Source organism: Bubalus bubalis, chromosome X (assembly GCF_019923935.1).
Source record: "Bubalus bubalis isolate 160015118507 breed Murrah chromosome X, NDDB_SH_1, whole genome shotgun sequence".
Lineage (NCBI taxonomy): Eukaryota > Metazoa > Chordata > Mammalia > Artiodactyla > Bovidae > Bubalus > Bubalus bubalis.
The window spans coordinates 109,301,754-109,590,111 of NC_059181.1; the positions used below are offsets into that span (position 1 = coordinate 109,301,754).

A 288,358-nucleotide genomic window follows, 5' to 3' on the forward strand; every position below is an offset into this window, starting at 1 on the left:
GTGGGAGAGGCACAGTTCCCGTCTCTTTAGGATCTGCTTCAAAATGGGGCCACATTTAAGTGAAATTCTGTAGAAGCCACTTTCTTGCTGTGAGGGGCTTGCCCTAGTGTGAGGTGACAAGAGCCCTTGTTTTCATGCAGTTTAAACTGGAAACAGCCTGCAGCCAAGACGCTGCTGGCAACTGCTGGTGGGGAGGGCGGGGAGAGGAGGGGGCCAAGCGGGGATTGGGCAGCAGATCAGGATTGATGGGTCAGAAGAAGGGAGGCCCAGAGACGGGGCCCCGAGATTGAAGGGGGCAAGATGGCGGCACACCTCTTAAAGCCCCATTGGCCCAGCGTCCCGGACCACCAGGCTCTTACCCTCTGTAGTGCTCAGGAATATCAGGGTTGCGCTTAGTTTAGACCTTGAGGGAAGGGCAAGGGACAGGGAGGGGAAGGGTGGGAAGACCATTTTTTCCCGGGACCATACTTTCACCAGGGTCTTCCTAGATCTCTGTGTGAAGTGATGGAATTTCAGTCTCCAGGTCCCCACAACCTCCAGCCACCCTATGTGGGTACCCCTTACATGAGAGACATTGGATCTTTAATTGGCTGTCACCGTCTCAGTGGAAAGAGGATGGTGGAGAACTAGCTTCTCAATGCAAGCCTCCCCTGCCCCCTGCCCCCAGTGCAGTCAGTCCTCTTAGCGGCCTACACCGTAAAGGATGTGCTTCTATGCTGTGATGTGAAAGGATCGCGGTGCAGGCTACACAAACTTCCTGCCCCTCTCCTCTCAGTGCCCAAGCATCCCAAGACAGGGAGCACCATCAGAAAGAACCAAAGACACCAGCAGGCTTAACTGACACGGGTTTGTAGACTCAGAATGCTCCCTGGGAAAATGAAAACACAGAGGTACTTTTCTCCTGTTTATTACAGAACAAAGAAAAAAACACACTTGCTTGAAACAGATGCCAGAGTTCAAAAGCAGAGGCAAAATACCAGGTGGCAATTAAAATGTCATTACACAGAGTCTGGACATTGACAAAAGTTTACAGGACAGTGGGTGTGGCTTTTCTGTAACAGACACTTAAACATACGTGATGATAACTGCAAATAGAAAACATCAGTGACAAAACCCAAATCAACTATTCATGTTTACAGACTCATTTTTTTCCCCCAGACCACAGAGCCTTACATCAGAACAAATACTGAAAGGCCTTAAGTCAGGAGCATCTTGCCTCCACCCTGCAAGGTGCCCGTTAGAGTAGTGCAAACTGTCTGAGTGATAAAGGGTAGAACCCTCAGAGATGCCCAGCTCACAAACTCTCTTTGCTTCTCTCAAATCTCCAGAACTCTCTGCTGCTGCTGCTGTTGCTAAGTCACTTCAGCCGTGTCTGACTCTGTGTGACCCCATAGACGGCAGCCCACCAGGCTCCCCCGTCCCTGGGATTCTCCAGGGAAGAACACTGGAGTGGGTTGACATTTCCTTCTCCAATGCATGAAAGTGAAAAGTGAAAGGGAAGTCGCTCAGTCATGTCCGACTCTTCGCGACCCCATGGACTGCAGCCTACCAGGCTCCTCCATCCATGGGATTTTCCAGGTAAGAGTACTGGAGTGGGGTGCCATTGCCTTCTCCGCCAGAACTCTCTACCTCCTGGCAAATAATTCCTCTGCAGGCTACTTAATGATAAAACAGCTTGTGCTGTAACAGGCTCATCTGGAAAGAGCTAGAAGACGCTGCAAGGTTTGCAAAAGACATTAAGAATCACACTGGGCGATAGAAGTTTTAGTGGAAATGGGAATAGATGGCCAAGTGAGTTTCTATTTGGCATTTGTCAGTTTGCACAACACCTCTTGGTCACATCCACCATTGCATCAAAAGCGCAAGCAACTCAGCCACCTGGTTTGATAAGGTATGGCTGGAGTGAACAACACAGTCTGCATATTTTGAACAATGTAGAATACACACGGACAATGGCATAATAAACACAACTTTGCTGAAACGAAAGCTGTCTTAATTACAAACTCACGAAACGCAGTATAAACACTTCTGTCATGAACGTTTAGGAAAACCATGTACAAAATTTTCAGATATGTACAGGTAGCTTGAAAAAATCACCAGATTTCCATTTTGTCACAGGTAGAGAGAGGGATGGGTGTGGGCTGCCGCCCCTCAAATTGTAATGAGGCAATAAGCATGTGGCTGTGTGGGGCCAGTGGTAAATTTGCTAAGGACTCACATCACTCCCTGGGGAGATGGCCACGTGGAGGTTTGTAGGGCATTTAAAGCTTGTCAGCGTTCTGGGGGACGTGGCCTGCACTCTGGGCCTCGGCACCCTTGTCAGCAGCCTGGTCTTCTGCAGTGCCACTGATCAGCCTCAGGTTGCCCATCCAGTCTTCATCTGGGCTCTCGGTGGAATCCATCATGAAAGTGTCGAAATCCACTTCAGAACAGTCAGGGAGTGAAATAAGATCGTCCAGTGGGGACTGGGACGACAACTCAGAGGGGCTCCCTGTTCTGTCACAGGGACTGGCCGGGGACTGGCCGGCAGCCACGACGGAGGTGGTAACAGCGGCAACCACAGAGCTTGGTGGCTCAATGGCCTGGATGGGACTCTCAGGCCTGAAGCTGACCATACTTTGCTGGAGGGACTTGGTGGCATGTGGTGTGGGCACGGGGCCCTGCACTGGGCTCTGCCTGACACTCTTGTTGCCCAGCAGGCTGAAGCTGGGCTTGGCGGGGGCAGGACCCACCTCCTGGCTAGGTCTGCTTTCTGGGGCCACCCGACTAGGGGACACAACTGCCTGCTGCAAGGGAAACACTGGGGCTTCCAGGGAGGTTGTCACAAGGGCCTTGGCAAAGATGGTGCTGCTATCATAATGCTGCTGCATGCCATGAGCTGCTTGGCTCGGGGGTGGCTCCCTCAAGGCTGGGGTGTGCAGAGATGCTGCTGCCACCACCCAAGAAGTGCCGTGGAGCACGGTGGACATTCCTGACATATGCGGTTGTCTGAGCTGGTGAGGACCCAGGGCCTGGCTGTCCAGGGGGCTGGGATAGAGTCTAGGCAGGGGCACTCCTGCAGGAGCAGCCTTGGGCATCCCCATGTGCTGGTCGATGGAGCTGAGGCTGCCCAGGGGGTTGTGGCCCAATTGTGAGGGCGTGGGAAATGGGGGTCTGAAGCTGAAAATCCCCTGCTGCCTGCAGGGGATTGGTGAGAGCATGCCCATGGTCTCCTGGCCCTGCTGCCTGATGGGTGAGGCCATTCCTGAACTCAGACTGCTATGAAGGACCCCAGCTCTGGGTGGTATCATGCGCTGGCTGGGTGGGGAGCTTGTCTTGGTCCGGCTACACTTAGAGATGACTTGATCTTGGATGGCTACCGAAAGAGAGAAGCGGGGGTCAGTTCCAAAGGTGTCTTCCACTTGGGCTGCAGTGGCCAGCGGAGCCACTGGCCCAGCACTGACCTCTCACCTCCTGCCCTTGGCTCCTACTGAGCATCCTCCTCTGCCCTTGTTCCTCCACCCTCAGCCTGGACTTCAGTTCTTGGGGGAAGCCCTCCTAGACTCCCCAGGTCTGTGCTCACAGCTCCCCTCCACCCAAGAGTAGATCACGTTGGACTGAAAATGCCCATAGATTTTAAGCTCCATGAACGGGGTCTGGGCCTGCTTTTATAAACCTCAAACAATCCGTACACAGGCCTGGTACCACCCACCCCCTGAAGGATGTCCACCTCCTGACACTGGCCTGGAACTTGTCTGCCTGGTCCCTGCGGCTAAGGCACACCTGACATGCCACTCCATGCCACAGGTGGGGGCATTCAGCTGGTATCAGGCCCGAAGGAAAAGGGGGTTTTGCAAAAGAATGGAGGAGTGATAGTGCTATGGCGCCACCAGGCTACAACGAAGATGCTGAACACCCATTGGAAGGCAAGCAGCCTCCTCCAAGCCCCAGGCAAGAACACCCCTGTCCTGGCCCAATGTCACTACTGGCTGGGGACAACTGCTTAACACGTCTCCCAGGCTAGTTTGGCAGAGATCATCTGTAGTCTTTGGCTAACAGCTGTATCTTCAGCCAATCAATGTTGATTACATGGTTGAGTCAATCTCTTCAATCAAACAGTGATTTCAGAGTCATTAAGACTGGGCCTTCAACTGGGACTCTACTTACACTTTCCATGCAACAGATCCAACCAAGGTGCCATGGAAGTGCCTCACAGACCTACTCTCTTTTCATCAATGCTTTCCAGAATCATCTCAGTAATGGTTTATGCTGGAGGGAATTCTCCCCCAACCTCACACAGTCTCCACCGTTCACCCCTTTGAGAACATGGACTTTTAACTGTTTACCTTGAAATTGACTCATCCGTTGGGCGATACGTGAACTGCGCTGTTCAGGGGTCATTGCCATAAGACCTGATCTCTGCTTCTCTCGCTAAGTAGAAGATGAAAAAGAAGTGTTAGATTCAGGCTACCAATAAATTCTAGCCTTGGTGTCGCTGTGTGGAGACTCAGGATGTGACTTTGGTGTAGCAGAAAGCATGAGTGAACACACCAACACACACTCACATGCATGCCCCACCCTCCCAAGCAAAACTCCACAGGTATGGATACAAGTAGGATTCAGCACCTGAGTTAAAAAGCAATTGCAACAGCATAGGATGGGGCAGAGACACAGAGCTAAACAGCAAGAGCATGGAGAGAAAAGGTTTAGGCATTCTCGATGTCCTTCTGCTCGGGATGGGGCAGCAGTGAGATGCAGTCACCAAAGGAGGAAATGTGACATTAGGCTGCATTAATAGAAGCAGAGTATGTAGAAGGAGGGAGGTGACAGTCCTACACTCCTCTGCTTTGGCCAGACCATGTCTGCAGTGCTGACAAGAGTTTGGGCAGGCCAGTCTCAGGGAGACCCAAACTGGCTGCACCCAGAGGACACTAAGCAATGGGGCTTGGGCTCCCAAGCAAAGAATGGCTGAACCAACTGGGGATGTCAGGGGTGGGGCAGAGCAGAGCCTTTGGGCTATGTGGTGGTGGGTGCCCAGGCTGTCATGGGGAAAAGGGCCAAGGCTTGTTCTGGGTGGTCCTGGCATGAAGAGCAGGGGTGATCACTTGCTCACATGGATGCATTGCCCAACACCCGGAGTAGTCACTCATTTCCAGCTTCCCTTTGCTTTTCTGATGGGCAGCAGCATGGGTGATGGGAACGGGCTTCCGATCTCCATCTCCAAGCTGGGTGGGCACAGAGAGGAGCCAAGCTTCAGGGCTTCAGTCCAGCCCAAGTCTGGGAGTGCCTCGAGAGGCCCCCCACCAGAGAGCCAGCTGAGGGCCTGCAGAAGGCATAACTTGCCCCAAGACCCTCAGCCCTTTGGTGCCAGGCTGTGGCTGGGCCCTGGGTATGACTTGCAGTCCATTGCTCACCCGCTGCTATATCTCTCCCCTTCTCTGCTCTGTGTGCCAATATCCAAGGCAGCCCCATCAGGGAGCACATCTCCCTGAGTTTACTTCGGAACTGCATCCCCCACACCCCTGCAGACGCCAGAAGAAGACTTGACCGGACAACACAGGCTGCCCGGGTAGTCTGCTTCTCTGCTCTTGGATGGCTGGCATGGGAAGAGGCTGGGGCAGAGGGCCGGTGCTTGGGAGAGTGCCCAGCTCCCAGGTCTGGTGGCAGTTCCCGGCCTCAGTTCCTGCCAAGGCAGAGGACGAACATGAACACGTGGCAGTGGGCGGACTGCATGGCGAGCGATTTCAGCATCCTGCCCTTAGCTTGCTTCCTGTCCAAGCTCTTGCCTTCCTTCCCCTGGGGCGGCCCTCTTCCTGCTAAAGCATGCATTTGGAGGGGGGCAGGACCCGAGGATCACAGGAGTCATAAGATCGCCAAGGCCATGCCTCTGCGAAGTGGGGGAGATGGGGGGTGGGGGGTGCTGAGCTCTGCCTGAGATGCTTAAGGTGAGCAGGCATTTCTGAAGGCAGCTCTCACCTCTGGTGTGCCCAGTCACCCTCCTACTGCGCCAGGAGATCCGGGCAGAAGATCTATGGCCCCAGCTTACTAATGTGACAGCTGAGGCTCACAGAGGGTCAGTGACGTGCTCCAGGCAACACGGCTGGTAAGTGCAGTGTCTCCTAACTGCAGATCGAGTGCTTCCATCTCTGTAGCCCACTGCTTCCGGGACCGGCTCCTGGGCCCTCTGTCTACACCAGCTCTAATTCTGTCTATACCAACTCTTAACTCCATCCCCACTGGCTGCTCCATTAGGTTCACCAAATTACACAGTTGTACAGGGTGGGAGAGGGGCAGGTGGCGGCTACCGAGGGCGACGCAAGAAAAAGCAGGGAATGACGACGATGGGCCCAAGAGTCCAAAGGGAAGGAGATAGAGAGGAAGACACCCCCAGGGCCTGGGAAATCAGAGTGAAGGCGAGGCTGGGGCAGGGGTCAGAGTGGAGGAAGTGGGCAGTGTCTGCCAGATGACAGAAAATGCTTCTTGAAGGGTCAGGGTTACAGGGACAGTGGGATGTTGGCCAGCGTTCATCCAAGGAAGCAGAAAAATCCGGAACATCCAGAATTGAAGGGAAAGTCTGGTTGGGGCCACAGAAACTCCAAGTCCAAACAGAAGGGCTGATGCTGGCCATCCTGGGGTGTTGCTGTCAGGCAGGACCCTCTTCATGCCACTGGGGCATGGGGGGCACCGCCAGCCCTCTGCTGCCCGCCTGGCCCCCGTCCCTGGCAGAGCAGCCAGAGCGTTCTCTCCAGGCTCCCCTGGAGGCGGCTTCCTTTGTTTTGCAGACAGAGGCCCCCATCCTTTGTTCTCAATCAGTGTGCTCCAAAGATAAGCCCCAAGAAAATAGTTGTTGCCTTTTGACACTGACAATTAGGATCATTGGAAAATAGAGAAAACAGGAAATGACAAATGTGTTCAGTGACCCGGAGGAAGCGATGGCTGAAAGTGGCTGCTTAGTGACGGACACTCTGAAGGAGGGTTACAGAGGAGCTCAGCCAAGCACTCTTTTTCCTAGGACTGCGGGTGGTTGTCATGGCACTCAGGATTGCTGTACAGGTGACACCGACGGGGCAGTGGCAGGTGGGCCCTCTGGGAGCCTAGGTGTGCTTCCCCATGTTGTCCCCGGAAGGAAGGCAGGAACTCTCCCAAAGAACGTGGGCCCAGCTCCTCCTTCCATCCGGCCAAGGGGCCACCCTCAGAGAGGCCTCAGCCAAGATGGTAATCCAGGAAGTCCTGGGACTGCTTTTCTAAGCTTCATGCTAAGGCCAAGGAAGCTCTGGGGCTCACTTGAGGCATAGCGCTCCATCCAAGTGTGCTAGGCATAGGTGGAAGAGACAGACGCAAGGCTGGCCCAAACCCCCCACTGCCTCCCAACACAGCAGAACCCAACACTCAGCTACCCAGGAGGCCAGGCCGCCCTGCGGGCCTCAGCCTTCAGCCACTGTAGGTGGGGGTCTCTTGTGAGCCCCCGAGCAAGCACCTGATACACCCTCTCTCCACTGCAGCCCACTCATGGTTTCATGACAGATTCAACCCCTTCGTAAAGCCCACGGACACGTTAACTGGATGGGGGATGGGACAGAGGCAGAGGGTTGGCAAGACCCCCACGTGGATGCCCACACTGGCTTCCTGGGCTTCAGGTGGATTCAGCCTGAAATTACTTGGCCCATGATCCCCAGGAGGAGTGTGTTCTGACTGGGAAGGGCTTCAAAACGAATAGCTCTGACAGATGAGGGATGGAGTCTAGGGAGGGAAGGAGGGAAGGGAGAGGGAGGAAGGGAAGGGACAAAGTGGGGGGTGGTGAAGGAGGGGTGGAAGAGGAGAAAAAAGGGCTGTGTGCAGGGGTTTCTTTTTCCAGCACTGGGGCACTCCTGCCTCCTCCCCAGCAGATGTGCCCCTGAGTGCCACGCACAGAGCAGCCTGCAGGTAGCAGAAAACACGCAGCTCTGTGTTAGAGGATCAAAGGTTAAGGAGCTCCAGCATGTGGGCTGCTTTGTTCAATACTCCACTACGAAAAGTACCTTCTTTGGTAGCTTTTGGAAGCCAAATTTGGAAACGGCTCACTGACTCTTCTGACTTTTCCTTTGGAATGACAGGAAGACAGCATTCTGCATGGAGATCTGAGTTCTAGGGGCTCCCACAACGGCCCTGGAGGGGGACTTCTCAGACCTGTGGGCCATGAAGATGCTTCCACTCAAAGCCTTGTTTGAAGGGCATGGATGCTCTCAGGCTGACACTGTCCTCAGGCGTCCTTCAGACACAACACGGGCTGCCCACAGTGAATGCAGGCCCACTTCACCATGTCCTAACTCTCCCTCCTAACTCTTGGAGCCTATGACTCAGTTTCTCTGGAGTGCCTCCAGATGGGAGTGCTGAGGGAACCCCAGAAGCCAAGGCCAAGGCAGGCCATACCTGCTGTTTCTGAAGGCCTCAGCTCCGTGCCCTTCCCTGCCCAGTGGGGGGATGGGGAGGGCAGCCTCACTGACTCTGGGGTCCCCAAAGCAAACTGCTGGATCCCGGGTGGGTAAAGAGGGTTTACCTGGCAGCCCAGTGAGGCCCTGTGCCAGTCAAACACGTCTTGTGGGTCTACCATGGGACCTAGTGGGTCTACCATGGGTGGGGCTCTGTCCCAGCCCTGGGGTGGTAATGTGTGTGTCTACTCTCAGGAAGCTCACCATGGAGGGAGAAACCGACAAATAAATCAATCAAAGGAAATCACAACCTCACAACCGAGTGAAGGGATGGGGAGGGGAGGCACAGCAGAAACCCGGGCTCAGGGCTTGGGGCCAGGGGGTCCATGGGAACATGCGGGTGCTAAGACAGGAGAAAGCTGAGGGTCTTTCTTTGCCCCTGGGGGCCCCTGGAGCAGGAGTCAGGGACCTCCCCTCAGTGATGATGCTATCCTTGGGTTGGATCCAATCTGAAGCTGCCATTGGTAACTTGACAAAAATCACTGCTGTTGAAAATGACCGCCAGAAAGCTGGAGGTCGCCTTTTCTCCTCTCCACTTTCTGCTTTGCAGTTGACTTCTGACTCCAGGCATCTCTCCCGGAAGGGCCAGACTTCCATGCTGTGAGTGATCTGGCGGCAGAGGAAACAAATGTCTTTGCAGTTCGCCTCTCTTCTCCCCCAGAGGTGAGGGCCTGCGTCTTCCGTCTCACAGAAAGTCTGGCCTTCCTGAGTCTGGGCTGAGCTGTAAGTTCTGTCCCTCCAAGTCTTCTCCCCAACCCGGCCCCAAGGCAGGCCCAACTTCCATAGCTCAATAGTGAGGATCTGAGGGCCAAGATTCTGCCTCACCCTCCACTGCTTTGAAGAGAGATAACATGCTGGGGAAAGGAGTTCTCAACATCAGCTCACTCGGATCTGTCATTCTTTGCCTTCTGGGGACATGGAACACCAGGGTGGAACTCAGACAAATCCTGAGTGGACGATGTCCCCATTTGTTTTTTTGCTAATTCTCTTTCTTTGGCAGTCTTGTGCTGGACAAGCCGAAGAGCACTGTGACTCTGACAGCACATAGGAGAAGGGTGAAAAAAAAGAGAGAGAGAGAAATCGATAGCCCTTGAATGGAAAGCACTGCTTGTTCCTGCGGGCCAAGGCCTGTGGGATGGGAGAACAAGGCCACACAGATAGCAGCAGCATTTCCATTAGCAGCCAGAATCCCAGAGGTCATTTCAGCTGGATGAGCATCCTCTGATCACTCTCTCTCAGCAAATGCTCCTTTCTCTACTTTGCTCTGCAGAGAGGGCTGACGTCCTGCACACACTGATACGTCATGCACCAGAACAACAAGTTCATGAGCCAAACAAAAGTCTCTGCAACGTCTGCTTGGACACCATCTTGCTGTCATGACCACTAAGGCAACTCCTTAGGATGAGTCAAGCCATTTCTTCCAGAATCTGGAGGACGATGCAAGCTCACAGCCCTCTTGGCCAGGCCTGGCTTGGCTTTCTTCTGCCTGCCCTCCTCGAGTGGGGCCATCTGACTTCCCACTTCATGAGGGGCACACGAATCCCAGGTAGGGTCAAAGAACACCTCGGGTTGTGAAGCCCACAGCAGATGGCTGGAGGAGAGGCAGCTCCCAAGTGCCTGCCAGCTATGGAGTAGGCAGGCACTGGGGGATTGGGGAGGGGGGAAGATTTGTAGTTCCAAAGGCATAGGCCCTATCTGCCTCCAGTTCACAGTCTGGTCACAGGGACAGACAGGCAGGGAAGGAACTGGGGTGTTGGATGGCCAACAGCAGGGAGGGAGTAACTGTCCCCGGGGTGATGCCCACTTAATTTCCCTCTGCTGGCTTGGGTGGTCTCTTTGCCAAAGACTGACTGGGACGCAGCAGAGAAAGCTCTGGACATCTCTCCTAGGTGCACAGAGCTTTACGGGCTGGGCTGTCACCTCCTCTGTTCCTCCAACAACACTGTGCAGCAGGTGGGCAGGCTGAGCAGGGGACTGTGTCCAGTTGACAGATGAGGAAAGCGAGGCTGGGGGGAGTGACTTACCAACAGTGTCGCAGCTAGGCAGTAGTGGAGCGGGCACCTGCCTCCAGGCCTTCGGATCCCAGCCGCCCCAGGGCGCTGCCTCTGAGGTGCTGTACGAGGAGGTGACTTGGGCCAGCTCATGAGCAAAGGAGCTGCTGGGCAGGAAGGACTCACTCCCCAGGGCCTGGCAGGACGGGGGCTGTCGCCCGAGGCTGACCTGGGGGGGCCTGGCTTCCCCAAGCTTGCAGGCTTTGTCTACATGAGTCTACAACAACCATTGAAGAGTCTGTCAGCGGCGTGGCCACGACTTGCCTCTGAATACTCCTGTCACTGCCCTGACCGCCTAGACGTGGGTCATCTGGGGCTTTGATTAGACACACCAACTAGCCTGGGCCAACCAAACCCAGCAGCTCCGCGTTCTTAATTGTCTTGGGTCACAGACTCCTCTGAGAAGTCTCTTAAAAGCTATAGTCTCTCTCCACAGAAAAAGCACTTATGCTGGTGTCTCTTCCTTCCCAGCCCACCAACATTTTACATATAATTTCAGGGGTTTTCTGGACCACTTACTACCCATCCATGGGTCTCAATTAAGGAGACTCTGCCTCCATCAGTCCTGTCTGGTTTGAAATGGGCATCAGGCTATGTCAGATAACTGGTTCGTCAACAATGCCCAATCCCAATCTGTCCCCATGCTCTCCCCCCCAACAGAGAACACCATTCTACACTGGTCTGTAGGTACATGTGTGTACATGTGCTGAGTAATGTGCACACCCAGGCAGTCAGGCAGGAACCTCCCAACAGCCCTGAGCTGCAGCCCTCAGGCACTTCACCCTGCCGGGGCCCCGAGGATTAGGGACTTTCGTGTGGGTGGCACATCATAATGTTTTAGAAGACAGGGATTTTATCTGAATTTGAACATCTGACCCCATTCTTTCAGCCAAAGGCAATTAAAACCCTCACACTTGATATTCATGTCAGAGGAAGCCTCAAGACTCCACGGAGGTGCTGAGGGAACCCTGACCTCCTGCTGAACACCTGACCACGGGGTGCCCAAGACAACCAGGGAGAGCCCGCCCTGAGGAGAAGCTCTTTGTATGTAAAGCAGCCTCTTCATTCGCTTGCTTTTCATACCTGAGCTTCAAGTGATCACCCATGTGTTATCAAACATCCCAGTAGACAGGGAAACATTTATCTCCTGATCCTCAGCTAAAGAGATGGAGTCAATTCAGTAAACATGACTAAGCGCCTACAGTGGACAATTCTCTGGATGGATGACAAGACACTAGATATTTGGATGCCTCATCTGAATTGAATTAATGGTAAAAACTGCTACCACTGAACTGATCAAGCATTTGCTATGTACCAGGCACTAAGCCAAGTGCTTTTGATCCTTGGTGTCACTCAACCCTTGAAACAGCTGTATGTGAGGCAGGAACGATTACTGTCCTTACTTTACAATGAAGACACAGAGGCCCAGAGAGGTTAACAAAGTTGCCCAAAGTCACACAGCTAGTAAGTAGCAGAGGAGGATGCAAATGCAGGTTTGCCTGGTTCTCAAGTCTACATGGAGTTTGGCATGGTGAGTGTATGTGTGCATGTGATTAGCTTGTCATATGGAAAACAAGTCTGAAATGTAGACACTGTTCAAATATGCCATTAAGAGAAGTACAGGCCAGGTTTTACAAGCGGGCCCCGGGGCAAAATTTTAAGAACAAATTAGGCTCAGATGGTAAAGAATCCATCTGCAATGTGGGAGACCTGGGTTTGATCCCTGGGTTGGGAAGATCTCCTGGAGGAGGGCACGGCAACTCACTCCAATATTCTTGCCTGGAGAATCCCGATGGCAGAGGAGACTGGTGGGCTACAGTCCACAGGGTCACAAAGAGTCAGAAATGACTGAGTGACTAAGCACACACACAAAGATGGGATTGAGAGTTTTAGAGATGACACTCCTCTCCCCAAAGAAATACAAAACCAAAAAACCACATGGAATATGCTTAGCAACTGAACTCAGTACATGTGGGAGAGAAAAGGCTTTTGCCATCCTGGCGATATACCCACCACGGAGGGCCCGGCACCCCTCCACTCGGGTGGCTGCATCAGTGCAGAGCCAATCTCACTGACCACCTGCAGCTTTGCTAAGTCAAGCTCCAATTTGTCCTTGAACCAAGGTCATCTGGGACATGAGCAGAAACATCACTCTCTACAATGGGCTATTCTTTGTGCCTGCATACTGAGCACCTTGGTAATTTAAAACAATGTTTTATAGCCATGGAGGGGTTTTTGCAATCCTGATATGCAACTATTCCTAGAGGTCTCATTCCTTGCCCACCAGATGACGACACAGTTGGAAAGCGATGAGCGGGGCTTATTTGTAGGGAACTGAAGCATTGTAAGCTTTTGCTCAGGAGTCCCTGGTAGCTTCATGTGACTGGTAGGATATTAGTGACGGGTCAAGAAGCAAGGCCCCTCATCAGCAGGAACATATGCTCCCAGTGCCTTGGTAGTTCATCAGGCAGAAAAAAAACCTGCCGATGGCACATGGAAATTATGATCAGCAGAAGATGCCCCAGCAGTGTGGGCAGTTCTGTTTCAACAGCAGTTTGGAACAGGCCAGCAGCCACCCATTCACGTGGAGCAGAATGGGAGCAGACACTTGGCAGACCAATGGGATCCTTGGTTAAAAAAAGAAAGATATAAACTAGAGATTCAGTCGAGACTCTGATTGACAAGGAGCTTTGTCGCTGATGTTCATGCATCTTCTCTGTTTTATTTACTTTGGCAAAGAAACCTCTGTCCCACACCCTGTTAGCAGGAGGCCCAGGTTCCAAAGAAAAGGTGGTAGGGATGTTTCAACTCCTCGAGATTTCCACACATAAGGTAAACCCATCTCTCTCTTAGGAATCACTGAAAATCTCACAAAGCAGGTCAGTCCATAACTGGTAGACAATGATTACTACCTCTTGGATTGGCTGGTCCCATGTGATTCCAAATTTTAGAGAATCAGACCCTGGGATGAATAGTGTCTGATGCTGGTGCCCAATTTCACAGAGCTCACACCCACTAGGCCTCCCATGCTACAGAACATGCTAGAGAACCTGCTGGAAAAAGGTTGTCTCTGGGTCTCTCCAATAGCTTGCAGATACTTACAGCCCCAAGCACATCCTGTAAGCTCTGTTATTAGGGTTCTTTGTCCCTGGGCCTCCCTTCTTCTTGGCAGCCAGGTCTCCCGCCCCACTGTGTCCTGTACTCTAACCTCCAGTCATACCATCTCCTTGGAGCTCCCCAGACAGGCTGCCACGTGCGTTCAGCCCTCTGTGCTCATGGTCCTTAGGGGTCCTGCATGTCTTTGGAGATCCACCCTGAGAATTCTGTCTCTCCTTTGGAGAAGAAAATGGCAACCCACTCGTCCAATCTTGCCTGGAGAATCCCCATGGACAAGGAGCCTGGTGGGCTACAGTTCATGGGGTTGCATAAAGTCAGACAGGACTGAGCAACTAACACTTTTTGGTCCAGCGCCTATGGCTGAACACCTCTGACTGAATGAACATCCTTGTTGTGCCAAGTCTTAATCAAAATTAAATCCCTCTGGTGCCCAGACAGTGCCTGACATAGGCAAAGTGTTCAACAAATATTTGGAAAATCCAACCAACTTGACTCTGTTATGAGTTTGGCATGATGTCCCTGGCACTTGGGAAATGATAATCTAGTGAAGGCTGTGCTAGCTTCTTTTTGGGATGATCATTAATGATAAACTGAGCCTGGACTCTCATTTTAAGCACATCAACTCATCCCTTTTCAATGCTGTTGGGTTAATAAAACCCATCAGCAGAACAGAAAACATAATCACACTGTGGAAATAACATCTGTTAACATATTTATTGGACTAACTGTGCATGTACACATATATTTGAGGCTGTCCTTAGTTTACAAGACAAGGAAGTGGAGATAGGTTTACCCAGGACACACAACGACAATGTGGGTACAGACCTGGATCTGATTTACAGAATGACTAAAACCCAAGCATCTGCTGGGTTTGGGAGAACAGGGCTCCTTCTCTGCACATGGAGAGAAGCAGCTGGGTGTCCTTCATCCACACTGGAGTAACTCCATGTTGTTGGCTATTCTGTGACCTCACCATAATGCAAATAGGCCCTGGTGTGAGGAGCTCAGATTATGACTTGCCCCCACAGATACTCAGGATGCTCTGCAAGAAGCAGATGACTGCTCTGGCTTTATCAATTACTAACTGGGTTAGATCTTGGCCCAGTCTTTGCCATGGAGGTCTGAAGGAGGTGCATGTGCATTTGCAAGGTTATAGCTGTTCACTGTAACTCCAGTGGCTTCTAGGAGCTTGTAGATTTCTAGACTTACTCATTCTGAAAGTTTAGGCAACAAATCCTGAACTCAATTTCTTCACTGACCATGTAACAGAGGTGAACAGAGACAGCTCAGGAGGTACTGGAGGCTTTGTGCATGTGCTAGAGGCTCTCAGAGGTCAAGATGCCAGATAAGTCAACAGTGAGATAAATATGCTAAGGTACTAAATGCCATCCAGACAGCCCAAAGAGGGCAAGGCAGACCTGTGGAAGAAGCTGGATCTTTGAGCAAACTGGTGACTGTCCCTACATGTCAAAGAGAAGTGACAGGAGACAACTTTGTAAATATGAAGCAATGCTTTGGGAAACCAGGAAAAGGTAATGTGAGTCAGACTTCTTGGCCTCTTACTTGCCTTTATACTACTTGGCCAAATGCAAATTGGATTTCACTGTATTACAAGCATGCATCTATTGATAACACTTACAAGAAGTTTTACAACTCTAGCCTGAGATTCTGTAAGGAATAGAATCCCAGAAGTTCAACAAGCAGCATGTCCCACAGAATGCTGAGATGGGACTCAGCCTCCCAGAAGGAAGAGAATGTACTCTTCAATATGGTAGCCCCTGGCCACATGTACAAAAGCACTTCAAGTGTGTCAGGTGCAAATGAAGAACTCAATTCTTAATTGAATGTACCTTTAATTAATCAAAATTTAAAGAGCCACATGTGAATGCTGACAACAGTATGGAGAGTATAGCCCTTTGGCCTACTGGCTGAGTGCAGGCTCTGGAGAAAGAGGGTCTGGCCTGGGCTTGACTCATGGATTGAACACTTCTTAGCTATGTAATTGTGGGGAGGCTGCTTAACCTTTCTGTGCCTTTATATTCTCATCTGTAAAGGGGAAGTCATAGACATGCATCATTCAGAGAGTGGTGGGGGTTACGAGACTTCATGGAGTTAACACACATGCAGTGTCTGCATGTTATATTCTCTGAAGGTTAGTTAGTGATGATCTTAATTAACAATAACACTTCTGCCATTTATCAAGCACTTTTACAATATTCCAGGCACTGTCCTGTGAGTTTTACATGGGCTAGCCTGGATTTGTGGGAGGAGGTGAGCTCCAGGTCCTTCTATTCCACCATCTTGATCCACTCCTCCTAGGACCAAACACACTCTAGGCTGGTCTGATCAATAGCTCAGCAGAGCTGTCACTTTTCCTATCTTTTGGTAAAACAGAATAACAACAATAATAAATTACAATGATGATAATATTAGAAAGATTTGTTGAGCACTGAATCTAAGGAACTGCGTTCAGCCCTTTCTTGGAGTCATTTCAATTAATTCTTAGAACAATCTGAAGAGGGAGGCACTGTTATGATCCCATGGTAAAGATGAGGAAACTGAGGCACAAAGAGGTTAAGCAACTAGCTCAATTGAGGTCACTCAGTAAGTGCCACGGCCTGGCCTAGAACCCAGACCTGTCACACTACACAGGCTAGGCCCTGAGTTTTGCTTCCTCAAATTGCCCAACTGGAACTTTTCTTAATTCAATATATAAGCAGACCTGCAGGAAGAAGATTCTGGAGGGCTGCTATGGTTCCATAGCTGTGCAAGGGCCACTGGGTAGGCTGTTGTGCCACCTGGGTGTTCTTTTCTTTTTATAACAACTGTACCAAGAAATGAGAACTCCAGGTTGACAGATTTCTGTTTTGATACATGTGGTGCAGGGAGTGTGAAGTTCACTTGAGAGATTCTGCAAAAAACTCTGGGGTAGCACCTATCCTATCTATTTGCTGGATCTAGGATTGGCTAAAATGGACAGGATTCAAAATCAAGTTCCCTTCCTTAGTCAATCAAGTATTCAGACTTGGAAATTAACCAGTTAAGTTCAACTGGTAAACTGCTATTTTGCCTGTGTGTTACTTGCTCAGTTGTGTCCAACTCTTTGTGATCCCATGGACTGTAGCCTGCCAGGCTCCTCTCTCCATGGAATTTTCCAGGCAAGAATAGTGGAGTGGGTTGCCACAACCTTTTCCAGGGGATTTTACTGATCTGGGATTGGACCCAGGTCTCCCGCATTGCACGCAGGTTCTTGACCATTTAAGGCTTCCCTGATAGCTTAGTTGGTAAAGAATCTGCCTGCAATGCAGGAGACCCCAGTTCTATTCCTGGGTTGGGAAGATCCCCTGGAGAAAGGATAGACAACCTACTCCAGTATTCTTGGGCTTCCCTGGTGGCTCAGCTGGTAAAGAATCCACCTGTAGGAGACCTGGGTTGGGAAGATCCCCTGGAGAAGGGAAAGGCTACCCACTCCAGTATTCTGGCATGGAGAATTCCATGAACTGTATAGTCCATGGGGTCGCACAGAGTTGGACACGACTGAGTGACTTTCACTTTCTTTACCATTTGAGCTACGCAGGAAGCCCACTATTTTGCCTAAGAAAGAGAAATAACTCAAGAAGAGGAAAAGGTAAAGTCAATAATGTTTAAATCAATCAAGGAATGAAGGAATAAGCATCTCTACACCTCCCCTAAGATGGGGAAACAGTGAAAACAGTGTCAGACTATTTTTGGGGGCTCCAAAATCACTGCAGATGGTGATTGCAGCCATGAAATTAAAAGATGCTTACTCCTTGGAAGGAAAGTTATGACCAACCTAGATAGCATATTCAAAAGCAGAGACATTACTTTGCCAACAAAGGTCCGTCTAGTCAAGGCTATGGTTTTTCCTGTGGTCATGTATGGATGTGAGAGTTGGACTGTGAAGAAGGCTGAGAGCTGAAGAATTGATGCTTTTGAACTGTGGTGCTGGAGAAGACTCTTGAGAGTCCCTTCGACTGCAAGGAGATCCAGCCAGTCCATTCTGAAGGAGATCAGCCCTGGGATTTCTTTGGAGGGAATGATGCTGAAGCTGAAACTCCAGTACTTTGGCCACCTCATGCGAAGAGTTGACTCATTGGAAAAGACTCTGATGCTGGGAGGGACTGGGGGCAGGAGGAGAAGGGGACGCCAGAGGATGAGATGGCTGGATGGCATCACTGACTCGATGGACTTGAGTCTGAGCGAACTCCGGGAGTTTGTGATGGATAGGGAGGCCTGGCGAGCTGCGATTCATGGGGTCGCAAAGAGTCGGACATGACTGAGCGACTGAACTGAACACCTACCCTAATACACACAACATTAATTTCAACGAATAAGCCTGTGACCTATTAACTCCCTGGGGTAGAGAGTGGGTACTCCTCTCTGTCTCCCACAGTGCCAGATGCAGAGCAGGTTTACAATACACTCTGACATTTAGGCTCACTGTTTTCTATTGGGCAGTTCTAAGAGATGACCAGAGCCATGCCCGGCGGCAGTAACAATGGGTAATGGAGGAGGAAGACTGTGTGTTTGTTTGGTCAGGTTATGTGGGCCAATGGAAGTCACACTAGGAGCAAAGTGAGGTCAAGAGCACTGCTATGAGAAACATCAGGGACTGGGTCAAAGGGTACCAAAACTCTCCAGAGGGCAGAGCCTCTGCAAGCCAGGCTCTGACAGCTTCTGGAAGGTTCCTATTGTCTCATGATGATGAGGGTGATGATAACAGCTACCACGTATGAACAAAGGCAATGCACCAGGCACTGAGTGAAACTCTGTACAGTTTTTCTCTCACTTAATCCCCATGGCAACCCTGGACGATGGGTACCATTATTACGTTCATTTTCTAGTTGAGGAAAAGAAGGTTCAGAGAGCAGAGTAACTTGCTCAAAGTCTGAGTCAGAGCTGGAAGCTGAATCTGGATCTGACCTGCTCCAAAATAAGAACTCTTAATTACAAATACTAAAGAATGCAATGTCCAAAGCATAATCCTTCTGCTTATGCACACCAAATCCTCCCCCCTGCCCCGCAGTGTCTCCTCATTGGCTACAGTAAGGTGTGTTGCCAGGCCATGGGGTTCCAAAGAAGCCCTCCAACTAACCACCATATTCAGGCAACTGAGGAAGGGAGCGGCAGGATATCCTCTGGAGCCTTCCGGATTGAGACAGCAGATCTAATGCATGCATCTAAATTCACTCCCTTGCGAAGCCCCACTAAAAGTGCCATGAGAATTTGGTTTGGTGTGGTTTTTAAAGATACAACCCGGCAAGAACAAGGTGAATGCTTCAGGAGACATAGCAGCAGCAGCCTTTCCCAAGCTCTGAAGTAGCTAGACCAGGGTTAACTGACTCCACAGACCCAGGGAAGCTGAATCATAGGCTGGCAGAGGAAAAGTGAAAAAGCAGCTTGGTCTAAATGGCAGGATGTTCAGCAGGCTCGGGAACAGGAGCCCCAGGTGGTCTCCAGTACTGGCGGGTGAAGTGGACACGTGTGGCCAACACAATGGGGTAGATGCCTGGATGACTGCCCCGCCTCCACATCCCTGGGTACCTGCCTCTCCTCCACACTGCTGGAGGTCTGACTTGACCATTTGTTGCTGAATTCCCTGCTCTGCCTTCCATATCCTGCTACTTGGATTAGCTGAAGACTCTCACTTCACCCCACAGAGGCATTGTGTTGACCTCCACCTGGAAACTACAGTGCCTGGAGGTAGGCTGTGGCAAGCAAAGCAAAGCAAGACAGCACCCGAAACCCTCGGGCTGTATTTCTTCTGCCTATCAGGGGTCCTGATGGTGGTGGGCTCTACCAACACTCAGATCCATTGTGCTTTCAGTCTCTGACTCCCCTAAGAGGGGAGCAGCTGCTTTTCTGGAAGCCTCTGTTGAATAGTGACACTAGGACCCTTTGTTGCCTATGCACCCAGACTGTGCTTGCCACTTGGTTCTTCCAAAAAACCTGATTGCTTGTTGAAGAATTCAGTAACACATAGTGAAACAAACAGAAAAGCAAGAGAACATTGGAAGCATGATAGTGAAGGGGCGCACATGGGGTCTACTAGGGGGTTGACAAGGTTCCATTCCCCAGCCTAACCAGTGGTGACACAAGTTTTCACTTTGTTGTTGTTCTTCAGTCACTAAGTAGTGTCAGATTCATGGCAACCCTGTGGACTGCAGCATGCCAGGGTTAGGGTTAGGGTTAGGGTTAGGGTTAGGGTCCTGTCCTTCACTATCTCCCAGAGCTTGCTCAAATTCATGTCTATTGAGTTGGTGATGCGATCTAACCATCTCATCCTTTGTCGTCCCTTTCTCCTCCTGCCTTCAATCTTTCCCAGCATCAGGGCCTCTTCCAGTGAGTTGGCTCTTAGCATCAGGTGGCCAAAGGACTGGAGCTTCAGCTTCAGCATCAGTCTTTCCAATGAATACTCAGGGTTGATTTCCTTTAGGAATGACTGGTTTGATATCCTTACTGTCCAAGGGACTCTCAAGAGTCTTCTCCAGTGCCACTGTTTGAAAGCATCAATTCTTTAGCGTTCAGATTTCTTTGTGGTCCAACTCTCACGTATGTACATAACTTCTGGAAAAACCTAGCTTTGACCACACTTTTTCTTTCAACTGTTCATCTAGGCCTTGCACACTTTTCTGTATCTATGCCATATTTCACAATAAAAGGAAAAAGTTACATATGCAGCTTGATGCCAGTCATGTGAAATATATATATTTTGGCATAGAAAAAAAAATAATGAGCTACTGTATTCTAGCATGCTAGCAATGGTCATCACTGGCTTATTTATAACTTTTATGTTTATGGTGTGTGTGTTAGTCGCTTAGTTGTGTCCAACTCTTTGCGACCCCATAGACTGTAGCCCACCAGGCTCCTGTCCATGGGATTCTTCCAGCAAGAATACTGGAGTAGGCTGATATTTCCTTCTCCAGGTGATCTTCCTGACTCAGGGATTGAACCCCAGTCTCCTGCATTGCAGGCACATTCTTTACCATCTGAGCTATAGGGAAGTCCTTTTATATTTATATATTTTGCTATCTCATGGGGTTTGTGTTGTTGTTGCACGTTTCTGCATTTTCCAAGTTTACTACAAAGAGAATATATTATTCTTGTAATCAAAAGATCTTAAAACATACTGAAAAAAGACAAAGTTCCCATCAAAGATTTGTATGTATTATATAGATTTTAAAACAAACAACAAAAAACCCCCAGGACTCATGTAAGTAAAAAATATGGTGTTATGTCAAGGAAACAACTCAAGTTCATGTAAAGGTATCATCATTTAGAGGTTAAAAAAGTTGCTTTGGAATTTAGGTCTTTTTTTTCTGCTGTCAATCCCAGCTCCTTCCAGAGATGTTCCAGTCACTGTTGAAGAGGACAGGGTCAATACTATAAGGACCCAGTTCAGCACACTTCGGGGGTAGCCTGGTGAATTCTTGCCAGGAATGCCAACCATCCCAGGGTTCATGATTTGGTCTCTGCCTTCTTTCCCCCAAGATTTTGACCATATAGATACACAAGTAGGTATTCCAATGACAAGTCAGCCTTCCTGCTGTCCCTATCACACAGCAACCTATCAGGTTTTCTTCTTTCCTACTTGCCTGGGAGGGGGCATCCTCCTCTGCTTTCCTTTAACTGAAGGCCTCACCTTCTGTTTTATTCTGACCTATTCTGTCTCCTTGCAGCTACCTCTGGGAATCAAAAAGGTAAGCACAAGCATAATCTACTACTATGCCTGGACAGACAGATATCCTTTTTGGGGGGCTGCCATGGGTCTTCATTGCTGTGTGGGCTCTTCAGTTATGACTAGAAGGCTTAGTTGCCTGGAGGCATGTGGGATCCTAGTTCCCTGACCAGGGATGGAATCTGCATCTCCTGTATCCCAAGGTGGATTCTTAACCACTGGACAACCAGGGAAGTCCCCAGATATCCTTCTTGATGTGTGCTCATAGAAGGAGAATGGATTCTTTGGTGACATCAAATATAAGCACAGTCTTCAAAGTCAACATCTGCAGGGTGTATTTCTAGTCAAGTTTGTATACTTCATCTGTAATAAATGATCTGCCTTCTCTAAATAAAGAAATTGTGGGTTTGGTTTAATTTCATTATAAATTTATATTCAATAATAGAGAATTAGAACATTGGGGATAAAGAATATACGAAGTTTGCATTTCATTCCCTGATTTGGAGCCACCTGCTTGCTTCACAATACAGAGTTCATGAGCACAGAGTCTGAGCTAGGAGTCAAGAGACTAAGGTATTCCTCGGGGCCAGACATCCCAAGGTCTCACTAGATTTACACACCACAGCAGAGGGAAAATGTGGGGCTTCACTCAGACCAGCTCTTTAGGCCCTGCTGGGTGGGGTGTGCTGTGAGCTGCAGGGGCTTCCACTGCCTTCCCCCAAATACTTATCTCCAAACTCTGGGCATGGGAAAATGGGGAGGTGGGCTGCTGTCTGGAGACAGGAGGCCCAGGGTGCCTGGGAAGGAGATACTTAGTTCCAAGGTACCAGGTTTCCCAGAGTGCAGGTAGGAGGAGTGTGAAAGCTTTGGCTGCAGTTGCCAGGGATGCTGAGGCCTCTCTATCAGTGTGTTTGTTTCATGTCAGAATGAGAAGGGACTGTGGGACTCATCTACACCAGAGGTTCTCAAAGTGGGGGTGCTTGGGCCAGCAGCAGCAGCAGCAGCCTCTGGCAACCTGATAGAAATGTATACCTCTGGGTCCCACTCAGACCTAACAAATCAGAGCCCAGGACTTTGTACTATCACAAACCCTCCAGGATACTCAAGAAAGAACTACCGCTTCAATCCAACCCTCTCAGCATACAGAAGAGGAGACTGAGGGCCAGAGAAACAAGGATCCCTTGAGCCGAGGTCCAGCCTTGCTAACTCTATCCAGCGTGATGTGACATGGATGCTGGGCCAGTGACTCCCATGTGCTGCTTTCCAACTCCCCCTTTTCACACGGGAACTGTTTTTTTTACCCCTTTACTATACCTCTGCTCTTTCTTTGCCAAAGTGAGTGTTATGGCCAGGGTTCCCGGGAACACATGAAGCTACACTCTGACCAAACTGAATCCCTTTGGGGAGGAAGAACATAGATTTTCAGGAGGACGGAGCATTTCAGGAGGCACATGCAAGGGAAGGAGGGAGGGTATAAATACAGTGACTTGGCCAGCACCTAGTCCTCCTATTCTCTGCAGTTTCCCTTCAGGCAGCCTCACTTGCCCTACATTGAACAAGTGCTTTGGGAATATGGCTCTGCCCAGGGTTGGAGAGCCATTGAGAGACACTTACACAAAGCAGCATAGTGGATATGGGACTAACACAGGCCACTGTGCTTGACTATACCAAGGGCTTTCTGGGAAAGATGCTTCTGTGCTCTTCTGACAAAGCTTCTAGAAGCAACTCTCTCTTATGCTCCCCTGGAAGAGGGCAGGAGGGAGCGTGTAGCTCCTGGACTTGCTGAGGGCTACCCGTGTGCCCACAAGGGGGAGCTGGCCTCAGGATGAAGCCAGTGCTCCAGAAGGCCAGAGAGGCAGCAGGCAGAAAACAGCATCTCTGGGGATACTACTGAAGTCTGCCCAAGTGCTGGACGTGCACTTATAGGACTCAGTCAGTTCCCTTTATCATTTCCTGTGACTTGCAACTCAGTATATCCTAAGCGCTAGCTTGGCCCCTCTGCCCTTCATGAGGTCTGCATTACGCCCTGGGGGACAGCTCATATCTAGCAACAAAGCCTGGGGCCTGTGGAACCCGACTCAGGCTTGTGTCATCTTTCTTTATCCACAGACCAGTTTATCTAAAGAAAATTCCAGCATCCCTCAGCTGTCTGTACAACATGATCCAGCAAACACACTGAATGCGGATGCCAAAATTGCTTCACTCACATCTCAAGTGTGGTACTCAAGCTTTTAAATACTTTATTTTGCATTAGTTGCATGTGATCCACATTTTAGTAGCAATAATCTATCTTAAACAGCATTAAGAATTCCTGGATCAAAATCAATTCTGATGCAAACTCGAATATGTATTGTACATTGTGGGTTTCTGTGATGAAAATATTTGACAATCCAAACTGGAATTCATCTATAGTAAATAACCAGTGCTACCTCCTAAAAGCAATTATCGGCACTGAACTCCTAAATTTTTAAATCCCTTAAAAAGTCCAAGAACATACCAGAAAGTCAAACTTTGATTTCAGAGGTAATAGCCATACACAAAAAATTAAAAGCCTGTAAGAGGTGTTGTTGACTTGGATGCTGATGGCTCTAGGAGGAGGGTTCATTCTCTTTCTCAATCCTTGGTCCAATACGATTGGTGGGGTAACTATGAGCTCGGAAGAGTGATACTGACCATTGGTGGAAGAGGAAAGAGCCAGGCAGAGCAGATCTGTAAGATGCTGGATCTCTATGAGTTCTGAGGGAATTGACAGGGTCAAGGCCATTGCCAGAGACTGCCCTTTTCCACCTCGTTCTGCTCCTCTGATCTGTACCAATCTCAAACTCTAACAGCTAAATACAGCAAGAGTGGGGATCAGGAGATCTTTCTGGAGGGTGACAGGAAGGAATCTCTGTGATGTAATTATTCTACTAAGAAAGACACTTCCAAATAAAAAGTGAATCAAGAAAATAAAAGAAGCTAACAATATAGCTGTCAAATGACAAAAAGAAATCAAAACGAAAGTCCACTAAGATCATTTCCACAATGGATATAATAGCCACCCTAATGTGTGTCAGGATTTTGTTTTTTGACAACATGAAAGTAGAAAGTGGTATTTGAGAGCTTTGCCTGTTAGCATTTTTGAGCACTAAGCTTTGAAAGTGTTGCCTGGTAGAGGGAAATGTCATGGAGTTGCCCCTACTTATTCCCACTCAAGGAGGGTTGGGGGCCTCCCACACCTTTCAAAGCCTTGTCACATGGAAATAAATGATCAGTACTCAAAATGGCAAATAAGGAGTATTTTCCATTCATTTACTGGCCTTCTGAATTGGCTGGCTTGGCAAATAGTCTTCATATGCTACCCAGATATGGACCTGTAGAGAACTCTGGGTCCCCACAACTCTGCTCAATTCCTCTGCTCAAAACTGGCCAAATATGGTAGCATGTGACAGGAACAAAAGGTCAGACAGAACCTGCATGCTTAGCTTCAACTCCAAAGCTCCCCAAAGCAAAGCAAGAGTTGGAGTAATTTCTGATGTAGGGTTATGCATCTCTCAGGCCTTTGTGTGCATTTCTTGGGCTGCCCACTTCCCTTTTTCCTGTGCATCTAGCATTCCATCACTGAGTCAAGGTCTATCAGCTGTGTGTGAGCCATGGTTCAATTTCTAATCTAACATGAAACTCAGTTAACATTGGGAGAAGGACCAAAGGATGGAAGAAATGGAGAAATGCCACCCTCTGTCTTAGAAGCTGTTATTCCATTGGGAGTCAGGAGCCCAGGCCATGCACGTGGGCCTGGGGTGGAGATGTGATCTCTTTGGATCTTTACATTGCTTTTAGCTTTCAACAACCTTACTGCTTTGGAAGGGAGGGGCTAACAAGGTAAGCCCACATCCAACAACAAAGCAGTGCTTGTCATTGTGGGCATAATTCACAAGATCAAATCAGAACCTAAACTTTTCTGACTGACTCTTTTGGAAGCAGCAGAAACTCTTTCTCTGGGGCTGGAGTGGGGCAGGGGCAGGCTGGGTTCTCTGCAGGCAGTGTTCCGCCATCTGGTGCCCCCTTCACACTCTAAGCTGCCAGGCTGGAGCATACACACAATGTCACTTTGCCCCGTGGGCCCAGGTTGTGGGATTTGACAACTCCCAAAGGACAGAAGAGGTTCAAAGTACAAACAGACTCAGGAGAGGTTTCCATAAAGCTGGGGCGATGGAAACAGCTATTAATGGCTGTGGGGCCATTAATGGATTTGAGAGAGGGAAGCTGGGGAGGGCACAGGAAGGAGGGACAGTGATGCAGCAGAGCCCCGTAGGCACATCCTTTGCTCGCCCACTGGGTCACATCTCTGACCCCAATGCTCCTCTGGCACCATCCTGCCCTCAGTGACAATGCTGGCTATAGGCATTAGGGCCACAGCTGAATGGGGCAAATCCACTGTGACTTGCCATCTGCCCTAGACAGTTGTTCTGTTTTGCAAACTTTTCATTTGTGGTCATAACAGTAGCTGAGTGCTTCACTTTCAAATCTGTTTTAGGTGTGGAAGTGGACAGCCTCTCTGTGAGGTGGTCTATATTTTGGGTTTGTATTAATAGATATTCATAAGGAGTTACAGTTTAAAGGAAGACAACCCAATGATTTCTTTCTGTCCTCTTTATGACTCTTTGAAAACTGAAATCAGATTCCTTTCCTTGCTCTACAGTGACAAATACACAGGTATTTCAATGAAATTTGGTATTAAAAAATTATATACTTCACTTTTAAAACACCTCATTTGGGGCATTCTAGCTTCAGTTGAGTTCTCTGTTTTTCAGGTATGTTAAAAGAAAACGAACAAACAAAAAGCCAAACAGCAACTCACAGGAGGTTTATGAAAACTGTTGCCTTTCTAGCTTTCATGAGTCAATTGTTAAGCAATTAAAAATTAAGGCTAGTGATCACCATAAAAGAGGCATCAGAACTGGAGGGGGGCGCTTTTTGCCTTCCTGTAAATTCCGGTGTTGACCCACTGAGTAATGATTACTCCAGGGGCAAAATGTAATGATGCCTCACTGCAACGTGACTTCTCACTCACTCTCCAGGTTCCCACAGAAAAGAAGCTTGATGTTTAAAAGGTAAGCATTTGATAGGCAGCACATTTAAAGCTTCTGCTTTTGGCAATGGGGTCATACTTATCAATAATTACCTTAAATGTAAATGGGTTGAATGCCCCAACCAAAAGACAAAGTCTGGATGAATGGATACAAAAACAAGACCCCTATATATGCTGTCTACAAGAGACCCACCTCAAACCAAGGGACACATACAGACTTAAAAGATATTTCATGCAAATGGAGACCAAAAGAAAGCAGGAGTAGCAATACTCATATCACCTAAAATAGACTTTGAAATAAAGGCCATGAAAAAAGGCAAAGAAGGACACTACATAATGATCAAAGGATTAATCCAAGAAGAAGATGTTAACAGTTATAATATATATGCACCCAACATAGGAGCACAGCAATATGTAAGGCAAATGCTAACAAGTATGAAAGGGAAATTACCAGTAACACAATAATAGTGGGAGACTTTAATACCCAACTCACACCTATGGATAGATCAACTCAACAGAAAATTAGCAAAGAAACACAAACTTTAAATGATACAATGGACCAGTTATACCTAATTGATATCTAAAGGGCATTTCGCTCCAAAACAATGAATTTCACCTTTTTCTCAAGTGCACATGGAACCTTCTCCAGGATAGATCATATCCTGGGCCATATAATCTAGCCTTGGTAAATTCAGAAAAATTGAAATTATTCCAAGCATCTTTTCTGATCACAATGTAGTAAGATTAGATGTCAACTACAGGGGAAAAAACTATTAAAAATACAAACATATGGAGGCTAAACAACATGCTTCTGAATAACCAACAAATCACAGAAGAAATAAAAAAAGAAATCAAAATACACATAGAAACAAATGAAAATGAAAACACAACAACCTAAACCTATGGGATTCAGTAAAAGCAGTGCTAAGGGGAAGGTTCATAGCAATACAAACTTACCTCAAGAAACAAGAGAAAAATCAAATAAATAACCTAACTTTATACCTAAAGCAACTAGAAAAAGAAGAAATGAAGAACCCCAGGGTTAGTAGAAGGAAAGAACTCTAAAAAATTAGGGCAGAAATAAATGAAAAAGAAACAAAGGAGACCATAGCAAAAATCAACAAAGCCACAAGCTGGTACTTTGGGAAGATAAATAAAATAGACAAACCAGTAGCCAGACTCATCAAGAAAAAAAGGGAGAAGAATCAAATCAACAAAATTAGAAATTAAAATGGAGAAATCACAACACACAACACAGAAATACAAAGGATCATAAAAGACTACTATCAGCAACTATATGACAATAAAGTGGACAACTTGGAAGAAATAGATGAATTCTTAGAAAAGTACAACTTTTCAAAACTGAACCAGGAAGAAATGAAAAATCTTAACAGACACCATCACAAGCATGGAAATCGAAACTGTAGTCAGAAATCTTCCAGCAAACAAAAGCCCAGGACCAGACAGCTTCACAGGTAAATTCTACCAATAATTTAGAGAAGAGCTAATACCTATCCTACTCAAACTCTTCTAGAAAATTGCAGAGGAAGGTAAACTGCCAAACTCATTCTATGAGGCCACCATCACCCTAATACCAAAACCAAAGATGCCACAAAAAAAGAAAATTATAGGCCAATATCACTGATGAACATAGATGCAAAAATCCTCAACAATATTCTAGCAAACAGAATCCAACAACATATTAAAAAGATCATACATCATGACCAAGTAGACTTTATCCCGGGATGCAAAGATTCTTCAACATTCACAAGTCAATCAATGTGATACATCACATTAACAAATTGAAAGATAAAAGCCATATGATTATCTCAATAGATACACAGAAAGCCTTTGACAAAATTCAACATCCATTTATGATAAAAACCCTCCAGAAAGCAGGTATAGAAGGAACATACCCCAACATAATAAAAGCTATATATGACAAACCCACAGCAGACATTATCCTCAATGGAGAAAAATTGAAAGCATTTCCCCTAAAGTCAGGAACAAGACAAGGGTGCCCACTTTCACCACTACTATTCAACATAGTTTTGGAAGTTTTGGCCACAGCAATCAGAGCAGAAAAAGAAATAAAAGGAATCCAAATTGGAAAAGAAGTAAAACTCTCACTGTTTGCAGATGACATGATCCTCTACATAGAAAACCCTAAAGACTCCACCAGAAAATTACTAGAGCTAATCAATAAATATAGTAAAGTTGCAGGATATAAAATCAACACACAGAAATCCCTTGCATTCCTATACACTAACACTGAGAAAACAGAAAGAGAAATTAAGGAAACAATTCCTTTCACCATTGAAATGAGAAGAATAAAATACTTAGGAATAAATCTACCTAAAGAAACAAAAGACCTATATATAGAAAACTATAAAACACTGATGAAAGAAATCAAAGATGACACAAACTGATGGAGAAATATACCATGTTCATGGATCAGAAGAATAAATATAGTGAAAATGAGTATACTACCCAAAGCAATCTATAGGTTCAATGCAATCCCTATCAAGCTACCAACGGTATTTTTCACAGAACTAGAACAAATAATTTCACAATTTGTATGGAAATACAAAAAAACCTCGAATAGCCAAAGCAATCTTGAGAAAGAAGAATGGAACTGGAGGAATCAACCTGCCTGACTTCAGACTATATTACAAAGCTTCAGTCATCAAGGCAATATGGTACTGGCACAAAGACAGAAGTATAGATCAATGTAACAAAAATAGAAAGCCCAGAGATAAATCCACGCACCTATGGACACCTTATCTTCAACAAAGGAGGCAAGAATATACAATGGAGAAAAGACAATCTCTTTAACAAGTGGTGCTGGGAAAACTGGTCAACCACTCGTACAAGAATGAAACTAGAACACTTTCTAACACCATACACAAAAATAAACTCAAAATGGATTAAAGATCTAAATGTAAGACCAGAAACTATAAAACTCCTAGAGGAAAACATAGGCAAAACACTCTCTGACATAAATCATAGCAGGATCCTCTATGACCCACCTCCCAGAATAATAGAAATAAAAGCAAAAATAAACAAATGGGAACTAATTAAACTTAAAAGCTTTTGCATAACAAAAAGAACTATAAGCAAGGTGAAAAGACAGCCTTCAGAATGGGAGAAAATAATAGCAAATGAAGCAAATGATAAAGAATTAATCTCAAAAATATACAAGCAGCTCATTCAGCTCAATTCCAGAAAAATAAATGACCCAATAAAAAAATGGGCCAAAGAATAGTTCAAACAGACAGTTCTCCAAAGAAGACATACAGATGGGTAACACATGAAAAGATGCTCAACATCACTCATTATCAGAGAAATGCAAATCAAAACCACAATGAGGTACCATTTCACGCCAGTCAGAATGGCTGCTATCAAAAAGTCTATAAAAAATAAATGCTGGAGAGGGTGTGGAGAAAAGGGAACCTTCTTACACTGTTGGTGGGAATGCAAACTAGTACAGCCACTATGGAGAACAGTGTGGAGATTCCTTAAAAACTGAAAATAGACCTGCCACACGACCCAGCAATCCCACTGCTGGGCATACACATTGAGGAAACCAGAATTGAAGGAAACACGTGTACCCCAATGTTCATCGCAGCACTGTTTACAATAGCTAGGACATGGAAGCAACCTAGATGTCCATCGGCAGACAAGTGGATAAGAAAGCAGTGGTACATATACACAATGGAATATTATTCAGCTATTAAAAAGAACACATATGAATCAGTTCTAATGAGGTGGATGAAGCTGGAACCTATTATTCAGAGTGAAGTAAGTCAAAAAGAAAAACACCAATACAGTATATTAATGCATATATATGGAATTTAGAAAGATGGTAATGATGACCCTATATGTGAGAGAGCAAAAGAGACACAGATGTAAAGAACAGACTTTTGGACTCTGGGAGAAGGCGAGGGTGGGATGATTTGAGAGAATAGCATTGAAACATGTGTATTACCATATGTGAAATAGATCACCAGTCCAAGTTCAATGCATGAAACAGGGCACTCAAAGCCAGTGACCTGTGACAACCCTAAGGGATGGGTTGGGGTAGGAGGGGGCTTCAGAATGGAGAACACATGTACACCCATGGCTGATTCATGTCAAAAGTATGGCAAAAACCACTACAATAATGTAAAGTAATTAGCCTCCAATTAAAATAAATTAATTAATTTTAAAATAAAAGGACCTGTGAGGTATTCTGTGAGGTGGAGGACCATTAATGGTACTTAGAAATCAAAAAAGAAACTGAGAAAACAATACGATTTTTGATAACATGAGTACCAAATTCTGACTGTTTTCCAAAATGGACTTTCATTTCCTGGCAATCGAGAGTAGTTAAAATCTGTTCAACATGCAGATGTCAGTCCCTAAATTATCAAAATCTATATTACACTGTGTCTAATTTTATTTCCTTCAAAAGCAGCTAAAAAGTGTTTCCCCAAACTAAACAGTTCTTTGCTGTCCAATTTTTAAAAAGAAAGGAAACACTAAGCTTGTACATACAATCGTGCTTAAATACAGAATAAAGATGCTTATTTAGTCAGATGTTCTTATCTCTGGTAGAGAAGGTGTGTGGAAGGTGAGGCCCGGCTCCGATCCAGAGGCTCTTTGAAATCTGACTTGCTTGCCCCGCTCCTTGCTCACTGCAGGCCAAAACTTACCCCAGACACCTTCCTCTTGCATTTCAGCAGGATTAACCCTTGAAGCAAAATCTGTGATGCTTTTCACCAGAATTAGTAAGAGACAAATGCAAAGAAACTTTTCTCATAACATGGGGGGTGTTGCCCTGCCTCTTAGCCTCAAAACGGCAGAATTAACAGAAGCAGGTGAAAAAAAGACTTCAAGCTCAAGGTCATAGGCCCTTCCTCGACAATGTTTGGTACATCTGATTCCAAGGGGGTTGGGTATTTTGGCAAGGTAGTGGTCACGTGCTTTTAGAGGGTCATGAACGACATACAGGCTAGGAGCAGACTCACTCGCTGCCATCTTGACCGCCTGCCTCCAGTGGAAAATGGAGCCGCTGTCACTCTGACAAGAGTAGGGAATTCTCTCGGTCTAACTAACCTGGTTTTATAATTTTGGTTTTCAGTGGGCGGTCGCAGGGTGAAGGGATAGTCATTTGCAGCGCAAAGCTGGCCCTTACTCGCCTTCCCATCCATTCTGTTGGCCTATCAGCAGCAGGCCCTCTGCATCTAGATGCTGCAGGTGGCCCCTGGGCCGCGGCAGGTGGCATGGTTGGGGTCCAGCTGGTGCAGGCAGAAACGGGCACTCCTGACTCCTCCTCTGCCCGCCTAAAGTCATCCTGTGGTCCCTTTGTTCTCAGCACCCACGTGGGGATGGTGCCACCCCTGCCTGGCTCCCAGCATTCCTGCCATCTCTGCTTGGAGGGAGAAGGGCCAGCACTGTCCCCTCCCCATTGGCCAGGGTGCTCAGGAAGCTGCTCTTCCCCTTTGTGGGGTCACCAGTCTGTGTCCACCCCTTGGCTGCTCCTCAGCCACCTGGTAAATGTCTTCCCTGACACCCACACTGGGAGGGCACTCCCCACCCCTCCTCTGCAAGCCACTTCCCAACCCTGAAGCCAGAGAAGTATTCTGAGTTTCCAGAACTTTCAACAGCAGAGCTAACTTCGGCGGAGCATGATCATGTGCCAGGCCCATGCCGAGCACGCTGACCTCATTGCATTGAACACTCCCAGCAACCCCATTCGATAGGTATACTAGCATCTCCATTTCACAGATGGGGAGACTGAGGCCCAGAAAGGGGACAGAGCAGGCCAAACAAAGAAGTGGCAGAGCCAGGATTTGGATCCCAGTCATCCAGGCCCCAAGCCCAGCCCCTGGTTCACCTCCTGCCAAGACCCAAGGGTTAAGGCCACAATGTTCCTGGCTCTGAGCTATCTCATTCGAAGGACAAGAGGGACCCAAAGTGAGGGTGACAAGAGAGCTTCCTCTAGGTCCCATTTCAGACCGAGGTGCCCAGAGCCCCCTCCCAGGCCTAGCCCCTCTAGGAGGGCGGATGGCAGTTCTCCTCATGAGCCCACGGCCTCCACCACTTTTGGGGGTGCACCGCTCCCTGAGCACCAGAGATGTGCAGCTTGGAGTTAAAGGCAGAAACCATAACAGACCCAGGCAAGGGCTTGTCTAGCCTTCACCAAGGCAGGCTCGGGTCCCCTCTCAAAATCTGTACAAACCATATCACGGGCCTCTATGGTCTATTTCTCTGCAGCTGCCCCCTTCTCCTCGGTTGCCTCGGCCTGCCTCAAGATCAGATTTCAGGCATTTTGTTCTTATTCCAACTGGCCAACATCTACATCCCTCATCCCTGAGTTGCTACCCATCCAGCTCTGCAAGCCCATGTGCACCTAGGGTGCTCCTGCTGCCTCTTGCCACTCTGAGTCTTCCAGAGCACAACTCCCATCTCCTGGACAGAACTGTTTTATCTTTGAGTAAATGTTAGTGCCATCCTCCAGTGGCTTGATGCTAAAACTGAAGTCCTAACCCCGATTTTCACAATGCCCTAAGGCATCTTCAATAGTTTTCAGTGAGAAGGGGCATGCAATCATTAAAACAAATTTCATTTTGCTTCACTTCAGTTAAAAACAGAAATCACCCAGCCTTGGGAGTAGGGTGGGGAATGCAGTGAGGAGATTTAGGGCCATTGAAATTCAACACACCAGGGTTATGTGTCTCGACTTCAAAGTCCTTCCCTTAGAAATCATTGGTCCACATCCCTTATCTGTAGTTTCAAGGCCGAAAGCTCTGAAAGCTTATTCTGTTTTTGTAAATTTGGTGCCAAAATTTATTTGGGAGCAAAACTTGACCTGGGCTCGGTTAAATATTCTTATTTCTCTGCAAAAATAATAAAATGCTGCCCCAGATTCCACCATAGGGTTATGTGATATTTGGCATATGCAGCATATTACCTTGCTTAAGTCCCTAAAGTTCTGAATTGAGAAACACATCTGATTCCAGGGCTCTGAGACCCAAGTCTGGGAGCCTGGGCTGGCCCTGCCGAGCTGCAGAGTGTGGGCCAGGCTGCACCCTGAGCATGCTCGGTTCAGCATCTCCTATCTTCCAAGGCCATCAAAATGAAGCCCAGCCGTTTGCCCAGGTTCAGCTGACGCTCAGAGGGCTTAAGTGACGTTGCTCCTGGCACACTGTCCACACAGTGATGGTGTCTGGACTGGAACCCCAGTCCGACTATCTCCAGTGCCTCTGCCATGCTTACCAGCTGCCCTGACACCAGATGGCATTTACCTTTTACCTCCAATGCAAGCAAGCAGTCCATTGAAATTGGATCAATCACTTAGCTGGTAAAATGGAATCCCCCAAATTGAGCGAGACTAGCTTGCAAATAAGAATGCGCTCCTATCAACAACTGGATTTGGCATTTCTGCTGACTCGAGAATTGCTTTCTCACATTCCATTTAGAAACTACTCTTTAAGGCAACTATGATCTGGCTAAAAATGAATGCCCAATCCTCCTGCTACCACCCACAGAGGCGTGATGAGCTAGTCAATGCCAAAGAGGAGGACAAGAGTGTTTTCTGAGTGTTGGTTTGGGTGGTAGTAAAGCGTGGCCAAGTCCACCATGGTGGGAGCAAGAAGCACGGACTTCCTGTCTGTCCTGCAGGTGACCATGCTAAACACTCACCTCTTCCTTTCTCCCAGCTTCTCCTGTTCACGGGACCAGAACTGAATTCTTAGGACTCTAATTCAATGTGGAAAGGCCACAAGAAGGAACATAGCCCCACAAAGAGAACCAGATCTGGAGACTCAGGCCTAGGAGACAGTCATAATGACAGCAAGCATCTGTTGGCAGTACTTTAGGTGCACTGAATGAACACATTTACTCCTCGAACAACCTACCATCACACCCGCTTTGTGGACGAGGCAGAAGTGAGGAGGGTCAGGCAGGATAGGCCAGGCCCCCGCACGCAGGGTCACGAGTGTGGCCTCTGCAGCCACAATCCCTGCTCTGGCCCAGACTGGCTGTGTGACTGCGGGCAACTCTGCGGACTTCTCTGTGCTTCCGTTTTCTCAGCTTTAAAGGGAATGCTAACAGCCTCTACCTCTGAGGACCACAAGGAGAAGCAGGAGAGAAGAACTGGGTAGCACGCTCAGCCCCAGGCAGCAGGGGCCCAGAATGCGGCCCCTGGCAGCGGTTGTAGCCCCTTGGGCTTGGCAGAGGTCACAGGTGTCCCTCCTGGCCTTGAAAAGCTCAGCCACGTGCTCCTTCTCCCAAGCCTTTCCCCAGCCCCACCTAGGGAATCAGCTGTGGGGGGATGGGTGGATTTTCAAGACCCTGAACATTAAGGATTCTCTCTCTGAGCCAGCTGCTCCGGCTCTGAGGCAACACAGTCAGACAACAAACACTCCCCACTGAATACAAAAGAAACCAAAAAAGCTCACAATCTTAGATGGTGACACGGCTCCAGGCTGAGGATGCTGCCTGATAGGATAAGGGTCCCAGTGGTGATTCAGCTGGTGCTCCATCGAGCCAGCCATGGAAGTCCACGAGAACAGTTGGCAACACGCCTATAACAAAATCAAACCTAAGTGCTCCTGAACTGTGGACAAGGGCTGGCCGCTCACCCTGGCCTCCCCCACAGGTACACCCAACCAAAGACTGATCCTTGGTGTGGAGCGCGTGGCTCATGAGGCTTCATGAAACCTGGATGAAAAAGACACGGTCTCTCTCCTCCTGGTACTGTCATGGCCATGGTCACCCAGAGCCCTCAAAAAAGAGGTCAGTCTTCCCCAGGAGTATCCCTCACACTGCTACATACTCAAGCCTAGCACTTTACGACCACCTCCTCAGCTTTTCTACAGAAGAAACAGGCAGGGTGGGAGACCGAAGTCCTGGGGGAAAGCTTGCGGAAAGCTTTCTAGCAGGGGGAATGGTGCCTGAGCCTTAGGAGCTGTAAGAGTGGGACAGGAAAGGAAAGGTGGGCAGGGAAGGCTACACACAGGCAATGGTGGGAGTCAAGGTCAAGAACACAGAGTGAGCCAGGAGTTGTAAGCACTTAAAGACCCGAAGGACACTGGTCTAAGGAGATAGATGGAGCCAGCTGATGGGCCTCCAGAATTTTCTGAGCAAGTGTGAACATGATCAGGTCTGTCTTATAGCAAGGTTATGCTTAGAGAAATGGATGGTTTATTGGGGCAACGAGTTTAAGATGGTTTATTGGGCAAAGTGTATGAGTTTGAACAAAGATCAAGAGAGCAATGGTAAAGAGGAAGCATGAAGAAAGGAGCCGGGGCAGGGAGACACCTGATGTGGCTCCCACTGATTGATCCCTGCCTCCTGGTACCCTCACTACCTTGTGGTTCCCCACTAGTATTCACCACTTCATGCTCAAGTCTAATGAACAGAATGCTGCACACGTGATGCAATGTCACTTTCCAGACTAGGTTATACAGACTGGGGCTTTTGACTCACTGGCAACCTCCCCTCAACCTCTCTAGCTGGCATATATCTCTCTTGCTGGCATATTCTCTCTTGTTCACTCTGATGAAGCTGGCTATCATGTTAGGAGAAGCTCTGTGAAGAGGCCCATGTGGCAAGGAACCAAGAGAGGCCTCGGGCCAACAGCTCATGAAGAACAGAGGCCTCAGTCCAACAACCCATAAGGAACTGTTTCCTGCCAACAACCACAGCAGTGAGTTTTGAAGCCAGTCCTCCCCAGTTGAGCCCTGAGATGACCGCAGCCTTGTGAGAGACATGGGGCCAGAAGGCCTGCTAAGCCATGCCAGGATCCCTAGCCCACAGAAACTGTGAAGTATTAAATAGTACACGTGTGCTGCTTAAAAGTGGTTGTTTCAGGCCAATTTGTTACGTGGCCATAGATAACTAATACAGACAAAGATCAGAGCATGAAAAATGGAAACTGTGATAGATATCACCTGGCGAGAAGTAGGTGAAGAGAGTGATCGAAAAGACGGCAGGAGAAGAAACAGAAGTCACAGGGGTATTGAGAAAAGCACAGGCTCCGGGGCAAGACCGCCTGCCTTCAAGTTCCTGCTCGGCCCCTCGCTAACTGTGTGACTCTGGGCAAGTCGTTTCAGTGCTCTGAGCCTCAGTTTCTTCATCTGTAAAATGGGGATGTAAGAATAACTACTTGACACATCTCCAACCTTTTCATTCAGGACCTGCCTCAGCATCTGGTGCAGGGGCCAACAAACAGCACACTGCCCAGCAGACATTCGCTGTGGCACTCCTAGAAGGCCCAGTTTGCAGCTTTATGCCAGCTGGGACAAGATTTAAGTGCTTAGAGCAATTTCCTTGCATCCTATGAAGTCTTCACTGCTCCTGGGTGAGGGAACGTGCCTCATGGACCAGTTCAGGGGAAGTGGATCTGTGCAATTCTGACCTGTCTGCCCTGGTTCCTTCCCCTGGCAGCACCTCTGGGTGCAGTTTTCTCCCAGGGAAGCTAAGTGACCTGCACAGAAAGTGAGACTATAACCTTGGCCTCCTTAATATTGTGCTTTGACTGTGCAGAATAAGCCAACTTAAATAGACTTTTCCAGAGTCAAGCCCAGTCTCTAAAGAGCTAGAGCCTGTATTTGCCTACAAAGCGGCTCTCAATAGCATGAAACACAGTTCTTATTTGCAAAACCAAGGGACAAACCAGAGATGAGATCAGCTTACCTGTCTGGGCAGAGAAGGCATGGAATCCCCCAAGGCCAGAGACCGCTGAAAGCGCTGTGGTTGCTGTGTCACGTGCTGCAGGAGGAATGAAGAAAGATCCGGCTGCTGCTGCTGCAGCTGCAAGGTGGCCGTGGATGAGGCCATGGCAGAAGAGGCCGGTGGTGGTGTGGGTTGCTGCAGGTAGTGGAGCAAGGCAGGCTGCCGAGATGTGGTGGGCACTGATGGCATCTTCTGGGGGCCTGGCTCAGAGATGAAATGTGACAAGGGCTTGGTGTGGCCGAAAGGAAAGGGCTCTGAGGCTCCCGGGCTGGGGCTGCTGAGGCCCTGCTGCATGATCATGCTCAGGGTTTTGGGCTTGTAGATAGCACTGGCTGGTGGCTGTGGCTGGCAGAGCGGATGAGTGGAGGTGGTGAGGCCCTGGATCAGGGGGCACTGTGCAGTGAAGGACTGCTGGGGCAGGCTTGGGCTGGACAGTGTCTCTGGGCGATAGGGGGTTAAGGGCCCCGTGTTGCTGGTGGGCAGAGCAGACATCAGGTGCCCCTGAGGGTGTTTGACGGTAGAGGACATCAGGTTGGCAAGGATGGAGGTCTGCGTGCTGAATGGTGGCGACTGCTGGAGCGTGGGGCTAGGGAACTTCTCTGGCGCATAGGGCCTGGCTGGCCCAAGGACGGTGCTGCTGCTGGGCGCCAGGCTGGACAGTAAGGCATTGGGAGAGCCCTGGAGGGTGGTCCCCGGCAGGCTGCTCGATGACATACAGGACACCATGAGCCCCTGAGGGCTGAAGGGCGGCAGCGGCTGTGGTGAGACCACAGGCCCTGGCTGGTAAGGTGGGGAGAGGCCAGGAGAAGGCAGGCCAGACCAACTGGTGGTGGGGCCCAGCTGCTTCTTACTGGAGCCCTGCTTGCTGGCCGCCAGCGCTTTCAGCTGGTGGGCATGATGCCACTGAGACACTGGGAGTGGCGGCAGGGCAGCTGAGAGTGTCACCTGGGCCTGATTCTTGGCCTGCACAGTCGAGGAACTTGGGGAGGCCATCTGCTTACTGGCAGGCGTAATTGCATAGCTGAGCCCCGCAGAGGAGGGTGGGATCTGAAGCGACACCCCAGTGACCTGGCTGCAACTGGAAGCAAAGTCCTTGCTGGAACTGAGGCTCTCCAAGCGTGGCATCTGAACTGTGGGCTTGGCAGTTGCGCCTAAGGTTGCTGGTGGGTGGTGGTGTAAGACCAGCGGTTCTTCTGGCTTGGTCCCCAGGATTTTCTCAAGATCGAGCTCACTCTGAGAAGATTCTTGAATTTCTGTGAGCTCCTCCAGCAGATCTTGAAGTTCCTGATCCACAGCCGGTGCGCTGTTGGTTTTGTCATAGTAAGGAATAGAGGGGCCTTTCACTCCCATTTCTGCTGTCGGTGGCCCTGCAAATGGTGGGCCCATGACACTGCCGTTCCTGGGGCTATTGTCCAGTAGTAACGGATGGCCAGGGGCTGCCATCGCTGTAGAACTAGGGTTCATGGGTAACGCAGGAACTTGCAGCTGTGTACAGGCTGTGCTGGGATGGGCACCCGGGCCCATCGAAAGGGTGACATCCTCAAGGCATGGTCTTTTGATTTGATTAGGGTAACCCTCGTCGCCCATGCCTGAAAGCTGGAAATCTTCTCCTTCCTGTCTCCGCTTAGTGGTTCCCTGCGCCTGGAAGAGAAAAGAGGAGACGGAAGGAAGAGGAGAGAAAGAAAGAAAGAGAGAGAGTGTTTATAAAGGCTTGGCACATTAATGCTATTGGACAGGAAACTTATAAGATAAAACAGATGTGTCAGTTTCAAGACTTACAGTTGTGAAAACTATACAGTATAGTCTATTTTTAGAACCATGATGCTTTTTTGTTGTTGTTTCATTTAGCCTATCTTGCTGGATTTCAGATAAAGCATTATGCTGTCTCTGTAACAGTTTTAGAAAGAGTTGTGCAAACTATATAATACAGTCTATTTTTAGAACCATGATGCTTTTTTGGTTGCTGTTTCATTTAGCCTATCTTGTTAGATTTCAAATGAAGCATTATGCTGTCTGCACCAAACAGTACAGAAAGTCACGCACAGGATTTTCTCTGACCCTTTGGAGGAGTTTTTGGGCAGACGTTGGAGGGCAAAGAAGAAATTGCTAAGCAAGTTGCAATTCACACCTGTTTACGGATAGCCTGATTTTTAAAAATCAAACCGTGAGGTACACATTGAACATACATACTGAACATTTTTAGGTTGTTTCCCTGTCTTGGGTTACATGCATCAGGCTCCAGAGAGAAAACTGGCTACAGCACAGGCTTTGGAGGAATGAAGTAGACCTGGCATGTTCTTTTGGGCAGCTGTCTGAGAGACACTCTTTGGAGAATAACAACGTGCAAAACAGTCACTGTAGCAAGGCTCCGTGCATCTGTACACATGCATACACAAACACTTCCAAGGACACACACTGGAAGAACGTGCATGCAACTCTGTGGAGTGCTCATCTCTCGAGGGTGACTGGCAACTCCATTTAGTCTAGTCTCTGTATTTTTAAAAATATCGATCGTTTTTAATGGGAATGACTTGTAATCCCCTCTCAAATGTATAAAGCTTCCCAGGTGGCTCAGATGGTAAAGAATCTGCTTGCAATGCGGGAGATGTGGGTTCAATCTCTGGGTCGGGAAGATCCCCCGGAGAAGGAAATGGCTACCCACTCCAGTATTCTCCTGGAGAATCCCATGGACAGAGAAGCCTGACGGGCTGCAGTCCATGGGGTTGCAAAGAGTTGGACACAACTGAGCGACTAACACTTTCACTGTAATCCCTCCCCCCAAATATACAGCTATCTAAATAAGAAATGCCTGTGTGCAGATGCATCATCAGGTTGGGGCAATAGGAAGCAACAGGGAATGGCCCTAGTCTGTGATGTGCACTTGGGGGAGCTGCCTACCATTTATAAAAGTCTAGCCTCCAGGAATACAGCAAAGCACTTAGTAATGCAGTATTTCTTACTCATTTAAGGCTCATACGGTCATCCACAGCTGACCTGTGAGTGACGATGACCTGCATGTGAAAGTGAAGGGGGTGGAGCACAGGATTCTGTGGAAACCACCTAAACGCCAACGCTCTCGTAGCTCCATTTCCCCTGAAGCCCTTTCCCATGAAGAAACCTCTTTCTGACTTGGCAGGCTCACCGGGGCATCCAGTGATGGTCCTGAGACATGCCCTCACATTTGGCTCGCTGGAGGGCCAAGGCGTGTGTGTGTGGGCCACCTGCTAGCGTGACAGTCGTTATGACTCTCACAGCAGAGTGGACATCAAAAGAGGTCCCCTGGGGCTGCACATCCAGGGCCTTGCTGCCCATCGGATTCACCTTGAAACCCCCAGCTTCCTGGCTCTACCACCACCGTCTCCTCCAGGCTGGGGCCCAGGCCCCCAAGCTCTGTCACAGCTCCCTGGCTAATTCTCAGTGGACCACCAAGTTGATAACCACCGGCCTAGAGCATGGGTGGGGCAGGATGGCCTAGAGCCCTGGTGTCAAGGCAGACATGACAATGCATTGGCCTCAACACAGAATCTCTGAGTCCTGAGTTTGTTTATATAATCAGTGTCCTTTTAGTTCTCATCTCATGATGCTGCTCAGACTATTATGGGAAATGGGACACAATCTCTGACGTTTAGTGGACCCTCATTAATTGCTGGCTGGCATTACAGAGGGCAGATATGGAAGTGCTCTGGGAATCCAACCCTGTCCTTTGAAGATGGGGGCCCTGAGACCCAGGGATGGGCAGCATGGCCAGAGGGCCCCAGGGGTGCCCGCAGATGCAGGGCCTGCCTCCACCGCTCAGCTACCTCTGGACTCAGTCTTCATTCCCCCACAGCAGGACGCTGACCACCTCATCCCTGCAGGGCGGGCTCCCCCTCTCTGAGATAGGGGACTTGCTTACTTCTCTGCCTTTCTTCTTAGAAGTCTGCAACCCCAACAAAGACACTTTCGGGGGGTAGCTCTACCACCAGATTAATGAGGCCTGACTAGCAGGGGTGGGCAGGAAGGGGCTGGGGTGGGCTGCAGGAGGCACACGAGAGACCCTCCACTCCACCCAGGAGTGCTTACTATGGACGTGACCCACAGCAGGTGCTCAGTAAACAGTAGCTGAATGAATGCATGGCCAATGAACACAAATGACCTAGCACCCAGCTAGCTGTTTCGTGTCTTCCTGGCCATTCATTCAATAAGTTAAGGGCTGCAGACAAGCTACCGTGTTTAAGACTGAAATTTGGTCTCTTATATTTTTGCCCGAAGACTTAAAAGGAAATCCAATATATCGAAAATAGAAATGTCTAAAATGGATCAGTAAGGAATGACTCAGTGTGGGCTTTACATAGGATCCCCTGCTGGGAGTCTGAGCTGGCAATAGCTATGCCCAACATGACACTCTTAATGTCTTGGAATCAACCGAAGTTGAATGTCAGGGAAGTCTACATAGGACCAGGTTGGGGAAGGATGGGGTTGGGGGGATGGGAAGGAAAGTAGGGAGGGCAGGGGCTGTGAGTTGCAAGGGCCTGGACTTCCTGGCTCACACTGTAGTTTCAAGGTATTTCATTTAACTGTGGGTTGGCCATTATCCTTTTGGGATTAAAGGAGCAAGAGGTAGGGAAGGTAGACCACGACCACCAGATGCTAAAGTTAATAGTGGGAACCACTGGCAAGGAAAGGGGCCTCTAACTCTCTGAAATGAGAGTATGTGCCCCCAAATTTTCAGGCACTCACTGAGTGCTGCCAAGCCACTATTCCCCACTCAGTTCCACTTTGCTAGTGGCTGCAGCTTTGCATTTTCAGATTTTATAGGGAGAGCTTTCAATGGTTGGCCTAAAGTAACCTGGCTCGATGGCCAGATCCCCAGCCAAGCCTAAATAAGCTGAAGGAAGTTGGCTGTGTGGACAGACGTACTTAGCCAGGCTATACCAGCATCTGCTCTCACCAGGCCTCTGGGAAGCGTGGCGATCTATTGCAAGTTCAGTGTCTCCTCCATCAGGATCCCATGACTGCTTACTCATCTCTATTGCGAGAAATCCGCCTGGCTTTCCCTGCTGCTGGTGCCATGCTGACACCATGGCTGGGTCACCTGGACACCTGGGTGCTGCCGCCACTGAGGTCAGCCTGTCTGGGCTGGGGTGCTTGATTGAAATGGGTGGCCACCCTTCTGATCAAGTGCCACAGAGAGCTTGCTACCCTGGAATGACTTCCCTTCTCAGCGTCATGTTGGGGGCAGCAGGTCCCCACCAAACTTCCAAACCCTTCTAAATAGCTTTACCTATGGCCATTTTCCAGTCTTTGTGGACTCCGTACAGCAAGCTGTGGAACCAGTTGCCAGGCAGCCCCTACTTCCTCCAGGTGGGCCTTGTACTACCCGTGACCCCGCCCTCTCACTGGGAGGGCTTTATTTTTTTTTAACAATAAGGGAATCAGTAGCCACCTGCAGGATTGCCAGAGGCCATATCTCAACCTTCCCTGTTTACATGAAACAGGATGGGTTATGATCTGCTCATGGTCCACAGCTAGCTAGGGGCTAACACTAGCACTAGACCCCCGAGGCCTGTGGTGTGGAGGGGGGAAGGGCAAGTGAGGGATGGTGCCCTGGCGTCTTTTAGAAAGGAATGACTTTATCTCCATCCACCAGGACCAGCAGAGTCCCATTTCATAATCGGGTAGACAAAGCCACCAATGTGATCCTCACGACCTGATAAACATTCATTAAAATGCATTTCAAAGCATGTGATGCCTTCCCCGCCCCCTAAATAATGAGAAAACAAAGGCAACCCTTCTGATAGGGGCCAACTTCAGCTCTGAAGTCAACATTATTTCTGTTCTGTCTGAACAATGACATATGGCAATTCTTCCCTTTCTACATTTTAGTCTGGAATGGCAAAAAAAAGAAAAAGGCAACAAAATCTTGGAAAAAGGTCTAGGTTATAAGAGTACAGTCTGGGCTCAGAAAACAGGCATAAATAGAAGAAAGAATATTTTATATATATGTATATATTACTATTTCATATATATATATATATGTATATAACTCATTCCAAGGAAGTCTGGCGGGCTGCTATAAACACTTAATTTTGGACACTCTAGCTGGTGGTTTAACAAGAACACCTACAAAAGGCCAGCAAAAATATGCACTATCCATTTTGGCTAAGAATGTAGGAGGGTGTACGTGTCCAAGAGAGACCATTTTTTTCCCTCCAGAGGCCCTGAGCAAAAGCATCTCAAAGCTGGAAATCGCCTGTGGTGGTGCAGTCTTCCCTTCCTCCCTCACTAGCGCCCCCTGCGGCTCAGCTAGGCCGGTCTGCTTTTGCTTCTCTCAGGCTCGCTCTCTCACAAGACTACCCACCCACCGTCAACCCCTTCCACGTGCTGTTACATATGCTTCCAGTGAGTTGCCAGGAACCTCACGCTGGCCAACGAGCTTGGATTTCAAGGCCTCTGAGACAAGAGTGTTTCCCAGTAGACTTGCTCAGAACAGAGATGACATGGTGGGGCCTGGGCTAGGCAGCCTCAGAATAGAATAAGGGAAGATGCAGCAGGACCAGGACAGGGTTTGCAGGAAGAGAGAGGAGGCGAACTAAATCCCCACAAACTAAAACTGACATTTCTGTAGCACAAACAGGACTTTCAGCAGAAAGACTTTTCAGAACTATAAAGACCTGAGGCTGTGGAGAATCCCGGGGTGGATGGGAATGGCAGGGAATCCTGAATGCTGATTGGCTTCTAGAGGAGTCAGTTTGTCTCAGGAATGAATCTCTGCTAAGAGGTGGTTTGGAGCCAGAATCTTACCCGGGCTTGCCCTGAGCTGGCAGGCTTCATGCTTGGCAGAGGCAGGCTGGGTGGAGGAGGGAGCCCTGGAGTGGCACCAGCAGACCTGATGGAAGTCCTACCACCTCCATCTGCTGTGTGACTATGGGCAAGTCACTCCCCCCGCTAAGCCTCGATTTCTTCTGCAGAATGAGTACACAGTTTGCTTGCCCTGGGTGCCTCACAGTATCTTTGAGGAGTACACATCAGAAGCACTTATTATCGCTGATGTCACTCCCCAGGCCCTGGTCCCCAGGCTGCCACAGTGCCCTCCAGTGTGGGCCTCGGCTTGCTCTCTGGCAAATGAAGTCACATCCTCTAGGATCTGGACATGAGGCTGAGAGTGGAAGGAGATGAGCAGCCTGGCACTGACACTGACCTGACAGCCAGTGGTGCTGCTTGCCACCACCCACCACTCTGGGCTCCACCACCCTTTCTGCAACCCTCAGCCATCCCAACCTGAGTGATCTCAACAGCAGCCCCCACAGATGGGGATTTTCTAGAACTGTGTTCTCCCTTTATGTAGTGCAGGCATACCAGGTGGAAAAATTGGTAGTTCTAAGAATGGCCTCAAACTCACAGAGGCATATGGATTTAAGGGGCTCATAATTCATCCTGTACCACCCTCTAAGAAGCCTCCAAATAGTCCATCATTGACCAAGTGTTTCTCAAGTCCGCGCCTTGCACTCCTACACTGTCAGGACTGCTGGGCCCTTAATGCCTGGCCAACCCCCTCCCTTTCACATGAGGGTTCACGAGGCGCAGAGCAAGGAAGAGATGTGCCCATGGACCAGTTCAGTTTCTCTGACTCCCAGGTTGGCCTCTTTCCACTGGAAGAAACCCTGCCCTGGATTCCTCCAAACACCTCCCCAAGTAGCATCATCAGGGGGACAAAGATGACTACTTGGGGGAGAAGAGAAAGATGGAGTTGCTTTCGAGTACCAGGATGGATTTGACAAGGTTGAAGGCAGGTCTTGAAGCTTAAGCAGAAGGGGACTTCACTTCTGCCTCTGCCCCAACAATGGGCTAAATAAGATGGAGACAGACTTTAGACCATGGCAGGAAGGAATTTTCCTGCATGGGAAACTCAACAGCTGTGTAGGCACGGGAAGAATCCAGAGACACCTGACTCATCTGGTGTATTCTGGAGGTCACATGCTTACCGAATAAGCACATTTTAGTGGCTGGGCACCAACTCCTGGCTCTAAAATACACAAACTGCCTGCAGATGTATGCAGTTCAATGAAGAGATCTTCGAGTCAGGCTGTTTCAGCTCTGATGTCATAAAAGCAGAGGCTGGGAGGGAACATGGGATGACGAGCTTTGGGTCAGTGCACAGACCCTCCACATGCTTTAGGTCCTCTTTTTTTTCCAGGTTTATTGAGGTATGCTTGACAATAAAATTCTAATTCTTGAGGTTGTACAATTTGAATTTTTTAAAAGCACACAATGTGATGATTTACTATAAGTATACACTGTGAAATGATTTAGGTCCTCTTTTTCTCAAAATGAGGCAAAATTCATAGAGCATAAAATTAAGCTTTTTTGAGTGTACAAGTCTGTGGCCTCTGGTATGTCTGCAGTGCTCTGCAACCCAGATGGGGAGAGTGAGGCCGCTCACAAATCTGTTATCAGAATCATGTGAGCTTAGAGATGGAACGTGAGCTTAGGGTCTGGCATGGTGCTCATATCAAATACATAAGTCTCTGTCTTTCCACTCTTGAAAACGCAAACACTTTCTTGGTGGTCCTAAAATAGTCTGTAACACAGTTACTCAGCAGCATTTGCCGTTCAAGGCAGATCTGCCTTTACTCATTGGCGGCATTCCTGAACAGCTGTGTGCAAGGCTAACTCTTGTCAACCAGATCATAAATGCAACAAGAATTTGCCATTGGAAGGAAATCCTCAGTAAAGGCTTTTATGAAGTGGAAGATCTCTCATCCAAACTTATCTTTCTTAAAGGTGTAGCACTCAGAGGTATTGGCCTTTCTCCTAATGCATCTTTACTCACTTTCAGCTGCAGACATGTGCTGATGTTCCAGAGTTCCAAGGCGCACAGCAATAAGAGCAGTTTTACGTATTGAGAATAATGACAACCTGAAACTATTCTTTTCTTTCACTGTGTGTGGAAAGTGTCTGTTATGGCACCAGAGAATATGTCAGACAGCCTGAAAAATTTCCCCTGCCTGTGTATGTCTGTGTGAATGTGATGGTGTTGGTGATGGAGGTGGTATTGGTGCTGGTAAATGAGGTGGTGTTGGTGTTTGGTGGAGGTGGTGTTGGTGGTGTTGGTGTTTGGTGGAGATGGTAGTGTTGGTGTTTGGTGGAGGTGAAGGTGTTGGTGTTTGGTGGAGGTGAAGGTGTTGGTGTTTGGTGGAGGTGGTGTTGGTGGTGTTGGTGTTTGGTGGAGATGGTAGTGTTGGTGTTTGGTGGAGATGGTAGTGTTGGTGTTTGGTGGAGGTGAAGGTGTTGGTGTTTGGTGGAGGTGAAGGTGTTGGTGTTTGGTGGAGGTGGTGTTGGTGGAGGTGCTAATGGTGGTGGTGATGCTTTAACAGGTAGTGGCTAGGGTGCTGATGGTTAAGGCACCATTCCTACAGAGTGCTTCCTTTCTGGTCCACCTCACTGTAAGAAGCTGCACTGACTGGGCCAGGGGAAGACTGAAAGTGTTAACAATTCTGAATGTATTATTAATGTATTATTAACAGAGACTTCAAAAGTGTCTCCTTGTCATCATTCATAATTACCTTTTTCTCACTTGGAAAACTGAAGCTGAATTATTGGCAAAAACACAAGAGATTTTTGTTTGTTAAAATGCTGCCAATAAAGTAATTCTGTCAGATTTAAGTACAGGAAAGGGCAAGGCATTCTTTAAGTTCCTTAGCTGTCACGTGGCTTAAAAATAATAGGATGGACAGCACTCAGCTACTGTACTCTTAGCTCTTTGAAGCCATATATTCAGAAAGCAGACGTTGGATGTTGGTGTCTGGGGGCTGGCTTCCTGGAGATATTTTATATTGGCCAAGTTCATTGTTCTAAAGTCCAAAGGCTTGACTTAAAGGAGAAAGAAAAAGAGGCAAGACAATGCTGAGATTTTCTGATGGTGTCATGCAGGCAGCCCTAACACTGGACAACTTTAGTGTCTCAAGTTTATTCTAGAAAAAGAGAGTGGCATGGAGCATCTGTTCACTATAGAAAGGGAGGCTTCTAACTGTACAAAGCAGGGCTGTTTAGGGGACCCAGAACAGAGACCCTCTCAGAATAAGCACACACTGGGTAGAGGAGTGGGGAACCAGACTCCAAAGGAGCTGGAATTCAAGTACAGACAGTACACAAAGAGCAAGAACAAGAACAGAGTGTGAGCAGGATCCTTCAGAGGACCGAAGGGGAGTGATGTGACAGTGTTCAGGAGGACGGGTGCAGAATGCTCCAGGCAGGAGGACAGAGGCCCTGGGGGGAAGCTCACAGCATGTTCCAGGGACAGGCAGGTGGCCAGTGTGCTCGGTGCATAGCGAGCCAGGGGGACACCTGTGGCTCACAGAGAGCTTTGCCACCCTGGGAAGGGGGTGGATGGGAAGATATTTGCAGTGGGAAACCACTGTCGGGGGTGGTTGCACCAAGGAATGACCAGCTCTGTCTATTTGTAAAAGGTCTGCCTGGATGGTGATGGGAGAGCTGTGGCTCAGGAGAGGAAGCAGAACTCCTGGAGAGGTGTCAAAATCTGTGATAGTCCCTCAAGTGGCCCAGACTTATGAGAGGAAACTACGGCCTTGGGAAAAATGATCCAAAGCCCAGTGACTTAGATTGGGGCTGTAAAACTTTCTGTAAGGCTCGAAGAGTAACTATCTTAGACTTTGCAGGCCATGTACTCCCTGCTGAAACTCTAGAGTGGACAATATGTTAATGAATGGGTGTGGCTTGTGCCAATAAAACTTTATTTAGAAAAACAGGCTGTGGGCCGCATTTCGTCCATGGGTGGGAGTTTGCCTAGCCCTGACCTACCACACAGGCATCTACCCCAAGGCACAGAGGTTATTTCCAAATTGCCTTCCTCACACTGCAGGGGCATACATAGGCTTAGTAGCAGGCAACATTTTCAGAGCTGAAAAGTTTCAAGATTTCAACCATCAGATAAGCTAGGTGACCATTTCTGAACTGGGTAAGGCATGCAGTAGTCTCAAATGCCATGTTTAACCTTCACTAATGACAGTTGTTATTACTGCCCATCTGTTGGCAGGTGCTCCGTGGGTTCCATGAAAGGAAGGTTGGGGCTTCCTCCTCATCTCTGTACCCCCAGACTGCCTAGTCTCGTGACAGGGCTCAGCTGGCATCTGCAGATGTGAATTAAGCCAGGGAACAAAAGATTTCCTGCAAATGACCCTGGTCGCTTCTATTCCCAGCACAAGGCCAAGAGGCAAGCACTTTCCAGAAATTATGATGAACTCACTATCTGGCCCCATGAAGGACACCCCTTCGCCTTTTGTGTGTTCAGGGCCTCTTGTGTTCGACAAAGAGGGTGACCTGGAGAGTTTCTGAGGGATCTTCTGGCAAAAAGGGAAGGCAGCCACTGCTCACTGAGCATTCACTGTATGTCGGGGATGGAGTCAGGTCTCAGCGTCATGAGAGCACCTGCCAGCTGACTGCCTTGGGGAGCAATGAGCCTGGAGAAGAGCTCTGGATGGGGATCAGGAGAGGGACTGTGCCCTGCAGCCCCAGAGGGATGCAGACAAAGGCAGGTTGGTGCAGAGGGATCGGGGCGGGAGGGAGGGAGGGGTGGCACCAGCCACATGTGGGTCTTGGGTCTGGGTCCTTGGTGGTCAAATTCACCCTGGGCTCCTGCCTGCCTTTCTAATTTTGTTACTTTGGGGTTTGGTGATCTGGTGATGGGAGGAGGAAGGAGATGATGAGCAGAAAGGAAAGGCCAAGGGGCAGAAGGCAGGGTTTTGACAAATTATTATACGTCAACTGCAGACATTAAAATCTGTAGGCCAAGCCTTAAAAGTTCATGCTTCCTGTCCCCAGGTCTAGAACTGGGCACGCCAGGGGCAGCTTATGACATGCATCTCCACAATCTGAGCCACGCTGAGTTCTCCAGCTGGGGATTTTCAATGAAAGTAAGAGGCTCCATCCTGCACAGGTCAACCCAGAGTTTGATGTGCCCAGGGCCTGTGAACCAGGGCTGCCCCATGCCAGCCTGTACATACCCTAGTGGGCTCTCCTGTCTCCCTGACCTGGGGTCCAACACTGTCTATCCTGCCCCCACCCCAGGGAGCTCAAGCTCCAGACACCTGTCACCTCAGGCCTGATGTCAAGAAAGCTGGGGCCAGGGGCTGGACAGGAATGCAGTCACGGCCAGTGTGGGCTCCTGGAAGTTAAGAAATAGGCAGTGCCAGTGAGTGCCAGCTGCCAAGTAGACCTGCCCCTTTCAGGAGCCTCCCCTGAGCATGGACTGTGGTGGATTTTCAGGTCACCGCTGTGCTGGATGGTGCTACCCTGGCGGGACCTGGATGCACAGCCCAGTGGTATCCTGCCAGGCCAGCAGTGTACTGCCCTCATGGAGAGGCCAGGCTGAAGGCAAGGCCTCTGCCTGGCAGGGCGTCTGGAACAGGGTCCAGCCCTCCCTGCAGGAGAAGGGGGCGGGAGGAAAGGAAGCGAACAGCTGCGTGCTCCGTGGGGGGGAATCCCCAAATAGAACGGCGCACACACACTGCAGGCTGTGACCCAGAACGCTCAGAGTGGCACCACCCTGAGCTCCAAGACACTTGTCTCCCATCACCCTTCTGAGTCAATGCCCATCTCTGATCATTTTTTTTTTTCAAAGTGCTAACAGTGTAATAACCTGTGTGGTTTACGCTGAGTTCAGACCCATACCTTGTTCACAGTCATCTGACGTGGACAGAGGGCAGAGTCCCATGCAGGATTCCAGTAACTCTCAGGGACAGCTGCCTCCCCGAGGAGCTGATGCCTGGAGCCCCACCCCCAACCCCTGGGTCCAGAAAGCTCCCCTCTCCTGGGGCTGGAGCCGCACAGGCACCATGCCTGAAGCCTGCATGAAGCAGGGGACACCAGGCTGCCTCTCCAGATTTCTAAGACAGCTGTTTTGACCACTTAGCCCAGGACCTGGGTGGCTGTCCCTACCTCCCTGTGGGGTTTTAATTATACTGGCTCTTAGCTCCCAGGCTGGGCAGCTGGTGATGCCAGTCAGAAGATTCCATGGAGCCACGAGTATGAAGTCAAGATGCCTCTCCACTCTATCTCTGTTTATGGGCTGTCTGCCACTGGAGGGGACTGTCCAGGCAATCTAGGGCTCTGTTCTGTCCACTGCTATAGCCTGAACCCCAAGTTGTGCCCGACTGGGGAGGACTCTGTCTGTCTTAACTCCCAACTGGGGAATGGAAAGCAGGCAAGGAAGAGGAGCTTTGGAGTCAGTGCACCTGGGTTTGAGATCTGAGTTTCCAACCTACTGCCCATATAATACTGGGAAAGCCCCTCGGTCCCCTCCCTGGTGAAATGGAGATCTTGGTCCGCGTGTCACAGGAGTAGACAAACTACTGTCTATGAAGGAGCATGCCCTTCTCCTCTGAGCTTCTGAGGACAGATCTGTTCCCAGTGAAGGAAGCCTGAGAAATCTGCCCTTGACTGGGAGCTGCTGTAGCCCAGTGTCTAGCACAGGGCTGGGTGCACAGGAAGGACCCCAGAAAATTGGCAGGATGGGCCCTCTGACTTCAGGAGGAAAAGAACTTACTCACACAAAGTGCCAGGCAGAGCCTGGGGATGAAATGCGATGTCTCCTCACTGAGTCCCCCCTACTCTTTTTGCAAATAAAAGGGTGTGCTTCCGGGGCTGCTGGGCACAAAGTCCCAAACTTAGCACGGCGGCGAATGAATGGCCCTCCTCCTTTATCTGAAGCAGACAGACAGACAAGGCTCCTTTCTTCCCTTTCTTCAGCTCCCTTTGCATTTAGAGGTGACAAGAAGGGGTGAGCGGTTGGTTAAGGTCATACCATGGGTACAAAGCAGGCTGCACTTGGGGCCACCCAAATGGGGACCCTTGATATAGCTCCCCTTTTCATACTGTTCATGGGGTTCTCAAGGCAAGAATACTGAAGTGGTCTGCCATTCCCTTCTCTAGTGGACCATGTTTTGTCAGAACTCTCCACCATGACCCATCCATCTTGGGTGGCCCTACATGGCATGGCTCATAGTTTCATTGAGTTAGGCAAGGCTGTGATCCATGTGATCAGTTTGGTTAGTTTTCTGTGATTGTCGTTTTCATTCTGTCTGCCCTATGATGGATGAGAACAAGAGGCTTGTGCAAGCTTCCTGATGAGAGGGACTGGCTGTGGGGGGAAAAAAGCTATGGTTTTTCCAGTAGTCATGTACAGATGTGAGAGCTGGACAATAAAAAAGGCTGAGCACCGAAGGATTGACGCCTTCAAACTGTGGTGCTGGAGAATAGTCTTAAGAGTCCCTTGGATAGCAAGGAGAGCAAATGAGTTAATACTAAAGGAAATACACCCTGCATATTCATTGGAAGGACTGATGCTGAAGCTGAAGCTCCAATATTTTGGCCACCTGATGCAAAGAACTGACTCACTGGAAAAGACCCTGATGCTGGGAAAGATTGAAGGCAAAAGAAGGGGACGACAGAGGATGAGATGGTTGGATGGCATCACCGACTCAATGGACATGAGCTTGAGCAAACTCTGGGAGATGGTGAAAGAGGACAGGCAGAGAACAGAGGACAAGCCAGGAGCACGGCATGCCTTTCCTTTTCTGACTGTATGTCTAATACCTTAAAAGCTTCCATTTCATCTGGAGCTGCCTTATGAAGGGAATAGATGGCTGCTCAGAGCTGGGGAATCTTTACCACTTTGGGTGGGGTGTAGACTGAGACAGAGACAACTTAGTTCCAACTCCACCCGAACTCCAAAACACACCCACCTGGCATGCTAGTATTTGAGAGATTTGTGTGCTAGTCTTCAATCCACTCACCATGCTGGGGGAGGAATGGATGGAGATCTTAACTTCAAAAAGAGGGGCCAAATGTTTTGCCTCCTGTTAAAACTCCATACACTCACTGCCGGGACTGGATGCCTTATTAAGCTTGAGTGGATGCCCAAACGTTCAAAAGGTAAAACTCCAGATCACACAAGAGTCATTAAGCAATCAGGCAGCTGAATGAATGAACAAATGCTGAGAGGGTGCTGTGCTTTCTTATGATAACTACTCCCGCCTGACATGTACTCAGGGTTTTGTGGTTTTCAACATGATTCAGAGCCAAGAGACAGCAGAGGCCATCAGCGAAGAAAGCAGGCTCTGAGCTCTGCTGTGTCTTAGCTCTGTGACTTTGTCAAGTTCCTTAACCTGAGTCTCAGTTTCCTGGGGATAGCCTCTTTATCTCAGGGTTATTTTCAGGATTACAGGAGATAAGGCACCCTGAATGCTTAGCAAGTGCCTGGCACCTAGTCAATTCTCAAATAAAAGTGGCTATTCTTACTCCTGGTTAATTTGATCTTTGTCCTCAGGGTGGGTAAAGGATGGCCAAAGCCCCATGGCTAGTTAGGAGCAGAAGCAAGACTGGAATCAGGTGTCCTGAGCCCTGGTCTTAAGTCAAGAGCGATCATCACATCGGATGCATGTTTTCCTATATGGGAACTCACAATGATTCACATGGAGATCCCAGGGCTGTTTAAAAGAACTCTCCTTTGGGACTGATATAATTTTATGAACAGATATTGACTTGAAATTAGTTTTTTTGTTAGTCCATTTCTTGGAAAAGGACAAGAAAACCAGGTAAGCTGATGTCTGCATCAGACCTTCTCCACTGAGGCTGCTGGCAGGAAGAGACAGGGTGGTGCTAGGGACGTGATTCCAGAAGCACACAGTTTCCCAGGATGGGGCTGCGGGGTATCATCCCTGGACACTAGAAAACATCCGAGGGAAAGCAAGCACAGGAAACAGCCAAGACCCCAGTCCAGGCCACACTCAGAAACACTAGCCCTGCTCCTGCCAAGGACCGCCTCTTGGTGCTCCCATTCTGGGTCCTGTACTTGTCTGGACAGCAGGTTTCATGGTGAACTGACTGGCCATTATGCTTTGAAACTGTCTGTCTCTGTCCACAATCAAGGGGTTGCTGAACTACTCAGCATGTGGGGCCTGTAGGGCAGAGCTCCACGTGGGTACCGGTTACCTTACTGAAGCTTCCGGGGTTGACTAGCCAAGATAAGTCAGTTATGCTCAAACCAAGAGCTGCCCCAGCTACTGGTGGCCACATCAGCAGTGCCTGGCTCGGTCAGGCTCCACATTTACCCATCAGGCACAGCCAAGAGAGTGGGCTCCTTGAGTGTCAGACCCTTCAGAGGCCACAGGAATCTTCCAGGAAGATGAACGTGGCTTTTATTGCCAAGAGGACTTATCCGAGAGACTTGCTTTTGGAGCCTAAGGCTTATTTTTTTGGATCTGCTCAACTGAGGCAGGTCCTTGGTCTTCTAGGACAGCTTGGACTTTCGGAACCAGCTCACTCAGAGCTACAGAACAAGGGGTGTTGCGGAGGAGGGAGAAACGCTAAAGCAATGCATGTGCATTTTTGGCCAGGCTTACAAAGGACTCTAAAGGCCACCTGCAAAGAGAAGCCAAGCCCAGAAATGGTGTGAGCCAAGTCTATTTCTCCAGAGTGAGGGTACGGGTGGCTGCTCGGAGGACGTGTTATAGGAGGAACCCATCCTGCATCCAGATCTACACCAGTCAAAACCAAGCCGGTTACTTAACTAGTCACACTTTACACAGGGGTGGTGGGGCTCACAGGGTAAGAGGAAGAGGATCCTGCACCTTCAACCCCCAACACAATCTTTTCTCCTTGGGATGGAAACAAGTGTGGAACAAAGGAGAAATTGCAAGACCCGCTGAAACTGAGCCTGGTCTCTGGATGTATCACCAAGAGGTTTTCCTTCACAGACTTAGTTCTTGACCATAAAAGAGAAGCAAGAGCTAGAAAGGGTAATGAGGATGGAGGGTGGAGATTGACTTGGAAAGATGCCTGATGGGATGGCTGGCAATTTGGAGGACAGGATATGGGTAAGTAATTGCTCCCTCTCTGCCATCCCATCTGATCGGTATCCTTTTCGAGGTAAACAAAGTTTTGTAAATGTCTCAACTACCACCTTCTCAATATATTTTTAGTGACAGACAACGAGGTCAAAAAAGAGAAAAAAGATTTCAACCATGTCCTCACTCCCTGACAGCTGTGCAAAGATCAGAATTCTCACCTAAACAGAAAACTGACTTACTCAAAGTAGACTGCCCTTGGAATTGGAGAAGCTGGGCCCTCTAGTTATGTGAAATGACATTACCTCAAAGCCCCCAGCTTCCATTTCTCTGAACAGGAAGGAAACAGACCCACGGGTCTAGAAGAGCCATTTCCTCTCTGCTCTATTAATTGCCGAGATTAAGCAAGCCACTCCTTTGTGGACCTAATGCACTGAGATAACAGCCATTGTGCTTGCAGCACCTCCTAGTAACCAAGCTAACTTGGTAGACTAGTGAGGTTGCAGGCTTTTATTGTCAGTCAACCAACCAATGGCTCCCATGTCCCTTTCTAGAATCCTGGCTCCCCAAACTACTTCTGGAATCCCTAACCCTTGAGTTTCACACTCATGGATGATGTCTGAGTTCTGAGGGAGGCAAGCAGAAATTTGTCAGGTGAGTTTTTAAAAGGACATCAGGGCCAGAGAGTCGAATGGGAGTATCTTTCAGCGCCCTACTCACTGGCTTCCTGTCCTCAGTGGTACTAGGAAGCTAATGTAATATGTCCAGTGCCTGTCATCCCCAAATTCCTGGCTTCCATTAAGAGAAAACGTATATTTTTTTCCCTTTTCACCCTTTGTCTTTTCCTAGTTAAAGGGGTGTACGCAGAGAGAGCTGGACTGGGAATCCAGACGGAGCCTTGGACTCTCCTGCTCTTCCTGAAACTCACAAGGAGCAAGGTCAGCTCATCTCCTGGATCTTTTCTAGGTCATATTTCAGTTTCTTTACATTTGGGGTTGGTATCTTGCCACCAAGTTTGCACAGAGAACTTCAACAACACATCTTATGTTCAAATTTAAGGTTAGAAACATTCAAAGCCCCCCTCCCCCCATAGCCCATTGTCTGACCGATTCCTGGAGCTTTCTGGGCTCCTGACGATTTCCCACCATGGCGAAATGGGGAAGCATGCTCTTGACTACATGTCGACTTTTCCAGTCATCCATTGTTTGACCTGCAATTTTATTCTTGACTCTCCCAGGCGCTTCCCAAACGACCTAGACACAGGGCTTAGGGAGACAAAAAGTACACTGTCTTTCAGACACAAAGATGAAACCATTGACCCCGTGAATCACAGACTTGCACTCCAAGGACAGGTTTGGGTGGAGTTGGCTACATGCATTTTTCTTGTCTCTCTTTCCACCCCACCACCCTCACTGATCCCTTCCCACCTCCAGGGATGAGGGGCACATCTGGTAGGCAGTTGGCTGGGATGAGATGGCAGTCTCTGGAGAGCTGAGGGATGGGTAGAGGAACAGCCCGATGTGACTAAATGACATCGGGCTTCAAGGCAGAGAAGGCTTTTCTGCAGGACACCATGAGATCTTCTGTTCTCTAACACAGAATTTTTTTTTTTAATATGAAAACCAAGGTAGTTGGATCAGGTGATGGCTTAACTGCCCTTTCAGCTCTATTGAAGCCTTCGGTCCATAGAAGGGGCACCTGCCAACTCTGCCCCTGTGAGCACCAAACCAAGTGAGCGGACTAACAGGTCATAACCTGACAATCACTGGAAGGAAGCAATGGCTGTTGGAAGGGGCTCACGAAACTCCGGTGCACTGGTTTACAAAAAGGTAACCGAACCGGCTGCGATCACGATCATGGCTGTGCCAGCTGATGCCCTCTATGACAGACAAGCAGACACATGCAAACCCAGGGACAGCAGATGTGTTTTGTTTTATTTCTTTTTGTTTCTCAGAATGTCAACATGGAATTAGAGCTCTGCCAAGAGATTCATTTGTGAGGGAAGCTCTCCTTCCCTAGATCTCCTTGGCAGGACAAATACAGGTCTAAAATTTCCGTATCCACATATCTAGCTCTGGAAAAGTGCAGACGTACTTTCCCCATTCCCCCAGTGCATACAACTGAAACCTCTGGGCCTTACATATAAAACAAGCACCAGAAGATCCTGAAAGGTGGGGAGAAGAAAGCAAACTGGATAAAGACCTTGGGATATAGGGAACGACGCAGTGGAAAACTCCCTGGGTTTTCTTTTTGCCTCGTAGATCCCAGACTGGGACTGAAGAAGCAGACAACCCAAAGTACCAATGAACACAGACAAAACAGCTCCTGCAAAAGTCTCCTCTCTTTATTCAAAGGGCCAGTAAAGGGGCAGTCTCCCAAGACTGAAAACTTTTATGCAAGAGCCAGTCTTCTTCAGCTAAACACCACAGACAAAAGGGTGGTCCCACCCAGTCCCATCAGCAAAGGCCAGTTGGGAGCTTAGACTCCACCCCGCCGAACAGAAATGAGTCATCTCCCCTGTTCCTGCCAGGGTGGTGTTAGAGGATGCCGCACAGAGGCAGGACCTTTGCCCCTGCACAGGGTCATGAGTCTACATCCCATCCCTTCCAATGTCAGCAGAGGTCACATGGGGAACAGTAATGAGGCACTCTTGCCCATCCCACCCACAGTGGCATTAGCAGAAGCCCAGTGGGGAGCTGGAACTATCATCACTGCCCAGCAGCAATGAGAAGTTCCAACCTCCTTGGTGTCAATGAAGGCTAAGTGGAGAATCTGGATTTCCATAGTTACCTGGCAGAAATGAGACAGTGCACCCCTTTCCCTGCCAGAGCATTGTCAGAGAAAGCCAGCTAAACAGAAGATCTAAATGAGTGCTGAAAATCACACTTCAGGTATGGAAGGGGAATCAAAACATTCTCAGATGAACAAAAACTAAAAGAATTCATTAACAACAGACTTCTCCTAAGAGAATGGCTAAAGGGAGCTCTCTAAACAGAGAGGAAGTGATAAAAGAAGATGTTTTAGACATGAGGAAAAAGGAACCATGGAAAGAGAAAAAACATGGGTAAATAGAATAGACTTTCCTTTTCCTTAAAAAGTTTTCTAAATTATATTTGGCAGCTGAAGAAATGTATATATGATGTAGTACCAAGAAACACCAAAAAAATGGCATACAGAAAGATACATGCAGAAACACCATACACGAATCAGCAAATGAAATTCTAAAAAATTTTCAAGTCACCCACAGGAATACAGGAAAAAGAAAGTAGGGACAAATACAGAAAGCAAACAGAAATTAAAAATAAATTGGCAGAATTAAGCACTAATATCAGTAAGTACATTAAGTGAAAATGATCTAAATACAGCAATTAAAAAGAGATGTTGACAGAGTCAATTAAAAAAAAAACAAACATAACACAACTATATGCTGTCTGCAAGATGCTCACCTCAAATATAATGATATGGGCATGTAGAAAGTAAAAGGATGAAAAAACTTTTAAAAACAAGCAGGGGTGGCTCTGGTAACATCAAATAACTTCAGAACAAAGAAAATGACCAGACACAGAGAAGGGCAAAGGATCAGTCTACCAAGAAGACAAAGTAATTCTAAATGTGTATGCACCAAACAACATAGCTACATGATATACACATCAAAATTAACAGTAACTGAAAGAAGAAATAGAAAATTTGACATTCATAATGGAGACTTCAATGTCCTCTCTCAATAACTGATAGAACAATTAGAAAATCAGCAAGATATAAAAGAACTCAACACCATCACCATTTAATAAGATCTAAGTGATATTTATAGAACACTCCATCAAGGAAACTCCATCAAGAATGTAAAATTTACATTCTTTTCAAGAATCCAAGAAATATATACCAATACAGACACCATTTGGACTATAAAACAATCTACAAAAATTTAAAAGTATTGAAGTAATATATGCTATTTTCTCTGACTACAGTGGAATCACAATAGGAAACAAAAACAGAAATGACAACAGGAAAATCTCCAAACACTTGGAAACTACGCAACAAACTTCAAAAAAAACCTCAGGAGTCAAAGAGGAGGTCTCAAGAGAAATTTTTAAAATAAACTGAACTAAATGAAAATGAAAATATATTACATCAAAATTTGTGGGACACAAGTAAATCTGTGCTGAGAGAGATATTTACAGTTATAACAGAAATGAGGGTAAGTTTAAAATCTATAAGTTTCCACCCAAGGAACCAAGAAAAAGGAGAATAAACCCAAAGCAAACAAAGAAGGGAATATAAAAACCAGATATTAAAATTAATATTGAAATGATATTAAAAACAGCCAACAAGCCCATGTAAATATGCTCAGTATCAACAGATGTTCAGTCAGTTCAGTTCAGTCGCTCAGTCATGTCCGACTCTTTGCGACCCCATGAATCGCAGCATGCCAGGCCTCCGTGTCCATCACCAACTCCTGGAGTTCACTCAGACTCATGTCCATTGAGTCAGTGATGCCATCCAGCCATCTCATCCTCTGTCGTCCCCTTCTCCTCCTGCCTCCAATCCCTCCCAGCATCAGAGTCTTTTCCAATGAGTCAACTCTTCGCATGAGGTGGCCAAATTACTGGAGTTTCAGCTTTAGCATCATTCCTTCCAAAGAAATCCCAGGGCTGATCTCCTTCAGAATGGACTGGTTGGATCTCCTTGCAGTCCAAGGGACTCTCAAGAGTCTTTTCCAACACCACAGTTCAAAAGCATCAATTCTTTGGTGCTCAGCTTTCTTCACAGTCCAACTCTCACATCCATACATGACCACAGGAAAAACCATAGCCTTGACTAGACGGACATTTGTTGGCAAAGTAATGTCTCTGCTTTTCAATATGCTATCTAGGTTGGTCATAACTTTTCTTCCAAGGAGTAAGCGTCTTTTAATTTCATGGCTGCAGTCACCATCTGCAGTGATTTTGGAGCCCAAAAAAATAAAGTCTGACACTGTTTCCACTGTTTCCCCATCTATTTCCCATGAAGTGATGGGACCAGATGCCATGATCTTTGTTTTCTGAATGTTGAGTTTTAAGCCAACTTTTTCACTCTCCTCTTTCACCTTCATCAAGAGGCTCTTTAGTTCCTCTTTACTTTCTGCCATAAGGGTGGTGTCATCTGCATATCTGAGGTTATTGATATTTCTCCCGGCAATCTTGATTCCAGCTTGTGTTTCTTCCAGCCCAGCATTTCTCATGATGTACTCTGCATATAAGTTAAATAAGCAGGGTGACAATATACAGCCTTGACGTACTCCTTTTCCTATTTGGAACCAGTCTGTTGTTCCATGTCCAGTTCTAACTGTTGCTTCCTGACCTGCATATACATTTCTCAAGAGGCAGGTCAGGTGGTCTAGTATTCCCATCTCTTTCAGAATTTTACACGGTTTATTGTGATCCACACAGTCAAAGGCTTTGACATAGTCAATAAAGCAGAAATAGATGTTTTTCTGGAATTCTCTTGCTTTTTTGATGATCCAGCAGATGTTGGCAATTTGATCTCTGGCTCCTCTGCCTTTTATAAAACCAAAGGAGAAAAGCAAAGGAGAAAAGGAGAGATATAAGCATCTGAATGCAGAGTTCCAAAGAATAGCAAGAAGAAATAAAAAAGCCTTCCTCAGAGATCAATGCAAAGAAAGAGAGGAAAACAACAGAACAAGAAAATTAGAGATACCAAGGGAACATTTCATGCAAAGATGTCCTTTATTGAATAAAGGACAGAAATGGTATGGACCTAACAGAACCAGAAGGTATTAAGAATGGCAAGAATACACAGAAGAACTGTACAAAAAAGATCTTCACGACCCAGATAATCACGATGGTGTGATCACTGACCTAGAGCCAGACATCCTGGAATGTGAAGTCAAGTGGGTCTTAGAAGGCATCACTACGAACAAAGCTAGTGGAGGTGATGGAATTCCAGTTGAGCTATTTCAAATCCTGAAAGATGATGCTGTGAAAGTGCTGCACTCAATATGCCAGCAAATTTGGAAAACTCAGCAGTGACCACAGGACTGGAAAAGGTCAGTTTTCATTCTAATCCCAAAGAAAGGTAATGCCAAAGAATGTTCAAACTACCGCACAATTGTACTCATCTTACACGCTAGTAAAGTAATGCTCAAAATTCTCCAAGCTAGGCTTCAGCAAGAGATGTTAGAGAAATGCAAATCAAAACTATGACATACCATTTCATACACAGTAGGACGGCATAATAAAGAAAGGGAAATAACAAGTGTTGACAAGAATGTGGAAAAATTGGAACACTCATACATTGCTGGTGGGAACTGAAACATTACAGCTGCTAGGGAAAGCAGTTTGGCAGTTCTTCCAAAAAAAGTAACATGGAATTACCATCAGACCCTGCAATTCCATTCCTACATATATACCCAAAAGAAATGAAGATCGATATTCAAATATTTCTACACAAATGTTCACAGTAGCATTATTCATGATAATCAAAAGGTGGAAACAACCCAAATGGCCATCAATGTGTAAATAGATAAACAAAATTTGCCTTGTCCTTACCACTGACTTATTCAGCCATACAAAGGAATAAATTATTGGCATATAGATAAAACCTACTAAGTGAAACAAGTCAGTCACCAAAGGTCACATATTATATGATGCCATTTATACAAAATATCCAGAATAGCTGAATTCATGGAGACAGAAAGCAGATTGGGGGTTGACAGGGACTGAGGGCAGGGGAGAAGAGGGGACTAACTGCTTACTAGAGATGAGGCTTTACTTTGGGTGATGTAAATTTTCAGGATCTAGATAGAGGAGATGGTATAGTACATTGTGAATGGACGAATGCCACTAATTGTCATCTGAATTTCACCTTTATTTGTTTGAAAAACCCACCAAATACTGGCAAAAATGAGAGAAACTGGATTATTTATGCATTGTTTGAGAGAATGAAAAATGGCAAAGCTACTCTGGAAAACTCTTTTGGCAGTTTCTTAAAAACTGAACATGTAATTATTACATGGCCCAGGATTTGCACTCCTAGGTATTTATCCCAGAGGAATAAAGACTTGTATTCATACAAAAATTGGCAAACAAGCATTAATAGTAGCTTTACTCAAGATAGCCTCAAACCAGAAACAACCCAGAAATCTTTGAATGGATGAACGATTAAACAAACTTGTACCTACATACCATGGTATACCACTCAGGAGTAAAGACATGACTGTTGATAAGGACTTGGATGAGTCTGTAGAGAATTATGCTGAGTGAAAAAAAGGCAATCCCCCAAACTTAGCCACTGTGTGATTCCATTTATATAACATTCTTAAAATGGCAAAACTATAGAAATGGACTGATTAGATGTTGCCAAGGAGTAAGGAAGGGGTTGGTGTGGAAGGGAAGTGGACGCGTCCATCAATTGGTGAAATGAGGGATTCATGTGGAGATGGACATGTTCTGTACCTTGACTGTACCCATGTTGGCATCCCAGTTGTAATATAGCTTTGCAAGATGCTATCATTAGGCAAAGCTAGTTAAGACGGCACAAGGGATCTCTTTGCATTATTTCTTACACATGCATGTAAATCTACAATTGTCTCAAATCCACAAATTCAGTTACAATCATATGATCATATTATTTGATACAGAAGAAGCACATCACAAAATTCAACACCCATTCATGATGAAAACTCTCAGAAAACCAGGACTAGAGAGGAACTTCCTCAACTTGACAAAAAGCATCTGCAATATTTCTACAGCTAACATCACATTTAATAATTAAAGATGAAAGCTTTCCCTCCAAGTTTGGTGACATGGCAAGGATAACTACTCTCACCATTGCTCGTATCAAATCAATATGTTGAACATCTTAAACTTACCCCATGTTGTGTATCAAATATATTCCCAAGAAAACAAAAAACAAACCAGAAACAGTACTGGAGGTTCTAGCTAGTTCATTAAGGCAAGAGAATGAAATAAAAGGAATACATATTAGAAGTAAAACTATGTCTATTTGTAGGTGATTTGATTTTCTACATGGAAACCTTAAAAAATTTACAAAGTATATCCTGGAACTAATAAGCAAGTTCAGAAAGGACTCAGAATACAAGATCAACATATAAAAATCAATTGCACTTATAAATTCCAGCAAAGAATGCATGGGCACTGGGATTAAAAATACGGTACAGTTTACTATTGCTCAAATACTTCTACAGTGAAAATCAAGCAGATCACATCCAGGATTGTATGCTAAAAACTATGAAACACTAATGAAAGATCAAAGATGCTATAAATGTATAAAGGGATATTCTGTGTTTACAGAATGAAAGACTCAACATTGTACAGATATCAATTTTTCTCAAATTGATATACAGTTTTATCAAATTCCTATCAAAATCCCAGCATGATTTTTGGTAGATACAGATAAAATTATTCTAAAATTTCTATGGAAATGTAAGGGAAGGAGAAGAGATGAAACAATTCTGACAAAGAAGAATCAAGTGGAAGGAATCAACTTACCCAGTTTCAAGACTTATTATATGACTGCATTAAACAAGATAGTGTGGTATTGGCAGAGGGACAGACACATTGATTACTAGAACAGAACAGATTCCGGAAATAGATCCACATAAATATGCCCAACTGAGTCTTGACAAAAATGCAAAAGCAATTCAGTGCAGGAATGGCAGCATTTTTAACACATGGTCTGGAACAATTGAACATCTATAGGCAAAAAATAAACTTCACAGTCAATCTCATGCCTTACACAAAAATTAACTAAAAATACACCAAAGAGTTAATTGTAAGATGTAACATTACACAAGTTTTAGAAAAAGGTAGGAGAAAAAAATCTTTGGGATGTAGAGCTAGGCAAAAAGTTCTTTCTTAGACTTGACAGCAAAAGCATGACTCATAAAAGGAAATATTGATAAATTAGACCTTATCGAAAGTAAAATATTTGCTCTGTGAAAGACCCTGTGAATAGGATGAAAACATGACTAGGAGAAAATACCTGCCAACTTCCTATTGGATAAAGGACTAGTATCCAGAACATATAAAGAATCTCAAAAACTCAACAGTAGAAAAACAAACCACCCAATTAGAAAATAGGACATTTAGGAAAAAGACATGAAAAGACATTCCACTGAAGAGTTTCTAAGGAAGGCAAATAAGCACATACACAGATGTTCAATATCATTAAACATTAAATAATTGTAAATTAGAACCACAATGAGATTCCACTACCTATCTCTCTCTCTCTTTAGTCGCTAGGTCATGTCCAACTCTTGCGACCGCATGGACTTTAGCCTGCAGGTTCCTCTGTCCATGGAATTCTTCAGGCAAGAAGACTGGAGTGGGTTGCCATTTCCTTCTCCAGGGGATCTTCCTGACCCAGGAATCGAACCCGGGTCTCCTGCATTGCAGGCAGCTTCTTAACCAACTGAAGTATGAGGGAAGCCCCACCTACCTATCAGAATGGCTAAAATAAAGAGCAGTGGCAACACCAAAAGCTGGTGAGAATGTGGATCATCTGGACCACTCACTGTCAGTTGGAAATGTAAAACTAGCTACGCAGCTATAGGATGACACAGCACTTGCACTCTAGGGCTTTTATTCCAGAGAAATGAAAATTTATGTCCACACAAAACCTACTATTATCAAACAAGCTACCCATTTAGCTCTAAGGGAAAAAAGACAAAATTGAAAAAAATAATGCTGCTTTGGCTCTTAAAGACTCCACTCTACCAATTTGTTGCCCTGCCCCTTTGCGATTCCCAGCAGCCCAGTGTAGACAGGACAGGTGATGGCAGCAGTCGGAGCTGTGTGGATGAAGGCAACCTCCTGACTCAGCATTGCATCACTACGCTTTGGGACCAGCTGGGCCAGGGGAGCATGGCCAACAGGAAACCCAGGTGAGAGTTCCCTGCCTGGAAACTGACTTTGGTCCAAGTCAGAAGGGGTCTCCCGCCACCAGCACCCCAGCCTCTCCAGACGTGACCTCGTTTCCTCTTTGCCTCTAGAGGAATCCAGGCCTGGGAACCAGCCCTCAGGCAAACCTTTCTGCCACAGCAGTGGTGTGCTACCTTAGCACACACGCCGCCAGCTCGGGCTCCTTCTGCCCTGGCAATATCCATGAACAGCTAGATAGGAAGCCTAATGCCCCACATTAACAGAAACCCAACCCCAGCAATGTTTCCAAGTACAATCCAAGGTTGTGGATGAACTCCCAAATCATCTGCTACACACACTTTGGATTTCAGCCTCAGAAATCCATGTGAATCCAGCTTTCTCTATTCACGTTGGCTTTAATACAGAGAGAAAATGCCACCCCTCTGCCTGCATCATCAAGTAAGTCCATGCTCCAGGGAGAGGCTTGGCTCTGGGGTTCAGTAGCCTGTTGACATGGGGAATGGTGTGGGGTGAGGGGTGTCCTCCCAGCTCAGGTTCAGGGCAGAGGATTGCAGGCAGTCTCTCTCCCTTTCAGCCCAGGCTTTGAAGGCACCTGAGGGACCCCAGGGTCATCACCAGCTCACTGCTCCCTGCCTTAGCCAAGGGCTCTAGTACCGGATGTCTTGCTGTGGACGGTGGACTTGGCCAGAAGTCTGATGTCCATCTCAACGTGCCAGTTGGGGTCAGATCTCCGGGCATGACAGAGGAAGGAAACAAACCAAATCAGAGGCGCTTGGCAAGGAGGCAAGGGGAGCATGAGGATGGAGCAACCCTGAAGGATTGAAATCTTTCCAAGCAACAGAGTCCAAGGCCCTCCCCCAAGGAACTAAGGAGCAGAAAGCCTTGGGCTTCAGACTGAAAGGTACAAAGGCAAGCTACACAGGAAGGCCAAGTTGACTCCACATCTCTCATCCTAGCTGCTTCTTCCCCTACGGTCCCTGGATTGGGTGAGGAGAAGGGTCCTGCTCAGCCATTCCCATAGGAATCTCTGAGACCATGAGATCCCATCCCAGGTCTCTGGCTTGTTGGGTGTATTTTGAGTTGGGATAGGAGACACTGGGATATTAGAGTTCTCATTTTTTTTCAAGGGTGAAATTTAGCTTCCAAATGAAAGAAAAAGTCAAAAGACCTCTGGACTTCAAACGGGCTTACAGAGGAATGGAACCCAGCCAGTCAGGTGGAGGTAATAGGACGGCAAAATAATTCAAGTCTGTCTTCAGACATGTACATTGGTGTTAACATTGAATTGTGGCCCCCCATTCATGTTGATATCTTGACCCCAGTACCTTAGGGTGTGACCTTATTTGGAAATAGGGTAGTTACAGATGTGATTGGAGTAGGGTGGGCCCTTAATTTAATAGGGCTGGTGTCCTTATGAAAAGGGGACATTTGGACACAGGAGGGTAGCCTTCCTGATACCTTGATCTCAGACTTATGCTTTCTGCAAATGTGAGAAAATTCTTGTCTTTGGTTTAAGTTTGTGGAGCTTTGTTATAGCAGCGCTAGCAAACTCATATACCAGGGAGAAAAATGCTAAAGGGAAGGCACAGGTGCCAGTGAGGCTGGCCTGTGTCCACAGCCAAGGGGGCTCCCTCAGGGAGCTTCAGGGCTTGTTACTCTTCAGAGGTAAAGGATCCTCTCGTTTGGATGACTAAGAGCTGGAGTGTTCTGAGCCCAGGGCCATCTGTCTCTCAGCACTTAAAAAACACCCAGTTCTGGACTCTTATTATTTGGCCTGTCCCACCACCTAAAGACAGGGACCCGGGCAGCTAAGAGCTGGAGCATCCAGCCCAGGGCTCTGCTTATGGCGAGAGCATCACAAACTTGTGTAGACAAAACTGGCTGGGGTGCAGGGCTGTGTGGAAAGTAAGAGGAAGCAACAGGAAGGAGGCACCTCCAGTGGAGAATCACAGGGTGGGCTGAATACATGCCAGGAGGCCAAGGCCACTGCTATTCTCCAGACCACCAGCAAAGAATGCCTGGTGGGAACAGATCCATCAACCCACTGCCATCAATCACAGCCATGGTGGGCTCTAATCGTAGCAGATGACCCTGCTCTAAAAGGAACTGGCTGCTGTGAATTCCGATTTGCCATGAGAGATGTTGGTGTGAAGGTGTGAGGAGTCAAGTGAGATGCCCTAGTCCAGAGGAGCTTGTCCTGGGTAAAACAGGCAGAGCCCAGGCTGGGCTCAAGGGTGAAGAAGACTGGCCTTCTAGATGTTGGGAGAGTCAGGGCTTCAAAGCCCAAGAACAGGCCCTGAAGCAGGAAGACTGGCTTCTCAGTCATGACTCCTTAAACTTGAAGACTCAGTTTCTTCACATGTAGCAAAGTTCTATATAGAAATCTAACAGCTACCACTGAGTGTGAATGGATTCAAACTTGGGTGGCCTAGAACCATCTGAAGTAGTCTGTCAGCCTAGAGCCTTGATGACTTGTTGGATTGGAGTCCATATGTCCCTAGGAATGCATAACACGTTGCTCAATATTTCTGTGCATTTGAAAGGAGTGCTTTGAGAGTATCCAAGAGCCACAAGGCATGTAATTACAGGTTAATAAATACCTCAATATTCTAAAACACTGCTTTCCATTTTTTAAAAGTTGACTTGAAAAAGCCCAAAGTGATGTGGAGCAATTGGAACCCTCACATATTGCCAGTGGAAATGTAAAACAGTGCAGCCATTCTGGAAAGAGTTTGGCAGTTCCAGGATAAGTTAAGCATAGAATAGCCATGAAAGTGTGAAAGTGTTAGTTACTCAGTCATGTCTGACTCTTTGTGACCCTATGGACTGTAGCCCACTAGGCTCCTCTGTCCATGGGATTCTCTAGGCAAGAATACTAGAGTGGGTTTCCATTTCCTTCTCCCAGGGATCTTCCCGACCCAGGGATCAAACCCGGGTCTCCTGCATTGCTGGCAGATTCTTTATTGTCTGAGCCAGCAGGGAAGCCCCAAATATGACCTTATAATTCCATCCTTGGGTATAATACAGCCAAGAGAAATGAAAATAGGCCTCTACCAAAGCATGTACAAGAATGTTCATAGCAGCACTACTTCTGACAGTGAAGAGGTAGAAACAACCCAGATGTGCACCAACTGGTAACTGGCTAAGCCAAACATGGGCTCTCCATACAATGGAGTATTACTCAGCCATCAAAAGGCATGAAGTACTGGTACATGATACAACATGGATGAACCCTGACAACATTATGCCAAGTGAAAGATCACAAAAGACCACAGAGAGTATGATTCCATTTATATGAAATGTCCAGAATAGACAAGTCAAAACAGTAAAAACACATCAAATTGTATGCTTTCAAAGAGTGAATCATATGGTATGTAAATTATATATTAATTAAGCTTTTATAATAAAGACCAAATTATTATCACTCTCTAACTTGGGGTTTTAGAAAGTTGTTCCTTTTAGAAAAAGGATAAAACAACATTATAAGTTTGGGGAGAAGGAAAAAGTTTCTATCCTGTACTCTGAGCAGGACTAGCCCCTAAATGACACAGAGGTGCTGGGACCTTTCCCACATTATCAATAAAGAACTTACAGATTTGGTATCAAAATAATACCTCAAGATCTGGTTGCTGCGAATTCTGCTTCAGGGAACCACAGCAATCTGCCTCCTTTTGCATTTCAGATACTGCCACCGAGGTTATAAATGACCGGCCACCACACACACCCCTGAGCGTCCTGCACTGCTTGGTGATGAATCAGCTTGAGGCCGGGGGCTTCCGGCAAGTACAAACGTCCCACGGTCCTACGCAGTAGGTCCAGAGAGCAGACTTCTGCTTCAAAAGGAGCTGAAACTTGTACAAACCAACAAGTCAACTGGAATCACTGTGTCTCCAGCTGGCCCCACCTGGAAACAAATTTGACTCCAAGACCGAGTGGCACAGAGTGTCCATCCGTGACATCAATCAGAACAGAGTTTTCTGCAACTTGGGGACATCCAGAAATGAGGGCAGACCAAGACAGTCTTAGAGAAGGGATAACAATGCTGATCTTATCACATGATCGACTGTGGCAGAAACAGCCTGTGAGGTGATGCGAGGCCAAGTTTTGTCAAGACCTCATTTCTTAGTGTATTTGTCCACCATCATCTTTTTCTGTTTTAGACATCATGCGTTTTGAAAATTGAAAGTGCCCTGGGATTTAAAGTGGTAGTCCAGACGGGCCCTCTAGGTGCCGGCATTCCTAGGTGCTGAATCCCCATGAGTTCCCCCAAGCTTTCCCACAGTAGATGACCAAGGTGGGTGTTGTGCTGGAGGGGGTGTGTCTGGAAACTGTTCCAGTGTCCTCTCCAAGGCCAAACCTGCCACTCATACGTTGGTACACATACAGACACAGATGCACACAGTCACACATGCTCAGAGAAACATACACAGACACAGGTACCCACAGTCACACATGTACACACAAATGCACATACAAATAGACATCAGATGCACAGGTGCACACAGACACACGAAGACAGACACAAATGTGCACACAGACATACAAAGGCAGACAGAGACACACATTCAGAGACACACACAGAGACTTTCTTGCTCGCTCTCTCCCTGTCCCAGAAAGTACCCAAGCACTAGAGGCCCAGGGGAAAGACTCCCCTTCTCAGTGGAGGATGTCCCCATCAGTCCCAGTCCTAGGGCACCCGGCCCCTCAATCTTGCCATCCAGATGGGCTTCTGTTCAGAAGCTCTCAGGCAACTCCAGTACCACCAGCACAGGGAAGAGAAACATAGCTTCACCCGCTTCCCTCCCTGCTCACCCCTTGGCCCTGGCCCTAAAGGCAGACATGCAAGCAAGATCCTTTCCCCTAGACTTAACATACAAGAATCACTGGAGATGCTGGGTTAGGGAGGACGTGGTTTGGTTTTGTGGCAATTTCAGCAGGCAATAGCTTCAAGCTTATCAACAAGCAGGCAAGTGAACATTTACAAAGTGTTTGGAGTTGGTGACCCAAAAGACATCCTGAGCGGAACACTGGAGTCAGGAGACCTGGGGTCCACTTCTATCTCAAACAAATCATGGACTCTCTAACCCTCAGATCATCTGCAAAGTGCAGCTGATGCCCTTTGCTCTTTGCCTTTCACATGTCCTGTGTGAGGGCCAGATGAGAATCAGAACCTGAAAGTCCCTGGGGAAGAGGATTGGGGGGAGCCAGCCCCTTTCTGCATTTCTGAGCAATGAAACTGAACAGCAGCTGTCACTTTTGTCCCCAGCTTCTATATACTCACACTTGGTTAGAGTCCTACAATGTTAGTGTGGGGAGGAAAACTACAGATGAGAAGGCGACCTTCTTCTTGAACAAAGAGGAAAATCAAGGCAGAGACTGGTCCAGGATGGCATGGAGTGTTGGGCAGAGAGAGCTAATACTACTTGTTAGGCTCACTGAATCTGGAGTCAGGGTGCAATTAAGGTGAGCTGGGCTGGAGACAGACACCCCATCTAATGTGCCCTTGGGTCCACATTCCAAAAGGAATGAGCCAAGAAGCCTAATATACCCCTGAGGCTGGCTCCCAGGCCATACAGTGGCCTGACCTCGCTTCAAACCATCAACAGCACTAAGGGTGTAGTCTTTCCCTGCCAAGGCTGGCTAGCATACCACTTCACCTCTCCAGTGTTCACTTTATTTCAATCGACCAAAGAGTTTGGCCTGGAGGACCCTACAAGCCTTGCCAACTGGCACTGCCTCAATGGCCATTCATGGACTAGGACTCTGAAGCCACAGTGCAGACTTCCTTCAGTGGCTGCCTGCAGATTCCTGGTGGGGCTGGGCAGGGTTTGGGGTCCCCACCTTCCACACTCAACCAAACACTCATGGGATCTCCACCCCAGGTTCTAAACAAGGCCATCTGGAGATCAGAGCCCTGGACAATGAATTAGGACAAGGCTGGAGAATTCACCAACCTCAGAGTCCAGAACACTCTAAAACGAAAGAGGAAACAAGGAAGGTGACAGGTAAGAAATGTGGCACTTGTCACCAGGCATTGCAAGGAGGCATCCTAGGAGGTCTGCACCCCAGTCCAGCCTTCTGTGTCCATCTACTCTGGTGGGTTCAACTGAGAAAATGATTTAATAGGGTGTGTGGCGGGAGGGGAGGGTGTGTAACATGTGGCATAGAGGAGCAGTGAATTAAAAGAAGAAGAGAGCAATTAAAAAAAATAAAGACAACTAGGCTAGAAAAGATTTGTGAAGAGTTCAGCTGAGTGCCAAAGAATTGATGCCTTCGAATTCTGTGCTGGAGAAGACTCTCGAGAGCTCCTTGGACTGCAAGGACATCCAACCAGTCAATCCTAAAGGAAATCAACCCTGAATATTCATTGGAAGGACTGATGTTGAAGCTGAAACTCCAATACTTTGGCCACCTGATGAGAAGAACTGACTCATTGGAAAAGACCCTGATGCTGGGAAAGATTGAAGGCGGGGGGAGAAGGGGACAACAGAGGATGAGATGGTTGGATGGCATCACCGACTTGATGGACAAGAGTTTGAGCAAGCTCCGGGAGTTGGTGATGGACAGGGAAGCCTGGCGTGCTGCAGTCTATGGGGTTGCAAAGAGTCGGACACGATTGAGCAACTGAACAACATGTTTAAATTGTCTTCCTGGGACCTCCCTGGTGTTCCAGTGGTTAAAACTCTGCGCTCCAAGGCAGGGGGCCTGGGTTCGATCCCTGGTCAGAGAACTAGATCCCACATGCTGCAACTAAAGATTCTGCGTGCCACAACTAGGACCTGGCACAGCCAAATAAATAAATAAAACTTTTTTAAAAATAGTCTTCCTGAATACATTCCACTCTCCAGATGGATACTGGATAATAAGAAAAGCACTAGGGTTGCTCTTAAAGACTTCATATGAAATCCCATTTGATGGGAGGAAATGTGCTTTCACCACTTACTATGATGTAATAAATTATCTCCATTCTTGGAAATGCCTCTCTGCAAGTATTTTAGATATTATTTCACAAATGAAAGAAAACAGTCAAGGCTGCTACCATCAGCTTTGGAGGAAACAATCTAATTTTCCAGATATTTATCTATTGCAAGTTGGCAACAATGGCTCGGGTTACTAAAGACAGCGGGAGAATGCCTGTGCATTTCAGAAATGGTCCCCAGACACTTCCCTTTGAGAACACAGTCAACAAAAATGCACAGAAGCAGGCATTAAAGACGAATGCAATTTCACAGGCAGCCATTCAGATACACGGCATGATAAAGAGGCAAGAGCAATGTGGTACAAATGAGCCTGGCCTCTAGAAGAGTAGGAAGGGAACATGGACACAAATACCTTTAGGAGGCTACTTGGGTTGATAGTGAGAGTGGATTTCTAAAGTTCAAACTACACAAGTTCTATGGCTGGCCCCATGCCAAGTTAGCCTATTTATCAAGCAAAAACTACTCCAATCCATAAGCCCAAATGCTAAATAATTCTAGGGTGAATAAGACATTTTTACTTCATCATAAGTGTCTTCCCTGAGTCAGAAAAAAACAATGCCATTTTGAAGCTTAAAACTGGGGGTTAGAACCACAGGGTGCTAGTCTACCAGGAGGAAGAAGGTTCTTGAAAAAGACCCATGTCCTGCTTCAGGCTTACCCTATAGTGCTCAAGGGTCCCAGGCAGCTCTGTGCACCAAAAAGGCAGCCAGGAATGCCAGGGTTCTGGTTTCTCCTTGATTTTATTTTCTAAGTTTTTATTGGAGTATAGTTTCTGTACAATGTTGTATTACTTTTCTCCTCAGTTTTATCCATTGTATTTCTTCTACACTAATGTCTTCAAAATCCAAATCAGGACCACCTCCATAATCTCAGCAGTCCTTCCTGCTCTAATTCTTTCAAGGATGAATATCTAACTCCATTGTGGGTCAAATACAAATATATATTTCTGTGCTTAATTCAAACAGCTAAAGCTTAAAAGCCACATTACCAAGATACATTACAAACCCATAGAACTCGAGATGCTTCAGAGGAGTATCAACCATTACTGAACCTCAACTGTGCACAGAAAGTGAAAGCCGCTCAGTCGTGTCCAACTCTCTGCGACTCCATGGACTATACAATCCATGGAATTCTCCAGGCTAAAATACTGAAATGGGTACCTGTTCACTTCTCCAGGGGATCTCCCCAAACCAGAGATTGAACCCAGATCTCCTGCATTGCAGACAGATTCTTTACCAGCTGAGCCACCAGGGAAGCCCAAGAATACTGGAGTGGGTAGCCTATCCCTTCTCCAGCATATCTTCCTGACCCAGGAATCGAACTGGGGTCTCCTGCATGGTAGGCAGATTCTTTACCAGCTGAGCTACCAGGGAAGGAGATATGGAATTCAGAAATTTACCAGATAAACACTTCTGTGCCAAGACTCTGCAGTTCATTCATCCCATCAGCCATCTATGTATTCACACAATCAAGCTGCCTGTGTTACACTGAGCTGTCCTTTCTCTTTCTCCTTATACTAAGCAAGTATGAGAGAGTTGTGGAGAAGGTGTAAGAAAAGAGACAAACTTTTCATTTTGTATTGCAGTTAAGGTTTGGTAAAGTCCTGTTACTTCTATAACCTTGATGCATCCAGAAGGTACCGTTTTAATAATGCTTTTTTTTTTTTTAATGGTAAGAACCCTCTGGTGGTTCATGAAATTCATTTCATATTCATATATGAAATTGCTTTTTATGAGAGAGGATCTCTGCTGAGTTTCTCTTGGGCACTGGAAGTTAGAGGAGGAAGCCCCTACACCTTTAAAGGCTGATAGGGTCTCTGGTTTCTATGAAAATGTTTTCCACTGTCAAAGCACTTGTCAATGTACTCAGAAGAATCAGAATGAAATGAGCCCAAGGCTTCATATCTAGTACATGGCAGTCTACATGCTGCCTGCAGGGTTGCACACAGGTGCTCATTATAACTTCTAAAGTTGGAATCAAGAGCCCTGGGTTCAAGTCCCAGCTTGGGGAGGTCATGGGATACACTGCCTGTATCTGGAGTGTGCTCATCACCCTGTCTTTCTCCAACCTGATGACCCCCACTTGTCTATATTGCTGGATGGGAGCTGGGGTGCACCAGAGCAGATGCTGAGGCCTAAGGCATGGTCACCCTGACAGCAGGCCCAGCTCAGTACTGAATCACCATCACTGAGGTCAATTAGAAGCTCCCAGTTTTTTTTCCTCAGGCCACAGTCCTCCCATCCCACTCTTGGGCAGATGAATTCAAGACCCAAATATAGGACCTTGCCTTTTGTTCCTGTTGAACCTCCCATGACAATCTTGGGTCATCAAGATCTCTTTGGATCCTACAATACTTTCACACTACAGAGAATCCATCCTCTGGGACTATGTCAGGGTCGGATGTGTTAAGAGTGATTCTCTCGTCTCATCCAGATCATTGAGAAAAAAAGCAAAGCAGGCCAAGAGGAACTTGCCTGGAATGTGCCTCGAGACTTCCTTCTCCAAGGGGGACAAGACTCCACAGCCTTTGGATTCGGTCATTTCACTGGTTACACAATCACATAACTGGGCTATAAATGAGGATTTCACAAGCCCGGCTGCCAAATGCTTTGCTGAGGTCCAAAACCACTTGCCTGCTTTTCTCTGCCCTACTTGCCTAGGGAGCTTCTCCAACAGAAAAGAATATTCTACCCAACACACTCTCCCATGAGCCCCTGGGGACGAGGGGGGAGCCCCACTCCTTCTGCTTTTGTTTCAGACCTGCTCCGGGCTGGCTTCCTTCTCTAAGCACCCCCATGTTTGCAACTGCTCCAAGAGCATGTTCTACAATTTTACCAGGGAGCTGCATCAAGCTAACTAGAATCATGTAAGATATCCAGTTTAAGGAGTTTCTTTTCTGGAAATTTGCAAGTAGCTGGCCCACCTGGTGCTTTATGGTTCTTTTTGGCAGTTCTGCATGATCCAGAATGCTCTCCCCTGCTCTGTGCCGTGGGAGTGTCATTCATCCCAGCTCTCAAGGAATGGGAATGCTATGCAGCCCCTTCATCTGTCACCATCTTCCGGTCGAGCTAAACCATATCACCAGCCGATCTATGACTCCCAGGTTGAAGGGCATTCTCTTCGACAAAGAAGTCTGAAGTTTTTCTCCCAAGAGCCTGGCTTCTCCTCCTGCGGATGAGTCTCTTCGCCAGCCCAGGACTCCTTGAATGTGGGGTCTCCTTACCTTCTTCTTTCCCTTCAGTCACATACCCCAGTGCTTCACCTCTGACTCGGATGCATCTTGGCTGCTTTGGTTTGATGCTGTGCTGCCTCTCTAGACGGTCTGGAGTCTTTGAGCTTACATCTGGTTGGTTTGAGTTCATGGAACAGGGTTTCTTCTCATCTTCCCTGTGTTGTGCCTCTGGCAAATGGGTCCATTAAATAAAGTGGCTTCAGTTCCCCAGTGGCCTGCCTGCTTCTCCATCAGGAAGTGCAGTTTCTGCTCCTGGGGCTCTGACAGCTCCCACCAGCTGACTTGCTGTGACCCAGGAAAGGAGGAACCGGGCCAGAGAAAGCCACCCTGGTAGCAAAGGGCTCCACTGCCCAGGTCTTTAGGGCAATCCTGAGATAGGTGCAGTGTGGGATATGGTGACAGCCTCCCAGACGCAGTGACAGACGGCCTCTAGGCAGCCTCCAACTTGTTGCAGATGACGCCACTATTCGGCCTTGGCTAGCACTTCCCCACCTGGCTTGGAGGCCAAATCCAAGAGGCACTGGGTGCACCAAAGGCTGAAGTGGCCTTGCAGCTGGCAAGACTGTGCCTTGGCACAGGCAGTGGTGGTAACCAGTTGACCCAGCATGATAATGATCTCCCCTTCTCTGTAAACCTTGTGTCCCAGAGTAGGGGTGGGGGTGGGGAGGTGGTGCTTATACACTTCTGGGTGGGGAGAGGCAAGCTGGTGTGATCAGAGTTGGTGCCTTGGAGCTTTCATTCTGTGAAGCAGACAGAGCTGGGGTTCCTTCCCTGAGGAGGGCATTTGGGCAGAGGAAGGGGAACAGGGCACTGATCAGGCCTGGTGACACCAGCGAGCACATGGATGCCTTGGTGTCCCCTCCATGGTGAAGTCACACACCCTTAGAGAGAGAACCTAGGGCTGGATCCAGACCTGGGTATTCCTTGAAGGTTGTGGGAGCCAGGCTTCAGATTCTGCCCCATCATGAGAGGTTGGGTGGGGAAGATCCCGTGGAGGAGGAAATGGCTACCCACTCCAGTGTTCTGGCCTGGAGAATCCCATGGACAGAGGAGCCTGGAGGGCTACAGTCCATGGGATCACAAAGAGTCAGATGCAACTGAGCACAGACACACACAAGAGGCAGTGCAGTAGCTAAGCAGTTAAAGCACGGACTCTGGTGCCCAAAGGCCTGAGTTTAAATCCTAGCTCTGCCACTTAAGAGCTGTGTGGCTTTGGTGAAGTTACTCAACCTCTCTGTGTGTCTATTTCCTTATCTATAAAAGAGATGATAGTAATAGCATCTGCCTCACAGGGTTGTGATGAAGATCAAAGACACATTATCCATCATGTGCTTTGTGCGGTCAGCCCTACCAAACATTCACTACTGGCAGGTCTTCCTCTAGGCCCCCTCTAGGTCCAGGCAAGGAACCTGGCCATGGTGGCCCTAGCCACTGGGTGGAGTAAAACGTCAGAGCACAGAGAGCCATGCTGACGCTCTTTCTGTCCAGTCTCTCCACACTAGAATACGAGCCCATGCTATCTGCCAGTCCCTAGAAGAGAGCCCATTGCCGGGTGGGCACACAATGACCAGTGAATAAGCAGCTGTGTCATTCCCCCTTGTGGTGGATGACCCAGAAACACGTGTCAACACTCAAATGTACTCACTTGGCTGCAAAGACTTTGGGGTGACAGCAAAAGACACTGAAGCAGGCTTCAGACATTCTACTGGGTCAGAACCATGAGGTGGCCTAGGAGTCGGGGCCCTGCTCCCTTGCTGCAGGGCCTGGCCGTCCCTGGGCCTTGGCCTCAGTATCCTCTCTGGATGACAAACAATGTAAGGTGGGCCCTGCACTGTGCCGTCCAGGAAGCTCCTTTCCCATCAGAGCCCAAAACACACAGGGCACTAGCTGAACAAGTTAGGCTAAGGCTTGGGCTCACTCCTGTCAAATTCAAGGTCAGGCTCAATTTCTGATAGCCATATCCATACACCATTTCTACATCAGCTCTAGGAGCCAATTTCTTGGGCTTCCTTTATAAAATGTTCACTTCCCTTCCCCTAATTCCTAACTTACATTCAAAGACATTTTGGGAAACAGGTACATTTTGACAAGAACAATTTGAAATTGCCACAGGTATAAACACAAGTATAGACACAGTTGTTTGGTTTGCTTATGAGAGCCCCAGAGTCTATGGAGAGGCCGCTTAGCCTGCACTTGATGTGAAGTGCAATGGACCAAGCCATCCTGGAGAAGAGGGCTCGAATTCTTTTAGGTTGTTAACTTGACCACTAATGCTTCCAGAGACCAGATCTTGGCAGCAATGATCCCTGTCTGTATTTGTCATCTTTGGATAATCACAACAGGAATGGCCAGTGTGGATGCTGGGCCTGGCTTACTCCATGCTGCCAAGTGGCCAGTCAGGAATGGTCCCAATGAATGGAGTTTTATCAAGAGGAAAAGTCAGAGACCTTGCACTGGCGTAGGGACTATGTAAGGCTGACTACCTGGCAAGGGAAGGAGTGGTGTGCCCAGGAGCATCAAACTGATGGTACCCACAATCCATAAGAATGGTTTCGATTCCACAGAAACTTCACCCAGGTGGGGAAAGCTCAACAGGCCACCCATAGTCTTTGCAGAGCTCCTCTAGGTGAGAAGGTGCTTGCTGCACACTTTCTCTTTTGAATCATCCCACAACATCCTCACAAGAGAGGCTGTCTGGTCCTTGCCAAAACTGGAGGGAGCTCACAATTTCTATAGCCCTCCTCCTCTGCCAGATTGCACATCTCCATGTTTTAAGTTCTCTGGCTGGCCACCTGCATTGTATTTCCTTTCTCCACCATGTGTTAGCACAATTCACAGGTGGAGAGCAGCATATACAAGTGACTTATAGACTGTGGCAAGCTAGCAGAGAAGCATCTGAAAACAGCTCATACAATCAAATCCCAATGTTTGAGTAAACCACCATCCCAGGACTGACTCCCCCTCCGCCCCCTCCCCCACCCATTGGCCTTGCAAGTCAAGCTACTCAGCACTTCCATTCACAGACATAAACATCCACTTATGAGTTCCAAAAACACCATCTAAGTCAACATTTGGACTCAAGGAACGCTAACAGGACTACATAATCAGGCAACTCACTTTTCTGCTGTGTGCCTTTGTAAAATTCTCTGGGAAGGATGCACTGGAATCTTACAGAAAAAATGTTGATGTGGAAGTAAGCTACCAGTACACAGAAATCTTGGATTTTAAGTTAAAAAATATTGTACTCTGAAGATAAAGAGAACAGAGATTTTTCTTTCTTATCTGAGAACACATTCTTCTACAGAATTGCTGAAATGGAAGTAATTATCAAGAACTGAGAACATTCATCAAGACAAATCTGTTCTTTCCTTGATCTAAAACTGGGTAGCTGGAAGAACCAATAGACTGAAAATGAAATTAACTTGGACTACAAAGAACACTTAGTTTTCTCCCCCCAAACCCTGATGTTTTACATTTTCCCCAGATACAGTATATAGGTTGTCCCACCATTATTACAGTAACAGTGGCCACCCCTCACCCCAGAAGTGTGCTGCTGAGTGTTTAACAAGCAGCTTTCTGGGGAGAAAAAAGCTCTGATTCAAGGTTCTGTCACAGCACTTGATGGATTTCTGCTGAAAATGTTCTCACTGTGGCTGATTTTGAGCTACCAACATGATATCAACAAGCTGGTAAATTTCCTGAAAACAACTGGCTTCAGGGAGCCAGTAGGAGTTCTAGCACACCACTGTCCCCTCTGCTGTGTGTGTCCTCTGTGCCTTCTACTCTGGGATCATGGAGATGGCAAAGAGAAATCACCAAAGAATACAGCAGGTTGCTACAACGGTCCACAGGCTTCCCAGGTGACACTAATGGTAAAGAATCCACCTGCCAACGCAGGAGACCAGAGTTTGACCCCTGGGTTGGGAAGATCCCCTGGAGGAGGAATGGCAACCCACTCCAATATTCTTGCGTGGAGAATTCCATGGACAGAAGAGTGTGGCAGGCTACAGTCCATAGGGTCGCACAGAGTCAAGACATGACTGGAGTAACTTAGCACCCATAATGGTCCACATGTGCTGCCTTTCGGTTGATAAACTCTTCCTGTGAAAATAATTATTATAATGAACCTTTATGAAGGACCAACATAGTGCCAGGATGTTTGACAAATATTCTCTCATTTAATCGTTATGTCAACACTAGGAGGTAGGTCCTGTTATCATCCCTGTTTCACAGAGGAGAAAACTGATGTTCAGGGAGGTTCAGCAATTCACCCAAAGTCACACAGCTCCTAAGTAGGGGAGCTAGCACTGGAATCTAAGTTCCCTGCTTGTGCTTTGCAGTAAGAGGAAAGTGCAGTACAAGAAAAAGCTGCAAGGTCGACAATTTGACTCAGCTGAGGAGTCAGGGGGAAAAAAAAATGCCTCCTAATTAAATAGGTCTCAGTGTTGCCTTAGCAGGGGATTCTTAACCCAGGACTCATGAGCACAATCCAGTGAGTCTGTAAACTCAAATGGGGAAAAAAATTACATTTCTATTTTCACTAATCTCTAACAGAAATTTAGCATTTCCTTCAATTATGAATGTTGGCAACAAACCACAGTAATATTTACATAACCTGTGGCTGTGTCGCCAAGAGAAATCAGAGATATTTTTGTTTCACATTGTAGTCATAGCAGGAATCTCCAAATATCACCACTTTGAAGTTACAGTAGTTGCGAGACATACTGCTAGATCTTATTTAATGCGCTAACAAACACTTCTATAACTATGTCACAAATTTGTTTTCTTAGTAAGGTAATCATTTTGAGACTATTTTGATCTGACTGGTATCCTTTGTGATACCATTGTTTTCTTTTGTGCATTTTTAAACCATTTTTTTTTTTACAAAGGTCCCTAAGTTTCACCAGAAAGCCAAGGGCATTTGTAGCACAAAAAGGCTTAAGAATTCCAGGCTTAGAAAGGAATTTAAACAGCATCTACTACTAAGCATCTTCCCTTCCAGGTTTGAGAACCAGCATGGCCCCAGTAAGCTCAGAAACCACCCATCACAATTGCTGTAAGGATCCTATGACCTGCAGCCCCTTCGCCCTATGTGTGCATGTGCTCAGTCACTCAGTTGTGACTGACTCTTTGTGACCTCAAGGACTGTGGCCCGCCAGGCTTCTCTACCCATGTAATTTTCCAGGGGGCCATTTCCTCCTCCAGGGGATCTTCCAGACCTAGGCATCAAACTCGCAGCTCTTGTGTCTCCTGCACTGGCCAGCGGGTTCTTTACCACTAGTGGCACCATGCCCAGATATAATGAGTCTTTTGATGGCTCGTTAAAGAAGTTCTTCTGAGAGCTCCATGCCTGGTTCCCAGAAACAGGCATGCTTGTTTATTTAGAATGGCTGGGCCCAATGGGACAGAGGCTGTGCCCATAGCCTGGGCTCATCGATGGGCACTCCAGCATTTTTCCTGGGTGAGACAGCTTGGTCTCGTGACTCAGTCCTTCCTGGGAAATGGCTGAGAAGCAACTTTCAGAGATGAAAGCTGGAGTGGAGAGGGTGACAGAGGGAGGGGCTGGGGACAGGCTGAGTCACACCCCTAACCACTCTCCTAGGCTCTCCTGAAAGTGCTGTTCCATGAAAAGGGGGTTCTGTCCTGCCCTCTCAGGGCTGAATCATCCCAGGGCAGCTCAGCTCCTTTGCCTGCATCCCCTCAGTGGGGCCTCAAACCTGGCCAGTATCTGCCACAGAGAAAGTCTAGAACGAGTGTGTTACTATTTTAGTAGAAAAATAAGCACAGGGTGGGTCATCAGGCAATAGGGGACCCACCTCCTCTTGGCTGAGCATCAAGAGATCCCACAGATGCCTGCAGGATCCCAGGCACTTGCATTTTAACAGACTAAGGAAGCCAAGCTACAGTTTGGGATTTTTGGAGCAGTTCAGTTTGGGCGGCGCTTGTTTTTGCTCATTTCTCCCCAGGCTCTGTGAGGTGATGGAGGTCCGAGGGCAGTGTGCCTTTCCTTCCTGACTTGCGTGTTTAGACTTCATTGTGCTGGAAAAGGAGGTCCTTGCATGAATTCTTTTTCTTCTGAACAGCCCTACCACTCTGGCTATGTGACACGGATCAGACTTTACCCTTCTGTGCCTTGGTGCCCCTCCTTTGTAAAAGGCAATAATCATGGAATCTACCCATCAGGTGCTTTTTAAAGGCACCAAGCATAAAGTGCCAAGGACCAGCTGCTGCCACTGCTCTGCATGGCACCCGGTACTCAGGCCTGGCTAAGAGTGCAGGCCCAATACAGGTTCAGAAACAGAATGCTTTCTCTTCCTCTTCATCGCTTCACTTTCAACCCAAGTGTGGCGAGAAGAGATACCACTGCACCAGGGCAGGAAAGCCTCCAGTAAGTGCTGGTCTTGTAAATATCAGAGATGAGAACTTGGCTAAGAAATGTCTGCAACACACTCCTTTCTGCAAATCAAGTAGGATGAGGCCTCAGAGCTGGGCTCAAGTTCTAGTCCCGGGAGTCAAGTACTGAAGAGGAAACTGAGGCCCAAAGAGGGGACTGGCGTGACAGCACCAGCCCTGGAGCAGAGGTTTCCAGCCTTCAGGCCACCAGTCTCCAGGCACTTTCTGAACACAACTCCTGAGTCACAGAGCAATACCTGGCACATAAGGCCTCTGTCCTACTGGCAAGGGACTTCTATGAGAAGGCATGCTGTCATGCAAGCCTCCTTCCCACCTTGACTCTCTCTGACAAGCCTTTAGAGAGATAACAGGAAAAAGGAGTGCTTACAAAACAGTCAGTGCTCCAAGCAAACATGGCACCATGACCCTTTCTTTCTGACTTATTCCAAGTTAGAGGCCAGCTGTATGCCACCCAGTAACATGGCTTCACAGATGGGCTCCAGGGCCCAGAAAACTGCCTACTCATTCTCTGCAGAGTTTCTGCTTCTTCAGCAAGCCACCAGAGCCAGGCTCTGAGCACTTGGTGGTGCCCTCCCTCCCCTTGGCCCCCACAGCTCTCAGCCTCCCCTTCAAAGGGGCCACTTTGAGCCACATTGACATTCCCTATTCCCAAATCTCTGACCCCCCCTCATCCAGTTTTCCCTTCACCACGTTCCTCCACTTCCCATCTTGTTTCATAATATAGAGCAAAGCTGATTTCTGGATTAAGCCCAATGTCTACTTTGCTGCAGAATGTGTGAAAAGCCCTGGACCTTGGCCAACCCCATAGAAAGCCATGGATTAAAAAAAAAAAAAAAATCATACCAGTGCGGAATGTGATATTATACAACTACTTTGAAAAAACCAGTTTTGGAATTTTTTTCAAAAGTTAAGAAATATACTTTAGGACCCAAGCACCCTACTGGTGGGTATTTGCATAAGAGAAATGGAAGAGTAAATGTCCACACTTATATTGATCATCACTGTACTGATGGTCACTCCAAATTGGAAATAACCCAAATATCCATCAACAGGTGAATAGATAAATAAACTGTGACATAATCCATACAACAGAATAATCCTCAGTGATTAAAAAAAAAAAGAATGAATGATGGATACACACATGAATTGGCACTCAGTCATCAAGCTGAATGAAAGAAACCAGACTCCCCAAAAGAATCCTTATTCTGTGGTTCCATTAATACAAAACTCTAGAAAAGGCACTTATTCAGGATTGACAGAGAACAGATCAGTGGTTCCTGGAGGTGGTGGAGAGAGGCAAGAGGGAGGGGTCACCATTGGGCATAAGGAAACTTGGGGAGGTGATGGGCATCTTTGTGATCTTGACTGCAGTGGTGTATACATGTGATAAAACTAATCCAATGCTGCTTCAAATACATAGTTTACTGTCTGTCAATTGTCTGTTGAGGTCTCAATTACACCTCAACAAAGCAATGAAACCATCCCACCAGCAGCTCAGCTGGAGTGTGGGCGATATTTGGCCTTTCATAGGATGTGTTGATGTACTTTACTTGGCATTCTGGTGCGTCTGTGCTTGCCCAGCTTCCTGGGTGATAGTGCCTGGTACTATTTCACTTGGACTTTCTGGAAGGCTCCCAGGAAGCCATCGTGTGAATGCAGTGGGCCTGGCCTCTTTCCAGTGCCATTTTGCCCCTGTCTACCACAGGGAGCACTTGATCCACCCAGGAGTGAAATCCGGGAGAGCCGGGCAACCTGGCCCTTCATTCCACATCAATAAATGAGAGCCGGTCTCCACTCACTCAGGCCTTCTGGGCTGCCTGGCCCTCCACAGGGTCATAGACAGGAGCACAGATCTCCAAATTTTCAGAAACCAAGTAATAAATATAGTTTCAAGCCCACAATGACTGTCCATTGGGGCAAAAATCATGTAACCAATTTAGCCATTTTAGGGTGTACAATTCGCTGGTATATTCACAAGGCTGCACAACCACCTCTTTTGTCCAGTCCCCAGATATCTTCCTGACTCCAAAATAAGCCTTGTACCCATGAGCTGCCACTCCCCATCCCCCACACCCCACCACAACTCATGGCAGCCATTAATTTGCTTTCTGGCTCTGTGAGATTACCTATTTTGGACATTTCCTATAAATGGGATCCCAGAGCACATAATCATCTGCATCTGGCTTCTTGTCCTTGTGGATGTCCATCCATGTTGTAGCATGGCTCAGTATCTCACTCCTTTTCTTGGCTGAGTAATATTCCATTGTATGTAATGCAATGACTAACCTTCTCAGAGAACTTCCGGTCTGTGTCCAAGACATACCACTTAAGTTACAGGGCAGAAGGAATCTGTAGATCTCTTAGGCTACCATCTTGTTTCTCTGACAATAGCATGTGACAACTTCTGGCCAATGTGCAGGCTAAGTCACTTCAGTTGTGTCCAACTCTTTGCAACTTTATGGACCATAGCCTGCCAGGCTCCTCTGTCCGTGGGATTCTCCAGGCAAGATTTCTGGAGTGGGTTGCCATGCCCTCCTCCAGGGGATCTTCCCAACCCAGGGATTGAACCTGTGTCTCATGTGACTCCTGCATTGCAGGTAGATTCTTTACCGCTGAACCACGTGCGAAGCCCTCTGACCAACACCTAGTACTTTTTTGTTCTAATGAGCATCTCTTTAGACAGCAACAGGGCAAGGTGGGTCAGAAATATAATCTCTTATTAAGCCACCAATACAGCCACTGCCAGATTTTTACACCATGAATATCTCCTCCACATCCCCCTCAAGAGTCCCTGAGAGCCCATTCAATTGTTCTTTCATACCACTCATATTATTTTTCTGTGGCTACCATAACAAATCACCATAAACTGGGGGGCTTTAAACAACAGAACTTAATTCTTTCCCAGTTTGAGAAGCCAGAAGTCTGAAATCAGCATGTCCACAGAGTTGGTTCTTTCTTCTCTCTGTGGGTCTGTGTCCAACTTTCCCTCTTCTTATAAGGACACCAGTTATATTGGTGTAAGGCCCACTCTAATGACCTGATGTTGACTTGATCACACCTGCAAAGACCTTATTTCCCAAGAAAGTCAAATACCTAGGCTATGGGGGTCAGGACTTCAGAACATATCTTTTGAGGAACACCATTCAAATGTCTGAGTTGTTCACAACAGTAGTTCTATCACAGATTCTAGCCCGCATCTCTGTCCAGATGAAACATCCATCAAGCCTGTCTGTGGAGCAAGAAGGAATATCCATTCACAAACAGTGCTGATAAAGGTTTTTGGAAAGTTAGTGTTTTCTCGATCCTTACTCCTCACCCTCTGCCTTCTCCTCTTTCTTCCCCTCCTCATCCTCTTTTTCCTCCTTCTTCTTTTCCTCTCCCTCTCCCTTCCCCCAACCTCAGAGCCACTGGAGATGCTGTGGGAGAGGATGGTTGGGGTCACCTCAGAAAATGTTCTGGATATTAGCCAAAGAAATTTAGCCTTCAGTCTGTGTGTCCTGGGTCCTGGCAGAGCTAAGGTCAGAACTGTGTTGTAGGAGACATCAGAAGCATACAAAGAGATGGGAAAGCACAATTGAATGAGGGAGCAGCAAGTTAGGCAAGGGCATGGGCGTGGGGAGGGTGCTGAACAAGCACAGGGGGGATGATTTTAAAAGAAAGTGATGTGTCTGAAATACATATGTACATCGAGTCAGACACGGCCAGAAACAAAATGGACTGCCACACAAGGGAGTGGGGGTTTCCTGCCCCATAAATGTATGTTCAAGCATATGCCAGGAAAACCACTGAATGGAGAATTTAGGCATCATAAGTCTGGTGAGGCTAGGAAAGTTTATGATTCTGTCTAACACAGGGAATTCATGATCACAGCTTCTAAAATGCTAGAGAATCAGGACTGCGTGACCAATTAGCTAGTGAGGGGGTGTAACAGCACAAGTTGGAAATAACGCCCCAGTTTCTGGTGAGTGTTACTATTATTGGAGTAAGGGTGCTGGTGGGCAGGGAGGAAAGGAAGTTAATCCTTGCACACAGTGAGCTGAGGGGATAAGAGGGCTACAGGTAAGCAGGTGGAACGGACTGAGACAAATCTGGGTTTTGAGCTCACGTGACAGGCTGGAGACCCAGATTTGAGTCACAGGTGTACTTCCTACAACAACTGAGCAAGGAGGAGACACACACAATAGGAAAGAAAACCTCATTTACAAAAAACGACGAAGAAAATGACACTCTTAGGAAGAAACAAAACAAGCATGTACAAAACCTCTATGAAGGAAATGCTAAAACACTCCAGAATGACTTGAAAGGAGGCATGACCAAATGGAAAGACACTTATTCTTTTGAATAGGGTGACTCAACGTCATAAAGATGTCAGTTCTCGCTTACTTAGTTTATAAATATCAGATGTAATCCAAATGAAAATACCAACAAGCTTTCTAATGCTGCTAGACAAGTTAATACTAAATTATATGAAAAACATAAACATACAAAAGTAGCCAGTAAAACATATTATAGGGCTCTTCTGGTTCCCACCAAGGTGGAGTAGCTCCATTCCTCCCAGGTCCTCCCTCACATAATTAAAAAACCTTGCACATTGCCCCAAAATGTGAATATACTTAATGATATTGAACTGTACACTTACAGATGGGTAAGAGGATAAATTTCACACACTATGTGTGTGAAAGAATGTCAGTTGCTCAGTTGTGTACGACTCTTTGTGACCCCATGGATTGTATCACTTCCAGGCTCCTTTGTCCATGGAATTCTCCAGGCAAGAATACTAGAGTGGTAGCTATTCCCTTTTCCAGGAGATCTTCCTGACACAGGGACCAAACCCAGGTCGCCAGAATTGCAGCTTGATTCTTTACCATCGAAACACCAGGGAAGCCCCACATGCTGTGTATTTTACCACAATTAGAAATGTTTTCAAAAAACAAACTGCAGAGACAAGCAAAACCTGGGCATAACACAACTAACAAGCATAGGAGGACTCTAGAAGGTAGAAAGAAAAGGTGGTCAACTCCAGAGGCTTGAGTATTTTGGGTTGCCTCACTGACTCTCAGATATCCTAAACAAAATGGTGCCAAAGCCTCCAGCAGGGAACCACAGGTGTGCATGCACACACACGCATGCACGCACACACGTGCACACACACACAAACACCCTCTAATAAAAGACTTTCCCCCCAGAGGATGGTGAAGAAGGTAGCCTATGACAGAAAAGTTTCCTGAACATCCTCACTCTACTCTAACCAACACCAACAAAAAAGCCATCCCTGTCCTGTGGTTTCAGCCAGGCAAAGTGGGTTCCATGTCAGCCCAGCCCCAGCCCCATGTGAGCACATGTCTGCACTCGGATTCCTCTGCCCAGAGGTGTCAGGGATCCAAGCAGACCCACAATGCCTCCCTCACTCAGGTAGTGTCAGCAAAGTCCAGAGGGGAGCTGAGCCTCCATACCCACCTGGCAGACTGAAACAGCTGGTGTGAGTTGGGGTTCATGAGTAGTAGACCTGACCAAGTCCTTCTCTCCCCAGGTATCAGGGGGATTGAATGGGAAGCTTAATGTCCACTCCACCCAGTGTCAACAAAATTGAACAAGGTCTTGCAAGTCAGGGCCTCTCAAGGTTCCCATCTCCATCTGATCACTGGCATGAGTTAAAAAGGACTAGTGAGGAATTGAACAACCACACCCTCACCTGCAACAAGACTGAATGAAGCAGAGTGCAGCAGGTTGACACTGCATTCTTCTTTCCTCCTCTCCTCACCTGGGGTCAGCTGGACCCAGAAGGAATCTGAGATTCCTCTTCTCACACGGCAGCAAAATGACAGTGTGGGTCAGCCACCCACTTCCCCCTCCCCAGCAGAACTTAATGGGGAAGCTGAGCTTATACCCCACTCAGAGGTAAGGCAAGGCAAAGTCCATGCTCCACTTTGCCAATTAAGGTGTCAGCACAGCCCAGGGGTAGCTAAACATCCACCTCAGCCACCAGCAAGAAGGCTGTATCAGTTCAGCTCTCTACTTTTGCCAGTTTGGGGTCAGTGGAGACCAGCAAGAAATTGAACACATACATACCCAGCAAGCCCTCACATTATGCCTCAGCAGGGGGATCACTTGCTAGAAAGTGAGATGGAATACCACCCAAGGTCTCATAATATAATATTCAAAATGTCTAGGATATGATTTTTTTTAATCACTAATTATACCAAGAACCAGAAAAATCACTGTGTGAATGACTAATAATGATCAACAAATGCCAACACCAACATTATTCAAATATTGGAATTATTCAGCAAGAATTCTGAGGCAGTTATCATAAAAATGCTCAATAAGCAATTACAAATACTCTTGGATCAAATTAAAAAACAGGAAATCTCACCAAATAAAATGTATAAAAAAGAACCAAGTGGAAATTATAAAACTAAAAAAATACAATAAAAAAGAAAACAACCCACTGAATGGGCTAATAAGTACAGTGGAGATGAGAGAAGATAGAACTGGTGAACTTGAGGACATATCAATAGAATTCACCCAATCTGAAACACAGAAAGAAAATAAAAAAGGAAGAGGAGGAGGAAGAAATGGCCCTCAGGGATCTGGGACAACAACAAAAGTTCCAACACTTACATCACTGGAGGCCTAGAAGAAGAGGAGAACAATTGAATAGTCAAAGAAATAATGGCTGAAAATTTTCAATATTTGGCAAAACCATAAACCCACAGACTCCTGAATCCAAGATAATCCTAAATAGGAAAAATCCAAAGAAATTCATGCCAAAATACTCCATAATCAAACTTCTGAAAACTAAAAGACAAAGAAAAACATCTTGAGAACAACCAGCCAATACTGACACATTATGCATAGAGAGCTATCAATTAAAATGACAGGGGATTTCTTTTCAGGAACCATGGGGTGCAGAAGGAAGTAGCATAACATTTTTCAAGTGCTGAAATAAAAGAATTGTCAACTCCAAATTATATATCTGGCAAAAAATATCCTTCAGGAATGAAGGGGAAATCAAGACATTTTCAGATGAAGGAAAACTAAGAGTTGTTGCTCATAATCCCACCATTAAAGGATGGCTAAAGGAAGTTCTCTTACCAGAAAGGAAATGACTTCAAACTTCATAAAGGAAAGAAGAAATTCAGAACAGGTAAAAATAGTGATAAGCATAAGAAGCTATTCTCATGAGTTTTTAAAATCACATTTGATGGGTGAAAGAAAAATTATAACACCATTTCATCTGATACTCAATGTATACAAAAGAAATGGTTAACACAATTACACTTAAAAAGTGGGGAAGTTAAAGGGATTTAGATGGAATTAATATTTCTATACTTAAAGTGATTAACATGTAGACTGTGCTATGCCGTGCCAAGTTGCTTCAGTCATGTCCAACTCTTTGTGACCCCACTGACCGTAGTCTGCCAGGCTCTTCTGTCCATGGGATTCTCCAGGCAAGAAGAGTACTGGAGTGGGTTGCCATGCCCTCCTCCAAGGGATCTTTTTGACCCAGGGTTCTGTGATAAATTACTTATGCACACTGTTATTGGAGTAACACTAAGTGCTTACTAGAGTAACCATGAATAAAAATATGTAATGTGATATACTCAAAAACACTGAACAAAAATCAGGATAGATTCCTAAAATATTTCTAAGTAACCCACAAGAATGTAAAAAAAGAGATCAGAGAAACAAGAACCAGAGAAAGTAAAAAGACAAATAATAAAATAGCACCCTTAAGCTGGAGGATATCAATGACCACCTTACATTTATATGGTATAAACATACCAAATACAACACAGACACTGGCAAAGTAGATTTTTTTAAATGGCTTTACTATATTCCATTTACAAGATACTCCAAATACAATGGCACAGGTAGGTTGAAACTAAAGGATGGAAAAAATATACCAAGCAAACATATAATTTTTAAAAGACCAGCAGTGGCTCTATTAATATCAGAAAAAGACTTCAGGGCAAAGTAAACTATTGGAAACTGGCAGACATTATGTGATGATAAAAGGATCCGCCAGTAAGACATAATGTGCCACTCAACAGTCTCAAGACACATGAAGCAAAAACTGAGAGAGCTAACAGGACACACACATTCGTATTACAGTTGAGGACTTCAATGCTCCACTCTTAGCAATAGTTGAACTCAAGAATATCTAATGTATAAAACACTTATACATTTGTCTCAAGATACTATAGAACATATGGCAAGATAGACCACATTTTGGGCCTTAAAACATACCTCAACAAATTTAAAAGAACTGCAACCACACAGAGTATATTATTTAATCAAAACAGACTCATACTAGAAATCAACAACAGAAAGAAATCAGGAAAATCTCAGGAAAATCAGGAAAACAAAACAATACACTTCTAAGTAACCCATGGGTCAAAGAGGACATCTCAAAGGAAATAAAAATGCTTTGAACTGAATGAGAATGAAAATGTAAGTAATAAAAACACGTGGAACATAGCTAAAGCAGTGTTAAGAGGGAAATATACCTGTGGCGGATTCATTTTGATATTTGGCAAAACTAATACAATTATGTAAAGTTTAAAAAATAAACTAAATTAAAAAAAGAGGGAAATATATAGTGCTAAATGCATATATTAGAAAAGAGGAACAGACCCAAATCAGTATCTAAGCTAAATCAATAATCTAAGCTTACACCTCAAGAGTCATGGAAAAATAAACCCAAAGGAGCAGAAGAAATACAGATAAGATTTTTAAAAAATCAATGAAACTGAAAACAGAGAAAAATCCATGTACATAAAGCCAGTTCTTTGAAAAGATCGGTAAAACTGACCTCTATCAAGACTGAAAATAAAGAAGACAAAAATGACCAATATCAGAAATGAAGCATGGGATAACACTTACAAGACCTGGCAGACAGCAAAAGAATAATAAGGAAATATTATGAAAAACTCTACACACATAAATTTGACAACTCAAATGAAATGGACCAGTTCCTTGCAAACCACAAACTACCAAAATAGATTATTTGAATAGCCTTATCACTCTTAAGGAAAATGGATTCATAGTTTAAAAATCTCCCCCCAAAACACCAGAACCAGGTGGTTTCACTGAAGAATTCTACCAAACATTAAAGATTAATTAATACCAATTCTATACATTGTCTTACAGAAACTAGAGAGATTTTCCAATTCATTTTATTAGGTTAATATGACCCTGATATAAAAAATAGATAGACAGGACAAAAAACTAGAGACCAAAACCCATCATGAACACAGATGCAAAAATCCTCAAGAAATTATTAGCAAATGACCACAACTCACACAATATGAATTATAGAACCCAAATCACCCTATACTGATTTAAAAGATTAATTTGTAGTTTATAAACTCTCCCAAAGGAAATCTCTAAACCTAGGCAGTTTCATGAAAGAATTTTACCAGATATTTAAAGAAGAATCAGTACTGCTTTCATACAATCTCTTTCAGAAAACAGAAAAGGCAGGAAAACTCCCCATTTCATTTTATGACTCTGATACCAAAACCAGTCAGGTACAGTACAGAAAAAGAAAATTACAAGCCAATTTAAAAGAACTGAATTTTTAAAAAATTGGCAAATCGAATCCAGGAATATCTAAAAGGAATAACACAATGACTAACTGAGGTTTATCCCAGGATTGCAAGGCTGTTTCACTTTCTAAAAATTAATACAGAGAAGGACAAATATCATATGATATCACTTGTATGTGGAATCTAAAAATATAGTACAAATGAACTTATTTAAAACACAGAAACAGAATCACAGACATAGAAAACAAACATGGTTAAACAGGGAAAGGGGAAGGGATCAGTTAGGAGTATGAGATTAACAGATACACACTGCTATATATAAATTAGATAAACAACAAAGGTTTACTGTATAGCACAGCAACTATATTCAACATCTTATAATAACCTATAATGGAAACTAATTGAAGAATAGAATATATATATATATATATATATATATATATATACACACACACACACACACACCAAATCACTTTGCTGTATACCTGAAACTAACAAAATATTGTAAATTAGCTATAATTTAAAAAAAGAACAAAGTAAGAAAAAAATTAATTCATGTTATACATAATATCAACAGGCTAAATAAGAAAAATTACAGGGTTGTTTTGTGCTTGACTTTAAAAAAAGAACTCTCATAAAAGAATAAAAAAGGACAATCTTCCTTATCTTGATATAAAGCATCTGCAAACTCCATAGCTAACATTATACTTAATGGAGAGAGACTGGATGCTTTCTCCCTAAGATCGGAAGAAACCAGGCAAGGATGTTTGCTCTCACCACTGCTACTCAACAAAATAATTGTAATTTTAGCTACTGTAACAGGTACGAGAATGAAGCAAAAGCCATACAAACCAGAAAAGATGAACAATGCCTGTCCCTATCTGCAGAAAACATGATTGTCTACATGGAAGAGTCCAAAGACTTAACAAAAGAATTCCTAGAACTCTTACCTAATAGTAGTTCAGCAAGTTCAGCAAGGTTGGAGGATATAATATTCACAAACAAAAAATCAATCATATTTTTATGTACCAACAATGAACATTGGGTAATGTTCAATTCCAAATAAAATTTCTAAAATTAAAAACAGAATACTCTGCAACCCAAAGTGAAGTCGCTCAGTCATATCCAACTCTTTGCAACCCCATGGACTGCAGCCTACCAGGCTCCTCCATTCATGGAATTTTCCAAGCAAGAATACTGGAGTGGGTTGCCATTTCCTTCTCCAGAGGATCTTCCTGACCCAGGGATCAAACCCAGGTTTCCCACATAGCAGGCAGACGCTTTACCATCTGAGCCACCAGGTCTACAACCCAGGCCTTCCACATTGTGGGCGGATTCTTTACCAGCTGAGCCACAAGGGAAGCCCAAGAATACTGGAATGGGTAGCCTATCCCTTCTCCAGTAGATCTTCCTGACCCAGGAATTGAACCGGGGTCTCCTGCATTGCAGGTGGATTCTTTACCAACTGAGCTATCAGGGAAGCCATCTACTGGCATAAGGATAGATGTATATAGATAGATCAATGACACAGAAATGAGGGCCAAGACATAATCAAATTTGTAAGCTTTTGCACAAGTTCAGTTCAGTTCAGTAGCTCAGTCGTGTCTGACCCTTTGCGACCCCATGGACTACAGCACACCAGGCCTCCCTGTCCATCACCAACTCCTGGAGTTTACTCAAACCCATGTCCATTGAGTCGGTGATGCCATCCAACCATCTCATCCTCTGTCGTCCCCTTCTCCTCCCACCTTCAATCTTTCCCAGCATCAGGGTATTTTCAAATGAGACAGCTCTTCGCATCAGGTGGCCAAAATATTGGACTGTCAGCTTCAGCATCAGTCTTTCCAATGAATATTCAGGATTGACTTCCTTTAGGATGGACTGGCTGAATTTCCTTAACCATAAACAAAATGAAAAGACAATCTACAGCCTGGGACAAAATATTTGCAAATGATACAACCAACAAGGGGTTAATTTTCAAAATATACAAACATCTAATACAACTCAATACCAAAAAATAAAAAAATGCAACAAAAAAATAGGCAGAACCTTAATAGACATTTCTCCAAAGATATACAGATGACCAAGAGGCACATCACTAGTCATTAGAGAAATACAAATCAAAACTACAATGAAGTATCACCTCATGCCTGTCAGACTGGCCATCATCAAAAAGTCTACAAATAAGAAATGCTGGAGAGGGTGTGAAGAAAAGGGAACCCTCCTACACTGTTAGTAAAAATATAAATTGGTGCAGCCACTATGGAAAACAATATGAAGGTTTAAAAACTAAAAATAGAGTTACCATACAGCCCAGCAATCCCACTCCTGGGCATATATCCAGAGAAAACTCTAACTCAAAAAGATACATGCATCCCAATGTTCATAGCAGCACTATTCACAATAGCCAAGACATGGAAGCAAACCTAAATGTCTATCAACAGATGCATGGACAAAGAACATGTTAAATATATAAACAACAGAATATTACTCAGTCATAAAAAGAATGAAATATTCCCATTTGCAGCAGCCTAGATCGACCTAAAGATTATCATACTAAGTTAAGTCAGACAGAGAAAGACAGATATTCTATGATATCACTTATATGTATCATCTAAAAAATGATACAAATGAATTTATTTACAAAACAGACTCACAAAGAAAACAAATTTATGGTTATCAAAGTGGAACAGGGAGGGGAAGGGATAAATTAAGAGTATGGGATTAACAGATACACATTACTGTATATAAAACAGATAAACCACCAAGATTTACTGTATAGCACAGGGAACTATATTCATTATCTTGTAATAACCTATAACCTGAAATAACATGATACTGTAAATAAAGTATAGTCAAATTTAAAAATAAAAGAAATGAGGGTCAAGAAATAAATCTTACATTTGTGCTCAGTTGATTTTTGTCAAGAGTGTCAAGACAAGTCGTTTCAGTAAAAGATATTGTGACAATTCAATATCCACATGCAAAAGAATGACATGATTCTTTTTTCACTATACACAAAAATTAACTAAAAATGGAAGACAGACCTAAATGTAAAAACTAAAACTATCAACCTCACAGAAGAAACAGAGGAGTAAATCTTTGTGATCTTGAATTAGGCAATGGCTTTTTTGGACATGATATCAAAAGCACAAGTGATAAAAGAAAAAATACATAAATCAGACTTCATCAAAATGAAAACTTTTCTGCTACAAATAATAACCATCATAAAAGTGGGAAAATGACTCAATGAATGGAAGAGAACATTTGCAATTTGTATAATGTATGAGGGTCTAGTGGCGAAGGAAATGGAACCCACTCCAGTATTCTTGCCTAGAGAATCCCATGTACAGAGGAGCCTGGCGGGCTATGCAAGAGCTGGACATGACTTAGAAACAAAACCACCACCACCCCATGAGGGTCTAGTATTTGGGATATATAAAGAACTCTTAAAATTCAACAATAGAAAGACAACCCAATTTTAAAATGAGCAGGGACTTCCCTAGTGGTCCAGTGGTTAAGACTTTACCTTCCAATGCAGGGAATGCGCGTTGTATCACGGGTCAGGGAGCTAGGATCCCACATGCCTTATGGCCAAAAAATCAAAAAGTAAAAAAAGAGAAAACAGAAGCAATACCATAACAAATTCAATAAAAGACTTTTAAAATGGTCCACATTTTTAAAAAAATCTTTAAAAATAATAAAATGAGCAAAGGATCTGAACAACCATTTCTCCAAAGAAGGTATTTGTGTGTGCTTAGTCACTCAGTCATGTCTGAGACTTTGTGACCCTGTGGACTGTAGCCCATCAGGCTCCTCTGTCCATGGGATTCTCCAGGTAAGAATACTGGAGTGGGTTGCAATTTCTTTCTCTAAGGGATCTTTCTGATCCAGGGATTGAAGCCACATCTCCTGTGTCTCCTGCATAGCAAGCAAATTTTTTACCCACTGAGCCATGAGGGAAGACCCAAAGGTACACAAATGGTTAATCAATGCATGAACAGATGCTTAATATCAGTGGCTATAAAGAAAAAGACAGGAAATTACAAGTGTTGGTGAGGATGTGGGAAAATGAAATCCTTATATATTGTTGGTGAGATTGTAAAATGGTACAACTACTTTGCAAAGCAGTCTGGCAGTTCCTCGAGTATTAAACATATTATTATCATACGATCCAGAAATTCCACTATTAGGTATCTACGAAAGGTATCTCTACACAAAAATTTGTACATGAGTTTTCATAGCAGCTTTATTAATCCGTTCACTTCAGTTCAGTTGCTCAGTCATGTCCGACTCTTTGCGACCCTATGAATCTCAGCACGCCAGGCCTCCCTGTCCATCACCAACTGCCGGAGATCACTCAAACTCATGTCCATCGAGTCGGTGATGCCATCCAGCCATCTCATCCTCTGTCGTCCCCTTCTCCTCCTGCCCCCAATCCCTCCCAGCATCAGAGTCTTTTCCAATGAGTCAACTCTTTGCATGAGGTGGCCAAAGTATTGGAGTTTAACCTTAACATCAGTCCTTCCAATGAACACCCAGGACTGATCTCCTTTAGGATGGACTGGTTGGATCTCCTTGCAGTCCAAGGGACTCTCAAGAGTCTTCTCCAACACCACAGTTCAAAAGCATCAATTCTTCAGTGCTCAGCTTTCTTCACAGTCCAACTCTCACATCCATACATGATCACTGGAAAAAACATAGCCTTGACTAGATGGACTTTTGCTGGCAAAGTAATGTCTCTGCTTTTGAATATGCTATCTAGGTTGGTCATAACTTTCCTTCCAAGCAGTAAGCATCTTTTAATGTCATGGCTGCAATCACCATCTGCAGTGATTTTGGAGCCCCAAAAAATAAAGTCTGACACTGTTTCCAGTTTCCGCATCTATTTATCATGAAGTGATGGGACCAGATGCCATGATCTTAGTTTTCTGAATGTTGAACTTTAAGCCAACTTTTCACTCTCCTCTTTCACTTTCATCAAGAGGCTTTTTAGTTCCTCTTCATTTTCTGCCATAAGGGTGCTGTCGTCTGCATATCTGATGTTATTGATATTTCTCCCGGCAATCTTGATTCCAGCTTGTGCTTCTTCCAGCCCAGCATTTCTCATGATGTACTCTGCATCTAAGTTAAATAAGCAGGGTGACAATATACAGCCTTGACATACGCCTTTTCCTATTCGGAACCAGTCTGTTCTTCCATGTCCAGTTCTAACTGTTGCTTCCTGACCTGCATATAGGTTTTTCAAGAGGCAGGTCAGGTGGTCTGGTATTCCCATCTCTTTCAGAATTTTCCACAGTTTATTGTGATCCACACAGTCAAAGGCTTTGGCATAGTCAATAAAGCAGAAATAGATGTTTTTCTGGAACTCTCTTGCTTTTTCAATGATCCAGTGGATGTTGACAATTTGATCTCTGGTTCCTCTGCCTTTTCTAAAACCAGCTTGAACATCTGGAAGTTCACGGTTCACATATTGCTGAAGCCTGGCTTGGAGAATTTTGAGCATTACTTTACTAGCGTGTGAGATGAGTGCAATTGTGCGGTAGTTTGAACATTCTTTGGCATTGCCTTTCTTTGGGATTGGAATGAAAACCGACCTTTTCCAGTCCTGTGGCCACTGCTGAGTTTTCGAAATCTGTTGGCATATTGAGTGCAGCACTTTCACAGCATCTTCTTTCAGGGTTTGAAATAGCTCAACTGGAATTCCATCACCTCCACTAGCTTTGTTCGTAGTGACACTTTCTAAGGCCCACTTGACTTCACATTCCAGGATGTCTGGCTATAGGTGAGTGATCACACCATCATGATTATCCTGGTCATGAAGATCTTTTGTGTACAGTTCTTCTGTGTATTCTTGCCACCTCTTCTTAATATCTTCTCCTTCTGTTAGGTCCATATCATTTCTGTCCTTTATCGAGCCCATCTTTGCATGAAATGTTCCCTTGGTATCTCTAATTTTCTTGAAGAGATCTCTAGTCTTTCCCATTCTGTTGTTTTCCTCTATTTCTTTGCATTGATCTCTGAGGAAGGCTTTCTTATCTCTCCTTGCTATTCTTTGGAACTCTGCATTCAGATGCTTATATCTTTCCTTTTCTCCTTTGCTTTTCACTTCTTTCCCCAGCTATCTGTAAGACCTCCCCAGACAGCCATTTTGCTTTTTTGCATTTCTTTTCCATGGGGATGGTCTTGATCCCTCTCTCCTGTACAATGTCACAAACCTCCGTCCATAGTTTATCAGGCACTCTATCTATCAGATCTAGTTCCTTAAATCTATTTCTCACTTCCATTGTATAATCATAAGGGATTGGATTTAGGTCATACCTGAATGGTCTAGTGGTTTTCTCTACTTTCTTCAATTTAAGTCTGAATTTGGCAATAAGGATTTCATGATCTGAGCCACAGTAAGCTTTATTCATAATAATAGTCAAAAAGTGCCAACAACCCATATTTCAATCAGCTGGTGAATGATAGAACAGAATATTATTTGGCAATAAAAAGAAATGAAGTACTAAAACATGGATGAAACTTGAAAATACTATAGTAAAGCAAAGAAGTTCAGTCACAAAAGGCTGCCTAGGTATGGCTCAAATTATAAGAATGTACAGAACAGGCAGGTCCATAGATACCTGAAACAGACTACTGGCTGCTAGGGGCGGAAGGTGAGGAGAAATGGGGAATGGCTGCTACTGGTGATGTGATTTCCTTTGGGGGTAACAAAAATGTTCCAAAATTAGGTGGTGGTGATGGCTACATGACTCTGTGAATATACTACAAAGCCCTGAATTAACACTTTAAATGAATTTTACGGTATGTGAACTATATCAATAAATCTGTGTTCAAAAAACACAATACTATTTACAATTGATCTAAAGAAAATGTGAAGTAAATCTAAGAAAATGTGCATAGAATCTGTATTGAGAATATTACAAACTGCTTATAAAAGAAAGATTGAAACAAAAGAGGGGCACTGTGTTTATTGATTAGACTCAACATAGTAAGTATTTTAATTGTCCTCAAATTGATCTGTGATTTTAATGCAATTCCCATCAAAACCTCAGCAAGATTTTTTTTGTAGCCAAGACAAGCTTATTCTAAAATATGTATGGAAAGGTTCAGGTCCCAGAATAAAATGATTTTGAAAGACAAGAATATATAATAGGAGAAGGCACTGTTGTTGTTCAGTCACTAAGTCGTGTCTGACTCTTTGTGACCCCATGGACTGCAGCACGTCAGGCTTCCCTGTCCTTCACCAACTCCCAGAATTTGCTCAAACTCATGTCCATTGAGTCAGTGATGCCATACAGTCATCTCATCCTATGTCGTCCCCTTCTCCTCCTGCTCTCAATCTTTCCCAGCATCAGGGTCTTTTCCAATAAGTCTGTTCTTTGCACCAGGTGGCAAAAGTATTGGAGCTTCAGCTTCAGCATCAGTCCTTCCAATGAATATTCAGGACTGATTTCCTTTAGGATTGACTGGTTTGATCTCCTTGCAGTCCAAGGGACTCTCGAGAGTCTTCTCCAACACCACAGCTCAAAAGCATCAATTCTTCAGTGTTCAGCTTTCTTTATAGTCCAACTCTCACATTCATACATGACTACTGGAAAAACCATAGCTTTGACTATATGAAACTTTGTCAGTGAAGTGATGTCTCTGCTTTTTATTACACTATGTTTGTCATAGCTATTTTCCCAAGGAACAAGTGTCTTAATTTTGTGGCTGCAGTCACTGCATTGATTTTGGAGGCCAAGAAAATGAAATCTGACACTGTTTACACATTTTCCCCATATATTTTGCCATGAAGTGATATGACTGGATTTCATGATGTTCATTTTCTGAATGTTGAGTTTTAAGTCAGTTTTTTTCACTCTCCTCTTTCACTTTCATCAAGAGGCTCTTTAGTTCCTCTTCATTTTCGGCCATTAAAGTGGTATCATCTGCATGTCTTGAGTTTATTAATATTTCTCCTGGCAGTCTTGATACCAGCTTGATTCATCCAGCCTGGCATTTCCCATGATGTACTCTGCATCTAAGTTAAATAAAAAGGGTGACAATATGCAGCCTTGACATACTCCTTTTCCAATTTTGAACCAGTCTGTTGTTCCATGTCCGGTTCTAACTATTGCTTCTTGTCCTGCATACAGGTTTCTCAGGAGGCAGGTAATGTGGTCTGGTATTCCCATCTCATTAAGAATATTCCAGTTTGTTGTGATCCATACAGTCAAAGGCTTTAGCATACCCAGTGAAACAGAAATGTATGTTTTTCTGGAATTCCCTTGTTTTTTCTATGACCCAGTATAGGTTGGTTCCTCTGCCTTTTCTAAATCCAGTTTGTACATCTGGAAGTTCTGAGTTTGCATATTGCTTAAGCCTAGCTTGAAGGATTTCGAGTATAATCTTGCTGGCATGTGAAATGAGTGCAATTGTACGGTAATTTGAACATTCTTTGGCGTTGCTTTTCTTTGGGATTGGAATGAAAACTGACCTTTTCCAGTCCTGTGGCCACTGCTGAGTTTTCACTGTACCTGGTATCAACATGTATTATATAAAAAACATTAATCAGGACTGTGTGGAATTGGCAGAAGAATAGACACACAGATCAATGGAGCAGAAATAGACCCACATAAGTGTGCTCCATTAATATTTGACAAAGATGCAAAAGCAACTCAATAGAGGGACAACCTTCTCAACAAATGGTGCTGGAGCAATTGGCCATTTATACGCTAAAAAAAAAAAAAGATGAATCTTGACTTATATGTCACACTTTGAACTGAGAAAGCAGAGACATCACTTTGCCAACCAATGTCCATATAGCCCAACTATGGTTTTTCCAGTAGTCATGTACAGAGGTGAGAGTTGTACCATAAAGAAGGCTGAGTGCCAAAGAACTGATGCTTTCAAAGTGTGGTGCTGGAGAAAACTCTTGAGAGTCCCTTGGACCACAAGGAGATCAAACCAGTCAATCCTAAAGGAAATCAGCCCTGAATATTCATTGGAAGGACTGATGCTGAAGCTGAAGCTCCAATACTTTGGCTACCTGATGCGAAGAATGGACTGACTGGAAAAGACCCTGATGCTGGGAGAGACTGAAGGCAGGAGGAGAAGGGGACGACATAGGATGAGATGGTTGAATGGAATCACAGGTTCAATGGATATGAGTCTGAGCAAGCTCCGGGGAGATGAAGGACAGGGAGGCCTAGCATGCTGCTGTCTATGGGGTCGTAGAGTCAGACACGACTGAGCAACTGAACAACACAATATTAGCTTCCTGATTTTGATCAACATTTTGTTCTTATGCAAGAGAATGTCTTTATTCTTAGGCAATACACATTCAAGTATTTTGAGATAAAAGCACATTGTGTCTGCAATTTATTTTCACCCAATTTAGAAAAAGAAATGTGTTTGTGTGCATGTGTAGAGGGGGGAGTAGATAAAACCAAATAAATGTGGTAAAATGCTAGTATTTGTGGAATTGAGAAGGTATGCAGAAATTATTTGTATTTTCCTGACAACTTGGCTTGAAATCTGAATTTATGCCAAGCTAAAAATTAAATTTAGAAAGCTTAGAAGTGATCAGTTAACCCAGTGGAGAGCAGGTGTAGATAGAAGCCCGAGGGCCAACTGTTAGAAAGTATTCACAGTTTATACATGGGTTTATAAGAGGCAATGGGACAGGTGTCACAGGCACACACATTTGGAGAATACTAACTATTGTTTTGATAAATTTCAAAACAAAACCCAAAAAAAAAAACAAAACCGGAACATTTTTCTCAACAAACAACCTGTTGCGAACACCCCTCAAACCTGGCTCAGCGTGGCAGACACCAGATGGTCTGCTGAACTCCTTCTAGGTCTGCACTCAGAACCTGGCCCACAAGACAGAAAAACTGAGAATAGGAGGGCTCCTTTCAGGTAGAGCCAATTGGCAGAATGGATGGATGGGTGGGTGGATGGATGGATGGACGGACAGTAGATATAAGAGTTTAGATATAAAAGGCTACTAAATACTCTTGCTGAAAAAATTATATCAATTAGTGATGATTAGCAGTATTAGTTATTATAAATAATTTCAGCCCAGAGAGCAAAGAAAGCATTTTATAAAGTACAGTTCATCAGTGACCTGCTAAAAGGAGAACATTTAACTTGAATAGTCTAGTTGTGTTTTCCAATATGGTAGCCATTAACCACATGTGGCTACTGAGCAGTTGCAATGTGGTTAGTCTGAATTGAGATGCACTATAAATGCAAACTATACACTGCAATGTGAAGACATAGAATCATAATCTAAAAACTGTGTACAATATCTCAATAATTTTTATACTGATTATATGCTGATATCATAATTTTAGAATTGTCATTGTTGTTTAGTTGCTCAGTCGTGTTTGACTCTTTGTGACCCCATGGACTGTAGCTCACCAGGCTCTTCTGTCCACGGGATTCTCCAGGCAAGAATACTGGAGTGGGTTGCCATTTCCTTCTCAAGGGGATCTTCCCAAATCAGGGATGAAACCTGTGTCTCCCATATTGCAGGTGAATTCTTTACCACTGAGCCATGCAGGAAACTGCCATAAGTTTAGACAGATTAGGTTAAATAAAATATATTTTTCAAGTTAGTTTCATCTGTTTCTTTTTTACTTTTTTAATGTGGCCACTAGAAAAATGTTAATCTGTGTGCATGGCTCGTGTTTATGACTTGCATTATATTTCTTGTAGGCAGAACTGCCCTAGTTGATAAATAGTTTTGCAAGTTTTTGCTCAAATCTTACCTTCTCAGCAAGGTCCTTCCTGCCCACCATATTTAAAAGTGTACCCTTGACGCAAAAGACTCATACACTGAGAGCTACAGAACATTGATAAATGAAACTGAAAATGATTCAAAGAAATGGAAATATATCCCATGCTCTTGGACTGGAAATAATTACTACTGTTAAACTGGCCATACTATTGAAAGCAGTCTACAGAGTTAATACAATCCCTATCAAATTAACCATGAGCTTTCTCACAGAACTAGAACAAATAATCTTAAAACTTTTGGAACTGAAAAAGACCCAAAATTGCCAAATAAAGAAAAAGAACAAAACTGGAGGCATAAACCTCCCAGACTTCAGACAATACTACAAAGCTACAGTAATCAAAACAGTGTGGTATTGGCACAAAAACAAACATCAATGGAACAGACTGGAGCCCAGAAATAAACTCACACACCTATGGTAAATTAATCTTGAAAAAGCAAACAAGAATATACAATGGAGAAAAGACAGTCTCTTCAGCAAGTGGTGTTGGGAAAGCAGGACAGCCACATGTAAACTAATGAAGTTAGAACATACCCTCATACCATGCATGGAAACAAACTCAAAATGACATGACACCATAAAACTCTTAGAAGGGAACATAGGCAGAATACTCTTTGACATAAATCACAGCAATATTTTTTTGGATCTGTCTCCTACAGTAATGGAAATAAAAGCAAAAATACAAATGTGACCTAATTAAACTTAAAAGCTTTTGCATGGCAAAGGAAACTACAAACAAAATTGGAATCAGAGAAAATATTTGCAAGCAATGTGACCAAAAAGGGATTAATGTCCAAAATATCCAAACAGCTCATATAGCCCAATATCAAAAAAATTAAAAAAAAGAAAACTCAATAAAAAATGGGAAGACATTTCTCCAGAGAAGACATACCAGTGGCAAACAAGCACATGAAAAGATGCTCAGTATCACTAAGTATTATATAAATGCAAATCAAAACTACAAAATGAGGTATAACCTCACACTGGCTAGAATGGTCATTGTCAAAAGTTTACAAATAATAAATGCTGGAGAGGGTGGGGAGAAAAGGGAACCCTCCTACACTGTTGGTGGGAATGTAAATTGGTGCAGCCACTGTGGAGAAGTATGGAGGTTCATTAAAAAACTAAAAATAGAGTTGCCATATGATCCAGCAATATCACTCCTAGGCATATATCTGGAAAAGATGAAAACTTTAATTTGAAAAGATACATGCACTCCAATGTTCACAGCAACACTATTTATAATACCCAAGACATGGAAACAAGCTAAGTGTCTATCTACAGATGAACGATGTAATGTATATACACAAAGCAGATGTAGTGTATATACACAAAGGAATACTACTCAGCCATTTAAGAAAGAATGAAATATTGGTATTTGCAGCAACATGGATGGACCTAGAGATTATCATACTAAGTGAAGTCAGACAGGGAAAGACAAATATCGTATGATATCACATATGTGAAATCTAGGAAAATGATACAGATGAACTTTGGAAAGCAGCAACAGACCCACAGACACAGAAACAATCTTATGGTTACCAAAGGGGAAAAGGGTCTGAGAGGGATAAACTAGGAGTATGGGATTAGCAGATACAAACAAATACATACAGAATAGATAAACAACAAGGTCCTACTGTATAGCACAGGGAACTATATTCAGTATCATGTAATAAACTACAATGGAAAGGAATCTGAAAAGAACAGTTGCTATACACCAGAAACTAACACATTATAAATCAACTGTATTTAATAAAAATAAAGTACCTACTAAAGAGAAAACAAAAGGGCACCCTTGCCCAACATCCCCCAACTCCCTTCCCTGATTCATTTTGCTTCAAGATACATCACTTCAAACATATTATAGTTTTTACATATTAATCTTGCTGTTACTTGTCTCCCCCACTAGAGTATCGTCCATGAGGGTTTTTTCTGTTTTGGTCACTCTTATATCCCTGCTGCTGCTGCTAAGTCACTTCAGTCGTGTCCGACCCTGTACGACCCCATAGACAGCAGCCCACCAGGCTCCTCTGTCCCTGGGATTCTCCAGGCAAGAACACTGGAGTGGGCTGCCATTTCCTTCTCCAATGCATGAAAGTGAAGAGTGAAAGTGAAGTTGCTCAGTCGTGTCCGACTCCTAGCGACCCCATGGACTGCAGCCTACCAGGCTCCTCCGTCCATGGGATTTGCCAGGCAAGAGTACTGACGCATCATTAATTGGCATAAGTTCTTTCACTGTGGGTATTTAGTAGCCTTTTACATCTCAACTCTCATGTATCTGCTTATTCTACCTTCCATCCATTTCTCCACCCATTCATTGATCCCCACCCATCCATTTTCCAACAGTGCCTGGCACAAAATAGACACATACACACAAAATCTTTGCTGAATCAGCTTTTCAAAATGATTTCTGAACAGTTCCTGAACTGACCAGCATCCAAGTTCCAGTTTCATCCTGACCCCACCTTTTCTTCTGTTCAAGAGGGAAAAGAGAGGCAGCCTGCTATCCCTGTCCTCAACCCCGAGAGGGTCCACAGGAGAAAGAAGGATCTTAGGCACTGCCCTCTTTTCCCACCTCCCTTTCTGCTTTGATTTCAAGGCCAATGCTCTCAAATCTGTGTGAGGAGGAGAGAATAGATACATTTTTCCAAAAGGCAGACAGCCTTCAGGAACTATGTGGGCAGAGAAGCACATATACTTAAAAGTGCTAGAGCGATTTTCATCTTTTTTTTTGGACTTGATGTCCCCCTTCCTCTTTCAGACAATTACTGAAATTAACCACTAGAAAAGATTAAAAGGTCATATAATCCACTGGTCAAATCACATTCTCCAAATAGAACAATCCAAACCAATAAAAAGAAAAATCTCAGAGAGCCCACCATCCCTCTAGGCCAGCCCCTCACTGTAGTCAAGGGACCTAAAGGGCCCAGAGAGGGGAAGGGACTTATCCAAGGCCACACAGTGAGGCAGCAGAGCTGAGTCGGGCATCCAGGCTGCCTCCCTCTCAGACCAGGATCTCTCCAACTCTACATCCCCATAGTAGTCCTGTCCCAGGCCAGAGGAGGTGGTGGCCAGGCCCAGAGAAGAGGTGGTTGGTTGGGCCAGAACCAAGAGAAACAGTCCTAGAACTGCTGGCCCTGTGGGGACAAGCTGGGTAGAGTTTGTAAGAACCCCATGAACTACAGGTGGCCAATACATTTATATGGTTAGAAAACTAACAAACAAGCAAACCTGGTAAGTACTATGGGTGCAAACAGTGGTGCAAAAGCTTCTCTTAGACAAGACAAAGTGTTAGTCACTGCAAAAATCAGGGGTGGGGCGGGGCTGGGGGCTGGGTTCTTTTTTTTTTTTTCTCATAATGAAAATTAGCAAATATGAAGTCAAACCCAAAGCATCTTACATGTTTAAATTAAAATCATTTAAAATAATAAGGTCCCAAGGACCACACCCCCCCGTTATTTAAAAAAATCTGATTTATTTAAAATTAGGCCATCAAAAGTATTTAGCTGCGAACAATTCAGGTGCTGGGGACAGAGATGGGGACAAAAATCCCTTTTTGATAAGCTACTATTTGATGGCTAGAAATGAAAATCTCTCAGTCCTCTATTCTACTGACTACAGGCCCACCCCAGCTGGAAGCCTGGGTGCTTCTTCTGTAAGGGTCTATGACCTATGGGGTGGGACAAAGAGCCCCCAAGTGGGCTGAGAGCAGGAATACTTGAGTCCAGGGTCAGCTCAGCTCCTGGTGGCTTGCTGGGGGATCCGGCCCCAGCATCCTCACGTGTAAAAGCAGGGGTCTCTAAGGGAATTCATGCTTTCCCCATTCTTTGGAAGTGAAAGCCACTCAGTCGTGTCCCACTCTTTGCAACCCCATGGACTATACAGTCCATGGAATTCTCCAGGCCAGAATACTGGAGAGGGTAGCCTTTCCCTTCTCCAGAGGATCTTCCCAACCCAGGGATTGAACCCAGTTCTCACGTATTGCAGTCTGTTTCCTTACCAGCTGAGCCAGAAGGGAAGCCCCAAAATACTGGAGTGGGTAGCCTATCCCTTCTCCAGGGGATCTTCCCAACCCAGGAATCGAACCGGGGTCTCCTGTATTGCAGGCAGATTCTTTACCAAATGAGCTGTTAGGGAAGCCCATTCTTTGGCCCTACATAAATCCATATCCACTTTTTGTTTTTACCCAAACTTTTGCTAAGAGTCACAGTCTCCACCTACCAAACTAAAATGAAACCCCCACGCTTTCAAGCCTCAGGTTGTTTCAAAAACAAATTATGATTTCTGCTTTTCAAATATTGTAATTAAAGTGTTAGTTGCTGAGTCATGTCCGACTTTTTGTGACCCCCATGGACTATAGCTCACCAGGCTCCTCTGTCCGTGGGGATTCTCTAGGCAAGAATACTAGAGTGGGTAGCCATTCCCTTCTCCAGGGGATTTTCTGACCTAAGGATTGAACCCGGGTCTCCTGAGCTGCAGGCAGATTCTTTTACTGAGCCACCAGGGAAGCCTGGCAATTCAGAGAAGCATGAAATGGCAGAGGAGGGCAGAGCGTTCAGATTCCCCTCGTCAATCCCTTCACTGTACAGATTGGGAAACTGAGGCTCCTAGTGGACTTGGAGCACAAGTTGGCCAACCCCTAGGTGAATATTCTTCCCACTGTGGAACTAGACTCAGAAATTTGGTTGCAAACAGGGAATCTGCCAAAGGCCAAACACAAACTGCCATACTTTCTGATTGAAGAAGCACTGCTGTTTCAGTTGATGATGTGATGATGTCTGAAATTACCAGGTGGCATCTGCTTCTCTGGTGGCTCAGTTGGTAAAGAATCTGCCTGTAATGCAGGAGACCTGGGTTCAATCCCTGGGTCAGGAAGATCCCCTGGAGAAGGGAATGGCTACCCACTCCAGTATTCTTGCCTGGAGAATCCTATGGACAGAGGAATGTGGTGGGTTATAGTCCATAGGGTTCCAAAGAGACACGATTGAACAACTAACACTTTCAGTATCTTTCACCATTCAGCTATCTGCTTTCCAGGGGCCTGTACGATTCCTCCCCTCCAGATAAACAATGAAGCTAAGGCCGAGACATTCCAGCAAAGGATGGGGTGCAGTTACCACACCACATGATGAGCCGGTATTGAGCATCCATGTTCATCATCCTCTCCACTGAGCCAGCCTGGGGAATCGGCTGGTTCAACTAAAGAAAGAAAGGGTGTGGGGACACCTCAGTTTGTCTGCAATCCAGTCCAAAGCCAACCAGCACTGCTCTTTATAAAGGACAGGGAAAGCCCAAGCTCCTTTGCAGATCCCATCTGCTAATTTCCATGGCAGGCAGATGCGGAGAATCCTCCACGGTGCTGGGCCAGGGACACACCCCCTGGCCCCACTCCAGAGCCAAAGAGGGCTGGGCAAGCAGGACCCTTAACCAGGCATGGCGTTGGGAACTGTCTAAATCCCAAGACACATGTGCCCTATCCCTCCCAAGCCAGACTCTTTTATGCTAACTTGCCTGCGTGTAAATTACATGATCTCAAAGGAAAGGATGATAGGACGCTCATGTCGAAAGAGACCTGCTTTTCTTTAATTTCTTGGGCCAAATGGGAAGGCAAAATGAAGAGTAACCAATCAGCAACCTGAGAGCATGCCCACACCTGCTGTTTGTAAGACCATCTTACCAACACTATCTTGCTGGAATCTGCCATGATACCATTAAGCTAGGTAAAGCCAGACTTCTCATATACCCATCTGACAAATGAAGACACTTAGGGCAGCTTCATGAACTTGAACAAATCCCACAGGTGATCAACACCTGGCACCAATGGCAAAACTCACTGTTCTTCCCACCACAGCACAGCTGCTGCTGCTGCTGCTAAGTCGCTTCAGTTGTGTCCGACTGTGCGACCCAATAGACGACAGCCCACCAGGCTCCCCAGTCCCTGGGATTCTCCAGACAAGAACACTGGAGTGGGTGCCATTTCCTTCTCCAATTCATGAAAGTGAAAAGTGAAAGTGAAGTCGCTCAGTCATGTCTGACTCTTTGCGACCCCATGGACTGCAGCCTACCAGGCTCCTCCACCCATGGGATTTTCCAGGCAAGAGTACTGGAGTGGGGTGCCATTGTCTTCTCTGCCACATCGCAGCATTTCTATCCAAATGGTAACCGGCAATGGTGCCACACTGAAGCATTCTTAACCCATCTCAAAGGACCCATGAAGGAGCAATGAATGGGCTTCCAGAAAGGTATACAAGCCCCTGAAATTAGATACACCATTGCATATAATTCTCAAAGAAGTCCATGAGCCACACAAGGCAAAGAGCTGACCCTGCTCTAGAGAGACAGGAATCATTTTAGGTATGAACTGGGACTCAAGAATACACAGAAGAACTGTACAAAAAAGATCTTCATGACCAAGATAATCATGATGGTATGATCACTCACCTAGAGCCAGACATCCTGGAATGTGAAGTAAAGTGGGCCTTAGGAAGCATCACTACAAACAAAGCTAGTGGAGGTGATGGAATTCCAGTTGAGCTATTTCAAATCCTGAAAGATGATGCTGTGAAAGTGCTGCACTCAATATGCCAGCAAATTTGGAAAACTCAGCAGTGGCCACAGGACTGGAAAAGGTCAGTTTTCATTCCAATCCCTAAGAAAGGCAATGCCAAAGAATGCTCAAACTACCACACAATTGCACTCATCTCACATGCTAGTAAAGTAATGCTCAAAATTCTCCAAGCCAGGCTTCAGCAATACGTGAACCGTGAACTTCCAGATGTTCAAGCTGGTTTTAGAAAAGGCAGAGGAACCAGAGATCAAATTGTCAACATCCGCTGGATCATTGAAAAAGCAAGAGAGTTCCAGAAAAACATCTATTTCTGCTTTATTGACTATGCCAAAGCCTTTGACTGTGTGGATCACAATAAACTGTGGAAAATTCTTCAAGAGATGGGAATACCAGACCACCTGACCTGCCTCTTGAGAAACCTATATGCAGGTCAGGAAGCAGCAGTTAGAACTGGACATGGAACAACAAATAGGAAAAGGAGTAAGTCAAGGCTGTATATTGTCACCCTGCTTATTTAACTTATATGCAGAGTACATCATGAGAAACACAGGGCTGGATGAAGCACAAGCTAGAATCAAGATTGCCAGGAGAAATATCAATAATGTCACATATGCAGACGACACCACCCTTATGGCAGAAAGTGAAGAAGAACTAAAGAGTCTCTTAAAGAAAGCGAAAAATGAGAGTGAAGAGTTGGCTTAAAGCTCAACATTCAGAAAACTAAGGTCATGGCATCAAGTCCCATCACTTCATGGCAAATAGATGGGGAAACAGTGGAAACACTGGCAGACTTTATTTTTTGGGGGTTTCAAAATCACTGCAGATGTTGACAGCAGCCATGAAATTAAAAGACGCTTACTCCTTGGAAGGAAAGTTATGACCAACCTAGACAGCATATTAAAGAGCAGAGACATTACTTTGCCAACAAAGGTCTGTCCAGTCAAGGCTATGGTTTTTCCAGTGGTCATGTATGGATGTGAGAGTTGGACTGTAAAGAAAGCTGAGCGCTGAAGAATTGATGCTTTTGAACTGTGGTGTTGGAAAAGACTCTTGAGAGTCCCTTGGACTGCAAGGAGATCCAACCAGTCCATCCTAAAGGAGATCAGTCCTGGCTGTTCACTGGAAGGACTGATGCTAAAGCTGAAACTCCAATACTTTGGCCACCTGATGCAAAGAGCTGACTCATTTGAAAAGACCCTGATGCTGGGAAAGATTGAAGGCAGGAGAAGGGGACGACAGAGGATGAGATGGTTGGATGGCATCACTGACTCAATGGACATGAGTTTGGGTAAACTCCAGGAGTTGGTGATGGACAGACAGGCCTGGCATGCTGCAGTCCATGGGGTGGCAAAGAGTTGGACAGAACTGAGTGATTGAACTGAACTGAACTGAACTGGGGATCAAGAGACCAGCCAGGGTTGGCTTCTATGAAATCAATCTCAGAAGAGTCTTGGCAGCCAGGTGGTCCTGGCCATTTTCCAATCTCAAGGACAGAACCAGCTTTACGTGGGCAGGATGCCATGGGGCTGGGGAGGGGTTCCCCAAAAGGGGTTTCTAACTGTTGAAGCCCTCCTACCTGCACCCTGAAGAGCACATGCTCGCCAAGGAATGACAACCCTTACATCCCATAATTCCAGTAAGAGGTTCCAGATTCTCCCTAGTAAGGAAATCACAGGGCTCAGTGGTCAAGAAATCACCTGCAATGCAAGAGCCGCAGGAAACATGGGTTTGATCCCTGACTCTGGAAGATCCCCTGGAGCAGGAAATGGCACCCCACTCCAGTGTTCTTGCCTGGAGAATCCCACGGACAGAGAAGCCTGGTGGGCTACAGTCTATAGAGTCGCAAAGAATTGGACATGACTGAAGCAATTTACACACACGCACAAGAGAATCAAATGAAGGCACAGAGGGTGAGGACGGTGCCTTTTCAGGTAAGGGTGAGTGGGCAGATCTAGGATGCAGGAAGGGAAAGGTTGGGGGACTGAACCCAAACTAGTGTGCTTAGAATTTTGCAAAGGGCCAACCCAAAGGCATGACTGAAAAGGCCAGGGAGGCTGTCCTCAGCCCCGGGTGGAACAAGGGTTTCAGACCTAGCTCTGTCTGTCTGGGTCCTGCCTTCCAGAGAGGACGTACTGAGGATACTAAAAGAGGCAATGCCAACTTCTAGTTCTAGACTTCTGGGTCAAAGCATGTTCTAAAAGGCAAAGGGCCTTCCCTTTTGGGGAGGAAATGAACAGGGATCATGCTTCTCAGCTCCTGAGACAAGTGTATGTGTGTGTGTGTGTGTGTGTGTGTGTGTGTGTGTGTGTGTGTGTGTGTACAAGTTCAGCTCTGCATGACTTCCTCGGGCGGGCAGGGAGGCGAGGCCCCACAACCAGCTCAAGTGTCCAGATGCGAAGGACTCCTGTCTGAGAAGCCAGACTTCCCAGCCACCCTGGGGGTGGGGAAGGAGTCTCTGAGTATTAGCCACCGCTGCTGTTTGGGGATAAAGAGACCTGAAGGGCTGCCAGGTGGCTGCTGCTCCGGTGGGAGGGGCAAATGGAGGGGGAAGGAGAGTCGCCTGCTTGGCGCATCCCTGTAGCGTAATCCTGCAATTTCACTGTCACTGCACTCTGAACGGGTTCTGCCTTGGGAGCAGGCCTTTGGGAGGCTCCAATTTGATAATGGCCTCACCTCTGCTGAAGAACCAGACCTTGCCACCTGCCCTATTAGCGGACAGGATGGGCTCCCAGGCTGCCCTCCTGTGCAGGGTATTAGTCATGTGCCAAAGGCAACACATAGGCCATAAGTCGGAGCACTGGCTGCCCCACTGGGATTAGTGCAGAGACACTCTCCATATTTTCAGGGCTCTTTTTGAGGGCTGTGGCTGCGAGGACCACAATAATATCATAACATATAACCATAATTCTCTGTACCCCATCACTGGCAGTTAGCTAGAAACAACCAGACTGTTCACTTTCATTCAAATGTCAGCACCATTATTTTAACACCAAGTGTGTCCGATTTGACTCAATATCCCTCCACATGGATGTGAGAGTGGTGGCAAAATGAAATGGCATACTTCTTTGAGCTTTTGTTACAACATGTTCATGTGGCAAACTGTGAAGAAAATGTAGTAATTAGAGGTTAAATTAATCCTTGACAGACAAGCGGCTTAGAAACGCCCTCCTCCCCAAACCCAGCATAAAGCACACCAGTCTTTCAGAATTAGACACGCAAAGCATGTGACGTTGGCAACCGCACTGAAACTACTGTCCCACTTAAAATTCCAAAGTTGGCGTTGCAACCTCCAGGGGCAGATCTTACACACTGAGATCTCATTAAGAACAAAACCCAAACAACCCCTGCCACTGCCAACAAAGCCCACCCAGCCAAGCCCTCCGAGGGGCTGATGGCCCCACACTCCATCAGCAACTTGAAAACAAGATATGACACACGCCTTTTGGAGGCACCACAGCCTTGGCCCTGTCTGATCCTTCACTTACAACCTCCGATTTCAGCTGGAAGAGAAAAGCCCTGTAACTTTATAGAAGAGTAAGTGGGGCCCAGAGAGGAGGCCTGACTTCCCTGAGGTGGCACAATGAGGGGAGACCTAAGGAAAAAGTCTAGTCTCCCACTCTCAGGTAAGTACCAAGTTTGCAATGCCTGCTTAGCACCCATGGGACTTTCCTCTTCCAGCTTGAACATTCTGTAAGCATCTGAGTGTCCAGGTGCATTAGTTCACCAGTGCCAATTCTTTGCAGGAACTGGGGTCACCTGGCCAGGGGGTTTCCAAAAAGGAAGGCAAGGCTGGATCCTGTCCCCTGTGCCATTCGTGTGATGTGGGGGGTTCAGGTTCAAACACTGGCAAAGTGGAAAAGCACTGTTAAGGATGGGGAAGAGGGGCTTGGGACAGCTGGACAGAGGACTTGAGATTGTCTGAAGCATTCAGGATGACAACTTAGAGCTGTCATCAGGCCTTTAGTTCCAAAAGGCCCAAACTTCCTCTCCAGAGATGGAAGAAGGCACAAGCCGGGGTCACCAGGTCCTTCCAAGGCAGATGTCATTCAATAGCTCAGGCCCTGCAGCCTTCAGGGGCCTCTTCTAGAAGCAGCAGAAACCAAGTCCAGATCTTCCCACAGGCGGAGGAGAGGAAGAAGCGCAGGGTGGAAGCTCATGCTCAGCTCATCCTCCTCTGGGCCTTGTGGAACAATTCTCAGTCTTAGGAAAGCAGCATTTCCCACTTAATGGGTTACTTCCTGGGCAGAGCAAGCAGCAGGGCACCCTGGGAGGTGAAGGTGGTTGGGATGCCCCATCGAAGCTGGGGCTGGGCTGTGTGCCCAGGGGCATGGTGTGGGTCAGAGGGCAGCCAGGGCAGGACTTAAGCCCTGTCCCTGGAAGGCTTCACTCTGGGGAGCCCACAGTCAGCAAAGCCCCCTACTATGCCTCACCCCACAGTAACAAATCTGATTGCTTTGGGAATTATGAAGAGGTCAGATGAAATTGGGGTGCTTCTGTGAATGGGGAGAAAGAAGAAAGCAATGGAGTGGGAGAGGGAGGGAATCCAACTGTTTTTTTTTTTTTTTTCCTATTCCCTCCCCTTGCAGAAAATGCTCCTGGTTCTTCAGCTGCCAGGCTGGTCTCTTGCGAGCAGGACCCCATGGGACTATGCACTGAAATCCTGGCAGGTAAATAGTATAACAAGCCAAGCCCCTCATCTCCTCAGGGAACCCCCCCCCCAACTGCCCAAGGGCTCACCGGAGCCCGATGTTCCTCCTCTGCGACACTTGCAGATGAAATTATGACACAGTGATGACAGAAACAAGTAATAAGCACTGCCATAAAACCCAGTCAGGTTCGTACAGATTAATGAAGTTTCTCGCCTCAAAGTCTGGAAGACAGTTCAGGACTCAGTGTCTGCAAAATCAGACTGTTCACACTGAGCTTGGTGACGCTGCTTTCCTGCCGTACAGTTGACTGCTGCTGCCTAGGTTACCCCAGTGGCTGGCGTTCTGAGAGGTGTATGATGGGAATTGGTTTATTGTGCTGATCCATAGTAAGTGACTCCTGTTCCCTGATCATTTATCTCCCTCCCCAACCACATCTGGGTCGGTCTATTCACGCTCTCAGCATTCTATCTGCTCCAACAAACACTCAGCCTTTTCTGCTTGGATAAGGAGATTTTTCAGTTACATCCATTATATGTGTATCAACATTTATGGCAGCAAAATAATTGCCAGAGAGCTCAGAGGACAAAAGGTCCTCCCTCATAATGTGATTGGTAAAAAAAAAAAAGAAAAAAATCAATATTAACATCAAGCAGGCTAGTGGCAGATTCTTACATGACTGCTGTGTCCTCCAAGTTGGAAATGTGATTTTTTAAAAAACATCCAGCTGGACTAGGAAGCAGTGAGTTCAGAGCCCATACTCCAGTGGGGCACATGTGTGGAGGAGGAAGGCCTTTTTGTCCTTGAAACCTTGACTGAGTAACTGCAAAGCACCAAATCTGTTCTATACTAGATGAGTCCTTTGGAGACATGCCAGTCTAATTTCAAAGGGCTTGAGTCCCGTTATCTGGAAACCAACCCAGTGTTGAGGTGGCTGGCCGTCAGCAGGTCCTCAGACCACCAGATTAGGGGTACCAGACAGGAAGCCCTGCAGGTTGCTTTCCAGCCTCCAGCATCCATGCGTCTGGGTTAGAAGTTCACATGGGTGAAAGACTCAGAGAGGGAACACTTTCCACTTCTGTGTTGTTTGGATTGACCTTCTGTCCTTTTCTCTTCCTCCCTCTTCTTGCTGCCCCTCAAAATCTCAGCTCCATTTCTTTACCTATCTAGCCCCCGCCCCACCCCAATAGTATTTCAGTTCCCCAGAAAATGACTATTCCATTCACAAATCACAGAATGTTAGAGCTGGAAGGCACTTGGACTCCAAGGTCATGATGGGGGGAGGGGGGCAAGGAGGGAGGATGGACTTGCCCAAGATCACTGTGCCAGTTAGTGGGGAGATTGTTCTAGAACACAAGTTTCCCAGCTCCTAGGCTAATGATCTCTCGAATGCATCACTGCAGAAAAAGAAAAATCAGAATCTTGGAAAAAGTTTACGGCAGATAGGAAGCCCCTTTAAAGAAGGCAAGTGGTTCTGCTGTCAGAAGGACCACTTGCCCAAGATCAGTTTCTGCCCATTTCAAAAACCTAAACAGCAGTTGAGTTTCCTAGGGAGAATCTATTAACAGGCGTATTTTAAGCCTTTAGGTGATCTGCTTAAAAGGAAAAAAAAATGATATTAAATGTGCTGGCCAACCTTGACAAAATCCCTTTCCTTAGTGCAAAGAATCAACCACAGTAAATCTCTTACCTTAAGATGCAATGAGTGCATGGCCCCCGCCACCACCCCAGCAACAGGCTATTTCCTAGTTGAGTTTAAAAATTCAATGACGTTCCTATTTCAACCCACACATCTGTGTCACTGTCAGCGTCAGTGGCAGGAAAACAGAAGTAACCCTTTGCTAATGATTTCCTAACATGGAATTTCCTCGTATCTCCTCAAGTCTTTCTGTTTCCAATGCCAAACTGTTTCACCACCCCCTCCCCACCTTTCTCAAACACATTGTACTGAAGGAAAACTGAAAATGGTCCCAGGCACAAGATGATGCTTTCTAAGGAGATCTTACAAGGAAAAGCTGCAGCTCTTTGTGATATTTTTAAGAGGTGGGGAGAGAATTGCTAGTTTTTCTAAAGCCAGTACCAACAAAACAGAGATTTCCTTCTGGGCATCTTGGAATCTCTCAGCCTGGCTCTCTTTCCCTTCTCCCGCCTCCTTCCCAAGTTCCACTTTGAGCAACATTCATACACCAGTGCTGAAGGTAACACGCTTAAGCAGTGGAGGCACGCGTGGGAGGAGGCCGAGGGCCAGGGAGGAGGCCAATGGCCCTCAGGGCCAGGGACTATCTTTGCAGAACTAACGAAGCACAAAGCAATATAGGCGCCTATGACGTTTCTCCTCTGGAGAATATCCTATTTAATATGCACATTGGTCACAGAGAGAAAAGAGGGCTGTTACTTTAAGGGGAAGTCGCTGATTAGCTGCTCGGGCTGGCAGCAAACAGCTGGTCTGTCCGGCAGGTTCAAGGCCATTTCAGCTTCTCTCTTATGGAGGCACCATATGTTCCATCTCGCACATCAGCAGCTTTATTTTCCAATGATCTTGTTCCAGAAGGGAAGCACAAAGGGAAAGGAGAAGGTGGACCCCGTGTTTACCCTTTGAGTACTTCCTGTGGTTTTTAGATGCAATGGGGATGTGTATGTTTCGAGGCTGAGGACAGTTAACGCTTCTCCTTCTATTCCAAAGACCAGAGAACAAATGTCGGATCAACAGTTACGAATACCCTCCAGAGATCGGAAGAGAGTGCAGTAGGGGAAGGACAGTGAAAAGGCACACATACTACGTGGCCAGGAGATTAAACGGGAAGATGGGGTGGAGGCGGGCAAAAGAGATCTGGAAGAATCTGCTCAGGAGACCGACCAGTCGAGTTCGGGCCCCACCTACTTCTCCTGATTTGTCCATTTTTCTTATGGCCAGTATTCCCTTTCTGAACAAACTTCACAAGTAGACCCGCGGACCCGTCAGGGGGTGCGGTGGCGGGGCCAGTCAGGCCGACAGGCTGGCTAAAGGTTACCACAAACAGTATGTTTAACATTCCTCAGCTCAAAACCGACTTCCCGCAAGTTTGGGGGTGGGGTGAGGCAGGGCAGGTGTCAGGGATGGGGCCGGCTGAATCCTCACTCCAACTAATGCCGGGAACCCTTGGGTTCTTAACACTCCCAAGCGCCCGGCCTTGGATCCCTACTCAGGCGGCCGATTCTTCACAGTCCAGAGGTGCGCCCTCGTCCCCACTGCTGGCCCGGGCTGCACGAATCTCAGAGGGGAGGTGGCAGTCCCGACTCCCTCACTCCATGCAAAGGGGCCCCGCGGAGCGTTTGAACCCCTGTGTTAGGGGCTGCGGGCGGCTGGAGGGCGCAGGAGGAGGGAGGGGTGCAGTCGCGGGGTGGCGAACGCCTCAGAGTCGCCGCCACCGTCTCAGCCGTCGTCTCAGCCACCAGCAGGTGCGATAGCCACCCTGAGTCCTAACAGCGAGGGGCGCGGGCTGCAAAGCGAAACCGAGGCAAGGGCGCCCCCTATGCCCGGGACCGGCGAGTGCAGTGACGAGCGGTGAGCGGCGTCGGCCCATCCTGCGGAGCGTGCGCCGCCTCTGGCCCCCGCGCCAGTCCGCTAGCCTAGCCGCCCGCCCAGCCGTCCTGGCGGCGGGGGGCCCCGGGTGTCCACGGCCGGACACCCCACACCTTCCGAGATTCCTGCCGAGTGGCTTCGAGACCCAGCGCCCTCCCCCACCGCCTACACTTGCCCTCCTGTCCCAAGCAACTCGAAGCCACTGGGAGGCAGCCGCCCCCGCCCCTTGCCTCTGCCTCCCTTTCCCCTTCCCTCTCTCTAGCCTCCAGGGAAACAAAGGGGCTTTTTAGAAAGCGAATTGGCGGCGGCGGCGACGGGGATGGGGCGGGGGGGGATCTATAAAGACAACAAGAGGCGGGGTGAGGGACGAAGCTGAACGGCCTCCGGGAGCCCCAAGCGACCGTGGCGGCCAGGAAGCCCTAGCGGGAGCGCGGCCGACCCCCCGGTCCGTAATCACTCGGGTGGGGGCCCGCGCTCGCGGAAGGCTGGGCTGCCCCGTTGAGATGCTGCTTGCCGGCTCGCCGAAGCCTGGGAACCGGATCGCCCCGGCCGCGGGACCCAGGCTGGGCGGCGCGAGCCCCGCGGGTTCTCCCCTGGGAGACCCGGGCCCTCTCCTCTTCCCAGCTAACTCTTTCGAAATTGCTCAGGCTTGGGGAGAGTTTGCGTCTTTGTTCCAGCGAGGCAGCCTCTCGTACACCCGACTCGCTCGCTCTCACAAAGTGCCGGAGCTGGCCTTGGTCGGCTACCTGCAAATGGCACGTTCGCCGTGGGGACGGCGCCCTGGGGGGAATTCCTTCTGCTGCCGAACAACGACAAGCCACCCCAGCAAGTGAAGTCACTTCTCTCCACGTCCCTGAGCCATCCTGTGCTCCCGCCCGCGTACACACTCACACCTACAATCGGGGCGCCCCAAACGGCCGCACCCGGCTGCAGGGGCACGACGGGGCGAAACCCCGGCCCGAAGTGCGTCTGTCTGCTCAGGTTCCGACGACTTCAGGGCAGTTTTCTGCAATCTAATCCTATTAGTGTCTGCTCAGTCCGCATTTAATCACGGATCAAAATCAGACGGTACGGCCAGCTTTCCAAGAGGCTTCCGACACGCTGCCTCGGGACGGAGCCTGACCGAGCCAACTGGCCGTGAAAAGTATTTGGCGGCGCTCCGGGGGGCTTCCCACCCGCCCTTGTTGGCGCTGGGTTGTGCCGCTGCTCCGAGGCCTGGGAGCTCGGGTCGCGGGGGCGCCGGGAGCTCCGGGCAGGAGCCCAGTCGGGGCTGCCTCCGGCCGCCAGCTCTGCTCGGGGCCGCTCTCCAGAGGAGAATTTGGCAGGGAAGGGAGCGAGAGGCGGCGGGCTCGGCGCGCGCACACTCCACACTCCCGTTCGGTGGCGGCAAACTGGCTACGGGTGGGGGTGGGGGGTGAATCCTGCGCCCAGAGCCCACTGCCGACTGGTCCAGGCTCTGGGAGCCGGGATGCGAAGGCAGCGTCGCCAGTGGCCTCCGGGCAGCGAGCGGCTCCGGGTGCGCCGGGACCGAGCGGGAGCCTCCTGGTGGCCCAGCGCGGCCGGGTGAGCCCTCGTGGCCCGCGCCCCTCTGCCTTCCCTCCTCAGTGCTTGACTGCCCCTGCCCGATTCCAGACACCCGGCGAGCGCCGGGGTGCAGGCACAGGCCACGGTCCCGGGGTATGCGAGCTGCGCTCCGCTCGGCCCGGCCAGTTAGAGAAGCGGGCGACCACGCGCAGCGCCAGGTGGGCCGTGTGCTCGGAGCAAACTTCGGGGTCCCCCGGCCCTCAGTAACCCGGGGCCTGCGCTCCTCCGCGACGCAGGCCACAAGTGGGGGCCACAAGTGCAGCTCGGCGCCCCCAGAGCATTCGGACCTCCCGCGCCCGCCCTCAGCCTTACCGTGCTGCGGAGCTCCCGCGGCGGCGGCGGCGGCGGCGGGGGCAGTGCCCAAGGGGCAGGCTGCCGCCAGCGCGGGCAACCTGGCCTCCTTGGTGGCAGATCTCCCCGGGCTAGTGGCCGGTGCCCCACGAGCCCGCCCGCCGCCGGCCGCTTCAGCTCGCGGCCAAGTTCATGCCGGCGGCGCTGCAGCGGCGGCCTCAGTCTGCTCGCTCCATTCCCACCGCCCGGCTCCGCGCCGCGCGCCCGGAAGGTGGAGTTTCGGGGGTTTAAGTTACTGATAGGCATTTCTCACTGCTGTGTCACTCGGGGAGGAGGAGACACGCACGCCGCACACTCACACACCCTCACACTCAAGGCGACGAGCGGCTCCGGCCTTAAAGGGGAAGCCGCGCTGCCCCGCCCGCGACCCCGCCGGACAGGGAGTCCTGAAACGCCGAGTTCCGGGCCCGCACCGGGCCGGGGGCAGCAGAAGGCGGCGACCGCCAGAGGGGCCTACGGGGCCGTCCAGCCACTCTCTGAACAGGAAAGCGGCCACAGGCTGGCCTCCCTGTGGTCGCCTCGCTTCTCCAGTCAACTCCAGCCGGGCAGCCGGGCAGCAACGGGAGGCAAGGAAGGGGCACGGGGACACTCACCTCGGTGGCTCCGCACGCTGCGGGAGACGGTCGGTGCCCTAGGCGGCAGGTGGCCTGCCTAGACGGTGCGCCGCTGGCCAGAGGCGACAGCGGGGTGACCGAGCGTCCCCGGGCACGAGCGGATGGAGCTGGCCGGAGGGCAGCAAGCGGGGCCCCGCGCGCGCGGCAGGTACACTTCCCGCTTCTGGGCCGAGCGAGCCGGCGGTGTGCGCCCTGGTAGGACGCAGAGCGAGCTGGGAGAGCGGGAGAACCAGCACTCACCAGCGACAGGGCCGGAGCGCGTGCCAGACCAACGGAGACCGCGGGAGGCCAGAGAGAGGGCGAGATCGAATCCCAGAGTGGCACTGGTGGAGAGGGGGCCGGAGCGGGAAAGAGAGACACAGTGCGGGGCGGAGGGGAGAGAGACAGTGGGGGCGGGGGAAGAGAGACACGGGGGGGGGGGCGGAGGCAGAGACAGTGGGGGGCGGGGGGTGCGAAGAGACACAGTGCGGGGCGGGGGGTGCGAAGAGACACAGTTGGGGCGGGGGGGAAGAGGCACAGTGGGGGCGGGGGAGGAGAGACTGTGGGGGACGAGGTAAGAGAGACACAGTCGGGGGTGGGGGAAAGAGACACAGTGGGGGCGTGATGGAGAGACAGTGGGGGTCGGGGGGGAGAGAGAATAAGAGCTGGCAGCTCCCCGGAGGACCCCTATTGTCACCCGGGACAGAGTAACAGCTTCAGGTAGCCAGTTCCACGCCCGTCCCCCTTTCCCTCCCCCGCAGAGACCGACCCCCAGCCGCGGCCCTGGCCTCATCTCCCTCGCCCCGGGAGGGTGCTCACCTTGCGCGGGCCGCTGCCTGGCAGGGAGCGCAGGTCTCACGGCCGCCGCGTCGGCCCGCCGGCTCCCGCCCAGACGGCCAAGGTGTCCCGCGGTGACAGCCGTGGAGACCCGGGCTCTCAGGTGGCGACTACCGAACTGCACCCGACCCCGCTCGTGGCCTAGAGGCGCCCCTCCCCCGGGGGCCCCCGCCGCCCCCGCTCCCACCCGGGTGCGGACCCTGTCTCGGCCTCCCGCCGGCGTGCTCGGCGAGAAGCCCGGGCGTGCCAGCCAGTCTCCCGCCTCTCTGGCCCCGGGCCGGCGGAGCCCCCGCAGGAGCTGAGCTGGCCTGGCCTCGCGCCGCGCGGGGTTATCCCGGGGCAGACACCTGCGGCTTCTGCAGGAACACGGCTTTTTCGTGAACTGCACGGCGGCGAGCCTGAGCGTGCCGCCCGCCCTCTACCCACCCCCTACCCCCCGGGCACCAAGGCCCGTGGCTCCCCTCCCCGTCTCCCCCGGGGGCTGGCCCGCGCCCCCCAATCCAGGGTCCCCGTCTGGGCTGCATTTCCTAACCTAAACTTCCAGAGTGGCAGCGGGGGCCGAGCCCAGCCCGCGGACGCCGCGTCTGGTCCGACAGCAGCAACGTCGAGTGCAGCCCCTGAGTGGCCTGTGGGCTCCCGCCTGCACCTCCGAGGAGCGACCTGTTAGCAGCACATCTGGTCACGACTCGGCCGAGTTGCGGGCCGGGAACAAAGGGGAGGACCTGCCGCCCTTTCGGCCCCTCCTTCCCTCCACGCCCACGCCCTCAGTCCGAGAGAAGCGCCGAGCCCCCTCCCGGAAGCGAACGAAGTCCTTTCGTGGGCTGCGTAGGTGTGCCCGAGCAGATCGCTGGCCTCGGAGCGTTTCCCGAAGTTTCCTGACGGAGGAGCCACGCCCGGGCCCCGCCGCGGGCACAGGTGTCGGAGTCCTGCTCCTCCGTCCAGGTCCCGGGGCAAGCGCGGCCCTGCCGGGCTGTTGGGAAGGAATCCACCTTGGCCGGGGCCCGCTAGGGCTGCCCTGCCAGGAGAACGTATCGCGCTCTGGTGATCGAAACGGATCGCAGTTCCTTACCTTCGGTCCCCACTAGGCCGCAGTTGGAGACCCAGGGCCCTGGCGGGTCGGGGTCCTGCGGGGACGGGGGTCATCCTAGACCCACCGCGTCCCCGTAGAGCGAGAGCAAGTTTGCATCTTGAAGCAAAGTGGATTAAACAAAACGGAAGCAGGCATAACTGTTGTCTGTTACCGAGTGTTGCGAGTGGTTTTCAAATTTGCTTCCGGTCCACCTCCAAGTGCACTGATCCTGGGGTGGAAAACGGGGATCCGTTCCCAGGAGCCTTCCCTCCACCCTCGTGTCACTTCTCCGCATCCTCAGTGGACCAGGTGGTCCTCACTTCCCCGTGGGGCCTGGGAGTCAGGGAGATCCCAGGCGCACCCGTGCCAGAGGATCCACGGCCTGCTTGGCACAAGGGCCTGGATGGCCGCTAGACATCTCCAGCTCCACGAGGCCTGAGCCGAACTCCTGACCGTCCCTGAAGCACACTCCTCCCATAGTCTGTCACCTTAGTTCACCGCGGCTCCATCCTACAAATTCCCTACAGTTTTCCTGGATTCTTTTCTTTCGCTCACACCCCATATCCAGAGAGGCAGATAGTTCTCTTGTCTCCATCTTCAAAATGGTTCCACGCTCCCAGCCTTCTCCCTTCTGCCACTGCTACCCTCTGTGCCCGGCCACCAGCATCTCCTGCCTGGATTATTGCAGTAGCCACCTGAAAGATTGCCATTTCCTACCTCCCTCGTCCTCTTCTCCCCTGCCCCAGGAAGGTCTTCTGCAGCAGCTCCCCACTTCTCCCAACCTGGATGACACCATCTTCCTTCTTGCCCTCACTTGCTCTGCTCCAGGCCTCCTGACTCTTCCTCAACACACAAGGTACATCTGTCCTAAGGGCCTTTGCACTGGCTCTTCTGTGTGTTGGAATGCACTTTACCAGATAGCCACTGGGACCGCTCCCTCCTTTCCTTTCATCTTGACCAACCTTGGCAGAAGTCACCTGGCCAACCTATGCAACAGTTCAAAGCCCTATACCCATCTCTGGCACTCCACTCCACTTCCCTTTGTTGTCTCTCTAGTACTTAACTAGCTTAACTAACTGACCTGTCAATAGATTAGATCCCAAGAGAGCCACCATCGGTGCCTGTTTTGCTCACTGTTAAATTCGTAGCTCCTGACATGGTACCTGGCACAGAATATCTGCTCACTGAATGTTAGTAGGATTCTGTTTTCCTGGAACATTTCAGGAAACTCTGGGAGCCACAGGAGTGTACAACACACGGGGAAAGGGACCCATAGCTGTCGTTACATTTTAAGGAGGTTTATGAGACCAGTCTCGGATCATGTCACCAAGGGGCATTGTGGCCCAGATGTGTTGTGGTTCTTTCAGTTCCTGTTGGAAACAGAGGTTCCCTTGTGGTTTTTGCCTTGAGTACTCCAAAGCTAATGGAGAAATGGGAGGCAGTGAGGAAGAGGACTTTGTACTCATTGAATAGACTGGCTATGAGACCGTTTTGTTGCCCCAAATGTGCACCAGGTCTGGAGCTAACAGCTCTCTCCATGCATCAAGGTATACCGTGTACTTTACCTGCATGAGTCTATTTACCCAGTAGATGCTAAGCTGTTGTCATCTCTGTGTTCTCGATGAGGAAATGAGAGGCTCAGAGATGGGGGGGCATGTCTGGGGTCACACGACTAGAGAGTGGCCGAGCAGTAAGCAGTTGGGCCTCAAAACTTGGGCTGCTTCCACCTGTCAAGTGGCTGCTCACATTTAGTGGGAGCAGCCCTGGACTGCGGGTCCAGGCAAGGAAAGGAATCCTACAACCTCTCCAGGGGCTGCCCTTCCCCAGGGATCTCCTGGCCCTGTTGCTTGAGAAGCTGCCAAGCAAAGGGTCAGACTTGGGCTATGGGAGTTCAGGGGCACCATGGCAAGGCCAATGTGGGCCCTGCCTTTGGTCTGACACAAACCTGTAGCTCGAGAGATAAGAAAACAGTCAGCAGACACCTCTTATTCATAGGCAGAGTCCTGTGAACATACAATAAGTTTTTCCACATTCATGTGACAGGTGTGGGGCTTTAACTGGGCAGCTTCTGGAACTCTGTGTTGCCTGCGTAGGTGGGGGCCCTTGGAGAGCAGGCATGCTGACTGCAGGTATAGCAGTTGCTCTGTTCGTCAGTACACCCTTGCTCCAAAGCCTCCTGTGGCTTTCTACTGCCGATAGCACTAAGTCCCAACTCCTCAGGCTGGTGTCCCACAGGTGGGCCTCAGCCTTCATCCGGATTCATCTTCTGGTGTTTTCACACATGCTCCTGGGCCTTCTGCTCAGTTGGACTGTTGATTGGAAACCAAACAATCCTGGTCCTTCTGACCTCTACACTTTGCTTATGCATTTCTGCCTAGGATGCTGGCTGTCCTGTCAAAATTCCACCTGACTTTCAGGGCTCCTCTCAAAAGGCTCATCCTCCATGAAGCCTGGCTCAAGTTGCATCACATCACAGCACCGGTGCCCTCTCTCCCTCCCTCTGCCAGCCGTGAGCCTGTCTCTCTGATTCTGCACGCCTTTGCCCTCAGCTCTTCCTGTTCCAGTATTTTACCAGAGAAATTTGGGGTTCCCCCCAAAGCCTCCCTGATAAACTCACAGCTGACTCATGGCTGGGACAAAGAGGGGTTCACAGTGTCCTCCAAATGACAGAATCCAGACCCAGAGGGAAGAAATGGGGAGATACACAGTGGCAGAGCTCAGCACAGGACCTGACATTGCCACCCCTCGCCCCCAGCTGCTGCACATGCTTAGAGGCTGTTGGCTGTATCTGGAAGTCACCCCCTACCTACACTCTCTGAGCCTCTCCCCTGTTCCTGGCCCCCTGCAGCTATGCCCCCCACCAGGTGCAGAGACCACACCCCACAGCCCAGGCTCTGAGTGTTAGGCTCCCTGAACATTCTTTCAGGGCTTGTTATTAATAATGCCCCCTCTGCATAGAATCCTAACTGTGATGACCTGCATTTTCTGCCCACAGCAGACTGGTGTCCACAACCAACAGGAACCGGGACAGACAAATATCTGTGGGGAAGCCCAGGGTGGTGACTGTCTCCTGTTGTAGATCCAGGTGCGGCCGCTCTGGCATCTCCTTACTGAGGTGTAGTCAGGGTTGCAGCCCCCTCTGGACGGAACTACTCTTGGCAGGGTACCTGGTCTATAGGTTTTTTGTCCTCAAAGAAGAGGGTGCTGTTATGTGCCCCAAACACCCCCCAAAGACAGAAGGCAGGTATTGAACGTAAGGTGAAATATATTAGGATGAAAGCTCAGTTCTGCACGTGGGTCCAAAGCCATGTGCAAATGATTTAGGCAAATGGTGAGTGTTTTGCTATGTTTGGCAAAAGGTGATTGCGTGCCAGGTGAGGAGTCAGGTTGGGGCACTTGCTGAGGACATGTGGCATTTTGCCCTGGCGGGGTGGATGAGAACCATTGGGAAATCCTTTTAAGTTGAAGTATCATTTTGAGTTGAATTCTCTTCACCATGTTCTTAATTTTAATTTTCTCTGGGATGTTGGTGGTGGTAAGCACTTTTAAGATTCACAATGGAAACAAATAGGAAATTGTTAAAATATTGATTATAATTTCCTGGCAACTTCACTGGTTGAAAAAATAGGAACCTTTAAGAAAGAATCCCTCATTAGCAAGCGAGCAGTTAATCAAAAGGCTGGAGAATGGCTTGCATCGATTTCACCATGAAACCAGAAAGCTGTGGCTACATGTCAATTTTTCCCCTGAAGCTCCTTGCTTACCACAAATGCCACTTTCAGAATGCCATAGGTAGTATCATCAAAGGGTAGATAAGGATGGGAAATGGTTTTGGAAACAGATAGAAATATAATTTAGGTAATTAACATAAATCCAGATGACTGCCAGTTTTCCTCTTGCACCATACATACAACTGAAAGACACTGTCAAAGCTTTTATATAGAAAAAAGTATGCAGATGGCTTGCTAATTATTACTCTCTATGCGATGACATTTTTTTTTTTTTTCCAACAGCACAGGCACGACTCAGGCCTCACATGGGAAGAGGCTCCATCCACTATTCTAGGACCCTTCAGAACATTTGCAATTTTATGCTTAGAAATACACACACCCACCAAAATCCAGGCCTGTGGCTGTCCTAGCAACCAGCTAGTCTACTGCCGCACCATCGCTACAAGGGTTCAGAAGGTTAATATGACCTAACGCCAGGGGACCAGCCAGAGCCCAGCATCAAGCAGGCATACTGTCCAGGCAGACATTGGGAAAAAACAAAAACACAAACACAAATGGACAACGTGCTCCTGCTGTTCTTGGTTTGGAAAACACAATCATCTTAAAATTAAAAGCAGCCCAAACTGTTGGCGCACCCACTGTGCACCAGGGCCTGTACTTCACATCATGAGCTCATGAAGCCTCATAAGAACTAATTTCAGAGTGGTGCAGACTGAGGTTCAGAGACGTTCAGCAACTTGTCTTGAGATCGCACAGCTGCTTACTGGTGAAACCAAGATTTGAATGACCTAGGCGGTCTGCTACAGCGGCCTCCAAAAAATTCCATGAAGACAAAACTCACCAGGGAGATGGGAAATAACATGCACTTCACATGTTACCAACTCTGTGCCTGTAGCTTTGCTAGTTTGCTGGCTTGCACTGCCTTATGAAAAAGGACTGTCACATTTTCAGCAATTTTGTGAACTTGTTGATAGGTCTTGGTAGCTTGTAATTGACCATGGTGGGAGTAGCTACACTTCCAGAAATAGGCACAAGTCCAGGCTGGTTATAAATGTTAAGAAACATTCCATTGCATACAGACATTAGAGCCAGACTGCCTGGTTCAAATCCTGGGATCACCACTTGCCATATGGCCTGGGGAAAAATGAAGACCTTAGTCTGCCAAAGGGAGATAATCACAGTGCCTGTCTCATTGGCTGGTTGCAATCATTCAAATAAAAATAAATCCGTATAAAGCACCTGCCACAGTAGAAGTGATGGGCTACTGTTTGTAAAAATAAGTATACTCCAACTGCTAATAATTACTATTATTTTTATTATTACTTCATCTAAAGTACAGTAACATGTCCTAAATATTCTCTCTGCCTCTGGTCTTGTGCCCTCCAGTGCATCCTCCTCACAGATGCGAGGGTAAATTTCTAGAATACAGATCTTGCCTTGTTCCTCCCTTGCTCAAAATATCTCTGCTTCTGCTGCTGCTGCTGCTAAGTCGCTTCAGTCGTGTCCGACTCTGTGCGACCCCAGAGATGGCAGCCCACCAGGCTCCCCCGTCTCTGGGATTCTCCAGGCAAGAACACTGGAGTGGGTTGCCATTTCCTTCTCCAATGCATGAAAGTGAAAAGTGAAAGTGAAGTCGCTCAGTCGTCCAACTCCTAGCGACCCCATGGACTGCAGCCCACCAGGCTCCTCTGTCCATGGGATTTGCCAGGCAAGAGTACTGGAGTGGGTTGCTGTTGCCTTCTCCGCAAAATATTTCTATGGCTCCCTATTACCCTCAGGGAAAAGTTGCTGCTCCAAAATATCAAGATCTCTTAGTCTGTTTGGGCTGCCAGAACAAAATACCCTGGACTGGGGGCTGAAACACCAGAAATACATTGTCTCCCAGTTCTGGAGAGTAGATGTCTGAGATCAAGGAGTGAGCAGGCTTGATTCCTTCTGAAGGCTGTGAGGGAAGGATCTGTTCCAGGTTTTTTCCTTGGCTTGTAGACAGCCATCATCTTCCTGTGTCTCTTGACATTTTTTTCTTTCATTGCACACCCTGTGTCCAAATTTTCCCCTTTTTATAAGGACATGGACAGTATTGAATTAGGGTCCCACCCTATGCTAGTAGCATCTCACCTTAACTAATCACATCTGCAGGGGCGGGGGAGCCTGGTGGGCTGCTGTCTGTGGGGTCGCACAGAGTCGGACACGACTGAAGTGACTTAGCAGTAGCAATAAGGGCACATTCTGAAGTACTGACAGAACATCAACACATGAATTTTTGTGGGACACAATTCAATCCATCACCATCCACCCTCTGGCCCCTCAAAAGTTCATGTGTTTTTCTCACATGAAAAATACATTCAAAATCTCTAAAAGTCTTATCCCAATTTAGCATCAACTTTCAATCTAAAATCTCATCCACATATCATCTAAATCAGGTATGGGTGAGACTCAAGGTATCATTCATCCTGGGCCAAAATTCCTCTTCATTTGTGAACTTGTGAAAGCAAGCAACAAGTTATCTGCTTTCAAGATGGATGTGATGGTTATGTCTATGTGTTGACTTGACTGGGTTAAGGTAGGCCCAGAGGGCTGAGTGTGTCTGTGAGGCATTTGTGGAGGACGTTTGCATTTGAATCAGTAGACTAAGTAGAGAGACTGACCCTCATCAATGAGGGTGGGCATCGTGCAACCCATGAAGGGCCCAGATGAATCAGGTGAAGGAAAGGCAGAACCCACTCTTCTCTTAAGCTCAGATGGCCATCTTTTCCTGCCCTAGAACTTCAGAGCTCCTTGTTCTCCCACCTTCAGACTCTGGGACTTAGTCCAGTGGCTCCCTTCGTTCTCTGGATTTGGACTGAATTGTACTGTGGGCTTCCCTAGGTCTCCAGTTTGCAGATGGCAGATTGTGGGACTTCTTGGCATCCCTACCATGTGAGCCAATTTCTATCATAAATCTTCTCTTCTTTCATCCATCTATAATCTGTCATCTCCTACTGGCTGTGTTTCTCCGGAGAACCCTAATACAGGGGGACAAGCAGAGGATAGCCATTTCCATTCCACATGGGAGAGATTGGCAGGAAAATAGGGACCACCTGGTCCCAGCAAAGTCTGAAACTTAGCAGGGCAAATTCCATCTGATTTTAGGTTTTTGAATAATCCTCTGGTTCAATGGTTTTCCCTCCAGGTTTGTCCCTCAGCCCCCACAAAAACAATTCAGGCAGTGGACATAGCCAACAAGTGGCTGTTCCAAAACACATTGTTCTTTCATACCTCCATGCTGTGCACTCTGTGCTCCCCAGGGGCTGCAGAGGGCCCTCCTTTCATGGCTCACTTGGGCCACTCCTCTCAGCCATCAAGCCTCAGCCAGAGCTTTTGTTCTCATCTGTGTGGCCTTAATGGACCCCCACCCCCCACCCCTGCCCAGAGGCCAGGAGAAGGAGCTGCCTGTTTACAAAAAGCACCTTGGCAAGTGAGCTGCTCCTTGACGTGGGTGGAGGGGTGGGGGTGGGTTAGGGGGGACCTCTGAGGGATGAGGGGATGGGATGGAGGGTGGAGGTGGTGGGAAGTGGGGTCCTCACCACTCTGCCCTGTAACTGTGGATATGCCACACTAGACTGGGGACCCCAGGAATTCAACTTGTTGTGTATCAAGTCTCAGCCCAGGGCCAGGTGCAGAGCTGTTGTGCCATACATAAATGCTTTTGCTGAGCACTTCCTGTGCAGAGTGTTGGGCTTAGGCTGAGCATGCTTGGGAGAACAAGAACGGACCATCTCACACTCATCATTAGAGCCAACAGAAGTACTACTTTGCAGAGCCGCAGGGCCCTTGGCTGCAGGCGCTGACACCTGACACGTAGTAACTCATGGGATCCAGAGATTACACGACACAGTGTAAAGGCAAGCAACCAGAAGCCAGCCGACTTTCAATCCAGGCTTTGCCACTTCGTAGCTGTGTGACTTTCCCCTCTCTGTGCCTCTGTTTCCCCTTCTATAAAATGGAGCTCGTGGGGTACCTACCTCAAAGGACTTGCGTGGGCTCAGTGACTTTATATCTTTCAGGTGTCAGCTGTCACTCAGCTACAGCCAGTTTTGAGCTGCTGCTTTTGCTGATGCAAAATGCTTGCCAAGGGCTAAGCATGCTCATCTGCCCAGGGACAGGGCTGGGAAAGGTGAATCTTAAGGGCCCCTCCAGCCCTCACAGGGCATCTGCTCCATGCATGAGATGACCAGAGTGCACCAACAGGCAACATGGACAAATAAATGTGTGGATGTGGGGAGGGGGATGGTGACGCCAGATGTTTGTTGGTGGCAGCTCCATCAAATGATAGGAGTTCTGGCTTGGGAGGCAAGACCCTGGGTTCCCAGTTCAGGCCTGTGCCTGACCCAGTGTAGGACCTGGAGCAAGCTCCCTTCTCTCCCTGGGCTTTACTTCCTGCTCTCCACAGGCACAGACCTCCCAACTGAGGCATTTTCCAGAAAGGCCCCCTACTTGCCTTGGTAGTTGAGAGACCTGTCCTGGGTTGCAGGAAGCCACCGATTGTGTTGGAGCTGGAGCTATGCCTCCACCATCCTGCCTTCCAGCCACACAGTGTGTCTGCCAGCAGGGAAGCGCTACTGCCTTAAGGAATGAGTCTAGATGTCACCTGGTGCAATTCAAGTAATGAAACCAAAGGGCAAGGCAGTGCCTTGCTGATCTACCCTGTGAGCTGGGACACTCATCTCCCCAGCCCTTTCTCCTGAGCGCAGGGGCAGGAGAGACCAAGAAGATGCTTTGCTACCCAAGTGCATTCTCTCTGGGCACCTCATCTCTGCCCCAGAGCCTCAGGACCTAAGATTTGGTGCAGTCTTCTTGCCCCTGCCTTGTTGCCCAAGGCTCTTCCAAGGTGGCACTATATGGGGAATTACGGTACTGGGCACTTGCCAGGAGGAAGAGAGTGTGTGCTTTACATGGGACTGAAATGTCCCTACTGTTCAGAGAAAGGAGATTCAGAGAAGATGGCAAAATTGGTGCCTTTTGCAGCAGCCAAATTTCCATCTCGTCGTTGTGTGCTGGCAACGTGATGCCCAGAGCCAGATCACACAGGCTGGTGTCACATTGCCTCAGCGGCAAAACAAACAGCATTAGTAATCAAGTCCTCTGGGTGTGGTGGCAGATGCCTGGCTGGCTCGGGAGGGCCATAGTGGTCGCCTTAGAGTTTTGGGGTGGTCAGCAAGCCAGATGTGGTGCCACACTGAGCCTCAAGCAGGGCTCAGCTTCTTTCCTGTCCTGCCCTGTCCCCAGCCCTGTCCCACAGAAGCTATCCTTCCCAAGACGTGTCATCGTCCATCCCTGAGTCCTGGCCCTGTTTGGCTCCTCATTCCTAAAGACCAAATATGGCAGTGTACCACGTCACGGGTGCCACTCCTCCATGCTCAGTGAAACTGGTGGAATCAGAGCGGAAGCCTCAAGAAAGCTATGGAGTATAAGTTCTGTAGGGTGGCCATGAGGGACTGAGTTTCTGTGCAGTGGGATGAACAGCAAGCCAAACATTTCCTGCCTACTCTCCCAGCCAACACCACGCCAACCCCTCTTGCTGTCTGCTTGTTCCTGATAATGAAATGGCCATTTTGCCTGTGTAACGTTACTGATTTTATTAGTGATTATTGATTTTCAATTGTGGTTTCCCGGGACTGTGGGATGGAGCAAATTGATGGCATCTCCATCCATTCACTTGAGGCTGTGGGCTAGGACATGTGCAGCTCAACCATGGCTGAAAGGGTATCTTCCTGCTTCTTCATTTCCTTCCACTCACTGTCTTCTCAAGAATCCTCCAACTCTCTTCCTCCAAAGTCCCAGCTACAGATGGGAGCAGATAGGGCTTTAAGTGGAGACACTGATGATTTTTTTTTTCCATGGCTCCGACTGATCTCAAGACCCACTCTGCACTCATTTTCCCCTGGAGGAAATGCTGGCTGGTGTCTTTGGCAAGCTCTAATAGCAGAGACACCTAAGTGCAGACTCCTAAGGTCTGGAGGCAAAGTCATACCTTCTGTGACAGAGGTTTTCCTTCCTTTAGAAAACAGCTCTTGGAGTGCTACTATGCCTTGGTAGAGAGTGTTTGACCGTGGAACCCCAAGTAACCGTAAGTCTGCAGTTGCCCATCATGAACTAGGTATTATTAAATCCAATAAATCATAAGGTCAGGTAAGTGCATCCTTTGTATGGTGAAAACAGTATAATTGGACTTTGGATCCAAGAAGGTACAGAGATTCAAGTAAATGACACAAACAGATGGTCCAGACTCTTGTGTCATCTGCATCTGTTGTGTTGACCATACCATTCCATCAGCTCATCCCTACAGCTTCATGGAGTTTCCCAGTGCCCCACTGATGGAGGTTAAAATGATCTGGGCCTGGGTCTCAACTGGCTTGGTACAATGTATTGGTAAAAGCTCAGAAACAAGTGGACTGCAGCTCCATTCCAACTCTATTCAGTGATAACATAAAGAAGGGTGATAAAGGGAAATACTCCTAGTGGGTGGAGTTGCAAGTGACAGAGTTGGTTATCAACCTGATGTGGCGGGAGACGTGGTCTATAGACCACTGAATGGGAGTGATTGCCATAGCCTATGGTCATGTGTCAAATTTTGCCCACCTTCCAAATTCATGTGTTGAAGTCCTAAGCCTGGTGCCTCAGATTATGAACTTACTTGTAAATAGAGTCATCGCAGATGTAATTAGTTTAGATGAGGTCATACTGGAGTAGGGTGGGCCCTAATCCAATGTGACTGGCATCTGTATAAGAAGGGGAAGTCTGGACACAGAGACACATATAGTGAAGAGATGCAGGGAGAGGTGGCCATCTATAAACCAAGGAAAGAGGCCTGGGACTGATCCTTTTTTCAGAGCTCTCAGGAAGAACCAACCCTGCTCACTCCTTGATTTTGGACTTTAAATCTCCAGAATCTGGAGACAATACATTTCTGCCCTTTAAGGCACTTTGTTATGACAGTCCAGGCAAATTAACACACTAGTTGGCTAGGGGCCCAGAGGGAACATGCTTGGAAAATCATGTTCATGGCCAAGAAGATGCAGGAATGGGCATGGGATTCACCAGGATGACCATGAGGCCAAGCATCACTTGTAGCACTGGGCCTGATAGAATAGCCCATTAAAGGCTTATCAAAGATGATAGTTTGGGAATAACACATTTGGCTCGAGGGGCTGTCCTCCAGGACACAGTAAGGACATGGACCCAATGGCTGATATACAGTCTCCAATAGCTAGGACCCACAGGGGTGGAAGCCAAGCGCTGGACCTACAGACGAGTGGGCCTTCTCACCGTCACTTCCAGTGACCCCTTTGTGAAATCCGTGCTTCCTCACCCTGAAGCAGGAAGCTTCCTGGCCTTCAGGCAGATTAGAAGTTCTGGTTTGCTGGGATGGACTTTTTGCCCCAGGGGTCACAGTAGCAATTCCATTGAACTTAAAGCTGCAGTGACCATCTGGTCAGTTTGTGTTTCTCATCCCTGCAAGCCAGCAGGAAAAGAAACAAGGGATTAGGGCTCGCTATAGCAGTGGTGGGGACAAGTATGCTTAGAGCCCAGTAAATTCCATGGGGGCATTTTCTTGGTGCTTCCACGTCCAATAATAAATGCGCACAGGCAATTGCAGGAACCGTGGCTCAGGGCAAGGTAGCCACAGGCTTTAACTCCTCAGGGGTACAGGTGTGAGTCGCCTTCCCAGGCAAAAAATACAGAGCAGCCGGAGGAACAGAGGGTGAAGGAGAGCACAAGGACTAGCAGTTATGGCCCTGGCATCAGCTGTTGCACCGGGGACTGTCACTTTTCCATGAACCCTCTTGGATTAAAGTCTCTGCAGAGGTTGCAGCTGGTCAGCACCCTGAAGGGGCCTCTGGGTAGATAGAGTGGTCTTGGACTTTAAATGTCTTAAGGAAGAATTGAAAGCATTTTCTCAGAAATGAAGGCCCCATATGGTCCCATGGGAGGGGACATGATGGAAGGCCCCTCACTTCTGTTCCTTCGGGTCATTCTCCCCGCCACATCCTCATACATAAGGCTTTGTCTTAGATTCGACTTTCCAGGGAGTGCAGGCTGAGGGAGTAAGCACAAGCCAGGCCTCACGGCGCTTCCAGACTGACTGGAGAGGAAACAGGACATTATGTAGCTGGTGTAATGTCTCTCATTCAGTATGGCAGGAATGTGGGAGATCACAGCAGCCTTAAGGCCTAGGAGGGCTTCCCTAAATTATGACACATGTCTCATCAGGAGAAAGCAGTGTGGGCCGTTGCTCTTGAGGGGAGTGTTTTTTCAGGGCTGAGGGAGTAGGGGTGTGTCCAAGACTGTTGGATGTTTCAGTCTTAGAAGCAGAGCTGGCTGTGGGGAAGGGGGGCAGCTGGAGCTGTGAATTCTTTCTAGAAGAAGTGAGGCCCTGCAGGAGATGAGGCAAGATGGGGTTCAGGACCCAGGGGGATAGGTCTCTATCCACAAAGGAAGCAGCAGCCCTTTTCCCTCTGAGGTTGAAGAGAAAAAAGGAGGGGAGGCTGCACAGGGTGGGTATGCCAACTTAGAAGTGGCAAGGACCTAAAAGCCTCAAGTTGACAGACTCGGCCCTTCTCTGTGAAGCCCAAGTTGAGTTGGCCTGCTCTCAGAGAAGCCAAAGCTTAGCCTGTGGCTGGCGGAGTTGGGTGGGGCTAGCACCAGAGGAGGCTGGTGGTGGACTCCTGGCAGCTGCTATGGAGGATTCCAGGGGATCAAATAGATGGAAGGAGCGGTTCTGCCCCTAGAGGAAGGCCGTGTAACTCTGCTGAACAAAGAGGGCTCGCCCTCTACACCCTGAGTTGCTCTGAGTTCACCTTTCCCTCCTCTTGATCCCACTGCGTTCTCTTTCTACCACCCCTTCTGCTCTCTCAAATGCTCCCGTTCCCCATCCCCTTGGCCTTTGCCTGAGTTGTCCCTCATGCAAGCAACAACTGGTCTCAGATCCACCCCCCACCAAGCCACAATGCACATTCTTCAAATTGCAGTGTAGAGCCCCACCTCTAATAAGCTATCTCTGTGATTAATACTGACCATTCTCGAACCTCTGAGCAAAAGCCTAGCGTCCTATGCACTCCTGTAATTCCGGCTGCTCTTTGAATTTAGCCAGGACCTAGCTCTGGGCTCCTGTTAGAGTGTCAACTCTGAAGGGCAGGGGCAAATCTCTTGCTCCCAACCTCCCAAATACACAGGAAAGAAGTCTCCAGACTTCCTTGAGGGATCAAAGATTTTCAGAGGTGAGCCTGATCCAGAAGGACAAGACTGTTCCAGGGGTTCTCAAGCCAAGTCCAGACAGCCCTAGGACGTCCAGTAGGGATTTCAGGTCATTCCTGAGACCCTTGGATTTGGATGCAGGATATTATGTATACATATGAGTACATATGTGTGCTTCTGTGTCTTTTTCTGTTGGGGGGGAAGTTCCATAACTTTTCTCAGCTGTTCAAAAACATCTGTCACTCCCAAACAGCCCAGAATCACTGCTGTAAACTTTTCCTGGAGGACATAGCCTGTGGGGGGCCTGCACCCCACTACACAACTCATCGGCTGTTACAGTGTCGAATCCAGACAGTCAAATGGCTGCTGCTCGCAAGTCCCTGGGCCACTGCCAAGGGTATTGAGGCCATAGATATTTGCACTCAGGCAGAAGCCACTCATAACATTCCCAAATATCCCCATGAATGGATGACAACTAATGGAGACCCAACCAGGTTTATAAGTCTAATAGAAATGTAAAAATACTAACCTTTCAGAGTTGGAGAAGGCTGTTTAAAGGCCACCAAGTCCAATATTATTAGCAATGTGCCCTCTGGAACACAAGTTGTACCAGATGTTAATAGAATGGCTGTTATAAGAGAATAGGTTTCTGAGATCAAAAAAGTGAAGGAGATTCTGCTTTAAACAACACTGAATGGCACTCTTTCCAGTAGGACTCCTCAGAGTCATCATCAGATAATGGAAGCTGTGAATTGCAGGGGGGAGGTTGAGTGTTGCTCAACTGGAAAGTGCTTTGAGATGCGTTTGCAGAGTACCTGGCAGAATAGCAGTCTTCCCTTGACCAGGTTTGTGTTAGAAACCATTTCCTGAGATTTGGGGAGATCTGTTCACTCCCTATTTAATTGGAGAACTCTATGGCCATGTGAGCTTCCTTGGAGATGTGTGGAGGGTGGGGGCAAATGGGGGTGTTTATCTCACCACCCCTAGTGTAGGGAAGACTTTGGTCCCAGATGCCACCCCAAGCACTTGATAATTATTTATGATAGCCAGCAGGGCTCAGGGCTTTACCATGGGATTGGCTCATGAGATTCTGGGGGCTGGCTAGCCCCCAATTTGGAGGACAGGCCACCCGGCTGGAAAGGTGGGCAGAGTTGATGATGTAGTCTCGAGGCAGAGTTTCAACTGATTAGGGCAGTTGGTGACAGAGGTGGGACAGCCAGCTCCACAGGGTGCAGCTATCACTCGAAGCAGCCTGCTGACCGAGAGTCACACGTCTCAGGGTAGCAGCCCTCTGGCTCTTAAGTCAGGCTTTGGGGCTGAAGCTCAAGGCCCAGCCATGGTCTTAGCCCAAGGGGGCTGTTATGCACCCCTCCCCAAGATTTTTCCACTAACAGGAGATGTTCCTACAAAAGCAGTAGAAACTTGGCAACAGTCTGGGCCCAGCCCCCAAGGGTTTTATTTGCCTGGGTGTTTGTTTGGAAGTGTCTCTGGGTGGTGTTTTGCGGGGGCCTGTGTACTCAGGCCTGTGGGCGGGGACATGCAGACCTCCTGCCTGGCTGGGCTGCGGAGTGTCAACACCCCTTGCATGAGCCGTCCCAAAGACCTGGAGCCTGAATCTCAAGCCAGGACTGTGGGTTCCACAGATTCCAAATGGACACGTTTCTGGGAACTGCCCCAAACTGCCCTCTGTGCAGGCTAGTGGGCTGGGGCTGGGGGGTCAGAGGAGGGGGTGTCCCCTGGATTGGGCCTGTCCCAGTAACCTCAGAAGAGACCAGCCCCCTCTGTGGCCTCAGCCACCCCATCTGTATAATGAGATGGGAAGACAAGAATGATCATCAGGGTGCTCTCCATCTAAAACTGGTCTTAATAGCAGAATTTGAAGCCTTCTCTTTCCCTGGTATGGAGAGAGGTATTCCAGAGAGTTCTATGGAGGACTCTTTCTGGAGTTGGGTCTCAGGAACTGGCTGTAGATGGCTAGTGGCTAAGCATGGCTTGTTTGCACACTTATGTAAAACAAACAAACCCACAAGGTCAGGCACGTCATTCTGGGCACGAGGGATGTCAGTGCTGAGACTGGGGAGGAATCAAAACCTTCAGGAGGCCCAGCCTCTAAGATTCCTCCATCCTGGCCTCCCTCCCTCCTCCCCAGGCACAGGTCAACTCGAACAGCTGAACAAGGACACCAGACATGTCCTCTTGGATTGTCTGGGGAGGGGGCTGAACAGCATCATTGTTCCCATGTCACCCCTCACACGGAACACACCCTCCCCCATTTTGCTGAAAGAAAAACGCCAGGATTCCAGGAAGCAGTGCAAATGGGTGTTGACCTTGGAGCCCCAGAGCCATGAAAGCAGCTTGCCCTCAAAGCCGTGTTCACTCACTCTTTCCTTCTGGGCCCCAGGGTGGCTGATCCCTGACTCTGATCACAGGGACTGCAAGAGACACCCTGGCAGTCAGCCCTGAACCATGCCAAATATAGAAGGAAGAGCTGGCTCAGCCAAGGTGCTCCAGGGAGGCATCCTTTGCAAGAAGAAGAGCCTGGAAGCCTTAGTTCTTGTTCCTGCCTTGGCCTCCTGGACTTCTATAAGAGGACTCCCTCAGGTATGCACAGTTCCTGACAGGTTGCCAGACATGTTCTAGCCCATTCCATTCATCCATTCATCCGTTGATTCTTAACATCTGCTACGTAATTTATCAAGACCTGGTTGTGTGCTGGGCATCAGAGGTGAAGTGATGACAAGACCCACCTCATCACGACCTTCCTGATGCTTTCCATCCTGCAGGGGAGACAGACAAGGAACAAAGAATTCCAAGAGGGGTACATGTTTCAAGTGCTATGGAGGTCTACAGCAGTTCTGAAAGGAGTTGGAAAGCACCATGGTCAACACCGTGTGGTTAGAACAAGGCAAGCTGGAGCATTGGATCCCTCGTGTCCTGTCTCATTCGTCCACTGACCTCGACCAATGACAAGGTCCTGCACTGGCTTCCTTTTAAACCAGGTGATGAAGCCGAGACCTTGGCGAGGTCCCAAGAAGGCCAAGCCATGGGTAATCAAGACCACTTACCAACCTTCACTTGGCGTCCATGCTGGCTGGCAGGGCCAGGATCAGCCCTGGGACTCCTGATGCTTGGGAGTGGGACAGGGTTACAGAGACTTGAAGGGGCCCTGTTGGACTGGGGTGGGGATAGAGTGACCTGCCTCAATAGGGAGTATCATGGATATGCATGTGTTTAGCCTATAAGGGGAAGCAACCATGTTGGGTCCCTCCTGTGTACAAGAAACTTTCATATTATAAGTAAGGAAGCCAAGACTTAGAATGGGTAGCCATGTGACTAGCCCAGTGTCACTTGGCTAATAATGACCAAGCTTGGAGCTGACCCCACTTCATTGGGCCCCATGGTCTATTTTATCTGCACTATGCCATACTGCTTCAGAGGGTTTTGAAGGGAAGAGGACCTGGTGTTGACTGTCCCCAGCATAAGGGAGTTCAGAGGGCATCAAAGTGTCAAAAAGGGGCAGGAGGGTGAGGCTGTGTGTCTCCGCAGCCACCTCCTTGTGCCTCTCTGCCCCGTTACAGAGGTGTCAGTCTGTACCTGTGACTTTCTATAGAGTGGGGGCTTGGCTCACGCCCACTGAGCCAGTTTTCCCAGAAATTCCCAGAAAACTCTGGAACTCTGGGACAGACCCCTCCCACTAAAGTACTGTTCCCTTTGCTGCTGCACTAATTTCACTCTCCCAGCAGCTTGCCCTACTGATAAGGTCTACCAGGAGCAGGGAGCCCTGTCCTCAGCCCTATGACCAGACCCATCAGCCTTCTTCCCCTCTCGGGATGGGGCTAACAGGTAGGCCCCAGACCCTGGCACTCAGGCCTACCTTTGCTGTGCTAAATCCTACGGTTTCAGGCCAGAAAGCCAGCCACACCCAGACACGATGGCTTATTGTCACTACCCAGACAATTTCAATATCTCCATCACGAGGAGTCCCATCCATTCCAGGGATAAATCTGTCACAGGAGGAATCCGAGGAATTCTTTAGGCTCTCAGATTCCACCTTTTTTATTTTGGGGTTGAGGAAAGAAGGGGTGGGAAGTACAAAACTGTATCCTCAGCCCCAACCCTGGTGTCAATGAGAGAAGGATGGTTGGGGAGCCCGTGCTGGGAGCCCAAGGGAGTGACGGCCCCTCTCCCAGCCTCACCTTCTCCTTAGTCACTGTGGCCACCAGGTCCCCACAGCCATTTCTGGTTTAATTAGACCCCTCTGGATCCTGGGCCCTTCGGGTCCCTCACTGCCCTGAGTGGGGCTTCTCTGGGGGCCCTGCTGCCTATCCTGGAGGGGGCATCCCAGCGCTGGCCTCTTTCGCCCCCCTGCCTTCATCCTCAGGCCCGTCCTGGTCCTCCGTGATGGCCAGGTGGGAGCCCGTGGGGAGAAGAGGTGGGCACTGCCGGCTGTGTCACCGTGTCCTGTTCTACCTTGTGGGGACAAAGCCATCCCGGTGGCACGGGGGATTGGGCGCCCCTTGGGAAGCTGGTCAGCCGCACAGGGACCTATGTGGGGCCAGGACGGCTGCTTCTGAGATGCATCCTGACCTTTTAGGGACTGTGACCTCGGCAGATGCCACCTTCAGTAGGTGACCAGAGTTGCCGAGACTGGGCCTGGAGTCTCTGAGGAGAAAACCGCCCACCAGGTCCCAGCGTTAGACCAGCCCCTCCTGGTGATCGTGTATGGAGCTGCTGAAGCTCCCACAGTCCACAGGCACCTGGGGAGGCCCTGCCAAGGCCCTGGCCCAGGACACAGGGACCCCATGGTGCCCTGACTTGCATGTGACCTTGGGCACAGCCCTGCCCCTATGGGCCTGGTCTCCCCACCTGTCAGTAGGTTGGGTGGCATGGGGGGAGGGGTGCTGGCTGACCTGAAGGGCCCTGCCTGTCCCACCCATAGGCCCCCAGGGACTGGGACCAACCTGCTCAGGGCTCCAGGTGTGTCAGAACCTACCCCCTGGGCCAACCTGTTCGGTTCTGACTGCCTGCTGCCCTGGAATGGGAGGCCATGCCAGCCTTGGGCCCCTCTGTATCCCCCTTCAGTTCCACCACACCTACAGGAGCCACCGTCCACATTGTGGACCGTGTGGGTCACAGGGTGCACCCGGGGACACCCTGCGTTCTGCAGGGGTGGTGCCCAGAAGCCACAGGTACAAAGGGCACAGCAGAACAAAAGCTGGTCGGCCTCCTTCAGGCTGGGGCTGAACGACGCCCCCACCTCCCAGGCTACCACCCTCTGGAGTCCCCACTGCAGCCCTGGGAGGCAGTTTCTTGCTGTTGCCACTGTGCAGATAAGAAAACAGTTACCTACGGCCACACAGTGCCCAGTGGGGGTGGCGCTGGAAGCCAGTATTCCAACCCAGGTTTGCTTGACCCCAGTTCCTTAAACTGCTGCCTTCTCGCTGTGCTCTGAGACCCCTGGGAACTGAGACCCTATCTGAATGCCTGGCCCACCCAGTGCACAGAGCTGTGCCAGGCACATGGCAGACATCTGGATAGATCTCCTGGCCACAGGAGCCATCAGCCCGCTAGACTGGAAGCACTGCCCTGTCCAGGCCTGTCCTGACCCGTGGGGTCTGCAGCGAGGCAGCCTGTTTTTGCAAAGGGGCTTCTCTTGCCTTCCCAGGCAGCAGGGGCTGGTTTAAAGGTGATGAGAACAGGCTCAAAGGCCCTGGGCTCTCTGAGGAAAGGAAGAAGGCCAGGTGGGCTCCCAGCACCCGTTCAAGTACACATTAGATCCCAAGGGAACCCCAGAACCCATCAAACCACAAGGCCCCAATGACTAAATTTTGGGGGCAGGGCGGGGCTGGTAGGGAGGAGTAAGGGGGGATGTCTTCAATGTCTTCCAAGGAATTTCACTTCTAGAGATAAGCATAAGTTACAATCTATTTGCAGATAATACATGCCTTGAAAGACAGATTGGTTGCTTGCATGGTCATTGTACCCCAACTTTAATTAAACCTTTTAAAACGAAAACCTGCCTGGCATTATTCTGCTAATTGACCTGACCTGGTGAAAGAAGGCCCTGTCTGGGACTGCAGTGATTGTTTGTTAATACAATTTATTTCTGCGGTCTTGCCCAGATTCCTATTATGTATTCAAGAAGTGTGTGGGCTCAGAGCCAGTCATCACAAAGCAAAAAGTAATAAAACCTCCAAAGACTCCTTCCCCCGCCTCCCCATTTCTGGTCAGACTCTGTCTCGGTTCCCTGTCCAGCAGTGGGGATTTAGAAGTCCCACTGTTCACTGAATGAGCAGTTGGAAGGCCCACCAAGTTCACAGGGCTGGGGGTGGGTGGGAAGGCTAGTGGCTGGCATGAGCAATATGGCATGTGGCTCATTCATTAAGATTCCCTTTGGAGAAACCAGTGATCGTGGCCAGGGCAGCCCTGTAGACTCATCCCCTTGGTGGCTGTGGTGCCCTGAGCTGCAGTAGCATTTCCAGAACCTCAGATCTGGCTGCCCTGTCTGTTGGCTGCCCACATGTCTGGCAGGAAAGTCAGTGCCCAGAGCCTTGGCTCCCTGGCAGCAGGACAGGGCTTGTGGGATGGCCTTCCTTGGGGCATGAATCAGGCTCCAGTCAGGTGCTGTGGGGCCTTTGGGAGGTGATTAGGTTTAGAGAAGGTTGTGAAGGTGCAGCTTCCCTGATAGGATGAGTGTCCTTATAAGAAAAAGAGAAATCAGCGCACTCCCCACCATGTGAGGACACAGCAGGAAGGCGTCTATCTATAAGCCGGGAAGAGAGGTGACAACCAAGAACTAAATTCACCAACACTTTGATCTTGGAAAATGTCTGTTGTTTAAGCCGCCATCTATGGTACACACATACACACACACACACACACACACTGCATGAAACCTACAGGTGCATATGTGCACATGTACACATCAGAGAAGCATTCACGTGTCTACCTGCAGACACATCCACATCCAGAAGCATGCTCACATTCATGTGCCTGCAACCACAAGATGCATGCACACAGCACGTACACGTCAACCCTCACCTTCCAACTTGGGTACCCCAGACCTCTCTGCTCCTGGGCGTCCAGTCAAAAGACTCCACTCTGGGAATGGAAGCCAAGTCCAAGCAGACCTGCAGTGTCCCATTCATCCTACAGGCTGAGACTCTGAGTGGCCTTTTCAGAAAGACATGGAAAATCCTATCCTAAGTCTCGTGGATGGGACAGCACTCCCAAAGGCAGGGCATCTAAGTCCATGCTTTCATATTCACTTGCACCACCCCACTCCCAATGCCACTGGCCTGGAGTGCCCAGAAAGGGGCACTGGGAAGGGTCCGAGGAGCAGCAACTGGAACTCTGGGGTGAGGGGAGGGCAGGCAGGATTGACTCTGGCCTATGGGCGTGTGTGTGTGTGTGTGTGCATGTGTATCAGAATCTGTGTACACATGCACACCAGCATGTGACTGTGGGTATATATGATTATGTGTCTGTGTGTGTGTGTAAATGTACACACATGTGAGAGTGCGTGTGAACTGTAGGCAGCAGCCCTTGCTGGGCACCCTTGAAAACGCTGAGTCACCAAAACTGCCCTCCAGTTCAGGCTAATGTAAGCACCTCTAGGGGACTGATGAACTGGTTCTGGGACCTCAAAATCCATTAGAGGGGCTGGAGGACATTGTTGGCAGAACAATGGCCTCCCCTAAAGATGTCAGCATTCTAATTCCCAAAACTGGGGAGTTTGTCAACTTCTGTGACAAGAGGGACTTTGCAGATGGGATGAAATCAAGGATCTTGAAATGGGAAGATTTCCCAGCTTATCTAGGTGGGCCCCAGAGGTAATCATAAGGGTCCTTAGAAGAGGGTCCGAGTGAGAAGTAGGACATGTGACAAGGGAAGCAAGAGGTTGGAGTGACATGAGGAAGGGCCATGAGTTGTGGAAGGACATAAGGAAGGGCCAGGTGATGTGGCTATCTCTAGAGGCTGAAAGAGGCAGGAAACAGACACCCCTTGAGCCTCCAATAGGAACAGAGCTTGCTGACACACTGATTTTAGCCTCATCACACCCATTTCAGCCTCCTGACCTCCGGAACAGTAAGAACATAAATGTGTGCTGTTGTAAGCCACCAAGCTGGTGGCAACTTGTTCCAGCAGCCACAGGGAATTCATACAGGAAGGAGTGGGCTCTTTAGGCCTAACTTTGAGCCAGGCCCTGCGCACAAGGGTTCACAGCACTGCTCTCATTTGACTTGCAGAAAGGTCCCCATGGGCTTCCCACTCCAATGCCTATGTGACAGAGGGGGATCATGGGACAGCAGCTTGTCCATGTTCACCCAGCAAAGATGTGGCAGCACAAGGCCCGAGCTGGGCCTGCTGGGCCTGGGTCCTCTGCTCTCTGAGATGTAGGGGAAGGGGACCACCAAGGCCGGAGGGTAGATTCTTGGGTCATCCGGTGCTGGGGCAGGAAGGTGCTGCTCTGGATCTGGTGGGACTCAACTTCTGTCACCAACTCCTCCAAACGCCTGGGGCTGGCCAGGCATCAGGGAGCACCGGCAGCCCCCTGCCCTGGCAGCGACTCTCTGTCTAGCACCATATCTGGATGTTGATCTCAAGCTTCAGTCAGAACATCTCAGGAAACTGTGAGGCAGCCACCGCCATGGCCAGGCAGCCTCGTTCTGTCTCGACCAAGGGGATTCTTGAACGCCTTTGCTCAGGCCTGGCAGATCAAACACTGAGCCTCAGAGAGCAAAAGGGCCTTTGCCAAAGTTCACCCAATTGGGTCAGTGTCAGATCACCGCACAGCCTGAGGCTCCTGACTGCCAGCCACTCACACTTGTTGGCTGAGATCATTGGCCGTGATTTATGGGTCAAAGAGGCCCAATTCAATAGCAGGCCCAAGCGACACCCAGTTAGCCTGTTAGTGTGGTGGCCAGCAAGGCAAAGTGAATTTCTTCACTGGCCCTTATGAGAGCTGTTTGAATAATGCAAAAAGGTGTTAGCATTGATCTGGGAGGCTTGCTTCCTAGCTGCTTGGGTTAGCAGTGATGACTGTCTGGCTTGCTCACTTTATGGATCATGTTACCTTCTCCTTTGCATGACACCCCCATGGCGAGAAGAGCCAGAGCAGAGGAGGGCTGCACAAGCTTCCATCTCACCAGACTTGAATCTGGGGGGATGGGGGGGGAGAAGCAAGCCAGGGAGAGACCCTCCCATATCGGGGTCCTGCACTTTCCTCTGGCTGCCAGGACCCTCCTTTGGGGCAATGCCAGAGACAGACAGATAGCAGCAGCTGTGTCAGGAAAACAGAAAGATGGAAGCAGGCTCCAACTCACTGGGGACCCCGCAGGCTCTCCTGCAGTTTCTAACTGGTGTTGCAGAAAGTAGGTCTGTACCCTTGGTCCCCCACTCCTAGTTCCATCTTCAGGGGCAACCCCAGGTCAGTGGATCTCAGACGGTCAGAGCTGAGGTCCTGCTCCCAGGGAAAACGCAGAAGCTAGTGGAGGAGAAACAGGGAGCTAAGGTCCCCCTAGGGCACACATCCCCAAGAATCATGGGTGAGGGTCTCAAGTCTTTCAACAATCACCCCCAAGTGTGTGAAATGGATCTTATCCCATTTCATGAAGGATGAAAGTTAGACTGTTGCCAGAGTGGAGCTGACCAGGGATGGGACCCCACCAAGAGAAGATGGACCAATGGTAAGCCACGTGCTGGACAGGCCCGCAAGGGGCCCCTTGTCCTCTGCACCACAGGTAGGGGTTTCTCATTGACATGCATCCTCATTTGGGCATTGCTGTATCTTCATTTCTGATTGATCTTCAATATATTTTCCTGATTCCAAAGTGGTTAATGGTCTGTAAACACATTCTTAAATATACCTGGTGGCTATTTAGTCAGTGCAATCTTTTTTTATTATTCCAATACAGTGTTTCTCAAAGTGTGGTTGACAAACCAGTGGTAATAGTATTACCTAGAGCTCCTTAGAAATGCAAGTTCTCAATCCTTGCTCCAGCCCCAAATAGATTGAAGCAGAGATTCTAGGATTAGGGCCCACCTGGGACTGGCTACATCACTGGTGGTGTGTGCTTAGTCACTGAGTTGTGTCTGACTCTTCAACCCCATGGACTGTAGCCCACCAGGCTCCTCTGTCTATGAAATTCTCCAGGCAAGAATACTGGAGTGGGTTGCCATTCTGTTCTCCAGGCGGATCTTCCTGACTCAGGGGTTGAACCCGGGTCTCCTGCATTGCATGCGGATTCTTCACCATCTGGGCCACCAGGAAAACCTCAGTGTGAAATGTAAATGCCAGATCCCTACTTCAAAAATTGTAAGAATTTCAGGAAAGTGTCAGCAGAGCATTCAACCAAGCAGAGATCACATGCCCATGAACCTGCCTTCGGCCCGTGGTGTTTTCCCAAGCCTTTCAAGTCATCTGATGCTCGCTCACGAGTGAGGACTACTACTTCTGTTGAGATTTTTTCATTTGAAAAGTAGTACTTATGAGTTAAGGAAAATTTAGAAAATACAGAAAGATACAAAGAAGAAAATTTAACAGAACTGAAGATGATCTCATATCCCAGAGACAATCAACTGTTAACTTTGCATCATATTTCTTTCCTGTTTGTTTTTTTTGTTTAAAGCACAGGTTTTGGATTTTTATATGCACATGTGATCCCACTGAGCATACCCATACACTAACATGCTATCAGAAGCATTTTCTGTGTCATCACCTCTTTGCTGTAAATATCACTTATAATGGCTATGTACCTGTGTTGGCCATGTTTTATTCTCTTATCCTCTCCCCCCACCTTTTTGCTCTGTTGTGGTGGTCTGAATTCACCTCAGCTGCACCAGACAACCCCTACTTTCTGTCCCAGAGCTATTTTACCATAGCAGTCTGATTAACCACTTTCAGCATGTGTGCAAATCTGGACATGTGAGTCAACACTCACTAAGGCATTCTTTGATAAACAGATAGTCTTTTCTTCCATGTCTCGGGCAGACAATCAAACACATACTATTGGGTCTTTTGAATGTCCCCAGCTAGTCAGAGACCCAGTTGCCCACAGCAGTGACCAATGCAATAACATACCTCCCTTCATTCTTTCCCGTACCCCCTCCTATTCCCCCGAAGCACTTCTCTAAAGAAACTTGTGTCAGACTCTCTTTCTGAGGGGACTACATGCCTTGATAATATTCTTCCAATCAAGTGGGTAGAGCTTTGCTGTCTGACCCACTCTCAGTTGTAGGCACTTGATTGGTTCCCAGTTTTTCTTGGTTTTATACCAAAGTGGATCTTTCTGGGTGTGAAGCTTTCCTGTATACAAGTCAATTTCCCAGGACAGAATACAAGAGAGAGAATTCATGGGTCAAAATGTTGAGCGTTGTTTAGGCTCTCAATCCTGCACTGTCTAAAGAACAAGTCAGCTTTCAACTGGTTGAGCCAGCTTCACTTCACTGATAGAAAGCCTCTTAGGAAGCTCTCCTGGCCTGAAGGTGCAGGAAGTATGGCCTGGACACAGTTCTCACATGATCCACTGAGCGTATGTGACAGGATCCAGTCAGAGGCAGGGGGTGGGAACACAGAAGTCTTAGTTTCCCGTGGCTACCAGAAAAATGTACCACAGGCTGAATGGCTTAAATGGCAGAAATGTATTGCCTCACACTTCTAGAAGCTGGAAGTCTGAGATGAAGATGTTGGCACTGCTGATTCTTTCTGAAGCCTATGATGGAGAATCTGTTTCATGCTTTTCTCCTAGCTTCTTAGGGTTTGCTCAATCTTTGGTATTCCTTGGCTTTTAGAAATATCATTCCAATGCCTGCCTTCATGCTCACATAACATTCTTCTGTATGTATGATGTCTTCAAATTTCCCCTCTATATAAAAACACCAGTCATGGTGGATGAGGGACCCAGACCACTTCAGGATGACATCATCTTAACTAATTACATCTGCAATGACCCTATTTCCAAGTAAGGTCACATTCTATCTATCTAATCTATCAATAAATCATCTTAAGAAATTGACTCACATGATTTCTGGGATCTGGCAAGTCAACTTGCAGGACAGGCCTGCAAGCCAGACACTTGGGTGAAAGTTGATGCTGTAGTCTTGGGCTGAAGGCTGGAAACTCTGCACCTCCATGGAATCAGCAGGAACCAGGCAAGACTCCTCCTTCAAACCACAGCCCCAGAAGCACTTGGGAAGTTATAGGTTGAGAGAGCCATGGTCCCTGTCTGGTAGTGGATGTGGAGTGGAGCTTTTCCTGAGCCAAGGCCCTCCAGCTACCAGGTCAGCACAGGTCCTTGCCAGTGCAGGACCCCCAGCAAGATCAGAAGAACCACAGATTAGGGCCCAGCCAGCTCATCTCTCATTTCTCAGAGAGGATGCTGAGGCCCAGAGAAGACAAAGGTCTTGCCCGGAGGTCACAGAACAAGGAAGCCGCAGTCAGGCCTGGGACCAGGTACTCTGGAGTCCCATGACTTCTCCGTAGCCCAAACTCGGCAAAGCCAGAGGGATGTGGGGAGTGACCTCCAACCTCCTGAGGCAGAGACATACAACAAGGTAAGAATCCCAGTGACGGCTGACCTCAGCGAACGAGTACGCTCACACTACAGCTCTGCATTTAAGGAGATGGAACTACTCTGGAGGTTACATCTTGGAGCCAGCAGATGCAGATTGGGTCCATGTGACCACTGGATCTTGTCATTCTATCGGAGCCTGTGAACTTGCTGTCCCCTCCCTTCAACAGACAGCAGACAAGAACAAGAGGGGTGAGGGCTCTTGTATAAAGCCACACAACTAACTCATGGCAGAGCTCCCCCAAGCTCTTAGAAACATTGCTTGTCAGTAAGCAGAGGAGCCTCTGACTTGGCATCCTTGGTTGGCAGGAGAGGGGGTGGAGCCAGCTGGAGGCTGAAGGCCACACCCAGAAGTCTGAGCTCCACTGCCTGCTCAGAGACCAAGAAGACAGCTGCAAGCCAAGTGGGCAGGAAGGCCCTGTTATCAGTGTTGAGGTTGCCTGTCATTGGAGGAAATGTGTTTTCTGCCCTCAATTCAGGGGAATTCAGGAGCCCTGAAGCCAGTCACTTAGTGCAGGGTCTTCCTGCTCCCCCTGGGTCAGGGCGGGTGTGCCTCTGATTTCAGGGGGTCGGGGAAAGAATGGGCAAGTCCACCTGAGCTCCAAGTACATGAGAGAAGGTGTGCTCTGAATCTGGCAGAGTATCCTGTTTGATTCACAAAGCAGAGTGAGAGAACTTACACGCGGCTGTCCTGGCAAGCTTGGAAAGTAAGAAACAAAAATCTCCCAGCCACAACATTTTCTAGCACAACTTCAGGCAGAAGAGTTATGTAATTGTCACTTAGTCATACTATTAAATATACAAACTGCCAGGTTGATAACAGGGTGGAGGAGGGTGCAACAGCCCCACCCCCCAGCTCCTCAGGAACTGGGTGCCTGGCAGCAGTCATAGCCACTTCTGGGCTAAGGAGCCTGAAATTGGGAGACAAGAGAAGCCAGCTCCCCTTTCATCCAGCCTGGTGTGCCCCTGACAATGGCTAGAAACAGAAAGCCCTGCCTAGATCACCTAGATGACCGTGGCAGTCCCAAATTTGGGAAGACGGATGGCCAGGGAAGCCAGTTTTCCTGAGGCTTATTGAAGGGGCCAGCTCCAGAGGTGCCCTGGAAGAGGGATGGGCTTCAGGCTGCCCCCCACCTCCAGTCTCCAAGGAGCCTCACCCCAATAACCATGGACAGCCTCAACCTGGCTTCTGGGCCATGATCCTGCTTGTAGTTGAAAGGCAAGTAAGGGGTGATGACACTGGAAACCTCAGCGCCTAAAGAAAAATGGCATTCCTTATGCTATGTGGCCCTGATCCAGATTCAGTTGTTGATCTAAGAACTGACACACCACACACACACACACACACAGAGCACGAGAGAGCACTGTTGTACTGAAAAAAAAAGAAAAAAAAGAAAGAAAAAAACTGTTCAGGGAGTGGCAAGGATAAAATCTTCTCAGAGCATTTCTGGCTATTAAGAGAGCATGAAGCCAACTCTGACCACACATAAGGCAGCTTAACGCCCAGGAAACGACACCAGATTGACCTCAGCAGCCTGGTGCCAGTCCGTGTTCTGCCACTTGTTAGCTCAGTGACTTTGGGCTCATCACTAGCTCTTGCTGAGCCTCAGTGGCTGTAACACTAAAATGAAGGTGGAGGCCTGTGAAGTGCATTCTTATGGCTGCTACACATTTTCCCAGGTGTCCTCCAGCTTTCCCGTCTCTGGTGTCACTGCTCACCTTCCAGGCTGACTGCAAACTCAGCTCCCAGCCTGGTCACTGCCTCTCTGTGCTTGATCCCCTGTGAGTCCACCTCCTCTGACTGGCTCATCTGGGGCTCTGCCTTCTGTTTCAGGGCAGCACATAACAGCCTTTGGCAAGATGTGAAGTATCCCAGCTCTACAGAAACCTCTCTTTTTCATGTGCCATCACAAAGCAAACCTCCAGCAAAGATACTTCCCCTCTTGCTTCCAAGGGCAAGGACAGACTGCCGCCTTTACTTTAATTCTGGTCCCGAAGTCCCAACACTTTCACCTTCTTCTGGCTGGATGGGCACCTCTAAGGCTTTTTCTACAATCTCACTCCTTTTCGCATCTTTAGGCTCACACTGGTAACTGCTTCCTCCAGGCCATCTCCAGAGCACGGAGAAAGAGGGTAAGAGAGGGAGAGACACACACACACACTTACACTGACAGAGACGCAGTATGGGAGTGAGAGAGCTTTTCAGAGACAGACTGAGCCTGTGTGAGGGGCAGGCGGGTAAAAACAGGTCTTAGTGTGAAGAAGAATGTGATGACAGAGAGAGCTGGGGAAGAGGAGGGAAAGGGGCATTTGGTTTCAGTGGGGAGAGCAGTGGCCTTCCCCATTGGCTCAGCGGTAAAGAATCCTCTTGCAATACAGGTCTGCAGGAGACCCGGGTTCGATCCCTGGGTCAGGAAGATCCCCTGGAGAAGGGCATGGCAACCCACTCCAGTATTCTTGCCTGGAGAATCCCATGGGCAAAGGAGCCTGGCGGGCTACAGTCCATGGGGTTGCAAAAGAGTTGGACACCACTGAAGCAACTTAGCACGCATGATGGGGAGAGCCGATGGGAAGAACAATGGAGGGAAGCTACGCTGTCAGCACAAGAGGAAAGGAGAAAGTCCAGGAAGGCAAGGGCAGGAACGAGCTCAAGCTGGGACTAGGCATCCGGGTTTCCTTTATGAAAGAAGGCAGCTGGGTGAGTGTGCTTTTTGTTTGCATCTGTCCACTTCAAGCTTGGGCCCAAGCAGGAGGTGTCATATTTACCAGAAGGGCTAAGGTCCTAAGGTCTCTCAGTCCACAAGATTCACACATGATTTGCCTTTTATTCTGGTGCCTGCCAAGTACAGAGGCTCTTTTGGGACCCTTCCAGTAATTGCAGTGTCCCTCCTGTGTGTCCCTCATAACTCCTCCAGGTTAGCTTCACATCCTTGCTGAGGTGTCCTCTACTTTCTCATCTTTGTCATTTTTCCAACTTGAAATTTCTCTCCTGACCCTCTCCACCCCATCCACCCTTCTAGGTAGTAAATCAAATGCCATCTCTTCCATGAAGTCCTCCTAAATTCCCCTGAGGGTAATGAATTGCTTCGCACTCTCTTCTCCAGGAGCAATTTGCTTTTTTCTCATTTAACTCTTCTTTGTTCTGCTGTGTGCTTCCTGTTTTCTAATTATGCAAGCATGCTTATGGAGACAATCAGGCAAAAACAAAAAAGCGTCAACAAAAAAGCTAAAGGAGAAAATCACCCATAATTTCCTTTCCAGAAACAACTACTGTTAAGATTTTGCCATATTTTTTCTAGTTTTATTTCCATACATAGTTTCTTTGCTGTATATACAAATTTGTATTCTGAAGCAGAGAACTATTCATGTTATAATTTCTGCTGTAGCCATCAACAAAATTCAGAAAACTCAAAAGGAGGGCGCTTTTGAAATGTGGTGTTGGAGAAGACTCTTGAGAGTCCCTTGGACTGCAAGGAGATCAAACCAGTCAATCCTAAAGGAAATCAATCCTGAATATTCATTGGAAGGACTGATGCTGAAGCTGAAGCTCCAACACTTTGGCCACCTGATGCAAAGAACTAACTCATTGGAAAAGACTCTGATGCTGGGAAAGACTGAAGGCTGCTGGAGAAGGGGACAACAGAGGATGAGATGGCTGGATGGCATCACCGACTCAATGGATGTGAATTTGAGCAAACTCCGGGAGATGGTGAAGGACAGGGAAGCCTGGTGTGCTGCAGTCCATGGGGTCACAAAGAGTTGGACATGACTGAGCAACTGAACAACAAGAGGAGGAAAACCTAATGTTTTTACTCATGTCTTTACTTTTTCTGTTGTACTTTTTTCCTCCTAATGCCCCAAGTTTACTTTTATCACTTCTATTTAGAGGCCTTTCTCTAGCCATTCTTTTAAGGTATGTCTACTGGTGACAAAATCTGTTAGTTTTCCCACAGTAAGATGTATATTCTGGATTTAGATTTCTAGAGTGACAGTTCTTAAAAAATGCTGTGTCACTTCTTTCTGGTCTTCATGGTTTCTGATGAAAAATCAGCTGTAATTCAAAATTTTTTTTCCCCAGTAAGGAAGGTATTAGTTTCCTTCACTCCTTTCCAGAATTGTCCTTTGTCTTTATTTTTCAGGACTTGATGTGTCTTGGCATATATTTCTTTGAATTTATCTTGTTTGGGGTTCACTCAGCTTCCTGTATCTGTTGATTTGTATCTTTGGACAAATTTGAAAAAATTTCCAGTCATTATTTTCTGAATACTTTTCCGACTCACATTCTTTTTCTTCTCCTTCTGAGACTTCAATAACATGAATCTTTAACAGTCTTTCCCTATAGTCCCACCAGCCCCCAAAGGCTCTGTTCATTTTCTTCCAGTCAATTTTCTCGGTTGTTCGGATGGAGTAAATTCTATTGTCCTATCTTCAAGTTCACTAAAAATCCTCTGTCATCTCAAATCTACTATTGAGTCCATCCAGAGAGATGTTCATTTCACTTATCACATTTTTCAGATCTAAAATTGCATCTAGTTTGCATCTCTTTTTTATGTCTTCTATTTCTTGGCTAAATTTTTTATATTTTTATTTGTTTCAAGCATGTTTGTCACTGATTGCTGAAGCCTTTTCATGACAGCTGCTTTCACATTCTAGTTAGATAATTCCAATATCTGCTTTTCTCAGTGTTGATGTCTGTTGATTGTCTTTTCTCATTCAAGTTTTGATTTTCTTAGTTCTTGGTGTGGCAAGTGATTTTGATTCTATCCTAAACATTTGAGGCATTGTGTTGTGAGGCTCTGGGTTTTATTTAGACCTTCTCTTTTCTGACACTGCTCACTGGGCAAAAAGGAGTGCTGCCTTGTTATTGCTTGGGGAGGAGTTTGAAACATCAGGCTTTCCATTCAATTTTCTTTGACCCCCAGAGGGTGAGTGGGTGAGAATGGACACCTTGTCACTGCTGTGTGACAGTGACAATGGGTGAGTGGGAACTCAGGTTCTCTATTAGGCTTCTGGAGACTCCTTCTTGGCTGAAAGGGGAAGGGACACCTCCTTACTGATCCCCTTGTGGCCTCCATGACACAATGAGAGGAGATTGCTTTAGTGCTGGAGGGGAATAAGACCCCACCCTCGAGGGTGGAAGTATAGGCTTTTCACTCAGACTCTGTGGATCACAGAGTGTGGGGTGGGTGAGGGTCACAGGTTTTTCACGATGTGTGGTTGAATTAGAGCAGCTATTTCCTAAAAGTTTGTTGCTTTTTTATTCTCATCCTTTCCTGGTCCTTTGGCCAAGAGAGCAGGCTTTTGTTGGGGCTTTTAAAAAATCTGCTTGTGTTGAAATTTCTGGTTGCTGGCTTCTTCAAGTTTAGGACGATATGAGACAGAAAAAACACCCCCCAAACCTAGGGAACCCAGCACAGTGTTGTCCCCCAGTTCCTAGCTGGTCTACTTCTTCTCTCCACCTTTCAGAGTCTTCTTATATTTGTTTTCTTATATATATATATATATATATATATATATATATATATATATACACACACACACACACACACACAAAATGTCCACTGGTTTTTGCAGTTTTTAGTGAGAGGGATAGGAAGAAGTATCCATTTTATCCCAATGAGAATTGATCTCTTTTGACCCTTATAACAATCTCGTAAGGCAGGTATTAATGTTATGCCCATTTTATGGATGAGACAACTGAGGTTCAAGGAGGTCACCCAAATACCAAGTACTAAAACCAGGCTAGAACCCAGGGCTCTTAACTCCTGGTGCAGAATGTGTCCTGTGACATGAGGCACATCTCTATAAATTCTGTTTTTTCTTGATGCCCAATTGCACTTGGGTAGGGCATAGCAAGAAGAGTTCAGCTTGTCAGCAGGTAACTTGAGGACTTGGTATCAGAGACAGGGCTCAGGGTGGGCAGTAGTTATAAAGTTTCAAATCAGAGGAGGTTTGTCCCAGACGTGGTGGTTTCTGGGGCCAATTTGGAGTAGGCAATGGCTCTACTTTCCATGGCTTCTTGGGGTAGGGAATGGGAACCTCTCCCCTGCCCTCATTCATGGACAGTGTGGCTCCATATTTCTCAGCAGAGGATCCAGGTTCACAAACAGGGACAGGGCTGGGAAGGCCATGGAAGCATCAGGTTGAGAACCAAGCCAAAGACTGACAGGGATTTCTAAGCATCAGATGTGCGGCAACATTCCTGGGCCCTTCTCTTGCTCTTTGGGTACTAGTGGGTGTGGTAGGGGAATGAGTAGGGCTCACCTATGATGGCCACTGCCTCTTTATGTTCCCAGAAGCACTTGCTTACATGTTTTTTATTTGATTGGTGTATAATTGCTTTACAATGCTGTATGAGTTTCTTCTGCACAATGAAGTAAATCAGCTATATGTACACATATATCCCCCCTTCCTCTTGGACCTTTCTCCCACTCCCCTCATCCCACCCCTCTAGGTTATCACAGAACACCAAGCTGAGCTCCCTGTGCTATATCACAGGTTCCCACTAGCTGTCTGTTTTACACATGGTAGTGTGTATATGCCAAGCCTATGCCTTATCTCATTAGAAACTCATCTTCTTTACTCTTGTTGGCCCCAGTTTATGGATGAGGATACTGAGGCTAGAGAGATGAGGTGACTTACTAAAAGTTCTGCAGGTTTTAAATGCTTGTGCAGCTACCTGCCCCCCTCTTCCCCCGCCACCATCACATAATTGAGAAGACCCTTGGGTGTGGGCTGCTCTACCTAATTCAGACGAGTCATCAGCTTCTAACTCAGTGCCTGTCACAGCACTGAGGGAGAATTTTCTGTTTTCTTCCTACCCTAGCTCAGTTGTAGATGGGGTCCAGGCAGGAGCTGGCACCTACTAGATCAACTCTCACTCATGTGCAAAAAGCCAGGACTAGGTGTGGGTGGAAGGCAAAAATGAGGGATTAAAATCCCAGGCCATCTGACCTTGGGGCTTGTTGACACATGGTCTCCTACTGCAGAGAGACCAGGGAATGGATGACCCAAGGCTTGGTATTAGCCCACAGGGGCACAGTGGGGGTCCCCAGGCACCGAGGGGCTCTTTATCCAGTGTTTAGAAAATGTTTCTTGTGTCTGTGCCTTTTGCAACCTCTCCTCCACACCCCACCCTGGGCCCTTCTAGTGGTACCAAGGCAGTGACTTCACACTAATTACAAGCCTTCAATTACAGAGCCCAGACAGTGGCTAAGACAGACATATCTCATATTACATCTTTTTGGACTAAGCTGAGCTTATATATGTGCTGCTAAATGGAAATATTGCTATCGGATAAGATTCATAATAAACTGCTGCTTGCTCAGAGTGGGGAGTAGCTCAGGAGACCGAGGGAAGAGGATTCGTCTGGCTCCTCCACAATGAGGCTCTTGGTAGCATCTAATAAGCCCAGCAATTTGTTGTTCATGGCCACACACACACACACACACACCAGCAGCAATTCTCTGCCGTTGTTTTTCTCCCTCAGGCAGGAGGGGAGCTATTTACAGCATTGGAGGGTGGCTGTGGGGCGATGGAGCTCACGGTGGCTTTGGTGTGACAAAAGTCTACTTAGAAAGAAGAAAGTCTTCTACTGATGAATTGGATCAACTTAATGTTTCTTATTTCTCCTCAGAGATCAGTGAGGATTTTCATTTAACCAGGACTGTGGAGCCTGAAGCATTTGCAATTCTGTTTATAAAATTATTTTTAAATTTTTTGGCCTTGCAGCACAGCATACAGGATCCCCCTGACCAGGGATTGAACCTGCTCCCTCCCCCTACATTAGAAGTACAGAGTCTTAACCACTGGACCACCAGGGAAGTTCCTGAAACTCTTGACTGAACTCTCCATACCCCTTGGCCTGGTACTTCCTGTGGATGCTCACCTGAGTCACCATTTGCTGAGCACGTGCCAGAGCCTGCATATTGACATAGGTTCTTCCTGACTCTTGACCACCCCCCAGCCAGGGTGGCTTCAAACAACAGAAAGTGTTCTTTCACGGTCTGGAGTCCAGAAGTCCAAACTCCAGATTGTTTGACTTATCAAGGTGTCAGCAGGGTCACAGTCCCTCCGGGAGATCTGGGGGAAGTATCCACCCCTCACCCCTGCCTCCACCTCCGTGGATGCCTCACCTCATCTTCTGTGTGTGTCAAATCTCCCTCTTAGAAGTACACTTGGGATTCCACTCATGGTTCATCTGGATAATTCAGGAGTATTTTCCCATCTCAAGATCCTAAAAATTAATCTTGGGATTTGGCCATGTAAAGAAATGACCCCAGATTCTGGGGATTCGAGCCTGGTATCTTTGGCGATGCTTTCCCACCTGCCACACAGGGACGTTTATTGCCAGTTCTTCAGGGAGATGAGGTAGGGAATGGCCCCCTGGCAGAAGCATGATGGAGCTGTGAACACTTGCCACATCAGGACAAAGGTGCAGAAAGACAGTGGGTCCACATCAGGTTCTTCTCCCTACCTCCCACCAAAGAGTTCAGCCCAGAGCCAGACCCAGAATCAGGGTTCAGATAGGCTAGGAAAGAGGCATCAGATGGAGGATGGATGGATGGAAAGGGTGGGTAGACCAAACGAAGTGTGGATACATGGACAGTGCGGAACAGTTGGACCCACCAAGTCCTGAACCCCTCATCCTATCTGTCAGCATTTCCCCATCATCAGGATGGCTGCATGTCTCCTGGGAGTGCATTTTCCCCCAGCCAAGGTCCCTCTTCCCTGGGATCCAATGTTCCTCATTTGCTCTGCTCGTTGCTTCTGATTCAGAGCTGAAATGCCTTTAGAAGTACAATCAACAGTCTCTTGGGTGATGCTCCCCAGCCCAGCAAGGATGGAGATCAGATGCCACGTGGGTGGGTGTGCACCTCTCTCTGCCCCAGGACCAGTTTCATGGGAAGGCTGGAGTCCTGGCAGAAAGGCCTCTATGAATCTCTCTTGAATTCCCCTCTAGCGTGGCTGCTCTCCTGGCTGGAGCTGAATTCAGGCTTTTCTTCCCCCAGAGAGCATGTCCCAGTCTCCATGGAGCCCTCACCACCTCTATTGAAATTCAAGCTCAATGACAACACTGTCATTGGAAGAAAGTCTCTCTCTCTTTCCCAGATGTCCCATTCTGTTTAGACTCCTCCCCAACTTGGTCAAATGAGTCTGGGACTTTTTCACTGCACTTAGCAGAATCCACTTCCCAAGTGATTTCTGAATTTTGAGAGCCTCAAGTTCCTGACAGCCACAACGTTCGGCCACACAGAGGTAACCACTCGAATCAGTTACAACGCTTGTGTCTGAGCCTGAGCCTGAACCCTGAGTGCCTTCGGAAGGCAGAGCAGATTTCTGAAGCCACCCCTCTGTGAGTCTGAGCCTTATTTTTAAGCCAGTTCTACAGAGACGAGTGATTGTGTGTGGTGGATATAATAGAAAGAATGGAGCTCTTGAGTCACAGACCCTTGTCTCTCAACTACCTCTCTGACACCTGTGTGACATCAGGCCTGCCACAGAACCTTTATGAGCCCCTATATTCTTCATCTGAAAGTGATGGTGCAGTGGTCTCTACATTCTAGGGTTATTGTGGGAACTGAATGGGTTAATGACCATCAGGGAATACAGGGACCTCCTCTGTTCTCTGTGGGATGTGAAGGGGCATGACTAGACCTTGAACCCCAGCTCTTCAAAGTGAGCTCTCCAAGGCTGGGCCCACCGGAGAGAGTGGGGAACTAGCTGCAGAGGACCAGTCCCTATGTGGATGTGAGCGTGCACAGGGAGGGAGCCTTGGAAGGAAGCACAGATATGTTCACCGGGCAGGGCTGGTCTGGGAGCAAACGAGCTGCTCAGAAGGCTGAGAGGGAAGAGGGTGCTGAGGTGTGGGCTGTGTCCAGGGCCCACTCACTCCCTCCTCAGAGCTCAGAAGCTCTCCAAGACCACTCTGGTCTTGCCTTAGTCAGGATTCTCCCAAGAAACAGACCCCAAAGGAGATTATCTCTCTATCTATTGTCTTAAGAAATTGACTCATATTATTTCTGGGGGCTGGCAAGTCTGAATTTGTAGGACAGGCCAGGAGGCCAGACACTCATGTGAGAGTCGATGTTTCAGTCTTGGGGCTGAAGGCTGGACCCTCAGGCAGGGTTTCTGTGCTGCTGTCTGGAGGCCGAATTCCAGGCCATCAACTGATCGGATGAGGCCCAGCCACATTATTATCTGCTTTGCTCAAAGTCAACTAATTTCAATGTTAATCACATCTAAGAAATACCTTCACAGCAACATCCAGTCTGGTGTTGGACCAAACACCTGGGCACTGTGACCTGGCCATGTTGTTGCATGTAAGCAGCCAGCATGTGCATCCTGAGTTTGGCTGCTTGGCAACATGCCCAGCTGCCCTCAGCCTTTGGTCGGGGCTGGCTCTCTGATGAAAGAAGCCAGTCCCAGGAGCCTAGGTGCTGCTTTTCAGAAGTGAGATTGTGACATCATCTTTTGTGCATGCTAAGTCACTTCAGTCGTGTCTGACTCTTTGTGACCCTATGGACTGTAGCCAGCCAGATTCCTCTGTCCATGGGATTCTCCAGGCAAGAATAATGGAGTGGGTTGTCATTTCCTTTTCCAAGGAATCTTCCCAACCCAGGGATCAAACTTGGGTCTCCTGCATATTCTGCATTGCAGGCAGATTCTTTACTGCTGAGCCACTCAGAATGATCTGAGTGGGTCCTAAATGCAGTCACAAACTTCATTAGAAGAGAGGGATCTGCCACAGACATGCTGAAGAGAAGGCCAAGTGAGGATGGTGGTAGAGACCAGAAGGATGAGGCCACAAGCCAAGGAGCCTTAGCAGCCACCAGAGACAGGAAGAGGCAGGGCCCCAAGTTGGCTCTGGAGCCTCAGGAGAAGATGTGACCTTGCCAACACCTTTATTTCAGCTCAGTGACACTGATTTTGGTCTTCTGGCCTCTAGAACCATGAAAGAATAAGTTTCTGTTGTTTTTAGCTCCCCAGTTGATAGCCCTATGACACTAACACTGGTGGGCTGATGTGAGTGCCCTTCTCTGGGAAAAGGAGGGAAGATCATGAATTGACCATGCCAGAATGGTCTGGAACAATCTGGATCAGGCTACTCAATGATGGGGAAACTGAGGCCCAGAGAGGGGAAGGGTCTCAGAGAGTCAGGCGGTGGCTAGCAGAGACCAACTCCAGTGTCCCACCTCCCGGGCTTGGTGGGGGTGTCTCCTGCCAATTCATTCTTGTTTGCTCTCCAGGGAATCTCCATGTGCCTATGGCTTCCCCACCCTTGATCTCTTTACAGCTCTCCTGGCCTCTCACCTGGGCCTCCAGCTTCTCATGGGCAAGGCCTGCTCCCTCACTCAGACTCTAGACTTTTGCCTGAGCCCCAGGTTCAGCTCCCCTGGCCAGCACTCCCTGGCTGTGGACAAGCTGTGTTCTAGCTGACTGTGCTGCCTGAAGGCAGTCTCTCACCTGGCACTGGGACACACTGAACACCGATGTTAACACCAAATGCACAAAGCTGCTCCTTGTCTGCAGCCTCAAGCGGTGTGTTCTCCTTAGCTGGCTTCTGCGAGGGCCAGCCCCCTGTTTTGTAGGCTGCAGCCTTTCTAGGATTGCCCAGTCCAGATGCCGAGAGAGCAGGCTGGCAGGCAGGCAGGCTGGCTGGCACTCCCTGTGACCTCTCACTGTATGGCAGCCTAGCTACCTGGCTTGCAACATAGCACATGGTGGGCCCTCAGGTGACAGGGGCCCCTGATCATCCTGGGCCACACCCTGCCCACACCCTGCTTCACAGGCACCATGGTCTGGCTGTCTGGTCCTGAGCACTGCCCCCGCGGCTGCTGCCTCCCTGGGACCATGTCAGCCTGCTTTGCTATATTTATCCCTGGGGAGAGATGGAAAAAGTACCACTGCTCACTTAAAAATAAATGCCATTTCCTAAGGAAGATACCAACTGTCCTGTTCAGGATGGGTTTCCTGGCTCTCTGGATTTTATCTAATTTTTCTTCAAGGATCACAATTTTATTTGTAAATCCCTAGGAAAACAAAGCCTAGATTCTGAATTATGATGATGACCTTCAACTTGTCCTCATGCAAAAATTGACGCTCGCGAACCCACTTGGAAATCTGCAGATGAGGCTCCTGAATGTTCAAAACACACACTTGCCCAACACCCAGCCTCTTGGAAGAGGTCTCTTTGGGTGACAGAGCAGCTGTCAGGGGGACCCACTCACTGCTCCAGAGACATGACGTTGGTTTCCTGAGCTGTTGCTTTCTACCTCTTAAAGCATCAAATCATGATTAGCCTCATGCTCAACTTGGCCTGAAAATGACTCATGCAATGGCAGAAACTTTTACTTTGGGGTAGCTCTGCTGCCATCCAGGGCTTCTTTGTGGGGAATGCTGACCTGCTTCTGGATGCTTCCACAAGAGAGACCTCAAGGTACCACCTTGCTCTCAGTCCCAGGCCAGCCCCCTGGAGAGCTGAGGACCCTATTCACAGTCCTCCATGCCTGCCTTGGAGACTGTGGGCCTGCATCCTCTTCCCGTCGGGGGCCTATCCCCCTAGAACACTACTGTCTGTCACCAGGCCTCTTAGAACCTGGAATCCAGAGTGAGCTGAGCCATCAAGGGACAAACAACTGGGGAGCAGGACTCTCACCTCCTTTGTTCTGGGGCTCCATCTCTATGAACACCCACCACAGCTTGTCTGGTTGCCAGGATTCCCTGCTGCCAAGGCCCACATCCATCACCATGTTCTGGGGCACCTGCTCTGGGGCCTCTCATTTCAGGATCTCCTATTTCTCCCTCTGACTATGTTTTGTTTGGCCCAGTCCCCCTGAGGGGCCCTGAGGCTGGAGTTGTATACTTGGTTGCCCCTTTCACCTCGGCATCACCCACATTTGATGCTTATATTTCCTCTCTCAACTTCTGGGGTCAGGTTCACCTCCCCTAGTAAAGTAATGCTCAAAATTCTCCAAGCCAGGTTTCAGCAGTATATGAACTGTGAACTTCCTGATGTTCAAGCTGGTTTTAGAAAAGGCAGAGGAACCAGATATCAAATTGCCAACATCTGCTGGATCATGGAAAAAGCAAGAGAGTTCCAGAAAAACATCTATTTCTGCTTTATTGACTATGCCAAAGCCTTTGACTGTGTGGATCACAATAAACTGTGGAAAATTCTGAAAGAGATGGGAATACCAGACCACCTGATCTGCCTCTTGAGAAATTTGTATGACGGTCAGGAAGCAACAGTTAGAACTGGACATGGAACAACAGACTGGTTCCAAATAGGAAAAGGAGTTCGTCAAGGCTGTATATTGTCACCCTGCTTATTTAACTTATATGCAGAGTACATCATGAGAAACGCTGGGCTGGAAGAAACACAAGCTGGAATCAAGATTGCTGGGAGAAATATCAATAACCTCAGATATGCAGATGACACCAGCCTTATGGCAGAAAGTGAAGAGGAACTCAAAAGCCTCTTGATGAAAGTGAAAGTGGAGAGTGAAAAAGTTGGCTTAAAACTCAACATTCAGAAAACTAAGATCATGGCATCCAGTCCCATCACTTCATGGGAAATAGATGGGGAAACAGTGGAAACAGTGTCAAACTTTATTTTTTGGGACTCGAAAATCACTGCAGATGGTGATTGCAGCCATGAAATTAAAAGACGCTTACTCCTTGGAAGGAAAGTTATGTCCAACCTAGATAGCATATTCAAAAGCAGAGACATTACTTTGCCAACAAAGGTCCGTCTAGTCAAGGCTATGGTTTTTGCAGTGGTCATGTATGGATGTGAGAGTTGGACTGTGAAGAAGGCTGAGCGCCGAAAAATTGATGCTTTTGAACTGTGGTGTTGGAGAAGACTCCTGAGAGTCCCTTGGACTGCAAGGAGATCCAACCAGTCCATTCTGAAGGAGATCAGCCCTGGGATTTCTTTGGAACGAATGATGCTAAAGCTGAAACTCCAGTACTTTGGCCACCTCATGCGAAGAGTTGACTCATTGGAAAAGACTCTGATGCTGGGAGGGATTGGGGGCAGGAGGAGAAGGGGACGACAGAGGATGAGATGGCTGGATGGCATCACTGACTCGATGGACGTGAGTCTGAGTGAACTCCGGGAGTTGGTGATGAACAGGGAGGCCTGGCGTGCTGCGATTCATGGGGTCGCAAAGAGTCAGACACGACTGAGCGACTGAACTGAAACAATTATGGGAGCTCCAAACCCTACAAGCATACCTGCCAGGTAAGAACTCGGAGGGGATGATATGACCCTCACCCTCTACGAGGAAGAGGTCAATTCCAGCAAAGGAGCCTGCCAAGTGTGTCTCTGTGGAACAGTGTTGACTCTCTTACGGATTGCCAGTAGGCTCTTCTATAGGAGGAAAGATACTTTCTAGTTGTCTGAGCTAAAAGCCTTTTGGTCAGGATTGGGTTAAGATGGGGTCTTGTCCCAGGGGATCTTACGCTGGGACCAGTGCCAGAGTCATGTCCCCTTGGCATGAATTTCCTATGTTTTATTATTCTGCTGTGGCTCCTGAAGGAAAGTACCATAAACTGAGTAGCTTGGAATAGCAGAAATGTCTTCTCTGGATGCCAGAGATCTGAAATCAAGGTGTTGGCATGGCTCTGTTCCTTCTGGAGTCCTTAGGGGGGAATACTTCCTGGCCTCTGCCAGCTTCTGGTGGCCACTGGCATTCCCTGGCTAGTGGCTGCATCCTTCCACTCTCTGCCTCTGTCTCCACATGGCTATCTTCCCTTGTATGTCTCTTTGATACAAATGATGACATTTAGGACCCATCCAGATAACCCATGATAATCTCTTCATCTCAAAATCCTTAAGTCAATAACATCTTTTGGCATAGAAGACAGTATTTACAGGTTCTGGAGACTAGTACATGCACATATTTGGGGGCCACTATTCAACCCACTACAAACCTCCAGGATCCCCTGGTAACCCCAGATTCTGACCGCTATGCTGGGAAGGCCCTGATTCCACTTCCTGTGTTGACAGTTCCCCATCTGATGTGCAAACTGAGGCTGTAGCATGACATTGCCACAAGTGGGTGAGCATCTGCCAGGCTGCCAGGTGGATGGGCCAGAAGGAGATGGGTTGTAGGTCCATGCAGTCAAGGGGAGGATGCTTGTCTGAGGAAGGGTGAGTATTAGCGGCTGTTCATCTTTAAGTGCCAATGGACCTAGGGCTGGAAGACAACATGGGTTTCTTAATGGACCTGTAAACCCAGAAAATGCCCCAGGGCACTGAAAAGTGGTACAGTAGCAGAACAGACAATGACTTTATGGGCTACCCCCAAAGTGTCAAACCCAGAACTGGGGGCCGTAATAATAGTCCATACAGCACATAAGTTATGCAACTCTTCAGATAGAGGTGGCCTTGAGCTTGGCCTACTCCTGGTTGCTTCCTGTTGGACTCCCCCATTGGGAAGACGAGGAAAGAAGACTCTGGTCTTGTCTTTCCCTCCGCTCCCAAGCCAGCTACTCTGAACCTTCACTCATCTGCTTCTGCCTGGATCAGTAGAAGACCCTTCTGTCAGGTTTCCTCCTCCCTCTTCACAGTCAGCAGACTAAAGAAAATGTAGCCTATTTCTTTGCTGTGAAAAGTGGTCCTCTCCATCCTCTTATGTGTTGTGAATCCCCTTGAAAGTGATCACAGCTGTCCAGCAGATGAAGCTACTCAAACTGGGAGGAGTGGCCTGACCCAGCCATCAGACTGGACACCAGCTGGCAAGGCCATGTGGGTGGACGAGTTGGCCACCAGCTCTGCCTGTAGCCATTCAGGGGACCTGGTGGGGAGGCGCTGGGTGAAGGATGAAGTCTGGAATCCTCATGGGGGATTGCATGCCCTGTCAGCTTCAGCTAGTCAGTCTGCCTTTCCTCGATTCTTGATACCTCAGTCTTCCACACTGGCCAGACTGGCACTTTTAAGTCTTTTCAAAGACTCCACATACACCCTCGCCCTGTGCCTTCATGCATCTTGTCCTATCATACAGATTGCCTTCTGCTCTGCCAAGTCAGATCTTTCTCCAGTCTTTCTGGGAGCTGCTCTGTCCAGGAAGCCTTTCCTGATTGCTTTAGAACCTGTTTTAATTCATTTTGCCCCTTCTGTGGTTATTTAGTTATTGTGTGTGTGTGTTTGTGTTGATTCTCCAGCAAACCTGAAGGGCAGAGACCAAGTCTTGCTCTTCACTCCAGCCCCCTCCAGCCAGCTCAGAGCCTGAAAGGCAGCAGGTATTCAATAAATGATGGCAAAATGGACTTGACTGAGGGAGAGAGTGACCTTTCGCAAATCTAATCATGCCTGAATTAGACACAGCTGCAGCTCTCTTGGAATGAGGATGAGGCTTGGGGTCAGGCTCTGCCTGGTTCCCAGTCCCTGCTTCCCTCCTCTCCCTACTTCTGGGGCAGCTTGCCCCCAGTCTATAGGCTCAGTCCCAGGAACCCAAGAGCCTTCATGGGGCCTGGAGCCATCCTTAAAGCCCAGCCCAGTTCATTCCTTCTCAGCCTAGGCATTGGAGCACTGGTCCCTGCTGACTGATCTCCAGATCCTGGTGTGTGGCCTGCTTATGAGCCACTGCTGGCCTCAGTTTACTTGCTTGTTGCAATGGGCTCAGCTTTGGCTCCTACTCTAATAGTCCTCCTTAGGGCTGCTTCTGCCTTGCTTGGGGATTGCTATGGACTGAATTATGCCTTTAAAATTAATATGTTGGAGCCCTAACTCTCAATCAGATGGTATTTGAAGATGACGCCTTTGGGAGGTAATTAGGGGAGGATGAGGTCATGGGGGTGGGGCCCTCATGATAGGATTACGGTAAGTCTCCTACACACAAACCTTGAAGTTGGGAACTTTCAAAGATGTGAATGCTCCCCTATATGCCAGCAGTTGTACTATACTACTGTACTTTTCAAGGTGCTGTACTGTAAGATTAAAAATGTTTTCTTTATTTTTTGTGTTGGTTTATGTATCATTTGTGTTCTGTCCATGGTATTCTCCAGGCAAGAATACTGGGGTGGGTTGCCATTTCCTCCTTCAGGGGATTTTCCTCCTTCAGGGGATTTCCCAGGGTTTGAACCTGCATCTGCCTGCATCTCCTTCATTGCAGGTGGATTCTTTACCAGCTAAACAATCAGGAAAGCCCAAACCTATTACATAGTACAGTACTATATAGCCAACTGTGTTAGTTGGGTACCTAGGCTAGCTTTGCTGGACTTACAAATGAATTGGACTTACTAATGCACTCTCAAAATGGAACTCATTCATATGTAGGGGATTTACTGTAGTGCTCTTATAAGGAGAGAACTGAAAGCTTCCTCTTGGTCTTTACCATGTGAGATCACAGGAACAAGGCTCTCACCAGAACCCAACCATACTGGCACCTTGATCTCAGACTTCCATCCTCCAGAACTGTGAGAAATGAAGTTCTATTATTGAAACCACTCATTCTACGATGTTTTGTCACAGTAAGTCAAGAAGACTAAGACAGGAGCCCATCATAGCCTATGATAGACTGAGCAATGCCTCTTTCCCCCAACCATGTCCATGTTCTAATCCCCAAAATCTGTGAATTCTACCTGATATGGCAAAAGGGACTTTGCAGATGTGATTAAGCCTCCTGACAGGGGAAGATTACCCTAAATTAACTGAGTGGGCTCAATCTAGTCACAAGGGTCCTTATACGCCAAAGAAGGAGATAGAAAAGAAAGAAAGATTTGAAGACACTCTGCTGCTGGCTTTGAAGGTGAAGGAAGGGGCCATGAGCCAAGGAATGTGGGTGCCTCTAGAACCTGAAAAAGGCAAAGACAGATATTCTGCTTAGAGCCACCAGGAGAAATTGGCCCTGCTGATAGCTTGATTTTAGACTTCTGACCTCCAGAACTGTAACGGAACAAATCTGCATCATTTTAAGCCACTCGTGTTGTGGACATTCATTACAGCTACTATAAGAAGCTAATACACAGCCCCATGTCTGTCCTGGCCTCAGGCACTGGCCAGACGTAGCCATTCCTCCTGAAACAGTGGCATAGCCTGTGTCCTGACCAGCACCTGCCTCAGCTTTGCCCCAAGCTCTTCCCAACTGATGCAGGGAAGTCTTCAAGGCATGCCTGTGACCCTAGCCTTCCTCTGCCCCAGGACCCAGCCACCAAATCCCACATCCCACTCTGCTGACAAGCCAAGGACCTAGGCAAAGAAAGTGGCTTTCACATTGTTCCTGAGGGTTCCTCCATCAGACCTGGGGCCTCCTGCTCTCCTTTTAAGGGAGGCAAGGCAGAGAATCTTAGCAATTTATCCTGGATTGGTTAGTTGAGGCTCAGAGAGGGTAAGCAGCTTGTCCAAGGCCACACAGCCTACAGGTGGTATAGCATAAACTGGCCCCAACCCTTCACTCTGCTGTATTTCTGCCTCCTCCATCCCTCTCCTCCCCTTATCTGCTGTTTGCCCACATGGCCTCTTGAGCTCAGGTCTTTGGGTAGACTGAGGCCACTATTCGTCCTGTCTTGTAGGAACTGCACTCGTGCCAGATATTTTTAGGCAAACAAAAAAGGTTACAAGGCTGAAATAATTGCCCTCATTTTGAATCTCAGAGTCTTTTTAGATAATATAATCTTGTGTGGCCCCAAAGAGGCTCCTGCCTGCTCTGCTGACTAGGATGGAACAGGCCCAGGTAATTGCTTCTGTGTAAAGACCAATTTGTCCAGGGAAATGAGCATGGATGAAGTCATGAATTAACACATTGAAAGTGGTACAGAATATACAGGAAATGGAAAAGAAATTGGAGCCCTCTGCCCGCCTTGCTTTCCCCAAGCCGAAGTCCTGTCTGACCAGCTGACAATTTCTTTCCTCTCTGGACCTGACTCCAGTTAGTCTGAAAGAGGCTGAACTGACAGGATCCCTGAGGGCACAGAGCCCCGATAGGCAGAGGCAAGGAACCTGGAGGACAGCAGGGCTTCTCCTGGATGGAGCACGGGCTCCCATGTGGGCCGGGGCCACAGACCCACTAAGGGCTCTCTTCTCACGTGGGCCCTCAGGTTGGGAGTGGGTGCTTGTGAGGAGCTGAGGACCAGAATCCAGCAGGCACTCTGCAGGGAAGCTGTCCTCCCATGAAGCCTCTGGGCTCTGGGCGGCCCGTGGGCCCTGTCTAGCCTCTGGAGCTCCATTTGCCGGCCCTGTGCACTCGTTGGCTGCATCCCTGGCTCCCAAGGCAGGTGGGCACTTGGGGCCCCCGGCTAGTCAGCAGGCTTCTGCTCCTGGGCATGGGGCCAGCTCACTGGTTCGTGGTTTTCTGCTTCTGGCCTTGTGCCTGCGGCTGTGACACAGGCCAGGCTGCCTGGTCCCCAGGGTCCCCGCCTGTTGTCACCCACTGGCAGGTAGTTCCAGGCATGTGCCTTCAGGATGGTCTGGGAAGCAGAGAGGTGAGATGCTGGAGAATGCAAGAAACAGATATCAGCTCTTCTCTCCGTTTTTGAGCCCCAGTGCCCTATCTGGGAGCCCTCTCTATGCTGGGCGGGTAGGCCCTTGCTCATCTGTCAGAAGAGAAGCAACAAATGCCCAGCCAGGCAGAAATGCCACCTGGGGCTCTGGGGCAGAGGTTTTCCCCACCAGCCTGGGGCATTGCTGGTGACCCTCTTGGGGCCACAGAGTGACAAGGAATAGTCTTGCCCATATTCTTGGCAAGGCATAGCATCCAGAGATTGACAGCCTTGGCCAGGTGACAGGTGGCCCCATCACTCTGTCAGGACTGATGGGGGTGGGGCAGCTTGAAGGCATCTGGAAGTTGTGTCTTTTCATCTGGGAGGGAGGCCGAGGTTTCTGGACATGGTGTGTAGCCTCCATTTGTCTCTCAGCTTCTTGAGGGCACAGAGCAGTTCCGATTCCCACTTGGATCTTGGAGAGTGTGCTCTGTCACTCCACCTCACCTGGACGTGAGGGTTCAGGGCCCATGATGCCTGGGAGGCTGAGGTGGGAGACGATTCCACTCCCATTGGAATTGATTGGCAGCGATCTGGCTCTGCTGTGGCTCACCCTTCAAGGAGTGTGCGGCACACAGACCATGTGGCAGACACCTGTAACCCATACACACCCTGGAGGCACTTCCACTTGCTGACAGGAGAAGGTCCTCTAAACAACTAAGACCTTTAAACTCCAGGAGAAAGAGGGCACTGGGTCTCTCCTTAGGCTCCAACATGGACAGACTCGAAGTGGCTGTGTTCAGGCTCAGCGGGATAAACACTGTAATTAATTAGTGATGCCAGGCATGCCGGGCCAGCAGGAAGGGGCTGATGGCAAGTGTTTAGAGCTCTGGCCATCCTTGGTCAGGGAGACTCCTGGGGATGTGCAGAGCATGTCAAAATTTTCTAAGGCCAGGTCACCTTGGCCTCTGGTGCCACTTCCTAAGTCATATTCATTCTGTGGTGGAAGCAAGAGGGAGACAGGTGTTTACCAGCAACCCCCTTGTTTCCAAAAATGCCAGATGGGTCCGCATTTTCATTGCTATGGTAGCTGCAGCTCTGGGCCCCAAAGGTGCAGTGACACCAGACAAGAGGGCTGGCATTTTTCTGTGGGGAAGAAAACTGAGTTACCACTATGTGATGCCTCTTCCCGTATCCCTCTGTGGCCTCTCACTTCCATAGCAACTGAGGTCAAAGTTATTTCTTAGAATTGAAAGAGAATCAATATCCCTTGAGAAAAGCCATTGTTTTTTCTAATCGAAAGCTTCTCAGTGGCTGCCACTGACAGTGATTCTCCAGGCCTGGTGATTCTGCTGTGATCAGTCAGACTGGTGGCTGAGAAGGTCCCAAAGACCCTGCCACCTTTCATTGACCAACCTTGCCTGGATGTGTGGCATTCAACTAAGAGAGGGTGCTGACCTGGAAGGGGTGCTCTGTGGGGGCTGCCCCAATCATTGAGTCTAAAAAATACATTTTTCCCCCTTTTAGACAAACTCCTGGTCTCAAGAGACTCATGAGGATTGTGGGTAAACATAGTGGATTGAATACCCTGGTTTCTCTCTGCTCCCTCTCCAAACTCACATGATGGTAAAGAAATAAAGAAAGGCCTACATCCACAAAATGTGAAGTGGGTGTGAAGTCAAGTGGGCCTTAGGAAGCATCACTATGAACAAAGCTAGTGGAGGTGATGGAATTTCAGTTGAGTTATTTCAAATCCTAAAAGAAGATGCTGTGAAAGTGCTGCACTCAATATGCCAACAAATTTGGAAAACTCAGCAGTGGCCACAGGACTGGAAAAGGTCAGTTTTCATTCCAATCCCAAAGAAAGGCAATGCCAAAGAATGCTCAAACTACTGCACAATTGCACTCATCTCACATGCTAGTAAAGTAATGCTCAGAATTCTCGAAGCCAGGCTTCAGCAATACATGAACCGTGAACTTCCAGATGTTCTAGCTGGTTTTAGAAAAGGCAGAAGAACAAGAGATCAAATTGCCAACATCTGGTGGATCACTGAAAAAGCAAGAGAGTTCCAGAAAAACATCTATTTCTGTTTTATTGACTATGCCAAAGCCTCTGACTCTGTGGATCACCACAAACTGTGGAAAATTCTTCAAGAGATGGGAAGATTAGACCACCTGACCTGCCTCTTGAGAAACCTATATGCAGGTCAGGAAGCAACAGTTAGAACTGGACATGGAACAACAGATTGGTTCCAAATATGAAAAGGAGTACGTCCAGGCTGTATATTGTCACCCTGCTTATTTAACTTATATGCAGAGTACATCATGAGAAACGCTGGGCTGGAAGAAGCACAAGCTTGAATCAAGATTGCTGGGAGAAAGATAAATAACCTCAGATATGCAGATGATACCACCTTTATGGCAGAAAGTGAAGAAGAACTAAAGAGCCTCTTGATGAAAGTGAAAGAGGAGAGTGAAAAAGTTGGCTTAAAGCTCAACATTCAGAAAACTAAGATCGTGGCATCCAGTCCCATCACTTCATGGCAAATACATGGGGAAACAGTGTACATAGCGGCAGACTTTATTTTTTGGGGCTCCAAAATCACTGCAGATGGTGACTGCAGCCATGAAATTAAAAGATGCTTACTCCTTGGAAGAAAAGTTATGACCAACCTATACAGCATATTAAAGAGCAAAGACATTACTTTGTCAACAAAGATCTATCTAGTCAAGGCTATTGTTTTTCCAGTAGTCATGTATGGATGTGAGAGTTGGACTATAAGGAAAGCTGAGCACAGAAGAATTGATGCCTTTGAACTATGGTGTTGGAGAAGACTCTTGAGAGTCCCTTGGACTACAAGGAGATCCAACCAGTCCATCCTAAAGGAAATCAGTCCTGGGTATTCACTGGAAGGACTGATGTTGAAGCTGAAACTCCAATACTTTGGCCACCTGATGAGAAGAACTGACTCATTTGAAAAGATCCTGATGCTGGGAAAGATTGAAGGCAGGAGGAGAAGGGGATGACAGAAGATGAGATGGTTGGATGGTACCATCGACTTAATGGACATGAGTTTGGGTAAACTCTGGGAGCTGCTGATGGACAGGGAGGCCTGGTATGCTGCAGTCCCTGGGGTGGCAAAGAATCAGATATGACTGAGAGACTGAACTGAACTGAATCTCCTCTCTGAACCAGGGCACCACCACCCTAATAGAAGAGAGGGTGTTCACTGGCTGGACAGGTACCCAGGTGAGCCCATGGGGAAGAGCTGACTAAAAACAGAGGTTACTTGGAAGTCTCATAACTGATAGTGAGAAGACCCCTGGCCTTCTCTGCTTGGCCTCCAGCCAAGCTTTATACTCTTTATACAGCCAGCTTTATACTCTTCCAGGCAAAAGATGGGAAGACACCTCTGTAGGGGAATTGGCCAGCCCAATAACGGAAACAGTGAAACCTGATTTACATAAGAATGGTGCTATGATTTTACTGGGAGTTTGGGGTAGAATCTGGATGATCCAAGAGACAAAGGCTTATTTTTTGTGGTAGGAAATCAATTTTCTGAAATTGTGAAATCAAGAAACAACAGTCAAAACATGTTATGTAGAAATATGAAAGTATATTCTAGAATATTAAGAGCTGCAAGAGTTGAAAGTGGCTGCCTCTATGAGTAGGCATTTGGGATTGGGTGGGGGCAATGGATACCATTTTTTAAATATGTGTCTGGTGATCTATTTAGCTTCCCTGATGACTTGGTGGCAAAGAATCTTCCTGCAATGCAGGAGACACAGGAGGGATGGGTTTGATCCCTGAGTCAGGAAGATACACTGGAGGAGAAAAAGGCAACCCACTCCAATATTCTTGCCTGAAAAATCCCATGGACAGAGGAGTCTGGTGGACTACAGTCTGTGGGGTTGCAAAGAGTCGGACGCGACTGAGAACACACAGCACACAGACGATCTATTTGACTTTTTATACTATTTGACTTTTTATACTACTATATACAAGTCTATTTGACTTGTAAATACTATTTACAAGTATTACTTTGAGAAAAAATATCTTGACAAGAGTCACCTGAGCCAGATGAGCAATTCAAGTGCAAGGACTTAACTGACACTTGAATGTCAGGGGGCAGGCTTCTGGCCAGATGTTAGAGTAGCAAAGTAACTTGTGTGAGTACTGGACAGGCTTTGGCTCTGCACAAAGCAATTTCTTTTCCATAGTATTGAGTCACCCGATCCCCTTGTGTACCTGTTACAGGGAAAGAACCTGTGGCCTAGAGAGAGGAAGGGGCTTGTCATGATCCCATTACCGGTATGGCAAGGCCAGGATGGAGTCTGCTCAGCTGCCTTTCTAGCTTTTGCCCCCAACCCACCCTACTTGTGACCACAAAAGCCATATCCCACACAGGCTCCACAGCCATCCCTCAGAAGTGGATCCTCATTTTGTGGATATTGCCACGGAGGCACAGAGGGGTTAAGTGAAGGTTAAATATAGTGTGGATATGGGGAAAGCATTCATGGATAAGATTTATGGAAGAGACAACACATGAGATGAATTTTTGTAATTAAATTTTTAATTTTGAGATAATCATAGGTTCACATCGGAAAAGGCAGTGGGACCCCACTCCAGTGGGGTCTTACTCTTGCCTGGAAAATCCCATGGATGGAGGATCCTGGAAGGCTGCAGTCCATGGGGTCACTGAGGGTCGGACATGACTGAGCGACTTCACTTTCACTTTTCACTTTCATGCATTGGAGAAGGAAATGGCAACCCACTCCAATGTTCTTGCCTGGAGAATCCCAGGGATGGGGGAGACTGGTGGGCTGCCGTCTATGGGGTCGCACAGAGTCAGACACGACTGAAGCGACTTAGCAGCAGCAGCAGCATAGGTTCACATGCAATTGTAAGAGAGACACCACAGTCTCTTTACCCAGTTTGCTGTGATGGTAACATCTCACAAAACTATAATGCTGTATCACCACCAGTGTATCAGTGCTGATACAGTCAAGACACACAACAGTCCCATTACCACAAGGATCTTCTTGTTGCCCTAACATAGCCTCACTTATTCCCCTGGTCACCTCACTCTATGCTTAAGCCCAGGTAACCACTAGTCTGTTCTTCACTTCTATAATTTTTCCATGTCAAGAGTATTGCACAAATGGAATCATACAGCAGGTAACAGATAAGAATTGACTTTTTCACTCAGCATAATTTTCTGTAAATCCATGAGTTATGACTGTCAAAAGTCTGTTCCCTTTTAATCACTGAGTAGCATTCCATGGGATGGATGTACCACAATTGTGTCCATTCACCACTGACCAGCTGCAGGAACCTCTCAGTCCCCCAGTGCTTCAGTTTTCTCCTCTGTAGATCTAGTTAGTAATTGCACTTACCTCCTAGGATCATTACGAGGAATAAATGAGTCAATATTTGGAAAGGTCTTAGAGTGGTACTGTATATGCACTAAATGCTACAAAAATGTTGGTCAAGTAAAATCCAGATGCATGGGTGGAGGAGTCTACCTTGGATTTGTAGAAGTAGCAAAATTTGTAGAAGTAACTTTCCTGATCAGAAGACAGATCATCTGAATTTGGTCTAAAAATCAGAAAGCTGCATAAACCCTTTTAGAGAGGTTGTGTTGTCTACTTAGGGTAAATGGAAAGACATTTATAAACTTGCTGTTCTTCACTCTTTCTTTGTTTAGAAATGGGGACATTATTGACAGCTCTTTTCCTGCCTCCTAAGCACAGGGTCACTCTCCATCTCCATCTCCATGTCCAAAGCTCTCCCCAGCAGAATGGCATTGAGATTCCTTTGCTACACCACTAGCATTTTTACCCCTGCTCAACCTTGTTTATGTCAGGAGTTAACAAATGCCCCCAAAAAATGCTTACCCCAAGGGAAGCTGTTCAACTCATTCCTGGGCTATGCTGCTTCTCAGCCTTTGGGGCCCAAGTTCCTTGATAAGTTCTCCATCTCTTACCAAGGTACTGGAGGTGAAGATCTTGGCTAACTTGACTCCATCGTGTGAGATGAACTGCCAAGACTTGTTCAATGTAACTCCTGCTGATTCTAAATCCAACGTGACGATGTGCGAATCCCAGGGAGGTCCATGCAGCCTAGGTGGTCTCTGGAGGGTGGTATTTAAACCCACTCCTGTCAAGCAAGGATCAAGTGATGGGGTAGTTTGTGGAGACCTCTCCTTCCCACTCTAGCCCCAGCCTCTCCTTCTGGGGCTGGAACTTAAGACTGGAACTTTAGACTGGAACTTTAACTGGGAATTGGCAAACCAAGTTGCACAGGAGAAAAACTGGGGCCAAATCTGGGGCAAAAGGGTTTGTAGTGCAAATTGCATTTCTCTGCTAATTGTAATCTGTTAATTACTTTTGAGAAAGAGGTAGAAAAATGCGAGGTTCCCCACCCCTACATTCTGAGGAAACCTGATGCTCTGTGTGTGCACTGACTCAGCCAGGCGTGCACAATTTCAAGTCGGCAAAGGCACACATCGAAACTCTCACTATATTTAGAGATAATGGAGTTTTTCTTTCTTAAGGCTTGATATAAACTTTGATTACATAGCATTTCTTTAATTTGTTGCTATTCAAAAAAACCCTGGGAACACCATGGCGAACAATGCCTAGCTTTTAGCATTTTAATTTTCATTTGCATATTTTAATTTCCCTGACTACAGCTCCACACCTCGTGGGCAGTCCCTATGGGAAAGAGAAAATACTTTCAGGATAAATAATATCTTTGGGGGTGGAGTTGATAACAGTTGAATTTTGTAAGTATAGGCTTTGGAGATAGCATGCAGATCTTGAGAATCTTAGAGATTCTCCCCAAGACAGGCTTATCCCCAAGACAGGCTGCCCATGCCATGCCTGGCTAATGCATGGAGAAACTTGCCAGGTTCCCAGATAATCTTCATCTTCTCCCACTCATAAGAGTTTCCAATGGCAAGCAAGTCATCACAGAAGCTTCAGCTGACCAGATCTGGAAGGACAGGAAGGTCCTGGAAGCCACCTCGTTCTCCCTCTGTGGGGCACAGATGGGACCAGTGAGCCAGAGGTAGGCTTGCAACCCCGGACTCCTAGCTACTAATACTTCCATCTTCTCATGAAACTGGACTAGGCTGCTTCTCTCCTGGGAATAGAATCAGAACCTTGGCTCCATGCTCCAGCTCCAGCAGATCTATTCATGGCTTCTTACTTTGTACGTGAAACAAAATAAATATAAAATCCACACAACTGGAAAATCAAGACAGTCTCAATTCCATATCCCATTGTAATGCTGTGTATCAACATGGAAAACGTGTGGGGCAAACTTTTGCCGTCTCTAGATCGTGTTCTCCATAGAAACAACCAGAAAATGAGGGACAGGGAAGTGATTATGTTTTAGCTACACATTCACTGTGAATAGCATCATGCATGTGTCCACTCTGAAGATTCTGGGATGTCAGATTTACCACCTAGAGTCATGTCCACAGGGGACTCTAGGTCTCTTGGGAGAAGCACCAAGACTGACATTTGGGTTCCTGTTACACTGGCATTTAGGAGCTTTGAGAACCTGGCTGGAGGTTGGGAAGATTAGGCAGAGTGGACTGAAATGCTCCTTTAGTGATGAGAGGGCTGAGGGTCACATGCCTTTTCTGGGATGCTGGTAAGGACACCGGAAGTGGTATCACTGAGGTGATCTCTCCTCCAAAAGTGGGGACAATCACTCCAAGTTTCTTCAGAGAGCACTGCTCCACATGCCAGGCTGTATGTCAGGTGCTGGGGTGCAAAAGCAGGAGAGAGAATAATGAGTAAGCAAGAAATTATAATAAACCCAAAGAACCAGACTTCATGATAGGGCAGTGACCATTACTACAAACAGGCCAAACTCCAAAGATTGACTTTGGAGCCAAGTAAATCTTTCCCATCATTTGAAAAAAAAACTTTAGATACATTAAAAAAAAATCCCTAAATATCAGAAGTAAAATGAAAAACAAAAAATTAAAACTGGGTAGAAGAATGATTCCAAGTGACTTTAAAACACAGTGATTTGACTAAGCATCCCTAATTGGATTTAACCTAAGGGAAAAAAGAACAGAAAAATCTTAAAGTGTTTTCTGAAATCATCTGGGTAGACTTAGTTTTGTTATTCTGAGATTGTTGTTGCATGTTTTGTGGGATAAGTCAACCAAGTATTCTGGTTTTATTGGAGGGATGAAGTTAAACAAAAAACCATGCTGTCCTGAGTCTGAATTGGAAATATCAATATGGATTTATAACTTATTTTCTCCCCAAAATATGCCCTTACTGTTTCTGAAATGCCCTAGAAACAAATAGCAAACCCACTGGCAATATTACCTCAGGCATCCAGATCTTAATTTCTAAATACCACTTGTCACTAAAAGGAGCCAGAACTTCTTGGGGAAATAGCTGATTCCAGATCCGGGCCAGGAAGTGTAGCAGACAATCGCAGAACATCTTGTCACACCAGAAAGCAAGGAAGCTCTCAAGGACTGCAGGAGTTATGGCAAAAGGACCCAGGAAGCAATCCATATAGTCTCCTCCTGGCCAAAGGCAGGACACTGCATATCAACAAGGAGCACATTAACCGTGTTGAAGTCTATGGGAGCCTCATGATACCAGAAAGTTTTTTAAAAGACCTTGGTTTCCTTGGTCCTCATCTTTGGAAGATGGCATGGAACCAACTCCTGATTTGAAAAACTGGTAAATACAGAGAAAAGGAAACATTTCTCTGGCTTTTCCTATGTAAACTGTTCTTCAGGATAACCAAATAGCTTCTTTTTATGGAAGGAGTCCAGCTGATAAATGAAGGAAGAATGGGAGAAGTCAAGTATCCCCATGATACAACCCACAAATTGTATTCCCAGTTCTCCAGTGTCAGCTGTATTCATCTGTGAGTACATATGTGTATTTATTTCTAGAGCATACAAATGTATCCCTTGTCTGGTTGGTATGGCCACCACCACAGTGAACAGAGTGAACAATTCTTGCACCACAAGGACTCCTCACCTAAGTACTCCCACTTCCCCCACCCACACCCGTCCTCAAGCCTCTGGTGACCACATATCTATCCTCCGTTTTCAAATTTTGTCATTTTAAAAATGTTAAATAAGTGGTATTGTACCATATGTTGCCTTTACAGATGAATCTTTCCACTCACCATAATTTTCTGAAGATGCATCCAAATTATTGTATCAAAGGTTTGTTTCTTATTGCCAAGTTGTATACTATGCTGTGGATGGATGTACCACAGCGTATTTAACCATTCCCATAGGATGATACTCTAGTATGGGGCTATTTCCAAGAAAGTTGCTCAAGCCTTCATGAAAATACATATTATTCTTCTGGGATTAATGCCCCAGTGTGCAATCGTGCAGTTGTAGGGCACTTGCATATGTGAACTATGTACGTACGCTTTTCCTAAATGTCTTTAGCAGTTAGAGTTGCATACTGAATCTAGGGCTTTAGACTCCCCATCTAGTACTCTTTCCTCATCTGCTGTCCCTCAGCCCACAGCAGCCCAATAGAATATCTGTGAGCTGGCCTGAAACTTTGAGGGGTGGGGGCAGGGAGAGATCTTTGGCCACAACAGCTCACAGGAAACTGCCTGTGCTATGCAGCATATCAACTGGCTTTGCACGCACCCGGCACAGATGTGTCAGGCCTAGAGACACAGACACCCTTTATGAGGCTTGCTCAATGGCCGTCTGTGAGCCCAGGGTTGCCCAGCCACCTCCTGGCCAGGGGCATGCTGGGTAACTGCCAAGCCAATGATAGAGTTCACACTCTCTGGCCTTCGCTCCCCCTTCATGTTGACTGGAAAGTCTCCATCTTCCACGGCGTCAGTGGGGACACTGCAAGCACAGTTGCCCGTTGGCAGGGCTCAGGCCACTCTTCATTGTATGTGAGCTGTGGGCATTGGGCTCTCATTCCACAAACATTTATTGAGGAGCCACTAGGTGCTCAGGAGCTCACCAGCACAGGGCGTGGGGCTGAGGGAAGCTTGGGGATCCTTCAGTATGACTTGGGGAGGGACAGAGCCCAGCCAGATGCTGGGGGAGCAAAGGAGAGCTGGCTGTGGAGGGCTGAGAAGGACCTGCAGAGTATGACAGGAGTGGGGAAAGCCTACTGGGGCTCTGGGAACAGCTTGGGCCAAGGCCAGGAAGGCTCCATTGTGGGAAGAGGAGTGGTTGTCCAGAATAGAGAGTAGGGAAGTGGTGGCAGAGGGAGGGAGTAAGGCTGGAGCCTCAGTGAAGACCTGCAAGGCTGGAGGAAGGGCTCTGGGAGGAAAAGTGGCATTTTTAAGCAAAAGCAGAGTGGGGAGTGCAACATCACCAGAGTCATCAAAGAGTGGGATTACTTTCCACTCCCAACCATCCTTCATGACAACACTTTGATAACATCTGTTATCAGTGTGCATTTCCAGACAAGCGATTTGAAACTCTGCCATGATTAATGGGCTCAACCGAGTCATAGGGTGCAGATTCCAAGAGAGCTTGTGACAACAGTCCTGTCATGCTGGGTTGTGCCCAGATCTCAGACCATGCCAAGCCTCCGGCTCCAGAGCTCCTCGCCTATTGGCATGTGCACCAGGCCCCTGGAACAGGGCCTACCTGCAGGGGGAGCGATCACAGGCAGTGTCTGCTGCCCAGGCACCTGCTGGATAGGCCATGGGCCAGGGCGTGGGCTATGGTCTGGGGGGGAGCACACAAAACCAAATGGTGCACGCTCAACATCTAAGGTGTTTCTTATTTGGTGGTGAGAAGTGGCCCAGCCATGCAATCTCTTTCAGTTCAGTTCAGTTCAGTCGCTCAGTCATGTCCAACTCTTTACAACCCCATGGATGGCAGCATGCCAGCCTTCCCTGTCCATCACCAACTCCCAGAGCTTACTCTAACTCATGTCCTTTGAGTTGGTGATGCCATCCAACTATCTCATCCTCTGTTGTCCCCTTCTCCTCCTGCCTTCAATCTTTCCCAGCATCAGGGTCTTTTCAAATGAGTCAGTTCTTCTCATCAGGTGGCCAAAGGATTGGAATTTCAGCTTCAGCATCAGTCCTTCCAATGAATATTCAGGATTGATTTCTTTTAGGATGGACTGGTTGGATCTCCTTGCTGTCAATCTCTTTCACACCAGGACAAATGACACAAGTGACAAGTCACAATAAATCAGGCTGCCATTAGGTAGCTCATCTCATTGAGAGTTCATTATGGGCCAGACCCTGAGCCAAGCACTTTTGTGATCTCCTCCCAAATCCTGTGGAGTGGGCCCTATTACTAGTACCATTTTCCAAACCAAGAAGCCAAGGCTCTGAAAAATGAAGTCACTTGCTCAAATTCACACCCAACTAGGAAGAAGTTGACATGGGCTTCAGACTCTGGACTGGCTGACTTCAAAGCCCATGCTCTCTCCACAATAGCACACCTTGGAGCCTATTATTCTCTGTTTAACTTAGAATTTTGAGATTATCATAGACTCACAGGAAGTTTCAAAGATACTACACAGAGATCCTGTGTAGGCTTCATCCAGTTTCCCCTCGTTGTTCCATTTCATGTAAGGACAGTACCATTACAGAATCAGAAAATCAATATCGGTACTACTCGTGTATAGTTCTGTGTCATTGTATCACATCTATTGACTCTGGTAACTACCATGACAATGCAAATGCAGAACTATTTCACCTTACAAAAATCTTCCTTCTGCTATATTTTCTTCCTCGGTCTCTCTCTTTCTTCTACTCCTTCTCTCCCTCTTTCCCACCCTCCCACCACCCCTAACTCCTGACAACAATTCATCTCTTCTCCATCTCCATAACTGTTTCATTTTGAAAATACTATGTAAATGTTTTTTTTCCCACTAAGAGTGATGCCCTTGAGATCCATCCAAGTTTTTGCATGTATCAGTTCATTTCTGGTTATCACTGAGCAGTTTTCTGTGATGTGGGAGGACCACAGTTTGTTTATCTGTTCACCCATTGAAGGATATATGGGTTGTTTCCAGTTTGGAACTAATATAAATAAATCTGCTGTGAATATTTGTGTACAGGGTTTTTTTGTGTGTGTTTGTGAACAATAAAGCTTCATTTCTCTAGAAGAAATGCCCCAAAGAGCAATTTCTGGGTTATATTGTAACTGCATGTTTAACTTTATAAGAAACTGTCAAACAGTTTTCCAAAGGAGCTATACAATTTTACACTCCCACCAATAATGTCTGAGTGATCCAGTTTCTCAACATCCACTCCAGCATTTGGGGTTTTCACTGTTTTTATTTTAACCATTGTAATAGTTTGCAATGATATCTTATTTTGCTTTAATTTGTACTCCCTGATGAGTAATGATACCGAGCATCTTTTCATTTACCCGATTTGGATTATTTTCTATGAAATGTCTTTTCATATCTTTGCTATTTTCAAATGGGAGTGGTTTCCTTCCATTGTATTCGAAAGCTCTTTACATATTTTGGATACATGACCATTGTTAGACATGTGGTTTGTAAATATTTTTTCCCAGTCTGTAACTTGTCTTTTCATCCTCTTAGCTTGATCTTTCATAAACAAATTAGTTAGGTTTAATGCAATTTAATTAATCAAGTTTTTCTTTATTGATTGTGCTTTGGGTATCAAAACTAAGAATTCTTCATCAAGCCCTAGGTCCTGAAGATTTTCTCCTATGTTCTCTTCTGAGGGTTTTTTTTTTGTTGTTCAGATGCTAAGTCATGTCTGACTCTTTGCAACCCCATGGACTATAGCACACCAGGCTCCTCTGTCCTTCACTATCTCTTGGAGTTTGTGTGAATTCATATCCATTGAGTTGGTGATGCTATCTAACCATCTCAGACTCTGCTGCTCCTTGTGTCTGCCTTCAATCTTTGCCACGATCAGGGTCTTTTCCAATGAGATGATTCTTTGTATCAGGTGGCCAAAGGACTGGAGCTTCAACTTTAGCATTAGTCTTTCCAATGAATATTAAGGGTTTATTTCCTTTAGGATTGACTAGTTTGATCTCCTTGCAGTCCAAGGGGCTCTCAAGAGTCTTCTCCAGCTCCACAATTTGAAAGGATCATTTCTTTGGTGCTCAGGCTTCTTTATGATCCAACTCTCACATCCATACATGACTACTGGAAAAATCATAGCTTTGACTATATGGACCTTTGTAGGCAAAGTGATGTCTCTGCTTTTTAATATGCTGTCTAGGTTTGTCATAGCTTTCCTTCCAAGGGGCAAGTGTCTTTTAATTTCATGGCTGCAATCACCATCCACAGTGATTTTGGAGCCTAAGAAAAGAAAATCTGTCACTGCTTCCACTTTTTCCCCTTCAATTTGCTATGAAGTGATAGGACCTAATGTTTTTTTTTTTTTTTAATGTTGTGTCTCAAGCCAGCTTTTTCACTCTCCTCTTCCATCCTCATCAAGAGACTCTTTAGTTCTTCTTCACTTTCTGCCCTTAAGAGTGATATCATCTGCATATCTGAGGTTGTTGATATTTTTCCTGGCAATTTTGATTCCAGGTTGTGAGTCATCCAATCTGGCATTTCACACGATGTACACTGCATATAAGTTAATCAGGGTGGCATTATACAGCCTAGACATACTCCTTCTCAATTTTGAACCAGACCGTTGTTCCATGTCTGGTTCTAACTGTTGCTTCTTGACCTGCATACAGGTTTTTTGGGAGACAGGTAAGGTGGTCTGGTATTCCAATCTCTTTAAGAATTTTCCACAGTTTGTTGTAAAACACACAAAGGTTTTAGCATAGTCAATGAAGCAGAAGTAGATGTTTTATTGGAATTCCCTTGCTTTTTCTATGATCCAACGAATGTTGGCAATTTGATCTCTGGTTCCTCTGCCTTTTCTAAACACACCTTGAACATCTGGAAGTTCTCAGTTCATGTACTGTTGAAGCCTAACATGAAGAATTTTGAGCATTACTTTCCTAGCATGTGAGATGAGTGCAATTGTGCAGTAGTTTGAATATGCTTTGGCGTTGGAATGAAAACTGACCTTTTCCAGTCCTGTGATCACTGCTGAGTGTTCCAAATTTGCTGGCATATTGAGTGCAGCACTTTCACAACATCAACTTTTAGGATTTGAACTAGTTCAACTGGAATTCCACAGCACCCCACTCCAGTACTCTTGCCTGGAAAATCCCATGGACGGAGGAGCCTGGAGGGCTGCAGTCCATGGGGTCACTGAGGGTCAGATACGACTGAGAGACTTCACTCTCACTTTTCACTTTCATGCATTGGAGAAGGAAATGGCAACCCACTCCAGTGTTCTTGCCTGGAGAATCCCAGGGACGGGTGAGCCTGGTGGGCTGTCGCCTATGGGGTCGCACAGAGTCGGACACGACTGAAGTGACTTAGCAGCAGCAGCAACTGGAATTCCATCATCTCCATTAGCTTTGTTGGTAGTGTTACTTCCGAAGGCCCACTTGACTTCACACTCCAGGATGTCTGGCTCTAGGTGAGTGACCACCATTGTGGCATCTGGGTCATTAAGAAGTTTTTTGTATAGTTCTTCTGTGTATACTTGCCAAGTCTTCTTAATATCTTCTGCTTCTGTTAGGTCCTTGCCATTTCTGCCCTTTATCATGCCCATCCTTGTATGAAATATTCCCTTGATACCTCCAATTTTCTTGAAGACATCTCTAGTCTTTCCCATTCTATTGTTTTCCTCTATTTCTTTGCATTGTTCATTTAAGAAGGTCTTCTTGTCTCTCCTTGCTAGTCTCTGGAACTCTGCATTCAGTTGGGTCTATCTTTCCTTTTCTCCTTTGCCTTTTGCTTCTCTTCTTTTCTCAGCTATTTGTAAGACCTCCTCAGGCAACCACTTTGCCTTCTTGTGTTTCTTTTTCTTGGCAATGGTTTTGGTCACCGCCTCCTGTACAATGTACGAACCTCCATCCATAATTCTTCAGGTTCTCTGTCTACCAGATCAAATCCCTTGGATCTATTCATCACCTTCACTGTATAATCATAATGTATTTGATTTAAGTCATATGGCATAGTGGTTTTCCCTACTGTCTTCCATTTAAGCCTGAATTTTTCAATAAGTAACCCATGATCTGAGCCACGGTCAGCTCCAGGTCTTGTTTTTGCTGACTATATAGAACTCCATCTTTGGCTGCAAAGAACACGATCAATCTGATTTCAGTACTGACCATCTGGTGATGTCCACATGTAGAGTCATCTCTTGTGTTGTTGGAAGAGGGTGTTTCATATGACCAGTGTATTCTCTTGACAAAATTCTGTTAGCCTTGCCTGATTCATTTTGTACTTCAAGGCCAAACTTGCCTGTTACTCCAGGTATCTCTTGATTTCCTGCTTTTGCATTCCAATTCCTTATGAGGAAAAGGAAATCTTTTTTGGTATTAGTTCTAGAAGGTCTAGAAGGTCTTGCAGGTCTTCATAGAACCATTTAACTTCAGCTTCTTCAGCATTCGTGATTGGGGCATAGATTTGGGTCACTGTCATGTTGAATGGTTTGCCTTGGAAATGAACCGAGATCATTCTGTCATTTTTGAGATTGCACCCAAGTACTGCATTTTGTACTCTTTTATTGACTATGAGGGTAACTCCATTTCCTCTAAAGGATCCTTGCCCACAGTAGTAGATATAATATGGTCATAAGAGTTAAACTGATCTATTCCTGTCCATTTTAGTTCACTGATTCCTAACATGTTGATGTTCACTCTTGCCACCTCCTGCTTGACCATTTCCAATTTACCTTGACTCATGGACCAGATTCCTAATGCAATATTGTTCTTTACAGCTTTACTTTCACCACCACATATTCAAAGCTGAGTGTCATTTACTTTGGCCCAGCTGCTTCATTCTTTCTGGAGCTATTAGTAATTGCCCTCTGCTTTTTCCCAGTAGCATATTGGACAGAAAGCTTTTTAGTTATATGTTTTACACTGAAGTCTATTGGAATTCCTTTTTGTATAAGGTATGGAGATTAGGTCTAGATTTCTTTCCTTTTCTTTTTGCCTATGGATGTTCCTATACTATTTCTTGAAAATATAATCCTTCCTCCATTGAATTGCTCTTGCAACTTTGTCAAAAATCTGTTGGATGTATTTGTGTGGGTCTACTTCTGGGTTCCCTGTTCTTTTCCATTGATCTATGTTTCTATTCCTCTGTTCATGCCACACTCTCCCAATTATTGTGGTTATACAGCAGGCCTTAATATTGAGCAGAGTAATTACTCCTACTTTATTTTTTTCTTTTCCAAAATTGTTTTAATTATCCTAGTTCCTTTGTTTTCCATATAAATGTAAGGATAATATTGTCTACATTTACCAAAAACTTACTTCTGGGATTTTGATAGGAATTGCTTTTAATCTGTGAATGTATTTGGGAAGAATTGACATCTTCACTATGTAGGGTCTTTTAATCTCTGAAAAGGGTATGTTTCTTCATTTATTTAGTTCTTCTTTGATTTCTGTCATCCACATAATGTAGTTTTCAGCATAAAAGTACTGTACTTGTGCTGTTATATTTATAGCTAAGTATTTCTTTCTTTTTTTGGAATGATTGTAAAGGTTATTGTGTTTTTGTTTTGTGGGTGTGTTTAATTATGGTTTCTACATGCTTGTTGCTAGTGTATAAAAATAGGATTAATTTTTATTTCTTGGTCTTGTATCCTGCAACATTGCTGAACTCACTCATTACTCATTTTGTAGATGCCTTCGAATTTTTTTACATGAGCAATCATGCCATCTGCAAATAGAGACAGTTTTATTGCTTCCTTTCCAGTCTGTATTCCTGGTATTTCTGTTCCTTGCCTCATTAAGCTGGCTAGAACTTCAGGCCTATGTCGAATGAGATTTGGCTTTTTCCTGATCTTAGAGGGAAAATATTCATTGTTTTACCATTAAGTATCATATTAGCTGGGCTTTCCTGGTGGCTCAGATGGTAAAGAATCTGCCTGCAATGTAGGAAATGCAGGTTCCATCCCTGGAGTCAGTAAAAGATCCCCTGGAGAAGGAAGTAGAAACCCACTCCAGTATTCTTGCCTGGGAAATCCAAGAGGAACTTGGCAGGCTAAGTTCACGGGTTCGCAAAGAGTCAGACAGGACTGAACAACTAACGCTACTACTACTATAATATTAGCTGTAAGCTTTTTGTAGATGTTCTTTATAAAGTTGAGGAAGCTCCCCTCTGTCTTAATCTGCTTGGGCCGAAGATACCACAGACTTGGTGGTTTTAACAACAAACATTTATTTCTCACAGTCCTGGAGACTAGAATTCCAAGATTGAGATGCCAGTGGGGTTGGTGCCTAGTAAAAGTGGTCTCTTCTGGGTTGTAAATATCACTTTCTTTTTGTATCCTCACATAGACTTTCTTCTGTGTGTATGCAGGGGAGACAGAGACAGGGAAAGGGAGAGAGGTCGATTTCTGGTGTCTCTCTTTTTATAAGGATACCAGTTCTATTGAATTGGGGTTCCACCCTTATGACCTCATTAAACCTTCATTATCTCTTTAAAGGCCTGAACTTTAAATACAGTCTGTCACATTGCAGGTTAGGGCTTCAATGTATAAATTTTAGGGAGACATATTTCAGTCCTTAACAGTCTCTACTCTTAAATTACTGAGTTTTCTTTAAAAGCAGGAACAACTGTTGGATTTTGACACATGCTTTTCTGCATTGATCAATGTGATTTTTCTTCTTTAGCATGTTGATATAATGGATTACATAGATTGAACTAGCTTTGAACACCTGGAATGAACCCCACTTAGTCATGGTTTATAAATATGTTCATACAGTGCTAAATTCCATTGCTAACATATTTTCAAAGTGTTTATTTCTATATTTATAAGGGATAGTGGTATAAAGTTTCCTATTTTTTGTACTGCTTTTGTCTAGCTTTATTTTATTTTATTTTTTAACTTTACAATATTGTATTGGTTTTGCCATATATTAACATGAATCCGCCACAGGTATACATATGTTCCCCATCCTGAACCCTCCTCCCTCCTCCCTCCCCATACCATCCCTCTGGGTCGTCCCAGTGCACCAGCCCCAAGCATCCAGTATCGTGCATCGAACCTGGACTGGCGACTCGTTTCATACATGATATTATACATGTTTCAATGCCATTCTCCCAAGTCATCCCACCCTCTCCCTCTTCCACAGAGTCCAAAAGACTGTTCTATACATCAGTGTCTCTTTTGCTGTCTCGCATACAGGGTTATCATTACCATCTTTCTAAATTCCATATATATGTGTTAGTATACTGTATTGGTGTTTTTCTTTCTGGCTTACTTCACTCTGTATAATAGGCTCCAGTTTCACCCACCTCATTAGAACTGATTCAAATGTATTCTTTTTAATGGCTGAGTAATACTCCATTGTGTATATGTACCACAGCTTTCTTATCCATTCATCTGCTGATGGACATCTAGGTTGCTTCCATGTCCTGGCTATTATAAACAGTGCTGCGATGAACATTGGGGTACACGTGTCTCTTTCCCTTCTGGTTTCCTCAGTGTGTATGCCCAGCAGTGGGATTGCTGGATCATAAGGCATTTCTAGTATCAAGTTAAAACTGGCCTCATAAAATGAGTTTAGATTTTCTTTCCTCTTCTACTTTCTAGAAGATGCTATAAAGTTGGTATTAATTCTTCTTTAAACCTTCGGTTGTTGTTTGGTAGAATATGCCAATTAAACCAGCTGGGTCTGGAAATTTCTCAGGGGTCTTTTTTTAAACTATGGATTCCATTTCTTTAATGGTCATGGTGGCTCAGACAGTAAAGAATCTGCCTGCAATGCAGGAGACCTGGGTTCGATCCCTGGGTGGGGAATAGTCCCTGAAGGAAGGGATGGCTACCCACTCCAGTATTCTTGCCTGGGAAACCCTATGGTCCGTCCATGGCATCACAAAGAGTCGAACATGCCTGAGAACTAACATACACATGACTATTATATTGTTTTCTCATAAAGGGTAACTTTTGGATATTTGTGCTTTTCAAAGACTTGGTCCTTTGCATCGAAGTTGTCAAATTTATGCATATAGGTTATTCACAGTATTCCCTTGTTATTCTTTTGACAACCATGGATTCTGTAGTGATAGCTTCTGTTTCATTTATTATATTGGTATATTGTATCTTGTCTTTTTCTTTATCAATATTGCTAGATGTTTGTTAACCTTAATGATATTTTTAGAAAACTAGCTTTTGTTTCATTGATTTATGTCTTGTTTTCTGTTTCCAGTTTCATTGATTTCTACTATTTGGCCTTATTTTGTTCTTCTTTTTTAGGTTCTTAAAGTAAGAACTTAGGCTGTTTATTTGAGACTCTCCCTTTTCTCTAATATATACATTTAGTGCAATAAATTTCCTTCTGTGCACTGCTTTGGCTGTGTCTCACAAATTTTGATATGTTGTATTTTGATTTCTACTTTGATATACATTATGTATATTTTCAATTCTTTTAAATTTATTTAGATTTGTTTTATGGTCCAGAATATAGTCTATCTTGGTGAATATTCTGTAGGCACTTGGAAAGAATTCTGCTGTTGTTGGGTGAAGTGTTCTGTAACCATCAATTAGATCCTGTTGGATGATGGTGTTGCTGAGTTCTTCATCCTTGCTGATGTTCTGTCTGGTTGATTTATCAATTATTGAGAGAGGGCTGTTGATGTTTCCAACTATAATTGTGGATGTATCTATTTTTCTTCTCAATTTTATCAGTTTTTGCTTCACATATTTTGCAGCATTGTTATTTGATGTGTAAACATTTAAGATTGCAGTGTCTTTTTGGTGGATTGACCCATTTATTATTATATAATCTTTCTCTCTGTCTTTAGTAAATTTCTTTGCTCTGAAGTCTACTTTATCTGATAATAACATAGTCACTTCTTTCTTTTCCTATGATATTGTTTTTCCATCCTTTTATTTTTAACCTGCTTTCATTGTTACATTGAAATGAGTTTCTTATAAACATCATATAGTTGGGTCATTAGTTTCAATTCAGTTTGTCAGTATCTCTCTTTTTATAAGTCCATTTTGGTTTTTCTATAGTGTTTTTGGGAGTATCTATCAGGAAAGGGTGTCAACACTTTACCAATTTAGAAAAATGTAGAAATCCTACCTCTTTTTCTGTCCCTTTGCCTTCCCTCACTTTGTAGTGTAATTGTCTTAGATATTTTATTTATATTTGTTTAGAATCCCAACAGACAATGTCATAACTTTTGACTCAATCGTCTAACATGATTTAGAAAATGTAAGAAGAGATTAGATTATTATTAATACTTATATTGCTATTCTTTCTATTGTTCTTCATTCCTCATGTTCCAAGCTTTCTTATTTTACTATTTACTTCCTGTTTTGAGAACTTCCTTTAGCCATTTTTATAGGGTAAGTGTGCTGGTGAAAGATATATTCTGTTAATTTTCTTTTATCTGTTTTTTTTTTTTTGTTTGTTTGCTTGTTTTGTTTCATTTTTATCTGTTTTATTTGCTCATTTCACCTTTATTCTTTAAGGTTATTTTCCCAGAGTATGTAATTCTAGGTTGATAGTTCTTTTCTTTTAGCATTTGAAAAATGTTATGCCACCTTCTTCTTACCTGTGTGATTTCTGAAGAGAAATACACTGCCATTCAGATCATTGCGCTTTGCAATGGACTGAATATTTGTGTACCCCACCCCAAATTCATATGTTGAAATCCTAATCCCCAATGTGATGTTATTTGGATGCAGGGCCATTGGGAGGTGACTAGATCATGAGGGTGGCACCTTCATGAATGGGATCAGTGACCTTCTAAGAAGAGACACAAGAGATCATCTCTCTCTTCGCCATGTGAGATCATAGCAAGAAGACAGCCATCTACAAACTAGAAAGAGGATTTGCACCAGAACCCAACCATGCTGGCACCCTGATCTCAGACTTCCCAGCCTTCAGAACTGAGAAATAAATCTGTGTTTTTTATACCACCCAGTCTATGGTCTTCTGTCATTGCAGCCCAAGCAGAGAGAACCTGGGAAGAATGGGGTTATTCCATCTTGGCCAGACCTAGAAGTCCCTATATTTTATTAAAGTAACAACAATCAGAAGAGCAACAAATCCATATTAAATGCTTGCTATGGGCCAGGTATTCTGTCTTCTAAAAGCTTTCTGTATGCCATCTCTTTCCATCCATCCCACAAGGCTGTGAAGCAAGTATTGGCATTCCTATTTGACAGATGAGAAAACTGAGTCTCAGGGTTGAAATTACTTAAGATCACATAGCTAGTAGTTGCCCCAGAGCTATCTGACTCTTGAGCTCCATCATAAACCTCCATGATGAAAGGCTCCTTAGATCTAAGAACAAACAAATTGCAGCGGGGACAGAGAGGAAAGTGAGATGAGTAATTCCTGGGAAAAGGGCAGCAGTCAGCAAAGGGAATGGGCATACACATTTCTTGAGCATCTACTCTCGCTCAAGCACTGTATCAGTCATTTACATGTCATGGCTTCAAGGAAGGCTTCCCAGAGGAGTTGACACTACTCCTTAGGAGATAAGTGGGATTTCCATCAGCAGAAAAAGAAGTGAAAGGAATTATAGTTAGATGGAACAGCATGAGCCAAATCAGAAACGCTGGAAAGCACAGGGAGAGCTCGCCGAATGGACACCACCTTGGGGCCGTGGAAAGATGGAGAAGGGTAGCTGGAGAAGTGGGTGGGGTCAAGTCACAGAGGGCCTTGAGAGCCAGGCATAGGTGCTTGGGCTGAGTGCAGTTGGACAATGGGAAGCAAGGACAACGTGTTCTGGTCAGATGCAAGGTCAAGATGGTCCTGTGTGCAGCCACATACCTCTCTTTTTGCCTCTCTTTTGGCTTCAGAAAAGTACAATTTTGTTTAGGCTGAAGAATGTAGTTCCTGAATACATAATATTAAAGTTCTGACTAGATCTGACAATTTCAGATTAATGAAAGAGCAGGTCCAAACATAGGGAAAGGTACAGTTCCCTAGAGAGAAGTCAGCTGGGAGGTTGCGTATCATGGTTACTCGACTCAGAACCCACCCACAAGCAGGCCTGGCCTCTGCACCACTTCAACCCCAATCCATTACATGCTGTCCCTCTGAGGGAGAGGGAGAAAGAGCCTCCAGAGCCCCCAAAGTCCCTGTCCCAGACAAAGGCTTCTTTTCAATCCAGAAAGAATGAATGAGCTGCTCTCAGTTGTGCCTAGAATCTTATCTCTCTCTGACCATGGGCAGAGAATGCAGGGCGTGAGGCTGGATGGATTCAGTCTGCCAAAAGCTCCGCCTAGTGTATGTAGCAGGGGCTCAAAATAGACTCACTGAGTGACTAGATCAGCTAATCGCCCTTCAGACTGGCATTGTGCATCTTTCCCCGCCCGGATAGCATATTTCTCTGGAATTTAAGTCGTCCCCACAGCCTGCCAGGCAGGGTTTCCAGCCCCACTCCACAGACGATGAGGCTAAGCTGCTCAGTGGGAAGGAAGGAGGGGACTGGGTGAAACTGAGCCCCTTACTTGGGTCTTCCATGCCCACCCAATAGGATTTCCCACCCATCTCCGACTGGCTCTCCATTGGGCGCCTTGCCTCTCTGGGCTTCAAGATTCCCAGCTTCTGCTCTTCTCTCCTCCAACTCTCCTTGGAAGAAACAACCAGTGCCCAGTGATACCCTCCTTGGTGCACTTAGCACCTTGGGCACCCGTTCTCCCCACTGCCTCCTGAGCTGTTCGATGCCATACTTGCTGGTCTCCTGGGTGATTCCTGCCTCGCCTGCAGCTCCTTTCTGTTCCTCAGCACAAGGAAGCTCCTCACTGCTGAGTGTTCAGAAGGCAAACACAGTCTGCAGACAGACCCTGGCACCCGGGCAGTGGTCACAGGTGCCCAGTTATGGAACAGGTCCTGTTTTGGGGTACCAGACAGATCTTGGTGTGAATCACAGCTCAGCATCTTACTTGGTTAATCATTGTGCCCTTTGCCTGTGGTTCTCACAAAGGACCGAAAACTCTAAGGCACTGGCATCCTTCCACTATGAACTCTGTACGTCAGCGAAGGTGCTTGGTAGCAAGAGAGGCTAATGGGAGAAACAGCTGTGGTCAGCGAGGCCTTGTTCTACCATCATCCCCAGAAAATCAGCCCGGGGGGACACCAGTGTGTGCCAGGGCCACCATGAAGTAAGGTTGGTCAAAGGCGTCAACAAGCAGCCTGCTTCCTGCCCATGCTTTCCCACTTCAGGCACTGTGGATGGTGAACCCAGCAGAATCTGGAAATCTGGACAGATTCCTCCCAGATCCTCCAGGGTAAAACACTGAGACTTGGAGGACTGGTAGGGGTAGGTACTGCTTGGGAGGATGGGAGGTGACAGAGAAGCAGAGCAAACTGAGATGGGAGGTGGGGGCCGGGAGGGGCTGTGGCCCCTCCAAGATAAGGCCTGTGGGGGCCCAGACCTGGAAGGCAAGGTGAGTCCTGCCACAGACTCTCAGTGCCCCCCAGCACAGAGTCTCACCAGATGTATCTGTAAGAAGAACCATCTTCTCCCAGAGTTGAACAGGAAGAAAATCCATCATTCTAAAAGAATGGCCGAAATTTCCTGAAGGAGCAGAAATGAAATCTGGAAGAGAAGAGATTTTAGCAGACCTGATATGTGCTTTTTAATCTGCTAGCTGATATCTCTAAACTAATTTCCAAACAAAGAGAACAAAGAGCCAGCTGGGCCTCCAGGGACACTCATATTTTCTGACTGAAAAGCGCATCAGGTCAGATGAGAGTAAACAGACCCTCAGCCTCAGCATTGCCCTCCATGAGCGAGGCACGGAGGAGTGGGCAGACTGGGGGTGGGGAGCCCAGGGGTGGGGGACCAGGAGAGAGGCCATTGTCAGTAATAGGTGTGCCTCACTCCTTGCCTTTAAGACTGTTTATTTTCTAAATAGCTTCTGAATAATTTCTGCCCAATGTTTCTGAGTTCTCTGGCACTGGCATACCCAGTGAGGAAGGGGCTGACATTGAGGGTCAGGGCAAAGTGGCCTGGAGACCCAGATGGGGCATCTGATGACATGGAGGTGAGCCCTGGCCCCACCATCCCTTCCCCTGTCCTGACTAGCTGTGTGATTTTGGTGGGTTCCTTGACCTCAGCTTTGAACTCTCTCTGGCCTTTGTCTGCTCCAAACCTTTCCTTGGGTTCCCATTGTCCTCAAGATAAATTTCAAGTCTCTTAGAATGGCCTGCAAGGCCTTGCATGATCTGGCTCTGCACCAACCTGGCCCTCATGGGCCACTAAGCCTTGCTTGTCATTGGATTCCCAGTCTTTTGCTTTAAGATTCTTCTCTGTTGCCTACTACCTTGGTGGGATGATCCACTCCCATGGCTGTCTACCCCATTCGACTGAAAACTGATGGCCTGATGTTCCCACCGCCTCCCAACCCAATGAGCTTGGGACTGCATTGATACACATGAAATTCAGATCCCTGAAGGCTGGAATTCTCGGGCCCAGTGAGTGTCCTGTGGAAGAGGCTGACTCTCATGGCCCGCAGGATGGAGCTAGCCCCGAAGGTGCACAAGTGAAGCCATGCACAAGTGAACACCCAGTTGCTGTTCACGCTGAGGTGGGAGCCTCTGCTGAGTCCTTACTCACCCTCATGTGGGTGGAGTCCTGAGAACTGTTGACACCTTGGTAGCCTTTCTTCTTCCCTCTGACTTTGGTCAGCATTGGGTAGTGAGAAGCTGGTGACACTGAGAAACCACATGGCAGCCCTATGGGAGAAGTCTTCTCTCTCCCCTTGAGCACAGCCCTTTGAGATATGACCACATGTCTCCTTCCCGTCTCAGCCCATAGGACTTAGCTGGGTGCTGCCCCCTTTGAATGTAAACTGACTCCAGCCATTGAAACAAATCATTTCAAATTATCAACCCAAAGGAAAGGGGATTCAGTTGTCAAAGGGAAATAATGACCCTACTTTGATGTGCCTTGCAAAGAGTCATATCTCAACACATTTGACCCCGCATCAAAAAGCCTGGGGGGTCCACCAGCTCTGCCACCACTGGGACTGTACCCATGAAGCTATGCTTGAATCCTGAGCCCTCAGCTGGGCAAAATCTAAGTCTTTGAAGCAGCATCCTGAATGTCATCTGAATTTGTTATGAAACACTTGACTAGCGTTCCATTCAGTATCTTTACTCTAAATACCAGGTTTGAAAAAAATTCTTCTCCTTCTGACCTTGGAGCTATTGGGGAAAAAGATGCCCCACTGAAGAGAAAAAAAAAATGCTTTCTTTGTTTCTGATAATGAAAGTTCTGGAATTCTCTTTGTGTTTTCTTTTTTCACTCTGGCTGCCAGTAAACTCCTGACATAATTTTATGTTTAGTCCTCAAATTATGTTACCACTTGGAATGATCAGGTTCCTTTCTTTCTAATTCTTTACTTTTTCTCAGTATTTGTAGTTTATCAATACAGTACATTGCCCAACCTCCCCTTAATCCTCCGTCTTCCTTTCTCCAACCTGGTTGGGGAAACTGAGCCCAAGAGAGACAATAAAACTTACCCAAGGTCATGGCCCAAGGAATGAAAATCTCCTGTCTCAGTTACTCCTTTGTCTTGCTTCAGACCTATGGCCCTCCAGTTTTACAAATGGGGAAACTGAGGCTCAGAAAACAAGTGGCTGATAACTTTCTTTGGCCACAGAATTCCTGAGATCCCCAAAGGTGCCAGGCTTCTTGATCTGCCTGCATTATGGCACATGTGTGTGTGTTGATGTGTGTATTTCAAGGGAAGGAGAGAATCCATGCTCTTCTCTGGTGACCCATGTGTTGGTCTTCTCTGTGTATGTAGGGCCATGGTTGAAGCTACAAAATAGCCAAGTCTGTGGCCCAGGGAGGTGTTTATAGCAGGGGATTCTGGGATAGCATCAACCACACATTGAGGACCCTCAGTTTCAATGGCTTGGGAGCCGCTGCCTGAGTCAGCCCTCCAGCCTGCGTGCAATGAATAGAAGGCATTCCAGATTGCCCTCCCATCCACTTCTGAGTCCACAGCATCCCATGCTTATCTAATCAGCCGTCCACATACAGCTAACAATGGCACCCTGAGCAGGGCACTCGGCCATGCCAACACCCGCCTATCCCAGTGCTGGGCAACAGGCCTCAGCAGCATAGTCTAAACACTTCTCGAGGTTCTAGGCTGGGGCTCTGGTCTTTGGAACTGAGCCCCTCCTCCCACCGTCCTTGTCCTAATAGTCACTGGAGAGTATTATATCTCACAGAGGAGCCCAAGCAGAGGGAAAGATACCGCCAAAACTGGGAGTGGACTCTGCCATTGGAAAATGGAGGCTGTAATTGACTCCATTATAATTCAAAAAATAAAATGTATTTCCAGTGATTAACTGGGTCTATTTATAGACTATGAGGCCTGAACTGTGATATTTATAGAATGTCATCACATTTAGCAGTAATAGCACAATTACATGTTTATGAAGTAATGGTTTTACAATTTTTCCTAGAATTCTCTGACATTTAGATCTGGAAATTTTACATTTTAACAAGTAAGAACAGCAGCTATTTATTTAAGGGTGAACAGCAGAAACTGTCTCCTCTGTAACTCCTTTAACTCCCAAAGCCTTCAACCCCCTTCAGTTCATTTTACTTTTTGATCCAAATGAGATGATATATGGTGAATAATCTACCTATTTTAGCGGAGCTCTGTCTCCTTAAATGATGCTTTTTGCTGCTTGGAATTGTCACGTCCTTGAATCTTCCTCCTTGGGATTGGTGCTGAACTGTTTCTCCTTTTCCATGATGATCTAAGCCAGGTTAAAAGACCAAGACAGATGTTTCTACAATATGCAAAAGAATACTGTGGACGTGAAATGACATCCCTTGTCACACTACCCTCTTTTGCTCCAACTCATACTTTAAGACTTGGTGTGGCAAGTGGTGGGAGTGGAAATTCTCTTTGGGTTATTTGATCTCAGCAGTAAATCAACAGAACCACTTGGGTATCCCTGGGGCACCCGCTCCAGTATTCTTGCCTGGAGAATCCCATGGACAGAGGAGCCTGGCAGACTATAGTCTAATAGTCCATGGGGTTGCAAAGAGTTGGACACTACTGAGCAGCTAACACACACACACACACGGTTCACACATAAGTGCTGACCCCCAAATAAATAAATAAATAAAAATATAACTCATGCTCTTTTCCTGTTCCACATGGATTGGAAAACCGGTAAACAAGGAAGAGAACTTGGGGGCTTAGATGGGAGCTCCAAGGGTGATCCCAGCTTGGATAGTCACAAACTCCAAAACTTGAAGGACTACTCGTCTGGCTCTTTGTCCTCTTTGAGGCCTGTTTTCAGCTTCACAAAATACTGAGGCATCAGCTCTTCAGAATGAAACATGAATGCATGTACAGGAAGTCCAGAGTCGAGGAGGTAACTTCTCTTGCCCTCGGCTTCTTCAGCAATGAAATAGAAAAACTATTCTCTGCTCCATTTCTGCCCCAGGTTGTTGCATCAGCTAAGGAAAAGGTGAACATGAACATGCTTTGCAAACCAGGAAGTGCTTCATGGGTGTGTGAATTTCTTAGTTTTTTAGACAGAATCCTCTTGCTTTCCTGTCTCTGCTTAGTAGACAAGCAGTGGTCCCCTAGAGCCAGTGAGCTGGCTTTGTGGTGTGGTCCATTGTCATCTGACGTTTACCAGCTTAAATAGGCTATGGGCCTGGTGGGCTAATTCTCTGGTTGCTTTCTGCCCCAGCCTCAAACCACCAGCTCAGGGAGAGGCCACTTCCCTGACCCACATGACAGGGGAGCAGTGGGTACCTCTGGCCCTGCCATCTGTCTGCTCTCAGGCAGACACCAGTCCAGAGCCCAAGATGGCAATCAATTTGTACTGAGTTCTGATCCTTGCTCTGCTTCTTACCTGCTGTGCGGCCTGGACCAGTTAGCCACTCAGACCTCAGCCGCACCCATCAAATAGATAAGAATTATTTTGGCACGCAGTGAGTTTTGGCTTCAGTTTAAATAATTAAAATGATTTCAACATACAATGACTAGGCACCCACTCTGCTAGCCACAGAGCCAGGTAATAATCATCACTAGCATTGGTTGCATGCCAGGCGCTCTCTGTGTCCTCACCAGTGCTAGGAGGGAGGCAGTGAGACTTGCCCAAAGTCACACAATGAATGAGGTGCTAGATTGGGACCAGAGCCTGCACACCACAGAGCCTGTCTCTGTGTCCCTGCTGTCCCCAGGGGCCAGTGGAGGGGACAATTGCCTACAGGTGGCCACCAGCACAGCTGCCCTGACAGCTTCAAGAGGAAGTTTGTATAGGCAGCATCTCCATTAACAAGCCCATCTATGGCCCAACGGACCAAACCATGTAATCTTTCTCAACTCCCTTGAGGACGGTGGGCCAAGGGACACACAGATCCCAGGATGGTTCCTGGCCACCCTGTGGCATCATATTTAGGGCTCCCAAGGGTGACCATCTCAGTCATAGCTAAAAAGACTGTCCAGCCCTTCCCCAGCTTCCTCCTGGCTGCTGCTTGGCAGAGGCGATGTCCAACTTGGTGTTAATGATTAACGCACAGCGGTGGGATCACAGAGTTGCCGAGAGTCCTGTGTCCAAGAATGAACCGCATTGCTAAATCAGCGAAGACAGTTGCCAAGGTAACCCCCATGTAATCTATTTAACCGGCTCCCCAAACACCAATCAAGGTCAGATAACGCACTCGAGCACCATATGAACACACTCAGACGGCATCAAGCGTTGTAGCAAGGCAGTCAGGAAGAAGAAACCTCATTAGGAAGAAGGGGGGAAAAGGCAGCCTAAATTTCATGTTGAAAAGTGTTAATTGGGAATGTAGTAAGCTCGGGTAGGGGCTGAGTGCACCATTTGGGCATGTCCTGGCCTCAGAGGAAGTCACTGGGGGTCATTGGTGAAGAGCTGACAGGGTCTTCCCACTTAGGAGCAAAACAAAAGGCACGGCTAGACTAAATTATTCATTTCATTGAGTGCTTTATTCAGGCAGAAGCTTGTATTTACATTTTCACCTAACAGGGTGTTTTTAACTCCTTTTAGGGATCTCCTTACCTGCCTAAGCCTTCCTGGTGGCTCAGATGGTAAAGGATCTGCCTGCAATGTGGGGACCCAGGTTCGATCCCTGCATCAGGAAGATATCCTGAAGAAGGAAATGGCTACCCACTCCAGTATTCTTCCCTGGAGAATTCCATGGATGGAGAAGCCTGGTGGGCTACAGTCCATAGGGTCTCATGACTGAATGATAACACACACACACACACACGTTTACCTGCCTGGCCCATTGAACCACTAGCTCCTTCCCCAGCACTTCTCAAAGCTAATGTTAATGCTGTGCTCAGTTGTGTCTGACTCTTTGTGACCCCCTGGTCTGTAGCCTGCTAGGTTTGTCTGTCCATAGGATACTAGAGTGGGTTGCATTTCCTACCCCAGGGGATCTTCCCTAGCCAGGGATCAAACTTAAGTCTCCTGTGTCTCCTGCATTGCAGGCAGATTTTTACCTGCTGGGCCATCGGGGAAGCACTTCTCAAAAGTTTTAAAAAATTTCTTAAAAGACTCTGTGGGGCCATTGCAAATGTTTCCTCTTCCCTCACCCCACAACCTCTCTGGAGAGTGGTCAGGGGACGCCACGTGGCAGACTTGCTGTTGAATGCCTTCCCTTCTCAGGCTCTGAAAGAAAGGATCCTAGACAAGAGATGGGAAGAGAAGAGGTGAGGCCACAGTCACGCCACCCCTCCCTGTCCCTGGGCTGGCACCAGGCCAGGAAAAATAAATGAGGCTGGCCTCAGAGGAATCGAATCTCCTGGCCTCCCAACCCCTTCTTTGAGTTGGTTGGGGCCCTCTTCAGAGTCTCTGGCCAGTTACAGCCCTGGGTACTGGCCTCCCTCCTCATCCCCCCGCCCCAGTATATTTCCCAATCTCCACCCAAGTCATCACAGTGAACTTGCCTCCCACAATTCCATTGTGGCGCTGGGCCTGCAGGAGGATCTCTGGAAACGTCACTGAATTCCATGGCCCACTCCTTGTGCAGCACCTTCTGAGACCTGGCCCCACGCCCTTCTAGTCCTTCTTTGGAGGAGCCTGAGCCCTCTGGATGGTGAGCCCTGGGAGCAGTGGATGGGCATGTCCATCAAACCTTATCTCTGAAGAAGAGCAGCATAATTTTTTTTTAACCCAGAGGCCCAACCCAGTCTCAAGTGGTCAAGTTTGTGTCTTAAACCCTCTTCTTCAAGTGTGATTTACTTGAAGAACCATGGGTGGGGCCTCTGAGAGTTGAGAGAGCTCTCTGCATGGACAGTTTCCTCAGAAAGTCAGCAGCTTGTGTCTAGATTTGGGCCCATCAAACAGAATGCTTGTGCCTTTCACATTCCATGATGGAAACGCTTCCCAGACCAACTGAAATTCCCCAAGGGGTCATAATGTGAAACATGGGCAGTTCCTCTGGGACCTTTGGGCCATAATTTCCCCATCTGTCTGGAATCCAGGGAAGGGGGCCCTAGGACAGGGGACAGATCCCCTGACAGCATCCTCCTTTAGTTGGGGAGTAATCAGCCAGTGTTTCAGTTCAGTTCAGTTCAGTTCAGTTTAGTCACTCAGTCATGTTTGACTCTTTGTGACCTGATGGACTGCAGCACACCAGGATTCCCTGTCCATGACCAAGTCCCAGAGTTTATTCAAACTCATGTCCATCGAGTTAGTGATGCCATCCAATCAGCTCATCCTCTGTCGTCCCCTTCTCCTCCTACCTTCAATCTTTCCCAGCATCAGGGTCTTTTCAAATGAGTCAGTTCTTCACATCAGGTGGCCAAATTACCAGAGCCTCAGCTTCAGCATCAGTCCTTCCAATGAATATTCAGGACTGATTTCCTTTAGGATTGACTGGTTTGATCTCCTTGCAGTCCAAGGGACTCTAAAGAGTCTTCTCCAACACCACAGTTCAAAAGCATCAATTCTTTGGCACTCAGCTTTCTTTATAGTCCAACTCTCACATCCATACATGACTACTGGAAAAACCATAGCTTTGATTAGATGGACCTTTGCCAGCAAATTAATGTCTGCTTTTTAAAATGCTGTCTATGTTGGTCATAGCTTTTCTTCCAAGGAGCAAGCGTCTTTTAATTTCATGGCTATAGTCACCATCTGCAGTGATTTTGGAACCCGAAAAAATAAAATCTGTCACTGTTTCCATTGTTTCCCCACCTATTTGACATGAAGTGATGGGACCACATGCCATGATCTTAGTTTTCTGAATGTTGAGCTTTAAGCCAACTTTTTTACTCTCCTCTTTCACTTTCATCAAGAGGCTCTTTAGTTCTTCTTTGCTTTCTGCCATAAGGGTGGTGTCATCTGCATATCTGAGGTTGTTGATATTTCTCCTGGCAATCTTGATTCCAGCTTGTGCTTCATCCAGCCTGTCATTTCGCATTATGTACTCTACATATAAGTTAAGTAAGCATATAAGTTAAATCAATTGTGAATATGGACATGGGATCCAGGGTCTTGTGCTAGAGAAGGAAAGGGATACAAGAAGGGAGGGGGCGTTTTGTGATTCCACAAATACGTGTGCAGTCAAGATCCTAGCTTCAACTGGGTATTTCAGATTTGGCCAATGGGGTCCTTTCAAAGTTCATTTCAGATGGTGTAGTGTCTGTGATGTATTTAACATGCACCAACCTGGGGACAATTGTTCTCATTTTTTAGCCTCAGCATCAGCCCAGCAGATGCTAAGCATTAAAGACTTTTGTAGACAGGTACAGACAGAAGCCTTCCTGTCCTACCAAGTTGCTTTCTGATTGGCATAAAGGCCACTCTCCTGCAAGATTCCAGATCAAGGGTTGAAGGACTGGTGTTGGTGGGATCATTTCCAGCACAGGGAGGATGACAGCAATCTTCTTACAGTAACAATCCTAGAAGGATGCTCACATTGGTTACTGCTGCCTGGCTGGGCAGAGGTGGGAGAGGCCTCTTGCTTCTCAGCACAGTATCCTTCTCTCCCAAGGGTTCTTTTGCATCCCATCCTCCTCAGCCAGAGCCAGGGAACCAAGAAGCAAGGAAACAGGATGAGGCCTGGGGTAGGCTGACACCCTATTTCCTGCCATTTTCCTTGCCTATGCCTACCCCTCTGGCCTCCCTCTGTTGGACTTCTCATATAAAAGAGTCCCTCCTGGGGAAAAAAAATCTGTTGACACATGAATGGATAAACAAAATCTGCTCTTTCCATACAGTGGAATATTATTCAGCCTTAAAAAGAAATCCTGACACCTGCTATAACATGGATGAACCTTAAAGACATTTGGTTAAGTGAAATCAACTAGTCACAAAAGGACAAAGACTGTATAATTTCACTTTTAGGAGGTGCTTGAAAGTGAAAGTTCACTCAGTTGTGTCTGACTCTGCCACTGCATGGACTATACAGTCCATGCAATTCTCCAGGCCAGAATATTGGAGTGGGTAGCCTTTCCCCTCTTCCCAACCCAGGGACTGAACCCAGGTCTCCTGAATTGCAGGTGAATTCTTTACCAGCTAAGCCAGATTAGCCAAAATCATAGAGACAGAAACTAGCATGGTGATTGCCAGGGACTAGGGGAGGGAGAAAGGGGAGTTAATATTTCATGGGGACAATTTTGTTGTGCAAGATGAAAAGAGTTCTGGACATGGATGGTGGTGATGGCTGGACAATGGTTAAAATGTTAAATGTTATGTTACATAATTTTACCACAATAAACAATTTTAAAGCAAGAGCCCTACTTGGATCGGCTTGTAGGAAAGAAGGGAGACTGGCAAATTCAGTGACATTTAGGTCAACCCACACATTCACACTTGCTTCAGCCAGGGACCACTGTTTTCTGAAAGCACTTTGATTCGGGCCAGAAAGCACTCTTTGATGGTGGCGTAGAGGTTTCAATGCTTGTCGGGAGCTGGGTGAAATGGTGAGAGCTGTACATGAGAGCTGGACAAGTGGGCTCAACAGCATAGACTGGGGATCAAAACAAACAACAAGACCGGCCAGCAGAAATCCAAGGCTGGGGAGGCGGCAGATACAGGGGCAGCACCAGAGACAGGCTCCTGAAGGCTAAGCTTGAAGAGGACCAGACGGTGGGCAGCCCAGGTTCCTCTCTGGCTGCACAGGTCTGTGGCAGAGTTAGGACAGGGACCCTGGTCCACACCATGGGGCAGCGGCCTCTCTGGGGCGGGTGGGCCCTGCCAGGCTCCACTGGACCAGAGTGGAGCTACAACAGAGGGCAGTTGCTGGTCTATGAGGTGCGATCTGAGGCAAGTGGAAACAGCAACCCCCTCACCCCAAAGCAGACAGACTCTTTCTCCTCATTAAAAAGGCTCCAGAGGCAAGCTGATCATAGGTAGGAAAGTGGGAGGAGTTAATCGATTTTTACAAATGAAGAAACTGAGGATCTTCAGTGAGGAGAGGGGATTGCCCAAGGTCAGAGCAAGTAAGTGACAGAGAAAGGACCAGAACCCCCAAATGAAGGGCTCTGGTTTACTGCCTGCTGTAGTACCCCACGCCCAGAACCCAGTGATCTGGAGGTGATCATTTCTTAAGTGTTAATTATACAGCAGGCCCCGGGTCAAGGGTTTTTATATATATTTAATCCTTACAACAACACCGGGGTGGTAGGTGCCAGGATTACCCTGATTTAACACAAGAGGTGGTGGTGGCTCAGAGAGGTTAGGTGACATGCCCAAATCACACAGCCATAAAGTGGGATGCTGGAATTCCAAACACAGACTGTTTAGCTCCAGGACATGTATTCTTAACCATGAAGTTAGGTAGCTTTAGAAGCTAGAAAAGGATAGATGCCAAATGGTACCGATTCCAGATCTCACCAAAGTTAATACCAAAACCCGCATTTCTGATAGGCAGTGCACACCCCTAACTGATTTGTTTTACTTTGTTTATTGCAATTCAAAAAATTGATATAATTCACATATGATAAAATTCACCCTTTTAAATTGTACAGTTTTCCATGTATTCTCATGGTTGTGCAGTCATCACTATTATCTGATTTCAGCGTATCTGTCACCCTAAGAAATAATTCACAGATATAGTCAGGCCCCCTTGGTTCCGTGGGTTTGCCATTATTTGGGGTATGCATTGAGGAGTGGAATTTCTGTGTCATATGGTAGCTGTATGTTTAACTTTTAGAGGAACTGCTAAACTCTTTTCCACAGTGGCTGCACCATTTCACATTCCCACCAGTGGTGTTTCCGGGGAGGGGGGGGGCAGGTGGGTCCAGTTCTCCACATTCTCATACCACTTATTTGTGTTTTCCTTTTAAAAAATTATAGCCTTCCTGGTAGATGTGAAGTATTCTCTCATTGTGATTTTGATCTGCAGTTGCATTTTCGTAATGACTAACGGTGTGGAACATGTTTTCATGTGCTCATTGGCCACGTGTGTATTGTGTTGGGAGAGATGTCTGTTCAGATCTTCTTTGTCTGTTTTTAATTGGCTCATTTACCTTTTTATTGTTGATTTTTAAAATATATTCTAGATATAAGTCCCTATCAAATATATGATTTGCAAACAGTTTCTCCCACATACTGACCTTTGCTTCATACAGTCCAGAAACATCAGAGCTGGAAGGATTCTTTGGGATCACTTGGTCTCTGGATCCCCCTGTTCCTGAATGGCCCTTCAAGAATCCCAGCTGCTGTCATGGCAACCAAGTGGAAACAGGGCACAGAATGATGGCCAAAGTAATTTGTTCTTTAAAAAAACAATTGTAAAATAAAAAAAGTAACCTTTCCCCAGTCTGCTAAGGAAAATAGATTAAAACAAAACAAATGAACCATCCACAGACAGCCACCGTCAACAAACAAACAACCTACCCAAGTCGGCAACACTCAAAGCCTCAAGTCCATTCCTTACGTGGGGTAAGAACCACCTTGTTTATCTCCTTAGCCGGGAAAGCCTTACCTCTGAGACATTACAAATGAGATTTAAATTTAAATAAAATCTCATGCAAAACACATGTGTTCAATCAGAGCCAAGCCCCAACAAATAAGCTAAGTCCTTTTAAACAGGGTCGGCTCCAGCTGGGCGGGAGTCTACCTGGAGGTCATTCAAATAGGCCCAGTGTTAGGGAGTTGTATTCTGCCTGTGTGTGGCTCCGGGCAGGGGGACTTGGTGGCTTGTTAGAAAAACGGCCAGACTGTGATGGAGCCTGCTGGAAAGTAGAAGCACCTGCATTGAAAATGAGTCATCAAAGCAGCTCCTGAGATGAGAACCCACTATGGTACTCTGAAGACAAGAAGATTCCATCTGGCTGTGCTCAAAGCTCAGACTCTAGTCAATTTGAATGCATGTGCGCTCAGTCTTGTCCAACTGTGTGTGGCCCCATGGACTGTAGCCTGCCAGGATCCTCTGTCCATGGGATTCTCCAGGCAAGAATACTGGAGTGGGTTGCCATGTCCTCCTCCTGGGTATCTTCCCCACCCAGGAATTAAACCTGTGTCTCTTGCATCTCATGCATTGGCACGTGGGTTCTTTACCACTAGCACCACCTGGGAAGTCCCTGGTCAACGTCAAGGTTAACTAGCAAAGAGTAGTAGATATCGGGAAAATGAACATGTTTCTCTCAGTCTTGTGCTGCAATCTGTACCTGGGAGATAGATCCCTGTCCACCTTGGTCACAGCTGCTTCTTGCCCAGACTTGCCTTCAGCCAGAGCTCCCTGGCTCTGGAGAAGATTCCAAAGTTAATGTTCACATCAGTCAGGGACTTGTGCCTTTTGCCGCCACAGACCCTGCTGGGACCTGGGTCCACCCCAGGAATGTGCCCAAGTGGATGTTTGTGGTCTGAAGATGTTGCCGGGCCATGGCATCTTAGCTAGATGTGAAGACAAACCACAGCTGGGATGGCACCCAAGATGCCCATCAGTCCTCCTTCCAGAGCCCTCCCTTTGCCACCTTGAAGTTACACTCACTGGTCTGGTTTGAAAGCTTGTTGGAGGGGCCGCATGCATCCAGTGCTGGACCAAATGGTTGGAATTGGTCAGCAGCGGGCAGGACTAAGCCAGTCCAGCCCCACCCACAAGAGGCTGAGGACAGTTTCTCATGAGCTTGCCTCCCAGAGCGAGAAGCACCCAAAACACGAGACACAGGAAAGTGAGAGCTAAGCCATTACTGGGGCTGATGCTCTTCTGAATGGAGATCAAATTCTCACCAAGGAGGAAACCTCTGTGCTGTTATTGGTGAAGGGAAAAAACAAAGCACCAGCATCCCAGCTACTGTGAAATGGTTTGGAAGAACCATTTTCAATTTATTTTCAAATTTGTTTGCAGTAAACAAAAAACCCATTTCACTCTTGCTACCTCTGGGGTTTGCATCCTAGCATATGGGCAAAGGACTCAGCAACACTACACACTTAACTCAAAAGAGCTCAAGTCCCTGAAAGAAGCTATTTTCTCCAAGGACTGAGGCTCACTGTGCCTAGGCGCATGGTGGAGAGCATGGGTTTCCTGGTTTCTCTGGAACTTTCGGAGGCCCTGGACAACTCCTCTTCCTCCAACAGGCTGGAGACTGAGTGTGCTAACAGTGGAACAGTGAGAACTCTTCTGAGGACTTCCCATCAGGCAGATACTGCACAGAGCAGCTCTCTCAGCTTGGCTATTTCTCACTCAAGCCACATCCATCCACCATGGTCACCAAACACGGAAGGTCAACAAGTTGTTCAGGGCTTTCACTGCCATGTGTGCACAGCATCTCAATCTGAAGGGATCACACTGAAATTTGCTTTGTAGTCTCATTTTGGGAAAGTCAGTGATGAAAAACAGTGGTGTCTCCAGTTTTGATTTTCCACAATTTCCATGTTTGAACCAAGATCCTCCATCTTTCTCTTGGTCCCAGGTCCCCTCTTGTGCTGCCCACAGACTGAGTTCTTGCCCTTTGTCCTCACTCAGAGATGCTTCCAGGTCCCCAAGAAGAGACAGAGGCCCCTGCCATCTGAGGCATCAACCCCTTGTTGGATTTCTGGGATCTCCTTCAGAGCTACCTCCCAAGCCTCCTCTTAGGCCTTGTTGTTGTTGTTGTTTGGACTGCAGCACACCAGGCTTCCATGTCCTTTACCATCTCCCAGAGCTTTCTCAAAGTCATGTCTATTGTGTCGGTGATGCCATCCAACCATCTCATCCTCTGTCACCCCCTTCTCCTCCTGCCTTCAATCTTTCCCAGCATCAGGGTCTTTTCCAGTCAGTTGGCTCTTCGCATCAGGTGGCCAAAGTATTGGAGATTCAGCTTCAGCATCAGTCCTGCCAATGAATATTCAGGATTGATTTCTTTTAGGATTGACTGGCTGGATCTCCTTGCAGTACAAGGGTGTCTCAAGAGTCTTCTCTAGCACCACAGTTCTAAAGCATCTCCTCCTATACTGTCTTTTTAAAGACATCCAATACTGTCTGCTGCTTTAAAAAAAAAAAAAAGTAAGGAAAAATGAGAGCTGTGTATCCCTCAGGGTACCTGGTGAGCTGGACTGAGGGCTGAGGCAGGCAGGGGATGAAGACAGCCCCTCGGATATCAGCACTCCTGGTGAGACCTACACTGGTTCTGAACAGATGGGGCTGATGATTAGGGGAAACTAGCACAGGAACCTGAGAATAAAGCAAAACCTCATGATGGGGGCTCAGGCCCCAGAGTCAGAGCCACTCTGGGTAAGGCAGTCAGTATTCTCAGATGGCTGCTGAGGTTGGCTTAGGGTTTTGTGATGGGCATCCCAGATCCCCCCTTGAAAGCCCTATGAGGGTCCTTGGTATGTGAGTGGGGCTCACCTGTTCACTGTACCCTACAAAAATGGTATCAAGTCTGGGAAGTCAGGGTGTTTACTTAAGCCAAGTCAGGGTGCCTGGACAACCTGCTCAAATCTACCAATAGCCCAGGACATGTTGCCTCCCTGACCCAAAACATGACCTGTCTGCATGAGGATGAAAAAGTGCTGGTCACTCAGTCATGTCCGACTCTTTGTGATCCTGTGGACTGTAGCCCACTAGGCTCTCTGACCATGGGATTCTCCAGGCAAGAATACTGAAGTTGGTTGCCATTTCCTTCTCCAGGGGATCTTTCCAATCCAGGGATCAAACCTGGGTCTCCTGCATCACAGGCAGATTCTTTATTGTCTGAGCCACCAGGGAAGCCCCCTGCCTGAGGATAGCAGAAGGCTTCTCATGATGGATCCCAGCAGGTCAAACCCAAGACATAGTGAACCTTATGATGTTCAAGGACAATAACCAAAACCAAGGCGTGACTTACAGTTTGCAGCTTCCGTGTGCCTGGACTGTGTGGCCCAGCCCTCCAGGCAACTTGTGCGTGTCCACTGTCTGGTTGTTAGCTTGCCTAACAGCACACAGAGTCCCCCTCTTCACACTCAGGCCCCAGCGACATTGCCCCCAGAGTTCCAGAAAAGTGGGGGAGGTTGCTGTGAAGTTGGAAAACAGGCTAGAACAAAGTAATTAAAACAAGCCCCCCAAACCTGACATCATGCATGCTTCTCAAAGATGGCTATGGGAGAAATGCTTGGCTTGGAAATGGAAATGTTTTCCCAAGCTATGAAAAAGGAAAAGTCCAAGAGTTGGGGGGTTCAAATGGGCACATTGATTAGTTTCTGAGAGTGACACAATGCCTTCGGAATGGCTGAGTTTTTCCTATTCGTGGCTTCCCTGGGTGGCCAGCAGTGAGGGGAAGCAGCCGTCATGCCCAGTCATTTGTCTGGGGGTGTGATCTGAGTCTTCTCCGTGGCCACCGCCAGGGCCCAGGCTCCAGGGGACTGGAAGTGATAGAATGACAGGGTCTAGTAGCCAGTGAGGCTGTGGGATGATATTAAACCATCCAAGTAAGCCCTGCATCTTGCCCAGTGGGGCCCACACGATGGTGGAAGTAGAACAATATAAATTATCAAAGAGAAAGCAGAGAAGAGTCAATCCCAAGGTCAGGGTCTTTTGCCAAAAGGCAGAGGAAGCTGTCACAGCCATCTCACCTGCAGCTTGGAGGGCTGCAGCAGAGGATGGTGGCCTGGAGGTGGGAGGGCTGCCACTGCCAGCCTGCAAGAACCAGAGATGCAAGGACGAAGCTGGCTATGTGCATGAGCGTGTGTGGGTCTGTGTGCACATGTACATGTGTGCATGTGTGAAAGTGCATGGGTGTGATGGTGTGCGCATATAAATGTGTAAAAGTGCATGCATGTTTGAGTGTAGTATGTCCAGGTATGTATATATCTGTGTGTGTCAGCATGTATATTCCACCAGTGAAAGTTCCCAGCACTCCCCAGTTTCCTCTTTCCAATGCTGCAGTTTCCACCTGACCTGGATCATAGCGGTTCTAGAAGGCAGCTGAGTGCCCCTGAAGAGGGCAGAGCAGTTGGGCAGCAAGGAAGCAGGATTCAAGACAGGAACAGGCATGATCCTGACCCAGATTCCATGGCCCAGCAGCAATTCACCTTGAGCCTGGCTTTGGAAAGCCCCCCAAGCAGGCTGGGTCTGTCTCACCAAGTGAGTTCTGCGTCTTCTAGACAAGTCCCTGCCAATGGTGTCAGAGGGCTCAGGGAGGGGAGGGAGCAAGCCGTCTTCATACGTGTGCCCGGATTGTCCCAGGAGACCTCATCCCACAGCCACCACTACCCGCCACCACGGAGTAGGCCATCAGATACATCCTGGAGAACGGACCTTCCATAGTGGCCCAGAGGTTGCTGAGTCATGAGAGACAGCCAGTTCTCCTGCCAGTGATGCTACAGGGTCCTGTGCAGTGTGTGATGAATTAAAAGGATTTGCAATGAAAAGAGAAGGTGGGACTATGTGCACAGGCAGAAGCTGAATTAACAAACATGGAGTATAAAGTGAATGCAAACAGAAAATCACTGAGTGTCAGAGCTTATTCACCTAATTGGTCCTGGAAGAGGAGAGGACAACTCCCCTAATAGGTAAGTATGGTCACCATATTCCAAATTCACAGATGATGACACAGAGGCCTCGAGAAGGGGATGACCCTGACCCCTGTACTTCCCTACCCTGACCTGCCGGGAGTTACTTGCTGAGCGTGGACTAGAACCAAGGATTTCTGACTTCTATACTTCAGTTCTTTATTTCTGTACTCATTGCTTTGGGACCATCACACATTTTGAAACAAAATTGCAATAGCAAATAGAGGGGCTGTCCTCCTGGAAAGAACTTTGCCCCTGGCCCCAGGTCCCCTCCCTGGAGGGTGGGATGAAGGAATGGTCATAGTCCCAGTGCCCCTGTGGAGTGCCTGGTGACAGGTGGTGCTCAGTGGGTCTGCCCTGTGAGTGACTGTGACCAGGTTACCTACAAGACCCACCTCTACCACCATTAACATAGGGAAGCAGGGAGATGTGGCCAGACTGGGTCAAGGAAGACCCTTTGTGGTAGGTTCAGCCTTTATTCCAAACAGTGGGATGCAATAGAAGGGTAGCATCACTGGCAGATGCAGACTTAAGGGGCTTTGCTGGCTGAGCACCAGTCTGGACCCACAGAGACCAGCGAGGAGGCTAGAGCAGTGGAAGAGACAAGAACTACTGGGGGACTGGCTGCAGAAGGAGTAGGGAGAATCTAGCCTTCAGCCCCCACAAGAAACCCTCTGCCCACAAGGCCAGGTACCAGCCGAAGGACAGCAATGCTCATGTTTGTTTTATTAACTGGCTTTTTCAACAATTTATATATGACAGGCCCCCTACAGAAAGGGTGTCAAAAATACAGCAAACTCTATTGTGCTGAAAAAGTCACTTTGACAGGTAGAATTCAGTAAAATGGAGTCCTGTGGAAGCATAGACCCATCTTTCTGTCAAAGTTTATATTGAAATTGGAGAAAATAGATTTCAGAACCAGGTGCACTGGTTCTGAATGCAAAAAGAATTCTTATTTCCTTCAGAAAACTCTAGCACTATACATAGACATGTGGCCCCTCATCCCCCAAACAGAACACATCATTTGGGTGCCCAGAAATATGGTGGCTCCAGAGGTAGTGTCACCGGCTCCCAGCCATGCAGTCCCCATGCCATCAGCTCCACAACTTCTGCCAAAGTAACGTGAGAAATCTTGAAATTCTTGGGGTCAAACATCCAAATGAGAGCATGGATTCCCAGACAGAAAAAAGTACTTTAGTTCTAGACTCCACTTGACTTCTTCACCTTGGACCCCTTATGGAGCAGCCATTTCTCTCTTTCTTCCAACACTCCCAACACCCCTGGCACCCACGGTTGTTGGGCTGCACCTCTTGGCTTTCCCTGTGGTGTTGAAGGCCCATCTCGGGTCTCCTGGTTGGCCCTGGCATCTGGGTGTGTGTACTGGGCACTAACAGTCTGCTGCCTGCTCCAACTAGGGCTGGTTTTGGTTCCATCTGTCTCTGCCTCTACCTTCCTGGAAACCCCACAGCAAAGAGCACCCCTAAGCCTTCTTACCTTGCCTGGACACTCATGAACACCACAAGGGAAGGTCTGGTTGAGGTCCAATTTGGGGTTAAATTTAAGAAGATTCATGAGCCACCATCCTACTTTGCCTCCCCACCCAGCCCACCATGAGAGGGAATTCCCAAGGCACCTGCAGTCACCATTTATCCCAGGCCAATGAAGATCGCTAGTTTGCTATATGAAGCAACTTGGGGACAAGCAAAAGAGGTAACGATTATGTTTTGTTAAGGGACTTCACTGACCTTCAAAAAGCGTAAAGTCTCTGACATCTCATCAGCTCATAAACTGATGAGATGAACTTTGATGAGAAGCGCAAGCTTCTGGGCTGGGCAGCTGCATGTCCACACTATGGAGACATCAAAGGTGATGTGTGCAAATCAGAGATGGGGAAACACACTCCGGATTATCACCAGGCACTGCTGAACTGCAAACCAGCCCATCTGACCTGTAGAGTTAACCCCTTATTTGCAGCAACCCCAAATAAGGAAGCAGTAGACTCTGATCATGAAATAAATGCACATAGGTAAATTAACTTTCACCACTTTACAGTAGTTTCCCCTTCACTGATTAAAGTCAAGGGTGGCAAAGAAGTGCATTATCCTGCTTGGAGAAATCTCCATTGGTCCACACTGTAGACCTTCTGTGATGAGACACGAGGCAGTGGAAGTGGTCCCCTCAGTTTGATGAATCCCTGGAGAGCAGGAGGGTGAGGGAACTTGGAAGAACTGCTCTGCCATGTGGCTTGCAGTCTTGGGTTTTATGGTGATGGGATCCATTTCCAGGTTGTCTTTGGCCAATAACTCTGACTCAGGATGCTTCCTGGTGTCACTTGGCTCTGACATCACTCAGCCAAGATGGATGCTAATGAGAAGGATTCTGGGAGGTGGTCATACACATGGCGTCTCCCTTTGACTTTTCCTAAATTCTTCTGGTTGGTGATGGCTTATTAGTTCTGTGTTCCTCCCTAAGACCTCCTGTAATAAAATAACTCATGCAAATAGTTACTATGGTGCCTGGCCAGGGTGGGCAGTTTCAATCAGTGGGTTTTCCCTAATAGAGGCACGTTTGGGGGCAGCAAATTCTGCTCCCCTTGAATGCCTGTCACACTTGGCATCACTGGGGAGGGAAGGAGACTCTGCCCATAGGGAAGTCTGCCATCAGGAGCATCTTTGTCCTGGGCAGAGTGGTCACCTGGACCAGCCCTGCCAAGGGGGCCCTACCTCAGATACCCAGAGCCAGCCTGGCCTTCACCACAGAGCCAGTGGGCAACGGTGGGTTTGAGCATGGTGAGTGGGCTAGTTTGTCTCTAGATGTGGACATCCAAGTCACAGTGGCACTCAGATAAACTGGCAGAGGGCACTCACAGCTATTAATACTTGGCCCTCTTGGTGGCATAGTGGAAAGCAGGATCTAGCTTCTGCTCTTCAATAACTCATCAAGAAATTCATCATTCCCAATGGAGCAGAGTTATGGACAAAGCTAGGACTAGGAATATCAGAAGTTCAGAGCAACTTGCTCAAGTTCACAGTGCAAGGAAGAGGAGGAGGAAGAGCCAGAATGATGCCCCAGCTTTCTGTCTCCCAAGGATTTTGTCCCCCCGTGTTGTATGTGACTATGACACCTGGCTCCAAGCTAGGCTTGGACTTATAAAATGCAGTCTAGGGAGTCACGTGGAACAATGGACGGGTTCAAAATTGGGAAAGTTTACAGCCTTGCATTAATGCTGTATATTGTCACCCTGCTTATTTAACTTATATGCAGAGTCCATCATGCAAAATGCTGGGCTGTGTGAAGCGCAAGCTGGAATCAAGATTGCTGGGAGAAATATCAATAACCTCAGATATGCAGATGACACCACCCTTATGGCAGAAAGTGAAGAGGAACTTAGGCCTCTTGATGAAGGTGAAAGAGGAGAGCAGAAAACCTGGCTTAAAACTCACCATTAAAAAAACTAAGATTATGGCATCCAGTCCCATCACTTCATGACAAATAGATGGGGAAACAATGGAAACAGTGACAGACTTTATTTTGGGGGCTCCAAAATCACTGCAGATGGTGACTGAAGCTATGAAATTAAAAGACACTTGCTCCTTAGAAGAAAAGCTATGACAAACCTAGACAGCATATTAAAAAGCAAAGGCATTACTTCGCTGACAAAGTTTCATCTAGTCAAAACTCTGGTTTTTCCAGTAGTCACGTATAGACATGAGAGTTGGACCATAAAAAAGGCTGAGCACCGAAGAATTGATGCTTTTGAACTGTGGTGTTGGAGAAGACTCTTGAGCATCCCTTGGACTGCAAAGAGATCAAACCAGAGGACTGATGCTGAAGCTGAGGCTCTGATACCTTGGCCACCTGATACAAAGAGCTGACTCACTGGAAAAGGCCCTGATGCTGGGAAAGATTGAAGGCAAGAGAAGAAGGACTACAGAGGACAAGATGGTTGGATGGAATCATTGACTCAATGGATATGAGTTTGAGCAAGTTCCAGGAGATGGTGAAGGTCAGGGAATCCTGGTGTTGCTGCAGCCCATGGGGTCACAAAGAGTCGGACATGAATGAGCGACTGAACAAAATGAACAAGGGAGTCACATAGGCTAATTATTCACTGGGAGAGGAGAGACTTGGGGTTAGTTGGCTTCTTAATTGAGGAAGCAATTAGAAAGTTAACTGATGAGCAGGAAGAAGGAGCGGGTGCCAGGCCCCCTCAAACGTCTCCACCTATCTCACTGTACCCTGTCCCTAGGCATTGCCAAGCTCTTTGCCTATTGCTTGGCATTTGTGTGGTCTTCCCAGGTCTCTCACTGCCCTGGGGAATTGGAAGGAAGTGGTACCTACTGCCAGGTAGAGATGTAGAACATACTAGATGCCCTTAAAGGCAGTTGCTGAGCTCTTGGCAGTGTCAGAACTGGTCACCAGAAGTGGAAAACTCAGCAAGTGCCCACACCTGGTCCTCACCTGGAGGGAAAGCTAACAGGACAGGTTGGGAGCAGACATAAGTAGAGGCATAACAGAGGGCCTGCCAGCAGCAGCACCAACCCACTGACAGAGAGGCATGGGGCGTGGGGGGACACTGGAGGCCAGGGTGAGGGATACAGGTGTTCAGAGTTTCACAGAGAGGCAGGGGAACCTGGAGGCAGGCAGAGGTCAGTGCCATGCTGCTGCTGCTGCTAAGTTGCTTCAGTCGTGTCCGACTCTGTGCGACCCCATAGACGGCAGCCCAACAGGTTCCCCCGTCCCTGGGATTCTCCAGGCAAGAATACTGGAGCGGGTTGCCATTTCCTTCTCCAATGCATGGAAGTGAAAAGTGAAAGTGAAGTCGCTCAGTCATGTCCGACTCTTAGCGACCCCATGGACTGCAGCCTACCAGGCTCCTCCGTCCATGGGAAATCCAGGTAAGAGTACTGGAGTGGGGTGCCATTGCCTTCTCCGGGTCAGTGCCATAGGCCCATACAAAATGCAAGTTATTCTTCTCATTCTTTGGACTCACAGATTTTGAAGTCAGCTTTCCTATACATGTATATATATATTTTTTGCAGGAGTGTTTATACCAGCACCTAGCTGATCCCCTTCCCAGCATGCTTTGCAGCTGCTCCCCCTCCAGCAGCTTGGGAATGTCTGGCTGACTGCCTTCCCTTGGGCCTGATCAGACTATCTCCAGTCTGGTCTGCAAGCCCCCCAGTCAGAGGAAGGCTTCAGGGAGGAGCAGGGGCAGCCCCCACAGTCTGGGGGACTAACCTGGAGCTGCACCCACAGATCACAGGAAAGTTCTAGGACCCACAGCTGCAGCCACAAGAAAGGCTGACAATTTTCTTTCCCCAGAAATGCAACTTTGTAGACGTGTGGAAAGGAGTGCCCACTCCAAGGTCTGTCTCATCCACTCCCCCTCTAAACGGACATGAAGATATGACCCAGGAAGGAGCTGGGCTGCCCCCTCAGCTGGCTCCTGACTAGCGGGCTGTGGTCTCTGCACTGCACTAGAAGACTGGCTCTGGGGGCCAATGCCCAGGGCAAGAGTTCAGGCCAGAAAACAGCCACATTCCTCTCATTGTCATTTGCAGCCTTTGTCTTGGAGTGGCTTCATCTCCTCTTTGACTTAGTTCTGTGCCTTTCACGCAGCTAATGCGGGTTTCCATGGGGGTGTCCTTGGTGGCCACTACTAACAGAACAGGCTCGGGGGAGGGGGAGGCCTGTGGACATTCAAGCCATTTTGGAGTGTCCAGTGCTGCATTCAACTCCCACACCCATTCGAGGAGGCAGGCATTGTTAATCGCTCCTCCTGAATGGGATTTTTGAAGCTCAGTGGGGTTGAGCAACCTGCCTCAAATCACAGAGCTAGTAAGTAGCCATCGGGTGGATTCTAATGCAGACTGTTTAATTCCAAAAGCCTGTGCTCTTCCCACTACCTGACCCAATGCTCCTGGGTGAATAATTCAGAATCTCCCCATCAAACCTCCTCTGGAGTCTGCACCCATTTAACACCTTCAAGTCAAGCCACATTTCCTGAGTCACTGCTATTCAGGCCAGTATCTGGAGGTGCAATCTTCGACTAGGACATCTTTGTGCTGGCCTTCCTCCATAAAAATATAAGCCCTAGGACATCAGGCATTTGCCAGTGTGCTCATTTTCACTCTCTAGTATCTGAAACTGTGCTGCCCAACCCAGTAGCTACTGGATCTAAATTCATCCAACTTAAACAAAATTAAAATCCCTTACAATTATACAGTGGAAATGACAAATAGATTCAAGAGATTAGATCTAATAGACAGAGTGCCTGAAGAACTATGGATGGAGGTTCGTGACATTGTATAGGAGGTGGTGATCAATACCATCCCCAAGAAAAAGAAATGCAAAAAGGCAAAATGGCTGTCTGAGGAGGCCTTACAAATAGCTGAGAAAAGAAGAGAAGCTAAAGGCAAAGGAGAAAAGGAAAGATATACCCATCTGAATTCAGAGTTCCAAAGAATAGCAAGGAAAGATAAGAAAGCCTTCCCAAGTGAACAATAGAATGGGAAAGACTAGAGATCTCTTCAAGAAAATGAGAGATACCAAGGGAACATTTCATGCAAAGATGGGCACAATAAAGGACAGAAATAGTATGGACCTAACAGAAGCAGAAGCTATTAAGAAGGGGTGGCAAGAATACACAGAAGAACTATACAAAATATATCTTAGTGACCCAGATAACCATGATGGTATAATCAATCACCTAGAGCCAGATATCCTGGAGTGCAAAGTCGAGTGGGCCTTAGGAAGCATCACTATAAACAAAGCTAGTGGAGGTGATGGCATTCCAGCTGAGCCACTTCAAATCCTAAAGGATGATGATCCTAAAGCTCTGTACTCAATATGCCAGCAAATTTGGAAAACTCAGCAGTGGCCACAGGACTGGAAAAGGTCATTTTTCATTCCAATCCCAAAGAATGGCAATGCCAAAGATTGTTCAAACAACCGAACAATTGCACTCATTTCACATGCTAGCAAAGTAACACTCAAAATTCTCCAAGCCAGGCCTCAACAGTACGTGAACTGAGAAATTCCAGATGTTCAAGCTGGATTTAGAAAAGGCATAGGAACCAAAGGTAAAATTGCCAACATCAACTGGATCATAGAAAAAGCAAGAGAATTCCAGAAAAAAAACATCTACTTTTGCTTCACTGACTACACTAAAGCCTTTGACTTTGTGAATCACAATGAAATCTGGAAAATTCTTAATGAGATGGAAATACCAGACCACCTTATGTGCCTCCTGAGAAACCTGCATGCATGTCAAGAAGCAACAGTTAGAACTGGACATGGATCAACAGACTGCTTCAAATTGGGAAAGGAGTATGTCAAGGCTGTATATTGTCACCCTGCTTATTTAACTTATATGCAGAGTCCATCATGTGAAATGCCAGGCTGTGAGAAGCACAGGCTGGAATCAAGATTGCTGGGAGAAATATCAATAACTTGAAATATGCAGATGACACCACCTTTATGGCAGAAAGTGAGTAGGAACTAAAGAGCCACTTGATGAAGGTGAAAGAGAGCGGAAAAGCTGGCTTAAAACTCACCATTCAAAAAACAAAGATCATGGCATGTGGTCCCATCACATCATGGCAAATAGATGGAGACAGTGACAGACTATTTTCCTGGGCTCCAAAATCACTGTGGATGGTGACTGCAGCCATGAAATTAAAAGACTCTTGCTCCTTGTAAGAAAAGCTATGACCAACCTAGACAGCATATTAAAAAGCAGAGACATTACTTTGCTGACAAAGGTCCATCTAGTCAAAGCTGTGGTTTTTCCAGTAGTCATGTACACATGTGAAAATTGGACCATAACGAAGGCCTAGCACCAAAGAATTGATGCTTGCAAACTGTGGAGTTGGAGAAGACTCTTGAGAGTCCCTTGGACTGAAAGGATATCAAATCAGTCAATCCTAAAGGAAATCAACCCTTAATATTCATTCGAAGGTCTGATGCTGAAGCTGAGGCTGATATTTTGGCCACCTGATGCAAAGACCTGACTCACTGGAAAAGGCCCTGATGCTGGGAAAGATTGAAGGCAGGAGGAGAAGGGGATGACAGAGGACGAGATGCTTGGGTGGCATCACCAACTCAATGGACACGAGTTTGAGCAAACTCCAGGAGATGGTGAAGGACAGGGAAGCCTGGTGTGCTACTGTCCGTGGAGTTGCAAAGAGTCAGACACAACTGAGCAACTGAATAGCAACAACAAAGAATTTAGATCCTCAGTCGTACTGGCCAAGTTACAGAAGGTTTTAGAATCATGCCTGGAGCAGAGGAGGCACTGAATGGATCTCTTCTGAATGTGGAATGAATCAAAGGAGGTGGAAGGCTCTGACTTTGCTACATTGTCAGTGGAGGAAGTGCCATTCCAGGTGTCAGGTACAGCTTACCAAAAGCTTTGGTGGTGGTTTAGTTGCTAAGTCGTGTCCGACTCCTGTCCATGAGATTCTCCAGGCAAGAATATTGTAGTGGATTGCCAATTCCTTCTCCAACCAAAAGCTTTTCTGGTTTCTATTTCTGATCATGGTAGATGAGGTCATTTCAATCATTCTTCTCAATGAGAACAACTTGAAAAGCTGTGCAAAAGGATAAATTTATGAGTAAGTGTAAATGAACATGGGCTGTATAAAACAATAAGAATGATATCAATATCATTGGGCTTTAGAGTATATACAGAATTAAAGTACACTAGTACAAAAGCATAGGAATTAGAAGAGAGGAAGTATAATTAAAGCACTTTAAGGTCCTTGTGCATTCTCTGGGAAGAGAGCAAAGGTACAAATGAACATTAGGCTTTCAGAAGTCAAGGATGAGTGTTATAATCTCTAGGGCAATGGTTTTCAAAATGTAGTCTGGGAACCCCAGAGTCTCCAAGAAACTTCCAGTGGGTCTGAAAGATTGAAACTATTTTCATAATGATACTAAAATATTAGTTGTCTTTTCAACTCTCTGTCACACCTGTACAGTTGAGTTTTCAAGAGGCTAGTCAGTCCTAAAGGAAAATCAAGCCTGAATATTCATTGCGAGGACTGATGCTGAAGCTCCAATACTTCGGCCACCTGATACGAAGAGCTAACTCATTGGAGAAGACCCTGATGCTGGAAAAGACTGAGGGTAAGAGATGAAGGGGGTGACAAGAGGATGAGATGGTTGGATGGCATCACCGATTCAATGGACATGAGCTTATGCAAGCTCTGGGAGATGGTGAAGGACAGGAAAGCCTGGTGTGCTGCAGTCCATGGGGTCACAAAGAGTCAGACACTACTTAGTGACTGAACAACAACAATGTTATGTGGGAGATCACAACAGTTTGAATGCAGGAGCAGAGAGGAGAATTCGGTTTCTACTGTTAACATCAAGCCCGTGTTTTGTTTTAGGGACAGCATATTAAGCCTTGGGACTGAGCTTCTCTTTGCCAATATTTCATTTAACACAGATTCACTGCAGGAATTGTAATTTCAGAAGCCAGTAGCATTCAGGATAATATCTCCTAATAAGCCAATGATAGGTTAATCACACCATTGTTGCAGGCAAAGAGAGGTGAAAGGAAAAAGTGGAAATTCAGTTGAGGTGTACCTTTTCTATGAGTTTTGGTTTCTCAAACCAAAGATGGAAAGATGGCTTTGTCAACAGAGCTGACATCCAGCTGCCAGCAGAAAAATAAGAACAACATCGTGGTGTTGACCAGTGGGCAGATCTCTTTCCAGGGGCACTGGTTGATTTCTAACCACTTCAGGAAAGAAGTTGCCTTTACCAGGGCAGGAACTAATGTCCCAAGGTCTTCGGGAGGTAGAATAGCAAAGGGTAGCATTTCCCAAACTGAAACTCTGGCTTATCCTCACAAACTCTCTGTATTTATAATCTAAATGCCCCTTGGCCATAGTTGCCTCTTCATCTGTTCTTATGGATAAGCCCCTGGTAGGGCCCCTCAGCATCTGAACTCCTGAGTGCTTATCATAGGCAACAGATGATGTGATGACATCCTGACACAGCTTATTTCCTCATGATATCAAAACAGTTCTACTTCTGAAAAAAAAAAAAACTTTTTGGGGGAGTCTATTGTTATAAACAAGTGACCGAAAACAACTTCACTTAGATTGCTTCCATGTCTTGAGTATTAGTCACTCAGTTGTGTCTGACTCTTTGCAACCCCATGGATTGGCGCCTCTGTCCACTGAATGCTCCAGGGAAGAATACTGGAGACAGTAGCCATTTCCTTCTCCAGGGGATCTTCCCAACCCTAGGATCCAACCTGGATCTCTTGTATTACAAGCAGATTCTTTACAGTCTGAGCCACCAGGGAAGCCATATTATAATAAACAACTGGATGAAAACAACTTCACTTAGGTTGCTTCGAAGTTTTAGTTATTGTAAATAGTGCTGCTATGAACTTTCAAATAAAAGTTTTTGTGTTTTTCAGGTATATACCCAGGAGTGGGATTGCTAGATCACATGGTAGTTCTATTTTTAGTTTTTTGAAGAACCTCCATACTGTTTTCCATAGTGACTGCACCAACTTACACACCCACCAGCAATGTAAGAGTTCCCTTTTCTCTACATCCTCACTAATATTTGCTATTTGCACACTTTTTGGATCATGGCCATTCTGATGAGTGCGAAGTAATACTTCATTGTGGTTTTGATTTGCATTTCTCTAGTATTTAGCAACGGAGAAGGCAATGGCACCCCACTCCAGTACTCTTGCCTGGAAAATCCCATGGACGGAGGAGCCTGGTGGGCTGCCGTCCGTGGGGTCGCTAAGAGTCGGACACGACTGAGTGACTTCACTTTCACTTTTCTCTTTCATGCGTTGGAGAAGGAAATGGCAACCCACTCCAGTGTTCTTGCCCGGAGAATCCCAGGGACAGGGAAGGCTGGTGGGCTGCCGTCTATGGGGTCGCACAGTCGAACACAACTGAAGTGACTTAGCAGCAGCAGCAGTAATTAGCAAAGATGAGAATTTCTTTCATATGCTTCTTGGCCATACAGTAGCCAAGACACAGACATGGAAGCAACTCAGGTTCCCATCAACAGAGAAGTGGATTAAAATGGGGTATATAAATACAATGTAATATTGTTGTTGTTTAGTTGCCAAATCATGTCCAACTCTTTTGTGACCTTATGGATTGTAGCCTGCCAGGCTCCTCTGTCCATGGCATTCTCCAGGCCAAATACTGGAGTGGGTTGCCAATTTCTTCTCCAGGGGATCTTCCCGACTCAGGGATTGAAATTACTCAACCATAAAGCAAAAAATGAAATTTTTCCATTTGCAGCAACATGGATGAGCTTAGAGGGCATTATACTAGGTAAAATAAATCAGAGAGAGAAAGACAAATACTGCATAATGTCCCTTATATGTGGAATCTAAAAATCAATGCTCACAAATATATGTGCAAAACAGAAACAGACTCAACAGACATAGAAAACAAACTTGCTGTTACCAAAGCGGGGAGGGAAGTGGGAGAGAAAATTAGGGGTATGGGATTAACAGATATAAACTACTATATATAAACCGGGTAAGCAACAAGGGTGTACTGTATAGCACAGGAAATTATACCCACTATCTTGTAATAACCTATAATAGAGTATAATCTGCAAAAATGAGAATCACTATGCTGTACACCTGAAGTGAACATAATATTGTAAATCAGCTACTCTTCAATAAAAAAAAAAAAAAATTCACTTAGGTCATAAGTAAGTGGATTTGAAATCATATCAAACCAATCCACAATAGCTAGACATTAAAGAGTTTTGCAAAAATGTAAAGCAATATCACTCTTCTAATTACATTTTTTTTGTTTGTTTAGAAGAATATAGTTATTTTTCATAACACAAATGTTATTTCTGTTGACATCTAATAGTGTATTATCCAGGGTTCTCCAGAGAAAAAGAACCAATAGGAGATATATATATGTATATAGATAGATGTAAATATATTGAGAGAGAGATATTTATTATAAAGAATTGGCTCACACAATCATGTGATTATAGAGGCAGACAAGTCCCTAAATCTGCAAGGGAAGCTGGCAAGCCCAAGACCCAGGTGTAGTTCCAGTTTGAGTCTGAAGGCTTGAAAACTAGGACAAATGATGGTGTGGGTCCAGTAGGCCCCAAACTAAAAGTTCTACTTTTCAAAAGACACCGCTAAGAGAAGCTAAGACAAGTCACAAACTGGGAGAAGATATTTGCAAATCCTTTGTCTGATAAGGGATTCATATCTAAAATACTTCAAGAAGTCTTACAAGTCCTCTTCTTACCTTCTTTTAGATAAATTGTTTTTATTACTCCTTTCTCTCTTTCCTCCATCCTTGTCAATTGGTGGTTATATCTCTCTATCTTATTACTAGTGGTTGCCAATGTTTCAGGTCAAGTTTGAAGGCAGGAAAATGCCTCTGTCCAGTGGAAGGCATCAAGCAGAAGAAATTCTCTTACTTGGGTGAGGGGCAGCCTTTGTTCTTTTTAGGCCTTGAGCTGAGTGGATGAGGCCCACCCACACTGGAGGGAGCAATCTGCTTTGCTCAATCTATCAATTTAAATGTCCTTCTCATCCAAAATTACCCTTGCAGAAACACTCAGAATAATGTTTGACCAAATGTGTGGGCACTCAAAGAATTAACACATAGATTTAAAAATAATTGTTAATGACATGATAAATATTTTTAAATGGTCTCAGTTTTAATTCTGACCTATTAAATGTAAACTTTGCTTCTTTGCCATCAATCTCACCGCTAGAGACAAAGCCTGATTCTTTGTGAGCAGATAGCTCTGGGCTAACACTTCCAATGGCAGGATATGAGGAGGAACAAGAGGTGTTAGTGGAGGAAGCATGGAGACACTCCCAAGACACTCAGCCCAAAGGAGCTCTACTTGCTAATGTATCATGATTATTTCTACCAAACAATCTCTTCAACTCTCTCTCTCTGTACACACACACACACACACACACACAGGCACACACAGAGATACATATCTATACACACACAGGCAGAACCCAGAACCACATGAAGCATTTCAATCAAGCATATACACAGTTTGAAGGTGGATGAAATGTTTTAAATGGAGATAGCAATGTGATCTTTTACAGAGGTGCAATGGGGGAGTCACGAGTTTGTCAGCTCACTGGTAAATGATTGTACCAAATGCAACGTGGGCAAAAAAACATGGATCCAAAATAACTGCCTCCCTCTGGCCTTCTGAGCACCTCAAGGGGCTTTCTAGTGTCACTGGACAAAGGGAGATGCCACTGAGATGTAAAGATTTTGGAGATGGGAACTGACACTGGGACTCTTTAATTTAAGAGATTAAGAGATGCTGATGGTACCTGGGCATTCATCTACCTGGAAGACAAAAGAGGCAGAAGGGACTGCGTGCCTAGGCATATATAGGTGTGGGAATATGTGCTTCTTTGGGCTTCATGCTTACTTTCCCAACATGGCCGTCTCCTTTACAAACAGTACAAAACCCTCCCAGCTGCACGGAGCTCAGGGTTGGCCAAGAGCTCTCCAAAAGTGCTCTCCAGCCTTCAAGACATCTGGCTTCCCAACAATCACCAGGCTTGATAGCTCTGCTCTTCTTCACATCCCCATCTGTGGATGGAAAAAGAGACACAGCCAGGTCCCAAGATTGGAGGGAGGCCCCTGAGAAGACACTTACCCTAGGCTGCCCGCTCATAGCCCCTGTGACACTCGTGCCCTCACCACTACTCTTACAGGACTTTTACCAGAGGGTGGAGCCCATCTCCCCTCCTATACCAGGGGTAGGGGTGAGCAGAAGATGGAGGCCTGGGGTCTGTTTCTTGGACTCCTGCTGTCTGTCTGCACCCAGATCTGGATCTTCTTCACTTCGCTGAGACAGCCAGCCCCTCACTGCCAAAGGACTGGGGGTGCCCTGGAGCCTCCTCTGGCTATCCCTCACTACTGGCCATTTCTCACCTTGATCCCAGCACACCTGGTGTGCTGGACCCAGGTAATCTCTTTTCCCAACAAGAATGTACAGTTGAACAGCCAGACTCTTTCTGGATTGTAAGAAGACAGGCAACAAATAAGCTCTTAGCATGTGTCCAAGTGAAATGTGGCCTGTGAAGGCTTAGCAACTGCGCCTGCAGGTGGTCAGGGGACTCTGAAGGGCTGATGCACCTGGAGGACGAGAGCAGGGGCCTGGGACAGGTGCAGAGGGATTAAGGTGGCTGAAGGACGATGCAGGAGGCTACCTGATATTTTATGAGGGGTTTAAAGCCAAGCTTAGCTGCAGCTCAGGTACCAGCTCAGCTGATGGACTTTCCCTGAGCCCCTGTGGCCTCACCACCACTCCACACGCACTTGGGCACAGACACACTCACAGCCACACAAGGTTCTGTATGTCGTGATATACAGACCCGGGAATCCAAAGACGCCCCTTTCACACACACACAGTTCAGTTCAGTTCAGTCGCTCAGTCGTGTCTGACACTTTGTGATCCCATGAATTGCAGCCCGCCAGGCCTCCCTGTCCATCACCAGCTCCCAGAGTTCCCTCAAACTCACGTCCATTGAGTCGGTGATGCCATCCAGCCATCTCATCCTCTGTCATCCCCTTCTCCTCCTGCCCCCAATCCCTCCCAGCATCAGAGTCTTTTCCAATGAGTCAACTCTTTGCATGAAGTGGCCAAAGTACTGGAGTTTCAGCTTTAGCATCATTCCTTCCAAAGAACACCCAGGACTGATCTCCTTTAGGATGGATTGGTTGGATCTCCTTGCAGTCCAAGGGACTCTCAAGAGTCTTCTCCAGCACCACAGTTCAAAAGCATCAGTTCTCCAGTGCTCAGCTTTCTTCACAGTGCAACTCTCACATCCATACATGACCACTGGAAAAACCATAGCCTTGACTAGACGGACCTTTGTTGGCAAAGTAATGTCTCTGCTTTTGAATATGCTATCTAGGTTGGTCATAACTTTCCTTTCAAGGAGTAAGTGTCTTTTAATTTCATGGCTGCAATCACCATCTGCAGTGATTTGGGAGCCCCCCAAAATAAAGTCTGACACTGTTTCCACGTTTCCCCGCCTATTTCCCATGAAGTGATGGGACTGGATGCCATGATCTTAGTTTTCTGAATGTTGAGCTTTAGGCCAACTTTTTCACTCTCCTCTTTCACTTTCATCAAGAGGCTTTTTAGTTCCTCTTCACTTTCTGCCATAAGGGTGGTGTCACCTGCATATCTGAGGTTATTGATATTTCTCCTGGCAATCTTGATTCCAGCTTGTGCTTCTTCCAGCCCAGCGTTTCTCATGATGTACTCTGCACACACACACACACACACAAACACCCATACACAGATCCATGTGCATATTCTGTCAAGCCAGCCTCTGTTCTCTTACAATCTGGGCCTCTTTCTGCTGCAGACTTTAAGGCACTGGCCTAGAAATGCCCATTCCTAGCATAAGTGCCCTGATCCCCTTCTAGAAAGATCCAGGATGAGGGTGTCAGTGTATCACGCAGGCCCCAGAGCTGGGAGCTGGAAAGGCTTCATCTCTTCTGCTCCTCACAAACCCCTTGCTGCCACTCATCAACCCTTCCTGCTGTTGGGTCACGTCCCCACGAGGCCAGACCCTGCGGGCTTCTCCCCAGACGCCCCTGCAGCCTCTGCTCTCCAGCAACTCTCTCCTACAGGAGGCCTTCTCTTTCCTGGGGCCCAGGCTTCAGGTTGAGGTCTGTCCCCAGCGGCTTGCTGCTCCCTGAACCTGGGCACCCCTCTTTCCCAGGCCCAGTCTGGATCCAGCAGCTTGATTCCCTTCCTCTCCTGTTGCCCTAACCCAGGAGGGGTCCTGCAAGCTGCTGTTCACAGCTAAGCTGAGACAAGTGTTATGGTTAAAATTGTGTTCCTTCTCTCCCCCTGCTAAAGATGCAGGGGCTTCCCCTGAGGCTCAGTGGGAAAAGAATTCACCCACAATGCAGAAGATGCAGGAGACGTGGGTTCGATTCCTGCATCAGGAAGATCCCCTGGAGGAAGAAATGGCAACTTACTCCATATTCTTGCCTGGAGAATCCCATGGACAGAGGAGCCTGGTGACCTACAGTCCATGGGGTCCCAAAGAGTCAGATACGACTGAAGCAACTGAGCATGCATGCAAAGATGTCAAAGTCCTAATTGCCCAAATGTGACCTCATTTGGAAATAAGGTCTTTCCATAGGGGATAAGTTAAGATGAGGTGTTTAGAGTGGGCCCTACTGATGCTTTGATTTTGGACATCTGGCCTCCCAGTAGAGGTGCTGGGCAGGGAGCTCTGGTCTGATAGCCCAGTTCCACCCTCAAGCCGGTACACATTGTTCCTGGGAGCCCTGCCTGCCTTTCTGTATCATCCATGTGGTCCATGTGTTCTGATGCTCACACATGCAACCAAGTCCTTCTTCAGCAGCCAACTCTTCAATGGCTCCTCATGGCCCCCAGACAAAGCCCCTGCTCCAGCACCCCCCCCCCACACCAGTGGGGCCTGCCTGGCCAGCCCTTGCCCACCTCGACAGCCATCCCTCACCCCAGGAATCTGGATGTCACCCCTCCCTCTCCCTCATGCCTCTATCCAACCCATGACTGGGTGTGGCTAGATCCTCCTTCAGCCTATAGGGCTCCATGGCCTCTCCCCCTACTCTGGCCTCAGCACCCCTGCCCCTACCCGAATGGCTGTGCCAACTTCCACTCTGCCCACACCGCTGCCAAAGTGCACACCTTCTACCTCGCTCTATGAGGCACCAGTGGGATCCTCCACGTGCTTTGCTTACTTCCAACAGCCCAGCCAGAGGGCTGGCTCCCTGGCCAGGCTGCAGAGCACTCTGCCTGTAGCCCTGTCATGCTCTCCCTCGGCGTCCTTTTCCAGTCTCCTCACTGCCATTGTTCATCTATGAGTGATCTTGGGGCCCTGGGTCATGGTGGCCTGGGTCCTTCTGAGAAAGCAGAAGGTGTGCTGCTGTGGTGGGGGCCTGGGGATCCCAGGAAGCCACTGACACCACTGATTTCTCAGGGAGGAGGCAGAAGCCCTGGCAGGCCAGCCTCAGGGTGTCCAGGGTTGAGGTGGGTGGGGAGCATGGATCATGCTGCTTAAATCCAGTTTCCTAGCCTTGTTTTTCAGCCCCAGATTCTAGAGAGTGCTTGGTGTACTTAGCATTAACCGACGACCCATGGGAGTGAATGGGTGTTTACACTGCTCATGAGAATGTTCAGTTCATTTCAGTCGCTCAGTCGTGTCCAACTCTTTGTGACCCCATGGACTGCAGCATGCCAGGCTTCCCTGTCCATCGCCAACTCCTGGAGTTCACTCAAACTCATGTCCACTGAGTTGGTGATGGCATCCAACCATCTCATCCTCTGTCGTCCCCTTCTCCTCCTGCCTTTAATCTTTCCCAGCATCAGGGTCTTTTCCAATAAGTCCATTCTTTGCATCAGGTGGCCAAAGTATTGGCGTTTCAGCTTCAGCATCAGTCCTTCCAATGAATATCAAGACTGATTTCCTTTAGGATGAACTGGTTTGATCTCCTTGCAGTCCAAGGGACTCTCAGGAGCCTTCTCCAACACCACAGTTCAAAAGCATCAATTCTTCGGTGCTCAGCTTTCTTTATGGTAACTCTCACATCCATGAGTATGTAGTGTTCACTATTCGTGTGTGTCTGGGTGTGTGAGTATATGTTTATCTTTGAGTGCATTGTCATGTATGTGCGTATGTGCATGTATATGTGTCTTTATGTATGTGTGTGTGTTCATGTCTGTGTGGATGCATGTGTGGATGTGTATGGGTATATGAATGTGTGTCTATATCGAGGATGTCTTCCTGGATGTGGGTATGGAGTGTATTGAATGCATATCATGTATCATGTATCATGTGTATGTTGGATGTAGATATGTATGTGTCTGTGTGTGTATTCATAGAGTTGAATGTATCAACACAGGTGTTGATGTTTCTGTTCCTCTGTGTGTGGGGGATGTGAATGTGGATGGGTGTGTAGATGTTTATCTATGACTTGGTGTATCTGCACAAGTGTGGCTGTGGGGTGTACATGGGGCTGTGTGTGAGAGTGTTCATATGTATGAGTGTGTGACTGAGTGCTTGTATCCAGGTCTATGACTACTGGTATGTGGATGCATCTGACTAGGTGTACAAAGATATGTATATTTTCTCTGTTCATGCATGTGTGCATGTGTGTTGAGAGTGTAGTGCAGTGTATAAGTGTGTCTCAAAATCCAGGTATATCTGCACATGTATGTTTATCGTGGGTGTGTGTGCATATTTGTGTGTAGATGTGAAGAGCTGACTGAAAAGACCCTGATGCTGGGAAAGATTGAAGGCAGGAGAAGAAGGGAACGACAGAGGATGGGATGGTTGGATGGCATCACCGGCTCAATGGACGTGGGTTTGGGTAAACTCTGGGGGTTGGCGAAAGACAGGGAGGCCTGGTGTGCTTCAGTCCATGGGGTCGCAAAGAGTTGGACATGATTGAGTGACTGAACTGAACTGTATGTATAACAATATGTGTGAATGCATGCATGTGTGTTGGAGTGCAGTCTATATCTGAGTGTATCTGCATGTGTGTGTGTGTGCACACGTGCATTTGTGTATACGTATGTGTATGTTGAGAGTGGAGATGGGTGTGTGGATGTGTATCTGTATCTAACTCTAATTTGCTCAGGTGCAGATGTGAAGGCAGTTCATGTGTGTGTGTGTAGGGACTGTATTTGTTTCAGAGGGCTGTTGGATGCTGACTGCGTGGGCACTGGACAGACAAGTCACTAACCTTTTTTCTTCTTCTGTTTCCACATGTAGAAAATGGTAACAGCGGCAGTTCCTATCTCACAAGTTGGCTTTGAACATTAAATCAGCTTCCCTGACATCAGATCTCTCTTGAGGGACCCCAGTTAGTGGGCTCACAGAGAATCCTGCCTCCAACTCAGAATCGTGCAGATTCTGACTTCTAGGTTGCTTGGAAAACGCTGCAGGCCTGGATCCCCTTTTCTGGGGCCCTTGGCTCCATCCCCCTTCACTCTGGTCTGCCCAGAACCCCAGACTGGATTCATCCCATCAGGACGGTGACAACTCCTCAGCCACCGACTTCCACACTTCAGCCTGTCAGATGAGGCTGAGCAAAGAAACCCAAAATTTAATAAAGCCTAGGAAACGGGAAAGCTCTCCAACCCAAATCAATCCTCAATGTGTTTTTAATTAAGTTATAGCCCTTGTGATTAAAGAGTGTAAATTTCATTACTGTGACCATTTATCAAAGAGTGTACCTGCTGAACCTTTGCAACAGACAGGGAAGAAGGCTTTTTATTTTCATCAGCACCAAATGCCCTGCTTGTACAGTATCTCCATTGACTCATCAGGGAGAATCATCACCCTTCCCAAGCTGCCACCCGCACAGTGATGACAAACCCGCCCCCTCATTGCCCATCAATAGGCCAAGGCAGGTGACTATAAAATCTCCAATTAGGATCCAGTGTTTCTCCCACCCCCCAACCAGTCAGACTATCCTGCTTGCAAAGCCCAGCCCAAACCTCAGGAATCAGGGTACTTAGAGCAGGGAGCCTGAACATTCACTAGTTTCTGGATGCATCTGTTCACGTGTGTCCTTTCAGTTTTTCAAGGTTGTTTTATTGAAGTATTACATACAGAAAAGCACCCAGATCATGTATGTACAACTAGGTTCATTTTACAATGTGAATGCGCTTGTGTAACCACAACCCAAGTTGAGAAACAGGACATTAGGGCTTCCCCCAAACCACCATATTGCCTCCAATGGTCGCTAATCCCCCAACCAATGGTAACCAGTGTCATGAGTTCCACCAGTGTTTTCTTGTATAGGTAATTTATTTTAATGGACTCATAGAGAACTTGCTTTTTTCACATCTAGTTTTTCTCTTTTACTCAACATTGTGTTTGTAAGTTTGGTATGTGAACATGGCATAATTCCTGGAGGATGGAATGGCAACCCATTCCAGTATTCTTGCCTGGAGAATCCCATGAGGCGCTACGAGCTACTGTCCATAGGGTTGCAAAGAGTCAGACATAACAGAAGCGACTTAACATGCAAGTACGCACATGGCACAATTAATTTGCCCACTGTACACTTGATGAATATTTGGGTTGTTTCCAGTTTGCACAATATGAACAATGCCATTATGCCCATTTATGTTCATGTCTGCTTGTGAACATATACATGTGTTTCTGCAATTTAGAATACTTGGTAGTGGAATAGTTGCATCATGTATGTGTGTTTCACTGTAGTAGATACTGCCAGACTGCCATTATCCAACGTGGCTGCAGAATTTATGTCACCAGCAGTACATATGCAGTTTGGTTGCTCTACATCTGTCTATAAGAGTTGTGGTTGGGGACTTCCCTGCTGGTCCAGTGGTTAAAACTCCACACTTTCACTGCAGGGGGTGCATGCGGGTTTGATCCCTGATCAGGGAAGTAAGATCCCACATACTGCACAGGGTAACCAATATATAAATAAATTAATTAATTAAATAAAATTACTTTAAAAATTGCTTTAAAAAGAGTTGTGGTCAGTCCACATTCTCATCAACACACTGTATTATCTGTCTTTTCCATTTTAGCCATTCTGCTGTGTGTGTAGTTGTCCTAGGTTTCATTTCTCTGGAAATAGACTCTAAGATACATGTTAGTGTGCAGGAAGTTTATTGAGGTGCTCTTTGAGGAGCAGTATCTATGACAGAGTGGAGGAAACAGGATTAGGCAGGGGGAAAGGTTAGATTGAGATGCAGTCACACCAAAGACCTCAGCTATTCCCATGGAGAACTCTGGAGCTGGAATGATCCTTCAGAATTGTTCCAAATTAGGGCTGGGTACTGAGATTTTGTACCTCCTTTCAACCAGTCATTAGATGCAGGCTTTGCCAGGGAGAGGAGGTGGCTTCGGGGTAGGTGGCTCTTTCCAGTTAAGGACAATCAGCAGGAGGGGGAACTCAGTGTGGGCTGTCAGCACCCTCAGCAAGCAGAGAGTTGGATGCTTCAATTCTGAAGGGGAAATCTGGGAAGCACACTACGGAGAACACTACAGTAGTGGCATTGTATGGTAGTTGTTATTTGCATTTTTCTGATGATACCTGAGGTTGAACATCGTTTGGCATTTGGATGGCCTCTTTGGTGAAGTGTTTACTCAGGTCCTCTGCCAAATTATCTACTGTCTTTTTCTTGTTGATTGTAAGAATTCTTCACATATTCAAGATAGTTCTTTGGATTTATATTTTGGACATATATCCCAAAAAACTATCCAGAATATATAACATATAAAGAATTTCTACAAATCAATAGGAAAAGACAGATATCAATAGAAAATGTGGCACATGGGCTGAGTAGATGTATATAGCAAACATCTCCACTCTCTGAGTCTGGCCTTTTTACACTTTTATTGCTTTTTGTAAAATAAAGTTGTTTATTTTACTGTAGTCTAATTATATTTTTAATGTGGCTAGTGCACTTAGTGTGTCATTTAAGCTGTCTTTGCCTAAAGACATAAAGATGTTCTCCTAAAATATATATATATTAATTTAAATAAAAAGGATATATATATATATACACACACACATTACCTTTTTCAACTTGACCTATGACATGAAGCGAGAGTCTCAGTGTGGTTTTTCCATGATATTCAATTTACCCTTACTAATTTATTGAAGAGACAATCTTTTTAATAAATCAGGTGATGATATATATGTGGCTTTGTTTCTAGCCTTATTATACTATTACATTTTCAAGTTGATTTTTACTGCCCTTGCATCAGTATTAATCACATTGTCTGATTTATTACAACATTCTTGATATCCAGCTATCTAGCAGTGAAAAAAGTTGCTTAAAGCCTGCTTGGATTTTCATTGGGATTGTGGTGAATCCATGCATTAATATAAGGAAGATGAGCATATTTATGGTATTTGGCCTACCAAATCCATGAATAATGGCACATTCTTCTTTTTAACTTAATCTTAATTTGTCTCAATGTTTTCCTGTCTTCAGTGTAGAAGTTTTACACATTTTTCATTTATTTCTAGGTTTTTGATGTTTTTAATATTATAAATGGTTTATTTTCTAACTTTCATTTTTATTTAATTGTTGTTGATATATAAAAATGTAACTGGTTCTTATATATAGAGTTGGTGTCCTGATCATAGAAAAAGCAAGAGAGTTCTAGAAAAACATCAACTTCTGCTTCATTGACTACACCAAAACCTTTGACTGTGTGGATCACAACAAACTGTGGAAAATTCTTAAAGAGCTGGAAATACCAGACCACCTTACCTGCCTCCTGAGAAATCAGGTCAAGAAGCATCAGTTAGAACTGGACATGGAACAACGGACTGGTTCCAAATTGGGAAAGGAGTACATCAAGGCTGTATATTGTTACCCTGATTATTTAAATTATATGCAGAATACATCATGCAAAATTCCAGGCTGGATGAAGCACAAGTTGGAATCAAGATTGCCAGGAGAAATATCAATAACCTCAGATATGCAGATGACACCACCCTTATGGCAGAAAGTGAAGAGGAACTAAAGAACCTCTTGATGATAGTGAAAGAGGAGAGTGAAAAATCTGGCTTAAACTCAACATTCAAAAAACAAAGATCATGGCATGTGGTCCCATCACTTCATGGCAAATAGATGAGGGAACAATATAAACAGTGACAGACTTTATTTTCTTGGGCTCCAAAATCACTGCAGATGGTGACTGCAGCCATGAAATTGAAAGATGCTTGCTCCTCGGAAGAAAAGCTATGACCAACCTAGACAGTATATTAAAAAGCAGAGACATTACTTTGTCAACAAAGTTTTGTCTAGTCAAAGCTATGGTTTTTTCCAGTAGTCATGTATGGATGTGAGAGTTGGACCATAAAGAAGGCTGAACTCTGAAGAATTGATGCTTTTGAGCTGTGGTGTTGCAGAAGACTCTCGAGCATCCCTTGGACAGCAAGGAGATAAAACCAGTCAATCCTAAAGGAAATCAGTCCTGAATATTCATTGGAAGGACTGATGCTGAAGCTCCAGTACTTTAGCCACCTGATGCAAAGAACTGACTCACTGAAAAACACCCTGATGCTGGGAAAGATTGAAGGCAGGAGAAGAAGGGGACAACAGAGGATGAGATGGTTGGATTGCATCCCTGACTTTATGGACATAAGTTTAAGCGAGCTCTGGGAGTTGGTGGTGGACAGGGAAGCCTGGCATGCTGCAGTCCGTGGGGTCACAAAGAGTTGGACACAATTGAGCGACTGAACTGAACCGATCCTGCAACTTTATGAATCGTTATAGTTTGTACGTTCTATTGGATTTATCGTGTGTCCAATCATGCAGTTTGTGAATATTGGATTTATTTTCTAATGAACTAGGTTGGACCTTTGGTACAAGGTGGAACAAAAGTGGTGGTAAGGGGCAACTTGTTTTTATTCCTAATCTATGGGGAAAGATTCTAATGTTTTACTATTGATTGTGATGGTTGCTATCATTTTTTGTAGCTTTCCTTTATTGGAGCAGAAAGTTAACTTCCATTCCTAGTGTACTAATAGATTCTTGTTTGTTTTATCATAGGTGGCTGTTGAATGTTGTCAAATGCTTTTCTACATCTATTTAAATAATTGTATCATTTTCTCCATTTTTCCTGTTGATATAATTAATCATATTAATTATTTTTTGAATATTAAACCAACTTTTCATACCTAGAATAAATCTCTGTTAGTTGTTGAATTATGTCCTTTCCCCTAAAGCAGATACTTGCTCAAGAACTGAAATACAAGGAGATGATTCCTGAAGACACCAGAGGAAATATGAAGATGAAGTGCTTTTCCCCCCTCTCTTTCTAAACACACACACACACACACACACGTATTTGTGTGGTATGTGAATGGGCATATATATAAATGGAATTTGAACAGGGATATGTCTGTGTATATATATATTTATATATGATACCCATGTAAATAAATATATCAATAAATATTAGAGACTTGCCAGGTGGTGCAGTGGTAAAGAATCCACCTGTAAATACAGGAGACATAGGAGAAGTGGGTTTGATCCCTGGGCCAGGATTATTTTTTATATTCTACATATAAGTGATATTATGTGGTATTTGTCTTTCTCTGTTTGACTTACTTCACTTAGTATAATATCCTCCATGTTGCCGCAAATGGCAAAATTTCATTTTTTTGTTTTATGGTTGAGTAATTTTGATATCTTGCTTGGGAAGATCCCTTGGAGAAGGAAATGGCAACCCACTGCAGTATTCTTGCCTGGAAAATCTCATGGAGAGAGGAGCCTAGTGAGCTACAGTTCATGGTTTTGCAAAGAGTTGGACATGACTGAACATGCACACACATCAATAAATATTATATGTGTATATATATAGGATGTGACTGGCTTCGTTTTGCTGTTTTGTGAACCTATGCTCATGAGAGAAATTGGTCTATAGTGCTCCTTTCTTGCAATATCCTTGTTAGGTTTGGGAATGAAGGTTATAGTGGCCTCATCAAAAGCAGAAGTGTTCCCACTTCTTCTACTCTGCAAAAACTTAAGTAAGGTCAACGTTACTTCTTCCTTAAAGGTTTTTAAGGATTCATAAGTGAATCAATGTAGGCCTGGGGATTCTTCGTGGGATTATTTTGAACTAATCAATTTCTTTGATAGATATTGGACTACTCAAAATTTCTGCTTCTTCTTCTGTCAGCTTTGGAAGCTGTATCTATTTTGGCTTTTAAATAGAAGAAAAAGAAACCTCTAAGCACAAGAGAGCACCTAACTAGAGCTATCACATGAGATAGATAACCCTTGCAGAGGTGCAGCCAGCTTCCCTGTTTGTTTCAGGGTTGCAAAAGGTTTTTATTTATGATAGGAATGGACTTGTCAAGTCAGAGCAGAAAATGATCTGGAGGCAAATGCTAATGCATTGACTCTAAAGCATTTCTGTGTTATCAACAGCCCTCTGTGATTATGTAAACTGGAAATAAATGATTGGCATTCACAAATTGCCTCTGAGAACATATGGATAATTAGCACAGCATTGAGAAAACCAGTTGTAGAAGGCAATTGTGACAAATCCACAAAAAGAATGATTCTCGATTAATAGTTAATGATACATGTCATGGGGAGTAGAGCTGTTGGGTCCCTCCTCATCCAGAATGTGCTCTCCCTTTCCCCTCCTGCATACCACTTCCCCTCCTTGGAGCAATGCTGAGCTCCTCCTGACCCAAGACTGGGAAATTGAAAACTCCAGGCTGGGAGGCCACAGAAGTATATCGAAAAACAAGATTCAACAGCTCCTTTTGCAACTTGCAAATGGGCCAGAAGAGTGCCAGCAAGGATGCTCCAATATCAAACTTGTTTAAAAGCCACAGTGTTTAATGAGTACATGGCTGGGGTCTCATTACTAACAGGGACCGTCAGTGGTACCCAACTTAACACCCCCTCCCCTCTCATCTTTCACTAACAATCCATAGAGAAAATGCTTGTCAATTCTGCAACTCAGATAGACTGATGTCTGGAATAACAGAAGGGCACTGGTGCTATTAAAATCAAATGGGGTTTGATGGAAGGGTCCCCAGAGCACAGAGACAGCACTTTTGAATAACCTGTACATACAGGTTACATGGTGGTGGCTTGAAAACTGATGAAAAAACAGAGGTATGTAAGGGAACTACCTGGCGTCTACAGATTTCAGACACTCTTAGCACCATGAGATCATCTGTGTAGGTGCAGGCCTTTGATAAAACTCCCACCCCAAGGACACAGGAGGGGTTCAGAACAGTGAGGCATTGTAAAATGGGATGGCAGTCTCTTGTGGACAGAGTTGGGGACAGGGCTGTTGAGGGGAAATAAGCTTTTTCAAGAGTCTGCAGAGTTTAATGACAAGGCCTGGCCAGTTTTGAATACTCTTTGTTGGACCACGGAGGGTTTTTCTCCTGGCCTGTACAACAGCAGCTGACAGGGAGTTTGGAAGCCCAGATCCTGGTTCTGCTGGGTCACTGGCTCATTGCCTGATCTGTGTGAGTTTCTTTTCGTTATAGTAATTCTTCAAGGTGATAGGTAGGTAAAATCCCTTGGTGGGTAAAGAGCTGAGTGGCACTGGAGGTGCCGGGATTTGGTAGCTGGGGGAAGTGTGTCACCGCGGATTCATTTCACTCTGTGCCCCCGTGTCCAGTCACTGAAGCTTTTGACAAAAAGTCCCTGGAAATCAAGGCTTTGGCTCTCAGAAGACCTATTTCTGCCAAGAAATCGCTGCGTGACCTTGGGCTATTTCCTGCCCCACAGTGTCCCCAAATGTCCAATCAGACGCTCTCCCAACTTCTGGGACAGCCATTATCATGTTTCTCGTCTTGCAGTCCCTTTACTCTCTTAGCAAATTATCAAGGACCCCAAAAGAGCTCTTGGTTCTATAGAATTTCTCTGTCTACTGAAATGTACAGTTTTAGGAATTTAAACTGAGAAGGCTTTCAAACATTAATTTATTAATTCATTAAAAAATAACACTAATAAACCCATTAAATAACTGTATTTTCCAGAACAAAAGTGATTAGTGAGAAGAGTGACATTGTTTTACAGTTTTGCAAACCACTTTAATGTCAAGCTTAATAGAAGACAGCTGGATTCTGGTATCTGCTTCTGAGTTCAAGCTGTTGTGATATCACGTGTCCCGTCGTCTCTAGAAAAATTCACCATTCAACTGTGAGAGGAGAGCAAAGGCAAACACATCTTGATCTTATTGTTTTAACTTCTTTTTATTTTGCTTTAAATATTTATTTATTTGGCTTCGCTGGGTCTTAGGTGCAGCATGTGGAATCTTTAGCTGTGGCCTGAGAACTCTTAGTTGTGGCATCTAGTTCCCTGACCAGGGACTGAATCTGAGCCTCTGCACTGGAATCTTAGCCCCTGGACCACAGGGAAGTCCTTGATCTTATTGTTGACATTATTGTGAAAGAGGTTTTGACCTTGTGGGCCCCAGAAAGGGTCTCAGGGGCTCCTGGGCCCCTCTGTATGAAGCAGTATCCCCCAGACATACTCCAGATCAAGTGCAGGACTAGGTGTCCTGTTCTGCATAAGGTGTCCACACACTGATGCTACAGCTTTTGTCAGGAGGTGGCAACATCCCCACCCCCCTACTCCTGAGAGAAACGAGTTCTTTTGTTCCCAGAATCCTTACCCATCTCCACCCATCAACCTGGGGTCAGTAACTGGTGCCAAGTTGCCTTATACAGTTCACACAAAATCCCAAAGAAGCCAAAAAGCAATAGAAACTGGCAAACCAGTTCGCAAAAGTATCTTCAATTTCCTGTAAGAGAACCACCACGACTGATTCATACATCAAGGTCGTCTGGCACATCGATGCCTCAAGTGGAATGAGGACGCTGTGGACTGGCACTCAGAATGCACAAGCAGAACAAGTCGATGTGCTTCAGCCTGAGCTGCCGGGCAGCTCTTGCGTTCAGACAGACAGTAGAGGATTTCATCACGCACTGGATTATCATACAAAGGCTGGGAGTCTGCTGCCAGATCCACGTGTGTGTGATCCAGGCGAGTCAGTCTCCCCTGGCTCTGTCTCTTGGTCTGTAAGATGTCAGTGCCTTGCACCTTTTTGAGGCTGTAGGGCATCCAAGCAAGCAGAGATGTTTGCAGAAAGCCCCCAGAAATGGTGATGCACTCCAAAGCTGTCTGGGCCCCTGGGAAGAGGCCATGGGTCCAGATTAGGAAAGGCAGCACCCAGAATCAAAGCTGCCAGCCAGGCTGTGTTGGGGAATAACAGACAAGTTCCCCCTAGCAGTTTCCTCCTAACCCATCACTGCTCCCCATGGATCCCGTCTCCACACTGGCGATACTAGGGAAGAGGAGGTGGCCATGTTCAGAAAGGGTCTTTCTGTTCTCAGTTTCTCACCAGCTTAGCAGCACCTCCCCTCCCCCCACCCCTGCCCAGGTATAGTGGTTGTGGTTGTGATTTTCATGAGTTTAGGGTAAAGAAACACCTGTTGCCCCCTGAAAGCTTGCAGGTAATCTCCATGCTCTCGGCCAGGCCCAGAGCCAGCTGTGGCCATGCATCCAGGAGGTTTTGCCAGGCTCTCCATTCAGAGTCTTTGCTATCCATTGCCTACCTCCTATCAGCTGCTGGACAAACTGTGACCTGTCCTCAGGCAGCCTGGTCAGCTGAGGCTGAGAACAGGCCCTGGTCCCCCACACTGAGTATGGATAGCCACTGGCAGAGGGCGGGGATGGCACCAGTGCCGCAGGGTGCATGCTCCTGCTGCTGCCTATGACCTGATGGTATGTTGCAGAGGAGGAAGGAAAGGATGGTTCCAGAGGCAGTGAAGAGCTGACAAGCACAGGCTGCTGTAGCTGCTACATGAAGAAAAATGGCCATGTGTCACTTCCTCTGTGCCCAGCAGTGTGCTCAGGAGCCTATTTCTACATCCTGGGACCTCATTAGAACTGGAACAAAGCAGGCTGGGAAGGAAAATTTTAGCCAATTGGAATGTGGCATCAATGCCACCATGGCTGCCACCCACCCAAGCACCTTCCATTCTCCATTGTCATTCACTGAGACAGGGTGGCCAGAGTCAGATGGTTTAGGAACAATTTCAACTTCCAGAGTGTTTATCAAGACATGCCGGGAGAGAGTTCTGGAGGCAGAGTTCCTGGGCTGTGGGTGACTAAACTGAGGGGACCTCAGTTTCACGGTTAGGGCAGCAAGAACAAGCCTAAGGACAGTTTACAAAAAGCCGTGACATCTACTTTCTCCCTAGAACTTCCTATTAAGCCCAAGTGGTGAGGAAGAGGAACCTCATGTCTTCTGTACAAAGAAGGAAATTAAGCTTCAGAGAAGGGAGGCAACTTAGTTGCTCAAAGACCCTTACCTGACGTGGAGGCTGAATCCTGGCCCCAAGATGTTCATATGCTAGTCACTGGAACCTATGAAAAGGGACCTTGCAAATGTGATTAAATTAGGCATCTCAAGGAGAGATTATCTTGGATTTTCTGAATGGGCCCTAAATACAAACACAAATGTCCTTATAAGAAAAATAGAAGCAGCGGAAGACTTGATATGTACAGAAGAGGAGGAGGCAATGTGATGTTGGAAGCAGAGACTGGATGGATGCCTTTTGAGGATGGAGGAAGAGGTCACGAGCCAAGGAATGCAGGCATCCACCAGAAGCTGTAAAGGGCCAGGGAAGAGATTCTTCTCTCATGCATGTGTGCTAAGTCACCTCAGTCGTGTCTGACTCTTTGTGACGCCATGGACTGTAGCCTACCAGGCTCCTCTGTCCTTGGGATTCTCCAGGTAGGAATACTGGAGTGGATTGCCATTGCCTTCTCCAGGGGATCTTACCAACCCAGGGATCAAAGCCAGGTCTCCCACATTGCAGGCAGATTCTTTACTGTCTGAGCCATCAGGGATTCTTCCCTCAAAGTTTGTAAAAGCAACCAGCCTGGCTGTTACCTTGACTTTACCCAAATGAAAGTGACTTTGCACTTGCGCCTTCCAAAAGTGTTACAGTAAATTGAGATATTTAACTGTGAGAGTTGTGGTGATTTGTTACAACAGCAAGGGGAAAATAATGCAGATGACTAAGTGGCAAAACTGGGGCAGAAGCCAGTTTTCGTGTCACCCAGACAGAAGTGGAAGTCTCTTCAGAGCCTGCATGGGCGGGGGTTGGGGTGGGGGTGCAGCTGGAGGATGGGAAGACTTCAGGAAAAGAAAATTATGCTTTGGGAGCAGGAGGCTGATGGGAGGCCAGGGTACAAAGTCCCTTAGTTGAGGTTTATCATCAGGTAACTTACCCGATGGCTTCAAGGAAGGGCCTGGGAACATGGAGGCTGCAGGTTGTCCTTGGCCAGAGAGGCCAGGACAGTTAGCCCATCACTGACCAGATGAGGGACCTGCTGACCAAGACTGGAGTATTGACGTTTGGATTCTTTCATTGCCTCCTTCCCTGAGACCTCAGTGCCCTGGAGGACTCAAGGCAGCCTCTGTCTAACTCCAGGCTCCTGGCACTGAGGTAAGTACAATCCAGGAGGGGAGTTGAGGGGAGAGTTCACCTCTGAGTCTAAAAGAGTGAGAGGCAATGAAGAGCTGCCAAGAACAAACCCTTGACACTTTTCAGAGTCTCTTCCATCATCTTTTGTGTCCAAACAGCAGCAAGCAGGTCTGGCTGGAGTGGGAAGGAATGAATTCCACATCCTCCCCACCCAGAGGTCCCTGCCTGGGATCCCAGTAGGTAATATAATGATTGCCTGCTGCCTGGTGCTTTGGGATGTGAAAATTAAACACACCAGGAAATGTTGGCATTTGTTCATTCCCTTCTCTCCCCTCCCACCTCCTTTCCTCTCAGCTTCTCTCTCCCTGTCTTTCTGGTTCCTTCCTCTGCTGCCTCCTGTCCTGGTCCAAGTCCCTCAAACTTCTAGCTCTGAGAACAATTCTCTGGTTTGAGCTTGAATTTCAGAACATTTAAACCACTTCGAATCCTTACTATGTGTACAAACTTCTCAATGTGAGCAATGGCTGGGGTGGGGGTGGGAAAGAGGCAAAGGGAAAGGGCAAAGAACACGGCTTGCACCAAGTTACACAGGGACTACTTGCACCCTGCCCTCACCCCCTCCCCTCAGAGACCCTGGACAAGTTCGAAAAATTCATTCTGTTTCAAAATTCTTTTTCTAGTGGGCAGTTCCTAGTCATTTACATAAGCTCATACTGGATTGCAAGCTTGAGGCCAGTTGAGCTGTGTGAAATGCAAACATAAAATTTTGGGAATCTTCTTTCCTCGAAATGTCCCACTGTAGGGTAAAGAGTTCACTTGTGTGTTCATTCAAAATGGGACATTGCAGAGCTTGCTAAGCTGATCCCTGGAGAAACTCCACACCTGGAGCACATGCACCCACTGAGCAGGCTTCAGACCACCTGGGCTTCAGATGAGGAAGCAGTTGACTTTGAAAATGCGCTTTGTACAGGCATTCAGGCCACTGCTGCTCTGTGAATGGCACAATTTCTAAAATACCCTCACAGACATATTTCATCTTTAACATCACCATTATTCTGGGCACGATTCAGGGCAATGTCCATATCCCATTTTATAGGTAGGGTCAAGGGCATCTCCAGGGTCACCCTGCCAGCCCAAGGGTGGTGCTCCTGGAATGAAGAAATAGGAAGTGCATCAAGCCTCCCTTGCTGTATGCACTTGGACACTGAGGCCCCAAAGAGGGAACAGGCCCCACAACTTGCTGGGGACCCAGCGAAACCGAGACTTGGGTCTCACACACCCCTCTCCCCCGAGAGCCCTCCCTTTCTGGGCCCAAGCACCTGGCTCCAGCATTCACTTCCCAAGCCAGGTGCCAGGTTGGAAAGGAACCACATCTTCTGTATCTGAGAAACTGCCAGGGCTTGGTGATACCACACATCTTGGGGCTGGGAGCTGATCCAGAGTCTGTCCAGATGCTGGTTCTACACAACAGAGTCTGCTGTGCATGAGTCAGGATGGATCACTGTTTTGTCTATTGAATTGTCAACCCCCTAGGGGCAGCCTCTCTAGCAGCCTCAGGAGAACTCCATTTAGGAAGCCAAGGGTCTTCTTGTGATGCAAATCATCACCCCCTAATCGGCTTCATGGTCAACTTTGTGCCTTCAATTGCCTGAGGGAGCCAAGTTCATTTGTCACCCATAGTAAGGCTTTTTTTTTTTTTTTTTCCTTTCTCATAAAGCAGGAAAGGTTCAAGGTCAATTCGGACCTGCCACCTCTGAAAGGCTGGAGGAGACCTGCCTGGGCCCAGGGGTGGGCTCAGTGTCTCGGCTGCCACCTTCACACACCACGTCCACTCCACCGGCCCACCCAAGGCGGGTTGTGCCGGCTCAGTTAATCGGGAAACCAGCAGGGCAGGTGGCACACTACGCCACCTGGAGCCTTCTCTGACCTAGGGCCTGCCTCCGCCGAGGCTGGCCAGGAATACCAATTGCACGGTTACTGGGCCCCCTCAGGAACCCACAAGAGGAAATTAAAAGGCACACACACACCTGGAATAAAGGGTCCTCCTCTTGCCACTAATCACCGAAATTGGTCACTGGGTTGTCCCTTCCCCTCTTTGGGGAAAGCCATGTTCTTTCTCTGGTTCTGTTCCATCACTGTGTCCTTGGAAGTATGCGAGGGGGACTGAGCTCTGAAAGAGCAGCCCCTCCCTGCCCTCCTTTCCTCGCCAGTCCCTGCCTTTCCCAGTGTGGGGGCATCAGCCTGTCGCATCTAGTGTGGCAGTCAGATCGGCCCGTCGGCTTCCGGGCCATGCAGGGCGAGGGTGGTTGGTGTCTCTATGAAGGCCCCTGCAGGGCCCTTTGCAGGTTGCTAAACACTTCTACTTCTTTTACCGTGTTGGCTTCAAATCAGGCTCACTGCTACTATTTTACCTCTTTGAAGTGGCTTGAAGTGACAGACGTGGTTGTTAAGGCTGGAACACAGGACTTTGGTGTCAGGGCCCAGTGCCTCCAGCTGGCTGGTCTCTGTGGTCCTCAGGATAATGGGAGGGCCTTTTAGCATCCCTTGAGCAAAGTCTGGGACACACCTGGAGCTTTATTTAACACTGTCCCAGCTGCCAGCATAGGCCAGGCACACGGAAGGGTCTTCGGGGAACAGCCTCCCTTCCCCCTGCCAGGCTGGTGACAGCTTGGGGACCTGATTTCCAGGATCACTTTCCCCTTGAGTTCTGGAGAGCTGATACAAACTGTGATCTTGCCTCCTGGGGCTATGGGCACCTGGCTCTCTGAGTGGCTCCAGGCACCCAGCCCAGGGAAAAGGTGGGTATGTAATCTTGGGGTTGATTGTAAGTCTGAACATTCAGACTATAGTATGTTGAACGGTGGTCCTCCCAAAAGATGGATCCTCTTGGAATCTGTGAATGTGGTGTGATTCATAAAAGGGTCTTTGCAGATGTAATGAAGTTAAGAATCTGGAGAAGAGCTATTCTGGATTATCCAAGTGGGCCTATATCCAATAACAAGGGTTCTTATAGAGGCAAAGGAAGATTTGAGACACACAGGGAAGGAGGCTCTGTGAGGACAGAAGCAAAGAGGAGCATCACAAAGCCACAAGCTAAGGCACACCTGGGTGCCCTGGAAGCTGGGGGTGCTGGCAGCTGTTGGAGTCTTCAGAGCTGCTGACATGGGTACTCCAGACCCCGGCCTCCAGAACTGTGAGAGGAGAGACACATACATATATATACATACATACATTTCTGTCTAAATGAATACATTTCTGTTGTTTAAAGCCACCGAGTTTATGATGATTTTGTTAGAGTACTCACAGGAAACCAACAGACAGACCATAGCAACAGTATCAGGGAGACCAAGGAGGAGGCAGACAGAGCCACCAGCAGCAGTGAAACTCACATGCAAGGACCAGGATCTTATCACTACCACAACCTTAGGAAGCAGGCAATTCCATTGACCCCAGTGCACAGGCAGAGGGGAACCGGGTGTGCGCCCCAGCTGTGGGACTGCAGGCCTGCCCGGATGAGGAGGGTGTAGGGGGGCACCACTTGCTGGGCTGCTGAGGGCCCAGCCAGCTGCCTGTGTGAACTGCCTGCTACAGATCATGAACCGGGCATTCAGGAGAGAGAGCATGTGTTTCTTTTTCCTCTTTGATTTTTGGCCACACCCTGGGGCTTGTGGGACCTTAGCTCCCCAACTAAGGATTGAACCTGTGCCCCCCTGCAGTGGAAGGTGGAGTCTTAACCACAGAACTGACAGGGAAGTCCTGATAAAGGACTCATCTCTGATCGGGGAAAGCCGCCCTGGAGCTGACCTTTGAGGGATGGGATGTGGCAAGCTTAACCCAGCTCCTGTGAGCTTCACTGGTCCTGTCTCCAAACACTGCAGAGTTGGCCTCACAGGAAAGTGGAAAGCAGGTGGATCTGGGCTACCCTGGTGGCTCAGTGGTAAAGAACCCGCCTGCTAATGCAGGAGACAGAGGAGACATGGGTTCGATCCCTAGTTTGGGACAATCCCCTGGAGAAGGGAATGGTAACCCACTCTAGTCTTCTTGCCTGGAGAATCCCAGGGACAGAGGAGCCTGGCAGGCGACAGTCCATGGGGTTGCAAAGAGTCGGACATGACTGAGCAACTGAACAACAACCAGTGGATCCAGCCCTTGGGGGTGGCCTGCCCACCTGACACCCAGTTTTCTCTTCTGGGGCCCATGTCTCAGTCATTGGCCAGAAACCTGGGCCCTCCCCTGACTCTCCTGACCTCTTTTCTCTCCACAGCCTCTCAGCAACCAATCCTGTCTACTCATTGCCTACATATTTCTCTCTTACCATCACTTCTTCTAAGCCATGTGCCACCCACTGCTGCAGTCCAGGTCTAGGACTCCTCGTACTAGAACTCTCGTGGGACAGAACCGTGTCATTAGCACCTGCAGCTGGCTCTTGGTGATGGCAGGATCAGAGGTGGGAGCTGGGGCTATGAGAGGAGGGGAGGAAGTGTCACCTGTGACCGAGGGGTGTTGTGCTGTGCTGGCATGTGGCTGGCTGCGCCACAGGCCTCGGGTGCCAGGAGTGGGCTGCTGACTGAGTTTCTGGAACTTTGAGCTGCAGTGCTCATCACTATCCATGGGCAACTTAATGCAGTTTTGTGTCTTCTTTATTTCTTCCTGCAAAACTATTACGCAATTGTTTGCATTTCATCAATCACATCATCTTAAAATTGAGAACACACCATATCTAGGTGTTCGAGAAACTCAACTTTGGCTTCTGTGCTGTTTAGAATGGGCTCCGTGGTGTTCATGTCTGTTTTGTCCAATTGGAGCAGCTGATTATCTTAGCTTGCGATAGCCAAATATACCCACAGCAATTTAAAAAACATCTCTCTGGTTGAAATTCTTGCAGGAAAAATGGATTTTTATTGCAAGTCCATAATTCTCTACCCTCACTCTTTGCTGTGTTTTGTAATATAATACTTGAGAGCTGGACATTGTTAGGAGCTCAGTAATACAGAACAGAGGGGACCCTAGCGTAACCTTGGTCACCTTCTATTACAATTATTCTCATGGCTAGTGTCTCCTGAGACCAAGACAGTGAGTTCCTTGAGGGCAGAGATTCTGTCCTTTCCACTGTTGCATCCCAATGGTTAGGACCTAGTAGGCCTGACACCAAGTAGGTGTTCTGAAAAACGTTGTTATTTTACTGGGTAGGTGGATTAATGAGTTCCTGGGAACTGATATCAGAGCAGGTCACAAACTGGGAAGTGCAGACCTGGGATGCAAACCCAATGCTGACGTCAGACTTCATGGTCCGTCTCCTCCCCATACCTTAGTGATGGCAGGATGGAGTCCTTGAGCTGATGTTCCCGAGGGAGAACCTGGGGGGCTGACAAGAAGCTATTGACACAGGCAGCAGGGCCTGGAGCTGGCGGGCACGAGTAGGGGCAGCCCAGGATGGCTGCCCCGGGACTGCACATCCTGAGAGGGGAGGACTAGCGAAGTCAGGGAGGTTCAGGACACAGACTCCAGGGGTGCTGTTCAGTCGGGATTTGGGGGGACATCTAGCCATAAGCCTGGGAGTCTTACTTTCCCCCAAACTGGAGTTGCTGATAAGAAGAGGTCTAACCTTGGCTCAAAGCAAGGAGGACCCCGGAGGAAGACTTTTGAGACATTGGCAGAGGTTGACGCAATCTAAGAAACATCTGCACTTATCTGAGGTGTTGACAGAATGAACCCCAAATCCCTGTGTTGCAGGATGGAGGATCCCTTCCAGGGCCCGAGAAGCAGGCTCTTGTCTAACACTTGGAAATGAATTGTCCAAGGAGACACACATCCTGACAAAGCAAGAGACTTTATTGGGAAGGCGGAAAGCAGGAGAGTAAGGGAACCCAGGAGAACCACTCTGCCATGTGGCTCAAAGTCTTGGGTTTTATGGTGATGGGATTAGTTTCCCGGTTGTCTCTGGCCAATCATTCTGACTCAGGGTCCTTTCTGATGGCATAACTGCCAAAATGGATGCCAGCAAGAAGGATTCTTGGAGGTTGATAGGACATGTGGTGTCTCCATTTGACTTTTTCCAACAGTAAAAAATCTGCCTGCAGTGCGGGAGACCTGGGTTCGATTCCTGGGTTGGGAAGATGCCTGGAGAAGGGATAGGCTACCCACGGCAGTATTCTTGGGCTTTGCTTGTGGCTTAGCTGGTAAATAATCCGCCTGCAATGTGGGAGACCTGGGTTCAATCCCTGGGTTGGGAAGATCCCCTGGAGAAGGGAATGGCTACCCATTCCAGTGTCCGTGCCTGGAGAATTCTTTGGACAGAAGAACCTGGTAGGCTATAGTCCATGGGGTCACAAAGAGTCAGACATGATTGAACTACTAACACAACAAGACCCTTCCAGTTTGTGGTGGCTTGTTCTGTGCTCCTTACTAGGACCTCCTGTTGTAAAATAACTCAAGCAAATGGTTACTATAGTACCTGGCCATGGTGAGCGGTTTCAGACAGTGTTTCTCCTGACACCTGGGCCAAGACACCTGCAGGCCTTCAAAGAGTGGGCGAGGGGGGCAGCTGAGAGAGTCTGGACTAGGGGCGGCAGGAGAGGCCAAGGCAGGATTCAGGCTTCGTGGGCACCATCTGCTACCCTGGATATCTCCAGATCCCATCTTTCTCAGCTAGTTTTCCCTCCTTTACCCCTCTTTTGAAACTGGTTCATTTCCTTGCCAACTAAGCACTGGAGGAAGCCATAAGATGCACACATAGCTTACCATATGAGGCATCAGGGATCCAAGGGCAAGTTCAGCTCCAGCCTCAGAGGGAGAAAGGGTTGGGCGAGTGAGGCACAAAGGGAAGACTTCTAGGAAGTGGTGGAGTTGGAGCCAAGCCTGACGTGATTTAAGCAGTGGGCAGACGTGGAAGCAGAAGAGGGAAGGGGATTCTGGGGAAAGGGGCCAGGCCGGTTTAGGGATGTGTGTTAGGATGAGAGGGGGTGGGTAGAGACTGGCTGCAGAGTTAGGAGACGGGAGTCCACGTGGAGAACATTGAGGGCCAGACGAAGCAGCTCACATAGCATCTCACAGGTGCTAGGGGACCATCAAAGGCTTTTGAGCAAGGCTGCAGACAAGCTGGCCTTGGGGAAAACAAGTCTGATGTCACAGGACATTTTTCTTTTCTTTTTCTCTCTTTAACTCCCCTCACCCCCAGGAAAGCTTTGTGCTTGAGAGAAATAACCAACGCAGAGGAAATGCAGTTTCCAGAATCTAACACACTAGAATTTAGGTGACATACAGATTGCCAGTTACCTACCAGGCCTGAAACAGAAGGGCCTGGTGGAACACCATAGCAGTAACAGCAAGCTCTGGGAAGACCTGTTGTTGTTCAGTTGCTCAGTCATGTCCAACTCTTTGAAACCTCACGGACTGCAGCGTGCCAGGCTTCCCTGTCCTTCACTATCTCCCAGAGTTTTCTCAAACTCACATCCATTGAGTCAGTGATGCCATCCAACCATCTTGTCTTCTGTGTTTCCCTTCTCCTCCTGCCCTCAATCTTTCCCAGCATCAGGGTCTTTTCCAATGAGTCTGCTCATTGCATCAGGTGGCCAAAGGATTGAAGTTTCAGATTCAGCATTAGCTGTTCCATTGAACATTCAGGATTGATTTCCTTTAGGATTGACTGATTTGATCTCCTTGCAGTCCAAGGGACCTCTTTGCTCCCTGGGAAGACTTAGGCCACTGGACACTGTCTTGAAGACCGTATTCCAGCATCCATTTGTTCATTCACCCAGAATTCCCAGTGTTCATACTGTAGAGTTCTGAATGGTGGCCCCCAAAGATATATCCCCCCTGGAACCTGCGAATGTAACCTTGTGGGACAAAGGTCTTTGCAGATGTCATCAAATTAAAGATTTCAAGTTCAGATCATTCTGATTCATCTGGGTAGCCCCTAAATTAAATGACAAGTGTCCTCAGAGGAGGAGAAACGTAGAGAAGGTCACATGAAGACAGAGGCAGAGATCAGATGGAAGGAGCCAAGAGTTAAGGGACACCTGGAGCCACCAGAAGCTGGAGGAGACAAAGGAGGCTCCTCCCCTAGAGCCTGCAGAGAGAGGGAGCACGACACTGCCAACACTTAGATTTCAACCCAGTGACACTGACTTTCTTGAAGACCATGCCTGAGTACTCAGTCAATGTCGGCTGAGTGAGTAAGTGAAGGCATGATCGCTGAGAGTTCACAGATCCAAGTGTACACCAAGGTCTGTCTATAGACAAATGTGCCTTCCACATCTATATGACTATTTGTCCTTTTGTGTTCCTTGATAGAGAGATGATAAAATATTGCTAGCTGCTGTCGTGTGGACTCTGCAAAACATTTTAATTCTGGAGAAGAAGTAAGAATGTCAGGTGAAGAATTGAAGCCCATCACAGCCTTTTTCTAAGCCAGACTAGAAGAGTACCAAGACTTCAAGCCCATGGCAGCTTCCAATCAACCTGAACCCTGACCAGCTGCTCCTAGGGCTTCCCTGGTGGTTTAGACAGTAAAGAATCTGCTCACAATGCAGGAGACCTGGGTTCCTTTCCTGGGTCAGGAAGAACTCCTGGAGGAGGAAATGGCAATCCACTCCAGTATTCTTGCCTGGAGAATTCCATGGACAAAGGAGCCTGGTGGGGTACAGTCCTTGGGGTCACAAAGAGTTGGGCATGACTGAAGCAACTTAGCACACAGGGTAGTAATTTGTCGGAGAAGGCAATGGCACCCCACTCCAGTACTCTTGCCTGGAAAATCCCATGGATGGAGGAGCCTGGTGGGCCTCAGTCCATGGGGTCGCCAAGAGTCAGACAAGACTCAGGGACTTTGCTTTCACTTTTCACTTTACTGCGTTGGAGAAGGCAATGGCAACCCACTCCAGTGTTCTTGCCTGGAGAATCTCAGGGACAGGGGAGCCTCGTGGGCTGCCGTCTATGGGGTTGCACAGAGCTGGACACGACTGAAGCGACTTAGCAGCATCAGCAGCAGCAGCAGTAGCAGCAGCACTCTATTCCTCCTTACAGATACTGGTTCCATGGGGGATTCTGAAGACAGGCTTTTGAGCAAGTGCATCCCCTGGGCATCCATTGCAGGTCCCTGGGCTGCTGTGCTGGTCAAGGAGAAATGGCTTAGACCAGTGACTCTCCTTTCTTTATTCATCAGGGATATTTGCATCTCAGTAACTTCTTTGTTTCTTGGGATTTGGATCCCTGGCCCAGACTGGGAGTAGGGACTGATAGGGCTGGGGCACAGGAGACAGCGGAGGGCAGCAAAGTTTACCAAATTGAGATCTTCCGCAAAGCCAAAGATGTGCCTGGACCGGAAGCTGCCTTCCTCTGCCTCCAGCACCCTCTCCGAGATGCCTCAAGGATTTTGAAGCTCAAGGCTGAAAAAAAGACTGAGATCTGAGGGGCTTTTCCTTGGGTCACAGAAGCTAGAAGTCAAGGATCTGGAGTCAGGCACCTCTCAGATAGTCTCGTGGCTTCTTCAGGGGCCAAGTGAAGGCAGCAGACAAGCCCTGTCTTGGCTAAGTGGTCGGTCAAGGCAGGGTTGCTGAGGAGAAAGGAAGCCTCACTAGGCAGCTAGCAGGAGGTTAGTGAGGAGAAGCGGAGAAGGCAATGGCACCCCACTCCAGTACTCTTGCCTGGAAAATCCCATGGATGGAGGAGCCTGGTAGGCTGCAGTCCATGGGGTCGTGAAGAGTCGGACACGACTGAGCAACTTCACTTTCACTTTTCACTTTCCTGCATTGGAGAAGGAAATGGCAACCCACTCTAGTGTTCTTGCCTGGAGAATCCCAGGGATGGGGGAGCCTGGTGGGCTGCCGTCTATGGGGTCGCACAGAGTCGGACATGACTGAAGCGACTTAGCAGCAGTAGCAGCGAGGAGAAGGGAGGCTTGGGGCAGGAGGGTGCTGGTTCCACAGCACCGATGACCTGGGACCGAGGTTCCTTGGCTGCAGGGCCCTCACCCAACTGTGCTAGGCCAAAGGGGCCCCCTCAAGTGAATACTTACTGAAATTAAGGCTGCAGGAAGAAAGATGCCCCTATTTGGCATTGTGTTAACTGAACTTTTTTCTTGGAATATGAACCATTTCCTAGGGTGCTAAAGCTCCTTGAATATTTTACAGATTGGAATTGAATTCACTTTTTTGTCTGGTGGTCTTCCTGCTCTCACCATTTATTTGCTAATGTATGTAACCAGACCAAAAAAAGGGGAAAAAAACCCCATTCTATACAAATTAGCCACATTTTCATTCAGCTTGTTTTATGAGCATGAAAGGTTTAAACATAAAGTTTCCAGATGTTTTGCATTAAAAAAAAGACACAGAAAATAAGTTGTAGAATGTGATATAAAACTCAGTTTCTGCCTTGAGACAATTAAAAAAATAGTAATTTAAATGTGTTCTGCTTAGTTACTAAGTCGTGTCCGACTCTTGGCATCCCCGTGAACTGTAGCACTCCAGGCTCCTCTGTCCATGAGATTTCTCAGGGAAGAATCCTGGAGTGGGCTGCCATTTCCTGAAGAGTAAACTAATTTTATGCATACATTAGAGCTATCAAAGGCAAATGTCTGCTTTTATATAATGATGTATGTAGATTTAGCCCTAAACTATGGGTTTGAGATGTTAATTGAGCTAAGCTGAGAGCTAGCTGATCTGATCAGGCTGGGGCAGCCAGGGGGCTGGGGCAGCAGTTGGGAACTTCTGTCACCTCTCAGGGTTCTCTTGGACTAGGCAGAGTTGGAGGGATGCCATATGCATGGCAAATGCGACTGTCAGAACCATCGGACTCCATAGAAACCCACACCCCGCCCCTACTCCGCCAGGAATTGAAATTCACCTTGTTGGTTCCATCAGCAAAGCAAAGAGATCTCCTGGGTGAATCACTAGACCTGGAGAACTATTCTCAGGTGAAGTTGTAAGGTGTCTATAAGCTAAACTTGGCTCTGGAAGAACTCAGTTCTGTCTACACCCATCCTTAAACTGTGTCTCGTTAGGTAGTTGCAGAAATGGCAGTCTTTGTTCCAAAAACCACAAGGAGGCATGGCGATTTGTTAAAGTGCTTATCAATAAGCTGCCCCTTTATAACAGACTAGATACAAGGGCATCTGAGACACTAACAGCTCACAGCGGAAACAGCTTAGTATTAGGAAGTTTCTCCGTTTGCTTGCAAAGACTTAGGTTCAGATATTTGATGACAGCCCCCAGCTGGGGCTGGGCTGTTGGCAGGAGTAGGCATTCCTGGTCCCCCAAACCTACCATCCACCCCTAGCCTGACCCATGGGGACTCACTCCCACCTGTCAGCCCCTCTGGGAGGCAGTGACAGAATCAGGGTGGATCTGAGCTGGAATGGCCCTCCCTCAAAGAAAGGCCCTTTCATCCCGCCTTCCCACACCAATGCCACAGGGACCTCTGAGGCTCAGACCCAGCCAGCCTGGGCCTGGCAGCTGTGCAGAGGGAGCTGGGCCAGGGTGGTCGGCACCTGCTCAGAGCAGATGCTTACGGGGCCTGGGGCAAAGGAGGGGGCTCACCAACCTCCTTGAATGCCAGCTTCCTGAATAGAGGGAAGCAACCCTGGGCCCCAGCTCTGCCAGCCTCTACTCTGCTCCTACATCTTCTGTAGCTGCGGGGTAGAGGTCAGGGAGGAGTTTCCCTTTCCACAGGTGTGAAACCCTTTCACGACTGCCTGCCACATTTTTCCCAGGCTTTTTATGTCCTTTGCTTTTATTGATCCTCATTGCCAACAGCCCCAATTCACATCTGAGAACGCAGAACTTACAAGCTGATGATGATGGGTGATGCCCTCAGTCCCTGGCAGCTATTCCCCGAGCATCTCACGGCGACAGCCTCCGACCCTGGCAGTCTTGGTAATGTCTGTGACTACTGATTATTTCTTCCTTTTAGGGCTGGAGATACACAAACTTTTTTTTTTTTTAAAGAATCACAGCTGTCCCCAGAGGGTTAAAATATAAATAGCAGTTTCTAAGCGCACTAATAAGTAGATGAAGCTAAGCAAACAATTTCTCAGCTGGTTTCCCAGTCTCTCGGTAGACCAGTCTGGCTGCCCGCCTCGCTAATGTGCCCACCACTTTCCCTGGGCACGCTCCCCTTCTGCCAAGGCCGAGAGAGGCTGGCATAGTGGGCTAAAAATAAAATAAACAAGAGACAGAAAGCAAGCAGCTGCCACCCAAGCGAAGGACACCATCTGCCCAAGGACCAATCCTCAGCCCCAGGAGCCCACCTGGGCTAGTCCGGGAGGGGCCTTGGTCTCTTTCGCCCCCCTGCCTTCATCCTCAGGCCCATCCTGTGGGCGTCTCACACGCCCACAACTGTCCTCTGCCCCGGGGCTGCCACACCCCGCTGGTCCTCCGTGATGGCCAGGTGGGAGCCCGTGGGGAGGAGAGGTGGGCACTGCCGGCTGTGTCACCGTGTCCTGTTCTACCTTGTGGGGTTCTCTGGGTTCTCTGAGGTGTGCCCAGACTGGTGTCACTTGTTGGGGTGAGGGGAGAAACTGGGGATAGCATTCTTGATCACCCTTATGATGGGAGGGAGCACCCTGTCCTTAGAACTGTGGTGGGACTGAAGGGGGACACAGAGGGGCCCAGGCTGGTGTGGCCTCCCGTTCTAGGGCAGCAGGCAGTCAGAACTGACCAGGTTGGCCCAGGGGGCAGGTCCTGGCACACCTGGAGCCCTGAGCAGGTTGGCCCCAGTCCCTAGGGGCCTATGGGTGGGACAGGCAGGGCCCTTCAGGTCAGCCAGCACCCCTCCCCCCATGCCACCCAACCTACTGACAGGTGGGGAGACCAGGCCCACAGGGGCAGGGCTGTGTCCAAGGTCACATGCAAGTCAGGGCACCACGGGGTCCCTGTGTCCTGGGCCAGGGCCTTGGCAGGGCCTCCCCAGGTGCCCATGGACTGTGGAAGCTTCGGCAGCTCCATACATGATCACCAGGAGGGGCTGGTCTAACGCTGGGACCTGGTGGGAGATTTTCTCCTCGGAGACTCTGGGCCCAGTCTGGGCAACTTTGGTCACCTACTGAAGGTGGCATCTGCTGAGGTCACAGTCCCTAAAAGGTCAGGATGCGTCTCAGAAGCAGCCGTCCTGGCTCCACATAGGTCCCTGTGCAGCTGACCAGCTTCCCAAGGGGCGTTCCCCCCCATGCCACCGGGATGGCTTTGTCCCCACAAGGTAGAACAGGACACGGTGACACAGCCGGCAGTGCCCACCTCTCCTCCCCACGGGCTCCCACCTGGCCATCACGGAGGACCAGCGGGGTGTGGCAGCCCCGGGGCAGAGGACAGTTGTGGGCGTGTGAGACGCCCACAGGATGGGCCTGAGGATGAAGGCAGGGGGGCGAAAGAGGCCAGCGCTGGGATGCCCCCTCCAGGGCAGGCAGTGGAGCCCCCAGAGAAGCCCCACCCAGGGCAGTGAGGGACCTGAAGGGCCCGGGATCCAGAGGGGTCTGATTAAACCAGAAATGGCTGTGGGGACCTGGTGGCCGCAGCGAGTAAGGAGAGGGTGAGGCTGGGAGAGGGGCCGTCACTCCCTTGGGCTCCCGGCACGGGCTCCCCCACCATCACTGTCCCCTCCGTGCCAGGATTGTGCATCCAAAAGCTTGCTGGACACATCCCCCTGCAGATGCCTGAAGCTTATCCAGTTGGCTGTGGGCAAACTTGAACTTCAGTGTGTGCTGTCCACACAGAGGCCTCTCGGTGGAAGGCAGCTCCGTAGTGTCCACCTGAACTCCCACCTCTTTTCCTGCCCCCCCCCCACCAAGGGTGGTCCATGGGCTCCTGGATCTTACTGGGCTCCAGTTGGATCTTTCTTTTCCCACCTGGACCCCAGAGCAGCTCCCCATCTATCGATGATGCCACTGGTGCCAGGGGCCAAGACGGAACCCCTCCTGGATCTTGGCCTCCCCACCTGCCCACATCCTCTCTCTCTGCGTTCCTGGGCGGCCTTTCCTTGTCAACCTTAAATACACTGTGGGTGGCTTTGCTGGGCCTCCGTGGTGTTGGGGTTCAGCTCAGACCATGTTCTACTCACACTTCCCAGACAGTGGAATTCAGTCACACCAGAGAAATGACCAATTAGAGTTTATTTGAGGTGTATATTTATTTTGCTTTTCAGTGACTGGTTCTGGTGATTGTGTAATAACCAGTTGTTTGACAGGTCATAGATCTTTTCCCTAAGCTGGTTGCTCTGTGCAGGCCCGACTTCTGTGTTAGGAATGATGCCCAACACCTCTGGCTTGCCACGGGCCCCATCTGTGCAGACCCAGGCAGGGCAGCCCAGCTGAGTCTTTTGGACTGGGGGCTTTCCTCTCAGCTGCCTGGGGGATGGACTTCTGTGAAAACTGAGACTTGTTTATGGCAAGAGTGTCCCTCTGGTCCTTTGGAGTACAGCGCCACCTCTCTTACTGGCTTTTTTGAAAGCCAAGTTTGGAAGGAACCTGGTCTTTGGTTTCTTCTTGGCCTAAGGGACCCACCCTCTTTCTAAAGCAGAAAGAAAAGATCAGAAACCAGCCCAACCTGTAGACCCTTGCCTGTGCAGAGGCTGCTGTTGTGCATTCCTGAAAGAGTTGCTGACACCTAGAAGCTAAAAGTTTACTGAACCACCACAAGGCTGACACAGGCTCTCCACATGTCCATTCCACTCCTTTTTAACTGCCTTAGTGCCAGCTCAGCTCCCAGCACTGGGAGGTGACATGGCACCCAAGGATTTCCCCAGCTATCTGGAATGAAGCTTTCACTTCTATAATTAGAGTGCCAGAATGTCAGGGCTGCAGGGGCCCTTGGGATCAGCTGGCTCATCCCCATCACAGGATTGACAGCCAGCATGGAAGGCCCAGCTTGAGGCCTACCCCTTTCCCTCCTTCCCTGCCAGGGCCCTTCGTGCTCCACCTTCTGCTGCTCATTCCTTCCACAGTGTTAGTCTTTTCTCGCAGACCCAATGGGTGCTCCATAGGTCCTGGATAAAAGGACCAGAGCTCTTCTGCCATCTTCCGGGTTGCAAGCCAGGCTGTCAGGCATTCCTGTGCAATTTCTTTCTCTAGAGACTCCCAACACTTGCAGGAGAACACAGAGCACCTCCACCTGGCTTTCAATGCTCTCAGTGATCTGGTCCCAATCTTCTCTGGCATCATTCTCACCTGGTGTCCTCTATTCATTTCTGCCGATCACATCTGTTCCTTGAACACACCAGGCAATTTCCCACCCCCAGGCTGTTACTCCAGCTGTTCCCTCCAAGCAAGATGCTGTTTAATTCCGCTGTGCTCTGAGAGTCTTCACTTTTGGTAAAGCCTGTCTCCAGGATTCTTTCCTCTGTGAAGCCTTTCCAAAGACAGCTCCATCAGCTCACTCTCTTCTCCCACGAGTCACTCATTTATTCAACAGATTTCTTAATGGGTGCCCACCATGTGCCAGGCACTGTTCTAGGCACAGAGGATGCAGGAATGAACGAGACAGATATAAATCTCTGCCCCCATGGAGCTCATAGTCTAGTAGGGGAGAGAGACAAAAAAACAAGACAAGTAAACCATGTAGAATTGAGCCATGGAACTTCTCTTGCACTCCATGCATCTTCATTCCTCCATGCTGCCCTTATTTTCCTTTGCCCTGTGCTCTGGTTACTTTGTGGGGCTTTCCAGGTGGTACTAGTGGTAAAGAACCAGGCTGCCAATGCAGGAGACATAAAAAAACATGGGTTTGATTCCTGGGTCGGGAAGATCCCCTGGAGGAGGGCATGACAACCCACTTCAGTATTATTGCCTGGAGAATCCCATGAACAGAGGAGCCTGGTGGGCTAGAGCCCATGGGGTCACAAAGAGCCGAACATGACTGAAGTGACTTAGCACGCATGTGGTTACTTTGTACTTCTCTCTCTCACTAGAAGGTGAGCTCCTTGAGAGTCAGGACCAAGGCCTAGCCTGTTCTGCAGCCCCCCTCAGCACCAGGCACACAGCAAACACTCAAGAAATGCTTATGAATTGAGTGAGACTGACTGGCTGAGTGGATGGATGAGTGAGTGAGTGACTTAGTGAGTGGATGGATGAGTGAGTATGTAGGCTCAGAACACATGTGTGTTTGGCTTTTCTGAAACAAGGCTTCTACATTTTAAAGTTGATAGGCTTGAGCACAGGATTTCAGAGAGCCAGGAGAAGAGTCAGCACCGGCTCTCATACCACAGAACAAATGAACAGTGGCTACAGAGTTTCCAGAGATTAACTTCATGGTCCAGACCACACTTCAGCCTCATCCGACTGTGGGTTCTGGCTGTCTTTCAGGGGAAGGCACCTCCAGGGATCTAGCATTCCTGACTTGGTACCTCGTACCCAGGGCATCATGCTCTCAGAGCACCTTTGCTTTCCTCTGCAAACATTAGTAGTACTACAAATACTTTTGCATTTTCTGATAGCCAAAAAAAAAAAAAAGTAAACATCAACTCCTCCCATAATCCATTCTTTATTAAATATGTGCTGGAATTAGCTGGTTATTATGTTACTAAATCCCTTTTAATTATTTGCTGAAGATTTTCATATCAATTCTAATCAAGTAAATTTATCTTAAATCTTAATTTTATTTGATGTTTCAGGGATTAAGGGAATGATTTTATGACCTAACATGTGAATGACCTCTTTTTAAAAACCCAGTTGGTGGCGTTATCAAGTAATGAGCACTATTTTCATCTTTTCATAACATAATCTGCTACGGGACTTTATTTTCTCAAGAGGTTTGATTTATCTGCTCTTTAGACACATTCAGTCTCTGTAAATATGCTTTTGGCTTTTCAGTAATAATATTAGACCTGAATGCTTTGGCACATATCTATAGGGGAAGGAGGTTGAAAGGGAGGGTGCTACATACATTTAAACATTACCAGGCCAACAGAAAAGAGCACATTTACAAGTATTCACAAGTATTCAATGTACCTTCTACACATGTTTTATAGTCTACCATGGGTTAGTCTAGAGTACTTATTGCTTTTTTTTAAAAGTTAGTTTTCCCTTGGGTTTTCATCTCTATTTTCACTACTGGTTTTAGTCTGGGTGACCTTTGCCATCAGAATTATCAGGTGGCGTGCTTGAGAATGTTCTTATGATCCAACTGAGTTCAGACTCCAAAGCAGATTCAATCAACAATGCCCAAGGGGCCTGAACAGGGCTCTAAGTCTCGCTTCAACTCCCCAAAGTCTGAAGCCAAGGGTGACTGCTCAATAGCCAGGCTGAGCAAATCTGTGTACAGTCAGGACTCCTCTGATTGATTCTCTGGAACATGAATTGAACTTTCAGGATTGAGTGGTGGAAAGCACGCTCCCCTGACTACTTTATGAGTGTCTTTCATCAAAGCAGAAGCAGCCCTCAGTTTCCGGGCTGAAAAGCTTGGCATCATTTTTTCAGTCTCCAACTCCCTCTCTCTTCCACTGACTCATAACCAAGTGCCATCATTCTAACTTTCTCTTCTAAATGTCTCTTGGATGCATCTCTTCCTTTCTGTTTCCATTGCCACCTCCTTCCTCCGAGCCCCTGGGATCTCAGCCTTGAACCTCTTCAATAACCTCCACATTCTTTTCTTGGCTCCATGCTCTTGTGCTGAAACTTGACTCCCGGATTTATCTTCCTAAAACACTTATTAAGAATCTCTCTCTCATGTTCCCTGACATACTGGGGAACTCCTTTGCTCCCTGGGTCAAGTCCAAGCCTTTCCATTGATTTTCAAGATCCTTACTAATCTGGCTATACCTAACTTTTAGCCTTCTAATCCCTAATGAGCACAGCCTGAGCCACTAGTTGTTGAGAGACGTCTGCCTGCTGTGGTTTTGGTGTAAGACTAGATAAATAGACTGATGAACAGAGTGAAAAAAAAAAAAAAACACAAATTGAGAAAAGGTATCTGGAACATATAAAACCGACACAAGGCTTGAAGCTAGAATGTTTTTTACAAGTTCTACAAATTACTAACAAAAAGACAGATGACCCAATAGGAAAATTGGCAAAAGACTTAACAAGTCATTTACAAACCAGGAAATCCAAATGGGCAATATATGTGTGAAATGCTGCTTGATTTCCTAGTAACAAGAGAAGTGCAAATGAAACCCACAATGAGATTCACTGCTTACCTACCTGAAAGCTACAATTAACAAGTGTCGGTAAGGATGTAGAGCCCTGGAACACTCATGCATCACTAAGGGGAGTGTACAATGGAATAGGCACTTTGGAAAAAGTTTATGTTATCCAGTAAAGCCACAGCCAGTGCCCCAGTAATTCCACTCCTAGTTATATACACAAGGAAAATGAATACACATGTGTATCAGGAGACACGGATGACCATGTTCACATGTCCAAACCATGGAACCACCAAATAGCCCATTGCAGTAGAATTGGTAAATAGAGTGTGGTGCACTCAGAGGAAAAGTATACTATGAAAATAAATATTATGGAAACTCAAAAGTACAATGTTAAGTGAAAGAGTTCAGAAAAGAAAGAGTGTGGATGAGACACAGAAGAATATACACATGTATATACACAAATGAGCAGTGAACTCTAAAGTCAGTGGATTGTACCAATGTCAGTGTCCTGAGTGATAATATCAATGGGAGAAACTAGGAGAAGTGTGCATAGGACCTCCCTGTACTCTTTTTGCTACTTACTGTGTATTTATAATGATTTTAAAACAAGAAGTTTTAAAATATGATTAAAAAGTATGTATGGTATTATTCCATTTTTAAAAACTTCAAAAAAGTAATCCATGGTGTTCCACGATGCACCCTTGCAGAGTAATGTATAATCAATAGCAAGGAAATGATCATCATAGAAGTCAGGGGTGTGAATGAAACCTGTGATTGTGACTGGAAGAGCATGTGGGGGGCTTCTGGGGGGCTGGCAAAGGTATATGTTTTCATCTGGGTAATGGTTACACAAGAATTGACAACAATTTAAGCTGGGCATTTATGTATGAATTACTTTCCTGTGTGTGTTGTATTACACAATAAAAAAGATTTAATTACAGCCATCTATGTGAGGGCCCCTAAGGGGTCATTTTGAACAGTTAAAACTGTCCCCATTAAAGGAAAGATAGTCTCCTCAATAAGATGTACTGGGAAAACCAGGATATCCACATGGAAAACTATGAGGCTGACCCCATCTTGTACACAAAAATCAACTCAAAATGAATTAGGCTTGAATGTAAGACCTGAAACCAGAAAAAGTCTGGGAGAAAATATGGGGATTTGAGATTGGTCTTGGTAAGAAGTTTTTGGATTTGACACCAAAAGCAAAGGCAGCAAAAGCAAAAATAAAGTGGAGTGACATAAAACTAAAAAGTTTCTGCACAGCTAAGAAAACCATTAACAAAATGAAAATTCAACCTACCTATGGAATGGGAGAAAATACTTGCAAATCACATATCCAACGAGGGGTTAATATCCAAATATAAAAGAAGCACATATAACTCAATGTAAAATAAAAAAGAAACAAAAACCCCCAAGCAACCCTGATTAAAAAATTAAGTAAAGGCTCTGAATAAACATTTTTTCCTAACAAGTTATACAGATGGCCAAGACACATGAAAAAATGATCAACATCATTAATCATCAGGGAAATGAAAATCAAAACCACAATGAGAGATCACCTCACACCTGTTAAGACGTGGCTATCATCAACAAGACAAGCGATAACAAACGCTGGAGAGGACGTGGAGAAAAGGGAACCCTTGTGCACTATTGGTGGGAATGTAAATTGGTGTAGCTACTATGGAAAGCAGTATGGAGATTCCTCAAGAAAATAAAAATAGAACTACCATATGATCCAGCAGTCTCACTTTTGGATATACATATATCCAAAATAAATGTAATCAGGATCTTAAAGAGATATCTGTACTCGTATGTTTATCACTGCATTATTCACAATGGTCAACATATGGAAACAACCTAAGTGTCAGCTGAAGGATGAAGGGATGAAGAAAATGTGACACACACACACTCACACACAGGATTAAAAAACCTTTAAAAAGGAAAGAAATCCTGCCATTTGAGACAACATAAATGAAATTTGAGTGCATTATGCTAAGTGGAAGAAGTCAGACAGAGAAAGACATACTGCATAATCTCACATGTGGAATATGAAAAAAAAATGTCAAGTAGAAAAGTGGTTTCCAGGGGCTGAGGGGTAGGGGAAATAGGAAGAGGTTGGTAAAAGAGTACAAACTCTCAGTTATAAGGTAAATAAGGTCTGAGGATCTAATCTAAGCATGGTGACTAGATAACACTGTATGGTATAGCTGAAATTTGCTAGAGGAGTAGAAATTGTGCTCTCAAAAATAAATAAATATGTGAGGTGATGAATGTGTTAATTAACTCAATTGTGGGAATCCTTTCACAATGCATATATATATATATATCAAAACATCCAATTGTATACTTTACATTATAATTTTATTTGTCTATTATACCCCAATAAAACTAGGGAAAAAAGCCCCAGCACAGGGCCCATCTCAGAGCAGGCACTCAGGGGAGGTCTGGCTGCTGGAATTAGAGGGACTCTCTCAAGAAGTGTTGCCCTAGAGGGCAAAGCCAGCAGAGCATGAAAAGAAGAACTGTTGGTTCTGGAGCCATTGTGTCATCCAACTCAAGTTTTAGGGGCTCTTATTTGTAACCTGGGGCAGTTATGTAGCTCCCAAGCCTCAGACAGTACCTCTGGGAAGCCTGCTGGGAGTACAGCTTGGTCCTGGTTGACCGCAGGGCAAAGGCCACCCACAGTTATGCCTAGAACACAATGTGGGTGTCACCTGCTTGAGCTGTGTGGCACAGTGGCCCTGGATAATTTCATATGTGTGCTAATACTACCACTCCTTCCACTGCTGAGTCCCCCAGGAGAGAACAAGCTGGGGCTTCAGGCCATGACCACCCTAGCACCAGAGAGACTACCCATGCAGCCACTTGTATACTTCTCCATTAATTGGTGAAGTAGACATCAACAACCTCAGATATGCAGATGATGCCACCCTAACGGCAGAAAGTGAAAAGGAACTAAAGAGTCTCTTGATGAGGGTGAAAGAGGAGAGTGAAAAGGCTGGCTGAGAGTGAAAAGGCTGGCTTAAAACTCAACATTAAAGAAACTAAGAAAATGACATTTGGTCCCATCACTTCATGGCAAACAGAAGGGGGAAAAGTGGAAACAGTAACAGATTTTCTTTTCTTGGGCTCCAAAATCACTGTGGACAGTGACTGCAGCCATGAAATTAAAAGACACTTGCTCCTTGGAAGGAAAAGTATGACAAACTTAGACAAAGTATTAAAAAGCAGAGACATTACTTTGTGAACAAAGGTCCATAGTCCAAGCTATGGTTTTCCAGTAGTCAGGTATGGATGTGAGAGATGGACCATAAAGAAGGCTGAGCACCAAAGAATTGATGCTTTTGAACTGTGGTGTTGGAGAAGACTCTTGAGAGTCCCTTGAACTGCAAGGAGATCAAACCAGTCAATCCTAAAGAAAATCAACCCTGAATATTCATTGGAAGGACTGATGCTGAGGCTGAGGCTCCAATACTTTGGCTACCTGATGCCAAGAGCTGACTCACTGGAAAAGGCCCTGATTCTGGGAAAGATTGAGGGCAGGAGGAGAAGAGGACAACAGAGGATGAGATGGTTGGTTGGCATCACCGACTCAATGGTCATGAATTTGACCAAACTCTGGGAGATAGTGACAGACAGGGACGCTTGTCATGCTGCAGTCCATGGGGTCACAAAGAGTCAGACATGACTAAGAGACTGAACAACAACAACAACAGACGGAAGGGCAGGTTAGAGGAGGTTAGAGGAAGAGCTTGTACATCTGGGAGGGCCACCATGGAATAAGGTGGTGAAAGCCTTCCTTGGACTATGAAACACCACACCTATTTACGTAAGCAACTTGGGCTACTGTGACAATGATCACCATTACTGTTCCCAGGACTCAGCCTCCTGGGTCTGAGGGGCACGAGAGAGCATGTGCAAAGAGGATGGGAGGGTCTTGCTGAAATTTCTAGTGAGGACCTGAAACCAGGTCCTAGGAACACCTTTAGCTGTGCAGTCAGAACTCATTCAGGTAAGGATCCCCCATAAACCCCCACCCTTCTGAGGCTGCTCAGGATGCTACCTGAAGCTGGTGCTCTTTTTTAAACATTTATTTTTAATTGGAGGATAATTGCTTTACAATATTGTGCCGGTTTCTGCCATATGTCAGCACAAATCGGCCATAGGTATACATATGTCCCTTCCCTCTTGAACCTCCCTCCCACCTCCCTCTTCATCCCACTCCTCTAGGTTGTCACAGAACACCAGGTAGGGGGCTGGCACTCTTCAAGTAGAGGTGGCCACTACCTTGGAGGTCACTGTCAGTCCAGAGCCCTGAGAGATGGGTGTCTGTCCCAGCCGTCCCCTTCTGCCACATGAGTGTTCCATACGGTGGGAGCTGGCCAAGGAAGGGGCAACCTCCTCCAGTCCCCAAAGGAGGCAGGTTCCTCTGGTCCTTGCAAGACGTTCATGATTCTCATATTCTCAGCAGCCAGATTCCTCACTCAAGATATCTGCCCAATGGGAACCTAGAAGGCTGTCTTCCTTTCCCAGCACCCATCTAAGTGCATATCATGACCAAAAGTCAAGAGTGCGGCCTTGAACTCACTTGGATCCACAGCTTCGTGTAAGTGAGTGCTGCTGACCTGTGTACTAACAGATGTTCTGCTTGCAATAGCCCGTTCTCCTTTCTGAACTGAGGTCAGGTTTAAAAGGGATAACCATGACAGCCAATGGCAACATGGACTGGGATGCAGAGAGCCCAAGAGATGGGCTGCATTGATAGTTATGTGTCTCAATAATGTTTGCTTGCGATGAAAAGAGGCATCCCCATTTCCTTAAACTCCAAGGAAATGCTGTTACAAGAAGGGCTGCTATTTTGTGAACTGCTCCACTCCCTCCCCTACTGGTGATCTCTCACGAGGCCCGGAGACCAGGGCCCCACACTAAGCTGCATGACACCCATCTTAACTATGACAATCCCTATGTTCGTTATCACACTATATGGAGTGCTCACATGGAACCAACTTGTGAACACCACTCTACATAGTCTGCATTATCCTAGCAGATTTTTCCACTTCTAAATGGAAGTTTTCAGAAAGTTATAAGGATAGCCAGGCACATGGTTGAAATGTAAAGAGCTAGCTGGAATGTCAGTGTTTCCTAATCTGGTAAAGAGTGAATAGTGTTGGGAGTGGGCTGTCCTCCTGAGTGCCCGGACTGAGCCCCATCCAGTGATGGGAAGAAATCAGGACCAGTTAGTTTACTTTTGAGGATGGAGCAGAGAGACATTTTTTCCTACTGGGGGTTGAGATCAGGAAAGGAGGATAAGGGAGTAGGCTAATACTCAAACTCCAGGTGAATTGCCAAAGGGCTCAGCCTGAGGACTTGCAAACAGCCCACAGAACTTTCCAGACATGCCCAGAGGCATCCCAGAAGTTAAGTGGCTGGGACTGGGAATCCCACTTCATCCAAAGAAGCCTGAGTTAAAGCTCTGTTGAGAAACCCACAGGCTCTGGGTCCAAAGCGTCTTGCTTCTCAGAGCACAAAACATGCCCAAGATAGAGAGTCAAGATTGTTCTTCCTTTTCCTACTAGAGCCCCTCTACTTCTGTCACCAGAAAGCTTAGGCAGTTTGGGATCCTTGGCAAGGCCTTTGACCAACTAGCAGTATGGTTTCTGTCAGGGACTTCCTGGACAACAGATGTCAACAAACAGTCATGGATTCTGAAGAGGAAGAAAAAAACGAAGTAGACAGACGTGATGGTGAACACTAACAAGAGCTTCTCTGGGAATTCCTAGAAATACTTGTATGAGTCAATGGGAGCTGCTATAACAAAATATCACAGACTGAGTGGCTTAAACAACACACATTTATTTGGCAAATTCAGTTCCTGGGGAGAACCCCTTCCTGGTTGACAGCTGCCATCTTGCTATGTCCTTATGTGGTAGAGAAAAAACTTTGGTCCCTTCCTGTTCTTATGAGAGCACTAATCCCATCACAGGGGCTCAACTCATGACCTTGTTAAAACTAAATCACCTCCTAAAGGCCTTACCTCCAAATACCATCCCATTGGGAGTCAGGGCTTTGGGGGAGGCACAAACACTCAGCGCATAACAGGGGCTTGTTAGTGTTCTGAGGATCCTGTATCTGTGGGCAGGTGAGGCCCTGAACCTGCAGATGACAGGGTGTTGTGAATTCTGGGCAGAGGAAGTGTCAGGGTACAGAGCCGCTGCCATGCCTTGCTCACATCAGGCCATGTACTGAAGAACACTCACCAGTCTCAGGATGTTGGGCTATTCAAGATTTTTAGCCCCTACTGTTTCTTCACTTAGGCACTATATTTATTCAGAGAGCTAAAAATGGCTAAAAACCATAACTTTGGAGTGAAACTAGAGCTTCAGTGCCTTGAATTCCCTTCCCTGTTTGGTTCTGGGCTAATGGGAGCCACAGGAGAATCAGATGACTTTGGAAGACATAAGAAAAGCAAGAAGCCAGTGCCATGGCAGCTCAGGTAGTGTCCCTGATCTGCCAGCTCCTTTTGTTGTTGTGGGGCAGCCCTGGCCCTGCCACTCCCCCAATTCTCACCAGATATCCTCCTCCAGCTGGGTCAAATGTGTGTGCAGCTCTTGGTAATGGAGACCAGTTCCTTTGCAGGTCACTCACGGTATTGAGGTTGGAGGTGGCCAGAGACAGATGAGCTGCTGGTTTGTTCTCGCACTTTCCCTTGGCCCATTTCCCTGCTGATAGTTGGTTTGGGCAATTTCAGGCTCAATACCTGATGTGCAGACCCTTCCAGTCCACACAGGAAGCGGGTCCCATTCTCATGATAATCCTCGTGTTCTACCTCACCTTGACTGCTTAGCTTCTCTAACTGAACCTTGGATGGTGCAGAAACACCTCAAGAGAAAGAAAAGTTAGAAACCAGGGGAGTGGATGATGAGCAGGCAGAAACGTACCAAAAGCCAGCATCCTCTAAGGAGCAAAATCACTTGGCATATATTTAATACAACTGCAACTCAAAGATGAATGCATTTTTTTTTCCTTTGGTGACTTTTTGTCTTCAGCTTTATTGAGGTTTAATTGATAAATAATAATTGTATATTCTTGAGATCCACAGCTTGCTGTTTTGACACGTGTATATATTGTAAATTGTTCCCCAGTACCCTATTGTATAGTTGAATGCACTTGAAAGAGCCCAACCCACAATAAAAAGCAGCCATTTCTGTTTGCTTCTCTAACATGTATTTAGGCTTGTTTGGGGATCTTGAACTTCCCTGGTAGTATCAAGTCTTGGAGCCCTGGGTGGCTGCTGCCACTGCCCAGCAGCTGAGGTGGAGCCCATGGGCTCTGGTCAGGAGACAACTTGAACTCGCATCCTTGTCTCTCCTTTCTCATTACAACACCTTACACATGTACCATCCCTAATTTAGGGCCCACTCTCCTCATCTGCAAAGTCTTGTTTGGATACAATGGTGACTTTCAAACATATTTATAGTAAGAAATATATTTTGTATCAGGACTCAATACAGATACCCATACAAATCAATATATAGGACAATGAAAGTTTCAATAACCAATACTTACCATTACCACATAAGATGCTCCTACAGAATGAACGTCTGTATCCTTCTTAAACTTGTGTGTTAAAACCTAATCCTCAGTGTGATGATATTTGGACTTTAGGAAGTGATTAGATCATGAGGGTGGAACCCTTGTGAATGAGATTAGTGCCCTTATAAAAGAGACCCCAGAGAGTTCTTTGTCCCTTCTGCATGTGAGGTCACAGCAAAAAGATGACTTTCTATGAACAAGGAAGTCAGCCTTCAGCAGACAGTGAAACAGCTGGTGCCTTGATCTTGAAGTTGCCAGCCTCCGGAACTGTGATAAATAAATGTTTGCTGGGTAAGCCACCTGATCCTTGGTATTCTATTACAGCAGCCTGGATAGACTAAGAGATTGTTACTGTGAAGTTGGGGTGTGGAAGTGGATTTGGGTAATGGGTAGAGGGGTGGATGACTTTTGAGATGCAGACGAGAAAAAAACCTACACTGCCATGAACAGATCTTTAAAGAGGATTCTGGTGAGAGCTCACAGAGAACCTCAATCTTCTTAGAGAATAACTAATATTTATGAACAGAATGATGGCATGGGGTCTCAGATGGGAAAGAGGAACATGTCATTGTAAACTGGAGGAAAAGTGATCCTTGTTAAAAGTGGAAAAGAAGCTGACTAAGTTGGGTCCAAGTCCTAGTAGTTTATGGAAGGAAGAACTTGCAAGTGATGAAATTGGATGAAGCAATTTCTAAGCAGTGTTGAAGGTATGGTTGGCTTCTCCTGACTGCTTATAGTAAAATGTGAGAAGAGAGAAATAACTTACAGATGGAATTGCTAAGCAAAAAGGAAGCAGAACTTAAAGATTTGGAAAATTCTCAGCCTCTTTATATTGCAAAAAAGTGAGAATACCAATGATGTGGCCAGATGCCTGTTTCATAGGGAAATTAGTATAGATGTAAACTCCAGACTTATCAACTTTCTCTACAAAAGCTAGGAATAGAGATAAGATTATGCCAGCTGAAACACTGCCAGCTGGGACTAAAGGAAACAGAGAAAATAGAGCAAAATAAAGGAAGAATGCTGACTTCTTTGACCTGACAGGACTGGACCATAGAGCTATTCAGCTGTGAACATACACTATTCCTCAAAACAAGCGAAGAAGGACCCCAGAGGGGATGGAGAGGTTATTAGGGCTGCTACTCCTATCCCAGGCTCAGAGTGTACCGGCCTGTGGGCATGGCTGCCTCCACCTAGGTTCTAAAGCACAGAGTGACCAAGCAAAGCTGTGAGCTTGAGAATCCAGCCCAGGAGAGCTTCAGGGCACCAGCAAAGAGCTGTCATGGAGCAAGGCCTGGAAGAGAGGCATCCCAATGGGTCCGAAAGGCAGAGCATGGCACCAAAGAGGGTTACAGTAAGTCCCCTTCATAAGCAAGAGTTCCATTCTGAGAGTGCATTTGGAAGTCCAACAAAGTTAGCCTAGGTACCAAACTAACACAATCGGCTATATAGTACTGTACTGTAATAGGTTTTAATACTTTTCAAATATAATATGTTAAAAATGTGAAAAATAAAGAAAACATTTTAATCTTACAGTACAGTGTTTGAAAAGTACAGTAGTATGGTACAACAGCTGACATACAGGGGCTGGCATAGAGTGAACAGGCAAGAAGAGTTACTGACTGGAGAAGGGAGGAGGTGGGAGATGGTAGAGCTGAGGGGTTGTCAGCAGTAGGAGACAGAGGGCAAGCTGCAGTTTCACTCACACCTGACATGGATGGCACAGGTTCAGGTTCCTCGCTGGAACCAGATGCACGTTTGCATCTTTGAAAGTTTGCACGTTTGAATCTTTGAAGGTTCATATGTACGGGACTTACTGTATTCTTGAGCCTTAAGATTTAATGTTGTTTGCTCTGTTAGGTTTTGGACTTACTTGGGACCTATCTAACCCTTGCTTCTTTCTGATTTCTCCTTTTTGGAATGGGAATGTCTATGCCATGTCTGCGGCACCACTGGATTTTGGAAGCATATAACTTGTTTCGTTTTACAGTTTATAGCTGGATAATTTTCCTCCAGCTTGAGGTACAAGTACCTCAAGTCTCACCCATATTTGATTTAGATTTATATGATATTTAGATGACACCTGAACTTTTGATGCTTTTGAACTGTGATGTTGGAGAAGACTCTTGAGAGTCCCTTGGACTGCAAGGAGATCCAACCAGTCCATCCTAAAGGAAATCAGTCCTGAATATTCATTGGAAGGGCTGATGCTGAAGCTGAAACTCCAATACTTTGGCCACCTGATGCAAAGAACTGAATCATTAGGAAAAATCCTAATGCTGGGAAAGATTGAAGGTGGGAGGAGAAGGGGGTGACAGAGGATGAGATGGTTGGATGGCATCACTGACACGATGGACATGAGTTTGAGTAAACTCTTAGAGTTGGTGATGGACAGGGAAGCCTGGTGTGCTGCAATCCATGGGATCGCAAAGAGTTGGACACGGCTGAGAGACTGAACTGAGATGAGACTTTGGACTAAGAGTTTAGTTAATGCTGGAACAGTTTAAGACTTTTGGGGCTATTGAATGGAATGAAATGTACTTTGTATATGAGAGGATATGAATTTTGAGGGTCCAAGGATAGAGTTCTATAGACTAAATGTTTGTGTCCCCTCCCCCAGGATTCATATGTTGAAATCTAATCCCCAGTGTGATGGTATTAGGAGTGAGGCCTTTGAGAAGTGATGAGGTCATGAGGGTGGAGTCCTCATGAAAGGGATTAGTGCCCTTATCAAGAAACCCCACAGAACTCCCTCAACATTTCTGCCAGATGAAGTCACATGTAGAACATGGCCATCTATTCACCAGGAAGACATCTGTGAGCTTCACTAGACACCAAACTGTTGGTGCCTTGATCTTGGATTTCCTAGCTTACAGAACTGAGATGTTGCTGTTTAAGCCACTCAATCTATGGTATTTCTGTTACAAGAAGGACAGTGTACTTGGATGTTTTGTATTATCTCCTTTTTATTCTGTTTCATGTTTCCAAATATATGCAGAGACTTGCTAACTCAAGCCTCTGTTGAGACTTGCTAACTCAATTTTAGGACAACCACATATGGGTAACAAGTTGCAGTTTAAACAGTTATAGATGCTTCCAGGGCATTCAGCCAGTCCTTAAGCTCCAGGACACTGTGGGGGTTTTAGGGGTTTGTGCTGGCAGCCTGCTTCAAAATGGCTTCCTCTCTGAGGGGGCTATGTTTTCTCCCTCTTTTTCACTATGACACAGCTAAAGAGTCAGATACTGAGCTCTGGGGCTCAAGGTCCTTCTTCACTGAGAACCTGACTTAGGCCTTCCTGGTTAGGGAAGCAGAAGGGTAATTACAGAGGATTCAAGTGGCCAAAGAAGCTAGTAAGGCCTGACGTTGGCCATTGTGCCCTGGGCTATAGTCCCAAGTTATTCAATCAAACAATCATCTGAGGGCTTCCCTGGCGGCTCAGTGGTTAAGAATCCACCTGCCAGTGCAGAAGACATGGGTTCGATCCCTGGTCAGAGAAGATACCACATGCTGCAAAGCAACAGAACCCATGCACCACAACTACTGATCTTATGCTCTAGAGCTTGGAAACCTCAGCTAATGAGCCCTGCAACCACTGAAGCCCCTGTGCCCTAGAGCCCATGCTCTGCAACAAAAGAAGCCACTGTAATGAGAAGCCCATGCCCCACAAGTAGAGAGTAGCCCCTGTTTGCTGCAACTAGAGAAAAGCCTGTGCACAGCAATAAAGACTCAGCACAGCCAAAAGTAAATATATAAATAAAATTATTAAAACAAAACATTCATGTGAATGTTGCTGTGAAGGTTTTTTGTAGTTGTGGTTACTTGACATCTATAATCAGTTGACTCTAATTAAAGAAGACTACTAACCCTTGATAATGTGGAGGGGTCTCATCCAATCACTTGAAGGTCATAAGAGGAAAGATTGAAGTTTCCCAAAGAAGAAGAAATTCTGCCTCCAGACTGCATTATAACCCCTACCTGTTTCTAGTCTGCAGGCCTGTCCAAAATCTAAAAAAAAAAAAAAAAAAAGTCCTATAGATTTTGGACTTGCCAGAGCCCACAGTTGAGCTGTTGCTGCTGCTGCTGCTAAGTCGCTTCAGTCGTGTCCGACTCTGTGCGACCTCACAGACGGCAGCCCACCAGGCTCCCCAGTCCCTGGGATTCTCCAGGCAAGAACACTGGAGTGGGTTGCCATTGCCTTCTCCAATGCATGAAAGTGAAAAGTGAAAGTGAAGTCGCTCAGTCGTGTCCGACTCTTCGCGACCCCATGGACTGCAGCCTACCAGGCTCCTCTGTCCATGGGATTTTCCAGGTAAGAGTACTGGAGTGGGGTGCCATCGCCTTCTCCGACAGTTGAGCTAGTCAGTTCCTTAACAATCAATTGCTCAATCTATCCATCCATGTACTATCTATCTATCCACCTACTCACCTATCTCTATCCATCTGTCATCTATCTGTCATAATTTATTATCTACGTATTGATGAGTTTATCATTATCTATCTATCATCTATCTATCTATTCATCTATCTCATCTCCTATTGGTCTGTTTCTCTGGAGAACCCTGACTGAGCCAGGAGATTACTCTGTGGGCATTCCTAGGGCACTGATTATAACCCTTAATTACATTTTTCACAGCTTTATGGAGGTTTTGGCCCCCATGGTCCTGGCTTGAATTAGTGGTTAACACTTACCTGTGCTGCTCCAACCTGGTAGCGCTCTTCCTGGGGGCCAGGAGGTAGCTTGGGAAGCTGCCAGGTAAGGCTTGGGGGCCAGTAGAGGGGGCTTTCATCTTAGGAGTCTTAGGGGAACCTTTGCCTGAGGTTCCCCTCATAGGAAGGGACCCTGAAATAGCAGTGAGAGGCAGCAGAAAATTTAGGACTGAGTGACATCAGCCAATTTACTTCTTATTTCCAAACTTTGGCCCTTTGGTGTGGAAAACGGGACAAAATTCAGCATCCTGGCTACGTTCAAGACTGGTTGTATGATCAGAACTGGGAAAGAGACAACAAGTGGGACAGAGCCTTGGGACAGGGCAGAGTGTCCATCCATATAAGGCATTGTACTGCGGGAGCACCCAGGGCTGCACTGGGCCTTCTGTGGAACCCAGGCACAGATTTGCATCACACCTTACCCAGGTGATGGGCTTCCTGCTTCTTGCAGTGTCCTGATGATGGCGTTCACCACATCTCCAGCGTCCAGCTGAGTGCTGGACAAACAGTACATCTGGGTCTGAAGCAGCGGAATGAAGGCTGGACTGAAGGACTGAAGGATATGCAGGCTTCTTGCCAACAGACAGGCACTCCTGTCCAAGGGACACAGACAGTGTACCCCACCCCCCCCCCACAGACTATTGTCACTCCAAGCTGCAGAACCAGGGCAGCAAAACAGACAGGCAGTCCTGGATGTCTCCCGTTGACATCTTTGGAGTTGCCCACCATCAGCATGGCCTGTTATGACTAATGCCGTCAGGCAGGATGGCTGTTGTCTGCCAGTGAATCACGGATGCAGCTCCTCAGCCTTGGCAGCTGGCTGGGCCTGATGACACAGGGGAGAGAGCCCTGGGGTGGGAAGTGGGAGCCACAGTTCCGGTTCTAGTCTGTGATGATTTGCCATGTGAGCTGGGCTCTGGCCTCCCCAGTCTGTAGAACTAGTCAGAACCACCTGTAGAACTCTTAAAAATGCAGCTGGCTATCGCCCTCTCTCCCACCCACAGGGAGATGCTGATTTCAGAGCTCTGGCACAGGGCCCGGGAACCTGCATTCTCACCAGCAGGCCCTGTGCCCAGGGTGCCCATTCTGGCTTGGAGGCCCCACCAGAGCTGCTTTGGGGGCCCTGTCCATTGCCCCAGGCTTTCAATTCTAGGATACTATAATGTCTTTCCACCACAAGTTCCAAGAAATTTCTGGAAGGAAGGGCCAGCTCACTTTCTTTTCCTTGAGCACCTCATCTGGGCCAGGCCCCTAGGGGGTACCCAGAAGTGGAGGGCACGCTGCCCAAGACCCTCTGTTACCTGGGACACTTCCCCTCTAAGCCACACACACTGCGACAAGGACTGGAACCCCCCAGATGCAAACCCAGGGTGTCTGGCAGGCAGGGGGACATGGAAAAACCCCTCCAGATGTGCACATGGGGGAAGCTGAGGTGGGGGCACTGTTGGACTTAGAGCAATACACTGGGAAAGTCACTACAGAGATGAAGGCAGCTTATGGCCCTGCATTGAGAAGGGCAGGGGCTGGGGGTGCAGGCAAGTATGAGAAGCCTGGTGGGAATTGTACTGTGGAAGGAAAAGGAAAGTTCTCGAATATGAGGGGGTCACGGCCATATTCTGGAGGACCTCAAGAACTGGAGGGGAATTTAGGGGTGGGGGTGGGGGATGGTTTTTGAGTAGCTCAGGAGCCTGCCCTGACCTTGTTGTCCCTGGGGAGCCAGGATGGGTCCAGAAGCACAGGCTGCTGGGAGCAGAGCTCTAGGAGCCCAAGGCAGCAGCACTGGGGAGGTTCTGAAGTCCCTCTGAGTCCCTCCTCCTGGGGTTGCCCCCATTCAGCAGTCTGCACCCCAAGACACTGCTTCCCAATCTGGGATGGTCTCAGGGGCTTGAGACCTGAGCTGGGGCTTCCGACGAGCCTGCTGGGCTTCTGTTAACAGCAGGGAATATGCCTACTCCACTGGGGCTGTGTGCTGGAGAGGGACTGGCTGGCTCGACCCCGAGGCCAGCGCAAGGCTCTGAATTCTCAGCCCATCTCTCCCCTCTGCACCACCCTGGGCAAGTTGTTCACCCTCCTGAAGACTCAGTCTGCTCCTCTGTGAAATGGGGATATGATTGTCACCTGCCTTGACCTTAAATGGGAGGCTGCAGAGAGAGCCCAGCTCCAGGCCTCTCCCAGGGAGACTCTGTAGACTTCCTCCTGGCCTTGTCCTTCATGGCAGAAGAGAAACCCTACTAGACCTACTGGCTTGAGGTCAGGCCCCTGGGAAGAGAACTCTACCAAGAATTGCTGAGAGGAAGGCTGGAGAGAACATACTCCCAGGCACAGGCATGAGGGGGCAGGAGCAGTGAGTAGGAAGAAGCAGCAGCTTGCTGAGAACCCGTCTCAGCTGGTGCCAAGGGGGTACAGAGAAGACCAGGGCATGCAGAGAGAACTTCACTGCCGGGGACAGCAAGAAGGGGGCGGATCCCTGGGGGCACTGAGCAGACTGTCAGCAAGCAGGGAAGGGGGAGCATTTGCACAAATCTGGTGCCCCCCCTCCTGAGTAATCATGCTTGCCTGGCCTTGGCCGGCTCCCTCCTCTTCATGAGAGGTCAGGCTGTGGGCTGGAATCCAAGTGTGGCCAGTACTGACTGGGTGGAGGCGGGGCTGAGTTGCAAGGACCAGGATCCCCAGGGAAGAAGACAGAGTTAGGCCAAGCCCTGAGCCAAGCCTGGATTCTGAGGCGACATTGCCGATACCTAGCCTGCCTCCTGGGATGCTGAGCCCTGGGAGGAGGCGATTGTGTGAGGCCAAGGGCAGCTGTGGAAGGTGGGGAGATGGGGAAGCAGCTTCCAGAGTGCCTCAAGCTGCCCAGACCCGTCAAGGCTATCTCCCCACACCAGCAGGCCACCACCCAGTAGCACCTTCTGTTTTTCTCCATCTCTGGTTTACAACCTACACCTGGGGCCTTTGGTGGCTCCCAGCCCTGGTGTGCAGGGCCCCTGGAGGTCATCCAGCAAATCCCTCCAAACCAAGTGTGGAGCAAGTCATCTGCTGTCAGGATCCTCATACCCCCAGTCCCCTCCCCTGGCCCGGGAAGAGTCTTGGTTCCTTGGGCACCTCTACATTTCAGGCTTTAGGACCCCTCCCTGATGGCTCACTGCTGAGAATTAGCTAGATCCACTGCCAAGGTACCCTGTTCCCTGAACACACCCCCATGGAGTCCGCCCTCTTGCTGAGCCTCCAAGTCCACCAGGCTGCAGCCCCCATCAGCTGACCTCCTGCTTCTCAGCCCTCCTGGCACTGCTACCCTCTACCCGCATCCTGGCCCTGGCTCACAATCTGTTGGCCAAAGCCAACCTGAGCTGGTGCAGAAGGAACAGTGGACATGATGCTGAGTTCTATGTGTCAATTTGGCCAAGTCATGGTTGTCCAGTTGTTTGGTCAAATACAACTCTAGATGTGGCTGTAAAAGTAGTTTTTAGATGTGATGAGCATTTGTTATCAGTTGACTTTGAGCAAAGCAGATCAGCCTCCATAATGTGGGTGGGCCTCATCCAATCAGTTGAAGGCCTTAACAGCAAAGACTGAGGTTCCCCAAAGGAGGAATTCTGACCCCAGACTGTGATGTAGAAGTCCAGCTTGAGTTTCCAGCCGTCAGACTTAAGAGAGCAACGTAAACACCTGCCGGAACCTGCATTCCACCGGCCTGCCCTCCACAGTTTGAACCTAACAGTCCCTAGAATAGCATGAGCCATCTCCTTAAAAATCAATCTCCCTCTGTTCCTCTCTGTGTCTGTCTCTGCCTCGTCCTGCCACATACAGTGGAAAGTGAGGGAAGAGGTTTAGCTGGACAGGCATGTGGCAGCCATTGCCACGTGTGGGAAATGTGAGCACCCTTGGGGAACCCACAGCTGTGTACCATGCTCCCAGCCTGCATCCGGTCCCTGCCCACCCCCAACCCCCTCCATGGACTCAAACCTGTTCTGCCCCTTTCTGGAGCAGGCCACACAAGCGTGGTCTGCCGAGGCCAGTGGCCTCCAGTGAGGAGGGCTGGATGCTGACCCTGAGCAAGGTCCTTCCCCTCCCCTGGGCCTCAGTGTCCCCATTGCTCAACAGCAGAGCTGGATGAAAGCAGCTGCTTGTAAATGTTTTACAGCAGCAGATTGCTTAGTGCCGAAGGGAATTGTATACAGTAGGTCAACTTGTCAAGCTGTCCAAATAGGGCTTCCCTGGCTTCTGTGGAGTGGAGGGGGCTGTATCCCTGCTCCCACGCCTCACTCCTGCCTTAGCTTTGGACCTTGACCCCCTGAGCCAGGCCACCCCTGCCTACTGGACACCTGCGGGCTGCACTCACCATGCTTTCAGGGGGAAGCCTGCTCCCCAGGAGCCTTGCCTGGCTCCATGTGCCTCTGGGTTGGTGGAGGGAAGCTCATTACTGCTTGTGACTCATAAAAGTCTAAAACTAGCAGACAAAAGCTCCTTTCAGAGCTCCCTTTGAACCCCAGGGTCTCGTTATGTGACAAAGATATTTAGAGGCTAGAGACAAGAGCAATCACACAGAAGGCAGGAAAAGGCAGCCTTGTCTCCTGGGGGAAGCAGCAGCTGGAGCCCCCCTCCCTGTCCTCACACTCAGGCTCTGCTCTTCAGTGAGTGGCCTAGGAAATGTTTCCCTGGTCTCAGGCTGTACTCCAGATGCCGCCTGACGGGCCCTCGAAGGCCAGGACCCCCGATTTCCAGCAGCTTTGCAAGATGGCTTCCCATCCCCGGGGACCCAGGCTGTCTGGGAGCTCGACGCTGTTCATTCTCCTGTCAGTCTTCCCAGGGATCTGCACACGTCAGTCCTGAGACCCTGAGGCCGGAGGCACCTGACCTGAGAGGTCAGAAGGGTGGCTTCTTTTTCCTTCCACCCTTGAGAAGACATTTCTCAGAAAGCATCTAGACAACACAAAAGGAACCGGGGAAGTTAGTCACAGTGAGTTTTACCTGGGCCCCACTCAAGGTGACCCTATGCTGGATGTTATTCCTTTAGCACAAGGAATGACCTCCCCACATGTATCTTTCTGCCACTTCTGCTTCTGTAGGAGCCTCTGAAGGCTCAGAAATAAAAAGCAAAAGAGCTGTCAATAATATAATCAGGATTTCAAGACTACATGAGAAGAGGTGGTAAGACCTTACTCTGAGGGCGAAGGGAAACCTCTGTGATTTTTCCTTCCCTGACTACCTAGGTACAGCATCAAATGCCAGTGGTTTTTGTTATTGGTAGGCTCTCAGATGGAATTCCAGGCACCAGTATGCCTGGGCCGCCAGGGGTCAGAGCTGTCATTTTCTGAGCCCAGCTGGTCTGAAGCTGTCCCACGAGCTCTTTGGCAGCTCTGGTTTGCCACCTGCTGCCTGTGGTCTGACCCTCTCTGGCTTTCTTCCCCCTTGCAGGGAACACCGAGAAACCAGTGGCTCATGGACACACAGTGGTGGGTGTCACTGTCGCAGCCAGGGCCTGGCTCACCTGCTGGGTACTCCCTGCTACACACTGGGTAGGTGGCCTTGGGCAGAGGACACGAGTGGGGCCGGGCAAGGGTCCCTGGATAATGTCTGTATCACTACACCTTGGGCTGGAATCATGGCAACACAGAAGCCAGGAGGCAGAGGTGCAGGTTGGTGCTGTGAGCATGGTGGCTGCCAGCCATAGTCAATGAGTGCTGTGGCGCCTGACCCAGCCTTTGTCTTGCTGGGACCTGCCTCTTCTACCAGTGTCTTCCTGGGAGGTGGCCTGACATCCAGGGACTCTGCGTCCTAATCAAAATTCCCTGGACTGCTGGAATTTCCTCTCTCAAGAGAGAATCACTTTGTTCCCAAAGGCCCAAGATGGGGATCATCTTTCTTTTGTCTCTTCCTCCTCCGCATCACTCCCTTCAGGCCCAGAGCCCTGCCTTGTCTGGAGTGTTCAGGCTTACAGAATGCTGGCCCAGTGTGTGTGTTTGAACTCCAGCCAGTCTGGAGAAGGGTTATCATCCCATCTGAAGAGGAGGAGGCTGAAGCTAGGATAGGAGGAGGGCCACTTGGAGAACCCAAGACCACAGACCATAGCCTTGTCAATGCCACCCACCCCCACCCATAGCCCAGGCCTGCAGGAAATTCAAAGTTGAGGATCCCCAGGGAGGCCTGGCCCCAGGCCAGCTTACTTTCTGCTCCTGGGAACCCTGATAGCTACACAGTGATGGCAGTGCCTGCTTTTTGAACTCAGCTGTCTTGCAGCAACCTCTGGGCCAGTGTCTTTATCCACTGGGGCTACCCTGCTGGCTTAAACAACAGACATTTATTTCTCACAGTTCTGGAGGCAGAAGTCCAAGATCAAGGTGCCTGCAGATCTGGTTCCAGGTGAGGGCAACTTCCTGCCTGGTTGGTAACAGCCACCTCCCTACTGTGTCCTCTCTTGGTGTTTCCTGGGTGCATGTGCATGGAGACAGAAGCCACTGCTCTGGTATCACTTCTTATAAGGACACTGATCCCATCATGGGGACCCCACCATCATTACCTCATCTAACCCTCATTACTTCCCAAAGGTCCCATCTCCAAATATCCTCACAATGGGGGATAGAGTTTCAGCTTGTGATTTGGGGGAATGCAAACATTCAACCTATGTCAACCAGGGAGAGTGGAGATGAAGGTAAATTTCAAATAGTAACCCTGGTGAATTTCTGCTCCTCAAACACACATTAGCCCAAAGCCCCGGTCCAGCAGCAGGGGGCAGAGGCATCAGGCAGAGCTGAGAGCTCCACACCCAATGTGCTTTTCTCTGAGGGCCCTGGTGCTGCGCAGCTTTGTTTTTACAAATTGAATTATAATCTAGTCACAGGTTTCATATGCTGACCTCACCTTAAAGTAATCAAGTAAAAAGTCAAGAGCACACAGGCCTTGGGTGGTCAGTGGGTTCAGGGTTTCTGGAGCAGCATAACCCACTGATGAATTTCCTGGGGCTGTCATTGTAACAGTTCACCACAAAGGCTTGGACTTGAAGAACAGAAATTTATTGTCTCATTGTTCTGGTGGCCAGAAGTTGGAAATACAGGTGTTGGCAGCACCGTTCTCTCTCTGCACTTTCCAGACAGAGATCTATCCTTGTTTTCCTAGCTTTTGGTAGTTTCTGGCATCAGAGAAATTCCTTGGCTGGTGGCTGCATCACTTAAATCTTTTCCTCCTTCTTCACATGGCTTCTTTTCTGCTCTGTATCTTCTCTTCTTGTCTCTTGTGAGGACACTAGTCATTGAATTTCTGGTCCCTCAGGATAATCCAGGATGACCCTATCTCGAGATCATGAATTTCACCACATCTGAAAAGACCTTTTTCCAAGTAAGGTCATGTTCACAGGATCTGGACATTAGGGTTTGACTAGATCTCTTTGTGGGCCACCATTCACCCCACTCCATCCATCCCCCCCAATGGATCACAGCTCACTGACTTCCTAGGAGTCTGGTTGTCAGGGCAGAGGGACCATTGATGAGACCAGCTGCCACCTTCTCAGAAGTGAAGTAGCTGAGGCCTCAGGTCCCCTGGTAAGTGAGGGGCAGATCAGGGACTTGCTACCCTGCGCCCTAGGCTCCTATGGCCTGGATAAGCCTGCTGCCCTCAGGGCCAGGACCAACTCTTTCACACAGCATGGGCACCTACAAGGGGCACAAGCCTACGGGCTCCCTGGCACAAGGTGACTCTGCTTGGTGTGGCATTGGGAAGCCTTATTCCCTCAGCTTGACAGGAGAGGACTAGAGAAGGATCTCAGGGGCTTCTCCAGGCTCCAAAGGCCATGGCTGCTCAGGAGGCCATGGGGACCATTGCTTCTGGGAGGGCTGTGATCAGCTGGGTGGAGGGCAGCTCCAGGATCCAGAGAACTCAGGTTGTCAAGAGTGAATACACTGGCAGCATCCCCTTCGCAATTCCAACAGGTATGCCCTTGGCTGGCCTGGGACTCGAGTGTCCATAGGAATGAATGTTCCTCTCACGGTGAGCCAAACCAGGGCAGAAAGCTTTCAGAGTGGCAGCCAGGGTACAGACAGGACTGAGGTGAGCTCCATACAGCCCAGAGGCCTGGGCTTGGGTGCTGCTCCACACCCTGCTATCCTCTAACACGTCTGTCCTGTGGCTGCCTCACCCTCTGGTAGGCCTCCACCAGCAGAAACCTACCTCCCTTCCTCCTGAAGCAACCAGTACTAGTATGACTGACTTTTGGAGATGTCTTAGTCCCTCCATGGCGTGGGAAGCTGCATCTCAGTCACTTCTGGTACCTCCATCCCTGTCCTCAAAGAAGCTACCAGCCACATCAGAGATGCCCTGTCTCCCAGTGGGTACCCAGCCTTCTCTCCTCCAGATATGCTCCACTTTGTCAGGTCCTTCAGAGTATGGGTCCCAGAAATAGCCAGAATATCTGGTTGGTGTGAAAGCAGAGCAGAGCCAAGGCAAGCCATACACATCAGATACTGCCTGACATTTGAAACTTAGTATCGCATTGAATCCTGCTAGGCCTAGGCTTCCCAGGTGGAGCTAGTGGTCAAGAACCCACCTGCCAATGCAGGAGACATAAGAGAAATGGGTTTGATCTCTAGGTCAGGAAGATGCCCTGGAGGGCTTCGCAACCCACTCTAGTATTTTTTGCCTGCAGAATCCCGTGGACAGAGGTGCCTGGCAGGCTGAAGTCCATAGGGTTGCAAAGAGTCGGACATGACTGAAGCGACTGAGCATGCACACAATCATTGAAAAGATGAAAAAGGCCATCTGTGTCTCAGAGGTGTCAAGTCATTTCCCAAAAGTCATAAATATAATAAGCAGTAGAGTCAAAAGTCTAATCAGACCACATTGTTCTAGAGCCCATGCCTTACACACTAAATTGCAGAGGGGAGCAGCACACTCACCTCCCTTGCTCTGAATACTTTGCCTCTGTTGATACGGCCCAGGGCCCTGATTGTCTATCTGGCTCCTCCTTTGTGACACCAATTCATGATGAGCAGTTGACTCTTCTTGCCCATCTCCATGTCTTTCCCTGTGTTTTCTGGGCCCTAGTTCAGAGTTGCCTGGTCTCCACTGCCTAGCTCCCCTCCTCCACCTGAGCCCTGCTTCAGCCTTTGCAGGCCAACATGATTACTGAGTAAAGTTAGAGCACAGCAGGCGAGCAAAGCATTGGTGCACAGAGCCATGAGCTGGCAACCGCTAAATTGAGAACAATTCCTGGAAATTAGGAAACAACTATCAAGGCCAAAGGCATCAAAATTAAATCGGCCTTTGAAACAAACAAGTGCATCTCCGCAGGCATCTACTATGATCTTGCAAGCTTCCAAAACGAGCCCTTAAATGAGATAAAGTCCTTCAGCCCAGGTTGGACTGGGCACATGGGTGCAGAGGATTGGCTGACCTATGGATGCCATTAGCAGGAACCAGTTTGGATTGCAAGCCATTGATGGAAACCAGGAGGGGGGCATCAGGGCCTCCCTATGGCACAGCACACAACCTTCCCACAGGGGCATCTGTAAAATGGGGGGCAAGAGACATAGCATTTTTAGTGAAGCCTGAAGTTGGGGGGCTTTTTCTCCTTTAAGAATTTTTCCTAGCTCAACGAGTGGTGATTCCTGGAGTTGCAGTGGTTTGGAAGTGTTGCCCATTTTTATTATCCCTGAAATAAGATCATTTTTAAGAAGCATGGACAAATATCAATACCAATGGAAGCATTCCATGGAGACTCACAAATGTCAAAATATGCTCCATTAACTTTGAGCAGGTACAGCTGTAGCCACCCAGCATTTTCCAGTTGCAGATTGTGGGTGCTGGCCACATGATCCAGTGCAATTCAACAAACATCCCCCATGCCAGGGATGAACGTGTCTACACTGTGGGGAAATGGAAAGACTTGGTGACTGCCTTTGGGGAGCTCACAGACAAGGAAATACTTCCTCGCAGAACACTCAGCTGGCTAAGTGCTCAAGAGGATGTTCTGAGAGTGGGTTCAGGAAGCTCAGAGGAAAACAGGATGGTTTGCACTTAAAAACCTTGATGGTCTTCCTGGAAGAGGCAGTAGTTGATCTGGACCTTGGAAAGTAAGAGTACGGCAATGGTCAGGAAGGTATTGGCGAGGAGTTGGCGAGGAAGGTATTCTCTATGAGAGGAGAGCATTTGCCAGGGCATGGAAGGACAATCGGGGAAAATGACGAGTGACCCACTTGGCTGGAACACTGTGTCCTGTGCAGTCATCCTGAGTCGAGGTCAGGCCTGATTCTGCAGACAATCGGAAGCCATCCAAGGTCATGATTAATGGAGGTGGCATGAGCAGATATATGCAGAGCATCGTGCAGCTGTTCTCAGAGACCTGAGGAACCATGGAGGCCCCTAACACCCTTTTAGGAGATGCATGACATCAAAACTCTTTGATGTCACAGCACCGCTAAAATGTTCTTGGACTTTTCCACCAGGTTGACATTAGCACCAATGGTGCAAAAGCAGTGGTGGGTGAGACAGAAGGGGTCTGAGCACGAATAACGGTGGTGGCATCAGATCTTCCTAGCCATCGATGGGTCCTTCATCAGCACGAGCTTGCAGTGAAGAAACAAAAAGCTGGACTCACATAAAAAGGTTGTTAGAGAAGAAGTAATAATTAACTTTATAAATATTGACCCTTGAATACCCATATTTTAAAAATCCTTTGTGACAAAATGGGAAATACACTTAGAAACTTTCTGCTAGAAACTCAAGTGCAAGTTTGAGTCAAGGCAGAGCACTCTGGCGACAATTCTGAGTTGTGAGCTGAACTGGCTGATTTTTCAGAGAACATCATATTTACTTGAAAGAATGACTAACTAATGTTATTCCGTTTTGGAGATCTGGCAGACATTTTCTTGTAAATGAACGAAGTGAGCTCATCACTTCAAGGAAAACAACTGACAGTATTTTTGCCAATGCTCACATTTAAGATTTCAAGCAACATTAAGAATTTTGAAAAGGCACTACTTTGAACTTGAGAGCTTTCCAATACTTAATGACTTTTTCCAATGAGATGGGTGGTGAGAGTAACAAATGTGATGTTCTGATGTAGAATGAAATGTGTCAACACATGGAAGGTCTGTCCAAGTCAAGGGACTACCACTTTCCAATGACCAGTGCATGATGCTCCTGATCCATTCAGAGGATGGCTTGGTGGGGTCAACAGTGGAAGTTTCACTAATATGGTTTCACACTCTACACTGCACTTAACCTGGAAGAAACAACCACTGGCTGAGTTTTTGTCTCATACCAAAGAAGAATGTCCACAAGTACATGAAATGTCGACTGAAATATTCCTTTTTTCTTTTTGGCCACACCACATACTATATGGGATCCTGGACCTGGGATCGAACCTGGGACCCCTGCATTGGGAGCATGGAGTCTTAACCACTGGAAGCCAGAGAAGTCCTTAATCCTCCTTTTTCTAGTTACATATCTTTATGAGGACAGATTTCCTTCATATATTTCAACTGAAACAACCATAATAACTGAATAGAAAAGGACATGGGAGACTCTAGTTGTCTTGTATCAAGCTAGATACTAGAGAAATTTAAAAAAATGTAAGGAATGCAAATTTCTTCAATACGCCTTTTTGTTTGGAAAAATACACTTATTTTCATTCCATTATTTATATTTATACATGAAATCATTTTATTATTGTAATATCCTATTAATAAATAAATACTTTAGCAATCTTATTTTGAGTATGGTTAACATGATGAGCTAAAAGCCACATAAACAAAAGCTCTTTGGAGTCCTCAACAAACTTTGTTGATGTTGTTGATTTACTTCATTGTAAGTGAAGTGAAAGTCACTGAGTCATGTCTGACTCTTTGCGACCCCATGGACTATATAGTCCATGGAACTCTCCAGGCCAGAATACTGGAGTGAGTAGCCTTTCCCTTCTCCAGGGGATCTTCCCAACCCAGGGACTGAACTCAGGTCTCCTGCATTGCAGGTGGATTCTTTACCAGCTGAGCCATAAGGGAAGCCCAACAATACTGGAGTGGGTAGCCTATCCCTTCTCCAGAGGATCTTCCTGAACCAGAAATCAAACCGGGATCTGCATTGCAGGCGATTACCAACTGAGCTATCAGGGAAGCCCTCATTTACCTCATTGTAAATCAACATTTAAATCACTGTTACACTGCCTTTTTTTTTTTTTAAGGTGACATTCACATGACATAATATTATTTAAGGCATACACTTCATTGGTGTTTTGTACATTGACAGGACTGTGTAACTACACCTCTGTCTGGGTCCAGAACATTTTCCTCACCCCGAAAGGAAATCTGTACCCATTAGGCAGTCACTTGCCTTTTCAATCTCCTACTGGCCCCTGGCAACCACTAATCCACTTTCTGTCTCAGTGGATTTACTCTCAGTAAGTTTTAAGAGTACAAATGGGTCTGAGACCAATTTCAGACCGTTTCAGAACTACTAGCTTTAGTCTTTCAAATCTCAGCTCTGCTTTTATTAGCTGTGATACCTTGGTCAAGTTGGTTAATTCCTAGAAGCTTCATTTTCTGACCCCTAAAATGGAGGTGATCATAGTACCATCTTCATGGGGCTGTTGTGAGGATTTAAGGGGAAAAGGCATGTAAAGTTCCTGGAACGTAGTAGACATTCAGTACATGGGAGTTCCTATCAACTCCCAGAAGGGAGCATGGATTCCATTTCTATCCACTCCGCCTCTAGATGTGAAGGGCAATGTTTCCAGAATAAGAGCCAGCTGTCATTCTTGCTTACAAGCCCCAAGACTTTGGTGAGTAGCTTCACCACTCTGAGCATTGCTTTCCTTATCTGTACAGTGGAACTAATAGAATATCCATTTCGCAGGGTAGTTATGAGAATCAATGTGGGAGTGAATGCTTACAATGTTCTCAGCCCATAGCAGGCACTGGATGGCAGACAGGCATTTGCAGGGAGGGTGTTGTTTACAATGATGACAATGACATTGACGGAAAAGGGAAAATGCTGACACTGTCCTCTTGGCTCTCACACTCTGTGTGCAGCTCAGGAGCCACTACTGCGGCTTGGTCCTGCCTTGGGACAGTGGGAACAAGGGGCCCCTAATATCAGGATATGGCAAGATCATGGCAGCACAGTCTGCTTGGGGCCTGAGGAGTCTTCATCTTAGCTCAGCTGCTCCCTGTGCACAGGTTGCTTGGGCTTTAGAAGAGCAAAGAAGTTCATACTAAGCTTTCCTGCTAGAGCCATGTTTTAGCTCCAGACCCAGAAAACTTCTATCCCCCCGTTCTGGAAGGTCCCCAGGGGTGCAGACTTGAGAGGCATTTTTCAACACGATAGCTCCCCATGGCCCCACCTACACAGCCCCTTCTCTTCTCAAAGGATAGAAACATACTCTCCTACTGGAGTCCCTTCTGATGATGCAGGACTCCCGGGGTAAGTCTGCCTCCGCTACCATTGGTGTGGGCGTCCAGGCCTCCGAGGCCTACACCCGTTGGCTCTGAGCCCCACTATAATAAGCTGACACCCTCCTGTCAGCCCCCCTTAACTGCCACGTTTGTACCGCTAATGGGGCTGTAAGTTGCAACCTGAGTTTTTGTCAAGGTAATTTTGAGAGAGGGATGCTGGGGAAGGCTGGTGGGGTGGAGGGTGCAGGGGATCAAAAGACTTAGATTCAACCCTGCTGGTGACTGGAGATATGAACCTTCCTGAAAAGCAGTATGTCAACGCTGTATATTGTCACCCTGCTTATTTAACTTCTATGCAGAGTACATCATGAGAAACGCTGGACTGGAAGAAGCACAAGCTAGAATCAAGATTGCCGGGAGAAATATCAATAACCTCAGATATGCAGATGACACCACCCTTATGGCAGAAAGTGAAGAGGAACTAAAAAGCCTCTTGATGAAAGTGAAAGTGGAGAGTGAAAAAGTTGGCTTAAAGCTCAATATTCAGGAAACGAAGATCATGGCATCTGGTCCAATCACTTCATGGGAAATAGATGGGGAAACAGTGGAAACAGTGTCAGACTTTATTTTTGGGGGCTCCAAAATCACTGCAGATGGTAACTGCAGCCATGAAATTAAAAGACGCTTACTCCTTGGAAGGAAAGTTATGTCCAACCTAGATAGCATATTCAAAAGCAGAGACATTACTTTGCCAACAAAGGTCCATCTAGTCAAGGCTATGGTTTTTCCTGTGGTCATGTACGGATGCGAGAGTTGGACTGTGAAGAAGGCTGAGCACTGAAGAATTGATGCTTTTGAACTGTGGTGTTGGAGAAGACTCTTGAGAGTCCCTTGGACTGCAAGGAGATCCAACCAGTCCATTCTGAAGGAGATCAGCCCTGGGATTTCTTTGGAAGGAATGATGCTAAAGCTGAAACTCCAGTACTTTGGCCACCTCATGTGAAGAGTTGACTCATTGGAAAAGACTCTGATGCTGGGAGGGATTGGGGGCAGGAGGAGAAGGGGACGACAGAGGATGATATGGCTGGATGGCATCACCGACTCGATGGACATGAGTTTGAGTGAACTCCGGGAGTTGGTGATGGACAGGGAGGCCTGGCGTGCTGTGATTCATGGGGTCGCAAAGAGTCGGACACAACTGAGCAACTGAACTGAACTGAACTGGGCCTCAGTTTCCCCACCTGAAGAATGATTAGGTTGGACTAGCTCCGGCTTCTTGGATTTTAGTCATGGACCAATGACCACGGAATAGTCACTGTCCTGAGCCCTTGAAGGCTTGCTGCTTGATTCACTTTGCCCTGGAGAGGCTTGGTCTGGTCCTGAGGAGGTGAATGAAAGATGCAAGGGACAGTTCTCCACTGGGTGGGTAACAGAAGCCATCACAGAGTGAACTGGTCAAATGTGTGCTTTGCACACAAACAGAGCACCCATTGGAGCTTCCCTGGTGGCTCAAAGGGTAAAGCGTCTGCCTGCAATTTGGGAGACCCAGGTTCAATCCCTGGGTTGGGAAAATCACTTGGAGAAGGAAATGGCAACCCATTCTGGTACTCTTGCCTGGAAAATCCCATGGATGGAGAAGACTGTAGGCTACAGTCTATGGTAGGCTACAGTCTATGTTAGGGTACAGTCTATGGGGTTGCAAAGAGTCACACACGACTGAGTCACTTCACTTCATTTTCAGAGCACCCATGGGGACAGTGAATCAAAGGCAGTTTGGTGTATCTGCTGATGGTGGATGGCAGCAGGTGAGCATGGAGTGGGCACCTAGAAATACACCTCAGTCAGGGGCCTGCAGCAGTTTATTGGGTAGTCTTAGGGACCTTGGGAAGCTTGTTGCTGTTGTTCAGTTGCTAAGTCATGTCTGACTCTTTGTGACTCCATGGAATGCAGCATGCCAGGCTTGCCTGAACTTCACTATCTCCTGGATTTTGCTCAAGTTCATGTTCATTGAGTTGGTGATGCTATCTAATCATTTCAGACTCTGCCACCCTCTTCTCTTTTTACCTTCAATCTTTCCCAACAACAGTAGGAAATACAAAGCTCCATTAGGGGGCATAAAGGGAGGCCTGGTATATAGAGAAACATGCCTTGTTTTTAGATATGAAGATTCAATCTTGAAAATACATCAATTGTTAAAAATTGATCTATACATTCAATAAAATCTCAAAACTTCTAGAAGCATTCATGAAACTGGATAAAGTTATTCAAAAGATCATCTAGAAGAAAAAGTACATGGCAAGAATATTCAGAAAGAAAGGCAATGAGGACAAATTCTTCCTGTTGGATAGAGAAGCATATTGTAAAGTTCTTACACAGAGAAAACACCCAACAGATCAATTGATTAAAGCATAATGTCCCCATATATACCCAAATATATATGCAAATTTAGTATATGATGAAGTTGATATTTCAAATCAGTGTTGAAAGGCCACATTATTCCATAAGTGTTGATGGCTATTTCAAAATGGCTACATAGAAAATAAGGCTTCTCTGATAGCTCAGTTGGTAAAGAATCTGCCTGCAATGCAGGAGATCCCGGTTCAATGCCTGGTTTAGGAAGAGCCCCTGGAGAAGGGATAGGCTACCTACTCCAGTATTGTTGGGCTTCCCTTATGGTTCAGCTGGTAAAGAATCCGCCTGCAATGCGGGAGACCTGGGTTCAATCCCTGGGTTGGGAAGATCCCATGGAGAAGGGGAAAGTCTACCCACTACAGTATTCTGGCCTGGAGGATTCCATGGACTATAGGTAGCGAAGAGTCAGACATGACTCAGTGACTTTCACTTCACATAGAAAATTATAAGTCACATCACATCATGGAGTTTTTCTCACTGGTGGTGGTTTAGTTGCTAAGTCATGTCTGACTCTTGTGACCAAGTGGCCTATAGCTTGCCAGGCTCCTCTGTCCATGGGATTCTCCAGGAAAGAATAATGGGGGTGTGTTGCCATTTCCTTCTCTAGGGAATCTTCCTGACCCAGGAATCGAACCCAGGTCTCATGCACTGAAGGCAGGTTCTTTACTGACTGAGCTATGAGGGAAGCCACAAATTTTCATTATATAAGTTATATTAACTCTTCTCATTATATAAGTTATATTTTGGGGTTTGGGAAGGCTTTTCCAAAGATGACATAAAGCCTTGATGTCACAGCGGGGAAGAATGGGGGAAGGGATAGTTAGGGAATTTGGGATGGACATGTACACACTGCTACACTTAAAATGGATAACCAACAAGGTCCTACTGCATAGCAAATTTCAGCACAGGAAACTCTGCTAAATGTTATGTGGCAGCCGGGTTGGGAGGGGAGTATGGGGGAGAATGAGTACATGTGTATGTATGGCTGAGTCCCTCTGCTGTCCACCTGAAACTATCATAACATTGTTAATAGGCTATATTCCAATAGTGAAAATTGGACTATAAAGAAAGCCGAGCACCGACGAATTGATGCTTTTGAACTGTGGTGTTGGGGAAGACTCTTTAGAGTCTCTTGGATTGCAAGGAGATCCAACCAGTCCATCCTAAAGGAAATCAGTCCTGAATATTCATTGGAAGGACTGATGCTGTAGCTGAAACTCCAGTACTTTGGCCACCTGATGCAAAGAATGGACTTATTGGAAAAGACCCTGATGCTGGGAAAGATTGAAGGTGGGAGAAGAAGGGGATGACAGAGGGTGAGATAGTTGGATGGCATCACTGACGCAACAGACATGAGTTTGATTAGGCTCCAGGAGTTGGTGATGGAAAGGGAAGCCTGGCATGTTGCACTCCATGGGGTCAGAAAGAGTCAGACACGACCAAGTGACTGAACTGATATGAACTGATACTCCAATACAAAATCAAAAGCTTAAAAAAATACCTTGAAGTCATATAGAAAAAGGTTACCAATTTGACTACATATAAATAAAAATCTTTTAGGGGAAAAATGCCATAAACAATATGTAATATTTATAATTTATCATATTTATTATAAATGTGATATGTTATATGAAATATAAATATTATATACATATGTAATATATTACATGTAATGCATTTGTATTTTAAGTATGTATCTTTATGCTATATGCTACATAGACTGTTCCATGTATTAATGTATTAAATACATATGTCATATCTCAATGCGACAAAAATATTTCAAATAGATATGACACAGGATTTAAAGCCCTTTCTACAGCAAGCTCTTAGAAATCCATAAGGAAGAGAACAAACATCCCAAAGAAAACCAGGCAAAGGCCCAGAAAACATCATTCCCCAAGAGAATAAGTACAGATGGTCAATAAATATGTTGAAAGATACTATCACCAATAATCAAAGCAATGCCAAGAAAGTATCTTATTTTTCACCTATCAAATTGCCAAAAGTTTAAAGTCTTGACTAAACTGATGAATTTCTTGCACTTCTGGTAGTATAAATTCATGTATTTTTGAGGGCTATTGGGCAATGTATATCAGCAGTATCATGTGCACAGCCTTTGACCCAACAAGCCCATTTTGAGGACTTTACAAGTATTGATATAGGAAGATATTCATGATGTAGAATGGAGATAAAGTGCTTTCTAGAACAATATCTATGATGCATACACAGCAGTCTGGAGTATGTACACCAAATGTTAAGAATAACCATCCTTGGAAAATGAGATCTGGGTGTGATTTTTATTTTTTTTGTACTTTCAGTATTGTTTGCTATTTTTAAATGACATGTATCTTTTTTTTCTGCAAAAAAGATAAAGCTATTTTCAAAAATAGAAAAGTAGAAGATGAAACATTAGCACGGAGCTTTGTAACCACAGTGGTTGGTTGTTTAGGACCAGATATGGAGGCATTGTACAGGAGACAGGGATCAAGACCATCCCTAAGAAAAAGAAATGCAAAAAAGCAAAATGACTGTCTGAGGAGGCCTTACAAATAGCTGTGAAAAAAGAGAAGTGAAAAGCACAGGAGAAAAGGAAAGATATACCCATTTGAATGCAGAGTTCCAAAGAATAGCAAGGAGAGATAAGAAAGCCTTCCTCAGCAATCAATGCAAAGAAATAGAGGAAAACAACAGAATGGGAAAGTCTAGAGATCTCTTCAAGAAAATTAGAGATAACAAGGGAACATTTCGTGCAAAGATGGGCTCGATAAAGGACAGAAATGGTATGGACCTAACAGAACCAGAAGATATTAAGAAGAAGTGGCAAGAATACACAGAAGAACTGTACAAAAAAGATCTTCACGACCCAGATAATCACGATGGTGTGATCACTCACCTAGAGCCAGATATCCTGGAATGTGAAGTCAAGTAGGCCTTCGAAAGCATCACTACGAACAAAGCTACTGGAGGTGATGGAATTTCAGTTGAGCTATTCCAAATCCTAAAAGATGATGCTGTGAAAGTGCTACACTCAATGTGCCAGCAAATTTGGGAAACTCAGCAGTGGCCACAGGACTGGAAAAGTCAGTTTTCATTCCAATCCCAAAGAAAGGCAATGCCAAAGAATGCTCAAACTACTGCACAATTGCACGCATCTCACACGCTAGTAAAGTAATGCTCAAAATTCTCCAAGCCAGGCTTCAGCAATACATGAACTGTGAACTTCCAGATGTTCAAGCTGGTTTTAGAAAAGGCAGAGGAACCAGAGATTGAATTGGCAACATCCGCTGGATCATTGAAAAAGCAAGAGAGTTTCAGAAAAACATCTATTTCTGCTTTATTGACTATGCCAAAGTCTTTGACTGTGTGGATCACAAGAAACTGTGGACAATTCTGAAAGAGATGGGAATACCAGACCATCTGACCTGCCTCCTGAGAAACCTCTATGCAGGTCAGGAAGCAACAGTTAGAACTGGACATGGAACAACAGACTGGTTCCATATAGGGAAAGGAGTACATCAAGGCTGTATATTGTCACCCTGCTTATTTAACTTATATGCAGAGTACATCATGAGAAATGCTGTGCTGGATGAAGCACAAGCTGGAATCAAGATTGCTGGGAGAAATATCAGTAACTTCAGATATGCAGATGACACCACCCTTATGGCAGAAAGTGAAGAGGAATTAAAAATCCTCTTGATGAAAGTGAAAGAGGAGAGTGAAAAAGTTGGCTTAAAGCTCAACATTCAGAAAATGAAGATCATGGATTCTGGTCCCATCACTTCATGCGAAATAGATGGGGAAACAGTGGAAACAGTGGCTGATTTCACTTTTGGGGGCTCCAAAATCACTTCAGATGGTGACTGCAGCCATGAAATTAAAAGATGCTTACTCATTGGAAGGAAAGCTATGACCAACCGAGACAGCATATTAAAATGCAGAGACATTACTTTGTCAACAAAGGTCCATCTAGTCAAGGCTATGGTTTTTCCAGTAGTCATGTATGGATCTGAGAGTTGACTATAAAGAAAGCTGAGTGCCAAAGAATTGATGCTTTTGAACTGCGGTGTTGGAGAAGACTCTTTTGAGCCCCTTGGACTGCAAGGAGATCCAACCAGTCCATCCTAAAGGACATCAGTCCTGGGTGTTCATTGGAAGGACTGATGTTGAAGCTCAAGCTCCAATACTTTGGCCACCTCATGTGAAGAGCTGACTCATTTGAAAAGACCCTGATGCTGGGAAAGATTGAGGGCAGGAGGAGAGGGGACGACAGAGGATGAGATGGTTGGATGGCATCACCGACTTGATGGACATGAGTTTGGGTAAACTCCGGGAGTTGGTGATGGACAGGGAGGCCTGGAATGCTGTGGTTCATGGGGTCACAAAGAGTTGGACACGACTGAGTGACTGAACTTAACTGTTGGAGTCGGAAGGTAGAGCCCCAAGAATAGGAACTCCCTCAACCTGACACGTGCTAGTTGGGTTGTTTTGGCAACTGGAAGGATAAGAATGGAACATAGCCTCTTAGAGTCCCTGTGAGAATGAAATGTGAAAATGGACAGCAGATAGCAAGCCCCCCAACAGAGTGGACCATTGTCTTTTCATTATTTATTCATGAAAACATAAGAATCCTTCTCATATGTGGTTGGTTAAGTAATGGCCTCCCACTGTTGTCCATGTCCTAATTCTCAGGACCTGTGAATACGTTACCTGGGATGGCAAAAGGGACTTTGCAAATGTGATTGACTTAAGGATCTTAAGATGGGGAGATCATCCTGGATTTTCTGGATTGACCCTAATCATCCAAGGGTCCTTATAAGAGGGATGCAGGAGGGTCAGAGTCAAAGAAAGTACTGTGATGAAAGAAGCTGTGGTAAGAATGATGTAGGGCCATGAGTCAAGTCCCATGTTGTGGGGCCTCTAGAAATTGGAAAAGGCAAATAATTGGATTCTCCCCTAGAACCTCCATAAGGAAGACAGCACCACCAACTCATTTCAAGCTTCTGCCCTCCATAACTGTAAGATAATGCATTCATGTTGTTTTAAGTCACTCAGTTGGTGATGATTTGTTACAGGAAAGTAGTACATCACACAAGGAGAAAGAAGTCAGTTTCTCTTGCATGATGTCCCTTGTCTTTGGCTTCCTCCCGCATGCTAAGCTCCTGAAGGAAGGAGGAGGGGATGTATTTGCTTCACCTGATGTGACCCCAGAGCCTTGCACAGAACCTGGTCCTGACAGGAACTCTCACATCCATTCTCTTCATTCTGTGCTGGGGCCAATGACCCTGCTCGGATCCATATCAGCTTTCTTCAGGACTATTGAAACAGCCTCCCCATGAGCTTCCTGGCCTCACTGCCTCCAATCTCAGGGCAACTGTCTCTGCAGTCCTCAACATGATCTTGGTAACCCAGTAAGTCTGCCACATCGCCTCTCTGCTCTTTAGTATTTAGTGACTCCCCACCCCTACAGGATGAAACCCAGTGCAACAACCCATTACAATCCCATCTGCCTCCTGCCTTTTCTCTCGATGTTCACTGATACCTACTTTCACACATCAGCCATTCCAAACCTTTTGTTTTTTTCCTTTCACCCCCCTCCTGTATATATTGTCACACAAGCTGTCCCCTCTGCTTGGTAAACTCTTTTCTGCCTGGTGATTCTCAACCATCCTTCAAATATCTCAAAAGCCTTCCCCTGGGGCCCCCACGACCTTCTCTTGGAGTGTGTGGCTGCACTGCACTATAGGCACTGGTTCTGTGTCTGCCCCCATGTAACCAGGAGCTGTTGATGGGAAGGGAGCATGGACACTTCATTTCTGCGTCCTCAGAGAGAAACTCAGCAAATGCCTTCTGCATTGGTCCATTGCTGAACTACTGTTTGTCAAGAGGAATTACTCAGCATGGATATAGTCCTGACACAATTCAACTTCACTTGGTATCAGCAAATGTATAACACCCTCTCTGCCTCTTCCATTACCTCTCCAGCACCAGGCTTCAGGGGCTAAAAGTATTTATCTGAGAAGATTTCCAGCCCCTGTAGGACTCTGTTTATTGATCTTAGACAGTCTACAACCATTACATCTGTTATCCAGCTCTGGACAAGTACCATTAATAGTCCTTCTCTTTCCTCTCTTATACTCTTTGCTTCAGTGACATGCTTTATTCTTTGGGGCTCCAAAATCACTGCAGATGGTGACTGCAATCATGAAATTAAAAGACGCTTGCTCCTTGGAAGAAAAGCTATGATCAACATATCTGCTGCTGCTGCTGCTGTGTCGCTTCAGTCGTGTCCGACTCTGTGTGACCCCATAGACAGCAGCCCACCAGGCTTCCCGTCCCTGGGATTCTCCAGGCAAGAACACTGGAGTGGGTTGCCATTTCCTTCTCCAGTGCATGAAAGTGAAAAGTGAAAGTGCAGTCGCTCAGTCATGTCTGACTCTAGCAACCCCATGGACTGCAGCCTACCAGGTTCCTCCGTCCATGGGATTTTCTAGGCAAAAGTACTGGAGTGGGGTGCCATTGCTTTCTCTGGACCAACCTAGAAAGCATATTAAAAATCAGAGACACTACTTTGCCAACAAAGGTCCGTCTAGCCAAAGCTATGGTTTTTCCAGTAGTCATGTATGGATTTGAGAGTTGGACTATAAAGAAACCTGAGTGCCAAAGAATCAATGCTTTTGAACTGTGGAGTTGGAGAAGACTCTTGAGAGTCTCTTGGACTGCAAGGAGATCCAACCAGTCCATCCTAAAGGAAATCAGTCCTGAATATTCATTGGAAGGACTGATGCTGAAGCTCAAACTCCAATACTTTGGCCACCTGATGTGAAGAACTGACTCATTGGGAAAGACCCTGAAGCTGGGAAAGACTGAAGTCAGGAGGAGAGGGGACAACAGAGGATGAGATAGTTGGATGGTATCATCGACTAGATGGACATGAATTTGAGCAAGCTCTGGGAGTTGGTGATGAACAGGGAAGCCTGTCGTGCTGCCATCCATGGGGTAGCAAAGAAGTCGGACATGACTGAGCAACTGGACTGACTGACTGACTCTTTGCTTCAGCCCTGTCAGTCACATATATGTTACTCTTTGTTTTCCTTTGCTTCTGTTCAGTTCAATTCAGTTCCCTTTGCTTAGTTCATGCCATACTGATCACCACTCTGGGAGTCCCTGAATCTCCTACATGGTCCCATGGAGGCTTTCAAAACACAGCTGTAACACCAAGAGAGTATGACCAGCATTGAGTGTGGTGCCTGACATGTTGTAAGCACTTCTTACAC

At 47.1% G+C, this 288,358-nt stretch overlaps 1 protein-coding gene and 1 long non-coding RNA gene across 5 annotated transcripts; one reads left to right on the forward strand and one right to left on the reverse strand.

The window, feature by feature from the left end:
- Positions 1-1,492: 1,492 nt before the first annotated feature.
- MAMLD1 (mastermind like domain containing 1) lies at positions 1,493-120,072 on the reverse strand. Of its 4 annotated transcripts, XM_025275869.3 has the most exons (7): positions 117,493-117,626; positions 55,058-55,216; positions 37,069-38,748; positions 34,830-34,955; positions 10,472-10,715; positions 4,326-4,410; positions 3,217-3,355 (listed from the first exon to the last, which is right to left on the reverse strand). In XM_025275869.3, exons 2-6 carry the CDS (start codon positions 55,151-55,153, stop codon positions 4,370-4,372), a joined length of 2,187 nt encoding a protein of 728 aa, XP_025131654.1. In that variant the 5' UTR covers positions 55,154-55,216; positions 117,493-117,626; the 3' UTR covers positions 3,217-3,355; positions 4,326-4,369. The 4 variants fall into 4 exon arrangements, with proteins under 4 accessions (XP_044792514.1, XP_025131652.2, XP_025131653.2 ...); XM_044936579.2 differs by lacking the exons at positions 10,472-10,715; positions 117,493-117,626 and adding an exon at positions 119,494-120,072 and having other exon boundaries at positions 1,493-3,355; XM_025275867.3 differs by lacking the exon at positions 10,472-10,715 and having other exon boundaries at positions 1,493-3,355.
- LOC112582021 lies at positions 8,842-12,276 on the forward strand. The gene is made up of 3 exons (XR_003106630.3): positions 8,842-9,110; positions 9,718-9,993; positions 11,388-12,276. It is a non-coding gene; the product is annotated as an uncharacterized LOC112582021 (long non-coding RNA).
- Positions 120,073-288,358: the final 168,286 nt, after the last annotated feature.

Coding starts and splice junctions, on each gene's coding strand:
- MAMLD1 (XM_044936579.2), bottom strand. CDS start 55,153: ATGGATGACTGGAAAAGTCGACATGTAGTCAAGAGCATGCTTCCCCAT. Junction 34,956..37,068: donor TGCCTTCTCTGCCCAGACAG/GTAAGCTGATCT, acceptor ATTTTGTTATAG/GCGTGTTGCCAACTGTTCTC. Junction 3,356..4,325: donor ACGGATGAGTCAATTTCAAG/GTAAACAGTTAA, acceptor CTCTTTCGGTAG/CCATCCAAGATCAAGTCATC.